We start from the raw sequence: 288,358 nt of genomic DNA, 5'->3' as shown, positions 1-288,358 counted from the left end.
ACCATTTTTGCGTCACTTTTAACATGGCAATGTAACTCAAAGAATCAAAATCTAAATTTGCCAAGCACAGATGGGGGCGTATTTACAAGGACCTTGCACCACGGGGAAATGTCTTAAATTAAAATGGGAAAAATAACATCAGAGAGACTCAAAGGCCTTGTAAATATGCCCCAAGCAACCTATGAAACTCTAGCAGTACATATCAAGAAACCTAATTGATTTCAAAAAACGTTTTTAAACACATCATGTAAAGCAATTATATACCTACATTCATAGGGAAGTGACTTAAAGTGCCCTAAGACACATGAAAGCATTTTTTAAGGCCCTTGCACCATTTTTGCGTCACTTTTAACATGCCTATGTAACATGGCTATGTAACTCAAAGAAACAAAATCTATTTGTAAAACACTTGACACAAAGCAACATTTTAAATACACAACTTTCTTCATAATTTTCTCCTTAAAGCATACTATTCTCTGTTTAAATTAAATGAATCTTTTCTCACCTTAGCAAATACTTTTTGAGTTTCAAAACAGTCTCAGACACACACCAATTTTTCTTTAGCAGAGCAAAAGGTATGCACTCCAGAAGCTGCAACCAACAATGGCACAGAAATGCTGTAATTCATCACATATATCTCTCATGTCACCCAATCAAAACTCTTCCTTCAGTGTTTTCAAATCAACACCCTTCCCCCCTCTGCCCTTTCTGCCTTTTTTCCATAGCAACCACCTCCTGAAAGACCTCTCATGTTTGCAAGTTCACACAACAATGTTTCAATTGAACTCTGAACTCTCAGTACACCTGCGTATCCAGTGCAATCTTTCATAAAATTATTTTTTCTTGACCATTCAAATTACATCTTTCAAAGAACTCATCCATGCACCCTAACTTTCTGTTTTCAGCAATCAAAATCCACCAATCACTGCTACTGATTAATTACTACAGAAACTCCACAGTTTTTTTCATTACATACTCCTACTGTTTCAACTGCCATTTCATAACCACACTTCATCTGACTGCAGCAGAACCTCCTCTCACCATGTTTTCTGTCTGGATTGTTGGACATAGTTATATCCACTGGGCTCAAAGGTTTGCTGATAACAGAAATTTACACAACCTCAATTTACAAAATGTGGAAATCAACTGGATTGGCCACAGAGGATTAAGATGTCACCAATTGATACCATTGGTGAAAACCTTTTTGCATTTGCCAAAACCTGACCTGTTAATTGTGCACTGTGGAGGAAATGACTTGGGCACTTTGACTGGGGTAGGTCTGGAAATGCTTTTAAAGGACACCTTTGAGCAATTGATGGCACTATTTCCTCAAACTGCCTTGGTATATTCAAATATATGCCAAAGACAGAAATGGAGGTGGTCAAACGAATTTTGTCCACAAATTGAGAAATCGAGGAAGCATGTAAATAAGTCTGTTTCAGCTTACATGAGAGACCATGGAATGGGCTCCATCTACAACAATAACTTGCGTTACTACATGCAAGATATCTACAGAGCAGATGGAGTTCACTTCTCAGATGAGGGGAACAGAGTTTTCATCCTCAATTTAAGACTGTGCATTGGTACCTACTTGTAGGTACTTACATCAGCCACAGGACCCAAAAGCTCTTTTCAGAGCTACCCTACATCTGATCACTCACAATTATTATTTTACTCTAACTTTTTTCACTAATTTTCACCAAAGTACGCTCCCCGGAGCGCTACCCGGTACGCGCACCGGACGCTAACCGCGCGAAAATTTGAAAAAAAATGTTTTTTTTCGCACATATGGGCCTCCTCAGCCACCCTCAGAAAACCTAGGGGGTCAGGATACGTCTACCGTGCCCCCTTCTACCCATTCTCAACATTATTTGCCCTCCATCTTGTATCTCAATTCTACCGAAACACAAAATGGAGGACTCCCGTAACGCTGCCGGTTCGCGTACCGGGGCGCGCACCGGGAAGCGCTCGCTCAAAAAAGGTGGGAAAGTAATTCACAGAAAAACCACTGGAGACACTTTCACCAAATATAGATTAGCTCATACTACATACCAATCCCTACCATTTTCACAAATTTGATTGAAATTCCATTTAGCCATTTAGCCTGTAGACCTCTCTAAATACCCTGAGGTAAATTACTTCACAAAACACATCTGAAGTGTTGGAATTGACAACCAATTAAAATGTTACTTTCATTTTCTACTTTTTTTACCTGACACTTGATTGGTTATGTACCTGAATATATATAAAGAAAGAGAGAGAAACACAGCCATTTTGACTACTACTTCCTGAACTACATTGCAAGATCATTTTCACTCACAACTTAAACTTGTTTTTAAAAGGTAAGATGTTATTTTATAAATTTGAAAACATTTTCAGATAGTTATATACTATCCCTCTGTAAGAGTTAGACATTGAGAAAGGCTTGTTTATTATAATTATGGATTGATTTAGGTTTCTGTGGTATAATTATGAATTTACTTAGGCTTTTTCACAGGCACTTTTTAATAGTACTACTTCACGCCTCAAAAGTACCTGTCTGAACTTAAACCCAACAGTGCCCTATCTCTACTGATATATTTATTTTTTATGCAAATTTCAGCACAAAAATGGAAGGAGAACAGAACGTTTCCTTTGAAATTGTCCTAGACATGAACAATGAGGAAATCATTGAACCCATTGACTTGGAATTCATGGATGAATCACGAGACCATGAACTTCTACAATGTGTAGAATCTGTGGATTTCTTACTTCAATATGAGGACGGTCAAATGTGGGAAGTTATGTTCAGTCAAAAAGAAGACATATCGGACAGTCAAATGTTAGACGTTCTATTAAATTTTGAAAAAGAATCAGAAAAATAAAATTATATTTAATAATAAAAAATTGTTTGAGTCTTGAATCATTTTTATATGTAATTCATAAACTAGTACCAAATTGATTATAATGTAAAGTCAGACTTATAGTATACTGGGCACAATCACAAAAATAAATTTATATTTAATAATCATAAATACTGCTACTTAAATAAAAAAAAACAAAAAAAACAACAAAAAGAACAATCAATAAACATACAATATTTCAAAATATCATAGTCTATCATTCTTTTTTCCTTATAGTACGCTCCCCAGACCGCTTCCCGGTGCGCGTACCGGGCACTCCCCAAGCAAAAAAAACAATTTATTTTTTTTTGCCCCGCGGAGCCCTTTTAAAGCCTCCACATCAAACCTAGGGGGTCAGGGAGGATCTACTATGCCCCCTTATGGTCATTTCCCCCTTTGTTTTGGCCTCCTCTTGTCTCTCGATCCTACCGAGAGACAAGATGGCGGCCGCTCCGGACTGTTTAGAATGTTGACAGACACCGAAGAGCCAATCAGCTTCGCTTCGCGAAGTTCCGTTACGCGTCAGGTACGCGAACCGGGGCGCTGCCCGGAGCGCGCTTACAGATATATATATTTTTTTGAACGTTAATTTCTCAAAATCCACTGGAACACATATATTGAGACCTAGCAAAGGCACATCGGGCTACCAGTCCCTACAATTTTGCCAAGTTTCGTGAAAATCCATTCAGCCGTTCGAGCTAAAAGTGAGGCCAACCGCCCTATGGAAAATTGCATGGGAAAAACACGTTTTGGGACCCCCCTTTTTTCTCGGCCCCCCCTTGACGAAACCCCCCCAAATTTTCAGGGGCTGCTCCGAAACAAGATGTGCCATTTTCCTGAGAATTTCAGCCAATTCCGTTCTCAAACGCCAAAGTTATTCGATATAGAATTTTCAAAAATCCCATAGAGAAAAAATCCTAACTAATATATATATATATATACCAATCTGTATTGAAGATTGAGTGGATATATAACTGTCTGGATGGAGGATTTAGTAGCTGTCTGACTGTCTGTTTAAGTGAGTAATTAAAAGTGTCTCACTTAATACATGGATTAGTAACTAAACCATGTGAATGTGTGCATCACTGTCTCTGTTGTTGTATAACATGCTGCATCAGTTGGTCACTAACTACATGAGTGTGTATATTAGTTATTGATTAGTTTGGTGAGTATTTGTATGGGACACTGCGTTTGTCTGTGGTTGGATGGGGTGGGTGTAACTCTAAGCATAGATGTGTGAATGTTTTATTGACTAGTTGTATAGGTTTAAGAGTGCATGTGGAAACAGTTGTTTGGGTGACTGAGTGTATTTATTTGTGTGTTGGTGAGCAAATATATATTTTAGTTGTACATCTTCAACAAAGTAAAAAAATAAAAGGCATTGTATGTGAGAGTTGGTGTATATAAATAAGTATATGTAAGAGTCAGTGATTGTGAGAGTAACTATATGAATGAGTGTATAATTGTAAAAGTGATTTTTTAACATGTTAACTGTGATTTACTATGTGTTTGAATAAATGAGGTGTTGTGTGTATAATTGTGCAAGTGAGTAAATGTAAGTGTGATTAATTTTTTTTTGAGTGAGTAGGAAGACTGCATAACTGACTAAGATGACTGCTGATGTGTCAATGTCTATATATGTGTATAAGTGCATTTGTCAGTGTTCTATCAATCAATGACTGCATGTATAAGTGATTCTGTTGTTGAATGAATGGGTAGTTGTGAGTGTAGACTTAGGAATCAGTGAGTGGGTATGTAGTAACTGGTAATGGTGTGTTGATGGTTTCAAATATGGTACTCTGTATTTCACAGTGAGTGATTAAAGGTTATACTAGTGTATGATGAGGTGTATCAGATTGTCACCTGGCTGATGTCATCAGTGATGTCATTTGAGATGTCATCAGTGATGTCATGAATGATGTCACTGACCATGTCATGAATGATGTAATATGTGATATCATCAGCAGTGCATTGTAGGTGCTCAAGTTATAGTTAGCAGAACTAACTATAATGGAGGAATTTCTATGGTTTTGAACGATGAAATGTCCAGCTAACTATAACACCCCGGTAACTTAGGTTTTTTTCTGTGAATTTCTAAGGTTTTTTAAATGTGAGTTTCTAACTAAAACGTCTTGAAACCTATGGTTTTTTCAGTGAATTTCAAAGCTTTTTTAAATGCTAATTTCTAACTATAACGTCTCTGAAACCTATGGTTTTTTAAGTGAATTTCAAAGCTTTTTTAAATGCTAATTTTTAAGTGTAATAGTAGTTATAACTATTTTTTAGTACTGATTTTCTACAGTTTTTTAACTCTTTATTTATAAATATTTTATTGATTAAATAACATTATATATTTTTCTGAAGATTGCAAAAAAAATAAAAAAAACATTCACACTGAAATATTTAATTTTTTTCTTTTCTTTTTTTCTTTTAATATATTTATTTTATTTTATTTTTTTCCCAAAAAATTTCGGAGTCGCGCACCCAAAGCGTACACATCACGGTGGGTGCGCGGATTCTAGCTAGCATTTTAGAAAAGTCGGGAGGGATCTGGTTACGGTGTGCCACGGCTGTGTGTTTTTCAGTTACATTATATACATTTAATATTACGTGATGTGCGCGATTGGTATGCGACCAGTCCGCGACTCCTCCTCCTGCGCATTCGCGACACATGCGCATTACGGTACACGACACTTGTACGGTGGCGGGTCCCGTAAAAAAAATGTATGTACTAAAATGATATGTAGGAGTCTTTAATATACATATTAGGGCAAGAGATGATCTAAGATATTCGTAAAAATAATATATTTGTACTTATAATAAACGTATATTACTTTTAAATATATTTTCGCGAAGTCGTGTCGGGTGCGTGCTTCGTGAGCGCAGAGTGCACGGATCCTATGTGACCTGAAAAAAAAAGATTGCATTGGTTCATAACATTTCCCACTGTAATAATTGAAGGACCTCGCCCATTTTAATCATTCTTGTTAAAGCATCTTTAGAGAGACATCTCTTTGCCTACAAGAAACCTTTTTGTCTGTTTTTTTTTGGTGTTTTTCAAAAAATGTGAAACAAAATGCCATCTGGACAGCAGCAGGTGGAAGTAGCTTCTGAAGAAGAATTCTTGCAGGAGGCACCACGTCCACAGAAGCCGTAATCTGTTGTGTGGAAATTCTCCATTTTTCCACCTGGAGGGAAAAAAGTAAATGCGAAAAAGGTGACGTGCAAAATTTGTGACCTAGTCCTGTCAAGAGACAGTGAAAAAAATACTCTTGCGGCACTCCTTCTATGTACAAGCATCACCAGACCACACATCCTCTCAATCTTGCTCGGGAGGAAATTAGGCGAGCTGCTTTGAACCCCTCACCTACTGTGGCAAGTACGTCGGGAGCATCCTCAGGAACGCCTGCAATGGACATTAGGCCAGAATTCACCTTTCTCAAGCACCACTGCGTGAAGTGTAAGAAACTTATATGCTTCGGTGAGCAGTCAGTGGATGCAGTTTGTGCTGCGCCACGCAACCATTGTTGTTATTTTTTTGTTGTTATTGGAATGATAAGTAATTCCAAAGTTTCCTGTTTTATTAATTCTTTTTTTGTTAATTTTTTGAAAAAACTCCCCAAAAATACAAAATTGTTAAAAAAAAAGTTCTTATCAGAACTACCTTATCTGGTTAAAGAAAGAACTATAATTCTAAGGTAATGTGTGAAAGTTTGGTTGAATATATACATACAGCATGATTGACTGAAAGAATGCATTAGTAGAGTATGGTGAATTTATAGGTGAAGATTTATGAGGAAGTACTGCAGCGTGACACTGCTAGCTCTTTAGCTGCACTGCACTGTGGCACTTCCCAAGCACAGGAATAGGACATATGTACATGAATATGTTGCAACTCTGTGCGTCCCTCTGCACTGCTGCACAAACTGCAGCTATGCGGTGACACAGGCACCCTTGTACCATGGTGCAAGGGTGTCTGTGTTGTGCGGAGATTGTTTTTGTGCAGGAAGGCAATCCTTCCTGCACAAAAACAATCAATAACGGCATTTTCCTCTTTCAATGTATGCTGAAGAATGCAGCATGCACTGAAAGAGGAAAAAATTAGGAGAAATGAAACAATTCTCCTCGTTGCGCCTTGCTACTCCAACTGTAGGATGGCGCAGCATTCACACACATCTCCAGATTTAAGATTTGTCCTAAATCTGGAGATGTGTCTTGTTCTTTGGGTGTTGCGTGGGAACACCCACAGCAACACCTATGGAATGCCCCTTCAACACAAAGTTCTGTGTAGGAAGGGGCTTTATTTACAAGGAGAAGAAAAATCATGCAGGGTGGCTTTTCCCCTACTTGTAAATATGAAGGAGTGCATGGCACCATCACTACATTACAAAAAGTGATGTACTGGTGGCGCAGGGTGCTTGTAAATCTGTTCCATAAGTGCTTAGGTATTGGCAGACTGATACAATAAGAACATAGTGCATGATGGGTGATTGAAGAATTGCATGAGACTGACAGGAGATATCCTACACTGCATGGGTACTACTTCAGTATTTAATGGAGTGGATCAATAGTGTGTATCTGCTTAGAGATTTGTAGGGATTATGCACACAATATTTTATGTGTACTTGTGTTAGTGCCTAGGTCATTTTATAAGAATACCACTAGTAACTGGAATGATGACAGTGCTGCAAACAGAGTGAACACTTAATGTATAAGTGCTTACGTATTGGTGGAGTGATAGGATAAGTAGATAGTGGTAGATAAGTGATTAAAGAAGTGCATGGGACAGACTGGACGATTCATACACTGCATGAGTACTAACTGGGTATTTAGAAGTGTGTATCAATAGTATGTAGCTAGTTAGAGGTCTGTTTGGATAGTGCACAAAATATTATAGCTGTACTTGTGGTAGTAGCTAGGCCATTCCATAATTTCATTACGAGTATCTAGAACAATTACAGTATTACAAACAGAGTGTATAGTAAATTTATAAGTGCTTAGGTATTGGTGGAGTAATAGGATAAATAGATAGTGCTGGATGGGTGATTGGAGAAATGCATGAGACACACAGGAGGATTCCTACACTGCATAGGTACTAACTGGGTATTTAGAAGAGCGTATCAATAGTTTGTAGCTGGTTAGAGGTGTGCATGCATAGTGTACAAAATATTGTACCTGCACTTGTGTTAGTGACTACGCCATTCCTTAAGTATATGACTAATAACTGGAGTAATTTCAGTGTTGCAAAGAAAGTGCGTGCTGAATTTATAAGTGCTTAGGTAGTGGTGGAGTGATAGGATCTGTTGATAGTGCTGGATGGGTGAATGGAGAAGAGCATGGAACAGACAGAAGGATTCCTAGACTGCATAGGTAATAACTGGGTATTTAGAAGAGCATTTCAATAGTATGTAGCTGGTTAGAGGTCTGCATGCATAGTGCACAGTTTGTAGCTGTACTAGTATTGGTTTGTCTATAGTTCTGAAAATGGTAGTCTGTATTTTAGGGTGTGAGGAGGTGCATCAGATGATCACGTGGATGATGTCATCAGTGATGTCATTTGAGATGGCATCAGTGATGTCATCATTGATGTCACTGACCATGTCATGAGTAATGTAATATGTGATGTCATCAGCAGTGCATTGTGGGGGCGCGAGTTATAGTTAGCACAACTGACTATAAAGTTCAAATTTCTCTTGTTTTGTACAAGTGAAATGTCCAACTAACTATGATGTCCATGAAACCTGTGGTTTTTTTCAGTGAATTTTTGAGGTTTTTAAATGCTAATTTCTAACTATAATGTCCCTGAAACTTGAGTTTTATTCAGTGAATTTTATATATATGTATTTAATCTCTTCTCACTCTTACAAGGAAGGAATCAGCACTCAGATTGTAGTTTGGAAGTATTTAATCTGCAATGGATGTAATCGAGTTTCGGCTCATCCGAACCTTGATAACGATACAAGACGTCATTGTAGCATCCTTATTTAAATATACAAATGCCTAAAGTTGCCAACATTAACAAAGGACTACATACTACTTCAATCCAAAACGCTGGCAGCTATATTGGCCTGGTCATGATGTGAAAATTCAGGAATTGATGCAATAAAGACAAGAAAACAAGTGTTAATATTCACACAATGTCATTTCAGCATATCTTTCCCCGTGACCGCCATACCTGGATGTTCGTCAACTTGACTTATTTATTTATTTATAAAGTTTTATATAGTGCGAACAAGATCCCGAAGGATATCAGAGCACTTTACAATAAGTTGGGGGAGAGGACAAAATGAAATATACACAGCAATTGTGAGAGAAAAAAAACCACAATGATAAACAGTAAACAATGGTACATATAGAGGGTCCAGCATTACTTAGGATTCACAAACATCAACATAAACAATGGACTACACATTACTTTAAAGTGAAAGGCTACCAGCCATATTAATCTGGGCACATTGCGTATTATAATAGTTTTTACACGAAAGAAAAGAAAAAAAAGGGGTGTTGATATACACACACAATCCCTAAATAAAGTTATAGGGATTATAATTCCATTCCATTCACAGCTCATTTGAGATGCCATGAGTGATGTCATGAGTGATGTAACTGATCATGTCATGAATGATGTAATGTCTGAGGTCATTAGCAGTACATTGCAGGGGCATAAGTTATTGTTAGCTCAGGTAACTACAACTGCTGAATTTCACTGGTTGTGTAGGAGTGAAATCTAACTATACTGTCCCTGTAATCTTTGTTTTTTCTGCAAATTTCTAGTTTTTTTAACGTTAGGTAAGATGCATATCACAATGGATGGTGGGGGTTGGAAGCAGGGCCTGGCATTGTGCTGCCCCCACCCCACCTTGTCTTCCCTCCTCCTAGCCATCCAGTGTCCAGTTCCATGTCCCTGCTCCCTTATTACAGCCCTGCGTGGCCGTTGTTCGGCCACTGGCCTTTCCGCCTTCTCTGAACAGTTAGCTTGCTGCCCCATCCACCTCCTCCCTATTCTCTGCTGTCTGAATCCAAGGACTAGCCTCCTCCCTCCTGCCATGCGTGGTCTGATGTGCTGCCACTGCCCTCCATTTAGCATGCTGTACCAGTCCACTCCTCTGGCCCTCCATTGCCCAATTCTATGCTCCATCCCTGACCTCCTGCTTAGCTGCCCTTATTCTCTTCCCCCTGCTCTCCGATGTCTGTGTGCATGCCCCTGCTCCACCTTTTTGCCCACCATGTTCCATGGACCTGCCACGCCTATCTACTCTGAGTGTTCTGTTGAGCTGCCACTCCCCTCCCACCTGCCTAGCATTGTCAGATGACTCTAACCTGTACCTGCCACCTCCACCATGCCTGTCCACATTCCATGCCCCTATCCCCTTCCTCCTGTTCCCCATGGTCCATTTTACTGCCACACCCTTCTGCCCTCCCTGATCTGTTGTGCTGCAACTGCTCCTCCTGCCTGCTGTGCGTGGTCTGTTGTGAGGCACCTCCCCCTTAACTCTCTTGTCTCTGCCCCGGTCCTATCCCTCCCTTCTATCCTCCATGGTCCTTTGTGCATGCCCCTGCACCCTCCTTCTTGCCCATAATAGCCAATGTGCTGCCATTAACCCTCCCGCTTGCCATGCATGGTCTTCCGTGCTGCCACGGCCCATCCCACCTTCCCTTTGTGGTCAGCTAGCGTCCCCTGACCCCTTCCTACCTTCCCTCCATGGTCTGTGCATATGCCATTATAGTCTCACTGTTCTCCATGGTGTATCTTGCTTCTAGTGCCCATCCTGCCTGACCTCCATGGGGATGTATGACGTTACAACTCATACTTTTACAACGCATGCCATTACAACGAATTTTTTACAACGCAAAAACTTTTACAACGCATGTATTTACAAAGTATGTTTTTACAACGCAGGTACCTTTACAACGCATACCATTACAACGTAAGTATTGGTAAGTATATATTTTTTTTTATTTAAAATAATTGAAAATAATATAATTTAATTTAATTTAATTTAATTTAATTTAATTTAATTTAATTGATTTAATTTAAATGTAATTTTATTTTATTTTTACCTTATACCCCTGTACCCCAAAAACCCCAAACTGTCCCTGAACCCTAAAAATACCCCTTTACCCAAAAACCCAAAACTGACCCTGAACCCTAAAAATACCCCTGTACCCCAAAAACCCAAAACTGTCCCTGAACCCTAAAAATACCCCTTTACCCAAAACCCCAAAACTGACCCTGAACCCTAAAAATACCCCTGTACCCCAAAAACCCCAAACTGACCCTGAACCCTAAAAATACCCCTTTACCCAAAAACCCAAACTGACCCTAAACCCTAAAAATACCCCTGTACCCCAAAAACCCAAAACTGTCCCTGAACTCTAAAAATACCCCTTTACCCAAAAACCCAAAACTGACCCTGAACCCTAAAAATACCCCTGTACCCCAAAAACCCCAAACTGACCCTGAACCCTAAAAATACCCCTTTACCCAAAAACCCCAAACTGACCCTGAACCCTAAAAATACCCCTTTACCCAAAAACTGAAAACTGACCCTGAACCCTAAAAATACCCCTTTACCCAAAAACCCAAAACTGTCCCTGAACCCTAAAAATACCCCTTTACCCAAAAACCCAAAACTGACCCTGAACCCTAAAAATACCCCTGTACCCCAAAAACCCAAAACTGTCCCTGAACCCTAAAAATACCCCTTTACCCAAAAACCCAAAACTGACCCTGAACCCTAAAAATACCCCTGTACCCCAAAAACCCCAAACTGACCCTGAACCCTAAAAATTACCCCTTTACCCAAAAACCCCAAACTGACCCTGAACCCTAAAAATACCCCTTTACCCAAAAACTGAAAACTGACCCTGAACCCTAAAAATACCCCTTTACCCAAAAACTAAAAACTGACCCTGAACCCTAAAAATACCCCTTTACCCAAAAACTGAAAACTGACCCTGAACCCTAAAAATACCCCTTTAACCAAAAACTGAAAACTGACCCTGAACCCTAAAAATACCCCTTTACCCAAAAACTGAAAACTGACCCTGAACCCTAAAAATACCCCTTTACCCAAAAACTAAAAACTGACCCTGAACCCTAAAAATGCCCCTTTACCCAAAAACTGAAAACTGACCCTGAACCCTAAAAATACCCCTTTACCCAAAAACTGAAAACTGACCCTGAACCCTAAAAATACCCCTTTACCCAAAAACTGAAAACTGACCCTGAACCCTAAAAATGCCCCTTTACCCAAAAACTGAAAACTGACCCTGAACCCTAAAAATACCCCTTTACCCAAAAACCCCAAACTGACCCTGAACCCTAAAAATACCCCTTTACCCAAAAACTGAAAACTGACCCTGAACCCTAAAAATACCCCTTTACCCAAAAACCCAAAACTGTCCCTGAACCCTAAAAATACCCCTTTACCCAAAAACCCAAAACTGACCCTGAACCCTAAAAATACCCCTTTACCCAAAAACCCCAAACTGACCCTGAACCCTAAAAATACCCCTTTACCCAAAACTGAAAACTGACCCTGAACCCTAAAAATACCCCTTTACCCAAAAACCCAAAACTGACCCTGAACCCTAAAAATACCCCTGTACCCCAAAAACCCCAAACTGACCCTGAACCCTAAAAATACCCCTTTACCCAAAAACCCCAAACTGACCCTGAACCCTAAAAATACCCCTTTACCCAAAATTGAAAACTGACCCTGAACCCTAAAAATACCCCTTTACCCAAAAACTAAAAACTGACCTGAACCCTAAAAATACCCCTTTACCCAAAAACTGAAAACTGACCCTGAACCCTAAAAATACCCCTTTAACCAAAAACTGAAAACTGACCCTGAACCCTAAAAATACCCCTTTACCCAAAAACTGAAAACTGACCCTGAACCCTAAAAATACCCCTTTACCCAAAAACTAAAAACTGACCCTGAACCCTAAAAATGCACCTTTACCCAAAAACTGAAAACTGACCCTGAACCCTAAAAATACCCCTTTACCCAAAAACTGAAAACTGACCCTGAACCCTAAAAATACCCCTTTACCCAAAAACTGAAAACTGACCCTGAACCCTAAAAATACCCCTTTACCCAAAAACTGAAAACTGACCCTGAACCCTAAAAATGCCCCTTTACCCAAAAACTGAAAACTGACCCTGAACCCTAAAAATACCCCTTAAAAAACCCAAACATATAAAATTTAAAATATAATTATATACTTACCAATACTTACGTTGTAATGGTATGCGTTGTAAAGGTACCTGCGTTGTAAAAACATGCGTTGTAAATACATGCGTTGTAATGGTTTTTGCGTTGTAAAAGTTTCGTTGTAATGGTAGTGCGTTGTAAAAGTTGCGTTGTAATGGTTGTTTCCCCCTCCATGGTTATCTTGCTGCTCCTGCCCTGCCCCCTTGCCCCAGCCCTCTGTTTCCATGTGCAGACCCCTATTCCCTCTCTCCTGGATTGTCTGTTCCATTGTAATGCCCCTGATCCATCCCTCCTGCCCTTTATGGTCCGTTATGCTGCAGCTTTCTCCCCTGTCTGTCCATTATGGTCAGCTAGTGTCAGGAATCGAACCCTGGGTTCCATCCTCCATTATCCAACCATATCACGAACTGAGCAAGGGACTAATGGTGTTGCCTGGGCAGAGAAAATGCGGGTCTGGAGACTAAAGATGGCCGCCGCAGGCGCCAGGAAAATGCTCTGTAGCTGCTCTAGTCTTCCAGGTCTAAAACGGCAGGAAGCTATGTGAAGCGCAAGCTCTGAGAAAACTGCGCACTTCACTGAAGAATCAAACTCGGGAAGTCCGTGGTAGCTGAGGTTAAGGAAAATCTTAAACAGTTAAACGTTTGGTTAGCCTTGCTGTAGCTGCAGTGTTTATTAGGAAGTCACATCCTACTCGTGACTCGGCGCGCGACCCAAGCGCGAGTTATCGAGTGACTCTGTGACGAAGTTTGCTGTTGACGGACGCCGACCTGAGGAGGGAAGTTATCGAGCGTCGAACTGAGGAGAGACAGCTGTGTCAACGCTGGAACACAGACTAAGAAAACGATAAGCTAAGTGGAATAATAACAGAACTAAAAACTGTGGCGCTAATAATAGTTACTTAATGCTCTGTTAGAATTTCAGTTGATCTCATTCCTGTTCAAAAAAGAAAAGAAAAGAAAAGCAAGTTTTAAATATGGACAGTCAACTACTGTATGAGACCATGTAAATATGTATATATAAATGTGCCAGAACTTACCAAGAATTCATGAAGAGAAAAGTAACTGCCAACCTAAGAGGAAATAAAAAAGGACAAGTTAAAAGCCAAGGTACAAATTATTAAGAAAAGAAAAAGAAGAATAACAGAACCCATTTAAGGAATAGACTCCACTAATAGTGAAGTAAGTGCACAACTGGGAATACATTGCGTGGGTACCATTAGAGTCACGGTTGAGGAAGAGTTACAGATAATAAGTCATTTCTTTTTTTACACTAGTGACAACTATAGTGGAGAAACATACACCATCACTGGTAGAAGAGAAGCAAGGTCCAGCATCCTAATGGTGGGTGAGAAAAGATACTAGTTTTCAGATGAGAGTAGCTAGAGTAGGAGGTTAAGTAATTAATGATGTGCTACTATTTGTAGGTTCCCATTCTACAAGACAGCGCCAAGGGTTGCTGATTGAAGAACCAGTGCAGGACCAGTCTCTTCTCTATTTATTATTTTATCCAATTCCCCCGTCCCTTTAGGTAACGGTGGAAGGTTCTGTGTAAGACCTACCAGCGTTGCTGAGTGGGACTTGGGTTCTAGCATCTCTGTTACTGTGCAGTACTTGGTGAGCCAATAAAAGGTATTTAGAGGTCTGACAGAGTGAAGTGCCCAAGTTGTCTTTGCACCCGAACAGAGATGGCGGAAGGAATTGATCTCCAATCCTTAGGAACAATCCTAGATGCAATTCAAAAAGAATTGGGAGTGGTTAGGGAGGAAAATCGAAATCTGAGACAGGAGGTAGTTAGCGCTAGGAAGGAAACAGCTGAATTGGCGTTAAGATTATGCCAACCTAGTAGTTTAGAGAGAGAAGCCATGAACTCAGTATTAGAGACCACCAATAGAACGACTACACAAGTAATACATTCACTTTCCCCTGTTATACCATTGGCAGCTCCAGAGAGGTTTAGTGGGGACCCACAGAAGGCGCAGGTATTCCTCTCCCAATGTTCGTTACACTTCAAGTGCCGCCCTTCAATCTTCCCAGACGCGCAGTCTAGAGTGGCCTTCATACTATCATATCTAAGTGGAGATGCAGCTTCGTGGTCCATGCCACTGGTCTCACGGGATGATCCTTTGCTAAGAAACTTTGAAGATTTCAAACGAGAATTCTTGCGGATATTTGATCGACGGAGAATATCTCAAGTGGTGGATAATGAATTACTTGATTTGCGACAAGAAAACCGAGACTTAATCGCATACCTGGCTCAGTTCAATAAGTTAGTGGTAGAAACCGATTGGCCTGAGAGCAAGAGAGCCGTGGTGTTCTATCGCAGATTAAGGGATGAATTAAAGGACACCTTAGCCCAGATTCCTAACCGGCCAACCGAGATATCAGCATTAATAGACCTGGTGCTAGAGATAGATTTCCGTCAGGGAGAGAGACGAGGAGAAAAGAAGAAAGACTTTAAAGGACTACCTCCAAGATTTGACCGGGCTCGATCAGAAGGTTCTAGAACGTTAGAGACACACTCCGGAGTCGAACCCATGCAGATTGGAGCTATAAGAGGCCCCTTGACCAAGGAGGAGAAGGAGAAAAGAAGAGCGAATAATCAGTGCATGTATTGCGGATCTGGGAGTCATTTTGTTCAAGACTGCCCGAAGAAACCAAGGAACTCGTTCAAGCCGAAGGAAAACTAACAGCACCACCTGTGGGAGGAGTTGAACGGGTGGGTGCGATTGAAGAAAAGACTCCACATGGGTATCAAGTGGCAAACACGCTACAATCAGCGGCTCCACATTTGGTTCTGACTATGAAGGTAGAATTCAGACAGATCATCTTAACAGAAGTGTCAGTTATGATTGATTCAGGAGCCACCGGAAATTTCTGTGATTTGAGATTTGCCGCTAAGGTGGGAATCCAGGCAATCCGGAAGATTAAGAGTGAGCCGGTTCGAGCAGTGGATGGGACGAACCTGTCTTCAGGGCCAATCGTGAGTCACACGGAAATAATCCAGTTAACGGCCAATGACGGACATCAGGAGAAGATCCAGTTTAACTTAATTGATGCTCCTCAATTTCAACTGATCCTAGGTCTGCCGTGGCTGACTGAGCATAATCCGACCATCAACTGGAGCTCTAGGACCGTGGTAATGGACTCGAGTTACTGCCAAGAGAATTGTTTTGACTCGGAAATCGAACAAGCAAGAAACAACCCAGCATTGTCATTGTCTTCCATCGAGCACTCCATTTGCGTGATCAATGCTCAGGAAATTCCTGAGGAATATAAGGAATTTGCAGAAGTGTTCAATGAGGTAGAAGCCGAACAGTTACCACCACATAGAATTTATGATTGTAAGATTGAACTGGAACCTGGATCAAACCTGCCATGCAGTCGCGTCTATGCCTTAACCGAGAAGGAGCACCAGCATTTGAAGGAGTACTTGGATAAGTATCTTGCCAACGGCTTCATCAGGCTGTCCCAGTCACCAGTTTCGTCTCCTTTATTTTTCGTGCCAAAGAAGGAGGGAGATTTGCGGACGTGTATCGACTACCGAGCAATTAACAAGATAACTAAGAAGAACCGGTATCCTTTACCATTGATTTCAGTACTTTTAGACCCAGTGAAAGGAGCCAAAATCTACACAAAACTCGATCTGAGGGGGGCCTACCATCTCGTCCGAATGCGAGAAGGAGACGAGTGGAAGACAGCCTTTCGGACTAGGTTTGGGCTATTTGAATATCAAGTGATGCCATATGGACTATGCAACGCCCCAGCAGCCTTCCAGCACTTCATCAATGACGTCCTGAAGGAATTCATAGATCAATGTGCGATAGTGTACATTGATGATATTCTAATCTATTCTTCTGACATAGCAGAACATCGAGAGCAAGTCAAGGGAGTGCTGCGGAAACTACGGGAGAACAAATTGTTTGTGAAGCTAGAGAAATGCGCGTTTGATGTGTCTGAGGTGGAGTTCTTGGGGTTCGTGTTGTCACCTTCTGAAATTTTGATGGATCAGCGCAAGGTGGAGGCGGTAACAAGTTGGAAATCTCCGAAGAGCGTAAAAGAAGTCCAAAGTTTTATAGGATTTGCCAACTTTTACCTGAGATTTATTAACGATTTCTCCAAAAAGATTCTTCCCCTCACAAAATTGTTGAAAAAAGGAACCAAATTTGAGTGGTCCAAGGAGTCGGAGGAGGCCTTTCAATCCTTAAAGGAAGACTTCACCACAGCACCAGTTTTGTTGCATGCAGACCCGTCTGAACCCTTTTATGTAGAGACAGATGCATCGGACCAAGCTGTGGGAGGAGTGTTGTCACAACGACATAAGACCACTGGCCAACTGCATCCGGTCGCCTATCAGTCAAGAAAATTGAACCAAGCTGAAATAAACTATACAATTACAGAGAAGGAGTTGTTGGCGATCAAAGATGCCTTTAAGGAATGGCGACATTATTTGATGGGAGCTCGACACCAAGTTACAGTATTTACAGATCACCGCAACCTAAAATCCCTGAAAACTGCCAGAACTCTTACACCACGACAACTGAGATGGTCCTTGTATTTTGCGGATTATGATTTTGTGATCACATTTCGTCCTGGGGCTCAAAATGGAAAGGCGGATGCCTTGTCCAGGATCGGTACGGAGTTGCAGAAAACTATTACAGACAGTCAACCAATCATTCCAAGCGACAAGATTATAGGAGCCATCACCTCCATCAAGCTTCAAGAATCGATTGCGGACGTTATGAGTCCAGAGGCCATGCAGAGCTGGGCTGAAGAGGAGGTGGACAGGGAAATCATTCAACAAATGCCTTATCATCAAGATGCCCTTTATCTCCCCACCACCGAGTTGCGACAACAAGTAATGCGTGAATGCCATGACGACAAATTAGCTGGGCACAAGGGTGAAGCCAAGAACCATGAGATGATTAAAAGACATTACTGGTGGCCTAAGATGTCAACAGATATTGAGAAATATGTTAAGTCTTGTGAGATTTGCGCGCAGGGGAAGTCTGAATGGCAGGCTCCAAAAGGGTTATTGCTACCCTTACCCACACCTCCCCATCCATGGCACACCGTAACACTAGATCTCATCACAGACTTACCTATTAGTTAAGGATATAATACCATCCTGGTGGTGGTGTATGCATTCTCAAAAAAGGGGTTCCTTCTGCCAAACAGTTAGCTGACCACTTTAGTTCCCAGATTGTCAGATTACATGGAATACCTAAGATTGTTATTTCGGACAGGGGTTCCAAATTTGTATCCCATTTCTGGAGGGCATTCATGGAAGGGTTAGGAAAGGAAGTTAGATTCTCCACTAGTTACCACCCAGAAACAGATGGGCAGACAGAAAGGGTGAACCAAGAATTAGAACAATACTTGCGGCTATTCCTTTTAAAAGAAGAAGGTCATTGGCCGGATTATTTGTGGACAGCCGAATTCGCTCACAATAATGCAAAAACCAATTCGACAGGGTATTCCCCTTTTTTCCTGAATTATGGCAGACATCCAAATGCTACTATTCGGCAAATGGAAACCGCAGTTCCAGCAGTTAAAGAAGTCATGTCACATCTGCTCCAAATCCAACAAAGGGCTGTAGATAATTTACAAGCAGCTAAAGAAAAGTACAAAAAATATGCTGATCGGAAGAGACGCGAGGGACCATCCTTGACTGAAGGAGACCAAGTTTGGTTGAGTACCAAAAATATGAGACTGAGAGGAAACCGCAAGTTTCAACCTCGATTTATTGGCCCCTATCCTGTCAAGGAACAAATCAATCAGGTAACCTATCGCCTAAAACTGCCTCCTAAGTTAAAGATACACCCAGTTTTCCATGTTTCTTTGTTAAAGAAGGCTCCTGCAGACCTAAGACATCAATCACCTCCAGAACCAATTCAGTTAGAAACAGGAATGGAATATGAGGTAAAGGAAATTTTGGATTCAAAGAGATCAAGAGGGAAATTGTATTATCTGATTGACTGGAAAGGTTATGGCCCAGAAGAGCGATCTTGGGAACAAGAGAAGGATGTGAATGCACCTAGGTTAATTAAATCTTTCCATCAACGATTCCCCACCAAACCAAGAGGTAGAGGATCTGCCTTGTTGGGGGTACTGTCAGGAATCGAACCCTGGGTTCCATCCTCCATTATCCAACCATATCACGAACTGAGCAAGGGACTAATGGTGTTGCCTGGGCAGAGAAAATGCGGGTCTGGAGACTAAAGATGGCAGCCGCACGCGCCAGGAAAATGCTCTGTAGCTGCTCAAGTCTGCCAGGTCTAAAACGGCAGGAAGCTATGTGAAGCGCGAGCTCTGAGAAAACCGCGCACTTCACTGAAGAATCAAACCCGGGAAGTCCGTGGTAGCTGAGGTTAAGGAAAATCGTAAACAGTTAAACGTTTGGTTAGACTTGCTGTAGCTGCCGTGTTTATTAGGAAGTCGCATCCTACTCGTGACTCGGCGCGTGACCCAAGCGCGAGTAATCGAGTGACTCTGTGACGAAGTTTGCTGTTGACGGACGCCGACCTGAGGAGAGAAGTTATAGAGCGTCGAACTGAGGAGAGACAGCTGTGTCAACGCTGAAACACAGACTAAGAAAACGATAAGCTAAGTGGAATAATAACAGAACTAAAAACTGTGGCGCTAATAATAGTTACTTACTGCTCTGTTAGAATTTCAGTTGATTTCATTCCTGTTCAAAAAAGAAAAGAAAAGAAAAGCAAGTTTTAAATATGGACAGTCAACTACTGTATGAGACCATGTAAATATGTATATATAAATGTGCCAGAACTTACCAAGAATTCACGAAGAGAAAAGTAACTGCCAACCTAAGAGGAAATAAAAAAGGACAAGTTAAAAGCCAAGGTACAAATTATTAAGAAAAGAAAAAGAAGAATAACAGAACCCATTTAAGGAATAGACTCCACTAATAGTGAAGTAAGTGCACAACTGGGAATACATAGCGTGGGTACCATTAGAGTCACGGTTGAGGAAGAGTTACAGATAATAAGTCATTTCTTTTTTTACACTAGTGACAACTATAGTGGAGAAACATACACCATCACTGGTAGAAGAGAAGCAAGGTCCAGCATCCTAATGGTGGGTGAGAAAAGATACTAGTTTTCAGATGAGAGTAGCTAGAGTAGGAGGTTAAGTAATTAATGATGTGCTACTATTTTTAGGTTCCCATTCTACAAGACAGCGCCAAGGGTTGCTGATTGAAGAACCAGTGCAGGACCAGTCTCTTCTCTATTTATTATTTTATCCAATTCCCCCGTCCCTTTAGGTAACGGTGGAAGGTTCTGTGTAAGACCTACCAGCGTTGCTGAGAGGGACTTGGGTTCTAGCATCTCTGTTCCTGTGCAGTACTTGGTGAGCCAATAAAAGTTATTTAGAGGTCTGACAGCTAGCTACCATTGCCTCTTTCCCCTCTGTTCTTTTTGTCCATGTGCATGGCCCTGTCCTCTCCCTATTGCTCTCTATGGATTGTTGTGCTGCATTCCCATACTGCATGCCCTGCATGGTGTATTGTGCTGCTGCAAACCCTGATGCCTGCCCTGTAGGGTCAGTTTGGTGCACCTCTCCATGTCCCTCCTGTCCTCTGTTATTCGAGTCCATGTCCCTACCCCAATTCCTCCTGCCTTCCATGATCCAATGTACCATATTTGCTAAGATTTTGAACTTGGGAAGAGGGAGATTTGGAAAAAAACTCGGGTATTGATTTTCCCCTTTGACTTACATTGAAAAAGAGGGGATTATAGACAGGAGACAGATCAAATAAAGCCCATATGGGCTTAAAATCATTGGACGCTTCCTGGCTGAATCGGGTCTGTTGGCATGTATGGTTGTACTACCACTGCCTGTTGATTTGTTGCTCTGTCCCCCTTTCCACTGCCCTCCATAGTCTGTTGTGCTGCCACTGCCCTTCCTGCCTGCCCAGTGTGGTCACATTGTTGCCTCTGCACCATCCTACCTGCCTTCAATTTTCAGAGTCCCTACCCCTGGCTTCTGCCTCTCAACAGTATCCTAATGAACAACTAGATTGCTAACATTCTATATTCATTACAAAAGTGTGGAACACCTGACGTAAACTGGATGTTCTCGAAACTGTAAAACCAAGAGCATTTCCTTTAGGAATTACATATGAGAGGGTCTTATTTGCATCAAAATTATGGTTAGCGCTCTAAAAAACTAAAATGAGGACATATTTTCTGAGTTTTCAAACAGCGACAAAGGACTTTTAAATTAGTTGTTATCTTTATGTTTTTTTATCTAGTTGACCACTTGATTACATTTTGCACTTAAGGGAGAGGATGTGGTGTTACTTCCGGAGCTGCAGACTTTGCAACTGGGGATCCAGGTTGGAGTTTATGCTTCAGCTCGACATTCTGTGATTCTGGTCAAATCACTTAATCTCCCCATGTCTAAAACCAAAATTAATTTGTTTTTGTGTGATGTAACCAATGCACTACATAAAACTGCAAAACCCAAAAAATAAAAAGTGTTTTGCAGACTTCTGTGATTGAGCTACATGTGGGCTACATCTGGGTGATATCTGTGCTACATTTGGGCTCTTTTGTCTCTTGTGGCCATCTTGGGACAGTTATTTGTTATGAATTTCCTGCAGTCTCCTCAGTAGGAAATACTTTCAGTTTTTTACTTTGGTTCCATCAAGAAGGCATTCAGATGTGTCACACATTTGCCATAAATTCTGAATGTTAGCACTCTAGTTGCTCATTAGATCACTGTAGTAAAGCTACTGTTCACCAGGGAAGTCTGCTGCTGGTATTCAAAGTGCATGTTTCAGTCTGCATGTCAGAAATTTTTAATAAAATAGCAGAAGATTTGAGAAGTCAAAATGTGCCCTAATTTTTCTTTCTGCAGCACTAATTATAATTTCTATGGCAAAATGAACCCCCTCATTTTGTTCCCTTGCAAATTAAATGTTTTAAGTGTTACCACTTTATTCCAATCAAGATGTCTTCAGGTGTGCCATACTTTTGTCATAAGTAATACTGTTAGCGCTCTAGTTGTTCTTTAGAACACTCTGGGAAGCTGCAGTAGAACACAAACGTATCAACTGACAGTCTCTGCCCTTGTTGGATGTACATGTTTTACTGAGAATGTCCGACTTCATTCTCACATAACTGAGAAAGATAATATGAATTTACAGAAAATATGCTCTCAGTTTAGCTTATAGATCACCTTCCAAACCTCTGTGGGAAAAGCATGAGAAAATAGTTTTCTTTCAAACATGATTCATGATATTCCAGCATAAGGCTCTTTCACATGGTAAAATCACCTTAGAACACACCACAATTCCTAAAATGAGTATGGTACCATCAACAAATGATTGATGATGTAACTAAAGTCTTAAAACCTTCTATTAACTGCAATGCTTTTTAATGAGGTGCTATCATGCATATTGGTCCCAAGATGGCTGCCAACACTTCTTGGATGAAGTGCTGACAGCCAATCAGATCTCACGATGAGATGTGTGGTTAGACTCCACCCAGATATATATATATATATTTCTTTTTCCAGTAATATTTTTAAAAACTACTGAACGAATTTACACCATTTCTGAACTAAGGGCTACCTTTTTGCCAAATTTGATGTAATTCCGTTCAGCAGTTCGGGCTGTAGCCACGTCTAAAGTTTCCTATGGAAAATAGCATGGAGAAAACACGTTTTGGGACCCCCCTTATTTCTCGGCCCCCGCTTGCCGAATCACCCCAAAACTTTCAAAATAACAGCGGACCGAAGCGGGCCATAAGTTTTAAATATTTCGCGAAGATTCGTCAATTGGCTCTAAAGTTATTGGGAATAGAATGTTGCGATTTTTCTATGGTAACTAGGTCCTAATTATAACTACCTACTGGCAACCGCCAGTAGGTAATATATATACATATATATGTAAAAAACAATAAAAGGATAAAAACAGAAATCAATCATTGTTAATTGTGATAGAGACGAACCTACATTGAAATAACATACATTCTTGTAATCAATGGGTTGAATGGTTGCCCAGAAGGATATGCTACAGGTTCCTTCATACACAATTATACAACTGCCTGCAAGCCCTCTCAAATATGATACAGCCACAAGCTCCGGTCTCATGTCTGTGCAATACAAGGTCTGATTTTTCTTTTTCTTTATACTGGACAAAGTGACGCTGTTCCTCACTATCTACTATCAACTATCAAGTGGATGGCTCAACAGCACTTTATAATTCACCATGAAATTGGGGCAGTCCTTTCACCAAGTTTAATGAAGTCACCTGTCCTGCCTCTCACAGAGTCTGAACGACTGTATCAAAGATCAGTATTTTAGGTCAGACAATATTTTTACAACTACATTATGTTTAAATGCTTACCCTAAGCATTACAACCTCAGGTGCAAGAGCTATTATTATGTACTGGGTTGAGTGTTATAAAAGCATTTGCATCCATAAGTCTTCTTGAACTCTGTGTTTCATAAAATGATTGTGCTTCAGACGTTACAGCAGGTACACTGAACAAAATTTTCAAACTTCAAAATTAGCTATTTTGTCATTTTCCATTTGATATTTCACATGGCCTAGTCAGATTCTAAGTGAGCTAGAATCTACGTTACCATCTCCCTTGTTTGATGCCTTCATGTAAACAACTGAAGCATTAATACCAGGGTGTATAGTGACGCTTACACAATTTGTACTTGTGTTACTTTCTTTCTTAAAAATCACATCTAATGATATTTGAAAATTAGCAAGGTATCTTGAAATTCAATGTTATCTCTATGTATAATTCAACGGATGTAAACTCACTGAAATGCCAGTGCCACAGAATTTACGTTTAACACCCATTTATCGTTCTTAATATTAAGGAGTTAAATCGTTGCCCCACCACTAACCACATAACATCCTCCTACGTATGGAATAGATTAGGAAGCATATAATTGAGCCAGTGCTTTCCTGAAAGAATCACTAGTACTCATTGTTGTGGACCAGTACTTATATTTCCTCATCAAGCATTTATCGAGACAAAGAAAGACAACGCAAAACAGGAGATGAAGGAGAAACCGAAAGATGAAAAAAAATGGTCCACCCCGGGAATATGAAGGAAACTGCAAGAGCGACGTAAGAGGCAAAGAGTATCTGGTGGTGGATTAAAGAGGCATGAGGTGGAATAAAACAGCCTTGGTATTCGTTTCGACGACATTTAATATCACTCTGTACCAGCAGTCATTCTTTCACCAACAACTCAGTGGTCAAAGGATGCGCCAGAAGGACAGAAAACGGACCCTACTTGAGGTAAACGTAACTGAGCCTTGTTTACTTTCTAGTCATGTCACTGATTTCATGAATCTTGGACCGTGGTAGTCAGAATAGTGCAAGGAGTACTTAAGGAAAAATCATCCATGTAAATAAGTTTAATTTTTGGTTCGAATATTTCGTTTGATTTATGGGCCATCAGGAGACCGCGTATATTGCCATTGACGTTTTTATGAAATAATTTCCCGTGCGGATTTACAGATAGATACAAAAGTCATACATCGGGCATTACATGTTTCATCATGAGTGTGTCCATGAGAAAACAGGTGCATATTTGTTAATTCGCATAGTTCTGCCGGTTATTCCCTATTTTCAGTTTACTGCCCACCCCCGATGATTGTGGCTGTCTTTTCGAGCAACTGCCAACACATTTCTTTTCGAAGAGGGTAGTTTGGGAAATTTAAACAAATATTTGGCCAATCTCAGTGGGGAAATTTGAACAGTCGTATGTTTTAGCAAGGATTTTTGTCCAACCGAAGCCTTGGTTAGTATGAGTGGAATATGCTTTTGATCTTTTAATGTCTGTTGAAAGGTTGTTTGCATTTTTCTTATTTATGTGCGTATGAGTGGTGGTGATTTTTTATCACGGCAATTCTTTTGTAGTTTTTGAAAATCCCAAAATACCATCCATGTATGAGAATACAACCTTTTTAGGCTTTATTTCACAGCACATCATTCGCAGAAAACATTGAACAGAAGCACCGTACTTCTGAAATGTTAATCCTCATTACCTCTTCCAGCTAATTGGCATGATGCTCGGTACACGAAGAAACTGAGTTACAGAGAGATGAAGCATGAAGGAAACTCTTTTATTTATTATTCATTGATCTCTAGGGCATCAATGCTACTCAAAATTAACATACTTCCCATGCATATTAGTTCTTTTTTACAATTTAAATGTGTCTGCAGAATGCCAGGTACTACTGGTCACACAGTTAAAGCAAGTACTGGTAAAACGAGAAGGCAGGGAGAGCAACCAGGGTCATTGTTCCGTCTGTTATTCTTTAATAGTCACAAGTCTGATGCTTACATCATGTCTCCACATTTGTACTATGGGATTGCTTGTTCTCTCTACGTCTGCCTTTGTACCCGTGTAATTACTAATGCAATTCTATATTCACTTTATGTAAACAATCACTGCCATTCAATTGTGGGCATGGTACACTAGGCTATCTTAATACAATGTGAACAGTTCACTTATGTGTACCAGAATGTTATCAGAGATCAAGAAACACAGCATGTAGTACTAACATTTAAAGTACATACAATGACATTTTAAATTCACCTTGCTTTGCTGTTGATTGCTCTTCATCAGTTCCCGACAGCTCTTCCTCATATCTTTATAATGTGCTATTACTTACGGTAATCTTCATTACTCCGGGTCCCGTAGTCCTCGACACCTTCATGTACAAATGAGATATCCTATCTCGCTGACAGAAAAAAAGAAAGAAGGAATGCTGGACCTACCCTCCCCCTCCCGTCGGGAGTACATCAGTGTACAGGTCCCAGCATTCCCCCTGAAACACCAAGCCAAAGATGAAGGCCGGCATAACGGGAGGGAGGGAAGCCATGAAGGTGTCGAGGACTACGGGACCCGGAGTAATGAAGATTACCGTAAGTAATAGGACATTACCCCCAGGTCCCTTCGTCCTCGACACCTTCATGTACAAATGAGACATACCAAAGCAAAACCCGGCATTCATCCCCAAGAAAAAAACACAACAAACCACCAGGACAGCACAGAAACCCAGAGATTTATTGAGAACACAGAAATCAAGGGCGAACACAACCCAACACCCCCAAAGCAAAACCGCCCTCATCACCCAAAAAATTGGAAAGGTGATAATGCCTGATGAAAGTATTAGGAGAAGCCCAAGTGGCCGCCCTACAAATCTCAGAGAGAGGGACCCCCCTGATCTCAGCCCAAGAGGCCGCCATCCCCCTCGTAGAAACAACCCTGGACACCCACCGGAGGAGGTGACCCAGAAAGAGAGTAGGCCAAGGAAATGACCTGCTTCAGCCAGCGACCAATAGACACAGAGGAAGCCCTACGCCCACGGGAAGCAGCCCCAAAAGAGACAAAAAGGGAATCAGTCACACGAAAGGCTGAAGTGCGCTCAAGATAAACGCGCAAAGCCCTGCATACATCCAGCAAGGACCAACAGGGACCACCCGGAGAATCCAGAACCGAGCACAAAGCAGGCAAGGCCAATTCCTGGGACTTGTGAAACTGAGAAGCGACCTTAGCTACGAAGGACGAATCAAGGCGAAGCACCACCCCACCGTCCGAAAAGCACAAGAAAGGCTCACGCGCCAACAAAGCCCCCAACTCGCCAAGGCGACGAGCAGAGATGATGGCCACCAGAAACACAACCTTCAAGGTAACAAACTTCAAGTCCACGTCCGACAAAGGCTCAAAAGGAGGATCAAGCAAAGCAAGAAGGACCAGGGGCAAATCCCACAGGGGAAAAGAAGGCCTGGACACTGGACGAGAAAGGGAAAACCCGCGGAGAAGACGAGAAACCAAGTCCTCACCACCGGACAGGTTACCCCACGGGGAACGAACTGCCCGAACCGCCGCCCACTGAGCACACAAAGTGGACACAGCCCAACCTTTCTCGAAACCTTCCCACAAAAACTGAAGCAAAGCCTGCAAAGAACAATGCAAAGGGGAAAGGCCCAACGCCACACACAAACGACTGAAATTCCCCCAATGACGATCATAAGACCGGAGGGTAGAAGGCCTACGGGAACCCTGAAGAGAAACAGCTAAATGTTCCGGGAAACCACGCCGCCACCACCCCTGCCTCTCAACCTCCACACCGACAGCCTCAACCGGAGAATAGATAGGGAAGGGGACGATCTCAGGGGAGACAGCGACAGGGGGAGAAACCAAGGGCCCTGCACCGCCAAAAGACGAACCATCGGAAACCAAGACCTCAGCGGCCAAAAGGGCAGGATCACAACCACCTCCCGATCCTCCAGACACAGGCGGGACAGAAACCGGGGAATCAGCGCCAGAGGAGAAAAGGCATAAAGCAGGCGAGGAGGCCAAGGAACCGACAGGGCATCCACCCCCCAACAACCCTCCTGCCGAAACCGTGAGCAGAAGCGGGGAAGCTGCGCAAAGAGGTCCAGAAAGGGACGCCCAAACCTCCCGCACACAAGCTGAAACGCAACCCGGGTGAGAGACAACTCCAGAGACCCCGGAAAGCAACGACTCAGGACATCCGCCACACAGTTGTCCACTCCCCGAATATGAATCGCCGTCAGAGACAGTAGGTGACCGTCCGGCCAACAAAACAGGGTAACAACTACCGCGTTCAGAGAGGCCGAACAGACCCCCCCCTTGATGGTTGAGATAGGCCACAGCCACCATATTGTCTGAACGCACCAGAACGTTCCGACCGAGCTACCGGCCACCAAACCCCATCACAGCCCGACACACAGCCGTCAACTCCCTCCAGTTGGAAGACCGGAGACTCTCCAGGAGGGACCAAAGACCCTGAAGGGACCAAGGCCCCAAGGTCGCCCCCCACCCCAAGGAGCTGGCATCCGTAGTCAAGACCAGAGAAGGAGAATGCTGCAAAGGGAGACCCCTAGACAGATGCAACCGGGTCGACCACCAAAGAAGAGTGGGGAGGACCACAGGAGACACAGGCAGAAGGAACTCCAAATCTCGGGACAACGGATTCCAGTGGGACAGAAGATAACCCCACAGGGGGTGCAGGTGGAAACGAGCCCATGCCACCGTAAAGACAGTCGCCGCCATCAGACCCATAAGACGCAACCAGGGGCGCACAGGAAAGCAACCCCCCCACCCGGAACCGCCGAGCCAGGGACACCAGGGTCAAGATCCGAGGGACAGGCAGAAACACCCGGTTGAGGTCCGCACGAAACCGGGCCCCAATGAACACCATGTCCTGAGACGGGGACAGCTGACACTTCGGGAAGTTTATCAGAAACCTGTGCTTAAACAACGCAGAGCAAACCACCTCCCTGGCCTCCATCAACAGGAACCGAGATGGAGCATGGATCAACCAGTTGTCAAGGTAGGGATACACCATCAACCCCCGAAGATGAAGCCAGGCGACCAAGGGAGCCACCACCTTCGTAAAGACCCGCGGGGCAGACCTCAGACCGAAGGGCAACACCTGGAACTGGAAGTGATGCCACTGAACACAAAACTGCAGGAAGCGCCAGGACCGAGGATGCACCGGGACGTGGTATTAGGCATCCTGAAGATCCAGGGAACACATGAAGTGACCCGGAAGCACCAAAGGAATCACCCTTTGCAGAGTCTCCATGGAAAAGGGAATCCGCAGAACCCACCGGTTCATCACCCGCAAATCCAGAACCAGGCGTAAACCCCCCGTAACGTTTGGCACAAGAAAAATCAGGGAATAGAAGCCCAACCCCACCTCCGCAGGAGGGACCACCTGAATGGCCCCCTTTAAAAGAAGAGTCTCCACCCCTGGAGAGATATGAGCCCTCTTGGACCGGCAAGCAGGCCAGGGAGTTCGGCGGACACCGGAGTCCGGAGGGGGACCAGAGAACTCCACCACATAACCCTCTCGTAGGACCTCCAACATCCAAGCGTCGGAACAGGACTGAACCCAGGCATCCAGGAAGAAGCGCAGCCGCCCTCCTACCAACAACCCAGGAACCACAGCCAAAGAGTCAGGAACGAGGCTTAGCAGAAGGAGGGGACCTAGCCTTACGATCCCGACCCCGGCCAGAAGCAAGCCTCCCCTGGCCCTTCCCAAACTGCCTACGATAGGAAGGACGAAAGAAAGGCTTAGGCTTAGAAGGAGCAGGAGCAGCAGAAGAACCCTTAAAAGAAGAAGAGTGTTTCTTCTCCTTAAACAGCTTATGCAATTTGGACTCCAACTCCCCCCCCAAACAGCATAGAGCCATGGAAGGGCAAATGCAAACCACAAGCTTTCTGTGCAGAGTCAGTCTTCCAGTCCTTAAGTACAAGACTGCCAAAAGCCGCCACACAAGCTCCGCTGGAGAGCGCAGCAGCCCGCACAACGTCAAAAGAGACATCCGAAAGAAGCTCCACCTGACGCTCAATGTTCTCAAGAAGACCGGAATAGTCCGTGGCATCATCCATCAAATGATAGAGAGACTTAATGTCAGACACCAAAGAGTGCGACACATAAGTCCCATAAACACCGGCCCTCAAGTCCAGATGGGATCCAGAATAAACCTTCCTGAGAGCAACATCCGCCTTTTTATCCACAGGATCCTTCAGCACAGCATCCTCCGACAAGGAAGTGCGACCCACCAAACTAGCCACAAAAGAGTCAATGGGGATCGAATCTGGGAGTTCCGTAGCCATATCCTTCAAGGGGTAAAGGTAGGCCATAAAACGAGAACCAGAATGCGATCCGGATCAGCCCACTCCCTCTTCAGGACATCCTTAATAAATGGATGCACCATGACATCAACCTTGGCAGAACTTTGGAATTGCCGCAGCAAAGAACCCCAAAAACCGCTATGCGGTACTCACCAACTGCCCCGCATTTTATACAGCCCAAAAAACCGCCGGGACAGAAGAGCCTGACTCACCCCAAGACGGAAGACAGGCAGCGGCAAAACCGGTAGGCGTCAGGACAGCTAGCCAATCCGGAGCCACACAGGGGGCCACGCCCCCAGTAAGCCCGGCAGGCCAGGAGGGGCAGCCATCGAGCGAACGATGGGCCCACGTGGTCCACACATCCACGCGCGGCCCGGAGAAGCGTCAATGGAAGCCTGTGCCACTCCCCCCCAAGCCCGGCAGGGAGGAGAGGCAAACAGCAATCCGAGGGACCGAAGCCCCCAGAGGTAAGTCCAGCGCGGGAGCATCCATGCTCCTCGCGCACCAACACATCCTGTCAGAATCTCAGAAAAAAAGAACAGGGGGAATGCTGGGACCTGTACGCTTATGTACTCCCGGCGGGAGGGGGAGGGTAGGTCCAGCATTCCTTCTTTCTTTTTTTCTGTCAGCGAGAAAGAATATATCATTTGTACATGAAGGTGTCGAGGACGTAGGGACCTGGGGGTAATATTGTTTGAATCAATGCTCACCTTACTGCACTATACAGCCTGGAAGAATTACATTCCCATAGATATGTCATATGTATATAATTGGCAGAACTCATTACATTTCTGAGGTATTTTGCCATCCTAAAGTTTGTGGGGGTCTTAGGAATCGAAACATGCCAGAGGCCCAATTCTGAAACATTTAAATGTCATAAGTATTATAAACGTCATACTATATCCCAAATACCTCACAGTTATCTGTGCAGCCTCCTTTCTAGGAACCCACAACTGTACGGATCTCCTTACTAGTCACTTCCCTTTCTGTCAGCACACCACTGCCACCAGAACAGCATTGCCGGCCTCAGCAAAACCTTAAATGTTGGAGCTAATCAGAACCTTACCCATCACCTAATCAATCAAATTATTTCTCTTGAACTTCGGATTCCTCTACCAATATATTGAAAAAGATAGTATTCAGGTTTCTCAACAACAACAGGTTCTACTGTTTCTCAACCGAGATGATTGAGGCCTTATACCACGTATGTGGACCATAGCTTGACCTGCTAAAGCACAGCAAACTAGGTGCCATGTACACACTTTATGCACTGTACCATCCGGATAGCAAGACTGCAGCTTTTCAGGAGGTATATTAGGGGCCAGAAATGTATGGCCTTATTATGAGATTGGAAGTCTGACTGCCCAAAGCCTGCAGTCACCAGGAGAACTCAGCTCTGCGGTCTTCAGACCATGATCTTATGAGTTTACTGAGGTGCCCGCGGGGTGGCTGCAGAGATTTTGAAGCAGTGGTGATTACTGTTTGATATAAATCGATGTCTGTGTGAGTATTTTGACCGCACATGTGTCGAATGCGCACATATGCATGATACATGTGCTAAAATACCACATACCCATTGCAGGAGTCTGGCTCATATGTGCGCAGTCCAGGCAATGGGTATATTGTACACAAAGGGCTCACCTCTAAATCGCCAAAAACAGGGTGGTAATCCTCAGGATGAATGAATTAATTTTATTTTTATTGCACAGTTACTTAAAACCATTTGCAATATGACTTACATACATAAAAATTGAGATCACAATTGATTAAAATAATTCATACAAAATGAGTTCACGTGCAGCATTAGCTTGACCAATGAAAAAATAATATGTTATATACATTAAAATGGTGAGTGATTACCAGTTCAACCTTATTGTAAATTTGACATATCTACTAAGGTTGGCATTAAAAATGACATCTTCACAAACTAATTGCTGGAGACGGATTTTTTTAGCGGCCAAAATGGCCTACTGTGTGGCCTGGACCCTATCCTTCAATAAGCCTAAGACGCAGCTCAGCCATGTATCTCCAAAATATGGCCAAGTCTTACGGTAAGGTGCAGGAAAGAATAACGAAACCCGCTTCTTTCACTGTCTGGACCCCTTTGCGCAGCCATATTTGTTTTAAAAGATTCTGATGGGGCTGTAGCATGCCGGGACAACAACAAATCAAATGTAGCAGACATTAAGATTTAAAGTTGCACATTCTACATTTGATTTTGAGTTCAAGGGACTTCTGCCCTGGATTTAATTCTTTAATTGGGACGGGCACTAGTCTGGCCCATAAGATGTTTTTTAGTGCATTCCTTCCCAGTGCTTGGCTAAGGTAGGGCTGGGTTTTATGCCCTGCATATGATGTTGTCAGCCCAGGTTGTCCTCTTCCTGTTACATAGTCTGGTAAGTCATTTTTGCGTGACAGATGGTAGCATTGTTTATTAATTGAGCTTTTAATGGACAGATAGTTTATCGCTCCTTGATCCCAATTTTGGGTTGCTAAATCCAACTTTTCAACTGCTTCCTCCATATAAAATTGCCATGGGTTAGTTGATGCCCCGTAGATCAGCTTCAGCATGCTCTTCAGGCTTCCAGTGGGGGCTGTTAATACTTGATAGTAGTATTTCTCATGCATAATCCTCAGGATGAAGATGCTGAAGAAATATAAAATCGATATCATGTAATATTGGCCTAATGTATCCAATATATTAGCAATACCATTTCTAGTTTAACCTCTCCATTGTGAATATGCTCGAATCATGTATACATTAAGAATCGGGCCTTCTCTGAAGAAACACCATGTTGGTTTCATTTCTCTGTACCTCTTGCTAGGAAAACACGTGACCTACCACTGTGTAGACAGAGAGAGCCTAAAAGGTCGGCCTGGGCTATGAATGCACCATTGATTCTTACTTAGGAAACTCAATGTCGCATCTGGCTTTCTAGTGGGTTGAGCACATTTTTGCAGACGTTGTGCCTGTACTCCCGTGCCCGAGAACGAAAGGGAGGCACCTTTACTGACCTACCCCGAAATAGTTTAAGCTGAGTTTCGAATCAATCAATTGTGCCGTATATAGGTTTTCCTGTTGGGCTTCACGAGAAGCGGTACTTTTCCATGTATGGGGTTTCATGAGGTATGCTGAAAGTATATATGCACTGTGTTGAATGTAATCCATCAGTCTCCTCTGCGCACCTTTGAGGGTGAAGGCGAGAGAGAGGCTCCCCTATATAGGGCGCTTTGCAAAATAAACGATTGAACCTTCTCCATTGCCGACTGACTTATTCTTGGTAAATAAGGTATATGGGCTATTGGTGAATATATAGCTCTATGGTATATTTCTTTCTAGTACTTCAGATGCTGCTGTGAAGGGGGTACCTGGAGAACTCTGATGGAAGGTACAAGAAAGGGGGGAGTATGCACCCCAAATCCTTTGTTTCTGCCGACTTGAAACTGGTAGTCTCACCGCCATGGCCAGCTCATGGAAAAGCCAACTCATAATGCGGACTGCAGTGAAACTCCCCTCTACTGCCCTATGGCAGCTGCTTTTACCTAGCCACAACCCCCACAGTCTGCGATGTGCTGGCGGTATTTATTTATTTATTTTATGCAATTTTTAAAGCGCGCAAATACCCAGACGGGTGTCTCGGCGCTAACAGAACTCTCACTGTGACGGAAAAAATAATTTATTCTGAGAACAACCATGTTTTGAGTTTTTTCCTGAAGTTGATGAGCGTGGGAGCGATTTTGATATGGAGGGGTAGAGTATTCCAGAGTTTGGCTGTTGAGATGGTAAAGCATCTACCGCCCCAGTTGGCTTTTCTTGTACGTGGAACCTTTAGCAAATGGGCTGATGAAGAACGTAAAGTTCTTGAATGTTCGAGCGGGCAGAATGCTTTTTTTAGAAATAGTGGGCCTAGGTTGTTGATGGCTTTGTAGGCGATGCATAAAGCCTTAAATTTAGTCCGGCTCCTCACTGGTAGCCAGTGCAGCTGTCGAACATACGGGGAGATGGATGCAAACTTGGGGATGGTTAATAAGGTCCTGGCCGAGGCATTTTGGACCAACTGCAGTCTGTTGAGGACCTTTTCTTGGGCATTCAGTAGAAGGGCATTACAGTAATCTGTTCTAGAGAAGACCAGGGTACTGATTAGAGTTTTGCCCGCAGAAGGAGGTAGGTACAGAATTAGTTTTTTGATCCTCTTTAAGATATAAAAAGATGAAGAAACCACAGAGTTGGCATAGTGGTAGAAAGTCATTTTGTTGTTGAATATGACTCCTAGGTTACGTACCTTGGTCACCGGTTGAGGAGGCATTCCCATCTCAGGTGGCCACCATTGGGGGGACCAGATAGGTTCCAGTTTCCCGAATGTCATCACCTCTGTCTTGTCAGAGTTTAATTTAAGACAGTTTGATGACATCCAGGAACTTATTGCCCTCATTCCCTCCTGGAAGTTGGCCGCAACCGTTATACCATCATTGTATACGGATAACACCAATTGAGTGTCATCCGCATAGGTTGTAAGGGCGATTCCATAGGATTTTATAACCCTCGCTAAGTCCGAAATGTAAATGTTAAAGAGTGTCGGACTTAGCGAGGAGCCCTGTGGTACTCCACAAGGGAGAGAGAAAGTCTGGGAGATGTAGTTGCCCATCTTCACTGTCTGAGGACAATCAATCAGGAATCCGTGGCTCAATCAATCAGGGAATTGTAAGCGTGCTACTCACCCGTGAGGGTCTCAAGGCGCTGAGGAAGGGGGGTCCGCAGATCTGTTTAGCTGAAGAGCCAGGTCTTGAGGGTCTTCCTGAAGGTGTTCAGGGAGGGGGCGAGTCTGATGTCTGCTGGTAGCTCGTTCCAGGTCTTGGCTGCAACGTGAGAGAAGGATCTTCTGCCTGCTCTGGCTCTGTGGATGCACGAGGTTTCAGCCAGTGCGAGGTTGGAAGATGAGAGGTTTCTTTTGGGTATGTGGACGTTGATTCTGTCATTAAGGTATATGGTATATATATATATAATAATGCAAAAGGGGGAACCTTCAACGGACAATTTTTAATGGGGTCCAGTGTACAGGTCCATAGAACTGTAAGCAACACAGGGTACAAAGTTCCCCAAGGGGAGTGAGAGGACAAGGAGGTATGTGTTGAGGAGTCGAGAAAATCTGCACAGGGAACTAAGGGGTTCCCTTATTGGAACTAGAAAGCCTCACACACCCAGCAAGCTAGATGTCATGCTTCATCACTGGCCTTCTGCTCCTCGTCAGACTGGCGCTGCAATGTCTGACGGGCACCTTATAGGTGATCTTTGTCGGAGTTCTTCTGTTAAGAATATATGGGTCTTTTGTTGTGTTGTCATTTGTAGGCGTGAGTGAGGATTTTGAAAGTGACTCTTTTCTCCACAGGCAGCCAGTGGAGACTTCGTAGGTGTTGGCTGATGTGTTCGTGTTGGGGGATGCCGAGGACGAGCCTGGCGGCGGTGTTCTGTATTGTCTGGAATTTGCGGAGGAGGGACTTGTTGATGCTGACGTAGAGTGTGTTTCCATAGTCCAATCTGCTGGTGATGAGTGTGTGGGTGACTGTGTTCCTTGACTCAGGGTGGGATCCACTTGAAGGTGTTGCGGAGGATGCGGAGGGTGTTGGAGCAGCTGGAGGTGACAGCGTTGACCTGTCGGTTTATGGTGAGTGATGAGTCGAGTACGATGCCGAGGTTCTTGGTGTGGTCTGACTGGGTAGGTGGGCGTCTGAGGGCAGTCAGGCACCAGGTGCTGTCCCATGCAGAAGAGGTGGTACCGAGGATGAGGACTTGCGTATTCTCAGAGTTGAACTTCAGGCAGCTGTTGGTCATCCAGACTGCAATGTCTTGCATTCCTTTCTGGAAGTTGAGTTTGGCAGTGGTGGTGTCTTTGGTTAGGGAGAGGATGAGCTGGGTGTTGTCGGCGTAGGATACGATGTGGAGGCCGTATTTTCGGATGATGGCTGCGAGGGGGCCATGTAGATGTTGAAGAGGGTGGGGCTCAGTGATAAACCCTGTGGGACTCCACAGGAGATTTTCTTGGCGTTGGAGAGGAAGGGTGGGATTCTGATCCTTTGGCTTCTTCCAGTGAGGAATGATCGGATCCAGTCCAGGGCTTTCCCTTGTATACCTGCGTCATGTAGTCTGGCGACTAGTGTGCGGTGGGAGATGGTGTCGAAGGCCACTGTTAGGTCAAGTAGGATGAGGGCTGTGGAGTGGCCTTGGTCCAGGATGGTGCAAATGTCGTCCGTGGAGGAGAGTAGGGCGGTCTCTGTGCTCTGGTTGCTTTGGAATACGGATTGGTACGGGTCGAAGACGGCGTTCTCTTCAATGAATTGTATCAGTTTTCTGTTGACTGTTTTCTCTGCAAATTTGGCTACAAAGGGGAGGAGGGAGATGGGCCGATAGTTCTTGAGGTCGGTGGGGTCAGCAGTGGGCTTCTTGAGCAGGGGTCTGACTTCTGCACGCTTCTAGTCACCTGGAAAGGTCCCTGTTTTGAAGGTGGTGTTGATGGTGCATTGTAGTTCAGGTGCGATGGTGGCGGTGGCTCTTTGGTAGATGTGAGGGGGCAGGGGTTGGTGGCTGCCTGAGTGGATGCTTTTCATGGTTGAAGTGGTGTCTTTATTTGTGATCGCTGTCCAGTTGGAGATGGTGTTTCTGGAAGGCAGGGGGCTGTCTGTGGTGCCTTGTGGATGGTCAATGAAGTTGTCGTAGAGGTGTTTCATCTTGTGGTGGAAATAGGTTCCAAACTTGTCTCAGAGGTCTTGGGATGGTGTGATGTCTGTGGCTTCGCTGAGTGGGCTGGTGAATTCTTGAATGACACTGAAAAGTTCCTTGGAGTTGGTGGAGTTGGCAGGGATTTTGTTGTGGATGAAATTCCTTTTGGTAGGTCTGATCTGGTTGTGGTAGTCTGTCATGGCCTCCTTGTAGGTGGTGTGGTTTTTGGTTGTCTTGGTGTTTCTCCAGTTCTTCTCCAGGTGTCTGCAGGTGCGTCTGACTTCTTGAAGAGCAGTGGTGAACCAGGCGGCTTTCCTGGGGCGTTGTCTGTCAGAGTTGCGTAGAGGGGTGAGCTTGTCTGCGCAGTTGGAGATCCAGGTGTGGAGTTCTCAGGCTACTGTCAGAATCCCAAGACTTCAAATTGGCGTAATAGCGCGCTCCGGCACAAGCTGCAGCTTTAACCATGCACAGGGAAACCTATGGACTAAGCTAGTTCACCAATGGAACCAAAAAATGGCCGTCGATGCTCTACGGGGTCAGCGGTCTAGTTTACCACAGCAGTAATCACAGAATGCTGGTGAAGCGCGCGAGTGCGGAGAACTGCGCACTTCACCTGAGCCTTAGCCGAAGGAAGAGCGTTCTTGTCACCAGAGTCGAAGAGCCCGAGTTTAAATATTTTCCGTGCTATCAATCCCTTCATTTTCCCTTGGTAAAAGATTAGGAGGTTTTCCCTTTGACCCGCACCCCGAATTTCCCCCGAAATTAATGCCAACATTCCGTCCCGAGTTATTTAGTGAGGAAGAGCAAAATTCCAGCCGTTTCAGTCAGACGGCATTCGTGAGACCTCTAGTGGCGGTCGGAGAAAGAGTCTCCGAAGCAGCTTTCAGTCAGCGTCAACAGGTCCGCTACAGAGAACCAAACCACAGAAGAAGACATCAAGAGCTAAGTGCCTAGTATTTTTTTTTAAATAGTATGCGAGGTACAATAAATAAACGGAAGTTGGTACATAGGGAGCAGGAGAAGCTTCGTTGAGTTCTTAGTACCACTCCATCTGAAAACAAAGAAAAAGAAGAGTTAAAGAGAGTAAGGCAGCATCAACCATAGGAAAAGATAAAATACATATATTTTAGTTTAGGAACTAACAGAGAGTAAAAACAGGACTTACCTTAGAACTGTCTAATTCTAGGTCAAAAGGAGCCGCATCAACAGGGAAAAGAAAAAAGAACACAACAGACATCGCAGAAGTTAAGAATAACACCAAAGAAATAGAAGAGTAAGTAGAGAGAACTTAATAGGGAGAGACCAAGGATAGAAAAGGTTATATGATACTAAGGATGTTTGTATTTTGCAGAAAGAATAACTAGTTGGAGCCAGTAAACACATATCCTTCTAGTGAGAAAGAAAAATCTGAAGAGGAGCAGAGTTCTGGAAACAAATGGTAGGAAATGAGATTGGAATTTAGTGATAAGTAGCTTAGGAAGGTGATAGGAGAGTCATTAAATAATTTGCGCTTTTACAGGAAATCCTTCAACGGAAGTCTGCGGGACGGACTACGAGAGGAACCCACCAGAACTCTCTCTCTTCTCTCTTTTGTTATTTTATCCACTTTCCCCTTCCCCCTATGGTAGCATACTGGGAGACTTGTTGGTTCAAGCTCCGGGTTGCTGCTTGGAGAGATTTGGGATTCCGCATCTCTGTTCCTGTGTAGTAAAACAAAAGTACTTAGTACCTGACAGCTACATTTTTTGCGTCATCTTGTGTCGGGTGCCCAGGTGTAGTTGTCTCAGTGAGGGTGGAGTTAAGTTGCTCATCTGTAACCTTGCTCCGGTTCCTTTGCGGTGGGCGTGGGACTGGTTTGGGTGCCTTGGGTTTGTTGATGGCAAAGTACGCAGTGTACGCAGTGGTGGTCGGTCCATGGCGGATGCGTTGTGCGGCTGAATTGGACGTTGTTTCCTGACGCAAAGATAGGGTCAAGGGTGAGTCCTGCTCTGTGGGTCGGTGGCTCAGCCGCAGTAGCAATCCACACATCTCGTAGTATGGCAGATTGAACTACGAGCTCGCTGCGTTCAGATCGTGACCACCGGTACATCAGTTCATGGAATGCCAAACTCAAAATCAGGCCCTTAGAACCTGATTGTTATGCTGCACTATTAAGCAAAAAAAAAAGACAATGTAATACTGTCAGACCACTGCTTTCTTTCAATGAAAATGTTAGAAATGTAAAAAAAAACATAAAAAATAATATTAGATAATGGTCCTACAATGAATACTATGGTTTAGAATCAGCAGAATATAAAAAATGGATCACTGACACAATATTAACAATAATAATATTATCATGTAACAAAAATGTTGTTACAAAAATGTCATTTACAAAAATATTGTCTCCCTAAACTTATAAAAATAAGTACAAATATATTGAGAATAAAATATTGTTTCACCCTAATATCGTTGAAAACATACAAAACTATAGTTTTAAATATATACATAGTTTGAAATAGTAAATGTTAATTTTTTTTATATATAACAATGTAAATTAAATGCATTGAAATAATATTTAATACTATATATATATAAATATATGCAAATTAAAAAAGTCATGGGGTACGCGTACCGTACGCGTACCGTACGCGTACCTACGACTTTAAAAAAAAACCAAAATATTTAATTTTTGCCTTGGGGGTCCTTGTGGGACCCCCTTAGCAGGCTTAGGGGGTCAGGGTGCTTCAACTCTGGCCCCTTTGTGAGTTTCACACCTTTGTTTCACTGCTTTCTTGTGCCTTGGTTCTAACAAGGCACAATATGGCTGCCAACACTTCCTGGTTTGGAGTGTTGACAGAAAGTGGCAGCCAATCAGCATGCCTTCCCGAGAAAGCTGCATGCTCATTGGCTGTCAACACTTCTAACTAGGAGGTGTTGGCATCAATCTTGTGCTAGTGTGTACAGACAGAGATAGCCAATCAGCATGCCTTCCAGAGAAAGCTGCATGCTCATTGGCTGTCAACACTTCTAACCAGGAAGTGTTGGCATCCATCTTGGGTCTTAGTAGACTGAGGCACAAGAAAGCAGAAAAACGAATGTGTAGAACACAAAAGGGGGGCAGGGTAGAAACACCCTGACCCCCTAGGGCTGCTCAGGTGGTCCCACTAGGATATTAATATATTTAAACGTTATCCGCTAATAGAATTAGCATTTAAAAAACCTTTGAAATTCACTGAAAAAACCATAGGTTTCAGGCCTTATATAGTTAGGAATTAGCATTAAATAAACCTTTGAAATTCAATGAAAAAACCATAGGTTTCAGGCCTTATATAGTTAGGAATTATCATTAAAAAAACCTTGCAAATTCACTGAAAAAACCATAGGTTTCAGGCCTTATATAGTTAGGAATTAGCATTTAAAAAACCTTGCAAATTCACTGAAAAAAACATAGGTTTCAGGCCTTATATAGTTAGGAATTAGCTTTTAAAAAACCTTTGAAATTTACTCAAAAAACTATAAGTTTTAGGGGTGTTATAGTTAGCTGGACATTTCACTCATACAAAACCATTGAAATTGCTCCAATATAGTTAGTTGTACTAACTATATTTCGCGCACCCGCAATCCACTGCTGATGATGTCACATATTAGATCATTCATGACGTGGTCAGTGACATCAGCAAGTGACCCACTGGGCTTGGATTTTACTACGAATCCCACCATGCATCTCTGCTCATTGGAGCGAGTACCTACGAGAGGTTGAAATAAAAAAGGACAAGATTCATTCCACACAGCTGTGGTCAATTTCCATTGGTCCATGAGGAAGAGTTACTATCGAAAGGAGTTGGACCTGAGACGCAGTGGGGGACTGTGCCTCTGCTCTTCGCTGATTAAGAAGCTTGAAATTCTCCTGGGTGTGCCAGCCTTGGGTAAAACCTTCTTTCAACATCATGCATGCAGTGCATACGCCCACTGAGGTGGTGCTTGGAAAATTATCAGGGGTTTCATCCTGCGTGTTGCTGCTCTTAAGCCCATGATAAAGGACATTTAATTTAATTTAATTTAATTTAATTGCGAGTTTATATAGCGCTAGGAATCGACTCCCGGAGGAGTATCTCCACGCTTCGACCGCTGGGGAACCCGTCCTGGCTCACCCTGAGAGATGGTTCCTGATGGGTATCTCTAAGGTGTGACCAAGCATCCCCGGCGGTCTGGGGTGGCCGTTGTGAAGATGAGGCAAGCTGAAGCCCAGAGTTGCCGAGTGTGGTTTCTGACTAGAGTAGGCACCGAGGCGAGAATTATCGAGTCCGCTGACCCTGGTCCACGACCCTGCCGCGTCGGGAATCGAACCCTGGTCCCGGGCCGTTCTCTGCTTACGGGTCTGCCGCCTCTAACCAGTGAGCCACACTTCTCCATTTTGTTTGAAACGCGTTGGGCAATGAATAAAAAGATCGTATTCACATGACTTTGACACTGCAGTCTTCATCTTAAGGAGTTACTCCGCCTAAGATGTGCCTTCACTGAGGGCAACCTTCTTTGTGGTATTTTCAGTGCTGGTCCAGTCACGAAGGCGCCCTGCTTCTCAATACGCAGATCCAGCAGATTGAAACCAATCGCCAGTTGGAACTCAGAGGTCCAAGTTGTTTGACCTGGACTCTTACAGAGTGGCAGCTTGTGTTGGTCACGATGAACCCACTTGGGCTGTGTGTCTGTGTGGGCCTGTCCATGACTGGGGGCACAGGAACCTAGCACTTGGCTGGTTGATGTGACTAGGGAGTAGATTACCTGGCTGATCGTCCCTTGCAACTGTGGCTGAGAGGCAGAGCAATGATTAAGTCTCGAGTGAGGAGACCTGGCCCATTGCTGAAGTCATAGAAGGTGCCAGCTGCTGAGGGGATTCAGCCTTGAAATAGAGGCTTAACAGAATCCTGGCAGCCATTGCAAGCTCCAGGGACACCCTACAGGCCCAGATAGGTACTCTGTCAACGGATGTATGACGTTACATCTCATACTTTTACAACGCATACCATTACAACAAATTTTTTACAACGCAAAAACTTTTACAATGCATGTATTTACAACGCATGTTTTTACAACGCAGGCACCTTTACAACGCATACCATTACAACGTAAGTATTGGTAAGTATATATTATTTTTTTTGATTAAAAATAATTTAAAATAATATAATTTAATTTAATTTAATTTCATTTCATTTAATTGATTTAATTTAAATTTAATTTTATTTTATTTTTACCCTGTACCCCTGTACTCCAAAAACCCAAAACTGACCCTGAACCCTAAAAATACCCCTGTACCCCAAAAACCCCAAACTGACCCTGAACCCTAAAAATACCCCTTTACCCAAAAACCCAAAACTGACCCTGAACCCCAAAAATACCCTTTTACCCCAAAAACCCAAAACTGACCCTGAACCCTAAAAATACCCCTTTACCCAAAAACCCAAAACTGACCCTGAACCCCAAAAATACCCTTTTACCCAAAAAACCCAAAACTGACCCTGAACCCTAAAAATACCCCTTTACCCAAAAACCCAAAACTGACCCTGAACCCTAAAAATACCCCTTTACCCAAAAATCCAAAACTGACCCTGAACCCTAAAAATATCCCTTAACCCAAAAACTGAAAACTGACCCTGAACCCTAAAAATACCCTTTTACCCAAAAACTGAAAACTGACCCTGAACAATAAAAAAAACCCTTTACCCAAAAACTGAAAACTGACCCTGAACCCTAAAAATACCCGTTTACCCAAAAACTGAAAACTGACCCTGAACCCTAAAAATACCCCTTTACCCAAAAACTGAAAACTGACCCTGAACCCTAAAAATACCCCTTTACCCAAAAACTGAAAACTGACCCTGAACCCTAAAAATACCCTTTTACCCAAAAACTGAAAACTGACCCTGAACCCTAAAAATACCCCTTTACCCAAAAACCCAAAACTGACCCTGAACCCTAAAAATACCCTTTTACCCAAAAACCCAAAACTGACACTGAACCCTAAAAATACCCCTTAACCCAAAAACCCAAAACTGACACTTAACCCTAAAAATACCCCTTAAAAAAACCCAAACATATAAAATTTAAAATATAATTATATACTTACCAATACTTACGTTGTAATGGTATGCGTTGTAAAGGTACCTGCGTTGTAAAAACATGCGTTGTAAATACATGCGTTGTAAGGTTTTTGCATTGTAAAAATTTCGTTGTAATGGTAGTGCGTTGTAAAAGTTGCGTAATGGTTGTTTCCCGATCAACACAGGTGGGCCTGCTTCAGCCAGACCATCAGAAGCTGTTTGACAAAGTTAAAGAGGCAGAGGAGGTGATTGCGGAAGTACGACTGGTAAAACAGTGCTTCTCACACAAGGTGACTGATCTTACTGACTGAGTAAAGATCCAGGAGAGCAGGGCCAAGGATGTGAAGGGTCGTAATCAGCACAATAATATGCTGATCATAAGGCTACCTGAGGTAACAGAAGGAGAAGATATGGTTGCCAACCTGGAGAACTGGATGAAAACACATGTAGGACCGACAGGCCTTTCTCCTTTCTCTACCCTTAACCATGGCCACCTGTGAGACACTCAATCCTGGTGTGGCCGCCGAGGCTTGCGGTGGCCTGACTGATAAACCATGTTGACCATGACACCCCACTCCAAAAAGCCTGGATAGATGGCCCCTTCTGAATTGAAAATGCAGCTGTAACCATGTTTCCGGACTTCACTGTTGCAATGCATATTAAGTAGGCTTAGTTTCTGGATTTTAAGCGTGCATTGAGAAATACTCCCTTTTGTTCCCCAGCAAACTAATTATGCTGGAGTTGAACATACATATTTTCCTATCTCCCATGAATGCCTGCGAGTGGTTGGATAAGTACAGGGTGGAGGGTATGAATGGAGGTGCACCAGAAAGGTGATCTCGCCTCCAAGAGAAGCTGCCGGGAAGGCGTGGGCGACGTGCAAATGGAGGCCATGCACAGAGACTGACAAAGGCCCAGAAAAACAATGATTAAGTGGTGGGCGTGTTGGCGGTGACTTGCCTCACCCATGGCGGACTGGCTGGCTTAGACACAGGGACACAGATGGTTGCTCAAAGGACCACTGTTTGGACGATACAGCTAATAGTGAGCTGAGCATGCTACGTGTGATCCCTCAAACAATTGAAGACTTGCTTTGAACTTTTAACTGTGTGATGGTGAGGCAGGGACACAGGTGAGTTGGGAGAAAGTGGAGACTCCTGTGATGATTGTATTCCACTGGACCCTGTGCCTCTATACTGTCCTGTTTCCAGAATGTTGGAAGTGGAGGTCCCTGTGACTTACCGTCGCCACCAAATGCTGGAGACGTGCATCCCCAACCCCTCACTTCAACGTTAGGCTAAGTAAGGGCACCATCTGGCCAGGCTTATCTCCAAGGCACGGGTGTTCAGTAACCCCATGATGTAATCACAAATAGACTCCACACAAGTATTGATAAAAATTTGTATAATCTCTATATGGTGAAGGAGTGTGGCTCACTGATTAGAGCGGCAGACCCTGATGCAGACGTCTGGCCCGGGACCACGGTTCAATTCCCGTCGCGGCAGGGTCTTGAGCTCAAATGTCCGCGGACCCGATAATTCTCGGCACGGTGCCTACTCTAATCATGGGGGTCCCACGCTGCAACTCTGGGCAATAGTCTCCACACCGGCCCTTATCGCTAAGGATGCCTGGCTTCACCAGGGGGTGCCCAGGAGTTGGGCGCCTCACAGGAACAGGCCAGGATGGGTTCCTCAGCGGTTTATTCAGCGCGGGGACAAACTGGTAAGTGTAACCATGCGCTTTATAAGCTTCAGAATTACAATTACACTATAGGCAATTATACACTACTACCACACAATACAAAATCAACATATACAAATGGGTAGTATTCTTTCTGGTGGGTTCTAATCCCAACCACTGCTTCTTAACCAACAGTTAAGCTCACTTCTAACCGTTTCTCAAAAGGTTAGGCAAGTCGTATTGCTAGAATCACACATGTTGCACAAGGAGACCATACTGCAATGCGTAACAATATTCTTTCATACTGTGCAACAGAGAAACAATGCCATACTTAGCGCCACAGTCATGTGCTTGCAAGTTAAGGAATAATGCAATGTGTATCACCATCAGCATGCCCTGTACCAGAAAGAAACAAAGCAATGCGTCATGCTACAATCCTGTACGGTGCAAGAAAGAAATAATACACTGTGCCACATTATACTCAGAGACTGTGGCCTGAAGAAATAATGCAATGTGCCACCTTACAATCAGGTAATATATATGGGAGAATTAACGTAGTGCGTAGCGCACCAAGCATAAAGTTCGCCTGGCACAAATGTGGTCAGGCATCATACAACAGTTCGATAGTTTGTTAGCAGCACTCATGCAAGGTGTAAGACGACAGTTTTACGTGGTCCATTAACAGTGCTCCCGTTATGGATCACATTTTGACAAAAATGTACTGCTTCACACTCCGGCCTTAGGACTGCCCCGTCTTGGGTCAGCACAGGCCAGGTCTCGACCAGCAGCAACAGCTTGTGCAGCTGACTGAAGCGGGAGGCCGAGAGAGTGTCCCTCCGGGCCCACACGCCACTCCAGGTGTTGATCCACATTACCTGGGATTCGCGATCCCACTCTCCTCCGCGACGTCATCGACTTAAGCCTTTATCCAAAACTCTGTCACAGGTTGTGGCGGACTCGGGCCAGCGGCTCAGTTCTTCTGTGACTGCCGGTCCTGGCCGCTGCTGATTGACTCCGAGGGCCACAATGACTTGGCCCTCACTCCGGCAGTCTCAGTCCACACCAAGACCCGCCCTCAGCACTGTGGAGACTTAACTTCAATTTAGTGCATACCCGAACCTGGCAACCCTCACCAGCACCTTCAGGTTGCACCTCGACATGCACACAGCGCGTTCAAGACTTGCCTCTCCTTTGGTGCTCACGATGATCCAGCGCTCTTCACTAACGCTCTGCTTGCACCTCAACACTCACCCTGCATGTTCAAGCCTCTCTTCTTTTCCAGGTGCACACGGTGTCCAGGTGCTCTTCCCTAACACCCTGGCTGCACCACGACATGCACTCCTGCACATCGGAGACTCACATCTTCTTTTGGTGCCTACGAGGCCCCGCCGCTGTTCACCATCACCCAGAATGCACGGTGACACGCACCCAGCATTTCCGAGACTCACTTCCCCTGTTGGTGCATACGATGTTCCCCTGTTGGCGCTCCTCACCATCGCCCTGGCTGCACCATGTCACACACACTGCGCGTCCGAGTCTTGCTTCTTCCTTGGTGCACACAAGGCCCAGGCGCTCCTCACCAACACCCGGGCTGCACTACAATACACTTCCAGCACTTCTGAGTTTCCCTTGAAACTCCAGGTGCCCAAGATCACAGGCACAACTTGCGAAGGTCTCAGGCTAGACAGAGCACATGCACCCACGGAGTATCTGAGAGTCTTCTCTGGAAACGTTTATATTCCTGTGTTTCCAAAATAGGGAGCCAGCTCACCTTGGGTCCATGGGGTTTCAAGACACAGCACAAAGCACAGTCTTCTTCTAGCAGGGGGACCCAGCACCACCAAGCCCAGTCCCAACAGCCTCTTCCTTACTTAGAACAGCAAACTGCAGACCAGACCCAGATCACGAAGCGAGGATTGGTATATCCACAGAAGTCGCTTCAGTTGCTCCTTCTTTAGCAGAGGTTCCTCTTGACCACAGAATGGGTCCAAGCCTTTTCAGTCTCAATTCATATCTGTTTCATTCCAACATTCAGGGGTTTCAGCTCTCATAGATATACCCCTTACCTTCTTTGAAGTTTGTATGTGCTCAGGGGTCCCTGACCCCTCCCTAAATCAGTTCTGGATCTCTCCCTCCCAGTATCACCTCTCTCCCTTTGATACTGGGGTGTGGATCCTTATTCACTCAGCAGGAGATGGGTCAATTGGTTTATAGCACCACCTCAGGCCTTTTCACCACCTGGGATTCTCCTCCTATTCTCCAGATGCAGGGCAGCCTGGTGCCATCGCAACCCCTCCCTGGGTCAAGACCTCTCCCAGCTCCTCTCACATTTCAGTTCCAGACAGACAATCCACATTTCAGAGACACACAGAAATGCTCAGAGCACAAACTCAGCCACTTTCTAAAAGAGTGGCTTATAAACACACAGTGACAAAACCACCTTTACAGAAAGTTGCATTATGACGCTGTGAGTCCATATATACCAAACTCACCTCTCCAATATAAACTGATAGGAAACCAGGCTAACAAACACAACACCCAGCCTCCCACTTTCTGTCCGATGGGAAGATGGCCTTTCAGCAGTGAAAAATGAAATGGAAAGTTTTTTACTGTTAGAACATAACACTCAGTTTATGTTCTGCCTTTACCTACACTGCACCCTGCCCATGGGTTACCTGGTACCTACCACAGGGGTGCCCCATGTATATGTAAGAGGAAAAGTCAGGCCTGACAAGTGGTTGCACTTGTCAGGACTACAGGCTAACTTAGCATTCTGCGTGCAGGCCCTATACTGAAGGCCTGAGTTCCCTTCTGTGCACGCCCTGGCATTACTAGCCATTGCACACACAGTGCACATCACTAGGGACTTTTACTAGTAAGGCAACATACCAATCATGGTCAACCAATCACCATTACAGTTTCTATAGGGAACTCCTGTAGTTTGATACTGATCAGCAGTGGCAAAGTACCAAAAGCATCTAAATTGGCATCTCTAGGTCACAAAAACGGTCTGGGGGAAACCAAAAAGTTGAGGGAACTTTAACCAAAAAGGCCAAGTCCTACACTGAATGTGGGCTGTAGTTTTCAGATATCCACACATGCTTATTTTTACTCCCTTTGCAGTCAAAGTGCCCGAGATGGTGAGCCTTGTATGACTGTGGGAGGACATTGCCTTGTCTTCCACTCTCTGTCTCTGATCTACTGAGGTGTGGTTGGGTGACTGTAATGTCGTTGGGCCAGTTAGGATGTTGGTGTGCACTGTCTGTGACACTTACACATGCCCCCTCATATAGCAATTAGAACCAGTTACTGGATAACACTTTCAAGTAATATACCATTTACGCCATGCATAAGTTTAAGTGGCTGGCTGTTGCCATGCTGCTCTGGAAATTTGGAGTTTGTTTGTTCAGTGGGTTCCAACGGTGGTGCGATCATCTTTTGAGTATTGTATGCTGTGCAGTGGGTAGCCAGGGGGTTGTTTTGCCTGGCCTACACTGCATGAGTATGGTCAGAACACACACTAAGTTTAAACTGATGACTTGGAAAATTAGGGGCATGGGGATGGCCACCTGGCGGCATAAGATATGCATTTTTCAGAAGCATAGGGCAGTGCATATTGCTCTTTTATAGGTGACACACCTTACCAATGAAGAGGCACAGCACCTCCGGAGGAGTTGTAGGAGAAAAGTATATACCATAGGTTACTCCCCTTATGCTTGGGGTGAACTGATTTGTGTTTGGGCAGGCATCACCTATGAAGCCTTGCAGGTGCAGGTGGACAATGAGGGCAGTTAAGTTCAAGTGGAGGGGAGGTTAGATTGTAGACCCTTGAGAATTGTGTATGCATATGCCCATAACTATGACCAGTTGCAGTTGTTGGGACACTTGTCAAAGCAACAGAGTGTTGACGGGGAAGGGAGTGTGATCCTTGGGGCTGACTTTAATTGTGTGGTGGAAGCCATCCTTGATTGCTCACTGGCTGCCAGGTGCTCCTGCACATAGGGGTGTGAAGGACTCAGGGGTTGGACAGCCGGATTAAGGATACTTGCAGGGCTCAGCATGGCAGGGAGACGGATTACTCCCTTTACCCTGGCTTTTATGCCCTGCATTTCCTTCTGGACAAGCTCTTATGTTTGTCGCCCACACTGAATATCTTGGTCGCACTCTCTCGGATCACAGCCCACTTCTGATGGGTTTGCGATTGGGGACTACCCAATCAGCAGTCCCCCTTTGGCACCTATCTTCTAGTGCTTTAGAAGATTATATTTATCAGGAAGGCCTGTGAGAGGCCATCTCGAACTATTTTACCCACAATGTAGGCATGACGTCTTACTGCCTTATTGAGTGGGAAGCCTTTAAGATGGTTTTCAGGGGCTACTGCTTGGGAGTGACAGTGGGTGTCTAGAGGGAACTTGATTGGCAATTGGTGGAATTAGGCAGGACAATTCATGATTTGGAAACACGCACTGTCCTAGACCCTGCTGTGTGAAGGCATCTGGCGGAAGCCATGGAATGCTATAAAGCCCTGTCACAAAGGCTAAGATGTCATAACCACAGAGGCTATGTCGCTAGAGCACATGATAGCAAAGGTAAAGCGGGCAGACTGCTGGCATGGCTGGTCTGCCCCAAGACATGGAGGATGCACTATTACAACCCTGAGCCGGTCATATGGGAGGCAGGTATTCTCCCAAATAGACAATAATGATGCCTTCTGGGAGTATTACTCCTTACTGTATTAGTAGACAGGCTGAGGGGTCGAGGGAACAACTGTATGTTATCCTGTCTCCCTTGACATTACAGGGATTGACCCCTATTGCTTCCAAGGAGATAGGAGGGTCCATTAGACCCCAGGAAACTAAGGGTGCTATTAAGGAAATGGTACGTAGGAAGACACCGGGTCCCAATGGCCTGCTGCCGGAGTTTTACTCCATGTATACTAGTTTGCTGACACCACACTTGGTAGATGTGTACAATAAAACCCTAGAATGGTGGGAACTGCCAGATGGGCTGGTCGTTCCCCTCCCAAAGACAGCTACACAGGGGGCACCCACTACGGCGTTTTCAGCCTATGGGCACTGGTCTATCTGGCCCAATTTCGATTTATTCACAGCAGAACACTTCCCTCAATCTGCAGAGTCATTCCTCTGTGCTCTTTGCCACCAGAAGAGATGGAGATGTTGATAGAGCAGGCATCATAGAAACAGACCTGGAAACGGTGTATGAAACTGTTAGTTGGGCCTACTTAGAGGCAGTTATAGGCCGGTGCAGATAATGTTTACTGATTAACCAGTAAACCATTCCTTGGAGGTCCTTGACGGAACTACAGATTTCCAGTATGTGTTGACTGCCAGAGCCGGTCAATACCTCTGCCGGATTTCTCCCTGGGGCATTCTCAGCAAAACGCTAGCTAATGATTGGAGAAGGAATCCCCCTCCCACATATATAGCACCTTTGCAAGCGTTTCGCATATTTACAATCCAATACTCACTGAAGTATAGATTGCACCATCACTTATTTATTGTTCCTGAGGAAATCCAGTTTGCAGGAGGTCCTAATATATACTCCACTCGCATCCACTTGCCTTTTTAATGCTAACAGAGGCCCAGATATTAAAGGTTAATTATCCCCTCGGGTACAGCCTTTTTTAATTTCACTATCACACTGGCCACTCCGCAACATACCAGCTCCGCTGTATCCAGGCGTAGTAGCACACCTGGGACACACTCGGTGTCACTGGGAGGGCCCGATGATGAAGCATGCCACCAACTAGGTTGGTGGGTGAGGGCTTCATGAAGAAACTTAATGGTTTCCACTTTGTCATACAGTCCTAAGTCCTGTACTTTTCACAAATAGGATAGTCCTCTCTGATTAACGTATATTACCTGGAGATACGGACTAGCTACCTGGTCTTCTCTCTCTCCTTGATAAACTGCGTACTGATTAATCAGGCAGGGGTGCCCACGGTCACTGCACTTGTTCAGCCTAGCTATTAAACCATTAGCAGAGCAATGCAGGATGTGTGGACAGGGTATTCAGGTGGCAGGCACTGAACACCTGATATCACTTTCTGCCAATGACTGCTGCTGTATGTTTCTGACATGGATGCTGATCTCCCTTTCAAATTACATATTCAAATACACATACATATTCAAATTTCATATTTAATCCATGTAGTAGTTGCTATATATATATTACCTACTGGCGGTCGCCAGTAGGTATATTACCTACTGGCGGTCGCCAGTAGGTATATATAGTTAGGATTTTTTCTCTATGGGTTTTTTGAAAATTCTATGTCTAATAACTTTGGCGTTTGTGGACGGAATCGGCTGAAATTTTCAGGAAAATGGCACATTTTGTTTCTGAGCAGCCCTTGAAAATTTGGGGGGGGTTCGTCCAGTGGGGGCCGAGAAAAAAGGGGGGTCCCAAAACGTGTTTTTAACATTGAGTTTTCCATAGGGCGGTTGGCCTCACTTTTAGCCCGAACGGCTGAATGGATTTGCACGAAACTTGGCAAAATTGTAGGGACTGGTAGCCCGATGTGCCTTTTGTAGGTCTCAATATATGTGCTCCAGTGGATTTTGAGAAATTAACGTTTAAAAAAAGATATATATCTGTAACAGCGGACCGGTTAGCGCTCTGGTTCGCGGACTTTTCGCGCAACGGAGCTTTGTGAAGCGAAGCTGATTGGTTCTCCGGCGTCTGTCAACATTCCAAACAGTCCGTAGCGGCCGCCATCTTGTCTCTCGGTAGGATCGAGAGACAAGAGGAGGTCAAAACAAAGGGGGAAATAACTATAAGGGGGCATAGTAGATCCTCGCTGACCCCCTAGGTTTGATGTGGAGGTTTTAAAAGGGCCCCGCGGGGCAAAAAAAAACCAAAATAATAATAATCGAACGGCTGAATGGATTTGCACGAAACTTGGCAAAATATTAGGGACTGGTAGCCCGATGTGCCTTTGCTAGGTCTCAATATATGTGCTCCAGTGGATTTTGAGAAATTAACGTTGAAAAAAAGATATATATCTGTAACAGCGCTCCGCTTCGCGTACTTTTCGCGTTACGGAGCTTTGCGAAGCTGATTGGTTCTCCGGCGTCTGTCAACATTCCAAACAGTCCGTAGCGGCCGCCATCTTGTCCCTCGGTAGGATTGAGAGACAAGAGGAGGCCAAAGCGAAGGGGGAAATGACCATAAGGGGGCATAGTAGATCCTTCCTGACCTCTTAGGTTTGATGTACCATTTTGCCAAGTTTGGTGTAATTCCGTTCAGCCATTCAGGCTGTAGACGTATGTAAATGTCCTATGGAAAATTGCATGGGGAAAACACATTTGAAAGTGTTGAAATTTAGAACCAATTAAAATGTTACTTTGGTTTTGTATTTGTGTGTGATGAAAGTTAATTGGTTATGTATATATGTCAAATGAGAGGAAACCACAGCCATTTTGTGATACTACTGTCTGAGGTACATTTGTGAGGAATTTTTGGTGGTGAATTTCTGGTGTTTGATTTACACAGTACTAACACTTCTGCTACTTTTAAAAAGGTGAGTTGTTAATTTGTAAGGGGAACTATGTTGTACACTTGAAGATAATTTGAAAAATGTTTTCTGTTATTTATTTGCTGTCCTTCTGTTATACTAAATACTTGATGAAGTTAGTTTTATATTATGTATTACTAAAAACGATAAATGAAAGTGATTATTTTTTTCTGCAATTTACAGCAAGCAATTTCAAAATAAAATGGCTCACAATGAAGAGACCGTGGCAATTTCTTTTGAATTGTCCACTACATTGATTGAAATTGAGAGCACCAATAATGAAATATTGTCACAAGGAGGACATGACTTGTATGATTCCATTAGATTGATTGAAATGGACAGCACCAAGAATGAAATATTGTCACAAGGAGATGACTTGAATGATTCCACTACATTGATTGAAATTGAGAGCACCAATAATGAAATATTGTCACAAGGAGGAGATGGCTTGTATGATTCCATTAGATTGATTGAAATGGACAGCACCAATAATGAAATATTGTCACAAGGAGGAGATGACTTGAATGATTCCACTACATTGATTGAAATTGAGAGCACCAATAATGAAATATTGTCACGAGGAGATGACTTGAATGATTCCACTACATTGATTGAAATGGACAGCACCAATAATGAAATATTGTCAGAAGGAGGAGATGACTTGAATGATTTTTTTGATCAATCTCTTGATGGCGAATTTATCGAGTGTTTGGAGACCATAGAGTTACAAGAATCATCATTGCAGACTTTTAATGAGGAGATTCCAGATGAGATGATTGAAGAGGAAATTACTGATGAGGACATGTTACTAGTTGTTTCAAATTTAGAAAATTCTGAAGAATAAATTTATATTTAGAAATCAAAAATTGTTTGAGACATTATTTATTTTTATTTTTAATTTATGAGGTTGTAGCGAAGTGATTGTAGTATAAAATGAGACTTATAGTATAGAGTGCAACATTTTTATGTTACATGGTAAGTTTACTCATATTTACTTCCCTTCTGCCACTATATTATCTCCAATGTGTATTTGACATGTCTTCTTCATCTCCGGCCTCCTTTCTCTCACTGTGTGTCTCCGATGCATCTTATCGCTGGTATTTTGTGTAATTACAGAAGAGAGTAAAATAAAATAGTTCGGAACGTGAAAAGGGGGCAAAGTAGAGTACTCCTCACCCCCTAGGCCTTTTTAGGCGGTCCCAAAAGGATCAGTTTCTGCTTTCCTGAGAGATTATGGTATGAGTTCCATATACCACAATAACTTGCATTACAACATGCAAGATATCTATCTCCTATTACCAACTTTTGGAGATATTCGCGCTAAGCGCGAATATCTCCAAAAAGTAACACCTGCCCTGAGCAGTTCTTAGCCATGTTATCCAATGGGAGGTGGATAACATGGCTAAGAGTATTAGCTCGGTAATGCATGAATATCGCTGAGTTTTTAGCGATATTCATGCATTGCGGCCGTTTATTATCGCATTTGCGATAAACCTTGATAATAGTAAGGTTTATCTTCGATAATTTCTGACGATGCTTAGTGGTAAAAAATTGGTTGGTAAGCATCGTTAGCGATAAATATCGCTTAACTTTGGTAATATGCCCCAACGTCTGTTAACGTTCGATTCGAAGGAAATGAGGAAGTGTTGAAAAACATTGTCTGCGCCATCTTGCCTTTTTTGAAATGCCACACTTTTGTCGTGCACGGCAGCCATTTTAGATGTCTTGACCAGACCCACTCTCTGCACGCTGTCGATTCGTAGCATGGCTCCTCACCCTCGTAAGCATCTCCCCCAGGCACTGGTCACCACCACTCTCTGTCTTATGCATGGGCAATAAACCTTCCCCCATCTGCGCTGCTCTTCCCTGAGAATCACACTCTGTGCCCGCCCGACACCTCCCTTTCGCCCTATTCACTACCGCACCCTCTGACACTCCTCTTCCTCTGTGTCCGAATGTCCAGGCCGGTCCTAGGCTATCAGCTAGCCCTGCAGATGTAGTTTATGGCCCCAGCTGTAAAGAATCACCCCTCTTCAAAGGAGTTATAGTAGATCAAGGCCCACACCCGATGTGATCCGTCACAGCACACGCGTTCCTACTATCTGAAAACCATCCTGTATTGTGATTGGGGAGAGGACCGAGCCTGAAGCGGAAGATTCCAGGAATGACTCTTTGTACATCAAAGTTTTTACAATTATGTGTCACATTAAAAATATATAGCACTCCAACAAAGTAGTAGGAATATAAAACTTTAATAACATATAAATATATACAACAAAACAAAAACAGTAAAAACATTTAAACAACGAAGAGACCGTGGCAATTTCTTTTTAATTATCCAATAGATTTATTGAAATTGACAGCACCAATAATGAAATATTCTTGTCAGTAGCGGTCTGTTGTGCGAATAGTTCCAAGGCAGCAGAACGCGCTGAAATCTAGATGGCACGAAAGTGATGTCTAGTAAGTTGCCGCCCAGCAAAAAACGGCGTGGGGCGCCGCGGGGGTGAGTGAGTCCAGTAGGCACCACAGCTATTCTTACCGGCATTGCAGAATTACTGCTGGGGACAATGCCTGTGCTGTAGCAGGGTCACAGCAGAAACAAAAAGGATTCTGTTGAAGATGTTGTTGGTTTTCAATTTGAAAACAGTTCTGGTGTCAACTGCTATGCTAATGTAGTGGTTAATGTTTTGTTTTCTCTAGAAAATGTAAAAGAGGGGGAGGCAGTCCAAAGTTCCGTTAAAAGGGCAAAGGAAAGGATCGGTGGTTTGAACTATCAGTCAAAAAGGGGAGGGGGTGCAATAATTTTTCCTACCGGGTCACACTGTGCTTTCACCGGAAGTGAGGTCTGCAGGATTGTAGTAATTCAAAGTGAGGCTGGCGCCAGCATGGGAGCGCCGACGTCCCGCGGATACAGTTTCGTCACTCCACGGGCGATCATGGCAGTCATTCCCCATCGGGGACTCCCGCGGCTCCTCTAGAATCTTCAAGGTCGTGGAGGACTACGGTGGTGGAGTCAACCAGTGACCGGGCCATTTCTTTATGTTGGGCCCGCTCTTGCCAGGTCGACCGCCATTTTGAGAGTTCGGCAGCTACCGGCGATCGCGGGGTCACATGAGCGGACGGGCTCCACCCTGCCGGGCGAGACGTTGCAGCATGGCCACAGTGGAAGAACCGTTATCTAGGTCGTTCCGAAACTGTGCAGCACTGTAGTTGTTAGGATGCCACCGCCTGGAGCGCTGAGGGTGCAGCTGGGAAGCCTCCACCTGGGGAGGCGGGAGAGGCCTGTTCGCACCGTCTCTCCCTCCCAGTGCACCCCACGGCGTCTCGCTTGAGATTTGTTATGGCCGGACCAGGCGATGAGGACGAGGGGGGGTCGGAGGCATGTGCAAGACATCCCCCTCCAGTGTTGTCGCAGCCATTATAAAAGAAAGAAGTGTCCCGTCCGTCTTCGGGCCGGGCTTCCGGTGGATGTCGGCCGGACGCCCCTGGCTCTGGCCCCATGAACGGGTTTCTTGGTTTATCGGCTGCAGCCGGATCCCGTCGGCCTCGGCCCCCCGACCGTTGGTGGTCGGACCGGAAGAGCATGTGGCGGGACTACCTGCAACTCTCAAGGGCCACCGCGGCCGGACTGGGAGAGAGAGGGGAGGGTCGAGGAGACATTCCCCCCCCCTGCAACTGTTCAGCGTTGTAAAGGCAATCCCCTGGCCGGGTCCCGCTGGTCTCGGCCTCTCCTCCGGCTACACCCTACGTTAGGATCTCCTGGCCGAGGCGTGGCAGCAGAACCTGCCTTATATGGGCTGCTCCCGGCTGGGCGTAGCCGGAACCCTGCCCCACCTTGGAAGTTTCCAGAGTGGGGGTGGATGTTCTACTGACTTGCATTTTCCCTAGTCTATCGATTTTTTTGGCGTGGCAGGCGGTGGGACAGCGAGGGGTGATTTGGTTTCTCTTACTGTTTTTCTGGTCTCTCACCACTGGCATATTTTAACGTTTTCTTGTTTCTAGGACATTAATAGGTTTTATCATTACGTTATGTTATCGTTTCTTTGTTCGTTGTTTAATAAAAGTTCATGTTCATCAGTGGCCTACTGATTTTCGTTTTCCTATTTTTTTCTTTCCAGGTTGTTTCATGGTAAAGTTTCTGTTAACAGGATACAGTGATCACTTCGTTATTATTGCATATGTCCTTTTCACTAGGGGTGCTCTCTGGTCGGGCCAGATGACGTATCTCTAGTAAATGGTCCGGGTGAAAAAGGTGCATCAATCAGTGGGGAGTAGATAGGCATGACAGATTACAACGGGGGAGAACGGTCCGCATTACGTACCCTTTCACTACTTGCAAAGATTTTCCTACGTTTATTTGCAAACAGGGAATACCTCCAAAAAGAACTAATTCCCAAACAGTCAATGTTCGGACAATCAATCAATCAATGAGGAATGAAATAGGTACGACGTGTTAAAGGCTTGCGTTACCTACCCTTCACTATCTGCAAAGGGAGATAGAATATTCCTATTCTTCCTCGTTTGCAGGTAGAGAAGATCGTTAAGAGAATTAACTTCGAACAATTCAATGCTCGATTGAAACAATCAACAAGGGGTACTGTGAACACAAATGAACGCCGCTTATATACATACGCATTGCTATTTTCAACAGGTTGTTCCTAATGTTTCTATTTTAGCGAGGTCAAAAGAGATCCCATTAGTGGCCTACTGATTTTGCTCGATTCCTTTTGTTTTTTTACACGATTTTTCGCTATCTGCAAAGACTAAACAGAGTATTGCGACTCTGTGCTTGTTTGTAAATAGAGAATGAACCAAAGAGAACAATCAATCAAATGGAGAGAGAAGCAGGCACGACGGATTACAAAGGGGGAAAGGGCTGCATTAACTACCCTTCACTATCTGCAAAGAGAGAGTACTCCTAATAGAAATGAGGGGTGGGGGGCAGCAATCAAAGCAGATCAGTGTGCATAAACACGAAAAAAAAAATTCTTACCACGTACTTGACATTCGACAGCTTATGATATTTGCTATTAAAAAACCATTGAAATTCACTGAAAAAACCATAGGTTATAGACCATATATAGTTAGGAATTAGCATTTACAAAACCTTGAAAATTCACTGAAAAAACCATAGGTTATAGACCATATATAGTTAGGAATTAGCATTTAAAAAACCTTATTTTACTCACACAAAACCATTGAAATTCCATATATAGTTAGTTGCACTAACTATATATTGCGCACCCGCAATCCACTGCTGATGATGTCACATATTACATCATTCATGACATGGTCAGTGACATCACTGATGACATCACTGATGACATCTCAAATGACATCACTGATGACATCACTGATGACATCTCATTTGACATCAATGACCACATCACTGATGATATCATTCATGTGACAATACAATGCATCTCCTCACATTTTAATATAACCTCTGTTTCATCCAGTGTTAAAAACAGAGTATAATTTTTGAAACCATTGACACACCAATACTAGTTACTACATACGTACTCACTGATTCCTACGTCTACACACACATTCACTCATTCACCCATACAATCATTCATACATACAATCACTCATGTTTACAATACAATCATATGCACTCATACACCTATACAGACACTCACACTCTGCCACTCATCCATGGAGTTACTCACACACCTAGTCAGTCCTGTAAAGAATCAATCACACTTCCATTTTCTACTCTATACAGTTAAACATAGAGCACCTTACGTTTTCAACCATATACTAACACATACTTACTCTCTTATACAATCATTGATACAAGTACACATTGATCTGTACAGAGTCACACACCTCCCATCCAGCCACACACACACTCAGTCTCCCATGCAAATACTTGGGCAATCAATCAATAACCCATATAGTTACTCATATAGCTACTGATCAACACATGCAGCAGTTTACAGAACAACAGACATAATGATGCACAAATTAAGACAGTTTAGTCACTAACCCATGCACTCAGTGAGACACATTTAATCACTCACTCATACATTCAGTCATGCACCTACTAAATCCTTCGTCCAGACACTTATACATCCACTCATTCTTCAATATGTAAGACATATTTTAACTTTACAGAAACATAGTCACTGGATGTTGTCATCAGTGATGTCATCAGTGATGTCATTTGAGATGTCATCAGTGATGTCATCAGTGATGTCACTGACCATGTCATGAATGATGTAATATGTGACATCATCAGCAGTGGATTGCGGGTGCGCAATATATAGTTAGTGCAACTAACTATATATGGAATTTCAATGGTTTTGTGTGAGTAAAATAAGGTTTTTTAAATGCTAATTCCTAACTATATATGGTCTATAACCTATGGTTTTTTCAGTGAATTTTCAAGGTTTTGTAAATGCTAATTCCTAACTATATATGGTCTATAACCTATGGTTTTTTCAGTGAATATAGTTAGGATTTTTTCCCTATGGGATTTTTGAAAATTCTATGTCTAATAACTTTGGCGTTTGTGGACGGAATTGGTTGAAATTTTCAGGATTATGGAACATTTTGTTTCTGGGCAGGCCCTGAAAATTTGGGGGGGGGTTCGTCAAGGGGGGGCCGAGAAAAAAGGGGGGTCCCAAAACGCGTTTTTCCCATGTTAATTTCCATAGGGCGGTTGGCCTCACTTTTAGCCCGAACGGCTGAATGGATTTGCACGAAACTTGGCAAAATTGTAGGGACTGTTAGCCCGATGTGCCTTTGCTAGGTCTCAATATATGTGCTCCAGTGGATTTTGAGAAATTAACGTTCAAAAAAAGATATATATCTGTAAGCGCGCTCCGGGCAGCGCCCCGGTTCGCGTACTTGACGCGTAACGGAACTTCGCGAAGCGAAGCTGATTGGCTCTTCGGTGTCTGTCAACATTCTAAACAGTCCGGAGCGGCCGCCATCTTGTCTCTCGGTAGGATCGAGAGACAAGAGGAGGTCAAAACAAAGGCAAAAATGACCATAAGGGGGCATAGTAGATCCTCCCTGACCCCCTAGGTTTGATGTGGAGGCTTTAAAAGGGCCCCGCGGGGCAACAAAAAAAAAAATTTTTGTTTTTTTTGCGTGGATACGCCCGGTTCGCGAACCGGGAAGCGGCCCGGGGAGCGTACTATGAGGAAAAAAGAATTATAGACTTTTCAAATACTGTTTGTTAATTGATTGTTGGTTTTGTTGATTATTTTTTTTATTTTATTTTTTAAACAATTATTTATTGTGTTTCAAAATTTAATAAAATGTCTAACATTTCACTGTCTGAAATGTCGTTATTTTCATTGAACATAGCTTGTAATGTTTGAGTGTGTAAAATGTCCTCATTTTCAAGGAGGACATCTACTGCTTGCACACATTGCAGTAGTTCTTGGTCCCACGTTTCATCCATAAATTCTATATAATTTGGATCAATTATTTCTTGGTTGGTCTCTTGCAGGACAATTTCAAATGAAACTTTGTGTTCGCCTTCCATTTTGTCTGAAATTTGGATAAAAAATATATTAGTAGAGATAGGGCACTGTTGGGATTAATTTTAGATAGGCAGTTTTTAACAGTGAATTTATCTTTGGGCAGTGTATAGTATCAGAGTGGAAGTAGGAATATAAAAAAGTGTATGTGATTTAACGTAAGTAAATTCATAATTATACAAGAGAAACCTAACTCCATCCATAACTATAACAGAGAAGTCTATCTAAATCTATAACTACTACAGAGGGATAGTATATAACTATCAGAAAAAGTTTACCATATTAACTTATAGTGCACAATATACTTCAGTTTTTAAAATAACAACTTACCTTTACAAAGAAGTTGAAGTGATTAGTGAAAATCCAATTGAAATGTACACCAGGAAGTAGTAGTCAAAATGGCTGTGTTTCCTTCTCTTCCTTTATATATATTCAGGTACATAACCAATCAAATGTCAGGTAAAAAAAAAATAGAAAATGAAAGTAACATTTTAATTGGTTGTGAATTCCAACACTTCAGATGTGTTTTGTGAAGTAATTTACCTCACGGTATTTAGAGAAGTCTACAGGCTAAATGGAATTTCAACCAAATTTGTGAAAATGGTAGGGATTGTGTATGTAGTATGAGCAAATCTATATTTGGTGAAAGTGTCTCAAGGGTTTCTTCTGTAAATTACTTTCCCACCTTTTTTAATGGAGCGCTTCCCGGGGAGCGCCCCGGTACGCGAACTGGCGAGCGCCCCGGTACGCGAACCTTAAGCGTTACGGGAGTCGACCATTTTGTGTTTCGGTCGAATTAAGATACAAGATGGAGGGCACATAATGTTCAGAATGGGAAGAAGGGGACACGGTAGACGTATTTTGACCCCCTAGGTTTTCTGAGGATGGCTGAGGAGGCCCATATGTGCGAAAAAAAAACATTTTTAAAAAAAAAATTGCGCGGTTAGCTTCCGGTTCGCGTACCGGGTAGCGCTCCGGGGAGCGTACTTTGTTGAAAATTAGTAAAAAAAGTTAGAGTAAAATAATAATTGTGAGTGATCAGATGTAGGGTAGCTCTGAGAAGAGCTTTTGGGTTTATGGTAGATTTAGGTACTTATAAGTAGGTACCAATGCAGAGTCTTAAATTCAAAATGAAAACTCTGTTGCCCTCATCTGAGAAGTGAACTCCATCTCCTCTGTAGATATCTTGCATGTAGTAACGCAAGTTATTGTTGTACATGGAGCCCATTCCATGGTCTCTCATGTAAGCTGAAACAGATTTGTTTACATGCTTCCTAGACTTCTCAATTTGTGGACAAAATTGGTTCGACCACCTCCATTTCTGTCTTTGGCATATATTTGAATATACCAAGGCAGTTTGAGGAAAAAGTGCCATCAATTGCTCAAAGGTGTCCTTTAAAAGCATTTCCAGACCTACCCCAGTCAAAGTGCCCAAATCATTTCCTCCACAGTGCACAATTAACAGGTCAGGTTTTGGCAAATGCATTAAGGTTTTCACCAATGGTATCAATTGGTGACATTTTAATCCTCTGTGGCCAAACCACTTAATTTCCACATCTTGTAAATTGAGGTTAGGTAAATTTCTGTTATCAGCATACCTCTGAGCCCAGTAGATGTAACTATGTCCAACAATCCAGACAGAAAACATGGTGAGAGAAGGTTCTGCTGCAGTCAGATGAAGTGTGGCAATGAAATGGCAGTTGAAAAAATAAGAGTTTAAAATGGAAAAAACTGTGGAGCTTCTGTGTTAATGAAGCAGTAACAGTGATTGGTGGATTTTGATTGCTGAAAACAGAAAGTTAGGGTGCATGGATGAGTTCTTTGAAAGATGTATTTTGAATGGTCAAAAAAAAATCATTAAATGAAAGATTGCACTGGATATGCAGGTGCACTGAGAGTTCAGAGTTCAATTGAAACATTGTTGTGTGAACTTGCAAACACCAGAGGTCTTTCAGGAGGTGGTTGCTATGCAAAAAAGGCAGACAGGGCAGAGGGGGGGGGGAGGGTTTTGATTGGTGTATTTCTGAGACTGTTTTGAAACTCATAAAGTATTTGCTAAGGTGAGAAAAGATTTATTTTATTTAGATAGAGAATAGTGTGCTTTAAGGAGAAAATTATGAAGAAAGTTGTGTTTTTAAAATGTTGCTTTGTCTCAAGTGTTTTACAAATAGATTTTGTTTCTTTGAGAAATTGTAATTGGAGAAAATGTGAAGTATTAGTACTGACAGGGTGTTTTTGTGCATAGGAGCTGTGCAGTGTTTTCAAAATATGACTTGAAAATCGTTTTTGAGGAAAATGAATGCTTTTAAAATTTATGACAAGGAAATAATGCTGTCTGCTTCTTTATAAGGCATTTGAGTGTCTCTGAAGTTATTTTTCCCATTTTAAATTAAAAAACATTTATCTGTGGTGCAAATTCCTTGTAAATATGCTCCCACCTGTGCTTGGCAAATTTAGATTTTGATTCTTTGAGTTACATAGCCATGTTAAAAGTGACCCAAAAATATTGCAAAGCCAATCAAAAAACGCTTTCATGTGTCTTAAGGACATTTTAAGTCATTTCCCCATGTGCAGTGTTTTCAAATTATGACTTGAAAATCGTTTTTGAGGAAAAGGAATGCTTTTAAAATTTATGACAAGGACATAATGGTGTCTGCTTCTTTATAAGGCATTTGAGTGTCTCTGATGTTATTTTTCCCATTTTAATTTAAGACCTTTCCCCGTGGTGCAAATTCCTTGTAAATATGCTCGCATCTGTGCTTGGCAAATTTAGATTTTGATTCTTTGAGTTACATAGCCATGTTAAAAATTACCCAAAATTGCCTCCGTTTCTTGTATTTCCTCCTGTGGAAACGATTGATGGCGTTCTTGCTCTGATTGTGCCACTCAGTCTCTTCGCTACAAATTCTCCGTAACGAAGGTATTCCCCATAGGGGATACTTGATATCAGTGACTGTTGATGGAAGCTGGTCGCTTCAAGGGTCGCATTGGTTGCTGTACATTTTCGGTGGAGTGTGGTTTCTATGTGGTTGTTATTTACATATACCTCTGTATCCAAGAAAATAGCTCTGGTTTGATTTGAGGTGTAGGTGAATTTTATGCATGATGTGCTGTTGTTTAGTATGTTAAAATATTCCAAGATTGTTTCTTCTCCACCATTCCACACTATAAAGAGGTCATCAATAAACCTTTTCCACGTTATGATGTGTTGAGTGAAGGTTTGATATTTTTCATTCCATGCTATTGTTTCCTCCCACCATCCCATGGCTGTACAGGCATAGTTCGGGCTGAAAGAAAAGTCCATTGTGGCACTGTTTTTTTGCCGATATAGTAGATCACCAAACATGAATATTTTGTTTGTAAGTAGGCTCTTTATCATTTCCATTAGTATGTCGTTATGGTTTTGATAATGTATATTCCGTTCCTTTAGGAAATATTTGCATGCACTCAGGCCCATTTCATTGTCAATGTTCGTGTACAGGGAGATCACATCCATGGTGATCAGTGATGTCATCAGCGATGTCACTGACCATGTCATGAATGATGTAATATGTGACATCATCAGCAGTGGATTGCGGGCGCGCGAGTTATAGTGAGTCCAACTAACTATAACGTGGGAATTTCAATGGTTTTGTATGGGTAAAATGTTTAGCTAACTATAAGTGGTGTGAAACCTATGGTTTTTTCGGTGAATTTCAAAGGTTTTTTAAATGCTAATTCCTAACTATAACGATTGTGAAACCTATGTTTTTTTTAGTGAATTTCAAAGGTTTTTTAAATGCTAATTCCTAACTATTACAATTGTGAAACCTATGGTTTTTTCAGTGAATTTCATATTTTTTTTAAAAGCTAATTCCTTTATATATCGAGTTTGTAACCTACGATTTTTAAACTTTTTTATATTAGCTGTTTTTTTCTAACTATTATTTAAAAAAAAAAAGAATTTACAATCTTTTTTTCTTGTTTTTTTAAAAATCATTTTGTCTTGGAGTGCTCAGGGTGCGCGCACCGGTAAGCTCACCCGAGAGCGCAGCGAGAGCGCTATTTCCACGTGCGCAAAAAAAAGCTAGCAAAACGTCATTGAGGAGCGCCGCGTAACCGCCCCCGGAAGCGCCTACGTTCACGCCGCATAAGCGCCCCCGGAGGCGCTCTGGTGCGCGCAGCGTAAGCGCGTCAAGTCATGTGACCTTAAAATAACTCTTTTCATTGGTTGTTAACAGCTTTTTTTACAACTAATGAAAACCCCACCCATTTCCTTCACTTCTTCTTTCACTTTGGAGACAGCTAGACCTGTTCTTTTCTGTTCTACCATTTTGTGTGAAGAATGGCTGCCAGAGCACCCAGCAGCAAGGAGGAGTCAGATGACTTTATTTGGAAGTTTTTTTCAATACCTGCAGGATTAAAAAAGGTGAATGCTTCTAAAGTGGAATGCAAAATCTGCAAAACTGTGCTTTCCCGAGGAGACCCAAGACGGAAGTACAGTTTTGGCAACTCCACAATGATTTGCCACGTCCAACAGAGGCACCCCCAGAACTATGCCCGGGAGAGTGTCCGAGACCTGGCACATAATCCCCCAAGGGATGGTGCCTCTACATCTACTGGAGGAGCCACAACATCAGGGAGAGGACGTGCAGCGGAATTGGAGATGATTCCGAACATTCAGTCTGTTTTTAGTGACATTACTATAAAGTACAAGCAATGCGATGAAATGCTTTGCTATGGTGAGCAGAGCATCAAGCTCATTGCACGCAGGAGGCAAGAAGACCGCTGCCCTCCCCAGCCCTAATTTTTCCCCTTTTTATTGCTCCTGTTGAGCAGTTTTGCATTCCCTGTTTTTGTTTTTGTTCAGAAAAAAACCTAAAAAAGAAGAAAAAAACTGTTCTTTTTAGAACTACCTCCAATTCTCAAAAACGAGCTGTATTCTTAACAAATTCAAAAGGAGTAACTGAAGTGGAGTGCAGTGAGAGAGTAAAGGAAAATGAGTGAGAAAGCAAAGAAAAGGACGAGAGGGGAAGGGAAGGGAAGTAGGGGGACTGAAAGAAGGTGAGTGTGGGAGGAGAGTGAGGAGAAGGGGAGTGAACAAGGGGAATAAGGATAAGTGAAGAAAATGTAGTAAAGGAACGGGGGTGTGGAAGGGTAAGAAAAGAGCAGTGATGTTGAGGAAAGAGTGGTGATACAGACTGGATAAAGGCAAGTGAGTGTGAGACAAGAGGAGTAAGGGAGTGAAGAGACAGAGAAAGTGAAGGAAAAAGTGAAAGTAGAGGACTGAGTGAGGGAGGAAAGAAACATAAGTGAGGGAGTGTGGCTGAGTTATAGGGAGTGAGTGTGATAGAAGAGGAGTGACAGACTAAGGGGTCAGAGAGAATGAGGCTAACAGAGAAAGAATGAGGGAAGGGGAGTGTAGAAGTAAGAGGACAGAGGGAGTAAGAGAAGGAGTTAGTGAAGTGGAGTAAGGAGAGTAAGGGAAGAGAAAAGAGTAAAGTAGCAAAAGAAGGAAAGAGACAGGAAGGATAGTAAAGGAGAAGGTTTGAAAAAAGGTGAGTGTGAGAGTATGGCTGAGTTAAACGGAGTGAGCGTGATAGAAGAGGAGTGAGACATCAAGGGGACGGAGAGAATGAGGCTAACAGAGAGAGAATGAGGTAAAGGGAGTGTAGAAGTAAGAGGACAGAGGGAGTAAGAGAAGGAGTTAGTGAAGTAGAGTAAGGAGAGTAAGGGAAGGGAAAAGAGTGAAGGAGCGAAAGAAGGGAAAGGACAGGAAGGAAAGTAAATGAGAATGTCTGTAAGAAGGTGAGTGTGGGAGTATGCGTAAGTTATAGGAAGTGAGCGTGACAGAAGAGGAGTGACAGACTAAGGGGACGTATAGAATGAGGCTAACAGAGAGAGAATGAGGGAAGGTGAGTGTAGAAGTAAGAGGACAGAGGGAGTAAGAGAAGGAGTTAGTGAAGTGGATTAAGGAGAGTAAGGGAAGGGAAAAGAGTAAAGGAATGAAGTAAGAGAATAGAGAGGAAGTAAAGTAAAGGATAAGGTCTGAAAGAAGGTGAGTGTGGGAGTATGGCTGAGTTATAGGGAGTGAGTGTGACAGAAGAGGAGTGAGAGACTAAGGGGACGGAGAAAATGAGGCTAACAGAGAGAGAATGAGATAAAGGGAGTGTAGAAGTAAGAAGACAGAGGGAGTAAGAGAAGGAGTTAGTTAAGTGGAGTTAGGAGAGTAAGGGAAGGGAAAAGAGTGAAGGAGCGACAGAAGGGAAAGGACAGGAAGGAAAGTAAATGAGAAGGTCTGTAAGAAGGTGTGTGTGGGAGTATGCGTAAGTTATAGGAAGTGAGGTTCACAGAAGAGGAGTGACAGACTAAGGGGACGTAGAGAATGAGGCTAACAGAGAGAGAATGAGGGAAGGTGAGTGTAGAAGTAAGAGGACAGAGGGAGTAAGAGAAGGAGTTAGTGAAATGGAGTTAGGAAAGTAAGGGAAGGGAATAGAGTGAAGGAGCAAAAGAAGGGAAGAGAGAGGAAGGAAAGTAAAGGAGAAGGACTGAAAGAAGGTGATTGTGGGAGTATGGCTGAGTTATAGGCAGTGAGCGTGACAGAAGAGGAGTGAGAAACTAAGGGGACGGAGAGAATGAGGCTAACAGAGAGAGAATGAGAGAAGAAGAATGTAGAAGAAAGAGGATTCAGGGAGTTCGAGAAAGAGTTAGTGAAGTGGAGTAAGGAGAGTAAGGGAAGGGACAAGAGTAAAGGAATGAAGTAAGAGAAGAGAGAGGAAGGAAAGTAAAGGATAAGGTCTGAAAGAAGGTGAGTGTGGGAGTATGGCTGAGTTATAGGGAGTGAGTGTGACAGAAGAGGAGTGAGAGACTAAGGGGACGGAGAGAATGACACTAACAGAGAGACAATGACGGAAGGGGAGTGTAGATCTAAGAGGACAGAGGGATAAAGAGAAGGATTTAGTAAAGTGGAGTAAGGAGAGTAAGGGAAGGGACAAGAGTAAAGAGCGAAACAGGTGAAGAGAGAGGAAGGAAAGTAAAGGAGAAGGTGTGTAAGAAGATGAGTGTGGGAGTATTGCTGTGTTATAGGGAGTGAGCGTGAAAGAAGAGGAGTGAGAGACTAAAGGGACGGAGAGAATGAGGCTAACAGAGAGAGAAGGAGGGAAGGAAAGTGTAAAAATCACAGGACAGAGGGGGTAAGAGAAGGAGTTAGTGAAGTGGAGTCGAGCCAGTAAGGGAAGGGAAAAGTGTGAAAGAGCGAAAGAAGGGAAGAGACAGGAAGGAAAGTAAAGGAGAAGCTTTGAAAGAAGGTGAGTGTGGGAGTGTAGCTGAGTTATAGGGTGTGAGTGTGACAGAAGAGGAGTGATAGACTAAGGGGACGGCGAGAATGAGGCTAACAGAGAGAGAATGAGGGAAGGGGAGTGTAGAAGTAAGAGGACAGAGGGAGTAAAAAAAGGAGTTAATGAAGTGGAGTAAGGAGAGTAGGGGAAGGGAAAAGAGTGAAGAAGCGAAAGAAGGGAAGAGAGAGGAAGGAAAGTAAAGGAGAAAGTCTGAAAGAAGGTGAGCGTGAGAGTATGACTGAGTTATAGGGAGTGAGTATGACAGAAGAGGAGTGAGAGACTAGGGGGACGGAGAGAATGAGGCTAACAGAAAGAGATTGAGGGAAGGGGAGTGTAGAACTAAGAGGACAGGAAGAAAGAGAAGGAGTTAGTGAAGTGGAGTAAGGAGAGTAAGGGAAGGGAAAATAGTAAAGGAATGAAGTAAGAGAAGAGAGAGGATAGAAAGTAAAGGAGAAGGTCTGAAAGAAGGTGAGTGTGAGAGAGGAGTTTCTTAAAAGGGGAGTAAACGTAGGGATTCAGAATAAGTGAGGCAAGCGCAATAAGGGAACAGAGGTGTGGGAGCATCAGAGAAGAGTAGTGAGGTTGAGGAAAAGAGTATAGGGAAAGCAAATTTTGTGCATCAAACTTACCTTATAAGTAATGTAAACTTAATTACATATTTTCATTAAAATGTATATCTGTGAAAGACAATAAAAAGTTAGAATATTTATAATACATATTTTACAATACAAGAGACAAAGTAGGAGATTAAAAGTCATAAGCAGTTAGTAAGAGATAAAGTAGAAGTGAAGGACTCAGAAAGAAAAACTAAGGAATGGTGAAGGTCAGAGAGAGTTAAAAAGAAATAGAGAGAGAGCAAATTACTAAAAGGATAATGACATGGATACATTCAGTGACAGTGAACAAGAGCAGGAAAGAAAAATAAACTGAAGGTGAGTAAGATCCTAAAGGAATATGCATTAGGAAAACTAAAGGCAGAAAGGGGAGCAAAGAAAGGGGAGTGAGTGACAGAGAAGCAGGAGTGAATAACGGTGGATTAATGACAATGAGGCATGGAAGGTGAGTGAGGGTGACTGTAGGGTTTTAAGACAGTGAGGAGACAATGGGAGTGAAGGTAACAGAGAGGGAGTGAGGAAAGACAAGTGAGAATATGAGAGAACAGAGGGAGTAAGAGAAAGAGTGAGTAAAGGGCAGTAAGGTGATTAAGGGAAGGAGAATGACTGAGAGAGCAAAGGAAGGGAAGAAAGCGTAGAAAAGTGAAGCAAAGAGACTGGGTAAAGGTGAGTGCGTGACGAAAGAAAGAAGAAGGGTAGTTAAAGATGATGAATGAGGATTTATTTATTTTATTTATTTATTTTCTTATATAGCGCAGGATTCGATCCCCAAAGGGATATCTCCGCGCTTACGCCTGGGTGCAAATGCTGGACTGATAGTAAGATGTAGGGCTACCAGTGAACTATGAGGTCGAATAAAGATAGGTTTTAAGGCCCTTCCTAAAGGATTGAAAATTTAATTTGTTTTTAAGAGAAGTGGAAGTAAATTCCAGAGAATGGGGCCCTTGTAAGAAAGGGCCCATCCTCCCTGTCTCACTCTCTTAATCCTGGGGACCTGAAGCAGCTGCTGACTGCTAGAGCGGAGAGAATGTCCGGGGCTATATGGAATGAGCTTATCTGTTAGGTATTTGGGGCCTACACCAAAAAGGCATTTATGGATGGTGCAGCAGATTTTATGTTTAACCCGCTGCCGAACCGGCAGCCTATGAAGGCTATGCAGAAGCAGGCGGGAAGAGGTTCTAGGCTGGGCATTGAGTACCAGTCTTGCTGCGGTGTTCTGGACCACTTGCAAACGACTAAGTTGTTCCTTGTTGGCCGAGATGAGCAGGCCATTGCAGTAGTCCAATCTACTTATTACCAACGTCTGGACCGAGGTCTTACGATGGTGGTCAGGCAAGAGTGGAAAAACACAACGCAGGAGTCCGATGGTATGGAAACATAGGCCGGCAACTTGATTGACATGCTCTTTGAGTACCAGTGCCTGGTCCAAACGCACTCCAAGGTTTTTAACGGTGAGTTTTGGACTTGGCACTGGCCCAAGATCTTAAGGCCACCATTCTGGGGACCACAGAAGCGGGGCCTCTCCGAATAACATCACCTCTGTTTTGCCTACATTGCATTGAAGGCAATTTGCAGCCATCCAGTTAGAAACAGCCCTCATACCATCCGCAAAAGATTTCCTTATTGCTGGAGTAAGGGAATGGAAAGGAAACAGGAGCTGGGTGTCATCAGCGTAGGACACCGGGGTGAACCCATATTCTCTCACAATGTTAGCCAGGGGTGCCACATACACATTAAATAGTGTATGGCTGAGGCATGAGCCTTGTGGCACTCCCTTGGTGAGCTCCCTAAAGATGGATTGATGGGAGCCCAGTCTAACACCTTGTGAGCGGCCTGTGAGAAAACTCTCTACCCATTACAGTGCTACACCCCCTATGCCCACCTCCCGCAGAAACCGGTCCCCGGAAGCTTGTTTCCTTTCCAGTGAAGAATTGGTTTGGTAGTTTGGTCTGCCCTGTTCCCATGATGCACTGGGCCAGGGACAGACTAATTTGCATATAGCCAGGTTCTGAACTGGGATGGTGCAGTGAGCTAAAAAACGGTGATGGATCAAGCCCTGATCTGTTGACTGGGTAGGAGTGTTCTGATTAACTCAGATACTCTGTCCATCACCACCCCCTTTTTGAAATTATTTTCACCTCCCGCAGGCGGCCGAGAAGAATCTCATGTGACACCGTGTCGAAAGCCGCGGACAGATCTAACAGCACCAGAATCATTGAGCCCCCTCCATCTAGTGTCATCCTGATCGTATCGGTCACTGAGAGGAGGGAAGATTCGGTGCTGTGATTGGGTCTGAACCCCGATTGCGAAGGGTCCAGACCGCCCGCTGTCTCGATGAAATTTGACAGACAGGTGTTCACATGCTTCTCGGCCATCTTGCTAAAGTATGGTAAAAGGGAGATGGGTCGGAGGTTGGAAAGATCCGTCCATGGGTGTGCCGTGTTCTTACGAATAGGGTTCACCACTGCTCTTTTCAATTCCATAGGTACCTGCCCTACCTTGAGTGAAAGCTTTAATACAGATGTGACCACAGGTCCAATCAAAGTAGTCAAGGGGGCAATCAATTTGGCAGGTAGAAAATCGTCCGGGGCCCAGATTTTATGTGACTGATAAGATTGAAGAAATCAGTATCATTAATCGGTGGAAAGGTGGTAAGTGAATGGTTCCCAAGTGTGGATGATTTAGGTGGACTAGGAGAGCTGTTCATCTTACTAGAGGCTATCCTAATCTTATCATAGATCGTATTGATTTTATTTTAAAAAAACAGGGAGATGTCATCGCAAAGAGGCTGTGATAAGTCATCCAAACTTTCACAGGCCGTCGGTTTTACGAAGGTCTGTAGTATTTTATAGAGCTCTTTAGTAGAATTGCCTTCTTCATCGAGTTGCTGGATGAGACTGTTCTTCCAAGCCAGCCTTATATTTTTATAGTAATTCAATTGAGCCTCTTTATATGCCCTTTTATTCTCCTCTATCTGGGTTTTCCTCCACTTCTTCTCTATTTTCCTGCAACCCTGTTTCTCAACTCTAAGTGCTTCGGTATACCAAATTTCTTGCTTAGAGGTGGAATGTTGTTTGTGCAGTTTTAGTGGTGCAAGAGTGTCTACTGCCACTGTAAGAGAATCAATAAGTTTAGAGAGGGCCATATCCACGTTGTCTGTCTCGGTGAAGATTGGTTTCTTCCATGCTATCTCTAGCTCTTCTACTGTTATTTTATGCCATTGTCGTCTCCAGATGGATGGGAGCAATGGCTTAAGGGAGGATTTAGAAACACCCAATAAGGAAAATTCCACTAAATAGTGGTCCGGCCAGCTTATCTGGGTTGCAGGATGGCATCGTATGTCAGGGCAGTTAGAAAAGAGTATGTCCAGTGTGTGGCCTCCTTTGTGTGTAGGGCCCTTGTTATACATTTCAAGACCTATGGTAGAGAGAGGATAACTGAAGGAACTGAAGTAGGGGAACAAGGGTGAGGGAGGGTGAGTGAAGGAGAGTGAGGTTGGTGAAAAAGGGAAAATAAAAAGAGGATAAAAGCAAATGAGCTTGAGACAAAGGAAGTGAAGGAGTGAGAACATAGAGGTAGTGAAGGAAAGAGTGTCAGAAAGAAACTGAGTAAGAGAGCAAAGAAAGATAAGTAAGGGAGTGTGGGTGAGTTTTAGGGAGTAAGCATGACGGAAGAGGAGTAATAGAGTGAGAGGATCGAGAGACTGAAGCTAAGAGACAGGGAGTGAGGGAAAGGGAGTGAGTATGTGAGAGGACAGAGGAAGTGAGAGAAGGAGTGAGTGAAGTGTAATAAGGTGAGTGAGAGAAGGGGAATTATTGAGGGAACAAAGAAAGGAAACAAGGGGAAGGGGAGTGAAGTAGAAATGATTATGTTTAAAAAAATATATATATATATTTTCTTAAATAATGTAAAATGTTTAAAAAACATATCTAAACTCACTTTTGATCCATCCACTTTTCCACGAGGCCAAATAGTATATGGAAAGTCCTTTTCTTTGGAAATTAGTCCAGAGTAGTCTTAATTTCTCATTTACCCGACTTTCTGAAAGAAAAGCTCCAACATCTTTTACATTATGAAACAAGAGTTTTATTTCCACCTGTAGCTTACTTTTTATGAATATTTTGTATAATACTCACAGCACACACTATATGATATACATATACTATCTATATGAGAACTACATGTTTTTTATTATCTTCATCACTCTCATTCAAAAAGTAATTTGGAACAGCAAACTAAGTTATATTAACTGCTGCAATCTTCATAGGCCAATTACCTTCCCTAAAATTTCGGTTGTAAGAACACTAGGTAGGAATTTAGTAAGTCAGAAGGCGAACGTTGTTTGAAAGTCAATTGAGTATCATTACAGTGTTTCCTTCCTTTTTGACATTTTAAATAAGCTGTGTAATGCCCTGATGTTGTTGAAGGACCATCATGGTAAATAATGGCTGCAGTTGTAAAGGTTCTTCCTAAAATTGATAATTGAGTAGCCACCACATTTTTAATTAATGTTGTCAATTTAGTTCCATCAGGTCTACATCGTTGGAACATTAAAATAACATACTGTCCATATATTTGTAAAGTTTATAGAATTGCTGATTTACATTGAGTACAGACCATGCTTTCATTTGCTTGTCTAACTAGATTATTAAATGACACTGATTTGCAGTCTGGTAAAGTCAAATATATAAATCTTTCAGTGTCTATTGTAGTACTACTTGTAAAGGAGCAATTGTCGCAGTCATGCTGCCATTTATAAGAAAGGCTAAAAAGATTTTCTACATCTACACCTTCATCTTGCAAAACAACAAGCATATACATTAGAAATTCCTGATAATCTTGCTGAATATTCTGTGAAAATTGATTTAGACCAGAACATATGTCTAAAACATTTAGAATTTCAGAAACACTTTGTATTTTTGTTCTATCACTGCTACATTTCTCTAACACAGAATTTAATAAACAACAAATTGTTTGATCACGATTTTCAGCAATCTGTTCTTGTACAGTTTGGAGAAAAAAACCAACATTAACCACTACATTAGCATAGCAGTTGACACCAGAACTCTTTTCAAACTGAAATCTAACATCTTTAACTGAATCCATTTCGTTTCTGTTTACAATTACTGGTTCATCTAGCTTTTTTCTTTTTGCTACAACTTCACTACAATTTTTCTCATTTCTTCTTTTTCGGCCTCCCACACGCTTTTCAAATAGAGGATATTGAGGTAAATTTGGAGCATACTCTCTTCTTAACCTAATATATTCTTTTACACAATTTAGATCTGCATTAATCTTTGTCTCATCAAAATCAATCAAGTACAATCCTGATAAAGTTCTGACTCGAGATAAAGCAACATATGCCATACCCTCCTTGAAAACAGAATTTCCAATATTCACCAAAGCACTATCAACACTTAAACCTTGAGATTTATGAATAGTCACTGCATATGTCAAAGAAACAGGAAACTGTTTTCTATGGACATATAAATCTTTCACAAGCAAAAATCGGGCAGAACAACGACTGATTTGTTGTACTTCTTCAATACCATCAAATTTAATTTTTATAAATTCAATTCCATCTCTATTTCGGTAATTCACAAAATCCACAACATGACCCATTGCTCCATTTACTAAACCTCTTTCCACATGTAAATTACGTCGTAAAATTATACGACAATTTAAAGATGCATACAGAGTCTTTTCCGTACCAGCAGTTTTAGATATTGTCTTCTCTAAAGAATCCAATTTTGATTTCAACTTTTCGGACAAAATAATAGTTGCTCCTTCATGTTAAATTTTATCAATAGCTTCCAGTTTCACAATCTCTTGATTTTCCAACTTTAACATTTTGTTGTTGAAGATTGAACATTCTTGCAGAGTTGGCATCAAGCATATGACAGATTTGTTTTCAGGAATTTTCTTAACAATATTCTCTGGGAGAATATTTTCATTTGGAAACAAATTTGAAATTAATCGTCCATGTAAAGCTTCTTTGCCATGCTCAGTTAGTTTTCCAATTCTTACATCTTGTAGAATATTTTTATAATCTTCATCCTTTGCCTGTCGCATATTTTGAAGCAGTTCTGCATATTTGAAATGTAACCATATGTTAACATTTCCAATGCTTCCTAAGCACTTCCTGGTATCTTCATGCGCAAGCATTTTAAACACTGGCTGTCCTTTCACTGGAGTTAGTTGCAGTAGATCTCCAAAAACAATGATGTGTTTGCCTCCAAATAACACATCATAGTCTGTTTTAAGAATTTATTGCATTCTTAAATGCATAAAAGCAAGCATTACATTTGATACCATGCTTACTTCATCAATGATAAGAAGTTTCATTTTCTTTAGGACTCTTGAAACTTCACAACAAGCTTCTCCAGATAGCTTGTGGTATTGTAATTTGTTATCATGCTCCACTGGCAGCATCAATAAGCGATGTAAAGTAATCCCTTTAATGTTGCGTGCTGCCAACCCAGTTGGAGCAGTAACAACACAAGAGAGCGATGACTCCGTTGTTTTCTGCAAATATGTTGCAATCGCTTTAATCAGGAAACTTTTCCCAGTTCCTGCTTCTCCACTCACATATAGTCGGACAGGTACAAATGATGTACATGAGCTCAATGTGTTCTGTGACTTCGTCATATATTTGTCTCTGCTAAACGTTTAGTTCTTTTTCCAAATCTTCTAAGTGAACTCCATCCTCCTGAGCTTGTTCCATGGCTCTTTCAACTTCATCCATGGCAGTGGCAGCTTCACTCAGTTTTCAGACCCACACAAAAAAAGTGGCAGCTACTTGTGTGGGCCTGCTGAGGAGTCTCCGCCCTATACTTGGTTTTTTTGGCTCTAGGGTTCGTCAACTCATTCTCCAAGCCACAATTCTCTCCCGCTTGGACTACGCCAATGTTTTACTTCTTGGCGCCAACAAAGAAGAGATAACGCGACTGCAACGCGTGCAGAACTCTGCGGCAAGAGCCTTGGTTGGTCTTCCCCGCAGATGCTCGGTCAGAGCCACTATCCGTAAGCTGCACTGGTTACCTATCGAATCCCGGATCCAGTTCAAAACCCTCATTATGACATTTAAAATCCTTAAACTCGGATGCCCAGAACTTTTACGACCGCTCTTTACCCTGTATGTGCCTAGGCGCGACCTGCGCTCATCAGGCCAGCACCTACTGAGTATACCCCATACAAAGCTCTGCCACATCGGTGGTCGCTCCTTTAGGGTGTTGGGAGCCAAGTTCTGGAACCCACTGCCACGGAGCATCCGTTCTTTGGAAAACTTGTCTACTTTCCGGAAGGCCATCAAGACCCACCTATTCCCCTCTCCTTAGGTCTCTTATATATCCCACTCCTTCCTTCCTCAGTATAGTGTCTGTGGTTCCTTAGCGCCGGGACGTCTCTTTGCTGGGGCAGCTCTCGCGCTCTACCAAATTCTAACATAACATAACATTTTGTATAATTGGCCCTCCTAGTGGATCCTGACTCAATGAAGCAGAACTATTACTATCTTGAGAACTGTCTCAAGCAATCTCTGCTGCAATTGTAGCTTCTTGCTGTACTTCCTCGTTCAACATTTGCAGATAATTTGAAAAAACAGGACATTCTATCGTATCCTTGGTTGCATTGAACGAATCTTCATAAGTAAGAAAATCTCCAAGTAGTTCCTCTTCTGTACGCCAAGGCTTAAAGAGTTGCAAAAGAGCTAAGTAATAAAATTCCCTTTTGTCTGGAGAATCACAACTCAATTTTCGATGATTAATCAAATGGCCTTTTCTTTGTTTCACTAGACAGCCTTCACAACCAATTACAGCATATACACCTTTATTGATGTCTTCTGTGACGTTCTTTTTAAAAATATAGGTTTGCAGAACTTCATAGAGACAAACATTCTCAAGATGAGTACTTCTATTTGGATAGTATGTATCCAACATGTTTGTCTTCAAAATATCTGTACTGTCTGGTTCTTTCTCCGCCAAATACTCTATTTCTTGTACAGATTTCAAAACTCGGTTTCGTGTTGCAGCAAGACCTAGACTCACCCAAATGATGGTTCTAGAGTTGGCTTATAGACTTGCTATTGATAACCGATCAGAAAATTCATATGCTCCAATTTCTCGATGCGACAACATCTTCAAACTGTAACTGTATAATTTCTTGCTTAAACTCTTTTCATGTGAAATTTCCTCCCACATTTCCTTGAGTTCCGTCTTTTCTGATTTTGTGATGTAAGACGTCACATATCGAGCCACAGTAATAGAGTTGTCAGCCACATATTGAATATCTATGTTAGCATTCCACATGGACAAAATGACTGGGTTGTAGTCATTTATGAATTTGGATTCCTCATTTCTTCTTAGGTTGTATGTATTTTTGGGTGATTTTCTTGTCACCGTATGTCGCAGAGAAGACATAAAATTGTTGACTCTTCCTTTCGATGTTACTGGACGTGGAAATGCGAAACGACATTTCGTGTAGAACTTGTCCTTGGATTTGTAATTTCGATGACAGTATTTCCCACAACGATGGATTTGAAAGCGTAAAACTTGATGTCTTAAAATGTGTTCATCTGTACTTTTCGGAACAGCACATGTAGAATACTGCTCAATGAAACTCATCACTTTCTCATCTGAATCTGTTCCAAATTTTGGTGCATCTTTAATCCATAGCAGCATATGTATATGAGGAGCACCTCTTGCTTGATACTCCTTTCTCCAAAAGAAATCCAACACCTCTCCAAGCGGAGGATTTTTTTTGTTTGTAATAAAAGACATCATAGCTTCAAACCTATGATTGAAATACCTGCATACATTAACTGGATCCAAAGAGCACAGTTCTCCAGGTGTCTTGTATTCGATATTTTCAATGTTTTTATTTGCCTCTCGTAGAAATTCAAGTAAGTCTTCCCAAGCATACTCAGCACAGCTAAGAGTGAGGAACCGTGTAGGAGTTCCTAAGTTTCTTAGCATACATTTCAATTCCCCATGACGACGGTACCAATACTCATTAGTACCACGCTGACATTCCATGAGATTAATTAGCTGAGATTCCAAAACACTGTCTTGCAGTTTCACTTAATCCATAAAGTCCCTTGCCGAAACATTTTGTAGATGCGCTCCACTTTTCAGTATATGGTTTACTGCACAAGAAAGTCCAGACAAGTCACTCTCAAATAGTAGATGGAATAAATATGGAATGCATTGACGAAACCTTGGATCTTCGGCATATAATCTTGAAGTGCGGTATTCAGATGCAGGAATTTGAACAGGTCGGTCGTCATATCGTCCACCATCACCTGTTGGGAATAACTGTGGAAAACAACAAGCTTCCAAACTTTCTTCCCATACACTAATGGGACTTCCTTTTGCTTCTTTCATTTGAAACAAGTCAATAGCATTCCCCATTACTTCTTTGGAATGCAATGGATGAACACTATAATGTTCATAAATTTCTTCACTTCTAGAGACATCAACTTTTTCAATTTGCCCAGCTGAGAAATCAGTGTTGTCTTCTACAGTTGTTTCCTCTTCTTCTACATACACATTTTTATAGTACTGATTATTTTTTATCAGATACAACGTTGCCTTCTTGACTTTCCTAACATCCACTAATTCGTGCCAGATTTTCTTACTCTTTGCCGGAACACCATTAACTAGAATAACCAGAGGTTCCTCTTCTACTTTTTCTACACAATTGTGTCAATATTTTTCTTAAAATCTAGAGGCAAATAAACAACTCTTCTCTTTAATCCTCTCTGTAAATCTGAAGGAGGCAATTTCCCTGTCTTAGGCTCCATGCGAACAATAGCCTGAAAAGGATGCACACATTGAATCAGAATAGACTCATAGGTATTTAAATCCATCAATTCAGAAGGAATGTCTACCAACTCCAGATTATTATGGACAGCTCTAGCAGGCATTCTATTTTCATTTAATTTATTATAACAATATTTACAAATACGTTGATCAGAATGCAAATCAAAACAATTTTCTACCAACAAATAGGTTGCAAAATCCTTCCACTTATTATTATTTATCTTTTCGCTTTTTACGTATAAATCAACTAATCTAGTTTGATGCTTATAATGAGTACATCGACAACACACACAAGTAAAATTAGACCTTTCACTTGAAATGACCTTAAACTTTGTAATTTCATGTTCAAATTTTTCTGTACTTGAAATCTCTACATTCTCTTCTACATTACTTTCTTTTACTGTATCAATTTCTGCACTGACCTCTTTTTCACCAAAGTAACAAAACTCAATTTCTTCACAAATGTTTTTCACATCTAATTCAGTTCCATGCAAAATAGCACTGTTTAACTGTTTTAGTTTAAGTGCTGGACTTTTTGCATAATACAACCTTCTCACTAATTTCCTCACTTTATTATGATGCACTGCTAACATCCTAAAATGATGAAAAACACTCTGACATACTTTTCTTGAAAGACAAGCCAGTGAATGCCCTTGCAAACCTGTTTTTTCTTCAATCTACAAGGATCTAACTCTTGCAAAATTTAAATTTTTTGTTTTAAACTTTTCTTAGTATATGTCCGTAAGAAACTGCAAAACAAATCAATTGAATCCTGTCGCACACTACAAATACTACTACAATTCCAAGTATAGACTGGAGCCTTAGGACATCTCCCTAAAACTTCATCAGCTAACACCTCTTCTGTATTTCTAGGCACAATCTTTTCTTTTTCAACCGTACAACCGTCCTTCACCTCATATGCTCGACCACTGGTGTCATCTGCATGCACCAAATCATTATCCTGAAAGTAACTTTCTTCATTAAAAAATGGCTCACAACTTGAACTATGCTTCCATTCTCCAGAAAAAACATCACAAAAATTAGTCCGATTAATTACTCTCTTCCACTAGTGTACGAATTCTATACATAACTAATCCATATAACTTAGTTTTCACTTTAAATGCTTCATCCACAATCTTAATTATGCTTTTTTTTTCTTGTAAAAAGCGGTCTTTTTTTAAACCTTTTTACATTTTTTAATAAATTAGATATAATTCTGTGATAAAACATCCGTCTACGAGTTTCAATAAATTGATTTCTCCATCTATTGTCATAGACAATATCATCTCCTTCTAGAGATCTAACATTTTTGGAGAGACACACTTTCTATTTGTAATTAAAGGTGTCTTACTTTTCTTTGAAGTCACATTTTTTATTTTTTGACATGTCAATAAGTTCCTGAGAAAATTTTTAGTTTGCTTACCAGGAGCATTATTTTTTTTCACTGAAGATTTTGTTTTAGATGAGTCTTGTATTTCTCTTTCCTTAGACCTTAAATCCTTTTTATATTGTTTTTCACGCCTTTGTTTAGACGGCATATTATTTTTCCTTTGTAGAGGTGATTATAATCTGTGGTAAAGAAAAAATAACATATTATAGACCACTACAAACATATTACATAGCAATTACAATAAGTAAACGATATAAACACTAGTATAGAACAAAAAGCTGATTTACATGACATGTGCTTTGCTTTGTGGCAAAAATGATTTACTATGTACAAAGTTTTCTGGTAAAATATCTGGCTTTAAAAAATTTTTGTCAATGATCACACTAAGTTTCTGTGTGAAATAAGGAATAAGGGGCCAGATGTAGGTGAGGGACATTTACCGACTCAGAAATACCGAATTTTACGATTCGGTATTTATGAATCGGTAAATATGAAGGTGGGAGATGTAGGTATTTTTGAAAATAGAAATACCGAATCGGTAAAATTCGGTATTTCCTATTGATTCCTATGGGCTGTGGGCTGCGGTATTTACCGAATCAGTAAATACCGAATGTTGCAAGGGTGCAGGGGGTGTCACTTTGACACCCTCTAGCACCGAAGTAAAGGCATGTGTGACATATGGCACACATACATGCCCTTAGGGCATGTCTGTGTGTCACATTGCACAGTGTGCATGCACAGAAGTTCATGCACACCTGGATTCGGTATTTTACCACACAATAGGATTGTGTGGTAAAATACCGACTCTTAAGTGCCTGTGACACTCTCAGGAGTGTCACCTACATTTGGAATTATCGAATCGGTAAAATTACCGATTCGGTATTTTACAGAATCGGTAAATTTACCGAATCGGTAAATTTACCGATTCTGTAAAATAATGGCCCCTACATGCCAATTCCTAAATACCGGTCGGTAACGGCCGAAATCGTCCGTTACCGACCGGTATTTGGGCTCCTACATCTGGCCCTATATTATCAGATTTTTTAATAATATCACATGTGCCTTCGAATAGTTTGTCTCTTTTAGCTTAAAAGGTACTCTGTGTCTGTATGCATGTGCATAATCTCTCTTTGTATATCTGTCATTACATGTGTGTCATGTGCCTAACATCACTCTGTGAGTCAAGCTTGAATTTAAATGGATCTGGATGAATGTACTAGTAGGAAATCTTAGGCAGCATGTCTGTTATGTCTCTTTCTTCTGAAATAGACTCAAAGCTGTGCAATCAAGATCCAGGGTGTGTTATATATTGAATTTAAATGGATCTGGCTGAATAATATGCTTAGTTGATTTGTGAAATAATATGAGCAGAGACACACATACTGTTTGCAGAGACAGATATGGTAGATTACATGTAACATCCTGGTCATGTGCCTAAGATCACACTAATGGGTGAATAAAGCTTTACTCACAGTGTGATCTTAGGCACATGACCAGGATGGTACATGTAATGAGACATTCATGTTATGTCTTGCTAATATATAGGTAGCCTTTTTTTGTCTGTAGAGACAGTGAAATATTATGAGCAGAGACACACATACTGTTTGCAGAGACAGACATGGTACATTATATCTAACATTCTGATCATGAGCCTAAGATCACACTGTGAGTGAAGCTTGATTCACCCATCAGTGTGATCTTAAGCAGAGACACACATACTGTTGGCAGAGACATACATGGTACATTATATCTAACATTCTGATCATGTGCCTAAGATCACACTGTGAGTGAAGCTTGATTCGCCCATCAGTGTGATCTTAGGCAGAGACACACATACTGTTTGCAGAGACAGACATGGTTCATTATATGTAACATTCTGATCATGTGCCTAAGATCACACTGTGAGTGAAGCTTGATTCACCCATCAGTGTGATCTTAGGCAGAGACACACATACTGTTGGCAGAGACAGAAATGGTACATTATATCTAACATTCTGATCATGTGCCTAAGATCACACTGTGAGTGAAGCTTGATTCACCCATCAGTGTGATCTTACTCAGAGACACACATACTGTTTGCAGAGACAGACATGGTACATTATATCTAACATTCTGATCATGTGCCTAAGATAACACTGTGAGTGAAGCTTGATTCACCCATCAGTGTGATCTTAGGCAGAGACATACATACTGTTGGCAGAGATAGACATGGTACATTATATCTAACATTCTGATCATGTGCCTAAGATCACACTGTGAGTGAAGCTTGATTCACCCATCAGTGTGGTCTTAGGCAGAGACACACATACTGTTGGCAGAGACATACATGGTACATTATATCTAACATTCTGATCATGTGCCTACGATCACACTGTGAGTGAAGCTTGATTCACCCATCAGTGTGATCTTAGGCAGAGACACACATACTGTTTGCAGAGACAGACATGGTTCATTATATGTAACATTCTGATCATGTGCCTAAGATCACACTGTGAGTGAAGCTTGATTCACCCATCAGTGTGATCTTAGGCAGAGACACACATACTGTTGGCAGAGACAGACATGGTACATTATATCTAACATTCTGATCATGTGCCTAAGATCACACTGTGAGTGAAGCTTGATTCACCCATCAGTGTGATCTTACGCAGAGACACACATACTGTTGGCAGAGACATACATGGTACATTATATCTAACATTCTGATCATGTGCCTAAGATCACACTGTGAGTGAAGCTTGATTCACCCATCAGTGTGATCTTAGGCAGAGACACACATACTGTTTGCAGAGACCGACATGGTTCATTATATGTAACATTCTGATCATGTGCCTAAGATCACACTGTGAGTGAAGCTTGATTCACCCATCAGTGTGATCTTAGGCAGAGACACACATACTGTTGGCAGAGACAGACATGGTACATTATATATAACATTCTGATCATGTGCCTAAGATCACACTGTGAGTGAAGCTTGATTCACCCATCAGTGTGATCTTACGCAGAGACACACATACTGTTTACAGAGACAGACATGGTACATTATATCTAACAATCTGATCATGTGCCTAAGATCACACTGTGAGTGTAGCTTGATTCACCTATCAGTGTGATCTTAGGCAGAGACACACATACTGTTGGCAGAGACAGACATGGTTCATTATATCTAACATTCTGATCATGTGCCTAAGATCACACTGTGAGTGAAGCTTGATTCGCCCATCACTGTGATCTTAGGCAGAGACACACATACTGTTGGTAGAGACAGACATGATACATGATATGTAACATTCTGAACACGTGCCTAAGATTACACTATGGATGAAGCTTGATTCACCCATCAGTGTGATCTTAGGCAGAGACACACATACTGTTGGCAGAGACAGACATGGTACATTATATCTAACATTCTGATCATGTGCCTAAGATCACACTGTGGCTGAAGCTTGATTCACCCATCAGTGTGATCTTAGGCAGAGACACACATACTGTTGGCAGAGACAGACATGGTACATTATATGTAACATTCTGATCATGTGCCTAAAATCACACTGTGAGTGAAGCTTGATTCACCCATCAGTGTGATCTTAGGCAGAGACACACAAACTGTTTGCAGAGACAGACATGGTACATTATATCTAACATTCTGATCATGTGCCTAAGATCACACTGTGAGTGAAGCTTGATTCACCCATCAGTGTGATCTTAGGCAGAGACACACATACTGTTGGCAGAGATAGACATGGTACATTATATCTAACATTCTGATCATGTGCCTAAGATCACACTGTGAGTGAAGCTTGATTCACCCATCAGTGTGATCTTAGGCAGAGACACACATACTGTTTGCAGAGACAGACATGGTACATTATATGTAACATTCTGATCATGTGCCTAAGAACACACTGTGAGTGAAGCTTGATTCACCCATCAGTGTGATCTTAGGCAGAGAAACACATACTGTTTGCAGAGACAGACATGGTACATTATATGTAACATTCTGATCATGTGCCTAAGAAAAAACTGTGAGTGAAGCTTGATTCACCCATCAGTGTGATCTTAGGCAGAGACACACATACTGTTTGCAGAGACAGACATGGTACATTATATCTAACATTCTGATCATGTGCCTAAGTTGATTCACCCATCAGTGTGATCTCAGGCAGAGACACACATACTGTTTGTAGAGACAGACATGGTACATTATATCTAACATTCTAATCATGTGCCTAAGATCACACTGTGAGTGCAGCTTGAATCACCCATCAGTGTGATCTTAGGCAGAGACACACATACTGTTTGCAGAGACAGACATGGTACATTATATGTCACATTCTGATAATGTGCATAAGATCACACTGTGAGTGAAGCTTGATTTACCCATCAGTGTGATCTTAGGCAGAGACACACATACTGTTTGCAGAGACAGACATGGTACATTATATCTAACATTCTGATCATGTGCCTAAGATCACACTGTGATTGAAGCTTGATTCACCCATCAGTGTGATCTTAGGCACATGACCAGGATGTTACATGTAATATACCATGTCTTTAAAAAACACGTACTTCCATTTTTTTAAAGACATCAACTAAGCATACCTTTTTACCAGAAAACATTTTCTATAGTAAAACATTTTCCACACAAAGCACAGCCCTTTTAAATGACCACTACAAAGCAAAGCAGAAACCTAACTCATTTCCAAAATACATTTCCAATATGCAGTATACAATTTTTAAACAGCATTTACAAAAAACATAACACAATGCAAGAATAAAGAAGCACAATATGCTTCTTAATCGTCCCTATACTGCATACAGCAGTGTATCTTCATTAAATGAATCATATATCAGATAACACACAGGCACAGATTCAAGTGAGACACAAGCAAAGAATACTCTTTAAGCTGATTGAGGGAAATTGTTACAAGGCACAGGTGACATTATTGAAAAATTTGAAAATGTTTTCGCTTATTTCAAACAGAAAGGCAGTGTGATACTTCACCAAAATTTAAAAAGCAGACTTTTTTCCAGAATATATTTTCCATACTAAATCGTTTTTGACACAAAGCACAACTCGTTTAAATGACCACTACAGAAACAAAGCAGAAACCTAACTCATTTCCAAAATACAATACCAATATGCACCATTTTATTTTTAAACAACATTACAAAAAAATGACACAAAATACAAGAATAAAGAAGCACAAAATGCTTCTTAATCTTCCCCATAGTGCATACAGCATTCTATCTTTATTAAAAGAATCATTACTCACCTTTAAAAATGCTTTGAAACATGTAGAACAGTGTCAGTCACACTCAACAGATTTTCTTAAGCAGAATCTCTGAATAATGCTTCTTTTACTGGAGCCTGACAATAATGGCACAGATTCCCTCTCATTTCAGACCCATATTCTTGTACATAACCAATCAAAATTGTTCCCACACAAATTCAAAACCAAACTGCACATTTTAATTGTTTGTACATTTCAAGACTATGAAACTCACATAACATTCACCCATCCCCCCAGTGCTCATTCACCCTGTAACCATGGTAACTCCCTCCTAACCCAGCACACAGTTCACAAGTTCATCATACTATGTTGCAAAACAATACAGCAAGGGTGTTTGACCTCTCAATGTACTAGCTAATTAAGTACAATGTTTCTTTAAATGACTTTTTCTCAACCATTGAAATGACTTCTTAAAAAAAAAAACATGCACCCTAATTTTCAGTGGTGAATTTTAAGAAAGCACCAATCATTTCTTGTTTTTCAACTGCACTGAATCTCAACCACTTCTTTTCATAATTCCTACTTTCAAACTGCCATTTCATTTCCACAACTCATCTGACTAGAAGCACATCTACCTTCAAGATGCCAAAAGTCTGGTTTTTGGGTAATTGCTATGTCTTCTGGAGTGAAAAATTTGCAAGCAACAGAGGGATTTACAACCTTGATTTACCAAATGTGGACATTGTGTGGATTGGACAGAGAGGATTAAGAAGTCACCAATTGATACCATTGATAAAATCCTTTATGCATCTTCCACACCCTGACCTTATAATTGTGCACTGTGGTGCAAATTACTTGGGCACTTTGACTGGGGTAGGTCTGGAAATGCTTTTAAAGAACATCTTTGGGCAATTGATGTCACTTTTTCCCAAAACTGCCTTGGTATTTTCTAAGACTCGCTGGAGAGTTATTACTAATTTGAATTAATTGACCATTCCCACATGCCCCTACACATGCCCTGCGAGTGTTCCAGAACCATTCCAAGATGGCCGCGGCCTTTTTGGCTTGGTCCGCGCTATCCGTAGTTAAACCCCTCATCTGTTTCTACACCCAAGCGCCGTAACCCAGCAACTGGTCTGACACACCCCTTACGCGCGCTTTACTTTTCCCTATCTACACCGGACAAGCTGCACTCCAGCGCCGGCTGTCCAGTACCAGAGTTCCAGTGGGAGGGGTAGGTGTAGAGAAGCCTGCCACCGCCGACTCTTAAGGTAAGGTGTTGATCCGAGCTCTGAGTGGCTGCCTGCACATTAGCGCCCATTTGCAGCCATTTCAGTCACGTCTCCAGGCGATCTACTAGTTAGCCTTTCCCATCGATCCCGTTAAATAAGCTACCTCCCCTATAGGTAATCCCTTATCGGTGCTGGCCCCACCTGGACAGCTCGTGAGGCTTGAAAGAGGTCTCCTAACGGGTAAGTGGAATAGTGCATTCCATACTGGCGTTTTTTCAAACGCGCACATTTAGCATGGCATGTTTACTCTCTTTTTACTATCTCCTCGCTGGATATTCGATCCCACTGCCAGCGTTGAATTCCCCGTTTCACAGAGTGTCAAATTACCTCTAATGGTTTGTGTGGCTTTTAATAGCGTCTGTGGGTCAATATTTGGTTTACAGATGCACGTGAAACACTTCACTGTTGGCGCCATTCACCGCTTGACTCAGTGAGGATGTGCCACTACTTCCGTGTACTATTCACACAGGCGAGAATATGACGCCTTCACGTAGATGCATGCTATAGATTTCCGGAATGGCATCATCATGCAGAGCGACTCACCCAAGCGCACTGTGGATATGTGTATATATATCTGGGTACATTTTTAAATATCTCTCACTCTCACCACCACCCGACCCTGTCACCACCTTAAAACAACGTTAGCCACTGGGCACGTTTGCTCTGACACCCAGGATATAGGCACAATTATGATATACCCCTGTCAATCGTTATCTTGACATCATCGGTTGTTTGCTTATATTTTTTCTCATTTTTCCAGGAGGTCCCTCTGAAGGAATCATTTGAGAACGACAAAACACAGGTCGTATACCAGTGTCCTCCCAAACCGGGGGACGCTAGCAATCATATGAGCACTAGGTCCTGATGAATCGCCCTTAGGGCGTGAAACATGTTGACCGTTGTCACAATAAGGGTTGAATAAAGGTTTGGTCTCATTGTTCTCCACTCCTTAATTCCCCTTAACCTTTTTTAATAAAGCAGTGAGCCTGACCATTAAAACCTTCTCCACTTAGGACTCCACTGACTTTTTTTAAGAACACCCCACTACGCTCACTATTGCACCCCTTATAGGCCCCTCACACCCACACACCCGTTGGCCTCGGAATTGAAGATCTCCGCTAAAGTGCAGCTTCACTCGCTGCCCGACGGGCATTGCACCGCCAGCCTGCCGTAGGAGCAGGATACCAATGATGACGCTGGACGGTCATCGGCTGGGACAACAGTTGTGGTCCTGCCGTGAGCCTGTGTGAGGTATCCTTACATTCTGAAGAGGGTCTACACTCATGCACTAAACCCCCATTTTTTATTTGAGTGAGAGAAAAGAGAGGCTGAGAAAAAAAGAAAAAAAGTTTTTTCTTGATTCTCCCCTGGGGAACTCTGTACAAAACTGTTGGTTGCTGCTGTTCAGGACGAGTACATTGGACCCCCCCCCACAAATCGTCCACCCCTCTTCCCCCTGTTTGATATCATCATTTTCTAATATATGCCAAAGGCAAAAATGGAACTGGTCCAACCAATTTTGTCCACAGATTGATAAAGCAAGGAAACATGTAAATAAATCTGTTTCTACTTTCCTCAGAGACTCTGGTATGGGTTCCATTTACCACAACAACTTGCGTTACAACATGCAAGGCATCTATAGGAGAGATGGTGTTCATTTTACAGATGAGGGGAATAGAGTCTTCCTCTTGAAATTTGAGACTCTGCATTGGTACCTACTTGTAGGTACAAAAACACCCACATAACACAACAGCTCTTTTCAGAGCTAACTTACCTCTGCACACTCGACAATATTTTTTTACTCTATTTTTTTACACTGTTTTTCCCCGTGGTGCACTCAGGGTGCGCGTACCAGAGAGCGCACCTGAGAACGCACCCAGAGCATACCCCGCAATTAAAAAAAAATAATTGTTTTTTGGCCCTTCAGTGTCCTTCTAAGCCTCCCTCAAAAAACCTAGGGGGTCAGGGGGTGTCTACCCTGCCCTCTTTTAATCATCTCCCCCTTTTTTTTTACCTCAGGTGTCTCAATTTTCCCGAGACACAAGATGGCGGACTGTCCAGACTGTTAAGAATATTGACAGACATCATACAGCCAATCAACTTTCCGCTCGCGCACTCCCGTAGCGCGCCAGGTGAGCTCCCCGGTACGCGTACCGGTGAGCGCTCGTTGCGCGCCAATTGATATATATGTTTTTTTGAAGTTGCCTTTCATAAAAAACCACTGGAGCAATTTCAAAGAAATATAGAAAAGGCCCTACTACAAACCAGTACCTATCATTTTGCCAACTTTGGTGTAATTCCATTCATCCGTTCAGGCTGTAGCCGTGTCTAAATGTCCTATGGAAAATTGCATGGTGAAAACACATTTGAAAGTATTGAAATTTAGAACCAATCAAAATATTACTTTAGTTTGGAATTTGTGTGTGGTGAAGTTTGATTGGTTATGTATATAACTTAAATGAGAGGAAAACACAGCCATTTTGTGATACCCCTGTCAGAGGTACTTTTGAGAGAAAATTTGGGTGCTCAATTGCTGGACTTAGAATAACACAGTACTAACTCTTCTACTTTCAAAAAGGTGAGTTGTTAATTTGTAAGGGGAACTATGTTGTACACTTTAAGATAATTTGGAAAATGTTTTCTATTAGTTATTTACAGTCCTTCTGTTATAATTATTGTTAAAGATTGGCTTCATCACATGCAGTGCTTTATATTTCTAGTTCCTGTCTGATACTATACACTGCCCAATTAATTTTAAAGAACTAAATACTTGATTAAGCTACTTTTATGTTATGTATTACTAAAAACGATAATTGAAAGTGATTACTTTTGTTCTGCAATTTACAGCAAGAAATTTGAAATTTAAATGAATCCAAATGTGGAGACCAAGAAAATTTCATTTGAAATTTCCATGATATTTATTGAAATTCAAGATGACACAGATAATTTTTGGGATGAATCTCTTGACGAAGAATTAATCGAATGTTTGGATAAAATAGAATCATCATGGCACACTTTTAATGAGGACATTCCTGATCATATGATTGAAGAGGAAATTCCAGATGAGGACATGCTACAAGTTCTATTAAATTATGAAAATTCTGAACAATAAATTAATATTTACAAATTCAAAATTAGTTGACATATTATTCATTTTTATTTCTAATTTATGAAGTAGTAGCGAAGTGATTGTATTGAAGTGAATTTTAGACTCTGCATCGGTACCTACTTGTAGGTACTTAAATCACTCACATAACACAACAGCTCTTTTTAGAGGTACCCTACCTCTAAGCACTCCAAATTCTTATTTTACACTATGTTCTTTCAATGTTTTTCCCTATGGTACGCTCTGGGTGCGCGTACCGGTGAGCGTACATGGGCACACAGCGGTTACCCCGCGAAAATTGGAAAATACATTTTTTTTTCCCTTCAGGGTCCTTCTAGGCCCCCCTCAAAAAACCTAGGGGGTCAGGGGGTGTCTACCCTGCCCCCTTTCAATCATTTTCCCCTTTTTTTTCACCTCTTGTGTCTCAATTCTACCGAGACACAAGAGGGCGGACTCTACGGACTGTTTGGAATGTTGACAGACACCCAAGGCCAATCAGCTTTCCGCTCGCGCACTTCCGTGGCGCTCGGAGCGCGCCTATAGATATGTATGTGTTTTTTAAGTTAATTTTCAAAAAAACCACTGGAGCAATTTTCACCAAATATAGCAAAGGCACATCTGCGTACCAGTCCCTACAATTTGGCAAAGTTTCGCGTAATTATGTTCAGCAGTTCGGGCTGTACACGTGTCAGAACGTCCTATCGAAATGAACATGGGAAAACACGTTTTGGGACCCCCTTTTTTCTTAGCCCCCACTTCACGAATCCCCCCGAAACTTTCAGGGAAGGAGCGGAGTGGAGCTGGCCAAAATTTTGGAAAATTACACGCAAATTCCTCAACCGGCGCCAAAGTTATTCCAAATAGAATGATGCGGATTTCCTATGGTATCTAGGTCCTAACTATAACTGCCTAAAATATATATATATATATATATACATATATATACATATATATATATATATATATATATATATATATATATATATATATATATATATATATATATATATATATATATATATATATATATTACCTACTGGCGGTCGCCAGTAGGTATATATAGTTAGGATTTTTTCCCTATGGGATTTTTGAAAATTCTATGTCTAATAACTTTGGCGTTTGTAGACGGAATTGGCTGAAATGTTCAGGAAAATGGAACATTTTGTTTCTGAGCAGCCCCTGAAAATTTGGGGGGGTTTCGTCAAGGGGGGGCCGAGAAAAAAGGGGGGTCCCAAAACGTGATTTTAACATTGAGTTTTCCATAGGGCGGTTGGCCTCACTTTTAGCCCGAACGGCTGAATGGATTTGCACGAAACTTGGCAAAATTGTAGGGACTGGTAGCCCGATGTGCCTTTTGTAGGTCTCAATATATGTGCTACAGTGGATTTTGAGAAATTAACGTTCAAAAAAAGATATATATCTAGAGCCGCGCCTGGAGCGCTCCCCGGTACGCGTACCGGGGAGCGCTCCAGGCGCGCCACGCGACTTGCGCACGGCAAGCTGATTGGTTCTCTGGTGTCTGTAAACATTCGAAACAGTCCGCAGCGGCCGCCATCTTGTGTCTCGGTAGGATTGAGACACAAGAGGTGGCAAAAATCAAAGGGGGAAATGAGCAAGAGGGGGCAGGGTACACACCCCCTGACCCCCTAGGTTTCATGTGGGGGCCATAAAAGGCTCCCGCGGGTGAGAAAAAAAATAAAAAAAAATTCGATTTTCGTGGGGGTGAGCGCCCGGTACGCGCACCGGGGAGCGTACGGGGGAGCGTACCATGGAGATTAAAAATGACAGACTTTTAAAAAAATAAAGCTTCTTTTTAAAAATTGGAGGTAGTTCTGAAAAGAACTTTTTTTTGATTTTGTTGTTTTATATATTTTTTTTTGTTTTTGTTGTTTTATATTTTTTTAGACTTTTTAAAACAATTTTATATTTTTTTTGGATTTTTTTCAAGGGAAAAACAAAAACAAGGATTCCAAAACTGCTCAACAGGAGCAAAAAAATGTGAAAATGTAGGGACTGGAAGAGCAGCGGTGTTGCTGTTTCTTTAGGGCAATCAGTTCAACACTCTGCTCCCCATAGCAGAGCAGTTCGTCACACTCTGTGCACAAAAATTTGATGCCCGCAAACACCGGCTGAATGTTAGGGACCATTCTTCCACGGGGTGGTCCCGAAGGTGTTGCTCCACCAGTGGAGGTGCTGCCGCCATCTGTGGGTACATTCCGTGCCAGCTCTCTGACACTCTCCCTGGCAAAGTTGTTAGGGTGTCTTCTTTTCACATGCCGGATCAAATTAGCATTCCCAAAACTATATTTTTTCAGAGGATTGCCTCTGGATAAACTACTCCCACATATTTTGCATGTTACTTTGGGAGCGTTGACTTTTTTCTGTCCTTCTGGGATTTCGTAAAATTTCCAGATGAAATGGGTTTTTTTCTTTTGCTGAGGAGGGTCCTCATCTAAAAATCCCTCTGAATCACTGCTGGATGACTCTCTTGCAGCCTTTGCTGGAGATCAGAAAAGTAGGAGATAGAGTAGACACAACAGCTCTTGCTCTCTCCAAGTACAAAGCAATAGTGAGAGAAATGGGTGGGTTTCACACAATTTGGAAAAAAAAAAGTTCTGAACCAATGAAAAGTGTTATTTTAAAGTCACATGGTTTGACGCGCTTACGCTACGCGCCCCGGGGCGCGTCCCGGGCGTGTATCGTAAGCGCATCGGGGCGCTTACATTGCGCGATCGTATGCGCTTCCGGGTGCGCTTACGCGGTGCGTCATAAGACGCATCTCGCGGCTACGTGATACGTGTCTTATGACGCAAGGCGTGGCGGCTACGCGATACGTCACGATATTGTTTTCGTTCTCGGCAATAGCGCTTCCGGGACGCGCATTAGTACGCGCCCCAGGGCGCGCCGCAAGATTGCGCTTACCCGTGCGTTCTCCTGTCCGCGCCCCGGGAGCGCACTAAAAATAATATTAAAAAAAAATACAAAAATTATAAAATATAAAATTAGATTTAAAATGTATTATTTTTATAAAGATTTGCTATTAAAAAACCTATGAAATTCACTGAAAAAACCATAGGTTATAGACCATATATAGTTAGGAATTAGCATTTACAAAACCTTGAAAATTCACTGAAAAAACCATAGGTTATAGACCATATATAGTTAGGAATTAGCATTTAAAAAACCTTATTTTACTCACACAAAACCATTGAAATTCCATATATAGTTAGTTGTACTAACTATATATCGCGCACCCGCAATCCACTGCTGATGATGTCACATATTACATCATTCATGACATGGTCAGTGACATCACTGATGACATCACTGATGACATCTCAAATGACATCACTGATGACATCACTGATGACATCTCATTTGACATTACTCATGACATCATTCATGTGATGATACGATGAACCTCTTCAGACTCTAATATAACCGTAGATACACTCAGTGTAAACAGACACTCACAGACTGTCACTCATCCATGGAGTTACTCACACACCTAATCAGTCTTGCAAAGAATCAATCACACCTCCATTTGCTCAACTATATCGTTAAACACACCTTACTTATTGAAACATATAATAACACATATTTACTCTGTTATACAATCCCTGATACAAGTTCACAATAATCCATACAGCCACTCACACATTCACTGGCTCTTATGCACAGTTATTTATATATGTCAACTACCACATGTACTGTGTTTTACATATGTACTTACTTTGACATGTAGCACTGAGATATCCATTCACTCACCAATACACTCATGCACACAGTAAACCGCCCATACAGCTGTTTCCACATGCACTTTTGAACCCATACATCTAGTGAATCAACTGCTCACACATCTATGCACAGAGTCATACACCTCCCAGCCACCCACACACACACTCAGTCTCCCATACAAATACTTGGCCAACTAATCAATAACCCATATAGTTAGTCATATAGCTAATGATCAACACATGCATCAGATTACAAAACAACAGACACAATGGTGCACAATTTAAAACAGTTTAGTCACTAACCCATGCACTCAGTGAGACACATTTAATCACTCACTTATACAGTCAGTCATGCACCTACTAAATACATCATCCAGACACTTATACATCCACTCATTCTTCAATATATAAGACATATTTTAACTTTACAGAAACATACAGTCACTGGATGTTGTCATCAGTGATGTCATCAGTGATGTCATTTGAGATGTCATCAGTGATGTCATCAGTGATGTCACTGACCATGTCATGAATGATGTATTATGTGACATCATCAGCAGTGGATTGCGGGTGCGCGATATATAGTTAGTACAACTAACTATATATGGAATTTCAATGGTTTTGTGTGAGTAAAATAAGGTTTTTTAAATGCTAATTCCTAACTATATATGGTCTATAACCTATGGTTTTTTCAGTGAATTTATATATATATATATATACATATACATATATATATATATATATATTACCTACTGGCGGTCGCCAGTAGGTATATATAGTTAGGATTTTTTCCCTATGGGATTTTTGAAAATTCTATGTCTAATAACTTTGGCGTTTGTGGACGAAATTGGCTGAAATTTTCTGGAAAATGGAACATTTTGTTTCTGAGCAGCCCCTGGAAATTTGGGGGGGTTTCGTCAAGGGGGGGCCGAGAAAAAAGGGGGGTCCCAAAACGTGTTTTTAACATTGAGTTTTCCATAGGGCGGTTGGCCTCACTTTTAGCCCGAACGGCTGAATGGATTTGCATGAAACTTGGCAAAATTGTAGGGACTGGTAGCCCGATGTGCCTTTTCTAGGTCTCAATATATGTGCTCCAGTGGATTTTGAGAAATTAACGTTTAAAAAAAGATATATATCTGTAAGCGCGCTCTGGGCAGCGCTCCGGTCCGCGGACCTTAAGCGTACCGGAACTTCGCGTAGCTAAGCTGATTGGCTCTCCGGTGTCTGTCAACATTCTAAACAGTCCGGAGCGGCCGCCATCTTGTCTCTCGGTAGGATTGAGAGACAAGAGGAGGCCAAAACAAAGGGGGAAATAACCATAAGGGGGCATACTAGATCCTCCCTGACCCCCTAGGTTTAATGTGGAGGTTTTAAAAGGGCCCCGCGGGGCAAAAAAAACAAAAAAAAATGTTGGTTTTTTTTGCGTGGGGAGCGCCCGGTCCGCGAACCGGGAAGCGTTCTGGGCAGCGTACTGCAATGAAAAATGAATGATAGACTTTTCAAATGCTGTATGTTAATTGATTGTTGGTTTTGTTGATTATTTTTTATTTTCTTTATTTTTTAAGCATTTTTTTTTATTGTGATTGTGTTTCATAATTTATTAAACTTTCTAACATTTCATTGTCAGAAATTTCATAATTATCATTGAATATACATTGTAGTCTCTGAGGGTGTAAAATGTCCTCATTTTCAAGGAGGTTATCTACTGCTTGTACACATTGCAGTAGTTCTTTGCAGGACAATTTGAAATTCAACTTTCTGTTCGCCTTCCATTTTGCCTGAAATTTAGATTAAAAAAATATATATTAGTAGAGATAGGGCACTGTTGGGATTAATTTTGGGCAGTGTATAGTATCAGAGTGGAAGTAGGAATATAAAAAAGTGTATGTGATTTAACGTAAGTAAATTCATAATTATACAAGAGAAGCCTAACTCCATCCATAACTATAACAGAGAAGTCTATCTAAATCTATAACTACTACAGAGGGATAGTATATAACTATCAGAAAAAGTTTACCATATTAACTTATAGTGCACAATATACTTCAGTTTTAAAAATAAAAACTTACCTTTAGATAGAAGTTGAAGGAATTAGTGAAAATCCTATTGAAATGTACACCAAGAAGTAGTAGTCAAAATGGCTGTGTTTTCTTCTCTTCCTTTATATATATTCAGGTATATAACCAATCAAATGTCAGGTAAAAAAAGTAGAAAATGAAAGTAACATTTTAATTGGTTGTCAATTCCAACACTTCAGATGTGTTTTGTGAAGTAATTTACCTCACGGTATTTAGAGAGGTCTACAGGCTAAATGGCTAAATGGAATTCCAATCAAATTTGTGAAAATGGTAGGGATTGGTATGTAGTATGAGCTAGTCTATATTTGGTGAAATTGTCTCCAGTGGCTTTTCTGTGAACTACTTTCCCACCTTTTTTGATGGTGCGCTTCCCAGGCAGCGACCCGGTACGCGAACCGTTGAGCGCCCCGGTTCGCGAACCTTAAGCGTAACGGGAGTCCACCATTTTGTGTTTCGGTCGAATTAAGATACAAGATGGAGGGCAAATAATGTTCAGAATGGGTAGAAGGGGGCACGGTAGACTTATCTTGACCCCCTAGGTTTTGTGAGGGTGGCTGAGGAGGCCCATATGTGCGAAAAAAAAACATTTTTTTTAAAAATTTCGCGAGGTTAGCTCCCGGTTCGCGTACCGGGTAGCGCCCCAGGGAGCGTACTTTGTTGAAAATTAGTGAAAAATGTTAGAGTAAAATAATAATTGTGAGTGATCAGATGTAGGGTAGCTCTGAGAAGAGCTTTTGGGTTTATGGTACATTTAGGTACATATAAGTAGGTACCAATGCACATTCTTAAATTCAGAGTGAAAATTCTGTTGCCCTCATCTGAGAAGTGAACTCCATCTCCTCTGTAGATATCTTGCATGTAGTAACGCAAGTTATTGTTGTACAGGGAGCCCATTCCATGGTCTCTCATGTAAGCTGAAACAGATTTGTTTACATGCTTCCTCGACTTCTCAATTTGTGGACAAAATTGGTTTGACCACCTCCATTTCTGTCTTTGGCATATATTTGAATATACCAAGGCAGTCTGAGGAAAAAGTGCCATTAATTGCTCAAAGGTGTCCTTTAAAAGCATTTCCAGACCTACGCCAGTCAAAGTGCCCAAGTCATTACCTCCACAGTGCACAATTAACAGGTCAGGTTTGGGCAAATGCATAAAGGTTTTCACCAATGGTATCAATTGGTGACATTTTAATCCTCTGTGGCCAAACCACTTAATTTCCACATCTTGTAAATTGAGGTTAGGTAAATTCCTGTTTTCAGTGTACCTTTGAGCCCAGTGAATATAACTATGTCCAACAATCCAGACAGAAAACATGGTGAGAGAAGGTTCTCACATTCTCCAAGAAACTCTTCTTTGTTAATGTTATACTCTCTTTTTTTTCTTTCACTTCGTTATATATTTTGTTTTTCACAATTATACCCTCTTCCGTCTTTTCTTCGGTAAATAGATCTATTAAACAGTATCTCGTCTTTACTCCCTATAGCTGTCTTTCTTTTAACATCACTCTCTGCTTACTTTCCTTATACTTACTCTTTTTTTTTTTTTTTTTTTTTTGGGTTAGCTCCCGGTCCGCGTACCGGGAAGCTAACCCGGGAGCGAACCAAAAGAAATAGAGCTTGCCAGAGTGCTAAACATTCTAGCAATTTTTTTTGAAAGGGAAGGTAGTTCTGAAAAGAACTTTTTTTTAAATATTTTTGTTGTTTTATATTTTTTTGTATTTTTTGAACATTTTTTGTTTTTTTTGTATTTTTTGAACGATTTTATATATTTTTTGGGTTTTTTTTGGGGGGGGGGGAACCAACAAAAAACAGGCGTTGAAAAGGGCTCAACAGGAGCAAAAAAAAAATTACTGGGGGCGGTTAGGGCAATCATGGTGTTCATATGCTAGGTTTATAGCATTTATGCTCATGTTGCCACAAGCTAACAATGCACGACAGTGCATACAAGAGTGAATCATGTGCCCAAAATGTTCTTGAATATTTGGCACAGTTTCCCGTGCCTCTTCTGGTGTTAATGCAATTGGTAATGTTGGTCTGGCCACAGGAGTTGGTCTTGGATTGTCCTGCATATCCCTTATTTCCGCCCGGCTGTAATTTAGTGGATGCTTCCTTGTCATGTGCCTGTGCATTGTGTGATTTCCGTAGCTATATTTCTTGTCCGTCCCTCTTGATAATTGTTCTTTGCATATGCGGCAGGTGACATACCTCGCATTGACTTTTTTTTGGCCACAAGGGATCGAATAAAACTGCCAGATGAAACTGGCTTTCTTTCTGGAAACCCGGGGCACCTCTTCTAAGAACTGTGGTTCTTCTCCCTCCTCATCCATTTCTTCATCTTCCTCCTCAGTGTTGGTAATGACCTGGGGAGGTGGTCCTCTCTTCCCATGAGGAGGTGGAGGTGGTGGTGGGGGTCCACCAGCTGAAGCTACCAATGAAGCCATTTTCCAACAAGCAAAATAGGTCTTCCTCTCACAATGATGAAAGTCAGAGTGAGGAAAGAAGGAGGGGTTTTCATCATTTGGGAAAAACAATACTTCTCAACCAATGAAAAGTGTTATTTTTAGGTCACCTGACCTAGCCTTACATCATTATGAAACCAAAAGTGAAATGAACCAATGAAAAGTTTTATTAACAAGTCACATGACCTCTCACGCTCATGTTACGCGCTGCGGAACGCGCCCCGGTTAGCATCCGGGTCGCTAAGCTTCGCGCCCCGGTCCGCGCCCTGGGACACTTCCGGGTGCGCTAACGCGGTACGTCACAAGACGCATTACGCGGCAACGCGATACGTCGCGTTTTCGCGACGCGCCGCGGATCGCTTCCGGGGAGCTGCGTTTCGCGCCTCGGTCCGCGCCCTGGGGCACTTCCGGGTGCGCTAACGCAGTACGTCATAAGACGCATTACGCGGCAACGCGATACCGTCACTATGTTGATTTTTTACCGGTTCGCGGACCGGGTCGCGGCATCAAATTGAGCTAACGGGAAGCTTCCCGGTCCGCGGACAGGGAGCGAAACAAAAAAAATATTTAAAAAAAATTATTAATAAACATATAAAATATATTTTTGGATTTAAATAAGAATACATTTTACAGCTATAGATATTTGCTATTAAAAAACCATTGAAATTCACTGAAAAAACCATAGGTTATAAACCATATATAGTTAGGAATTAGCATTTACAAAACCTTGAAAATTCACTGAAAAAAACCATAGGTTATACACCATATATAGTTAGGAATTAGCATTTTTAAAACCTTATTTTACTCACACAAAACCATTGAAATTCCATATATAGTTAGTTGCACTAACTATATATCGCGCACCCGTAATCCACTGCTGATGATGTCACATATTACATCATTCATGACATGGTCAGTGACATCACTGATGACATCACTGATGACATCTCAAATGACATCACTGATGACATCACTGATAACAACATCCAGTGATTTTATGTTTCTGTAAAGTTTAAATATGTCTTACATATTGAAGAATGAGTGGATGTATAAGTGTCTGGACGAAGGATTTAGTAGGTGCATGACTGACTGTATGAGTGAGTGATTAAATGTATCTCACTGAGTGCATGGGTTAGTGACTAAACTGTCTTAATTTGTGCATCATTATGTCTGTTGTTCTGTAAACTGCTGCATGTGTTGATCAGTAGCTATATGAGTAACTATATGGGTTATTGATTGATTGTCCAAGTATTTGTATGGGAGACTGAGTGTGTGTGTGGCTGGCTGGGAGGTGTGTGACTCTGTGCAGATCAATGTGTACTTATATCAATGATTGTATAACAAGGTAAGTATGTGTTAGTATATGTTTGAAAATGTAAGGTGCTCTATGTTTAACTGTATAGACAAGAAAATGGAAGTGTGATTGATTCTTTACAGGACTGACTAGGTGTGTGAGTAACTCCATGGATGAGTGGCAGAGTGTGAATGTCTGTATAGGTGTATGAGTGCATATGATAGTGTTGTAAAGATGAGTGATTGTATGTATGAATGATTGTATGGGTGAATGAGTGAATGTGTGTGTAGACGTAGGAATCAGTGAGTACATATGTAGTAACTAGTATTGGTGTGTCAATGGTTTCAAAAATTATACTCTGTATTTAACACTGGGTGAAACAGAGGTTATACTAAAATGTGAGGAGATGCATTGTATTGTCACATGAATGATATCATCAGTGATGTGGTCATTGATGTCAAATGAGATGTCATCAGTGATGTCATCAGTGATGTCATTTGAGATGTCATCAGTGATGTCATCAGTGATGTCACTGACCATGTCATGAATGATGTAATATGTGACATCATCAGCAGTGGATTGCGGGTGCGCGATATATAGTTAGTGCAACTAACTATATATGGAATTTCAATGGTTTTGTGTGAGTAAAATAAGGTTTTAAAAATGCTAATTCCTAACTATATATGGTGTATAACCTATGGTTTTTTCAGTGAATTTTCAAGGTTTTGTAAATGCTAATTCCTAACTATATATGGTTTATAACCTATGGTTTTTTCAGTGAATATATATATATATATATATATATATATATATCCTACTGGCGTTCATCGGAAAATCGCAACATTCTATTCCCAATAACTGTGGCGCCGATTGACGAATCTTTGCAAAATTTTCAAAACTTTTGGGGGCGCTCCGGTCCGCTTCTATCTTGAAAGTTTCGGGGTGATTCGGCAAGTGGGGGCCAGGAAAAAAGGGGGGTCCCAAAACGTGTTTTCACCATGCAATTTTCCACAGGAAACTTTAGGCATGGCTACAGCCCGAACTGCTGAACGGAATTACACCAAATTTGGCAAAAAGGTAGCCCTTGGTTTAGAAAGATCCCTCTCTGTTAAATGGTGTAAATCCATGTAGTAGTTGCTGAGAAAATCAAAATTAAAAGAGTTTCGATATCTAGAGGTGCGGAGGATCGGCACACCCTGCAGATTAGGATCCGTGCACCATGTCGATCACGAGCTGCATTCCAATTGGCTGTGAACACTACAATCAATCAATCAGGTCATTTGTAGAGCGCACTACTCACCCGTAGGGTCTCAAGGCGCTGGGAGGGGGGGGGGGTGCCGCTACTGCTCGAACAGCCAGGTCTTGAGCTTCTTCCTGAAGGAGAGGTGGTCTTGGGTCAGGCGCAGATTGGTCGGAAGTGAGTTCCAGGTCTTGGCTGCCAGGTAGGAGAAGGATCTTCCTCCTGTTGTCGTTCTTCGGATGCGGGGGACGGCGGCGAGGGCGTGGTTGGTTGATCTGAGGAGGCGCTTGGGAGTGTAGAAGCTGATCCGGTTGTTGAGGTAGCTCGGGCCTTGGTCGTGTAGGGCTTTGTGCGCGTGGGTGAGGAGCCGGAAGGTGATTCTCTTGTTGACCGGGAGCCAGTGCAGATCTCTCAGGTGTCCGGTGATGTGGCTACGTCGGGGGATGTCGAGGATGAGTCTCGCCGAGGCGTTCTGGATCCGCTGGAGTCTCTTCTGGAGTTTGGCCGTGGTTCCGGCGTAGAGGGCGTTGCCGTAGTCCAGTCGGCTGGTGACGAGGGCTTGGGTGACCGTCTTCCTCGTCTCGGTGGGGATCCACCGGAAGATCTTGCGTAGCATGCGCAGGATGTTGAAGCATGACGAGGAGACGGCGTTGACTTGTCTAGTCATGGAGAGGGAGGAGTCCAGGATGAAGCCCAGGTTGCGTGCGTGGTCTGTCGGTTTGGGTGCGGTGCCCAGGGCGGGGGGCCACCAGGAGTCGTCCCAGGCGGAGGGCGTGGAGCCCAGGATGAGGACCTCCGTCTTGTCTGAGTTCAGTTTCAGGCGGCTGGTCGTCATCCATTCGGCTACGTCTCTCATCCCTTCGTGCAGGTTGGCTCTGGCGGTGGCGGGGTCGTTGGTCAGGGAGAGGATCAGCTGGGTGTCGTCGGCGTAGGAGATGATGTTCAGGTTGTGTTGGCGTGCGATGGCCGCGAGGGGGCTCATGTAGACGTTGAAGAGGGTTGGGCTCAGCGAGGATCCTTGGGGTACGCCGCAGATGACTTTGGTGGCCTCTGACTTGTACGGTGGTAGGCGGACTCTTTGTGTTCTTCCGTCGAGGAAGGAGGTGATCCATTCCAGTGCCTTCTCCTGGATTCCGATGTTGCTGAGGCGCTGTACTAGGGTGCGGTGGCAGACAGTGTCGAAAGCCGCGGAGAGGTCCAGGAGGATGAGGGCCGCTGTTTCTCCGTTGTCCATCAGAGTTCGAAGGTCGTCGGTGGCGGCGATGAGGGCGGTCTCCGTGCTGTGGTTCGCTCGGAAGCCGGACTGTGAGGGGTCGAGGGATCCATTCGTCTCGAGGAAGGCGGCCAGCTGTTTGTTGACGGTCTTCTCGATGACTTTGGCCGGGAACGGGAGGAGCGAGATGGGACGGTAGTTCTTGAGGTCGGTGGGGTCTGCTGTGGGTTTCTTGAGGAGAGCGCTGATTTCGGCGTGCTTCCAGCTCTCAGGGAAGGTGGCGGAGTCGAAGGAGGTGTTGATGATGTCCCGCAGGTGGGGTGCGAGGACAGCGTCGGCCTTGTTGAAGACGTGGTGAGGGCAGGGGTCAGTCGGAGATCCGGAATGGATGGAGTTCATGGTGCGGATGGTGTCTTCGGTGCTGATCGGGGTCCAGGTGCGGAGGGTGGTGGATGGTGGCGTCGTTGCGGTTGTGGCTTGCGTTGGTTGGTTGTTGAAGCTGTTGTGTATGTCCGTGATCATGTTGTGGAAGTAGGACGCGAGGGAGTTGCAGAGGTCTTGCGACGGGGTGATGTCGTTGTTTCCGGCGTTGGGGTTGGAGAGCTCTTTCACGATGTTGAAGAGTTCCTTGCAGTTGTGTGCGTTGTTGTCCAGCCGGTCCTTGTATGCATTTTTCTTGGTGGCGCGGATCAGCTGGTGGTGTTTCCGGGTGGCGAGTTTGAGGGTGGCCATGTTGTCCGTCGTTGGTTCCCTTCTCCAGGCTTTCTCGAGGGCTCGACAGTTCTTCTTGGAGCACTTGAGTTCGTCGGTGAACCATGGTGTTTTTCTGCTGCAGGATCTGCTGGGCGGGGTCCTCAGAGGGGCGAGTTCGTCCGCGCAGTTGCTGATCCACTTCGTGAGGTTGTCGGCGGCCTGGCTGGGGTTCGCTGAGTTGTCGGGAGGGTGCTGGCTCAGGGAGGCGGTGAGCTGGTCGGCTGTGATCTTGTTCCAGCTTCTTCGAGCGACCTGTTGCTAGAAGTGTTGGCAGCCATCTTGTGCCTCGGTAGAAGCGAGGCACAAGTTGGGAGTAAAATGAAGGCAGAAAACAAGAAGAGAGGGCAGGGTTGAAACCCCTTGACCCCCTAGGCCTGCTTAGGGGGTCCTTCAGGGACCTCCAGGGGTAAAAAAAAGCATTTTTTTGTAAAAATAAATACTGAGATGCACGCTGGGTGTGCGGATCGAGCCGTGAAAATGAAACAAACGAAGCGCGGGCTCCCGCACTTTGTTTAAATAAAACCCCCGGGTGGGCCAGATCCCAGTGGCAGAAAAGCAAAAGTGTGGGGGGGCCCATCCCCCCCACACTGCCCCGGGGACCGCCACCCCCTGGGCTTTGTTTTTTAACATTGGGGGGCATTCAAGCCCCCTTCCCAAGCCCTGAGGACCGCCACCCCGAGGCTTTTATTAAAATATTTAGGAGGGCACACGTCCGCACCCGCTGCTCTTGGGACCGGCACACCCAGGGCTTGTGTTTAAAAAATAATTCCTCTGTGGGGGGGCTGGAGCCCCTCACACCCTCCGGGGACTGCCACCTCCCTGGAGCTCTAATTAATACAAATGGGGGTTCGTTATGGACCCCCAAGCCTTGGGGGCCACTACCCCCTGGGGCTTTGTAAATGTTGGGAGGGGGCTTGTGGCACCCTTGATGGCCAAGGGGACTGCCACCCCCCCCCCCCAGTGCTGGATCTTGCACTTTCCCAGGGTGCCCACCCAGGGGACACTGCTGTTTGGTGTGGCAGGGTGGGAGCCTCGCAGCTCCTGCGCTGTCATAGCAAACTGGGGTTTGTTTTTTTGTAAGAGAGAGCAGGGAAACTTGCTTCCTCTTCCAAAAACCAAAGCAGATTGCTTTTCCACACGGGGAGTTGCATGTTAGCAGCTCCCCATGTGGAAAAGCAATGCCGGCTCCCGAAGGAAGTGGGAAGCCGGTGGGACCGTGGGGGCATTGGGGCTCTCTCCACGGTCACCATCATTGTGTATAGGCCCCGGGGATGTGGTCCCTGGAGAGAATAGAAATTAGTGGTAGGAGCCAATATTTTTACAGAAAAATTTGGAGTCGCGACTCCAGTGCGGTGTTCAGTGGGGCCCCCTGGTGTGAACGTGCAGGGTGCGTGACTCCGAAATGCGCTGGGTGCGTGTCTCCCAGCGCGGCCCCCTGGTGTGAATGTGCTGAGTGCACGACTCCTAGCGAAGACCCCTGGTGTGAATGCGCTGGGTGCGCAACTCCCAGCGCTGCCCCTTGGTGTAAACGTGCAGGGTGCGCGACTCCAAAATGTGCTGGGTGCGCAACTCCCACCGTGGCCCTCTGGTGTGAACACGCTGGGTGCACAACTCCAAAACGCGCAGGGCATGCAACTCCAAGCAAAAAAAATGGCCTTCTACTTTTTGTGTCCCTGGGGTAAGCAATCAGGAAGCAACCACTTGAACCTTGGAGAACAATGCCAAGCCAGAGTCAGAAGTCCCTAACTCCTTTTCTTCTAGCAGGGTCTTCTTTCTGCAGCATTTTTCCAAGGAGTAAAGTATGGTGAGGTGACAGTCTTTTCCTATATATTAACCTGTGATTGAAACATGTCTTATACTCAATCCCCATTATCTCCTGCACCATCCCCGCCTCCTTTTTCAACTGTACTACTTTATCTTACTGCACAAATTTACATACGCTCTGAATCCAAGATGTCTATCTAATTAATATTAATTAATTCTTGTAAAGCGCATGGCTACCCTGAGGCATCCCAGCGCTAATGCAACAAAAAACAGTTTAGGGGTCTTACTGAACTTTCTGGAAGAGCCACGTTTTTAGTTGTTTCCTGAATGTCAGGTGGTGTGATATGGCCCTGAGCTCAAGAGCGAGAGAGTTCCATAGAATGGATGCATTGTAGGAAACATGCATGCGCCTCACCGTACTCTCCTAATTTTTTATACCCTAGGTTGGAAAAGGTTAGTGGAGCTCAGGTTATGCAGAGGTTGATAGAAAATCAGGAGGGGACGATTGATTTTGGGGCCTGTGCCCCAAAGAATTCTTTGGGTGATACAGAGGGATTTAAACCTTATTAGTTCTGCGAGAGGCAGCCAGTGTAGTTCTTTCAGTGCTGGTTTTGACGACTGCCTTCTGGGAATTTTATGTAGTAGTCTGGCTGCGGAGTTCTGCACTGTAGTTTCCTTATTGTGGTATTCAGAGGGCCTAAGTATAATGAATTGCAGTAATCCAGCCGGGGGGGTATCAGTGATTGTACCATGGTTCTCCATGCGTTTTCTGGGAGTAATGGAAGAATCTTCCTTAGCTGCCTTAGGATACCAAAGCAGGTGGCTGCTACTTGTGCTGCTTGCTGGTCAAGTTTAAGAGCTGTGTCGAGCCAAATTCCTAGGCTTTTGATCCTATCTTTAGGTGTTAGGGGTGGACCAAGGCAGTTCGTCCAGTTTATATTTGGATGTGCCTCTATATATTTTCCCTGGATCATTAATTCGGTGTTGTTCCCGTTAAGTCTAAGGTATGATTGATCCATCTAGGAGGTCACCTTTCCCAGGCAGGCTTCAAGGTCAATAGTGCTTCTCTCCGGATGATTGAGGGCTACCACCAATTGGGTGTCATTGGCATATGTAACTATCTGTACCCCATAAGGAAGAAATAACTCAGCCAATGGCCTGAGGTACATATTTAAAAGGGTAGGGCTCAATGATGAACCCTGCGGGACCCCACAGGTAAGTGGGATCTTTCTTGATGTGTGCCTGCCTTCGAAAACTTGGAAAGTTCTATCTTTCTGGAAGGATTTCAGCCACAAGAGAGAGTTACCTATCACTGCGACCTCTTTGAGTCTATCCAATAAGATGTCATGATTTACCGTATCAAATGCGGCACTTAAGCCGAGCAGAATAGTTTCCACTGTGATTCCTAGATCTAGCACTTACCTGGAATCCTCTATTACAGTTAAAAGTGCTGTTTCCGTCCCATGGTCAGGTCGGAAGCCTGTCTAGGACGTATGTAAACTCCCATGGGATTCCAGGTAGTTGGAGAGGGCTGTGTTTACGTGTTTCCCGAGAATTTGACTGACCAGGGGTAGTAGAGATATAATTCGGTAATTGCTCCATACTTCAGGGTTCAGATTAGTTTTTTTTATAAGTACTTTCACCATGGCATGCTTCCAACTCAATAAAATTGTTGCGTTAGTTAAAGACAGATTGAGAATTTCAAGGAGCGGTGGGAATATAGTCTCCTTTATTTTACTCAGCATGTGGGCTGGTGCCCGATTTATCTTTTGCAAAGATTTTGGCAAGGATATTCATATCCAGGATTGTAAAGTCAGTCAGGTGGTTTGTTTTCTCCCAGCTACTTTCCTCTTTGGTTTTGACTTTTTCTGTCTGTCGGGGTGGGAAAGCATTATATATGTTAAGAATTTTGTTGTTAAACGTTTCTGCCAATTCCCTGCATCGCTGTGGGGCTGAGCCTCTAGGCCTTTCTGGCTGAGGGCAGATAGATAGTTGTTTTGTTGCTGCTGAGTTAATTTTTTCTTCGGAATATAGTGCCTTTGCTTTCTTAAATTCTGTTTGACATATTTTTATTGCCTCTCTATATTTTTGTTTTTTTTCCGTACAATAGTCCTTCCTCCATGTCCTCTCTATCCTTTTGCAGTTTTGCTTGACTTCTTGACTTTTCGGAGTGTACCATGGAAATCTTTTTTCAGTTGGTCTCTTAGAACTCCATTTGAAAGGGATGGTAGCAACCAGGGATGTAACGATCCATTGGTTAAATGTATCGTTAGCTGTGTTAGGATCTACCTTGCCTATGGGGTTAGTAGTTGTTAAAATGTCTGCCCAGGTTTCGGGGACTATTTTTGCCCATGGTCGATCCCAGTCCTTTATTGTCTGTCTATTGTTAGGGGTGTTAGGTAGCCTGCAAATTATTGGAATTAGGAAATGGTCTGACCATGGCATTGGGGAGGGGTTATTTATAGAGATGTTATCTATGTTAGAAATTATCGGGTCTAGTAAGTGGCTTTTATTATGGGTTGGGCTGGTGACTTCTTGATTGAGTTGTAAGGCCTGCAGATTTTGTATGAGGTTATAGGCATCACCTTTCTTGGGTTCCTCCAGATGCATGTTTAAGTTTCCTAATATAGTGAAGTTAGCAGCTACATTTGTCCTTATTGCTGCTGTGTTGGTGAGGGATTCATTGAACATACCGCATGGGGCCAGGGGTCTGTATATTAAAATTCCTGATAGTGAGCATGTGGGGAAAAAGGTGAGTGCAAAACGCATGCCCTCACAGTCCTGTATTATATCATGTTCGATGCGTCCTTTTACGTGATCTTTAAGAATGATAGCAATCCCCCCTCCTTTCCATGATGTTCTGTCTTTCCGTAATATATAATAACCTGGGGGTAGAGCTTGTACTACGTCTGGGTCTGTATCTTTATGCAACCATATTTCAATAAGAAACAGTGCCTCAGGTTCATGTTCCCTGAGTAGAATATTAATTTCCAGGTAGTGTTTTGGCATTGATCTACAACTTAATAGGAGTAGATTTAGCTCGGGTTGATTTCCTTTGCCAGCTGGACACTCCTCGAGTTTCTGGAATTTGAATGTGCAGTTAGAGCAGGTCCTAGTCCCAGATATCGGACTAATGCTGTGCTTACATTGCTCCTTTTGCGGCTTCTAGATTGCCATTAGTTGGTACTTTGTGTATTATATTTGTCACAAGTGTGATCCAGGGGGACTGTTTCTACATTCTTATCCTGCCTCTCTACTATCACTATCTGTGCTACTACTATTTACTATTATTATGAGTCGGTCTGTGTTGGTAGCTAAGCTTGCCCAGTCGACAAACGGTGTTAAACAAAACTCTGATCCAGCAATAGCTCTAGAGGCACTCAGTGCAGTCCTCTGGGGTGCCCTTGCTGTCTATTCCAGTCTTCTTAATGTTAGCGCTTTCATAATTTCCAACAACAAAATGTCAATGTCCACCAAGAATCAGCTTAGTACTTGGCTTTTTGATTTGATAGTAGCACATAACATACCGCTAGCGTTTCAGGGACTATTCTGCACATACAGAAGTATGGACAAGAGAAATAGGACATTGTTGCTGATAGGTGCAGTTCTACTTTACACATACCTCAGTCAGAAGTAACTGTGCGGGACTCGGGAGCCCTCACCTTGTTGGAACTTCAAGTCCTCCTGGTGGTGATGAGGAGTAGTTGGTTCTGTCCGTAATTATAAAAATGTTGCACGTTAAAGAGCAAGCATTCGTCAGTTGTGCCAAAAAGAGTTGCAAGTTATGGCTAAGCATATAAGTTAACACCCTCCCCAAAACCGTGACTTCTTTTCAGTCCCAATAATTAAAAATTGTTTAACATTTTCTCTTCCATTACGAGACGAAATAGGGGGTGGTGTATGGCGCCATAAGTGCCACTAGGAGGAGCTGAGAGGGATGGCTCAGCAGCGGCGGACGGTGGTAAGTTATTATTATACAAATTACTTATTGACATTTAAGAGTAGGCTCACAAAGGAGTGTAGGATCTACTGTACAGTAGACAGTACACTACTACAAGTACACTGTACTGTTGAGAACTGTTACTGATTTAGAACTACATTTTAGCAAATCATGGAAAAGACAGTCACCCTTGACTTAGCAATAGCATTAGCGGCGGCAGTTCTCGAGTAAGCAATGGCCCCCTCTATTTGACTTCAAATCAGCTGGGAAACTTTTATCGTGAAGCCAAGTCATATTAGATGAACTTGAGGGATGTGATGAACGAAAAGGGAAAGAACTTAGGGTCAATGGAAGGAAGAGCGAGTCGTAACATTTACGACTGTAAAGAATGATACATGTTTTTGAATGCAGGCAGAGGTGGCTGATAGGAAGGAATCAGATGCATGGCTGCTTGAAGCAAGGATGGTTGGAGGAGAAAGAAAAAATGACTGCCTGTGTGGGTGAATCAGAAAATTCATATGTGGTGTGCATTGCAATATATCATTTGGGTGAAACTCAAATGCAAGACGGTGGTTTACCAAATAAAATGAAAAGGGTGTTACACTTGAGACATTAAGAAGAATGATAGATGTTTACTTTGGAAGCCTGGATGGTATCTTCTTCCTCATACATAGCAGTGGTGTATGTAGAGCAGACGTTCAGTGCATGAAGAGTGTTACTTTGTTCGAACAGCATGTCCGTGCCAGAGTAGCAAAACAGAGGGAATTCAAATACTACAAGTTGTGATTGTTCAGAAACTCTCCCTAGCCTAAAGTAATAGTACAGTAGTTTACTTTGCAAGCACATCATATATTGTGTATGCATTGTATAGTTGACAAATATATCAAGTCAAGTCCCTTCCTCCTGCAATTATGGTTACCACACTCACTCACTATGTTCATAATTTTCTTTCTGCTGTGTTAATCATGGGTGGACTATCGCTGTTGTTCACTCAATCTATAACAACAAAGCACCTAAAGTCATCCATCATATAAGCAAAGAGATCATGTGATCGGCTGGATACATGATCAGAAATGAATAATCTTCATTTTCCTTTTGTAGTACTGAAGGCCATGGGGAGGCAGTGCAAAATATAAATTACATTGAGCAGTAGCCCTTGATGTAACTGAGTATGGCCAGTGCCACCCCTATACAAAAGTAAGAGCTTCCCTATCCCCACCTGCATGTACTGCTTAAAGTAATGCATGCAAGTCTGCGTCATCATGGATTGTGTCTCTTTTTCTTGGGTGCAAGCTGACTGAGCTGGCATTATGCCGGCTAAAACAAGTTCACGTACAAGTAATTTCTTTCGCAAAACTAGAGAAAAAAAGAAGAATACTGATGTACTCTCTGACTCTCTGACTATGTATTGAGTCCATAGTGCTGCCTGGTAGTAGAATTCCTGAAACTCCCACTGTTACAGGCCTACAAAGACGGCGGAAAGATACATGCCAAAATGTTATACTGTGCTTGCAAATTGCTAGTGTTACTGTGAGACAACTTTCTGTTTAATTATTTTGTGTTATTGTTAAAGAGTATTGGTTACATTATTTCTCTTTCTTTCTTCATATAGATGCTCCCAAAAAGCTCACCAGACAGGAGATGGCTGTCCGGGCCAGGGCCCGGAAGCTGGAGGCCATTTGTGTGGAATATCGCCGGCTGTGGGCTCGGGAATTGGAGGAGGGGGCGTCAACATCAACAACCTCCTCCAGCACTGCCCCCTTGTCCACCAGCCAGCAGCCTCCAGCACGGCGCCATTCTCGTACAGCCTCCCGCCGCCGCTCAGCTGCAAGAACACCAGCAGCTGGCCCCCCCAGAGCCTGGATGGCACGCATGCACCGCCTACGCCTAGGAGTGGACTACCTGGAGCGCAAGGTGGACAATCTTGAGAAACAGCTCCGGGACATCCGCAAGGAGCGGCGGGACCGCCTGTCCAGACACAATCAGAAGTGGCTGTGTCCCTTGCCCCTTTTTTAAAGACTGTTGGGGGGGTGGGAATCGGGATTTGGGGATTATTTGGGACTTTTCAGAGTAGTATTTGAAATGGACAATTGTTTGGGTTAGGGAGGGGTGGTACTACTTTATTTTTGTTAGGGTAAATATATAATTATTTATTTTACATACTTCAACATAGTGTATGCGTTGATGTTATTTTGTGGGGTGGTGGGCGGGGGTTACGGCACGTTTGGTTTCCTCAAACTTACCAGCATGAATTATCTAAAACGTCCAAAAATGTTCAAAAGTGCCACTAACTCATAATAGTGAATTGAATTGGCCTACTAGTAGTACTACTGTCAGTCTCTCCTCCCAGTCCTAGCCATTATTCTACCTCCTGAAAATGCTTATCTTACCTGTGATTCGTGTTTGAGAATAGAGATAGGCACAGCGCTGGCTGCATGGCAAATGGCGATTACGCCATCCCGGACCGAAATTCCGTTGTTGTGGTGTTAGTAGGAGTGGTACCACACTAGCCGTAGCAGCATATGAAAACAAAGTAAACAAATGAGACATTGAGTGGCCTTAGAGGAGTATTAGAAGGAACAGTAGCCTAAGCAATGCTGAAGATAAGTATGGGGAAAAAAGAATTGCATGGATGATTATGGCTACAACAAGAACAGTGACACAGCAGCGTAACAACAAGTCTTCTTGACATGTAGGAGGATGATGTTGACGATGGATCCAATCGATGGTGGGCATGAAATTTAGAATTTATTTTAAAATACTCATTGTTGTTTTTTAAACCAGAATTACAATATCCTAGGATTCATCTAGCTGCATTAAAATTGGTTTGAGGAGGTTGCTTGCACCTTATCCTCCCCAGCAAGTGTGTGGAATTATTGTTGTAATTTACTCACACCTCAATGAAAACCACACAGCCCGGGGGAAGAGGGTTAGGATTTGAAGCTTGGATGGGAATGGGGTTTGTGGGGAAAGTTTTGTGGAGAGAGGAAAAAAAACACAGCATGGACAAACAACAAATGGAGATAAACAAATCTTTGGATACAAAGCTATCCATACATATTTTAAGGGACATAAAGGAAGTGCATGCACTACTGCATGCATGAAGTTGTTTGCTAAATGGATAGGTTGCTGAAAAGTAAGTAGTACTTTCTACAAACTACTAACTATGAAGAAACAATGTGACAGTACAGGGCAGCAGTAATTACACCAGTTCACTTGCCTATCTGCCCTCAGAGAGAAGAACCACTTAGTACATTAAATTAGTTTGAAAAATAGCAAAGAAAAAAGTATACAATGGCTGGGGGGATGAATTGAAGCAGAGAGCAAACAAATGCACAGAGTCACACTCATAGAAGTTCACAGCAATAACATTACTTAAAAGATAAGTAGAAATTAAGATGGATACTGTAACTGTATGTTGTTGTAGTTGTCCTGTTGAATTTGGGAACTTGCATGCATCCAGCCATTCCTCTTTTTCGCAGTACTCCTCCATTCCATCTGACGCTCCGTCGATCAATGTTGGGGACCATAAGACACCTTGTCCACTGCCTGCCTGGTGGATGCAGAATTGCGGCTGACTAATGGTAAGCCTGAGATCATTCTTTTTTCCCATTGCACAGGGTAAAATCCGGCCTGTAATTGTTGATGGAAAAACAGGAAGTGATATTAAAACACCACAGAGAAAAAAATGTAAGGTACGCTGTGTAGTGCAAAAATAACACTTTCAGTTTCAGAGTTGACAGTATTACAATACATACAAGCATCATTTCGAAAGAGCGTACTCTGAGTCTCCTTTTCAAGGATAAATAAGTGTGGGCGAAATTTGTAGATCTTTCCCCTCAAGCTAGGTGTAAAGTGTAAACTGCGATTCTAGAATAAAATTAGACCTTCCCAGCAGTGCCCCCAGACCCCTCAACCCAACCCCAAAAAAGTAGAACACCCCCAAACAGGCCAAACGCAAAAATCTACAGAGGCTTTCCAGGAAAATCGCTCCAAACGCGCTCTGCAGCTAGGCCCTAACCCCCCTTTTCCACCATGGATTTTCTTCAAACCACTTGCAATCAAAATTAGACCTTCCCAGCAGTGCTCCCAGACCCTTCGACCCAGCCCCAAAAATGTAGAACCCCCCAAACAGCTCCCCAAAAACATGCAATACTGCTAGGCCTCATTTTAAATTGTGCCAAACGCTGTCTGCAACTAGGTCCAAACCCCCCTTTTCCACCATGGATTTTCTTGAAACCACTTGCAATCAAAATTAGACCTTCCCAGCAGTGCTCCCAGACCCCCCAACCCACCTCCAAAAACATAGAACCCCCCCAAACAGCCCCCCAAAAACACGCAAGCGAGCTAAAAAAGAAAAAGTTTTTCACCATGGATTTTCTCCAAACCACTTGCATCCAATATTAGACCTTCCCAGCAGTGCCCCCAGACCCCTCAACCCACCCCCCAAAAAGTAGAACACCCCCAAACAGGCCAAAGCAAAAATGGAAAATGCCACACTTAGAAAATCTACAGAGGCCTACCTGAAAATCGCTCCAAACTCGCTCTGCAGCTAGGCCCTAACCCCCCCTTTTCCACCATGAATTTTCTTCAATCCACTTACAATCAAAATTAGACCTTCCCAACAGTGCTCCCAGACCCCCAACCCACCCCAAAAACCTAGAACCCCCCAAACAGCCCCCCAAAAACATGCAATACTGCTAGGCCTCAGTTTAAATTGTGCCAAAATGCTGTCTGCAACTAGGCCCAAACCCCCCTTTTCCAACATGGATTTTCTGAAACCACTTGCAATCAAAATTAGACCTTCCCAGCAGTGCTCCCAGATCCATAAACCCACCCCCACAAATCTAGAACACCCCCAAACAGCCCCCCAAAAACATGCAATACTGGTATATCCCAAAAATTGCTGCTTTCAGCACTTCCACTACTTCGATCCTCTTGAAACTTACCTGGACACTTGTTCCAGCGATTCCCAAGAATCTCAGCAAGGCAGAACAAAATCAAAACACTGCGCTCTTTGAAGAAGAAGAAGAAGAAGGTCTACAACTAGTTTTCACTTTTCACCCAAACACATGCGCCCGCAAAACACAAAAAAAGGCCAAAATTCTGCCAATTCTGGACCAAAGAACGCCAACCCCCCCTAAAACCTTGCCAACATCATTATGAACAAGCCTGCATCGGGCCCTGAGCCCTAGACTCCGCGGGAACCCTACCAACTTAAACCCAAAAACCCTAGTAAATCGCACTGACCCTAAACCCTAGATATGCTTTGTCTGTCTGTGTCAAAGAGCCTAGGTATGCTACATCAGGATGCTTCACTCAGTGGTGCCTGCCTTGACCGTCTGCATGGCCTTGCTGCAAGCATGGGCCAAAAATCCGTTCTGCTCAAGAATTTGCGAATTTTTGGTAATTTCGCAAGATTCGCGAAAAACCGAAAAACAGCAAATTCCGCAAACATAACGGATGTTTGGCCCAAGCTTGAGGCAGGGCCATGCAGACGGTCAAGGCAGGCACCACTGAGTGAAGCAACCTGATGTAGCATACCTAGGCTCTTTGTCAGACAGACAAATCATATCTAATTGTATGCAGCAAGCCACATAGCCCCAATTTTACATGAACTGCTGTCTGGAGTGGAGTGGACTCTGCCTGGCATAACAACAACAGTACACTGCCTCGACCTCGACCACTAAATACCACGAATAGACAGACATGTAGTTCTGCTGTAGTAGTTGTTGTAGACTGGTTTACCTGTTTTCCACTCACGAATTGGCCATAGTTCTTCCGTAAACCAAAGCTGATGATCCATCCATCCCAGTGATTGACTGTAAAGAAAAAAGATATATTATTTAATCAATCATCATGGTATATTGGCAAGTGAGTCCACTCCAAGGACATTTTGCATATTGGAAAATGCAACATGGTGGCCCCTGAAGTTGAAGTACAATTTGAATTAAACAAGGTAAAACAAAACAGAGTAGTAGACATGTGTTACAATTACTGTGTAAAAGATTAAATAATAACTAAGACAAGACATATGATTAATTTCATGCACACAAAACAAACAGCAATTGGTTTCATCAGAGCCAGACAGCCATTGCTGTCCACTGCATGCCATCTTCTCATTATTCATAACCTGGTCTACTTTTTGTCCGCATCTTCTTCGGAAAGTGAGGGCCCACAGGGCAGCCTCTCCTGTCAATTTCAGAAGTAACTCTGTCAGAAATCAGCAAGCATGTAGTCAGTCAGTAATTTCAGTCCCACTTGAGGGGACTTGTCTATGAAGACAAAGTTTCTTTATTCTGCGTAATCCATCCATCTGCCTTGAGGGAAATGGATAGGGGGAGTCTGGAAGAGGAGGATAGAGGAGCATGATTGAGTTGTGAACTTGTGAACCTCAGGAATGCAGACTGTGGCACCTTCAAATTAATAAGGAAAATAAGATGAAGACAGTGCTGCTGATGGACTTGTTGTGATTAGGTGATTAGAGTTTTGTTGTGGTAAAAGTTGCAAAACAAAGAACGACACACAGGAATAAAAGTGAATAAGGATGAAAAAAAAGGAAGTCATTTGCAGGCCTCTGTGTCAGGGAAGTAGAGCTCATCCTCAAACTCTATGAATTGAGACGGGAGTAGGTCAGCTAACAGAGAAGAACTTCCGTCACCTAAGTCGGTGTCCTCTTCTTCCTGCGTGCATTCACGTATTTTGTAATCTGGTGGTATGAAGTGCTGATTCATCTCCATCAGTGTTAACCTCTCCACATTTTTGGGCGAGAGGCAGGTCCATTTTGAAGTTACAATGGCACCAGCAGCACTGAAAACACGTTCAGAAGACACGCTTGCGAGTGGGCAAGATAAATAATTTAGAGCCAGGTTGGTGATCAGTCGCCATAGATGCCTTTTCCTATACCAATACAGCAATGTGTTCTGATTAACAAAGACCTCTGTTGGGTCATCCAGATAGGCCTGCACCATCGACTCAAGGTTCTCCAGGGTTGCTCCACTTTGCGTACCATCTGTGGCCTTTGCATCACTGGAACGAGCAAACCCTTGATGAGTTAGCCAATCCGCTTCCGACAATATTATGGCTGGGCCTGGTGCAGGTGAGGATGATGATACGGTTGCTGGTGTCATTAACGGCTATGAGGGAAAGTGACTCCCTTCGACCACACATTCAGAAGTGGAACTTGACGCTGGATGGCCTGCTGATTCAGTTGTACTTCTGCCGGCACCTTGAATTTTCTGCCGCTCTTTTTCTAACCGAGTGGCTGACACAGCTAGCCAATGTTTGTACTTTGAAACATCTGCTTCATCAAAAGGAATGAATGCTTTGCTGGCCACTGCCTTTTTGTACCGTGGATCCGAGATAGTGGCACAAATGTAATGTTGTTCTGTATGTATGTTTTTAAGCCTTTCATTGTCAACTAGGCGGCTTAATAACCTCTCCGCAAACTGATATGCGTCTTGCTTTTCAGCATCATCCCAGAATGTTGAAGACACCACCTTCAGTTGGTGCTCTAGCATGACCAACAATGGGATAGCTTTGCCCAAAGAACAGTCCTCCCTGCTGACTTCACGCGTGAAGACCTCAAAAGGATGAAGCATGTCCGTCAGGCTTGCAACTAGCTTCCATTCCTCCAACTCTAGCCTCATGTCTTTCACAGTAGAACCCAGTTTATAGACATAATCATTTATTACCCCCCACTGCTCAGACAGACGCTCAAGCATGTAAAAGGTTGAGTTCCAACGTGTTGCCACCTCCTGGATTAGTCCTTTGACTGGCAGTCTACTTTCATGTTGAATGCTCCTCAGCTGCTTTTGGGCCTTAAAAGAATGGCTGAAATATGTGCAGATTCTTCGGCAGGTGGTCAGTAATTTGCTGACTGTGTTTTCTTTTTTCAGGAAATCTTGCACCACGATGTTAATACTGTGCGCCAAACACAGCACTCTGAAATATTCACCATCAGCCATGGCCCTAACTATATTACTGCCATTATCCGTGGAAACATAACCAACTATGCGATTTCTTGGATGCAGCTATTCATAGACCTTCCTATCAAACTCCTCCAGAAGGTTAGGTGCAGTATGAGTTTTCTCCATGGCAAACATGGCTACTGTTGCATGTTTCCGAGTAGCTTGAATAACTGTGTCCGTGTCAACACCTGCTTTTAATTGGTCTTTAACCCCTGCAAAAGAGCCCCAGTGTGCAGTGATGCACATGTAATCAAGGGCTTGGCAACTGGTCCACATGTCTTTTGTCAGATCGATAGTGTGAACAGCACTCTTCAGAATAGCTGCGCCAATCACCTCCAGCACATCTTGATGTAGTGCTGGAACAGCAACCCTGGCAAAATAGAACCGGTTGGAACCTTCCATTTAGGGCAGACTGTTGCCATAAATTCTAGAAAACCCACCCCTTCCCTGAAAGAAAAAGGGAGAAGGTCCAGCGCTAGCATTTTAGCCAGCTTTGCGTTATACAGACGTGCCATTGGGTGGTTGCGTTCAAATGGCGCATCCGACCAAATCATTCTGCTAATGGTGGTCTGGACCGTTTTACGTGATGATGATGATGCAGACGACTTCAAACCAGTTAGGCTCATTGATGTACTTTTTCACATTGGTGTCTCTCCCAGACTCTTAGTGTGCCTCATACATGTTGCAGGGGTAGAGGGTGTGGGCGCTACAACTGCAGTGCTGCTGCCAGGGGTACTGGGTTTACCAGAAAAAATGTTGGTCGGTTCTTGACTTCCCCCCTGCACAATCAGCACCTCGTCAGCATCAGATGCAATGTGAATGATACATTTGGATCAGTTCTACTTTTGGGTTCCCGGATCTTCCTTAGGTGTGCCTCCCAATGAATAGTGTGGTGTTTTTGGAGATGACCTCTCTGGCCTCCGGTACCATGGTTGGTACCAAGCTTACCCCGACTAACTAATATTTTACAAATCGAACAAACAACCATGTTTTCCGCATTTTTGCTAACACTAAAGAAGTCCCAAACTGGGGACTGGAGATGTCTGCTGGTGGTGGAGGTGCTAATTTCAGTTTCAATGCCAGATGAAGTGGAGGATGGATGTGGCTGAATTCGACTCTGTTGTTCACTTACAGCACCACTACTTGAGGTAATGGAGGACGAGCTGGATGGAGGTCCCTGCCGGCCCTTCTGACTAAAAAATATGGAAGCTGTAGGTCACGTTGGTGTTGTAGTTAACTGCGTTGGTGGTGGTACCAGTGCCATGCCGCCCACATCCCGCTCAGCAGCTATTCGGGATAGGGTGAAAATGTCTGCTGCATGCCCGCTGGGGCTGGAGTGACGACTGTGATGACTGGGTCGTCGTCAGACTGTTCATCAGCAGCAGAAGACACCACTTCTTGTTTGTCGTCCTCACCCATAAGTGGAAGCCTTGCCGGAACCTTCCTTTTAGGCTTAGCTACCTTTGTGGGCTCATTGCGTGCCTCACTCTCAGACTGCATTGGTGGGTTCCAATCAAGATCAAGGTCATCAGAATGAAGATGGCTTGAAGAAGAACTTGTAGTTGTAGTAGTAGCCCTCCTTGACCTTTTTCTTGCTGGAGATCTGGAAGACAATAAATCATCATCAGGAGGAGTGGCTTCCTCGGATGATACCTCCGCTTGAATCTCAATTTCCTGATGTGCCCCTACTTCTGGAGAAACAAGCGATGTAGGCAGTTGTGCCGCTCCATGAACCTCTAGTTGCACCTCTCCATGCACCTCTCCATGCGCCTCTACTTGTGCCTCTCCTTGTGCATCTACTTGCGCCTCTACTTGCACCTCTCCTTGCGCCTCTACTTGCGCCTCTCCTTGTGCATGTACTTGCGCCTTTCCTTGCCCATGTACTTGCGCTTGTACTAGTTGCACCTGTGGTTGTCGTTGCGGCTGTGGTTGTTGAACACTCGTCAGCTGAGTTACACCCGGCGTTGATTGGATGGCACTTTCTTGTGATGAGCCAACATCACTGGTCAATGGTGATTGAGAAACTAAAGTGGCTGCCTAAGCAGCACTCATGGTCTTGGACCTAACTTGGTGTGGTGGCACTGAGCCGAATGAAGCAGAGGTGCTGCTTCCAGCTTGGTCCCCGGCGGACACCACTGCTGCTGCAGGCGTATGTTTTTCACATGGCCAGGCCCCAACACCACCCCAAAAAGTCAAAAAACAAACAAAAATCAGCACAATCCAATGCCATCCATGCCCTCAAAGATGTTTAAATTCAAGACACCCAACAGAAAGACTTGGCCCATGCACCACTCACTACCGCTGGGCATAATGGATGAAAGCAAGGCAAACTGGGTGCAGGCATGAGCACACTGCCTGGCTTGAAAATGGGCCCTTGACCCCCAGTAGTAGTAGCCCTCCTTGACCTTTTTCTTGCTGGGGATCTGGAAGACAATGGATCATCATCAGGAGGAGTGGCTTCCTCGGATGATACCTCCGCTTGAATCTCAATTTCCTGATGTGCCTCTACTTCTGGAGGAACAAGCGTTGTAGGCAGTTGTGCCGCTCCATTAACCTCTAGTTGCACCTCTCCATGCACCTCTCCATGCGCCTCTACTTGCGCTTCTACTTGCGTCTCTCCTTGCACCTCTACTTGCGCCTCTCCTTGCGCATTTACTTGCGCCTCTCCTTGCCCATGTACTTGTGCTTGTACTAGTTGCACCTGTGGTTGTCGTTGTGGGTGTGGTTGTTGAACACTCGTCAGCTGAGTTACACCCGGCGTTGATTGGATGGTACTTTCTTGTGATGAGCCAACATCACTGGTCGATGGTGATTGAGAAACTAAAGTGGCTGCCTCAGCAGCACTCATGGTCTTGGACCTAACTTGGCATGGTGTCACTGAGCCCAATGAAGCGGAGTTGCTGCTTCCAGCTTGGTCCCCGGCGGACACCGCTGCTGCTGCAGGCGTAGGTTTTATTTCCCCAAAAAATGTGTTGGTGGGCTCACCAGTCTCCTTGGTAGGTGGTGCCACTTGCTTCTTCTGCTCCTTCAGAGTTGTCTTGTCTGTGGCCACACATGAGGTCATGTGACGTTATGCTGCACACACCGCTTCAGGACTTCTTCCTGGCACTGGTGGTTCTCTTGTGCACCGAAAAGCAATGGAAGCCAGAGGAACATCAGTTAAACACCCCAAAAAGTCGAAAAACACACAAAAATCACCACAATCCAATGCCATCCATGCCCTCAATGATGTTTAAATTCAGGACACCACACAGAAAGACGTGGTCTATGGACCACTGAGTACCCCTAGGCCTAAAGGATGAAAGCAAAGCAAACTGGGTGCAGGCCTGAGCACACTGCCTGGCTTGAAAATGGGCCCTTGACCCCCAGCTACATGGCCAGGCCCTGCATGGACCAGGCCTCAAAATGACCCCCACCCACGTGGCCAGGCCCCAACACCATCCCAAAAAGTAAAAAAAACACAAAAATCACCACAATCTAATGCCATCCATGCCCTCAATGATGTTTAAATTCAAGACACCCCACAGAAAGACTTGGCCCATGCAGCACCACTCACTACCACTGGGCATAATGGATGAAAGCAAGGCAAACTGGGTGCAGGCCTGAGCACGATGGCTGGCTTCAAAATGGCCCCTGCCTTGTACCCCACCACATGGCCTGGCCCTGCCTGGACCAGGCCTCCAAATGGCCCCCACCCCAAAAAGTCGAAAAACAGAAAAAAATCACCACAATCCAATGCCACCCATGGCCTCAATGATGTTTAAATTCAAGACACTCCACAGAAAGACTTGGTCCATGCACCACTCACTACCCCTGGGCCTAATGGAAGAAAGCAAGGCAAACTGGGTGCAGGCCTGAGCACACTGCCTGGCTTCAAAATGGGCCCTTGACCCCAGCTACATGGCCAGGCCCTGCCTGGACCAGGGTTCAAAATGGCCCCCACCCCATGGCCCGGCCCCAACACCACCCCAAAAAGTCGAAAAACACACAAAAATCACCACAATCCAATGCTATCCATGCCCTCAATGATGTTTAAATTCAAGACACCCCACAGAAAGACTTGGTCCATGCACCACTCACTTCCCCTAGGCCTACTGGCTAGTGAGGCTTTACAGGTACCCCAAAATTAAAAAAAAATCCACATATAACAGTGAGCTAAAATTTCATGACATAAATGAGATTTAAGTTCAAAAACTCACAGAAACAGTTGTATCATGCACCCATGACTAACCCTGGGCCTACTGGATACTGTGGCTACCCACAATATTTTTTTTTAAAGTTGTGAACATTTTTTACAATTGTAGTTGCAGCAACTGCAATGCCTCAAACAAACAACACCAACTTACTTGTAAAATCTCCAATCCAAAAGTGATCCAAACTCCAAAGTCCCAAAAGTCCTCAAATACAAATATCCAGCAGCAGCCACAAAAAGTAATCCTTCCAGCTCCAGATCCAAATCAAAAGTGACCAGGGCATTGACAAAGCACTGGGACGAGCCTGCTGGACAGGAACAGGAAGTTGGAGACTCTGGGGCACTTCCTTCCTCCCACCCCCCCCCCAAAATGGACTCCTTGCACAAAAAAGTGCAGCCAAATGTCAATCTGAGGAGTTATTCTGATCAAAATCTTCGTTTTCAGAAGGTTTATGCTGCCTGCAGTGGATTTCTTGTGCAGAATTGCAATTTTTGCAGGTTCGGGAAAGCGAGTTGTTCAAATCACCCGCCGGAAGTCCGCTGCGCTTCGCATCTACGTGTTAGCAATTGTTCACTCTCGCGATACGTGATCGCGGGCCCTTATGACGTACTCGCGTTGTCAAACTCTCGCTGTGCAAGATGGCAGGCCGCGATAATGTAATCGCGTTTGAAAAACTCTTGCGCGATCACGCACCAAGTTCCAAATTAGCGCACCACACGCAAACCGGGAGAAAACAACTCGGCGAACACAGAATCACAGTAAGTCAACGCCGCGCACGATATTGTATTTTTCAAGAGCGACCAAACAATAAAATCCGCCAGCTTGCGAATTTGCGGATTTTTGGGCAAATTCGCGGGATTAGAAGACCACGAAATTACCAAAAATCCGCAAATTCCGCGAAAGAAACTTTACGCCCACGCTTACTTGTCACAGGAAAAACACTTCGGGCATATTATCAAGAACAGCGTTGCTTTAGCGGCAGGAAACTGCCGCTAAAGCGGCGATGGTGTGCTTGATAATATGCCCTTATGAATTCCCATAGAAGCCCATGTTCGGGTGTGAACATGGGCTTCTATGGGAATTCACTAGGCCATATTATCAAACTTATTATCGCCGCTTTAGCCGCAGTTTCCTGCCGCTAAAGTGGCGTTAATTTTAACACCGTTCTTGATAATATGCCCCTTCGTTCTTCCAACACTGGGGTCTGTTTGTGCATACATGGCTTACCCATTGAAATGATAACATAAAACTGCCAATGCTATTTTCTGATGTTAATCTGACTTTAGGCATGGTGAATGAGAGCAGTTTATGCTGTACACTGAATGCCTTGAATATAAAAAAATATTTAACTAAGTGAGTAATGGGAAATCAATGTTCAAAAGGAAAGAGAGACCCCTCATGACAAAGGGAACAGGGTAAAGTCGACACAATCCTCCAAAGGCTTCTTCTAGGAACTAGGGGCCCGATGTAGGTAAATCCCATTTACCGATTTTGAAATACCGAATCCTACCGATTCGGTATTCAAAAATCGGTAAATGGGATGTAGGTCCCAACATCTGGATTCGTTACCGAATCCTTAACAATTCTTAAATTACCGATTTGGTAAATACCGAATCGGTAATGCCCATTCATTCCTATGGGCTTTGAAGCCCATAGGAATGATTAGGCATTACCGAATCGGTATTTACCGATTCGGTAATTTAAGAATTCACAAGGGTGCAGGGGGTGTCACTTTGACACCCTCTAGCACCCCCAAAACGGCCATGTGTGCAATGTGGCACACAGACATGCCCTAAGGGCACGTCTGTCTGTCACATGGCACATGTGTACATGCACAGAGGTGCATGTACACAGGAATCGGTTTTTTACCATGGATTTGTATTCCATGGTAAAATACCGAATCTGTAAGCCATGTGCTGCCGGAACATAGGCTACCTACATTGCATTTTCGGTAATTTTACCGAATCGTTATCATTACCGAATCGGTAAATATTACCGACTCGGTAAATTTACCGATTCGGTAATGATAACGAATCGGTAAAATTACCGAAAATGTGCCCCTACATCTCCATAGCCCTTTACCGATCGGAAACGGCCGAAAATCGGTATTTTCGGCCGATTCCGATCGGTAAAGGGCTACCTACATCGGGCCCTAGAATGCTTAGCAATACAGACTATGTGCAAATAGTGAAAAAAAAATGAAATATGCATACAATTATACAGATATGTTAAAAAATATAATATTTATTAAAATATAACCACATGTGTGAACGCTCTGGGTGCGCAACTCCAAACGCGCTGGGTGCGCAACTCTAAGCAAAAAAAATGGCCTTCTACTTTTTGTGTCCCTGGGGTAAGCAATCAGGAAACAACCACTCGAACCTTGGAGAACAATGCCAAGCCAGAGTCAGAAGTCCTTAACTCCTTTTCTTCTAGCAGGGTCTTCTTTCTTCAGGTACAGTTTTCCAAGGAGGAAAAGATTGATTGTGAGGTGACAGTTTTTTCCTATAAATTAATCTGTGATTGAAACATGTCTTATACTCAATCCCCATTACTCTCCTGCACCATCCCCGCCTCCTTTTTCAACTGTTCTACTTTATTTTACTGCACAAATTTACATACGCTCTGAATCCAAGATGTCTATCTAATTATTATAAATTAATTCTTGTAAAGGCATGGCTACCCTGAGGCATCCCAGCGCTAATGCAACAACAAACAGTTTTGGGGTCTTACTGCACTTTCTGGAAGAGCCACGTTTTTAGTTGTTTCCTGAATTTCAGGTGGTGTGATATGCCCCTGAGCTCAAGAACGAGAGAGTTCCATAGAATGGATGCATTGTAGGAAACATGCGTGCACCTGACCGTACTTTCCTAATTTTTTGTACCTTATCTTGGAAAAGGTTAGAGGACCCCAGGTTACGCAGAGGTTGATAGAAAATCAGGAGGGGATGATTGATTTTGGGGGCTGTGCCCCAAAGAATTTTGTGGGTGATACAGAGGGATTTAAACCTTATTCGTTCTGCGATAGGCAGCCAGTATAGTGCTTTCAGTGCTGGTTTTGACGACCACCTTTTGGGAATGTTATGTAGCAGTCTGGCTGCGGTGTTCTGCACTGTAGTTTCCTTATTGTGGTGTTCGGAGTGCCTAAGTATAATGAATTGCTGTAATCCAACCGGGGGAGTATCAGTGATTGTACCATGGTTCTGCACGAGTTTTCTGGGAGTAATGGAAGAATATTCCTTAGCTGCCTTCGGATACGAAAGCAGGTGGTTGCTACTTGTGCTGCTTGGTGGTCAAGTTTAAGAGCTGTGTCGAGCCAAATTCCTAGGCTTTTGATCCTATCTTTAGGTGTTAGGGGTGGACCAAGACAGTTCGTCCAGTTTATATTTGTATGTGCCTCTATATATTTTCCCTGGATCATTAATTCAGTGTTGTCCCCGTTAAGTCTAAGGTATGATTGGTCCATCCAGGAGGTCACCTTTCCCAGGCAGGCTTCAAGGTCAATAGTGCTTCTCTCCGGATGAGTGAGGGCTACCACCAATTGGATGTTATTGGCGTATGTAAATATCTGTACCCCATAAAGAAGAACTAACTCAGCCAATGGCCTGAGGTACATATTAAAAAGGGTAGGGCTCAATTATGAACCCTGCGGGACCCCACAGGTAAGTTTGATCTTTCTTGATGTGTGCCTGCCTTCGAAAACTTGGAAAGTTCTATCTTTCTGGAAGGATTTCAGCCACAAGAGAGAGTTACCTATCACTGCAATCTCTTTGAGTCTATCCAATAAGATGTCATGATTTACCGTATCAAATGCGGCACTTAAGTCGAGCAGAATAATTGCCACTGTGCCTCCTAGATCTAGCACTTACCTGGATTCCTCTATTACAGTTAAAAGTGCAGTTTCCGTCCCATGGTTAGGCCGGAAGACTGTCTAGGATGTATGTAAACTCCCATGGGATTCCAGGTCGTTGGAGAGGGCTGTGTTTACGTTTTTCCCTAGAATTTTACTGACCAGGGGGAGCAGAGATACCAGTCGGTAATTGCTCCATACTTCAGGGTTCAGGTTAGGTTTTTTCATAAGTGCTCTCACCATGGCGTGCTTCCAACTCAATGGAATTGTTGCGTTAGTTAAAGACAGATTGAGAATTTCAAGGAGCGCTGGGAATATAGTCTCCTTTATTTTACCCAGCATGTGGGCTGGTGCCCAATTTACCTTTTGCAAAGATTTTGGCAAGGATATTCATATCCAGTATTGGAAAGTCAGTCAGTTGGTTTGTTTTCTCCCAGATACTTTCCTCTTTGGTTTTGACTTTTTCTGTCTGTCAGGGGTGGGAAAGCATTATATATGTTAGGAATTTTGTTATTAAAAGATTCTGTCAATTCCCTGCATCGCTGTGGGGCTGAGTCTCTAGGCCTTTCTGGCTGAGGGCAGATAGATAGTTGTTTTGTTTTTCTTGCAATTTCCCTTGGGGCGTTGGCTGCTAAGTTTATTTTTTCTTCGAAGTATAGTGCCTGTGCTTTCTTAATTTCTGTTTGATATATTTTTATTAATTGCCTCTCTGTATTTTTGTTTTTTTTCCGTACAATAGTCCGTCCTCCACGCCCTCTCTATCCTTTTTCAGTTTTGCTTGACTTCTCGAATTTTCGGAGTGTACCATGGAAATCTTTTTTCAGCGTGTCTCTTAGAACTTCATTTGAAAGGGATGGTAGCAATCAGGGATGGAACGATCCATTTGTAAAATGTATTGTTAGCTGTGTTAGGATCGACCTTGCCTATGGGGTTAGTAGTTGTTAAAATATCCGCCCAGGGTTCGGGGACTATTTTTGCCCATGGTCGATCCCAGTCCTTTATTGTCTGTCCATTGTTAGGGGTGTTAGGTTGCCTGCAAATTATTGGGATTAGGAAATGGTCTGACCATGGCATTGGGGAGGGTTATTTATAGAGATGTTATCTATATTAGAAAACACCGGGTCTAGTAAGTGGCTTTTATTATGGGTTGGGCTGGTGACTTCCTGATTGAGTTGTAAGGCCTGTAGATTTTGTATGAGGTTATAGGCATCGCCTTTCTTGGGATCCTCCAGATGCAGGTTTAAGTTTCCTAATATAGTGAAGTTAGCGGCTACATTTGCCCTTATTGCCGCTGTATTGGTGAGGGATTCATTGAACATACCGCATGGGGCTAGGGGTCTGTATATTAAAGTTTCTGATAGTGACCATGTGGGGGAAAAGGTGAGTGCAAAACCCATGCTCTCACAGTCCTGTATTATATCATGTTCGATGCGTCCTTTTACGTGATCTTTAAGAATGATAGCAATCCCCCCTCCTTTCCCTGATGTTCTGTCTTTCCTTAATATATAATAACCTGGGGGTAGAGCTTGTACTACGTCTGGGTCTGTATCTTTATGCAACCATGTTTCAAAAATAACAGTGCCTCAGGTTCATGTTCCCTGAGTAGAATATTAATTTCCAGGTATGTTTTGGCATTGATCTACAACTTAATTGGAGTAGCTTTAGCTCGGGTTTATTTCCTTTGCCAGCGGGACACTCCTCGAGTTTCTGGAATTTGAATGTGCAGTTAGAGCAGGTCCTAGTCCCAGATATCGGACTAATGCTGTGCTTACATTGCTCCTTTTCCGGCTTCTAGATTGCCATTAGTTGGTACTTTGTGTATGATATTTGTCACAAGTGTGATCAAGGGGGACTGTTTCCTGGTCCCGGACGAGCGCAGACGAGCACAGACAAGCTTGCCTTTGGCACGCCATCGGCGCGACAGCGGCGCTCCAGCGGGACGCCCGCTATGCGCATCCGCTGCGCTCCCCCGCTGTCATGGGGCTGAAGTAGTCAGTGGCTCCGCCTGCTGACCTCTGCTCTGTGCCCCTCCTCCTGACGCCGTTTCCCTTCACTCAATGGGAACACTCCGTGGTGGACCGGGGAAATTAGGCGATTTATCCGGAGCGGGAGAACAGTGGCAGTTTAGGTGAGTGGGTTCAAGTAAAAGTTATTTGAACAAGAATTAAAAGCATTTTGAAAGAATGGATCGCCTTTGTGTCCCAGTTACGCTAACACTTTAGATTTGAGTTAGCATGCATTGCGTGAATATCTAACAGTTCAGAGTGTGTCCACTTGCTAAAAATAGTAAATGCTTCGTTCTAGTCGGAGCGTGTGCTCTTCTTGGTCATTGCAGCGAAGCTGTTCAATTATTTGTTAATTGCAGCGCTCCCGTGCTGTCATGGGGCTGAAGTAGTCAGTGGCTCCGCCCCCTGACCTCTGCTCTTCCTCCAGCTGAAGGAGCTCTTCTCTTTCCCTAGTCAATGCCTTAATCAGATGAAGTGCCCTTCCCTCGTTCACGTTTCATACTGGGTTTCCTTCTTGTTGTGGTTCAAAGAAGAAAATCTAAGGTGGCCTTGGGTATAAATGGTAGTAGTTCTCTCAGACCATAAAGTATCTCCATCTCAAAAGAAGTGCTAAGTTTGCCCTTTGTTCTGCCACCTATCTATGTCCACTGACCAGATGCCTAATCACTTTTAAGCTGTCAAATATTGATAGCACCTCTCTCTTCCTGGGGCCAGGGGCCAAGTATTGGAAAGTGGATTATTAGTAGTGATAAGTAGTGTCCCTATAATTTATTTCCTTGCTCAGCCCTTGGTAGCTGGCATCAAGCAGACAGGCTTAACTTAGATAACAGGTGTGTGATGCTTAAAAACACCAATACATTAATAAAGTAGGACACAACACACAATAAAAAGTAATCAACAAATTTAAAAAATAGATTACATATTTATGAACATAGGACACCAAAATGACAAAAATCAAATGTAGGGAACGGAAGATATACATTATAAAAGAATAACCACTTTCTAGTGCCTAAAAACATATGGCGCCACTTTGGGACACCTGGTTTGAGGCCAGCTGCGATGGAGCCCTGAAAAAGATACTTTACCCTGCCCTGTGCTGGGGCAGTGGTTTTAAACTACACCCCAGCCAGAGCACAAAGGTGGTACTGGCACCCATAGTTATTTTTCCTACATGCAGGTAGTGTACACATTGGATTTTACATTTAAATTACATTTAAATTCCGATTCCTGTTCCAATTTTAAATTCCCTTTATGGAAAGTTAGATACACTAATTGGGTTAAACCAATTTAGGCTACAATTTTAGGGGCACATATGCACAGAGTGACAGTGTCCGAGTGCACAGAATGCTAATATCAGAAAAAATGGGTTCCACAAAAAGGCAACAAATCTGGTCACTTTGCCACTCTCACAAATAGCTGGTTTATAGGATGTCAACAATCTCACTCCTATGAATGCTTTTCACAGGAAAAACACTTCGGGCATCTTATCAAGAACTGCGTTAACATTATCGCTGCTTTGGCAGCAGGAAATTGCCGCTAAAGCTGCGATAATAGGCTTGATATTATGCCCTTGTGAATTCCCATAGAAGCCCATGTTTCGGTGTGAACATGGGCTTCTATGGGAATTCACAAGGGCATATTATCAAGCCCATTATAGCTGCAACTGCCGCTAAAGCGGCGATGATTTTAACGCTGTTCTTGATAATATGCCCCTTCATATTCTATGTTAATTCGTGGTGGGATGTGAATTGACTGTTGAGACATATGAACTCCGCATAATCATTATCATATACTTGGTTGGACAGCTCTAGAGCTATTTCCATACCGGCATTATGACGAAGGAAAAAGCATTTAGCAGATGCACTCATTCCTAGATGTCCATTATTTAGCTGATGAAGCACACTTACCACACCTTTCATTTGATTGCATTTGCGGCGTTTTGAAATGGTTGAATGGTTGAAATACTGGCTGTTTCTCAGATAGTGTGGTGCCTAATGAGGGATAAGGAACCACACATGTTGTAGGCATTGCTTCGGCAGCAGGCAAAACACTTGGGGGCATATTATCAAGAAAGGCGTCAAAATTATCGCTGCTTTAGCGTCAGGAAACTGCTGCTAAAGTGGCGATAATAGGCTTTATAATATGCCCTTGTGAATTCCCATAGAAGCCCAGGTTCACTCCAGAACGTGTGTTTCTATGGGACTTCACAAGGGCCAATTATCAAACTTATTATCGCCGTTTTAGCCGCAGTTTCCTGTCGCTAAATCGGCGTTAATTTTAACACCGTTCTTGATAATATGCCCCTTCGTTCTTCCAACACTGGAGTCTGTTTGTGCATACATGGCTTACCCATTGAAATGATAACATAAAACTGCCAATGCTATTTTCTGATGCTAATCTGACTTCAGGCATGGTGAATGAGAGCAGTTTAAGCTGTACACTGAATGCCTTGAATATAAAAAAATATTTAACTCAGTGAGTAATGGGAAATCAATGTTCAAAAGGAAAGAGAGACCCCTCATGACAAAGGGAACAGGGTTAAGTCGACACAATCCTCCAAAAGCTTCTTCTAGGAACTATAATGCTTAGCAATACAGACTAGCTGCAAATAGTGCAAAAAATGAAATATGCATACAATTATAGAGATATGTTAAAAAATATAATATTTATTAAAATATAACCACAAGTATTTCATATAATTTCTGTATCTTGTATGTATTTTGTGTATTAGTATGTATTTCAAATTATTTTGTATTACATAGTATTATTTATTTCATACCATTTTTCATATTAATTTCCTATCAAATCAACATACCATACTCAATACGGACGAATGGAGAAATGTACAAAGTGTAATTGAATTGAGTACAATAAAAAATACATATCAATATCAGTCTCTTCAATCAATTTCGGCTAATTGGTGTTAAATGAATCTTTCCGTTGGCATTTCAATAGCCAAACGTGGACAGTGCCAGAATAGCTGGTCAGGCAAGTGAATTTGTGGGACTGTTTTATAATTTGGTGGGTTGGGTTTTACTGTTGCTTGCAGTTAGCACAAATGTACACAGTCTCCCATATACCTTGCATATCAGCTATATAGCATGTAATATACATTCAGAATTTCTACAATTTTTATATGGAGTTTACTTTTATTAGCTATCTGATTCACTAATGAGGACCAACACTATTTGAGTACACAGGCCTATTTTTGTCTTAGTCCGACCCTGGCTCACGTAATATGTTTATGATGAAGGGAAGGATTAAAAACATCTTCGAGTGCGGCCATAAATTTTTTGTGTTCAATAGCTGTCTTCTGATGAAGATGCTTATATATAGCACATCTCTCTAATTAGGATTTCCAAAAACAATAGAAGATGTTGTAAAAGAAATAGGAAGTGTAAACTTCAAGGGACAGATTTACAAGCCCCTTGCGCTGCTTTTATGCCGCCGTTGCGTCACTTTTGTGACGCAGAGGCGGCGCAAAAGATGCACCATGGTGCGGGGTATTTACAATGTGACGCATCTCCCAGATGCGTCACGTTGTAAAGCCCTGCGCCAGAAGAGGCGTGCCATCGCAGGGTGAGGTGTTCCTGCGCAGGAACGCCTCCCAAAAGTGGCTGAGTGAAATCTACAAGATTTCACTCAGTCACTTTTGGGCCCATGCTGCGTCAAAACCCTGCGCCTGCTTGAAGCAGGCGTAAGGATTGACGCAGCATTGTACACATAGGGCCCCCTTGATCATTGCTGGGGCTGCGTCGCGCTTGCGATGCAAGTCCAGCAATGCGCCACTTTTACGGCACAAATGCGTGACGCATCTATGCCGTTTTTGCCTCATGGTGTGCCGCATTGTAAATGCGGCGCATCATGGGTGGCGGAGCTGCGGCGCACAATTACTGGCGCATCCCTGCTGATATGCAGGGATGCGCCAGTAATTGTAAATCTGCCCCTAAGTATCCTTACTTTGGTTAACATATTTGGGGAGTAGAGGTACACAATAGTAATAACAGTAATCTAGCATGGAGTGTGATATACAGAGTAGGTTAGCAACTTTGCAGACTGTAATTCAGGGATAATGCTTCTGAGATATATGTTTATCGTTTTTTTAATTAAATTGTCTACTTGAGAGATAACCAATATGTTTTAAATGAATATGCATTTAATTCAATTATATTTTAAAAGGTGTGTGTTTAAGAAAACGTTGAAACATTCATTCTGTAGCATCATTCCCAGCCTGGGTACATGTAATGATCCACCAAACACGGAGCTCGGTATTGCACTTCTTTATTCCTCAGAGTGTAACCATTAACTGCCCATACTACGTAATGAATTTCTTAACCACACACAATCACTTATCTCACTATTCTGTGGAGTCTGCCAGGGCCCATAATGGTCCCGCTATCTCTAACATACATGACACTACATATGTAAAACAAAAAACATATATACATCATAACTCCTCAGTGAATATTCAAGGTGCTAGAATCAATCTTCCAGATCTTGTCTCGTGAGGTTAAGGAGACATAGGAGACAGCGCCTAGACACCCAAGGGTAGTAGTGTTCTTTACAAATTTCATTTAATTTAATCTACGGCTGGCACAGGTGGCATAGGCACAGGTGTAGTCTTTGGGCTCGCCTGACTCCCCGATGAAGTGGTCTCACTCTGAACATCTGGAGTCAATGAACCTTGAGGTAGGTGTTTGAAATAAGAAGAATCTCTTGTGATGGACTTTCCAGAACGATGAGCAGGCACCTTGTGTTGTTTGCTAATCACAGCTCTCAGTGGGCCAGCATCAGAAGGAGCATTAGACTTGCATTTCTGTTTCTGTCTGTCAATGACTTGTCCTCTCTTTTGAAACCAGTACTCTAAGTAGCATGGTGTCTATCCGCATAGTTCTTCATTTTGCGTTTAAGAGATGAATCAGTAATGCAAAGTTTATCAATGACAATAGATCTTTCAGTGTTCCATTGTGGCAATTAGGTTCCCAAACATTAAGGTGGTAGGGCTTTCACCTGTGTTAGAATGGTGAGTGGACCTATATGCAGTATGGGTAGAGTGAAGAACTGATTTGAGTTCAAGTCTTTCCAGTGCAGAGTGCTGAACAGTCCTTCTGAGTCGGCTCATAAATCATTGGATAATACCATTCACCTTAGCCCATAGAGGTTTGCTTTTCTGATGCTTGACATTTAGGTGAGTGAGAAAATCCTTACATTCTCAACTATTGAAAGGCAGGCAATCATCAGATTTCAAAATCTAAGGAACACTTGAGGTAGCAAAAATACTTCATAGTCTTTCAATGACGCCATGATTGGTTGACGAAAGATCATCCACACGGGAAAACAGGGAATATTTATCAACTACCAGTAGATGAAGACCATTGTCAAGGGGTCCAAAGAAATAAATTGTAATCTTCACGCATGCATACTTTGGAAGATCAGACAGGTCTAAAAGATGAGGGGTTGTTTTGGATGACAAGCAGTTGCACAAATAACATTCCCTTACCTCCTTTTTAAGTCTTTCACCGAGGCGATGGAACTACACGGAGTCCTTTAGAGCTTGTTTAGTAGCAACAATTCCACAATGTCCCTCATGTGCCAGTTCAATTACATTTTGTCTCCAGCTCTCAGGTAAAACAGTTCTCAATCCTTGTAATATAATGTCTTCAGAGGTAACTGACTGTTCTTTCTGCACATTTTTGAATTTCTGGTATTCAAGGTCATCATGAAGAGGTCGAGTATGTCTTCTCCAAAACTGATGTGTAATAATGTCTTGAACTATGAGCAAATCTCTGTTAGTGCTCATGGCAGTAATGATTTTGTACCACTGATATGGCAGCAGTGGTACTAGATTTTATAATGTAGTTAATATAAGCACCAGCCACTTTCGAAGTGTTGCCATGGCATGGTATTGTTACATGTGAGAAGTAGTTAGCAGTATTTTGATCTTTCCTTGGATGATGCACTATCGTGTGATCTTACTCCTGCAGTTCCAAACCCCATCTCTCAATTCAGAGACTGTTTTTCCATTTTACCCTGCAATCTGAAAATTGAGAAACTAGGGGCATATTACCAACGACTTTTTGTCACTTTTGCGGCCCATTTCGCAGAAAAAAGCGGCAAAATTATTATTGCCCTATTAGTAAGGACTCTCAAATGCTTGTTTCCTTGCGATAGTAGCCTGTTTTGACATCACTTTGTATGCCAGCGATATTTATCGCTAATGGCATGCAAAGTATGCGTTCCTCAATAAAAGTTAATGAAATATGTCGCTAGAACAGCTTCGCACTATTATCAATGCGGACCCATATCCGCGAAGCTATGAATAAAGTTGCGCTGAGCACCGTTTATCGCTGCTATTTAACACATGAAAAAAACATGACTTAACCACTTTTACAATGAGAGGTCGATTGATATGTTAAGTCCCGCTTGCCTATTAGCAAGCTTTTCATTAGCGCACACTAAGAGGGCGATGTGATCCAGGAAAAGACGGCGATAACAGAAAACACGCTAAGCGCGTTTTGCGATATTTAGCGCATTTCGTTGGTAATATGACCCCAAGTTCTTTCCCAACAGCCTCTTGTAAATTAAATGCAATTCAACAATCTCCTCATTCATGTCAAGTTACACTTTCATTCTCCTCAGTCTTCCTAGTCCATAAAACAAGGCTGAAAACTGATTCACTATCTCATGATAGTAATTGACGCTGTAGTTCACAGAAATCAGCCATACGCGAGCAGCAGTGCGGAAACTGAGTAAACATGTACTAGATGAAGTGCCTGGCAGGATATGAATTGGTGCTTGGATTTTCGTCTATTTATGCTTCACAGTTGCTATAAATGAACAAGAATTTTGTACTGGCATTGAAGCAGACCATGCATTTCCTTTGGTTTTCGACAGGTCAAATGGGGCACTCGAGACAATTCAATGTACTGTCTATGATAAATGAAATGGAGCACCCATTCACCATCAGTGTAATTTTGGGACAGTGTCCAAATTAATTTAGCGCTTTCACTTTTCAATCTCACTGCGAGCGAAATACTTCCTTGCAACAAGTTAATCCAACATGCATGCGTTTGATAGTGAACAACATTGACAACACACAACCTTCTGCCTCAATGTTGTTTGACAATGACGGTGACAAATTTTGGACAAAGCGACTGAAGACATTCTATGTTTTTCAGCTTCTACTTATCTTGAGTGATGTTGCCTCTTGGCCTTGTGGGTGCGGATGGAATGTCTCAGGAACTTTCTGACATTGTTTTTTTTCCTTTATATAACACATCTTTCCTATGCTTTGCAAATTATTATGGAGCAGTTCTCTTTCCTGCAGCCTTTGCATATCTGACCAAAAGCAGGACATTTACCTTCATGTGGAGAAGAAGGTCGCGTTCCCTATGATGAAACAGCACTCCGTTTCCCCATGCCCCTGCGACGGGAACACAAAGCAGAGCACCTTGCATTTTTTGCTTTTATGTGATTTGTACCTGTCTTTTAGAATTGCTTATCTTAAACTGCTGTTTAAAAAGTATGAAGCCAAAACCACTAATGCTGCTATGACTCTACTTTTTGCACTAAGAGGACCTGAGATTTGTTTTTATACTGCTACTTTTATTTTAAGTTCAATTAATGCCAGAAAGAGTATGTTTTTCTAACATAATTAAACCATCTCCATTGTTGGGGATGCTTTTATTAATTAAGCACCTTGCACTTTACACTTTGTATTTTCGAAGCCTATGTGCCCTGGACTTCTGTCATCAAAATTATGTAATGCTGCTATGAGTTTATTTTTTACCATTAGGTGATTTGATACAGTTTATGCACTTTATACCCTGCACTTTCTGAAGCTACTTGTCCTGTATTTCTGTCACCAAATCATGTAAAGCTGCTATGCGTCTATTGTTTACTTCCGGAGAACTGAAACAATGTATGATGTCTAATGTAATCAGTATTTGTACGTCATTTTTTATGGATGTCGACCTTTTATCAATTATTTTATGGTTGTATGTCCCAACCGTATAAAGCTTATTTTGAATTGAATTGCATATCTGACCAATAGCAGGACATTTACCTTCATGTGGAGATGAAAATTCCCATCGAAAACACAACTTATTTTTCTTAGGAGACATTAATTTGTGGCCTTCCACCTTGTGTTCGGCTTACGTTTCACTCTCATTCCTGATTGATTTTGGGCCGTTCTGGCCTCCATGTTAAAGGCTTGCCTGGTAGCACCTTCTTCCTCTCTTGCATTATGAGTGCTCACTCCAAGCTAAGTGCTTCTTTCATCTTTCTTCATCTGAAAGAATTGGAGAGACGGCCTTTTATTACTCTGAGACGCATGGCCATTTTATTGCCGAACTCATTGAACTTGAAGTGCTTGATGAGCAAATCAAGTCTTTCTACAAACTCATCCATCGTTTCAACAGCTTTCTGTCTTTCTTGACCGAACATGTAACTATCAAAGTCAACACTTGGCATAGGATATAACATGGTGTTTAATGTCTCCTTGATTTGGCAGAATGTCACTTTGTCACTGTGTGATGTTTTCTTTAGCACTTCTTTTAACCTTCGCCTGCCGAATCATTCAGATAATTAATGATTTTTTCGTAACTTGCCTTTTTCAGCGCATCCATGAAATCATCAAATGATTCGATCCAGGCAGTCTATCTGTCAACAATACTCTGCTTTTCCGCAGTATCAAACGGTGGCGGTGTTTCTAAGAATGTGCCCACTTGAACCAGCGCCTTTATTAAGCACTAGCCGTGCGCTAACATTTGGGTCGTCACTCCAGCTCTCCGGTTGTGAGGCACTGTCCTGTTCTTTGACAGTGAGTAGCTGCTTTGTTTCTTGCACTGGGACTTCAGCAGTCTTGCTCTTTGCATTGTACTTGGTTTCTACTGCCTTTAGTGTTTCTTTGCATCTGAAATGTTTTCATTTTTAGTGCTTCCTGGTGTGAGAAGTTGGCCTGGGATATGCTGTCCACTAGTTATAGTTGGCACCTTGCACCAGTCCAAACAACCCTTATTGATGATAGGTTTAAGACAACCTTTATTGAAAGCTATCCTAGTGGTACCTATGGAGAGCAGCCTTCGGGCTAAGTCTTGAAGGAGTGTAAAGCAGCTTGGTTTTACCAGATTATAACCTCTTGAATGCCTAAATGAAAGGAGAACCACACAAGGTATATATATAAAATATATGTATTTATTACTAAACACTCTCTAGCAATCTCTTTCTGAGATTACAGAGCAAGGTACACACTTTAAACAAAATATAACTTCAGTAAATAGCACAATATACATTGGGCCCCATATATCAAGAAAGTGGTGTAAGAACCACAGCTTGACTAGAGACAACGCCTAGAGCCTGTAGAATCGTCGGGACCCCAAGGCACCACCCAAGGTAGTGACACAGGGGACCCACGAGGGACGCATGCAATGTGAGAACACAGCTGCGAGCACTGTTAGCTTCTATTTGGGAAAGATGCAGTTGGATATTTAAAGTGTAAGGGCACTTAGAAGAGGACTTTGAGCAACCCCTTTAGACTTAAGGGGTTCTAGGGCCAACACCCACAGGAGCACCGGAGTACTCGAGTTACCTCACCCAGGGAATCCGGGTGCATAGGTGTCAAATGGTGTCGGGAATCGTTGTCATTTTCAATAGCGACATGCAGCAAATTGCTGTTGCTGTGGAGAAGAAAAGTGTCTGATGTGATCCAAGCCTGGATAAAAGATAGGAAGAACCTGAAAGCAGAGGGGACAGAGTGTGGGTCCAGGGGCACGATAGATGAATGCCCACCAATGTCGGGTGCTTCAGGTGAGAAGAGGTGAAGCTTGACTCTGCAGCCACAAGGACCAGGAAGCATCGATGACAACCAGGAGCTGGATTCGAGCTGTCCCACAAAATATGTCGAGTGCTGCGGTGTCGGTACTCGGATTGAACACAACAAGCCTTGGCAACAGCAACTCACACAGGACAAAAAAGATGCTTCGGTGTGGACCAGCCAGGTCCCGGCGACTCCCCAAGCAATGGAGAGTCAAGGCATGTCTGGAGCAACCAGGAAAGCCCAAAGTTAAAGTTGCCTTCTCAGGGACCCATGAGTCGGCGGACCAGGGATCCCGAAGGTACCTCGAGAGAAAACACAAAGGCTGGCTCACGGAACACTCGTGGAGTGTAGGCCAGCAATATTCAGTGGAAATGCTGCTCGGAGTCTGGGCTACAAGTAACCCAATGCACAGAATCAAGGATTGTCGAGAAGCAGATGCACTTGCAAATGTGCACGTGTCGAGGGGTTCCTATTCCACTATACCCAAGAGGGATACGGGTCGCAGCTTTGCTGGGCACTCTGGTCGGCCTTTGGAAGTCTGGAAACCCACCTCCTGTGTTGCAAATTCTTCAGAGTCCGGTAGGAGCTTTGGAGATGCAAACCGTTCATATGCCTCTTTGGTGCCTGCCACACAGGGGAGTAACTCCTTTACTCCAAGGGAGATCCTTCAGTCATTCCAGGATTCAGTATCTGAGTCTTGTCCAGGTAAATCTAAAGTCATGTTGCCATGGGTTCCTATCTTATACCAAAGGAAGGGGTGGAACAAACTCTGGGGACCCACCTACTGGAGGGTTCGGAAAGAGGGGTGGCTACACCCATTTCCTTTGTCCAGTTTGGCGCCAGAGCAGGGGCTAGTAGGCCCTGCAACCGGTTTGTGCTGGGCCATGCACAGGAACACCAAATGTGCCCCCAGTGCAGATTCAATGCACTGTTGGGGTGCACCCACCCTGCCCCAAAACACTAAAGCCTGTCTGGGAGGAGGTGACACCTCCATGTGACAGGAAACCAATTGTCCAGGGCTCCCCTGCCAGAGTTTCTCCAGCAGCAGGAGGCCAGACACGTGTCTGCGGCTGCAGAATCCATTTTGTGATACCAGGGTTCTGTTAAGCTGGTACCGGGTGTTCCGAAGGCTGCAGAGGGGCCCTGCTCATGCATGGGCACCCTCTCACACAAAACCCAGCACCCTGCCTTCAGGATTGATAAGGCCTGCCATAGGGGTGACTGATAAGTTTATATGTGTAGTGATATAAGGTACACAGGTTGCTGTAGCAGACCTGTGGTGTCATTTTGAAAGGCTGCCCAGGGGTGGCATTATACCTGCTTCAGCCCAAGGAAAGCCTCTGGGGTACCTATGCCCTTGGTACCTAGTATACCATATACCAGAGACTCATAAGGGTAACCCAGTAAACAAAATGGAGTGTATGTAAAGTACATGGAATCATTTTTGAGAGGAAGCAGCTAGGCTGGGGTCCTGGTTAGCAGGGCCCCAGCCAGACTAAAGTCGAAAAACAGTGAAACATCAGCAAAAAGTCGGGCCAACTATAAGAAGCAGATCCTACTCTCCTACACCTGTCACTCGCCCATCACTGACTTTAGTGCATTCCTGTACCTTTAGCGTTGTTGCACTGTATGAATGATGGCTCTGTGTTAGTCTGTGGCATAGTATCTCTTGGCTCAACAGCACATTTCTAGCCTATGGCAAACATACTTTCTGAAATGCCTTCACTTTCTTCACAGGCTTTGCATTGGTTCGAATGGTGCTTTGAATCCACATATACCAACCATCAATTTTTCACTTTGACCCGAGGCACAAGTGTCACTCATGTGTACTTTGCTGGACTGAAGCAAACTCTCTGGGAGAGTACTCTCAGTTCCTCGGGTTGCAGGGTTTACAAAATCCCCTATCTAATTACCAGTTGCACCATCCTCCCCAGCCTGATTAAATGTAAATGATCATGCCACACATGAAGCTCGGTATTACACATGTATATTTTTCAGAGTGTAATCATCATCTGCCTGTACTACATCTTGGATTTCTTGACCACACCCAATCACTTACGTCACTATTTTACAGAGTTCGTTAGGGCCCAAAGGGCATACATGACCCTACACATTCAATCAAATTTCATTATCTACCAGATTGACCAGAAAAGTGGCAGCATATTCCTATGCACCTTTTTTGGTATATCTTTGTGAATGGTAAATGGACATTCATATTCATGCCGAGGCCTCATGGACATAAGCCTCAAAATGGTATGTGATGCATTAAAGGGAAAATGTTGGAAGAAGTAAATATGTGTTTTTATCAAAGCAAGTTCAAAAGTAAACGGTTAACTCAAAAACTTGCATATGTTCAATGATCATAATTTATCAGATTTGAAGACACTCATCTTTGAGCGCCACCCCATTTCCATTTTCACAGTTCTTAGCCAGTGTAAGGTAAATACTGAGGGCCATATTTATCAAAAAGTAACGCAAAGCAGCACAGCAAGTCACCTTGCTGCACAGTACTGCATTACAGGGAAAGGGCATTTTGACAATGTGGTGCAGTCCAGCCTTTTCCCAGCACTGGCGCACATATGCAAAATACAGCACACGTAGAAAGATGAAGTAATGAGGAGAAATAAAGATATTTCTCCTCGTAACACCTCCCCAGGGAAGGCAAAGCATTTTGGCGCATTCCCAGGTATGCGCCTAATGCTAAATCTGAGAATGAGTTGGTTTTGCACCATACTGCATGATGTAAAATCGACACAACCCCTTGATATATTAGATAGATGTGCACAGTGCAGAAATTATGAAGGCATTCTGAATGTATGTATATATATATATATGGCGGCAGCGCTGGCTTTATTTGAATAAACCACCTTTGCACCAGCACTCTTTTGGGTCGACTCTTCTTCACTATGGGACTGGCAGTCTTTGAATTTCTGTCTTAAGGTGATGAACTTTGTGAATATATATATTCAGATCTTTTACAAATGTTGTCTCATGATTTTGGACTAACGCTATTATATCAAATATGAGCATAATATTTGATTTTTTGCACAAACTTGATATTTGGATTATACATAAGCAATGGGCCGACGCTCTTGTACATAGATAAAATTATTTGTCATGTATGTATATCGTTTTTTACCAGTTTGTTGCTTTGTAAATATGCTCTCTGATTTCTAAACTGTATATTTGGTTTTATCAATTGTGAAACAATATTGAACAAATTTTAGATGTTTCATCAGGACATTTGATAAGGATCCAATGATCTCAGCGTTTTATTGCACAGTATTTCTACCATTTTCATGATTCAATTAGATGCACTGTCACTTTAAATGCTCTGCTCACTGTCGAGCAGTTTGTCATGTGATCAAGCCTTCTCGAAGGCAAAACGCGTCATGGCGGCAGCGCTGGCTTCATTCGAATAAACCACCTTGCACCAGCACTTTTGGGTCGACTCTTTGTTGCTCTGTATTCGGCAGTTTTCTGTCTTTTTGAGTGACAAGCTTCACAAATACTAAAGTACCTACGCTTTCCAGGTACGAGCAGGACCTCTTCCCAACCAGGGCAACGCGGCAGGAAGCTGCTGTTCCGGACCTGTCCGGGACTGTTTACTATCTCCGGCGAGGAGAAAGCCGTAAAGCCCCTGCTTTACCGCCAATGTGTTTCGGTGAGACGGCAACCAGAGCCTTTTGTCTTCGGCATCGCGGAGCTGGTATCTGAGTTTTGAACCCCGGAGAACACTTTGGAAACGGCAGTGGGGAGTGTGCGCGACAACTGGTAGGACATTCATTCCGAGTTATTAGTTTGTCGTTCCAAGTGCATTACTAATATCAGCCACAACTTTTAAGCGCTTTTAACTATGGCCGCCGACAGACTGTGCAATCGAGCTCAGGCAGCAGATTCCATGTTTTTGGATTCCCCGGCTCGGGGATCTTTGAGCACCACACCCTCTATACAAGAAACAGGAAACACGACCACTAAAGATTTATTCAAGAAATTAGAACGGGCTATGCGCGCTGAACAATCAAAGTGGTGGGAACATCGATCTCTTTCCCGTTATCTAGAGGTGGGACGTGTGCCCAGAGGATTGAGAAGTACCATCGCTCCGAGTTATGAAAACCCGGATCCGGCTATGTTAGCGGAATCGGTGGTAGCCAATCTCAATTGCTCTAGTGTGTATTTGCGCATACTGGTAAAATACGCTGAAAGTGATCGCATCAAATTACAAACTGAGATTGATGCCTTGGAAGATGAAATATCCAAAATAGAAGTCACAGATTTAATTGTCAAATTGAGAGCCGATATGATGACTCGTCTGACCAAAGAAGAAGAAACTATAAAAAAAAGAAAAGCTTACAAATTTGAGAGGGATCGAATTGACTATTTAAATGGACAAGTTTTTACTTTCGCTAAAAGATATGAAGCTGTGAAGGCGAAAGCGCGTTCCAATAGGGTGACCCAAAAGACACGAGAAGACGCGCTATTACCAGCAACCTCTTTCTCTAGCCTAAGTTCTGCTGTGGAAAGTGATCCAGAATTAGATCCAAGCCGCGAGGCCACCTTGGGGTTTACCAAACTTTCCCTGGCGTAGGAAGTGGACTGCCTGTGCCAGGACCGACGCGAGACCTTGAGATCACACAAAACTCGCGCACCAAAAAACAGCGGGCAAACCACAAAAGTTGGCAACGCAGGAAATGTCGCGCCCGGAACCTCAAGCGGCAACTTTTCGAGCAAACAGGGTCACTGGAAACGCCATCAAAAGAAAACAAGGAACACAAAGCAAAATCAGTAGTCAACCTCTCGAATTTAAAACTTACTTCTGCGGAGACTGCCGTGCTCAATTTGGGATTATCATATTGTCCGCCGTGTAATGCTGACACCCGCATGGACATATATAGATTTACACGGAAATTGAAACCTAAAAAGTTTTTTGAACAACATCCAAAAAAGAATAATCCTCTTGAAACGGCATCAAGTCCCATTATGATCAGCAGTCAGAGCCAGGCCACCTTCAACACTCTTTGGGATCTACAAAATGAGTCAACTACTGAGAATACCAGGGAAATGCCACTAGATCCAACAGGGCAACAGATTACTCCTTTCAAAGCTAAATCTACCTTTCAACCCATTATGGTCCATGACAACTTGGATACATTTCATGAGAGTGTGGTTCGTGACATGAAACAACTATATACCACGATAAACAAAAAGAAGTTTCATATATCGAAACAAAATCGATGTTACAAACAACTAGTTGCGAAACTTCGGAAGGATCATAACATCATCGTGAAACAGGCCGATAAGGGCGGAAACGTTGTCCTTTGGCCTAAAGATATGTATCTCCAACAGGCTGAATCACAACTCAATGACATCACCTGTTATCGCAGAAGCAATATCCAGGTTGTCAAAAATACATGGGTTGAACAACATCAAAAATTACAAGCGTGGAGAAGTGCTAGACTGCTTACACACGAGGAGTTCAGATATTTAAGGAAGGATCACCCGGTTATTCCCTCATTTTATCTGATCCCAAAAATTCATAAAGACATTGATACACCACCTGGCCGCCCCATCATTTCGGCTATTGACAGTTCTTTGGAACATGTTTCCAAATATATAGACTTCTTTTTGCAAAGTCATGTTAAGACTCTTAATTTTATGTCAAGGATTCCTTCGACTTTCTAGGGAAGATTGAACATTTTGTTTGGGAAGAAGACATGGTACTCATGACTTTGGATGTTTCATCCCTCTATACCTCAATAAAGCACTGCGATGGACTCAAAGCCTTGGACTACTATTTGAATAAGGGCTCCCCCCATTTGATGTCACACAACAAAATGTTATTGGACATGACCAAAATGTGCCTCGAGCAAAACTTTTTCATCTTCAATGGCGTAATCTACCACCAGGTCAGGGGTGTGGCGATGGGGGCCTGCTTCTCACCTAGCTACGCGTGTCTTCACGTAGGGCTGTGGGAGGAGCAAGTCCTTGTCGGCGAACACCATAACTTTATTTCTAACAATATTGTTTTGTATTTGCGTTACATTGACGATGTTTTTCTTATTTGGAGGGGCAGCACTGACAGTGCCAAGACATTTGTTGATTTGATTAATATAAATACTGTTAATCTAAATTTTACTTCGAATATGAGTTCCAAATCTATCTTTTTTTTGGATGTTGAGGTATTCGTTGAGGGTAACACCTTAAGTACAAGACTTTACAGGAAGCCCAGTGCAGGAAACACTATTTTACACTCCAATAGCCAACATCCGGCCCATTTGATTCGGAGCATTCCCTTCGGGGAAATGCTCCGAATAAAAAGAATCTGCAGTACTGATGCCGAATGTGCGGCTGCACAGGAGGCATGCAGGTTACGTTTCCTAGCTAGGGGCTACTCTAATGAGAATCTCAGTAAAGCGATCCAGCGTTCTAATTCAGTCAGCAGACAGGAGGCTTTAATTCCCAAAGTAAGAAACATCCATTCGGATGTCTCCTTGGTAGGGGAAGTTGAAACTAGTTCCCCACGAGTCATTCTGACATTTAATCGCCAACATGGGGCCCTTCGGAAAATTATATACAAAAACTGGAATCTGGTTCAAAGTGATCCAGTGATTGGTCACAAAGTAAATATCAAACCAGAACTTACTTTCCGAAGATACCCCTCCATGTCAAAGGCCTTAGTCAGCAATACCTTGGAGCCCAAAGCCTCCACCACTTGGTCAGCACTAAAGAAGGGTTTTAAGCTGTGTCCACAGTGCAAAGCCTGTCGATTTGGCAGCAGTAGGACTCATTTCAAAAGCCCGTTTCATGAACACCCCATTGCTATTTCCAAGTGGCTCACCTGTAGGACTGATCATGCCATTTATGTGTTGGAGTGTCCGTGTGGACTTCAGTATGTGGGCAGTACCAAACTGCCCACCCACAAACGGATACTTCAACAAATACGCGCAATATCAGGGCACGATCAAAATTATCCGGTTGCCAGGCACTTTCAGGAAAAACATCATGGCATACCTGATAAGCTCCAATTTTTCTTAATTGATTGTGTCGAAATCTCAAGGAGAGGAGGTGACCGTGAGGCCAAACGCCGTCTCCTTGAGACGAGATACATTTGGAGCTTAACACGAAAAATCCTAATGGTCTTAATGATAGGGAAGATCTTTTTACTTGTATTTAGGATTAATCAGTATGCCCTTAAGACCTGTCCGAATCCATAGTATAATTTCTGTTCCCCAAGTGGTGACTCTCTTTGTACATAATTAGGAATATTTTTTAACTATAAAATGAAGAATATTTTTAAGAATGTTTCTATGATTAAATTTTGGAATCTTCTGTTATAACACTTGCACTTTATTGCTATTTTTGCACTATCACTATTTGCACTTTCAATGTGTTTTAGCAGGCATTGTGACAGGCCCACTCGGGCTCTATTCAGATCTTTTACAAATGTTGTCTCATGATTTTGGACTAACGCTATTATATCAAATATGTTATGTTATGTTATGTTAACTTTTATTTATATAGCGCACGGCTACTCAACAAGAGTGTCCCGGCGCTTTCAGAGGGCGGCTCAGCAATTAAAAAACATAACAGTAAACAAACAAGAAAGGAGAAATGGGGTAAAGAAAGAAAAGCAACCTAAAGATTAAAAAGCCAGGTCTTCAGGTTTTTCCTGAACAGAAGCAGACTAGGAATGCTGCGTAAAGCAAGGGGCAATGAGTTCCATAGCTGGGGAGCCTTAAGGCTAAAGGAACGACCCCCAATGCGAGCCTTCTTCACGCGGGGCACCACGGCCATGTACAAATTCCAAAGAGCGGGCCGGACAGTAGAAGGCCAGTCTGCGCTGCAAATACTTAGCTCCGGAGCCAGAAAGTGCCTTATGCACCAGCGTCAACGTTTTAAACATTATCCGCTTTCGGATAGGGAGCCAGTGAAGTGACTGTAGCACCCCAGATGTTCTTGCCCGCCTATGAAGACCGAATATGGCGCGAGCCGCAGAGTTCTGCGCCACTTGCAGCCTTTGGATCAGATACTCCGGAAGTCCTAAGTAAAGAGCATTAGCATAGTCCAGTCTAGATCCTATAAGAGCTTGGACAATGATCTTCCTATGCTCCTCTGTAAGCAGGGGTAGGAACTTCCGAAGCATCTTAAGGATGCCAAAACAGGTGCCCGTCAGACCAAGAATGTGCGATCTGAACGTAAGGCCATTATCGACCTTGACTCCCAGATTATTAGCAGCCAAAGATGGCTGGGCAGGGGGGCACTTATCAGCTGGCCACCAATCACGCCATTCCGGTTCCGAAGCACAGCCAAATAGCAGAACCTCAGATTTACTAGAGTTGGCCTTAAGACCATTCTGCTGAAACCAATCAAAGACCCTCTTCAGGCATCCCTGGATGCTCTCCCCATCAAATGACTGGTCTTTCCTGCAGGTGAAGAGGAGCTGGGTGTCATCCGCGTAGGACACGATCTGGGCCCCCGAGGTCTCCACGAGTGCCGCCAAAGGGGTCATAAAGATGTTAAAAAGTGTCGGGCTCAACACAGAACCCTGTGGAACTCCGACTCCCAGTGGCGGCATCTCAGCGGAGCTCGAAGAAGCCCAGACCGTTTGTCGGCGGTCCTCCAAAAACGATGTAAACCATTTGAACACCGTCCCCCTCAGACCGATGTCATAAAGTCTGGTGAGTAAAGCCTCATGGGGGACGGTGTCGAAGGCCGCCGACAAGTCCAACATGACAAGCACAGCCTTCCCCCCTGCGTCCAGAGTCTCGCGAATGACCTCTGACACCTCAAGAAGTGCTGTCTCCGTGCTCAGGTTAGACCGAAAGCCGGATTGCGAGGGATGCAAGAGATCATTTGATTCGAGGAAACCCGAGAGCACGCCATGCACGTGATTCTCCGCGAGCTTCGCAAGGGCCGGAATAAGAGAGATTGGCCGGTAATTAGCCAGAACCCCGGGATCCAATCCCGGCTTTTTGAGGAGGGGGATCACCATCGCCCTTTTCCAGGACAAAGGGAGCCGCCCCTCTCTCAAAGATGAATTCAGGAGAGGATTCACCAAGGGGTTCATCAGCGGCGCCATCCTGGCCAAAAATTTGGCAGGGCAGGGATCGAGTGGCGACCCAGACTTGAGAGTGGCCAGAAGTGCTAGGGAAGCATCTGAGGAGACCGGCGGAAACTCAGCCAAAAAAGCCTCTGGCGTAGCCGTTGGAGCTTGTCCCCCCCGATGCTAACAGCCACATCCGCCACCTCAGCAGAGAAGGAGGCCTGGATCGTTCTGATTTTGTCGGTGAAAAACCTAGCCAGGACACTGACCCAGGTCTCAGATGAGACTGCTTGCTGGAGATTGGACCTAGGAGCCGTGAACTCCCTGACCACGGTGAAAATCTCCTTACAGGAGTTGGCGGCCGCCTCAATCCTCCTGGCGAAATACTCTTTTTTTGCGCACAGAATGTTACGATGGTACGCTTTAACCGCCAACCTGTAAGTCATTCTGGCCTCCCCGTCGTACTGCGAGCGCCACGCCCTCTCCGCAACCTTACACAGGCTGCGTTCGGTACGCAACACCCCCGTAAACCAGGGCGCAGACTGCCGCCTACCCACTGATCGAAGAACTCTCACAGGGGCCAGGTCATCCAGCCTCTCCAACAGCCACGCCTGCAAAGTCTCAGTGTCCCGGTCCAAGTCACCCACGATGGGGCAGGGATGGTCAGCAAACGCCCGCGCTAGCAGATCAGGCGTAACTCTATGTAGCGCCCTCGAAGCAGCCCTAGAGTGAATCGGAACGCTGCTAGATAGATGATCATTCCCTTGGATGAAAAATCTGGCCAGTCTATGATCCGACCAGAGTACCGGGAGCAGTTCTATATCCGCAAGGGGAACAGAGGAAAACACCTGATCTAATGTATGCCCTTGCTCATGTGTGGCACCCGACAGCGAAGGAGCGAGACCCAAAGGAGTGGTAATATCAAACAGTTTGTTAGAATTCGTGTCCCCCACAATGTCCAGATGAAAATTAAAGTCACCTGCCAGCAAACAATGCTGAGCAGACAAAGCCAATCTAGATAGGACCTCCTGGAGGTCCTCAAAAAAGGAGCCAACCGGCCCAGGGGGCCTATAAATCAGCAGGCCCTTCAGAGCTTGATGGGGGGACAGCCTGATGGCAAAGGCAAGGGACTCGGAGCCTGCTATCGTCTCCATAGGGAGGATAGAACATGAGACGCTTTTCTTGACTACCACCGCAACTCCACCCACCCTTCCCTTGGCTCGGTCCTGACGGAAGATGTTATACTCCGGAGGGATAGCCGCCAGGATGTCGGGGTTGGACGCCTCCCCCAGCCAGGTTTCGGTCAGAAGGAGACATAAAGGTTTCTCCCATACCAAGAGATCATAAATGTCAAGGGCATGCCTACCTAATGACCGCGTGTTCAGCAATAGACACAGATGGTTAACCCGACTCTCAACAGACCGTTGGACGGGGGAGGGAGCAAAGGTAGGTGACCAACCGCAAGCAGGGCAGCGATGCTTACCCCGAAACCGACCAGGAAACACAGATTGGCACGCGCAAGAAGTAGATTGCAGGGAGCGCAAAGTCATGGAAGAATAGCAAATCATGCTGCTCGCCAAGCCAGAGTTCCGCTCCGCCGCCTCCAAAACGCTGACGGACGCAGACGGGCAGGACTCTGGCAAGACTCAGGCATACGCGAGGGCAACCCCGCTGCGCGATCCCGCTGCGCTTGAAGGACAGGATTAAGTAGGGCCACCAGATGGAAGAGAGCCCGCCCACGAGGACGCTCAAGATGGCGGCAGCACAATGTTACTGCCCTGCCCAAGATGGCGCTCACAATAGAAGCGCTACCAGACCCCAAACACCCCAGACCCGGACCCGCCAAATCAGCGGTGCTATCACGATTACCTCTCTGAAGAGCTCTAATTAGAGCGAAACACTGTGTCAGGGGTTGCTTTTAATCATTTCAGGTTGGCTTGAGTTGGTATTTTACCAATTCAAAGCTGTAATATTGTGCCTGGAGTGATAAATGGCTTTTGTTATTTGACAGCTCGGCAAGGACTGCACTGTACTAGTCCTATGCTTAAAGACTTTGCTGTTTAAATGGCGAAAGACTTTGTCATTTTCTATCTCGGCATGGATAGCACTGTCTAATCCTATGCTTAAAAACTTTGATAGAAAAACAGACATTTGAGGTGAGCAGATCTAGAGTGTTGCTGGTGTTGAGAGTGCTCTAACAGGAGCTGCTTTCCACCTAAACTGAGACCTACCCAGAGTTCTCTCCTTCTTTTTTGCATAATTTATGCGTCACTCTATGCCTGAAAGGGTTTTGTTTTGACTTAATACTGGGTGCTCCCTTGTGTCTGGACAAAGCTATACCTCTCTGAAGAGCTCTAATTAGAGCGAAACACTGTGTCAGGGGTTGCTTTTAATCATTTCAGGTTGGCTTGAGTTGGTATTTTACCAATTCAAAGCTGTAATATTGTGCCTGGAGTGATAAATGGCTTTTGTTATTTGACAGCTCGGCAAGGACTGCACTGTACTAGTCCTATGCTTAAAGACTTTGCTGTTTAAATGGCGAAAGACTTTGTCATTTTCTATCTCGGCATGGATAGCACTGTCTAATCCTATGCTTAAAAACTTTGATAGAAAAACAGACATTTGAGGTGAGCAGATCTAGAGTGTCGCTGGTGTTGAGAGTGCTCTAACAGGAGCTGCTTTCCACCTAAACTGAGACCTACCCAGAGTTCTCTCCTTCTTTTTTGCATAATTTATGCGTCACTCTATGCCTGAAAGGGTTTTGTTTTGACTTAATACTGGGTGCTCCCTTGTGTCTGGACAAAGCTATACCTCTCTGAAGAGCTCTAATTAGAGCGAAACACTGTGTCAGGGGTTGCTTTTAATCATTTCAGGTTGGCTTGAGTTGGTATTTTACCAATTCAAAGCTGTAATATTGTGCCTGGAGTGATAAATGGCTTTTGTTATTTGACAGCTCGGCAAGGACTGCACTGTACTAGTCCTATGCTTAAAGACTTTGCTGTTTAAATGGCGAAAGACTTTGTCATTTTCTATCTCGGCATGGATAGCACTGTCTAATCCTATGCTTAAAAACTTTGATAGAAAAACAGACATTTGAGGTGAGCAGATCTAGAGTGTCGCTGGTGTTGAGAGTGCTCTAACAGGAGCTGCTTTCCACCTAAACTGAGACCTACCCAGAGTTCTCTCCTTGTTTTTTGCATAATTTATGCATCACTCTATGCCTGAAAGGGTTTTGTTTTGACTTAATACTGGGTGCTCCCTTGTGTCTGGACAAAGCTATACCTCTCTGAAGAGCTCTAATTAGAGCGAAACACTGTGTCAGGGGTTGCTTTTAATCATTTCAGGTTGGCTTGAGTTGGTATTTTACCAATTTAAAGCTGTAATATTGTGCCTGGAGTGATAAATGGCTTTTGTTATTTGACAGCTCGGCAAGGACTGCACTGTACTAGTCCTATGCTTAAAGACTTTGCTGTTTAAATGGCGAAAGACTTTGTCATTTTCTATCTCGGCATGGATAGCACTGTCTAATCCTATGCTTAAAAACTTTGATAGAAAAACAGACATTTGAGGTGAGCAGATCTAGAGTGTCGCTGGTGTTGAGAGTGCTCTAACAGGAGCTGCTTTCCACCTAAACTGAGACCTACCCAGAGTTCTCTCCTTCTTTTTTATATATATATATATATATATATATAAATATATTCACTGAAAAAACCATAGGTTTCAGGCCTTATATAGTTAGGAATTAGCTTTTAAAAAACCTTCGAAATTCACTCAAAAAAATATAAGTTTTAGGGGTGTTATAGTTAGCTGGACATTTCACTCATACAAAACCATTGAAATTGCTCCTATATAGTTAGTTGTACTAACTATATTTCGCGCACCCGCAATCCACTGCTGATGATGTCACATATTACATCATTCATGACATGGTCAGTGACATCTAACTATAACACCCCTAAAACTTATAGTTTTTTGAGTGAATTTCAAAGGTTTTTTAAAAGCTAATTCCTAACTATATAAGGCCTGAAACCTATGTTTTTTTTCAGTGAATTTGCAAGGTTTTTAAAATGCTAATTCCTAACCATATAAGGCCTGAAACCTATGGTTTTTTCAGTGAATTTGCAAGGTTTTTAAAATGCTAATTCCTAACTATATAAGGCCTGAAACCTATGTTTTTTTCAGTGAATTTGCAAGGTTTTTTAAATGCTAATTCCTAACTATATAAGGCCTGAAACCTATGGTTTTTTCATTGAATTTCAACGGTTTTTTAAATGACAATTTTTAAATGAATTAATTAGTTTTTTTTATACTGATTTACTACATTTTTGCAGGCAGTTGTTCAGAGAGCACGCCCCCTTTTTACAACACTCTGCAGCGCAACCCCTGGCACGTTTGCAGAAGAGGAACTAATTCCCCTTGCATACTGGGGGTCCCTGGGGGGCAACTAGCCCACCAGGAGCCTCCAGTATAAGCCAGGGGGCTGCATTGCAGAGAGGTTTAATGAGGCCACACCCTTTTTTACACATCTCTGCAAGGCAGCTCCCGGGCGTGTTTGCAGAGGGGGAACTAATCCCCCTTGCATACTGGGGGTCCCTGGGGGCCAACTACCCCACCTGGAACCTGCAGTATGCGCCAGGGGGCTGCATTGCAGAGAGGTGTAATGAGGCCACACTCTTTTTTACACCTCTCTGCAGCGCAACCCATGGCGTGCTTGCAGAGTAGGAACTAATTCCCCTTGCATACTGGGGGTCCCTGGGGGCCAACTAGCCCACCAAGAGCCTCCAGTATGCGCCAAGGGGCTGCGTTGCTTTGCCCCGGGGAAGTGTGGGGGGATTGTGGACCCCCCACACTTCTTTATCACTATGCCCCCACGATTTGGTCCCCCCGCGAGGTAATTCTTTTAAAAACAGACCAGGTTTTAAAAAGAAAAAAATTGGGTCCTTTTTTGTCCTTGTGGGACCACCTGGGCAGGGCTAGGGTGTCAGGGTGTATCTACCCTGCCCCCTTTTTGTGTTCTTCACGTTTGTTTTTTTGCCTTTGTCTATCGAGCACAAGATGGATGCCAACACTTCCTGGTTAGAAGTGTTGACAGCCAATGAGCATGCAGCTTTCTCGGGAAGGCATGCTGATTGGCTGCCACTGTCTGTCAACACTAGCACAAGATGGATGCCAACACTTCCTGGTTAGAAGTGTTGACAGCCAATGAGCATGCAGCTTTCTCGGGAAGTCATGCTGATTGGCTGCCACTGTCTGTCAACACTCCAAACCATGAAGTGTTGGCAGACATCTTGTGCCTCGGTAGAACGAAGGCACAAGAAAGCAGTGAAACAAAGGTGCAAAACACGCAAAGGGAGCAGGGTAGAAGCACCCTGACCCCCTAGGCCTGCTCAGGGGGTCCCACAAGGAATCGCGATATTCCGAACGATTGAAAATGACTTTTCTTGAGAAACATTTGGATTTGGATTATCATGTCCTATACTTTGGAATTTTTAAAAGACTGACCTTATAAATTACTCAAGTCTGCCCGAATTGTGTGGGTAAAATTGATACCTAGTCACTTTGAATAAGAATGTACATACGTCTCGTCTAACATTTGGAAGAAATATCTAGTTATATGACAACAGGATACTGATATAACTTGAAGGAAATAAGAACGCCCTGAAGAAGTTCTGTTGAACAGAACGAAACGCGTCTGTTCTCATTCTCTACTACTCTACTACTCTCTACTACTCTCTCTCTACTACTCACTCCCTACTACTCACTATCTACTACTCTCTACTACTCACTCTCTACTACTCTCCCCTCTACTCTCTACTACTCACTCTCTACTACTCTCTCTACTACTCACTCTCTACTACTCTCTCTACTACTCACTCTCTACTACTCTCTCTCTACTACTCTCTACTACTCACTCTCTACTACTCACTCTACTAATCACTCTCTACTACTCTCTACTACTCACTCTCTACTACTCACTAATATTCTCTCTCTCTGCTACTCACTCTCTACTACTCACTCTCTACTACTCTCTACTACTCACTCTCTACTACTCACTCTTTACTACTCTCTACTACTCACTCTCTACTGCTCTCTACTACTCACTCTACTACTTACTCTCTACTACTCTTTACTACTCACTCTCTACTACTCACTCTCTACTACTCTCTACTACTCACTCTTTACTACTCTCTACTACTCACTCTCTACTACTCTCTACTACTCACTCTACTACTCTCTACTACTCACTCTCTGCTACTCTCTCTACTGCTCTCTACTACTCTCTACTATTCACTCTCTACTACTCACTTTCTACTCTCTATTACTCACTCTCTACTCTCTACCTCTCTACATCTCTCTACTAGTCTCTACCTCTCTACCTCTACCTCTCTACCTCTCTCTACACGCACACATATACACATATATATATGCATATGCATTTATATATATGTATGTGTATATTACCTACTGGCAGTAGGTATATATAGTTAGGATTTTTTCTCTATGGGATTTTTGAAAATTCTATGTCTAATAACTTTGGCGTTTGTGGACGGAATTGGCTGAAATTTTCAGGAAAATGGAAAGTTCTGTTTCTGAGCAGCCCCTGAAAATTTGGGGGGGTTTCGTCAAGGGGGGGCCGAGAAAAAAGGGGGTCCCAAAACACATTTTTCTCATGTTAATTTCCATAGGGCGGTTGGCCTCACTTTTAGCCCGAACGGCTGAATGGATATGCACGAAACTTGGCAAAATTGTAGGGACTGGTAGCCCGATGTGCCTTTGCTATGTCTCAATATATGTGCTCCAGTGGATTTTGAGAAATTAACGTTAAAAAAAAGTTATATATCTGTAACAGCGCTCCGGGCAGCGATCCGGTTCGCGTACTTTTCGTGTTACGGAGCATTGCGATGCGAAGCTGATTGGCTCTCCGGTGTCTGTAAACATTCCAAACAGTCCGTAGCGGCCGCCATCTTGTCTCTCGGTAGGATCGAGAGACAAGAGGAGGCCAAAGCGAAGGGGCAAATGACCATAAGGGGGCATAGTAGATCCTCCCTGACCCCCTAGGTTTGATGTGGAGGCTTTAAAAAGGACCCGCGGGGCAAAAAAAAAATAAAATAAAAAATCGTTTTTTTTCGTGGGGTGCGCCCGGTACGCGTAACGGAAAGCGGACTGGGGAGCGTACTACAAGGAAACAAGAATGATTGACTTATAACTTATTGTATGTTTATAGACTTTATTTTTTTTTTTTTTTTGCTGAGTGACGTCTCGACCTATCTCCACGGGATGCAGTTCCTACCATCTCAGCGTTTAAGCCCAGGGGGACCGGTAGTGTGGGAGAGATAACGTCTGTTAACGTTCGATTCGAAGGAAATCAGGAAGTGTTGATAAACATTGTCTGCGCCATCTTGCCTTTTTTCAAATGCCACACTTTTGTCGTGCACGGCAGCCATTTTAGATGCCTTGACCAGACCCACTCTCTGCACCCTGTCGATCCTTAGCATGGCTCCCCACCCTCGCAAGCATCTCCCCCAGGCACTGGTCACCCCCGCTCTCTGTCTTATGCATGGGCAATAAACCTCCCCCCATCTGCGCTGCTCTTCCTTGAGAATCACACCCTGTGCCCGCCCGACACCTCCCTTTCGCCCTATTCACTACCGCACCCTCTGACACTCCTCTTCCTCTGTGTCCGATTGTCCAGGCCGGTCCCAGGTTATCACCTAGCCATGCAGATGTAGTTTATGGCCCCAGCTGTAAAGAATCACCCCTCTTCAAAGGAGTTACAGTAGATCAAGGCCCCCACCCGATGAGATCCGTCACACCACACGCGTTCCTACTATCTGAAAACCATCCTGTATTGTGATTGGGGAGGGGACCGAGCCTGAAGCGGCAGATTCCAGGGATGCCTCTTTGTACATCAAAGTTTTTACAATTATGTGTCACATTAAAAATATATAGCACTCCAACAAAGTAGTAGGATTATAAAACTTTAATAACTTATAAATATATACAACGCAACAAAAACAGTAAATACATTTAAAAAAAATTAGAAAAAAGAAGCAACAATGGTCAGTAGCTGAGTTTTGTGCGAATAGTCCCAAGGCAGCACAACGTGCTGAGTTCTGGACGGCACCCAGGTGATGTTACCTGGGTGCCGCACTGGTTTTTGGTATCCTACAATGCATCTCCGAAAAACGGCGTGGGGCGTCCCGGGGGGAGACCTCGTCAGTAGCGGTCTGTTGTGCGAATAGTCCCAAGGCAGCAGAACGCGCTGAGATGTGGATGGCAGCCGGTCCCCACCAGAAGCCTGCGGGAGTCGGGGGCCCCCAAGACTTTTGTAGAATCTTCAAGGCTGAGGGGACGCTTTCGAGAATGGAGCCCAAGCCCTAGCAGACAAGCGTCCGAGTTCCAAGGTGTCGCAGGGCCATTTTAGTGGACCACGCCCAAATCTGAAGAGCCGGCCGCCATTTTGAGAGTCCTGTGGCAGCCGCCTATCGCTGCACCGCAAGAGCGGGAGCAACTCAACTACATGGTGAGCGAAACGCTGTAGTCGCAAGAGCGGGCGGTAAACAGCTGAATAGCGGAAGAGGCACAGTGTCTCAAAAGCGGGCGGAATGCCAACTGAAACGGTAAAGGGGCGCCCCACTACAGCGTGTCTTCAGGTCAAACAGATTGTGGGACAAGGTCCAGAATGGAAGAGTCACCAAAAGGCAAAAAGTTCCGCTTAACCCCGGGAGCCGGCCACCTATGTCGGGAGCGATCTCAGGCCACACCAGGGCAACACGACTTGGGGAGGGGGCCGGAGCCAAGCACCCCCTCCGAGTCCGCGCCATCACACCGTCCCTCGGGGGCCTCCGTCAAGCGTTTCAGGGAGGCACCGCATCACATTGTTTTCAAATGCAGTCACGTCCTCAAACAGCCCCCACTTACATTGAGAATAGTGAAGCTGTAGCAGGTGCAAATAAGCTTCAGACAGTCTAACAAGCACTCCTCAAAACTTTGAACTATCAGAGTGCATGAGTTTCATGCTCGATCGATTGAGCTAGCCGGATCGGGCAACAAAAAGTATAAAATAGTTATGTAAATAGTTATTTAATAAAATGTTTTACCCTGTTACTTTGCTGGTGTGTTGTATATATTTGTAATATTTGCATAGAGTTTATCGTTATTTTGGGCGGGGTGGGTGGCGGAGCCGAGCTGTCTTGCAGCCATCATGGTGTGGAGTTCAGTTCATCTCACTAGTTTCGTATTTCTCATGAGGGGTTGTTCCTAATGTTTCTATTTTAGCGAGGTCAAAAAGAGATCCCATTAGTGGCCTACTGATTTTGCTCGATCCCTTTTGTTTTTTTACACGTTTTTTCACTATCTGCAAAGACTAAACAGAGTATTGCGACTCTGTGCTTGTTTGTAAATAGAGAATGAACCAAAGAGAACCAATTCTAAAACAGTAAATGCTTGGATAACAATCAATCAAATGGAGAGAGAAGCAGGCACGACGGATTACAACGGGGGCAAAGGCCTGCGTTAACTACCCTTCACTATCTGCAAAGAGAGAGTACTCCTAATAGAAATGAGGGGGGGGCAGCATTCAAAGCAGATCAGTGTGCATAAACACGAAAATGTTTTTATTTACCACGTACTTGACATTCGACAGCTTATGATATTTGCTATTAAAAAAACATTGAAATTCACTGAAAAAACCATAGGTTAGAGACCATATATAGTTAGGAATTAGCATTTAAAAAACCTTGAAAATTCACTGAAAAAACCATAGGTTATACACCATATATAGTTAGGAATTAGCATTTAAAAAACCTTATTTTACTCACACAAAACCATTGAAATTCCATATATAGTTAGTTGCACTAACTATATATCGCGCACCCGCAATCCACTGCTGATGATGTCACATATTACATCATTCATGACATGGTCAGTGACATCACTGATGACATCGCTGATGACATCTCAAATGACATCACTGATGACATCACTGATGACATCTCATTTGACATCATTCTTGTGCTAATACGATAAACCTCTTCAGACTCTAATATAACCTTAGATACACTCAGTGTATACATACACTCACACACTGTCACTCATCCATGGAGTTACTCACACACCTAGTCAGTCATGCAAAGAAACAATCTCACCTCCATTTCCTCAACTATACAGTTATAAACACCTTACTTATTCAAACATATACTAACACATATTTACTCTCTTATACAATCCCTGATACAAGTACACAATGATCCATGCAGCCACTCACACATTCAGTGGCTCTCATGCACAGTTATTTATATATGCCAACTCTCACATGTACTGTGTTTTACATATGTACTTACTATGACATGTAGCATTGAGATATCCATTCACTCATCAATACACTCATGCACACAGTCAACCGCCCATGTAGCTTTTTCCACATGCACTCTTGAACTCATACACCTAGTGAATCAACTGCTCACACATCTATGCACAGAGTCACACACCTCCCTGCCACCCCCACACAAACTCAATCTCCCATACAAATACTTGGGCAACCAATCAATAACACATATAGCCTCTCGTATAGCTAATGATCAACACACGCAGCAGTTTACATCACAACAGACATACTGATGCACACATTCAGACAGTTTAGTCACTAACCCATGCATTTAGTACGACACATTTATTCACTCACTCATACAGTCAGTCACGCACCTACTAAATCCTTCATCCAGACACTTATACATCCACTCATTCTTCAATATATCAAACATATTTAAACTTTACAGAAACACACAGTCACTGGATGATGTTATCAGTGATGTCATTTGAGATGTCATCAGTGATGTCATTTGAGATGTCATCAGTGATGTCATCAGTGATGTCACTGACCATGTCATGAATGATGTAATATGTGACATCATCAGCAGTGGATTGCGGGTGCGCGATATATAGTTAGTGCAACTAACCATATATGGAATTTCAATGGTTTTGTGTGAGTAAAATAAGGTTTTTTAAATGCTAATTCCTAACTATATATGGTGTATAACCTATGGTTTTTTCAGTGAATATGTATATATATATTAATATAAACATATATAATCTGCATATCTATATAAATACAAAAATAAATGCATGCATAAATATACATATATGCATACATACGCATGTTATTTACATGAAAGTTTGAAAAACACTAATAAAAGCAAAGCTAAAAAGCCACCTCATTACAAACAGAACGGCTTTAACTTAAACGAGGGCGAGATCTATTACATTTTCAATGCTTGTTTACTTTGGTTCCATCAAGAAGGCATTCAGATGTGTCACACATTTGCCATAAATTCTGAATGTTAGCACTCTAGTTGCTCATTAAATCACTGTAGTAAAGCTACTGCTCACCAGGGAAGTCTACTGCTGGCATTCAAAGTGCATGTTTCAGTCTGCATGACAGAATTCTTTTAATGAAATAGAAGAGGATTTGAGAAGTCACTCAAAATGTGCCCTAATTTTTCTTTCTGCAGCACTAATCATACTTTCTATGGCAAAATGAACCCCCTCATTTTGTTCCTTTTTAAATTAAATGTTTTCAGACTTACCACTTCACTCCAATCAAGATGGCTTCTGGTGTGCCATACTTTTGTCATAAGTAAGACTGTTAGCACTCTAATTGTTCTTTTAGAACACTCTGGGACATTCTGTCATTGGGCTATATTTGGGCTACATCTGGGTGATATTTGGGCTACATTTGGGCTCTTTTGTCTCTGATGGCCATCTTGGGAGACTGCATGTCAGAATTTTTTTATGAAATAGAAGAGGATTTGAGAAGTCACTCAAAATGTGCCCTATTTTTTCTTTCTGCAGCAGTAATCATACTTTCTATGGCAAAATATACCCCCTGATTTTGTTCCTTTTTAAATTAAATGTTTGAAGAGTTACCACTTTATTCCAATCAAGATGGCTTCAGGTGTGCCATACCTTTGTAATAAGTAGGACTGTTAGCGCTCTAGTTGTTCTTTAGAACACTCTGGGAAGCTGCAGTAGAACACAAAGGAATCAACTGTCAGTCTCTGCTCTTGTTGGTTGTTCATGTTTTACTGAGAATGTCAGACTTCATTCTCACATGACTGAGAAAGAGAATGTGAATTTACAGAAAATATGGTTTCAGCTTAGCTTAAAGATCCCCTTCCAAACCACTGTGGGAAAAGCATGAGATAATAGTTTTCTTTCAAACATGATTCATGATATCCCAGCAGAAGGCTTTTTCACATGGTAAAATCACCTTAGAATACACCACAATTCTTAAAATCAGTATGGTACTATCAACAAATGATTTATAATGTAATTAAAGTCTTAAAACCTTCTATTAACTGCAATGCTTTTTAATGAGGCGCTATCATGTATATTGGTCCCAAGATTGCTGCCAACAATTTCTGGGTTGGAGTGTTGACAGCCAATCAGCATGCAGCTCGTGCTCGGAAAGGTAAGCTTACAGTAAGAAAAGGCACGTCTGCGTACCAGTCCCTACAATTTTGCCAAGTTTGGTGTAATTCCGTTCAGCGGTTCAGGCTGTAGCCTTGTCAGAACGACCTATGGAAATTAACATGGGGAAAACACGTTTTGGGACCCCCCTTTTTTCTCAGCCCCCACTTCACGAATCCCCCCGAATCTTTCAGGGAAGGAGCGCAGCGGAGCTGGCCAAAATTTTGGAAAATTACACACAAATTACTCAACCGGTGCCAAAGTTATTCCCAATAGAATGTTGCGGATTTCCTATGGTAGCTAGGTCCTAACTATATATACCTACTGGCTAACGCCAGTAGGTAATATCTATACTACTATAATAAAGCAGAAACTTTCTGCCTTTGAGGGAAACTTGGGAACCACTGCGCCAATCTACACACCCGATACACCATTGAAATCGGCAGGGTGTGTAGATGGTTATAGGCTACATAAATTTAAAAAATAAACGGTCTTTCAAATTGTACATAAAAAATAAAAGTAGTCCCTCAAAAGTAGCACCGGCCGCGACGTGCGTGGTCACGTTAGGAGCACGGGGAGGAGCGGCGGACATGGCGCGGGGGAGGAGCAGTGACGTCAGGAGCAGAGGACCGGCGGCGGACATGGCGCAGGGGAGGAGCGGTGGTGCGAGCGGAGGTAAGAGCACTCATGTAGGGGCAGGCGGGGGTCGGGGCAGGCGGGGGATGGGACAGGCGGGGGACAATGTAGGGGTGGGGGTTGGGGAAGCTGCCTGTTGCTCCCGGACAAGGTCGGGACGGGCTGCTAGTATATATATATAAGTATATATATATAAACACCAACAAGTCCTGGATTATCACCTCCACTGGTAATAAAACAAAGGTGTGGACCGCAGATGTGCAAAATTCAATAAAGTGGTTTATTCTGCCAATTCAGTCAGCATGACGTGTTTTGGCTGTGTTTCCACAGCCTTGATCACATGACACCCCGTAACTAAACTGGGTTTTTTATAGTGACTTCCTGAACACAAAGGTCACATTACTCAGGGCTAACAATGGAGCTAAAAGACATACTATATTTTTGCATGCTTAAAGTCGGTTCAACTCATTTACATACAAAGTAACAATAAATACTAAAATAGTAATTACATGTTAAATACATTAAAATGCGTAAAAAAGGTATTGGCATAATATAAAAATAGTATAACAGGCAACATGTGTTGACTATTTTAAAGCCAAGTTGCTGCAACTATGCCTCATGTCATACGGGAGAACCCTAGCTCAACAGGAAACCCTTGTCATAATGAGATCAAATATGTCTAAATAAAGTGCGAGTGCAAAAAACCAAGATATTTTATATCAGTGCAAAAGTGCAGAATTGTCCATAAATAACAGATATTAAAATCATATCTAATTCAGTATATATTCTGTAAAATGAGAATTAAAAGGCAGAAAGTTGATACTCAAAATTATTCTACCAACTAAAGTGCAAGTGCATTAAAATCATCAATGTCATTGCAATAGAAATTATCAACCTGTGGATGAATGTTAATAACCAAATCTCATATAGAAAGCAATTTAACATGTAAAATATCTTGCGTGAACCATCCGGGTCACACATTTACATAATATTGCCACGATTGCTAACGTATCTCATTGTATTCATATTTAAAATATCAATGACTAGTAAGAAAACCGGAAAGAGTGTTAAGAGCAGCCTTAAAAACAAACCTCCCAAAATACTAGCATGAACACTCTCAGTCACCAAGACTAAAACCATGGTTTAAAATCACGATAAAAACGAGACCCAAACTAGTCTCCAAGAAAGGCCCAAAGAAAGGCTGCACAACAACAGTTTCATCTACAAAAACTAGAGTGCAGAATATTAACATTAAAAGACAATCAGAAACAGGTGCCTCTCAATTAATTATAAAAAATTATGGAGGTCTATCTCCGTATTAAGGCCATTGGAAATCCTAGTGTCTAGTAGTATGATATATTTCGATTCCAATTGTCTAAGTTGTTTGTCCTTATTCCCTCCTCTAAGGTTCTTGGGCACAGAGTCAATAACAAAATAGCTCAAGTCATTTAAGTTCTTCTTATGTACTAATTTGAAATGACGAGCTACTGGATAACTTTCATCTGTATTAACTATCGCCCGTAGGTGTTGTAAAATTAGGTTGAATACTTGTAACTTTGTACTGCCAATATATCTTAATTTGCACGTACATTCAAGTACATATACCGCAAAGTCAGTGCGACAAATAAACAACCCCTTGATTTTAACGGGATTAGGGTCAAATGCATTCCAATATTCTGTTGTGTTGATGCCAAATTTGCAGGCCTGACAAAAAATACATTTGTGAAAACCTGTTTTAGTGGATAGCCAATTAGTGGAAACTACCACCTCCGGACTACCACTCGAGCAACGGGAAGGCTCATTCAGAGCCGCCCAATCAGGACCCACAATAGAGCAGAAATGGACTTTGCCGTTAGCCATGCCCCTTTCCGACCGCAGCTGCCTTTGAAAAAGAGTTTATCTTGAAACGTGTCAGGCGGCGGTCCGCTGCTTGCTAAAGCACTGGTTTGTACTCTCTCACCAATCAAGGCTTTTACTGGGGAAAAGCAGTCTGTGACTTGAGTGCTGCTCACTTCTTGGACACCCCACAGAGCGCGAGATATATATATATATATATATTCACTGAAAAAACCATAGGTTTCAAACCAGTTATAGTTAGGAATTAGCATTTAAAAAACCTATTAAATTCACTGAAAAAACCATAGGTTTGACACCAGTTATAGTTAGATGGAAATTTTACTCGCATAAAACCAATGAAATTCCCACGTTATAGTTAGTTGGACTCACTATAACTTGCGCGTGCAATGCACTGCTGATGACATCACATATTACATCACTCATGACATGGTCAGTGACATCACTCATGACATCACTGATGACACCATCCAGTGAATGTGTGCATTTTTAAAAAATAAATATGTGTTATATACGTATATGTAAAAGTTGATGGAAGAATAAATGTTTAAATAAGGGTTTACATGGATGTTTTGTTTTTTTAAAATGTATTGGTTCACTGGCTTATTAAGTGTATCTTAGTGTATACATATATTAGTGAGTAATGTTTAAATATTTCAATATATGGATTAGTGTTTCACTTTGTGTATAAGTGGCTGCATGGGTGGGTGAGTAGCTACATGTGTATGTATATGGGTTATTAGATTTTTGTTTAATATCAATATGAGTTCTATATGTTTGGTGGGGGTATTACTTAGAACATAGATGCATGAGTGACTGACTCTCTGTTTGTATATGTTTTGAAGACAGCATATGTGCAGGACTGTATGGGTTGATGACTGTGTATATGTGTATGTTTCTGACTGAATGACTGTCTCACTATTGTCTTTATCAGTAACTACATATGTTTTAATGTAGTATATGTGAATATTAATGTATATACGTGACTATATGTGAGAGTAAGGGATTGTAAGAGTTCCTGTTTAAATAAGTATGTGTTTCTATAAGTGATTGTTTAAGAGAGTAAGTATGTGTAAGGTTCCTTAGAAGTAAGGTGGTAGTGTGTGTATAGCTGTATATGCAAATAAATGGATGTTCAATAGTTTATTTGCATGTGTGAGTATGTGTGAGAGTATCTTTTGGATGACTGTTGGTGTGTAACAGGATGTATAGGTGTATCACTACATATGATGAGTGAGTATACGTATGAGTGATTATATAGAACTGTTGATGAATAAGTGGATGTGTATATAGATGGTGGAATTATTGAATTGGTTGTTGTAACTGGTATGGTATCTCCATTTCTTTCAAAATTATAGTTTATATTTTTGAATATGTGTTTCAAGGGTTACATTACAGTGAAAGGAGGTCTGTCACTCTGTCACAAGGATGATGTCATCAGTGATGTCATGAGTGATGTCACTGACCATTTCATGAGTGATGTAATATGTGATGTCATCAGCAGTGCATTGCACGCGCCAGTTATAGTGAGTCCAACTAACTATAACGTGGGAATTTCATTGGTTTTATGCGAGTAAAATTTACAGCTAACTATAACTGGTGTCAAACCTATGGTTTTTTCAGTGAATATTATAGGTTTTTTAAATGCTAATTCCTAACTATAACTGGTGTGAAACCTATGTTTTTTTCAGTGAATTTCATAGGTTTTTTAATAGCAAATCTCTATAGGTATAAAAAGTAAAACATTTTATAATGAATTTTATTTTGTATAATTATTTAATAGTTGTTTTTTTTTGCCCCGGAGCGCTCCCAGGGCGCGTACCGGTGAGCGTCCCGTTAGCGCTATTCTCGCGAACGAAAACAACATCGTGACGTTTCGCGTAACTGCGTGATGCGTCATGTGACGCACTGCGTAAGCGCACCCGGAAGCACGCGAGCGCATACGATCGCGCAACGTCCTGACGCGCTTACTCTACGCGCCCCCGGGCACGTCCCGGGGCGCGCCCCGGGGCGCGCCCCGGGGCACGTAGCGTAAGCGTGTCGGGTCATGTGATCTGAAAATAACACTTTTCATTGGTGCAGATCAGTTTTGGTTTCCAAATGATGAAAACTCGGATCATGTGACTTGAAAATAACACATTTCATTGGTCCAGAACAGATTTGTTTTCCAAATGATGAAAGCCCCCATCTTTTTTCCTTATTCTGATTTTGTCCTTTGATTGAGGAAGACCTGTTTGGAGATCTGTCTCTAATCGTTTCTACTTTAAAATGGCTACAGTAGAAGCAGCAGCTGGAGCATCTGTACCACCACCACCACCACCAAGAGGACCACCACAACATCACTTTGGGGGTCAGGAAGAAGAAGAGGAGGAGGAGGATGAGGAGGGGAGAAGGAGATTCCTCCAAGAAGACAATACCCCATATAGGCCAAAGGAGCACATAGTATGGAAGTTTTTTTTCTATTCCAGAGGGCAAACAGAAATTCAATGCACCAAAGGTGACTTGCCTAATCTGTGGCATGGAACTTTCAAGGGGGAACCCTAATAGGAAATATTCATTTGGTAATTACACCACGATTAGGCATATGCAGCGCATTCATCCCAGGAACTATGCTGCTGCAGAGATGAGAGAAATGGCCGGTAACCTTCCCCAATCTTCATCCAGGACGTCCAAATGAAAGCAACCCACTCCATCGAGACCAGACACAAGGGAGACGATGCCAATCATCCAACCACGGTTTGGTGAATTTAGGGTCACTTGTATTTTTTGTGGTAAGACCATCAGCTATGGTGAGCAGAGCGTAAAGCTCATCGTTCTTGCTGGTGACAACCACAATTGCCCCAAAAAACCCTAATTTTTTCCTGATTTTTTTTTTTGCTCCAGTTGAGCCGTTTACAATTCCCTGTTTTTTGTTTCTTCCCATAAAAAATACACAAAAAATTTAAAAGTGTTCAGAAAAGCCAAAAAAAGTAAAAAATGTTCAAAAAAACAATAAAAAAATATAAAACAACAAAAAGAATTAAAAAACAGTTCTTTTTAGAACTAACTTTAATTTATAAAAATAAACCTATATTTTTAAAGAATCTCTGTCATTCTTTTTTCCTTAGGGTACGCGTACCGGTACGTGCACCGGGGCGCGCACCCAAAAAATATTTTTTTTAAAAAATAAAGAAAGAGTGAGCATGAGGGAAGAACACAGAGAGAGTAATGTTAATAGAAAAAGGGCTAGAGGGAGCAACACAGAGGGATTGTTTATTACATAGTAAAAAACAGAGAAGGTGTAATAGGGTGTAAGTGAGAAAAGGAAAATGAATAAGGGAGCGAAAGAAGGGAAGAGAGAAAAAGAAGACTAAAGTAGAGGTACCGCTAGAATGTAAGTGGGTGTTGAAAGTAAAAGGAAAGACAGTAAAGAATGGGGAATGAGGGGTAGTGACGGAACCGGAATAAATGAAGAACGGTGAGGGACGGTGAGAAAAGAGCAGTGAGTGTAAGTAAAGAGGGGTGAAAGAGGGTGGATAAAAGTGAATAAGGTTAAGACATGGGGAGTGACAGAGAGAAAAGAGAGAGAGAGTAAAGGACGGAGTGACTGAAGGAGTCTGAGTGAAACAGGAAAGAAAGATAAGTAAGGCAGTGTGGGTGACTTATAGGAAGTCAGTGGGTGTAGGTGGGGGTGTGGGTGTGTAAGGTGTGTGTGTGGGTGTGGGTTTGTGGGGTGTTTGGGTGTGGTTGGAGGTGTGGGTGTGTGAGATATGTGTGGGTGTGTGTGGGTGTGGGGGGTATGTGTGATGTGTGTGGAGTGTGTGTGTGTGTGTGGGATGTGTGGGTGTGTGTGTGTGAGGAGTGTGTGTGTGGCTGTGTGTGTGTGTGAGAGGTGTGTGTGTGAGGTGTGTGTGTGGGGTGTATGTCAGAGGTGTGTGTGTGTGTTGGTGGGGGAGGTGTGTGTGTAGGAGTGAAGTAAATGATTAAGGGAAAGAGAATGAGTGAGTGAGCAAAGGAAGGGAACAGAGGGTAAGGGAAGTAAAGAATGGGGACTGAAAGAAGTTGAATGTAGGAGGGGAAATAGGGAAAGGGGAGTAAACATGGAGAATATGAATAAGTGAGGAAAGCAGAGTAAAGAAACAGGAGGGAGGTAGGTTGAGAAAATAGTAGTAAGGTTAAAGCAAAGGGTGATGACAAACTACATTTTTTTAGTCACACTTACCATATAATAAATGTAACTATAATTACATTTTTTTACTACATTTTGTATCTGTGAAAGAGAGAAGAAAAAATAAGTTATAATTAGTAAAATATGTATTTTAAATTAAAAGATACAAATGAAGAGGTTAAAAATCATAACAGTGTATTTAGAAATAAAGTAAGAGTGAAGGACACAGAAAGGGAAATAAAGTAAGGTAGAAGGACAAAAAGAGGGAAAAAGAAATAGAAGGAGAGTAAATTACTAAGAGTAAGGCATATAGATTCACTGACAGAAAGGAAGAGAAGAAGAGAAAAATGAACTGAAGGTAAGAAAGATACTAAAAGAATGTGAGTTAGCAAAACTAAATCAGGAAACAGGAGTAAGTAAAAAGATAATGACTGAGAGGGAAAGGAGTCTAATTAAGGATGCATTTAGAAGAATGAGGAATGGAAGATAAATGAGAGTAAGTGAAGGAGAGTCATAGAGTGAAGGGATGAAGGGAGAGAGGATAATATAGAAGGATTGAGGGAAAAGGAGTGAGGGAGTTAGTAGACAGAGAGACTAAGGGAAGGACTGAGTGAAGTGGAGTACAATGAGTGAGGAAAGAAAAATTAGTAAGGGAGCAAAAGAAGGAAAGAGAGGAGAAGAGGACTAAAGCAGTGGTACTGAGAGAAAGTGATTCGGTGATGAAAGTAAAGAGAAGGACACTGAAAGATAGGAAATGAGGGGTAGTAATGAAACCGGACTAAAAGAAATGGGTTGATGAACGATGAGAGAGGAGCAGTGAAGTTGTTGTAAGAGAAATGATAGAAGGTAGATAAACACAAGTGAACATAACACAAGGAGAGTGAGGGACTGAGGACATAGAGGTAGTGAACGGAAAATAGAGAGAAGATGAACAAAGATAAGCGAGGGAGAGTGGATGAGTTATAGTGACAGAGTGCGACAATACTGGTGAGTGAGTAAAGAGGAATTACTAAAAGAGCAAAGGAGGAAAACACGGAAAAGGAAAGTAAAGCAGACAGACTGAAAGCTGAATAGTTATGCAAGGGAGAGAGGGGATGCAGACAGTTGAAATGAGAATGAGGGGTTGTGAAAGAAGTGGAGTAAAAGAACGGGGTTGAAAGAGAGTGAAAGAAAGACATTATAAGTGAGTAAAAAGAGCTGAAAGAGGGTGGAAAAAGGAAAGTGAGTGTGAGACAATGGGAATATAATTTAAATTACAGAATACAAACTATAGATTAACTTGTACAACATGTTACATAGTTTATTTTTGCTGTTCTCAGAATATCTTTGAATTTCACTTAAAAAAGTGAGTTCAAACTACTTATCATATGACAGCGGGGGAAAAAAAACACAATCAAAAAGATTGTGTTTTAAAAAACCCCATCTAAACTTAAAAATAACTAATGTACACTAATCTTTGATTCACTTACTTTTCCTTTAGGCCAAATAGTATATCATGAAGGTCCTTTTCGTTGGAAAGTACTCTGCTGTTCTCTAAAAATTCCATTTCATCGACTTTCTAGAAGAAAACCTCGAAGAACATCTGAAATATTTTCATTATTTTCATATACTCCTTCTGTTCAGTCATAACTCTTTGCTTATTCCTTCACCATTCCTTAAGGCCAAATAGTGTCAGATGTATCAGTATATTTTCAAATGAACGCCGCGTACGCCGAGGATCTGAGAGTCGATACCCTATCACAGGTTCGGCACCTTGGACTTTATGTTTCATGCACTGATCTCAAGCACTTGGGCTGGGATTACATTCCGGGGAACCTCGACGTTTGAAATACGAAAAGAGGCTGGCCCATTTTTGAAACTGGTTCTTAATCTCTCCACGTGAGACACAAGACTATTCCAGGATCTACAGGCGGATATACGTTACCCTTACTTTTGAGAACGCACGTCTGGCCTGTACAGATTACTATGCGGAACCGTATCGCACTTTGAATCTTTTTTTCTTCGGAGTCTCAAGTTTATTATTCATCGCCCTGACGAAGTTCCAAAAGGCAAAGAGTGGAACGAAACGCGTTGGCTGTGCCTATGATGTTTGAAAGAATTTCAAAATAAAGAAGAATTTATACCAAAAAAAAAACAATTCCTGATACTGACTTTTCTTAGAGTGCACCTTCTATTCTGTCTCGATATTCTCATTATTCACGCATCCTACGGCAGCAGATGTCAGAAGTGTTTGCACCATTGTTAACTAGGAACTAAATGAATCGTTGTGCATGACCTGGTTTGCTGCTCTGGTCCTTCTTTCTAAATATTTTCAAATTAATTAAAACAAACTCTAAAATTACCGTTTTTACGACGTTCTGAAAGAAAGGCTCAAACAACATTTTCACAATATTTACATTTTCGTAATTCCATCTCTGACTCACTCATGTTCATCATTTCCTATAATACTGATATCACTTACTATGAGATCCACTTACAGTACCTATATGACAACTCAATGTTTTATATTATCTTGATCACTTTTACTCAGAATATAATTTTAAACAGCAAACTAACCTTTATTAACTGCTCCCGTCTTCATAGGCCAATTACCTTTACTTAAATTTTGGTTCTAAAAACACTAGATATGAATTTTTTAAGTCAAAAGGCAAACGTTGTTTGAAAGTCAAATGAGTGTCATTACAAAGGGTCCAACCTTTACAACTTTTTAAATAGCATGTGTAATGCCCTGATGTTGTTGAAGGACCGTCATGATAAATAATAGCTACAGTTGCAAAGGTTCTTCCTGAAATTGATAACTGAGAAGCCACAACATTTTTAATAGAAGTTGACAATTTACTTCCATCAGGTCTACATGGTTGGAACATTAAAATCACATATTTACCATATGTTTGTAAAAATAATGTGGACAGCATTGCAGACTTACATTGGGTACACACCATATTGTGATCAGCTGCTTTAACTAGATTATTAAAAGGCACTGATTTGCAGTCTGGTAAACTCAAATATATAAATCTTTCAGTGTCTATTCTAGTACTACTTGATAAACTACAGTTGTCGCAGTCATGCTGCCATTGAAAACCTAAAAAGATTTTTTATATCTACTCCTTCATCTTCCAATACATCAAACATATACATTAAAAATTCCTGACAATCCTGCTGAATAATCTGTGAAAATTGATTTTGACCAGAACATATGTCTAGAAGATTTCTAATTTCTGAAACACTTTCTATTTTTGCTCTATCACTGCTACATTTCTCAAACACAGAATTCAATAAACAGCAGAATGTTTGATACCGATTTTCAACAATCTGTTCTTGTAAATTTTAAAGAAAAAAAACAACATTAACCACTACATTAGCATAGCAGTTGACACCAGAACTGTTTTCAAACTGAAATCCAATAACATCTGCAACAGAATCCTTTTTCTTTCTGCTTACAATTACAGTTTCATCTACTTTTTGTCTTTTTGCTAGTATCTCACTGCAATTATTCTCATTTCTTCTTTTTCGGCCTACCACACGTTTTTCAAACAGAGGATATTGAGGCAAATGTGAAGCATACTCTCTTCTTAACCTATTGTATTCTTTAACACAATCTAGATCAGCACAAATCTTTGTTTCATCACACTCAATCAAGTACAATCCTGATAAAGTTCTGACTTGTGATAATGCCACATTTGCCATACCCTCTTTAAACACAGAACTTCCAATGTTCACCAAAGCACTATCTACACTTAAACCTTGAGATTTATGAATTGTCACTGCATATGCCAAACAAACAGGAAACTGTTTTCGGCGAACATATAAGTCTTTCACAAGCAAAAATCTAACTGAACAACGACAAATTTGTTCTATTTCGTCAATGCCATCAAATTTAATTTAAAAAAATTCAATTCCATCACTATTTTGGTAATTCACAAAATCAACAACATGACCCATTACTCCATTTACTAAACCTCTTCCCACATGTAAATTCCGTCATAAAATTATACGACAATTTGAACATGCATATAGAGTCTTTTCCAAACCAGCAATTTTAGATATTGTCTTCTCTAAAGAATCCAATTTTGATTTAAACTTTTCTGACAAAATAATAGTTGCTCCTTCATGCTCTATTTTATCAATAGCTTCCAGTTTCACAATCTCTTGATTTTCTAACTTTAACATTTTGTTGTTGAAGATTGAACATTCTTGTAGAGTTGGCATCAAGCATATCACAGATTTGTTTTCAGCAATTTTCTTAAAAATATTCTCTGGGAGAATATTTTCGTTTGGAAACAAATTTGAAATTAATCAAATCAAATCAAATCAAAGCATTTATATAGCTCACTACTCACCCGGAGGGTCTCAAGGCGCTTGGGGTGGGGGGGGTCTGCTACTGCTCAAACAGCCAGGTCTTCAGCTGCTTCCTGAAGGCGAGGTGGTCTTGGGTTAGTCGGAGGTGGGTAGGGAGGGAGTTCCAGGTCTTGGCGACCAGGTAGGAGAAGGACCTTCCTCCAGTGGTGGCTCTTCGGATACGGGGTACGGCGGCGAGGGCGTTGTTGGTCGATCGAAGCTGGCGTGTGGGGGTGTAGAAGTTGAGGCGGCTGTTGAGGTATCTCGGGCCTTGGTTGTGTAGGGCTTTGTGTGCATGGGTGAGGAGTCGGAACGTGATTCTCTTGTTGACCGGGAGCCAGTGCAGGTCTCTCAGGTGTCCGGAGATGTGGCTGTGTCGGGGGATGTCGAGGATGAGTCTTGCTGAGGCGTTCTGGATCCGCTGGAGTCTCCTCTGGAGTTTGGCGGTGGTTCCGGCGTAGAGGGAGTTGCCGTAGTCCAGGCGGCTGGTGACGAGGGCCTGGGTGACCGACTTCCTGGTCTCGGTGGGGATCCACCGGAAGATCTTACATAGCATGCGCAGGATGTTGAAGCACGACGAGGAGACGGCGTTCACTTGTCTGGTCATGGAGAGGGAGGAGTCCAGGATGAAGCCCAGGTTGCGTGCGTGGTCTGCGGGTTTGGGTGTGGGGCCCAGGGCGGTGGGCCACCAGGAGTCGTCCCATGCGGAGGGTGAGGAGCCCAGGATGAGGACTTCCGTCTTGTCTGAGTTCAGTTTCAGGCGGCTGTTCATCATCCACTCGGCTACGTCTGTCATCCCTTTGTGTAGGTTGGCTCTGGCGGTGGCGGGGTCGTTGGTGAGGGAGAGGATCATCTGGGTGTCGTCGGCGTAAGAGATGATGTTGAGGTTGTGTTGGCGTGCGACGGCCGCGAGGGGGCTCATGTAGACGTTGAAGAGGGTGGGGCTGAGCGAGGAGCCTTGAGGGACGCCGCAGATGACTTCGGTGGCTTCTGATCTGAACGGGGGGAGGCGGACTCTCTGTGTCCTTCCGGCGAGGAAGGAGATGATCCATTCTAGTGCCTTTTCTTGGATTCCGTCGTTGCTGAGGCGCTGTACTAGGGTGCGGTGGCAGACAGTGTTGAATGCCGCGGAGAGGTCCAGGAGGATGAGGGCCGCAGTTTCCCCGTTGTCGAGCAGGGCTCGGATGTCATCGGTGGCTGCGATGAGGGCGGTCTCGGTGCTGTGGTTGGCCCGGAAGACGGACTGCGAGAGGTCGAGGGATCCGTTCGTCTCGAGGAAGGCGGCCAGCTGCTTGTTGATGGTCTTCTCGATGACTTTGGCCGGAAACGGGAGGAGCGAGATGGGGCGGTAGTTTTTGAGTTCGGTGGGGTCTGCTGATGGTTTCTTCAGTAGAGCGCTGAGTTCGGCGTGCTTCCAGCTCTCTGGGAAGGTGGCGGTGTCGAAGGAGGTGTTGATGATGTCCCGCAGGTGGGGTGCGATGACAGCGTCGGCTTTGTTGAAGATGTGGTGAGGGCAGGGGTTGGTTGGGGATCCGGAGTGGATGGAGTTCATCGTGTGGATGGTGTCTTCGGTGGTGATCGGGGTCCAGGCGCGGAGGGTGGTGGTGGGGGTCGTTGGTGCGGTCATAGGGTGCGTCAGTTGTGTGCTGAAGCTGTTGTGTATGTCTGCGATCTTGTTGTGGAAGTAGGAGGCGAGGGAGTTGCAGAGGTCTTGTGATGGGGTGATGTCGTTGTTTCCGGCGTTGGGATTGGAGAGCTCTTTGACGATGTTGAAGAGTTCCTTCCTGTTGTGTGCGTTGTTGTCCAGTCGTTCCTTGAATGCGGTTCTCTTGGTGGTATGGATCAGTTGGTGGTGTTTTCGGGTTGCGAGCTTGAGGGTGGTCATGTTGTCAGGTGTAGGGTCTCTGCGCCAGGCTCGCTTGAGGGCACGGCAGTTCTTCTTGGAGCTCTTGAGTTCGACGGTGAACCAGGGTGCTTTCTTGCTGCCGGGTCTGCTGGGCGGGGTCCTCAGTGGGGCGAGGTCGTCTGCGCAGTTGCTGATCCACTTTGTGAGGTTGTTGGCGGCCTGGCTGGGGTTCGCAGAGCTGGCGGGGGGATCTTGGCTCAGGGCTGCGGTGAGCTGGTCGGCTGTGATCTTGTTCCATTTTCTGTGTGCAACCCGCTGCTGGTGGTGGTGGATCGTGCTCTTTCTGAAGCTGAAGTGGACGCAGCTGTGGTCCGTCCAGTGGAGTCCGGTGGTGTGGCTGAAGGCGATGTGCTTGCTGGATGAGAAGATGGGGTCGAGTGTGTGTCCGGCGTAGTGGGTGGGGGAGGTCACCAGCTGCTTGAGACCGAGGTTGTCGAGGTTGTCCAGCAGGGTGCTGGTGTTGCGGTCGTTGTTGTTCTCCAGGTGAAAGTTGAGGTCCCCGAGGAGGATGTAGTCAGCGGAGGGGAGGGCTTGCGGGCTGATGAAGTCGGCGATGGCTTCGCTGAATTGTGTGCGTGGTCCCGGGGGTCTGTAGATGAGGGTGCCTCTGAGGGTGGTCTTGGAGTCGATGTGGATCTGGAAGTGCAGGTGTTCGGCAGTTGTGAGGGTGTCGTCATTGTTGGTCGTGACGCGGATGGTGTTCTTGTGGACGATGGCGATGCCTTCTCCGGTCTGGTTGACTCGGTCCCTCCGGGTGATCTTGCATCCGTCCGGGATGGCGATGGCGATGTCAGGTGCTGAGGAGGCGTTCATCCAGGTTTCCGTGAGAAAGGCGACGTCTGGAGATGTAATGTCGATCAGGTTCCAGAGTTGGACGGCGTGTCTGTGGACGGAGCGAGTGTTGAGCAGGATGCTCTCCAGGTGGTTGCTGCTGGTACTCGGTTTGGTGGGTGCTGGTGCCTTGCAGGTCCGGATGCAGGTGAACTTGCAGGAGTGGCAGCTGAAGGGTCCGTGGGTGCGTCTCGGGGTGGCTCGGTAGCATCCAGGGATCCGGCCTGCGTTGAGGGTGTTGAGTTTGGTGGAGTCGTAGGTCCGGCGGGTAGGCAGGTGTCTACGGGGGCCAGGGGGTCTGGCACTGGGCGCGGTCCAGGCGCGGACGGGCGCAGACGGGCTTACCTTTGGCGCATCTTCGGCGATCAATCGGTGCTCCCGCTGCGCGCTTCCGCTGCGCGGTCGCTCTGGGGGCGTCATAAGTAAGGAGCTGGGAGGCGGGTCAGCTGGGTGGCAGGAGCGGGGCGGCGAATGGGCTGGTGGTGGGCGGGGCCGCAGGGAGGCAGCAGCGGGAAATCTGTGCAGGCAGGCGGGCGGCTCAGCGGCGGCTGGGTCGCTCGGGGTCAGCAACAGGCAGGAATCGGCGTCAGGAGCAGGAGGGGTGACCCGGCCTTGTTACAGGCACAGTGGTCACTCCAGCACTGGCAACTGCGGTCCCCTTAAGTAAGGAGCAGGGAGGCAGGTCAGCTGGGTGGCGGGAGCGGGGTGGCGAATGGGCTGGTGGTGGGCAGGGCCGCAGGGAGGCAGCGGCGGGAAATCTGTGCAGGCAGGCGGGCGGCTCAGCGGCGGCTGGGTCGCTTGGGGTCAGCAACAGGCAGGAATCGGTGTCGGGAGCAGGAGGGGTGACCCGGCCTTGTTACAGGCACAGTGGTCACTCCAGCACTGGCAACTGCGGTCCCCTTAAGTAAGGAGCCGGGAGGCGGGTCAGCTGGGTGGCGGGAGCGGGGCGGCGAATGGGCTGGTGGTGGGCGGGGCCGCAGGGAGGCAGCGGCAGGAAATATGTGCAGGCAGGCGGGTGGCTCAGTGGCGGCTGGGTCGCTCGGGGTCAGCAACAGGCAGGAATCGGCATCAGGAGCAGGAGGGGTGACCCGGCCTTGTTACAGGCACAGTGGTCACTGTGAATGTAAAGCTTCTTTGCCATGCTCACTTACTTTTCCAATTCTTACATCTTGTAGAATATTTTTATAATCTTCATCCTTTGACTGTCGCATATTTTGAAGCAGTTCTGCATATTTGAAAAGTAACCATATATTAACATTTCCAATGCTTCCTAGGCACTTCCTGGAATCTTCATGCGTAAGCATTTTAAACACTGGTTGTCCTTTCACTGGAGTTAGCTGCAGTAGATCTCCAAAAACAATGATGTGTTTGCCTCCAAATAACACATCATACTCTGTTTTAAGAATTTCTTGCATTCTTAAATGCACAAAAGCAAGCATTACATTTGATACCATGCTTACCTCTTCAATGATAAGAAGTTTCATTTTCTTCAGGACTCGGGAAACTTCACAACAAGCTTCTCCAGATAGCTTGTGGTATTGTAATTTATTATCATGCTCTACTGGCAGCATCAATAAACGATGTAAAGTAATCCCTTTAATGTTATGTGCTGCCCACCCAGTTGGAGCGGTAACAACACAAGGCAGCGATGACTCCGTTCTTTTCTGCATATAAGTTGCAATTGCTTTAATCAGAAAACTTTTTCCAGTTCCTGCTTCTCCACTCACGTACAGTCGGACAGGCATAAATGACGTACATGAGCACTCTTTTCTCTCATGATATAAACCATGCTCAATCTGTTCTGTGACTTCGTCATATATTTGTTTCTGCTCAACGTTTAGTTCTTTTTCCAAATCTTCTAAGTTAACTACATCCTCCTGAGATTGTTCCATGGCTCTTTCCACTTCATCCATGGCAGTGGCAGCTTCATTTTGGATAATTGGTCCTCCTAGTGGATCCTGACTCAATGAAGCAGAACTCTGACTGTCTTGAGAACTGTCTCTAGCAATCTCTGCTGCAATTGTAGCTTCTTGCTGTATTTCCTCGTTCAACATTTGCAGATAATTTGAAAAAACAGGACATTCTATGGTATCCTTGGTACCATTGAAGGAATCTTCATAACTGAGAAAATCTCCAAGTAGTTCCTATTCTGTACGCCATGGCAAAAGAGCTAAATAGTAAAATTCACTTTTGTCAGGAGATTTGCAACTCAATTTTCGATGATTAATCAAATGGCCTTTTCTTTGTTTCACCAGACATCCTTCACATCCAATTACAGCATATACTCCTTTATTGATATCTTCTGTGATGTTCCCCTTAAAAGTATAGCTTTGCAGAACTTCATAGAGAAAAACGTTCTCAAGATGACTACTTCTATTTGGATAGTATGTATCCAACAGGTTTGTCTTCAAAATATCTGTACTGTTTGGTTCTTTCTCTGCCAAATACTCAATTTCTTGTACAGATTTCAAAACTCAGTTTCGTTTTGCAGCAAGACCTAGACTCACCCAAATGATTGTTCTAGATTTGGCATATAGACTTGCTGATGATAACCGATCAGAAAATTCATATGCTCCAATTTCTCGATGCGACAACATCTTCAGACTGTAACTGTACAATTTCTTATTTAGACTCTTTTCATGTGAAATTTCCTCCCACATTTCCTTCATTCCGTCTTTTCTGATTTTGTGATGTAAGACGTCACATATCGAGCCACAGCAATAGAGTTGTCAGCAACATATTGAATATCCATGTTAGCATTCCACATGGACAAAATGACTGGGTTGTAGTCATTTATGTATTTGGACTCTTCATTTCTTCTTAAGTTGTATGTATTTTTCGGTGATTTTCTTGTCACAGTATGTCGCAGAGAAGACATAAAATTGTTCACTCCTCCTTTAGATATTACTGGTCGTGGAAATCCAAAACGACATTTTGTGTAGAACTTGTCCTTGGATTTGAACTTTCGACGACAGTATTTTCCACAACGATGGGTTTGAAAGCGTAAAACTTGATGTCTTAAATTGTTTTCTTCTGTACTTTTCGAAACAGCACATGTAGAATACTATTCAATGAAACTCATCACTGTGTCATCCGAATCTGTTCCAAATTTGGGTGCATCTTTGATCCATAGCAGCATATGTATGTGAGGAGCACCTCTTGCCTGATACTCCTTTCTCCAAAAGAAATCCAAAACCTCTCCAAGCGGAGGATTTTTTGTGTTTGTGATAAAAGACATCATAGCTTCAAACATATGATTGAAATACCTGCATACATTAACTGGATCCAAAGAGCACAGTTCTCCAGGTGTCTTTTATTCAATATTTTCAATGTTTGCATTTGCCTCTCGTAGAAATTGAAGTAAGTCTTCCCAAGCATACCCAGCACAGCTAAGAGTGAGGAACCATGTAGGAGTTCCTAAGTTTCTTAGCATACATTTCAATTCCCCATGATGACTGTACCAATACTCATTAGTACCACGCTGACATCCCATGAGATTAGTTAGGTGAGATTCCAAAATACTGTCTTGCAGTTTGACTTTATCCATAAAGTCCCTTGCCGAAACATTTTTCAGATGTACACAACTTTTCAGTATATGGTTCACTGCATAAGAAAATCCAGACAAGTCACTCTCAAACAGTAGATGAAACAAATGTGGAATGCATTGACGAAACCTTGGATCTTCTGCATATAATCTTAAAGTCCGGTATTCAGATGCAGGAATTTGAACAGGTCGGTCGTCATATCGTCCACCTTGACCTGTTGGAAATAACTGAGGAAAACAACGAGCTTCCAAACTTTCTTCCCATACAGTAATGGGACTTCCTTTTGCTTCTTTCATTTGAAACAAGTCAATAGCATTCCCCATTACTTCTTAGGAATGCAAAGGATGAACACTATAATGTTCATAAATTTCTTCACTTCTAGAGACATCAACTTTTTCAATTTGCCCAGCTGAGAAATCACTGTCCTCTTCGACAGTTGTTTCCTCTTCTCCAACATATACATGTTTGTAGTAGTGATTGTTTTTTACCAATACAACGTTGCCTTTTTGACTTTCCTAACATCCACTAATTCTTGCCAGATTTTCTTACTCTTTGTCGGAACACCATTAACTAGAATAGCCAGAGGTTCCTCTTCTACTTTTTCTACACCAATGTATCAATATTTTTCTTAAAATCTAGAGGCAAATAAACAACTCTTCCGTTTAATCCTCTCTGTAAATCTGAAGGAGGCAATTTCCCTGTCTTAGGCTCCATGCGAACAATAGCCTGAAAAGGATGCACACATTGAATCAGAATAGACTCATAGGTATTTAAATCCATCAATTCAGAAGGAATGACTACCAACTCCAGATTATTATGAACAGCTCTAGCAGGCATTCTGTTTTCATTTAATTTGTTATAACAATATTTACAAATAAGTTGATCAGAACCCAAATCAAAACAATTTTCTACCAACAAATAAGTTGCAAAATCCTTCCACTCATTATTATTTTCCATTTCACTTTTTCCATATAAATCAACTAACCTAGTCTGATTCTTATAATGAGTTCTTCGACAACGCACACAAGACAAATTACGCCTTTCACTTGAATTGACCTTAAACTTTGTAATTTCATGGTCAAATTTTTCAGTACTTGAAATCTGTACATTCTCTTCCACATTACCTTCTATTACTGTATCAGTTTCTGCACTGTCCTCTTTTTCACCAAAATAACAAAACTCAATTTCTTCACAAATGTTCTTCACCTCTAATTCAGATCCATGCAAAAGAGCACTGTTTAACTGTTTTAGCTTAAGTGCTGGACTTTTTGCATAATACAACCTTCTCACTAATTTCCTCACGTTATTATGATGCACTGCTAACATCCTAAAATGGTGAAAAACACTCTCTGACATACTTTTCTTGAAAGACAAGCCAGTGAATGCCCATGCAAACCTGTTTTTTCTCTCACTTTGCATGGATCTAACTCTTGCAACATCTTCATCTTTTGTTTTAGACTTTTCTTAGTATATGTCCGTAAGAAATTGAGAAACAAATCAATTGAATCCTGTCGCACACTACAAATACTACAACAATTCCAAGTATACACTGGAGCCTTAGGACATCTCCCTAAAACTTCATCAGCTAACACCTCTTCTGCATTTCTAGGCACAATTCTTTCTTTTTCAACTGGACAACCGTCCTTCACCTCATATGCTCGACCACTGGTGTCAACTGCATGCACCAAATCATTATCCTGAAAGTAACTCTCTTCATTAAAAAATGGCTCACAACTTGAACTATGCTTCCATTCTCCAGAAAAAACATCACAAAAATTAGTCCGATTAATTCCTCTTTTCCACTTATATTTTGATATCAAAACATTGATTACCTTATCTAGTGTACAAATTCTATTGATTACTAAACCGTATAATTTGTTTTTCACTTCAAAAGCCTGATCCACAATCTTCACTATACATTTTTTTCTTGTAAAAAGCAGTCTTCTTTTTAAAAATCTTTAAAAAATTTTAATAAATTTAAAACAATTCTGTTATAAAACATTTGTCTACGAATGTCAATAAATTGATTTCTCCGTCTATTACTATAGAGAATATCATCTCCTTTTACAGGTCTAACATTTTTTGGAGGGCTTTGCTTTTTCTTTGTATTTACAGATGATTTTTTTTTCTTTGAAACAATATCCAGATGTTTTTTACATTGCGTTAATTTCTTAAAAAACTCCTTTGTTTGCTTACCAGGAGCATTCTTTTTTTTCACTGAAGATTGTGTTTTGGATGAATCTTCTAATTGTGTTTTCTTGGCCAATAAAGCATGTTTGTTACTTTTTCTTCTTCTTTCCTTCGTCGGCATATTCTTTTATCTTTCTATAGATGATTACAATCTGTGGTAAAGAAAAAATAACATATTATAGACCACTACTAACATACTACATAGCAATTACAATAAGTGAACCATGTAAACACTAGTTTACAACATAAGTAAGTTTATAGGACAGCAACTGTGTCACAGCAACAGTGCAGTACAGTTTCATTATTAATCTCACTCTCTGCCTGCACCATCTCACTCTTTGCGTGTCTCATCTCACTCTGTGCCTGTGCCTCATCTCACTCTGTGCCTGTGTCTCATCTGACTCTGTGCCTGTGTCTCATCTCACTCTGTGCCTGCCCCATCTCTCTCTTTGTGTATGTCATGTCTGTCTTTGCATGTCTCATCTCAGTCGGTGTCTCATCTGACTCTGTGCCTGTTTCTCTTCTCACTCTGTGCCCCATCTCTCTCTTTGTGTGTGTCATTTCTCTCTTTGCGTATGTCACGCAAAGAGAGAAATGACACACACAAAGAGAGAGATGGGGCAGGCACAGAGTGAGATGAGACACAGGCACAGAGTGAGATGAGACACATGCACAGAGTGAGATGAGACACAGGCACAGAGTGAGATGAGACACAGGCACAGAGTGAGATGAGACACAGGCACAGAGTGAGATGAGACATATAAAGAGAGAAATGAAATGCACAAAGAGAGAAATGGGGCAGGCACAGAGTGAGATGAGACACAGGCACAGAGTGAGATGAGACACAGGCACAGAGTGAGATGAGACACAGGCACAGAGTGAGATGAGACACGCAAAGAGAGAAATGACACACACAAAGAGAGAGATGGGGCAGGCACAGAGTGAGATGAGACACAGGCACAGAGTGAGATCAGACACAGGCACAGAGTACCCTTTAAGCTAAGAGACGCAAACTGTGAGCAGACACAGGTGACATTATTGAAAAATGTGAAAATATAATTCCTTATTTGACAAATACACACAGTGTGATCCTTGTCAAAAATGTTAAAGCCATACATTTTACCATAAAACATTTACCATAGTGAGATGAGACACACGCAAAGAGAGAAATGACACACACAAAGAGAGAGATGGGGCAGGTACAGAGTGAGATGAGACACAGGCACAGAGTGAGATGAGACACAAGCACAGAGTGAGATGAGACACAGGCACAGAGTGAGATGAGACACAGGCACAGAGTGAGATGAGACACAGGCACAGAGTACCCCTTAAACTAAGAGATGCAAACTGTGAGCAGACACAGGTGACATTATTGAAAGATTTGAATATATAATTTCTTATTTCACACAGACACTCAGTGTGATCTTTGTAAAAATTGAATGAGATGAGACACAGGCACAGAGTGAGATGAGACACAGGCACAGAGTGAGATGAGACACATGCACAGAGTGAGATGAGACACACAAAGAGAGACATGACACACTCAAAGAGAGAGATAGGGCAGGCACAGAGTGAGATGAGACACAGGCACAGAGTGAGATGAGACACAAGCACAGAGTACCCTTTAAGCTAAAAGATGCAAACTGTGAGCAGACACAGGTGACATTATTGAAAAATGTGAAAATATAATTCCTTATTTCACACAGACACTCTGTGTGATCCTTGTCAAAAATGAGTGAGATGAGACACAGGCACAGAGTGAGATGAGACACAGGCATACATTGAGATGAGACACAGGCACAGAGTACCCTTTAAGCTAAGAGATGCAAACTGTGAGCAGACACAGGTGACATTATTGAAAAATGTGAAAATATAATTCCTTATTTCACACAGACACTCAGTGTGATCCTTGTAAAAAATAAGTGAGATGAGACACAGGCACAGAGTGAGATGAGACACAGGCACAGAGTGAGATGAGACACACAAAGAGAGAAATGACACACACAAAGAGAGATATGGGGCAGGCACAGAGTGAGATGAGACACAGGCACAGTGTGAGATGAGACACAGGCACAGAGTGAGATGAGACACAGGCACAGAGTGAGATGAGACACAGGCACAGAATACCCTTTAAGCTAAGAGATGCAAACTGTGAGCAGACACAGGTGACATTATTGAAAAATGTGAAAATATAATTCCTTATTTCACACAGACACTCAGTGTGGTCCTTGTAAAAAATGAGTGAGATGAGACAAAGGCACAGAGTGAGATGAGACACAGGCACAGAGTACCCTTTAAGCTAAGAGATGCAAACTGTGAGCAGACACTGGTGACATTATTGAAAAATGTGAAAATATAATTCCTTATTTCACACAGACACTCAGTGTGATCCTTTTCAAAAATGAGAGAGATGAGACACAGGCACAGAGTGAAATGAGACACAGGCACAGAGTGAGATGAGACACAGGCACAGAGTGAGAATAGACACAAAAAGAGAGAAATGACACACACAAAGAGAGAGATGGGGCAGGCACAGAGTGAGATGAGACACAGGAACAGAGTGAGATGAGACAGGCACAGAGTGAGATAAGACACAGGCAAAGAGTGAGATGAGACAAAGGCACAGAGTACCCTTTAAGCTAAGAGATGCAAACTGTGAGCAGACACAGGTGACATTATTGAAACATGTGAAAATATAATTCCTTATTTCACACAGACACTCAGTGTGATCCTTGTCAAAAATGAGTGAGATGAGACACAGGCACAGAGTGAGATGAGACACAAGCACAGCGTGAGATGAGACATAGGCACAGAGTGAGATGCGACACAGGCAAAGAGTGAGATGAGACACGCAAAGAGAGAAATGACACACACAAAGAGAGAGATGGGGCAGGCACAGGGTGAGATGAGACACAGGCACAGAGTGAGATGAGACACAGGCACAGAGTGAGATAAGACACAGGCACAGAGTACCCTTTAAGCTAAGAGATGCAAACTGTGAGCAGACACAGGTGACATTATTGGAAAATGTGAAAATATAATTCCTTATTTCAAACAGACACTCAGTGTGATCCTTGTCAAAAATGAGTGAGATGAGACACAGGCACAGAGTGAGATGAGACGCAGGCACAGAGTGAGATGAGACACAGGCACAGAGTACCCTTTAAGCTAAGAGATGTAAACTGTGAGCAGACTTAGGTGACATTATTGAAAAATGTGAAAATATAATTCCACAGACACTCAGTGTGATCCTTGTAAAAAATGTTAAAGCCATACATTTTACCATAAAACATTTACCAGAGTGAGATGAGACACATGCAAAGAGAACATTACACACACAAAGAGAGAGATGGGGCAGGTACAGAGTGAGATGAGACACAGGCACAGAGTGAGATGAGACACAGGCACAGAGTGAGATGAGACACAGGCACAGAGTGAGATGAGACACAGGCACATAGTACTCTTTAAGCTAAAAGATGCAATCTGTGAGCAGACACAGGTGACATTATTGAAAAATGTGAAAATATAATTCCTTATTTCACACAGACACTCAGTGTGATCCTTGTCAAAAATGTTAAAGCCATACATTTTACCATAAAACATTTACCATAGTAAATTGTTTTAGACACAGAGCACAGCCCATATTAATGCCCACTACATTACAAGGCAGAAATCTGACTCATTTCCAAAATACTTTTCCAATATGCACCATTCATTTTTTTGCCAGCATTACATACTAACATGAGACACAATGCAAAAAGAAACAGTACCCTTTAGGCTAAGAGATGCAAACTATGAGCAGACACAGGTGACATTATAGAAAAATGTGAAAATAGAATTTCTTATTTCACACAGACTCTCAGTGTGATCCTTGTCAAAAAAGTTAAAGCCATACATTTTACCAAAAAAACATTTAGCATAGTAAATCGTTTTAGACACAGAGCACAGCCCATTTAAATGACCACTACATTACAGTGCACAAACTTGACTCATTTCCAAAATACATTTCCAATATGCACCATTACATTTTTTACCAGCATTACAAAAATACATGACACACAATGCAAGAATAAAGAAGCCCAATATGCTTCTTAATCTTCCCTATAGTGCATACAGCACTCTATCTATATTAAATGAATCATTACTCACCTTTAAAAATGCTTTTGACGATTTAGAACAGTGTCAGTCACACACACCAGATTTTCTTAAGCAGAATCTCTGAAATGCACCTCAGACACTGCAACCACAAATGGCCCTGATTCCCTGTAACTCTTCACACATATCCCTTGTCTTAACCAATCACAATTCTTCCCACACTATTTCAAAACCAAACTAACATTTTAATTGGTTCAACATTTCAACACTTTCAAACTCACATAATATTCACCCATCCCCCCAGTGCTCATTCAGCCTGATACCATGGTAACTCCCTTCTAACTCAGCACACAGGTGAAACGTTCATCATACTATGTTGCAAATGAACTCAGCAAGGGTGTTAAAGCTCTCAATATACTAGCTAAGCATGTGCAATGTTTCTTTCAATGACTTTTTCTCAACCATTAGAATTACTTCTTTCAAAATACAGAAGCATGCACCCTCATTTTCAGTGGAGAATTTTAAGAAACCACCAATCATTTCTTCTTTTTCAAGTGCTCTGAATCTCAACCACTTTTTTTCATAACTCCTACTTTCAAACTGCCATTTCATTTCCACAACTCATCTGAATACAACCACATCTACCTTCAAGATGCCTAAAGTCTGGATTGTGGGTCATAGCTTTGTTCACTGGAGTGAAAGATATGCAGGAAACAGAGGTATTCACAACCTTGATTTACCAAATGTGTATATTATATGGATTGGCCAGAGAGGATTGAGATGTCACCAATTGATACCATTGGTAAAATCCTTTATGCATCTACCACACCCTGACCTCATAATTGTGCACTGTGGTGGCAATGACCTGGGCACTTTGACTGGGGTAGGTCAAGGACACCTTTGGGCAATTGCTGTCACTTTTTTGAAAAACAGCCTTGGTATATTCTAATATATGCCAAAGGCAAAAATGGAACTGGTCCAACCAATTCTGTCCACAGATTGAGAAAGCAAGGAAACATGTGAATAAATCTGTTTCTGCTTTCCTCAGAGACTATGGTATGGGTACCATATACCACAACAACTTGCGTTACAACATGCAAGGCATCTATAGGAGAGATGGTGTACATTTTACAGATGAGGGGAATTGAGTCTTCCTCTTGAATTTGAGACTCTGCATCGGTACCTACTTGTAGGTACTGAAATCACCCACATAACACAATAGCTCTTCTCAGAGCTACCCTACCTCTTCCCCCGTGGTGCGCTCAGGGTACACGTACCCGGAAGCGTAAATGGGAAAGCACCCAGCGCTTACCCCGCACAAATTTCATTTATTTTTTATTTTTTGTCCTTTAGGGTCCTTCTAGGCCCCCCTCAGAAAATCTAGGGGGTCATGGGGTGTCTACCCTGCCCCCTTTTAATCAGTTCCCCCTTTTTTTTTCACCTCTTGTGTCTCGATTCTACCGAGACACAAGATGGCGGACTCTACGGACTGTTTGGAATGTTGACAGACACCCGAGAGCCAATCAGCTTTCCGCTCGCGCACTTCTGTGGCATGCCGGGTGCGCTTACTCTTGCTCGTACCGGTAAGCGCTCGAAGCGCGCATATAGATATATAAGTGTTTTTGAAGTTAATATTCGTAAAAACCACTGGGGCAATTTTCACCAAATATAGAAAAGGCACTTCGGCGTACCAGTCCCTACAATTTTGCAAAGTTTGGTGTAATTCTATTCAGCCGTTCGGGCTGTAGCCGTGTCTGAATGTCCTATGGAAATTAACATGGGGAAAACATGTTTGGGGACCCCCTTTTTTCTCGTCCCCGCATGACGAATCCCCCCGAAACTTCCAGGGAAGGAGCAGAGCGGAGCTGGCCTAAATGTTGGAAAATTATACGCAAATTCCTCAACCGGCGCCAAAGTTATTCCCAATAGAATGTTGCGGATTTCCTATGGAAACTATGTCCTAACTATAACTACCTACTATATATTCACTGAAAAAAACATAGGTTTCAGACCTTATATAGTTAGGAATTAGCATTTAGAAAACCTTTAAAATTCACTCAAAAAACTATAAGTTTTAGGGGTGTTATAGTTAGCTGGACATTTCACTCATACAAAACCATTGAAATTGCTCCTATGTAGATAGTTGTACTAACTATATTTCGCGCACTCGCAATCCACTGCTGATGAGTGATGACATCTCAAATGACATCACTGCTACCAAATCCTCCATCCAAATATTTATTTTTATATATATCAACTCATTCTTCAATGCAAATTGCTATATATATAATGTATATTTAAATAACGAAGCAAACCACATTCACTGGATGATGTCATCAGTGATGTTATCAGTGATGTCATTTGAGATGTCATCAGTGATGTCACTGACCATGTTATGAATGATGTAATATGTGACATCATCAGAAGAGGATTGCGGGTGCACGAAATATAGTCAGTACAACTAACTATATAGGAGCAATTTCAATGGTTTTGTATGAGTGAAATGTCCAGCAGTTTTTGAGTGAATTTTAAAGGTTTTTTTAAATGCTAATTCCTAACTATATAAGGCCTGAAACCTATTTTTTTTTCAGTGAATTTCAAAGGTTTTTTAAATGCTAATTCCTAACTATATAAGGCCTGAAACCTATGGTTTTTTCAGTGAATTTGCAAGGTTTTTTAAATGCTAATTCCTAACTATATAAGGCCTGAAACCTATGCAGTAATTTCAAAGGTTCTGTTAATGCTAATTCCTAACTATATAAGACCTGAAAGCCCACCAGGAATCTCCAGTATGCGCCAGGGACTGCATTACAGAGAGGTGTAATGAAGCCACGCCCCTTTTTACACCTCTCTGCAACGCAGCCCCCGTGCATGTTTGAAGAGGGGGAACTAATTCCCCTTGCATACTGGGGGCCCCTGGGGCCAACTAGCCCATCTGGAACCTCCAATATGCGCCAGGGGGCTGCATTGCAGAGGTGTAATGAGGCTATGCCCCTTGTTACACCTCTCTGCAATGTTGCCCCCTGGCGCGTTTGCATAGGGGGAACTAATTCCCCTTGCATTCTGGGGGTCCCTGGGGGCCAACTAGCCCACCAGGTGCCTCCAGTATGCACCAGGGGGCTGCATTGCAGAGAGGTGTAATGAGGCCACACCCTTTTTTACACCTCACTGCAACGCAGTCCCCATGCATGTTTGAAGAGGGGGAACTAATTCCCCTTGCATACTGGGGGTCCCTGGGGGCCAACTAGCCCACCTGGAACCTCCAGTATGCGCCAGGGGGATGCATTGCACAGAGGTGTAATGAGGCTATGCCCCTTTTTACACCTCTCTGCAACGCAGGCCACTGGCGCGTTTGCAGAGGGGGGACTAATTCCCCTTGCATACTGGGGGTCCCTGGGTCATATCTGCCCAAACGCCGATATTCCGAATGATTGAAAATGACTTTTCTTGTGAAACATTTGGATTTGGATTATCATGTCCTATACTTTGGAATTTTTGAAATACTGACTTTGAGGATGCTATAAATTACTTAAGTTTGCCCAAATTGTGTGGGTAAAATTGATACCTAGTCACTTTGAATAAGAATGTACTTACATCTCGTCTAACATTTGGAAGAAATATCTAGTTATATGACAACAGGATACCGACATAACTTGAAGGAAATAAGAACGCCCTGAAGAAGTTCTGTTGTACAGAACGAAATGCGTCAGCTGGCTGTGGTACATAAACTTAAGGAAAATAAAAGCATTTGAATATACACCAAGATTCTGCGCTTCAATAAGGACTCTAAGTGATATGATTTGGTTGGACTTATTGTGCAAGTGGTGCTGTGCCAAACTTTGGAATATTCTCTACTACTTACTCTCTACTACTCCACTACTCTCTAATACTCACTCTCTACTACTCATTCTCTACTACTCTACTACTCTCTACTACTCTCTCTCTACTACTCACTCCCTACTACTCACTATCTACTACTCTGTGGAGAAGCGTGGCTCAGTGGTTAGAGGCGGCAGACCCGGAAGCTGAGATCGGCCGTGGACCAGGGTTCGATTCCCTGCCTCGGCGGGTCTCGGGCTCAAAAATTCCACGGACTCGACAATTCTCGCTCCGGTGCCTACTCGAATCACGGGGTCACACTCTGCGACTCTGGGCAATAGCTTGCTTAATCTCCACTACGGCCCCTCGCGGCGGGATGCCTGGCTTTCACCTTGTGGATACCCTGCGGGGGTATCTCACAGGGGAATACCAGGACGGGTTCCCTAAGCAAGCGCCTTGATACCTTCGGGTGATACGTGCGCTATATAAGTCGCAATACATTTACATTTACATTTACTCTCTACTACTTACTCTCTACTACACTCTACTCTCTACTACTCACTCTCTACTACTCTCTCTCTACTACTCACTCTTTACTACTCACTCTCTACTACTCTCTACTACTCACTCTCTACTATTCACTCTCTACTACTCACTCTCTACTACTCTCTACTACTCACTCTTTACTACTCTCTACTACTCACTCTCTACTGCTCTCTACTACTTACTCTCTACTACTCTCTAATACTCACTCTCTACTACTCACTCTCTACTACTCTCTACTACTCACTCTACTATTCACTCTACTACCCTCTACTACTCACTCTCTGCTACTCTCTCTACTGCTCTCTACTACTCTCTACTACTCACTCTCTACTCTCTATTACTCACTCTCTAATCTCTACCTCTCTACCTCTCTCTAATTCTCTCTCTACTAGACCTCTCTACCTCTACCTCTCTACCTCTACCTCTCTACCTCTACACCTCTACCTCTCTACCTTCCTCTACACGCACACATATACACATATATATATATGCATATTCACAGAAAAAACCATAGGTTATAGACCATATATAGTTAGGAATTAGCATTTACAAAACCTTGAAAATTCACTGAAAAAACCATAGGTTATAGACCATATATAGTTAGGAAATAGCATTTAGAAAACCTTATTTTACTCACACAAAACCATTGAAATTCCATATATAGTTAGTTGCACTAACTATATATCGCGCACCTGCAATCCACTGCTGATGATGTCACATATTACATCATTCATGACATGGTCAGTGACATCACTGATGACATCACTGATGACATCTCAAATGACATCACTGATGACATCACTGATGACATCTCATTTGACATTACTGATCACATCACTGATGACATCATTCATGTGATGATACAATGAACCTCTTCAGACTCTAATATAACCTTAGATACACTCAGTGTAAACAGACACTCACAGACTGTCACTCATCCATGGAGTTACTCACACACCTAGTCAGTCTTGCAAAGAATCAATCACACCTCGATTTCCTCAACTATATAGTTATACACACCTTACTTATTGGAACATATAATAACACATATTTACTCTGTTATACAATCCCTGATACAAGTTCACAATAATCCATACAGCCACTCACACATTCACTGGCTCTTATGCACAGTTATTTATATATGTCAACTATCACATGTACTGTGTTTTACATATGTACTTACTTTGACATGTAGCACTGAGATATCCATTCACTCACCAATACACTCATGCACACAGTCAACCGCCCATACAGATGTTTCCACATGCACTTTTGAACCCATACATCTAGTGAATCAACTGCTCACACATCTATGCACAGAGTCATACACCTCCCAGACACCCACACACACACTCAGTCTCCCATACAAATACTTGGGCAACTAATCAATAACCCATATAGTTAGTCATATAGCTAATGATCAACACATGCATCAGATTACAAAACAACAGACACAATGATGCACAATTTAAAACAGTTTAGTCACTAACCCATGCACTCAGTGAGACACATTTAATCACTCACTTATACAGTCAGTCATGCACCTACTAAATCCTTCATCCAGACACTTATACATCCACTCATTCTTCAATATGTAAGACATATTTTAACTTTACAGAAGCATACAGTCACTGGATGTTGTCATCAGTGATGTCATCAGTGATGTCATTTGAGATGTCATCAGTGATGTCATCACTGATGTCACTGACCATGTCATGAATGATGTAATATGTGACATCATCAGCAGTGGATTGCAGGTGCGCGATATATAGTTAGTGCAACTAACTATATATGGAATTTCAATGGTTTTGTGTGAGTAAAATAAGGTTTTCTAAATGCTATTTCCTAACTATATATGGTCTATAACCTATGGTTTTTTCAGTGAATTTTCAAGGTTTTGTAAATGCTAATTCCTAACTATATATGGTCTATAACCTATGGTTTTTTCTGTGAATTTCATTGGTTTTTTAACAGCTAATATCTGTAGCTGTAAAATGTATTCTTCTTTAAATCCAAAAATATATTTTATATGTTTATGAATATTTTTTTTTTTAAATATTTTTTTTTCTTCGTTCCCGCTTCGCGAATCAGGAAGCTTCCCGTTAGCTGACCTTGATGCCGCGAAATAGACCGCGAGCCGGTAAACGTTTCTTTACCGCAAGTGCCGCGTTAGAAAACAACATCGTGACGCCTCCCGTCCGCATGACGTTCCACGTTGTCGCTTGATACGTCATATGACGTGCTACGTTAGCGAACTGGTACGCGAAGCGAGTGCCAAAGCGCAGGTTTCTGGAAGCAAACAGGGAGGCCCTGCAAAGCGCTTAACGTAAACACAGCAAGTCATGTGACTTGGTAATAACACTTTTCATTGGTTCATTTCACTTTTGGTTTCCTAATGATGTAAGACTAGGTCATATAATCTAAAATGAACACTTTTGATTGGTTGAGAACTCTTGTTTTTCCCAAATGATGAAAATCCCTCCTTCTTTCCTCACTCTGACTTTCATCATTGTGAGAGAAAGACCCTTTGTGATCACTGAGCAATGGCTTCTTTAGTAGCTTCAGCTGGTGCTTCCCCACCACCTCCACCACATCCAAGGAAGAGTGGACCACCTGCTCAAGTTGTAATTCAACAAGAAGAAGAAGAAGAGGAACAGGAGGACGAGCACGAAGAGAGGCAGTTTTTGCCTGAGCAGCCCAAGACGTCTCACCGGAAAGAAAACTTCATTTGGCAATTTTTTAAAATTCCCAAAGGTCAGAAAAAAGTAAATGCAAGATACGTAACTTGCCTTATATGTCAAGATAGACTGTCCAGAGGGACCGACAAAAAATACAGTTTCGGAAACTACACAATGCATCGCCATATGACTAGGTGGCATCCTAACAACTACAGTGCTGCACAGTTTCGGAACGACCTAGATAATCTCCCTATTATGGCCAGAAGATCTGTTGTACCGGAAGTAACGGGACCAGAGGGCAGGGAGATGGTGCCAAATATACAAATGAGATTTGGTGAAGTAAAACACACCTGCGTATTTTGCGATGGATTCATTTCCTACGGAGAAAGAAGCATCACTCTGATCAACAGAGCTATTGACTATCATATGCAAGTTTGTCCGAAACGCCCAAAATAATAAATACTTCTTTTTTTTGTTTTGTTGCTCCTGTTGAGCCCTTTACAATGAATCGTTTTCATTGCCCCCTCCAAGAAAAACCCAAAAAAATATAAAACTGTTCCGAAAAATTCAAAAACAGTAAAAAAATGTTCAGAAAAATAAAAAAAAAAGTTCTTTTCAGAACTACCTCCCCGTTATTAAAAAATTGGTACAATATTTGGAACTGTGCCAACCTCTATTTCTCTTAGTTCGCTTCCTAGTTCGCTCGCTGGTACGCGAACTGGAAGCGAACCAAAAACAGTAAGTATAAGGGAAGGAAACACACACTTATGTTAAAAGAAAGACAGCTATAGGGGAGTAAACTAGAGATACTATTACCCATAATCCACTACTGATGATGTCACATATTACATCATTCATGACATGCTCAGTGACATCATCAGCAGAGGATTGCGGGTTTTTTGGCAACATGCCTTATCCACGGTTTAATAACGCTGCCTTTTGCTTTATATAAGTTTTCAAATTGTATGAAATATATACCAATAGGTCTTTATGAACCTTTAGGTAGTGCTTTTGTTCATGAGGTCTGGTCGCTTCCATACACATACAGATGTTTCAAAGATGATCAAGAAGTTTATCTGAATGGAGAGGAATGCACTGAGACGCCAGATCATTCACTAATGTGTAGGCACATACAGTTACACGATTCATGCAACAAACACCGACCAAATATGGCTTGCGTGTTGCAAGGCACGCCAGTTCCTGCTATCATCCCCACGTTCAAGTTGTTGGAAAATGGTAGTTATTTGATGCTCAATAATGAAGATTGTTCTGAGTTAATTAAAAGTATTCCTTTTATCGTAACAGTAAGTGAACGGGTTATTTGCTGCAGAAATGTTCTATTTCCTCCCACACATGAACATAGGGAGTTTTCAATCTGGCCACAAATACCAACCTTGGGACACGTTTCAACGGCATGACAAGAATAAGAGCTCTTTTGTCTCAGAGAGAGGTGGCCTTGAGTTCGGCCCGTGAAACTTTCGTACTTCACATAGCGAACACCCGTACACAGGTTTGCCTTTCAATTTCAGCAACATGTTTCCGACTATCTTTAACGCATCCTCCACAAAATCCCTGGCACACTTTTTTAAAGTTGTTACCAGTGGTCTCGTGACTTCATTTGAGAAAATCTTTGGAGTCATCCCTGCTCCCTTTCATTCCATTTTCTCCACTCTGGTTCGTGGATTGCATTTTTACTTGCATTACCAGCGGACGCTCTTGTGCTTTTTTACATTTTTAAATATGGATGTCCCTCCTATGCAACCTCCGACCCTGCAGCTGCTGACACTGTTCCGCAATCGCATGCTAGAATATTATGGCACAATGCCGTTGGCGATATTAAGCACGGCATATGGATTATCTTTTCGGTTCTCCTACTTCACCTGTGTCCAGCCTGTATTTCACTGCCTGACCTGTGATTTCGATTGGGCCATTGATTTGTGTCTCTGCGGACCGGTTTCTCCTGACGTCGACTTTAATCAGCTGATGACTCCTATCATTACTCACGAGTTGATTTGTCCTGGCGAAAGGATTATGGCTGTGGCATTGATGCATGGACTACTTGGTCCCTGGAATTTACTGGCGGCAGCACAGTCTTTCTTGGAACACAGCTTTCTTGAAAACCCACCGAGCTGTCCTCTGATGGTGATAGAGGATCCGGTGCTGGGAGAGCACGTATGTTCTTTTCCGCTTTTAAATTGGATGGCTGAACTGTTTTCGGATGAAGACGGTGACTTCCTATTGGAGGCTGTTGCAGCTTATTTTGCATACACAGTTATGTCATAGACCTTTTTCATGTTTCATATGCTGAGTACTAGCATTTCATTGACAATTCATTGACTTATTTGTCAAGTTTTTATTATTTACCTTGCCTATTGGCTTAAGACTCGATAAAGTACTTGGCTGTTTTATTTTTCTTTAGCATTGAATTTTCCTAGTTTTTAATGCTTTACCTTGCGGACCGTCCACATATAAACTTGCAATCTGCTCTCATGAGATGGCACTTCTATTATCTTATTCAGTTAGTTTCCGGATCATGAGGAGGTGTCATCTAGGTCCTGGATATCTTTACACCGTGTTAAGTTAGCATGGGCTCATTACCGGTTTAAACGCCATTTTTCCTTTTTTGCAACTTCTGCACACGACACTTAGTTGTTGCTTTAGCTTTCCACCTAGTAGTTCATCGTGGTTTACATGAGAATAATATGTTATTGGTCTACTATCTGCTTTACTTGTTAAACTATATCTGTACAGCGAGTGCTAAAGTTTCAAGAACAACACGATACAGAATTGTTATGAGGTCTGATCTCCACGACTTCATACTCATAACATAAGTGCAACTTCTGCCAATTCTGGGCATGAGGCGGGTTTTATATTGCTTTGCCGAACACACATACACAACAGTTGATGCGGTTCACATGAAGAGAGAGCTGGTGTATGCTGATGTGATTCCTTCAAATCTAAGACACTAAAGTATGGGCACGCCCTAAACCAACACAAAGAGACCTTCTTAGCAAATAATATAATATGTGTATTAGGGAGGGTGAGATATAAGCAGCCGCGGGCCGTGGAGGGAGTTACGGTGAGGCAGGGAGGCGGGGAGGGGGAGAAGCAGGGTGGAGCCCTCTCTACCTTGCCCCTCCCCCTCCCCGCCTCCCTGCCCCACCGTAACTCCCTCCACGGCCCGCGGCTGCTTATAAGTGTTGCTAACTCTTATTCATTTACAGCATGTTAACATACTGTCACCATTCGCTTTTTATGTACTAGTAACTATGCTGGTAATTTTGCTACTGATAATATGTGTACTTGTATTCTCCACCCTGCTTCTCCCCCTCCCCGCCTCCCTGCCTCACCGTAACTCCCTCCACGGCCCGCGGCTGCTTATAAGTGTTGCTAACTCTTATTCATTTACAGCATGTTAACATACTATCACCATTCACTTTTTATGTACTAGTAACTATGCTGGTAATTTTGCTACTGATAATATGTGTACTTTTATTATCTAAGGTACTACGCCTGAGAAGACGGCATTAGTAAATAAACATTTCAAATACACATGTGTTCTTCTTAACTCCATGTTCTGGTTTCTAAGAAATATATAACGACCGACTGTTCATGAGTTCCACGTATCCTGAGGTACTATAAGTTCATATTCTGGATTGTCTAAACATTGAGAGTTTGTTATATCCAATGTGACACTGTACCTAGCTTGCTAAATAGTTTTTGATTACTAACGTGAGTTTTGGGACACCCTAATTCGCCGAGGTTCCAATCCTCTGTCCACAGTTCTGTGTGAGAACAGAAACCCTGCGACAGGGGCACCCCCGACCCTTGCTGGACCTTCATCACACTTGCGATACAACTCCAGCAATGCGCCACCTTTACGGCACAGATACATCACGCATCTGTGCTGTTTTTGCCCCATGATGCGCCGCATTGTAAATGCAGCACACCATAGGTGACGGAACAGCGGCACAGAATGACTAACACATCCCTGGTGATGCGCCAGTCATCATAAATCTATCCCTATGCTTCTTATCTTGTTAGAGATGAACCGCCATATGTATCATCAAAGTTATTTGCATTTCCTAAATAGCGAACTTTAAGGAATAAATAGCGATTCTTTACCATTCCTAGTTTGCGATGAGCTATTTGCTAATTAGCCGAATGTAGCCCAATGAAGCCCAATGTAGCCCAATGTAGCCCAAAGATGGCCGCCAGACACACAAAAAAACAAATGTAGCCCAAATATCAGCCAGATGTAGCCCAACTATAGCCCAGTGACAGAATGACCAATCAGCTTCGCAAACCTCCGTTACGCGAAGCGGAGCGCTGTTACAGATATATATCTTTTTTTGAACGTTAATTTCTCAAAATCCACTGGAGCACATATATTGAGACCTAGCAAAGGCACATCGGGCTACCAGTCCCTAATATTTTGCCAAGTTTCGTGCAAATCCATTGAGCCGTTCAATTATTATTTTTATTATTTTTTTTGCCCCGCGGGGCCCTTTTAAAACCTCCACATCAAACCTAGGGGGTCAGCGAGGATCTACTATGCCCCCTTATAGTTATTTCCCCCTTTGTTTTGACCTCCTCTTGTCTCTCGATCCTACCGAGAGACAAGATGGCGGCCGCTACGGACTGTTTGGAATGTTGACAGACGCCGGAGAACCAATCAGCTTCGCTTCACAAAGCTCCGTTGCGCGAAAAGTCCGCGAACCAGAGCGCTAACCGGTCCGCTGTTACAGATATATATCTTTTTTTAAACGTTAATTTCTCAAAATCCACTGGAGCACATATATTGAGACCTACAAAAGGCACATCGGGCTACCAGTCCCTACAATTTTGCCAAGTTTCGTGCAAATCCATTCAGCCGTTCGGGCTAAAAGTGAGGCCAACCGCCCTATGGAAAACTCAATGTTAAAAACACGTTTTGGGACCCCCCTTTTTTCTCGGCCCCCACTGGACGAACCCCCCCCAAATTTTCAAGGGCTGCTCAGAAACAAAATGTGCCATTTTCCTGAAAATTTCAGCCAATTCCGTCCACAAACGCCAAAGTTATTAGACATAGAATTTTCAAAAAACCCATAGAGAAAAAATCCTAACTATATATACCTACTGGCGACCGCCAGTAGGTAATATATGCATATGCATTTATATATATGTATGTGTATATATATATATATATACATATATAAACATATATAATCTGCATATCTATATAAATACAAATATAAATGCATGCATACATATACATATATGCACACGTATCCATGTTATTTACATGAAAGTTTTAAAAACACTAATAAAAGCAAAGCTAAAAAGCCACCTCATTACAAACAGAATGACTTTAACTTAAACGAGGGCGAGATCTATTGCATTTTCAATGCTTGTTTACTTTGATTCCATCAAGAAGACATTCAGATGTGTCACACATTTGCCATAAATTCTGAATGTTAGCACTCTAGTTGCTCATTAGAACACTGTAGTAAAGCTACTGCTCACCAGGGAAGTCTGCTGCTGGTATTCAAAGTGCATGTTTCAGTCTGCATGTCAGAATGTTTTTAATGAAATAGAAGAGGATTTGAGAAGTCACTCAAATGTGCCCTAATTTTTCTTTCTGAAGCACTAATCATACTTTCTATGATAAAATGAACCCCCTCATTTTGTTCCTTTTTAAATTAAATATTTTCAGACTTACCACTTCATTCCAATCAAGATGGCTTCTTGTGTGCCATACTTTTGTCATAAGTAAAACTGTTAGCGCTCTAGTTGTTCTTTAGAACACTCTGGGACATTCTGTCATTGGGCTATACTTGGGCTATATCTGGGTGATATTTGGGGTGCATTTGGGCTCTTTTGTCTCTGGTGGCCATCTTGGGAGACTGCATGTCAGAATTTATTTATGAAATAGAAGAGGATTTGAGAAGTCACTCAAAATGTGCTCTAATTTTCTTTCTGCAGCACTAATCATACTTTCTATGGCAAAATATACCCCCTCATTTTGTTCCTTTTTAAATTAAATGTTTTAAGAGTTACCACTTTATTCCAATCAAGATGGCTTCAGGTGTGCCATACCTTTGTAATAAGTAGGACTGTTAGCGCTCTAGTTGTTCTTTAGAACACTCTAGGAGGCTGCAGTAGAACACAAAGGAATCAACTGACAGTCTCTGTCCTTGTTGGATGTACATGTTTTACTGAGAATGTCAGACTTCATTCTCACATGACTGAGAAAGATAATGTGAATTTACAGAAAATATGTTTTCAGTTTAGCTTACAGATCCCCTTCCAAACCACTGTGGGAAAAGCATGAGATAATAGTTTTCTTTCAAACATGATTCATGATATCCCAGCAGAAGGCTTTTTCACATGGTAAAATCACCTTAGAACACACCACAATTCCTAAAATGAGTATGGTACCATCAACAAATGATTTATAATGTAACTAAAGTCCTAAAACCCTCTAATAACTACAATGCTTTTTAATGAGGTGCTATCATGTATATTGGTCCCAAGATGGCTGCCAACACTTCTTGGATGAAGTGCTGACAGCCAATCAGATCTCACGTGTACCCTGCGATTTTCCCCAAAAAATAAAAAAATTGGGGTCCTGGGGGGTCCTTGTGGGACCCCCTGAGCAGGCCTAGGGGGCCAGGGTGCTTCTACCCTGCCCCCTTTTTGAGTTCTACACATTTGTTTTTCTGCTTTCCTGTGCCTCAGTTTACCGAGGTACAAGATGGCTGCCAACAATTTCTGTTTTGGAGTGTTGACAAACATTGGCAGCCAATCAGAATGCAGCTCGTACTCGGGAAGGTACAGAGTACAGTAAGCTTATATAGATATATATTTATTTATTTTTTTAATTTATTTTTCGGTATTTATGGAGCGCAACACTCATCCCGGGGGATATCAAGGCGCTTATACCAAAACTGAAACTCCTACGGACTGACATTAATGCGAGCATTAGAATTTAGGAAAAAGGTAAGTCTTTAGTTTTTTCGAAACTGGAGGTAGTTAGTGGTAGAGCTTAGGTCAGGGGGAAGCTCATTCCATTTTTTTTGCTGCCAGGTGGGAGAATGAGCGACCACCAGCCCTCACTCTATATATGCGTTTAGTTCTAGCGAGGGCAGACTGGAGTGAACGTAAGTTCCTTGTAGGAACGTAGAATTCCATCTTCCCCTGGAGGATGGTAGGACCTGTCTTATGGAGGGCCCCATGGGCGTGGCCAAGCAGCTTGAAGACCGCCTTCTGGCGCATCGGCAGCCAGTGCAGTTTCTTCAGGCAATCCGAGGCAGATTCAACCTTGCCTTTATTGCAGATGAGTTTAGCCGTCAAATTCTGCAGTACTTGTAGACGTGTGAACAGATGCTCGTTCATACCCACAAACAACGCATTACCGTAGTCCAGGCGACTAACCAGCAAGGCCTGTGTGACGGAACGTCTGCAATCCAAGGGGATCCAGGGGAATAATCTGGCGAGAAGTTTCAGGGTGGCAAAGCCTTTACCGCAAAGGATTCGCTCATGATCCTTCATGGACAGCGCGTCATCCATAATGACACCCAGATTCCTTGCGTGTTGTTTCGGGATGGGGGCCATGCCTAATGAGGGTGGCCTACACGTGCCATCCCACACACGTTTGGCGCTGCCAAACAGAAGGATCTCGGATTTTCCGGCGTTCAGCTTCAGGCAGTGTGAGTGCATTCACTGGGCCATTTCCGAGAGACAGTTGTGCAATTTGGATTTAATATTATCCGGTTTTTCGTCCAGGGCCACCATCAGTTGCGTGTCATCCGCGTAGGAGCAGATGCCAATGCCCCACTTCCTTCCAATATCAGCAAGAGATGACATATAGACATTGAAAAGGGTGGGGCTTAATGAAGCTCCCTGGGGGACTCTGCAACTGATGGGGATGGATTTAGAGTGGAATTGTCCCATGTGTACTGCCTGGGTCCGGTTGCTCAAAAAAGAGTGCAGCCAGCTTAGTGCAGTCGATTGGACTCCCTTGCTATGAAGGATGTCCAACAGACAGTTATGGGAGACCGTATCGAACGCCGCTGACAGGCCAAGCAGTATCAGGGCCACCACCCCACCTTGGTCGGTGGTCGATCTGATACTGTCCGACACTGCCAGCAGCGTAGCCTCCGTACTGTTATTAACTATGAAGCCCGTCTGAGAAGGATCTAAGAGAAGATTCGTTTCCAGATATCTGGTCAGCTGTCCATTGACCAGCTTCTCCAAAACCTTGGAAAGGTAGGGGAGCTGGGAGATGGGGCGATAGTTTTCAGGGTAAAAAATGTCTGATCCAGCTTTTTTTAGAAGGGGGATCACGGATGCGTGCTTCCAAGTATCCGGAAAGGTTGCGGTTCTTAGAGATTTGTTAAAAAGTTGTGTAATCAGGGGACAGAGTGTAGAGGCAATTTTTGAGAACACAAAGTGGGGACAGGGATCCGATGGGGAGCCAGATTTTACTGTGCTCATTGCTCTTAGAACTTCCGTTGTGAATGGTTCAAAGCCTTCTAAAGTCGGTGTAGGTTCTGAATCTAGCGAGTCTGTCGCAATTTTGGTTGCGGTTTCTGTATCGGGGAGTTTTCCTGAATTATTGGGGGGGTGTTGGGGAGTGAAGGTAGAATAGATTTTCCCTATTTTTTCGATGAAGAAGGTGTTTATTCGTTCACACGCCTCGACCGGGGGAGCAAGTGTTTGGGAGATGCTTGATGGTTTACTGAGCTCCTTCACTATTTTAAAGAGCTCTTTAGCTGAATTACAGTTGTCGTGGATGCGCTGGGAAAAATGGTTCTTTTTTGTATTTTTTAAGGTTTATGTGTTTTTGAAGTTAATTTTCATAAAAACCACTGGAGAAATTTTCACCAAATATAGAAAAGGCACTTCTGCGTACCAGTCCCTACAATTTTGCAAAGTTTGCTGTAATTCCATTCAGCGGTTCGGGCTGTAGCCGTGTCTGAACGTCCTATGGAAATTAACATGGGAAAACACGTTTTGGGACCCCCCTTTTTTCTCGGCCCCCGCTTGACAAATCCCTCCAAAACTTTCAGGGAAGGAGCGGAACTGAGCTGGCCAAAAGTTTGGAAGATTTCACGCAATTTTCTCAATCGACGCCAAAGTTATTCCCAATAGAATGTTGTGGATTTCCTATGGAAACTAGGTCCTAACTATATATACCTACTGGCTATCGCCAGTAGGTAATATATATATATTTGTATATAGATATATGTATCCAACAAGCGTATTCTTCAACAACCTCCAAATATAACTGTATGTTATTCTCATAGATAGCTGCAACATTCACTTCTGCCTGTATATATGCTATCACAGGCTAACACACTTGCTTTTTTTCTGATGAAAGACAATGCAAATGTCTAATTGCATATGTATTAAAGCCTTCAAGTGTGAGTGATTAATTATTGAAAGAGAAAGTGACAGTATAGAAAGACCAGCCATATCATGCCTGCCCATTTTGTGTCTGTCCTTATTTTTCAGCCCTACTGGGATTCAGGGTTTAGCTATGCTTTCCCAGTACCATTGTTAGACAAAATATTTCTAATCACTTATTTATTAATGGCCAGCCTCAAGGAGGGATTATTTGTAGAAAAATTGAATGAGAGCAGATAGAGAATGGCCATTTCATCACGACCGTCTAAATCCTGCTTGATGATGAAATACACATTTTCTGCACATTTACCTATGCATTTTCTCTACTAATGTTACAACGTCTATTAATAAAGATTAAATATACAGTTTAAAATGATTTTACTTAAATATTACTATACCCTCCTGGTCTTTAACCCCTTCCACGCTCATGACGAGCTCAGCTCGTCATGAGGTACGCCTGTCGTACGCTCATGACGAGCTAAGCTCGTCATGTAACGCGGTAATTGCGAATCTTTAGCGCACAGCGGTAAAACGCTTAGCGCGGATGGGGTTATGACACATCAACACTACCTGCTCCCAAGCTTCACTGTCACAAATGTAGCAGTTTTGTTTCCAGTTTCCATCCAAGCACGACGAATAGTACTACCACACCTAAATGTGAACTGTTATACTCATTCAACACTCTTTTATAATATCACTCTTTAGGTGCATGTGCACCTCTCCGCATTATGCCTGTAGTACATGTCCAGTCAGAATCTGATCTCCCATGCCACTCACAAATACTCACCAGTGAATGCTTGAGTTTGTATCACATCTCTTAACAATTTAAAAAAAACATTTTAAAATGTGACACCCATAACTTATTTTTTTACGAAAGTGCTCAGATTACACTAGCCACCCTTGACTTCACTTTCCTTTACCTAAGACTGTTTAACTCCTCCCTAAAATTGTTCACATGAAAATTATAATTGTCTATAATTCTATGCCTTTTGTTACTCTGAAAATTAATTATGTGCACCTTTTGTTTTTTTAGATGTTAGTTTTCTTGAGTGCCTTGTATTTTTGCTGATGAATATACAACAACAAAACCTCTATTATATGGAAAAAAGAATTCCAACTTTCAACTTTCTGCATTAGAATTTCATTTGTTATTTTCTTCATTTTGCAAATGCTGTGACAGATACCTAACATTACAGTATGGTAATCGGCAATTTCTCATGCACCTACTTACACTTTGGAAAGTCAGTGCTGTGTTATATAAATCTCCTTCTGTGAAAGCAATGTTTCTGGACCTTTGTACATAACAAAACCTCCAATAAAATCCATTATTTGCAAAGTGAATAGACCATTAGACTGTCTGGTAGGCCCTGAAGATCTCGGTCATCCAGTATTATTCAATGCAAGTGCTTTGCTATTCACGCGCTTGCTGTTTTCCTTAGATAACTGCTCAATTTGAAGAGATGGATGAGCTTCTCTAAAGAAGCAAATTTGTCTGGTCTTAATGGTTTGCAAATGCCGACAAAGGAAAAATTCAAACGCTAATGGATGTGGCTCTTACATAGATGCCGCTAAATTGCATGCCTTCTCAGGAAATGGGAGGGGATTCCGTCAGCTGAGATTAATGGAATGATACTTGTTAATGTATGCTGCTCAAATACAGTGCACGTCAATTCCAATGGAGACAGGAAATACTAGTTATATCAATAATTCACTTCTTTGCATTTTCTATGTGTACAACAACCTGCTAATATTGTGATACTTTTGATGCCAAACGTGCTGTTGCCACTTTGATATGTTGTTTGCAACTGCAATGTGTCCAAGTTTCTTGCAGTTATAGTGGTTATGAAGTCTCCGATTACTTTATGAGCCAAAATTGGAAAACCCCCAAGAGCGGCAAACACCACACAAACTCTTTTTTTTTATAATTGACTTCTCCAGTCACCTGTGGTCTTGCTCAAAATACACACATATATTCCTGACACTTGCTGGACCTGCTCCTTAGAACATCCTGATTTAAAACACCGACTTTTTACTTGTCCTTCTGTTTATAATTTTTGAAAATGTATTTTGATTCAAATTAACTAAATTGTTCATTCCACAGTTCCCTTTTCCATTGCTATCATACTTTTTGGGAAGTGTATCTAGTGATTGGAGCACATGTTCATCTAACATGTGAATTCTAGACTTATTAATATCAGCCACTTTTCAGCAGATTACCAAAAACTGGAAAGATTGAACTAAATTTGCCTTTCAAGCTTCGGAATATGAGATTGGATACAACATAAGTTTACCATAAATCTCTCGCTGTGAAACATTTCCTTTTAGGGTCGCCTGCGACAATGTTCATTGATGATAGTGCAAAAATGCTCTTTTGCACAGCCACATCTCCAAGAAGAAGTTTTCCACCCTCCTGTACATTTACTCTATTGATAATATAACTGATTGATTATGCTTATTATTGAATTTTAATTTTTACCTATATTAGGGCCAATTCCGATGTCGGACAGACCAGAGTCCGTCTGACATCTGTTAGGAACTGGAACCGAACGACCTCTTGTTGTCGATTCCAGACTTGCAAGTAGGATGCGACTGAACCCTATCTGGTCGCAATCCTATGTCTAACAATGAGAGCATGCCGTCCGAACGGAATGTATGCTTGCGTCGTTAAGTGCAGAGGTGCCACTGGGTGCAGGGATCAACAGGGGGCACCATTGGTGCCCCCTAGACCACCATTCGGCAGCCTCTCTCCCAAGGGGGGCCTGCTGTGGGCCCCCAAAGACAGCTTCCCACTGCCTTTCTGGGTCAGAAAGGCAGTGGGAAACTGCTATCATACTCCTTCGGCCAGAAAGAGTCTGGCCAGGGCAGTACTGAAGAGGTTCTGGATGGCAGACGGGCTTTCTGTGTCTATCGGAAGCCATCCGGAAATCTGAGTCGGATTCCTTTCCGACCGAGCACATCGGAATGGCTCGGTTGGAAAGAAATCCAAACTGGCTGTTCTGATATGGTTAGGATGGCTCCAACTGAGTGTAGGAGCCATTCTTAACCGCATCAGAATCGGCTCTATTGTTTTGAATCTCTGAATATGTAACCCAGGCTCCCCTCTTTTAAAGCCATGCATAAGACATTCTTTTTCCCGGTCATTCCTTTTAGTTTAATAATCTCAATTGTATGAATATTTCTAATTGTACTGCATTATATACTTGTGTCTTATTTTGTCCTAATAAACTTACTTTTGAAACTTAAAAAAATCTTATTACTTAAAGTACATGGGTAAAACTCGATTGAAATACATCGCTATACGGTTTTATTCTGACAGTTCTGATAAGCAGTGTTGTCCGAAAGACTTTTGAGGGCCATGGGCAAGAAACATTTTGAGAGCACCTGTTTGTACCAGTTTTGAATGTTATTATCAATTACCCATGAAGTCACCTTGCAGTGCTGTGTTGCATGAAATATTTGTACATGTGCCCCTTAGAATGAGCTTAGAATGTCTGCAAGCCATATATGCTAACCTAATTTCAGTCTTAAGGAAACTTCTGAAAAACCTGATGTTTTATGTTCATGGATACATTTATTGAAACGGATATGCAAATCGGCAGACAATAAAAGAGTGCCTTAGAGGTTCATGTACATTTTGTGCTATTGTTGTGCAAGACACTATAAAGAAAGAGCACAGCTTGCATATGCTTTGTGTAAAAAGAACAATGTATATATACATTTTATACATACTTTCAATGCATGTTCACCATAGCAAGAAATATATTGACAATGTTCGCATTTCATTGCCCACTGAATTTCCAAATTTATAGAATCAATCAAGGAACATATCCTAACTCATAATTCAAATTCAAAATAGAATTTGACATCAAATCCAAAGAAATAACCTTGTTTCATCAAAGTTGTATCAAACATTGTTCTTTTCAGAGCCATCACATTCAATTCATCCCCAGCAATGTCACAGCTTTATCATTACCAAATGCTCATATTCCAGAATGCACCATAAGATCTTCCCCACTGTTCATACCCTATGGGGTCTTGGTATGAAGGTCAATAATGTACCTCGATTCCTATCTCCGAAGTTTTCTTAATCGATCCCCACCTCTAATACTATCAGGGACTTGATCAAGACCTAGACAGATTAATTGGTTCCGATCGCTTTTGTGTTTCTCGGCAAAATGTCTTGCGACCGGATACGATTGGTCCACCTTGTCTATTGCCCTCATGTGCTCAAGTATTCATAGTTTAAGAGGGTGCACTGTGCTGCCTATGTAGCGCAACCCACAAGGGCAAATAAGACAGTACACTACATACGGTGTACTGCAAGTGATGAACTTACTAATCTTCTTGAACATGCCTGTGTCCTGAATAGTATATGTAAGCGCTCTTTTGCTGTTACAACATGCCTTACATTTGTTACAGGGGAAAAAAACTCAAGGTGGCAAAACAGATAGAGGCTACCTTTACAGCCTGCTGTCTCATTGTAAGTTTCTCATCGATGAGGAACCCGAGGTTGCGTACTACTGTTGCAGGCTGAGGGGTAAGTCCCATGACATTGGGCCAATGGTGGGGGCCCCAGAGATCCTTTCCCCTGCATAGTATCACAACCTAGGTCTTGTCACCGTTAAGTTTCAAGAAATTGTTCCTCATCCACTTGGAAACACGAATCAGACCCTCTCTCAAAACAGAGGCATCAGTATCCTCTGTATTAGAGAGAGAAAAAATGATTTGTGTGTCGTCGGCGTAGGAGTATAAGGTGAGACCCGCTTACTCCACAATAGTGGCCAGGGGTCTTACGTAGATATTGAATAGTAGGGGACTAAGTATAGACCCCTGGGGCACACCATACGCCGATGGACAAATTGTTGAGGAGACAGAGGCAGAAAAAACCTGAAAGGTACGATCTCTTAGGAAAGAAGCTATCCAGGCTAGAGCAGCACCCTCTACACCCAGGGACCGGAGAGTCGTAAGAAGGATGGAGTCAGACACAGTGTCGAACGCAGCGCTTAAATTCAGAAGAATAAGAGCAGATGTTTCTCCGCGATCGACACTGTGTCTCAGACTCTTGGTAACTCCTAGGAGTGTGGTTTCGGTCGAATGATGCGCTCTAAAGACTGACTGGGATGAATGTAAGGATCCCGTGCTTTCCACAAGAAGAGTTAGCTGCGTGTTAATATGCCTTTCCAGGATTTTTGACAGAATATGAAGCAATGAGATTGGTCTGAAATTTGACAAGTTGGCAACATCAGCTCCAGCCTTTTTTAGTAAAGGAACAATCATTGCATGCTTCCATTCCTGTGGGACAAGAGACTCAGATAATGAAGAGTTGAGAAGTCGCATTAACACACGGCGTGGGCCAGGTTCAAGTAGTTTTAAAATTTTGGCCGGTACAGGGTCCCGTGGGGAGCCAGATTTAATGCTATTCAGGCAGGAAGAGAAGGACTCATCATCAAAGGGTAGCCAATTTGCGAGTTTATTTAATGCAGGAGGCAGATGATCTGAAATCAGTGTTGGTTCAGGTAGAGACGCATCATTAGATGTAGAAAGACTTAATGAGTCGTAGATACGCTCTACTTTAGATATAAAGGGGCAGATTTATGTTAACTGGCGCATCCCCAGGGATTCGCCAGTTAATGTGCGCCACAGTGCGCCACAACTCTAACACCCATGGTGCGCCGCATTTATAATGCGGCGCACCATGGTGCATGGCAGGGAAGATGCGTGACGCATCTTTCGGCGTACGGGTGGCGCATTGCTGGAATCATGTCGCAAGTGCGACATGACTCCTGCAATGCACAGGGGCCACCCCTACAATGCATGGTGCGTCACCCTTACGCCTGCTTCAAGCAGGTGTAAGGAATTGACGTAGAAAGTGACTGAGTGAAATCTCATAGATTTCACTCAGCCACTTTTAGGAGGCGTTCCTGCGCAGGAACGCCCCCCCTGCGCAGGAACGCCTCCTTATGGTGCAGGGCTTTCCAACGTGACGCATCTGCTAGATGCGTCACGTTGTAAATAGGGCGCATTGTTTGCACCGCCGTTGCGTAAAATTAAGTGACGCAATTGCGGCGCAAAGAGGCGCAAGGGCCTCATAAATCTGCCCCTCAGAATTTTGCAATGGAGTTACATTGCGTCACATCTAGTGCAGGGGGAGCCGGTACTACATCTGCCCCTGTTATTTTTTTCACAACCGAAAAAAGAGTGCGAGGACAGTTTTGGGCATTAGTAACCGTATTGGAAACATAGGCGGCTCTGGCCATTTTACATTGATGGTGATAGTCCCTGAGGGCTTCCTTATAGGCCACTTTACGAGAGGCAGAGTAAGAGCGCCTCCACTTCCTTTCGAAGTTCTTACAATTGGATCTCATCCGCTTTAGGTCCTCAGAAAACTAAGGTGCAGGGGGGCGATGGGACATAGAATGTTTAGATGTTAAAGGGAGGAGTTCATCAATAGCAGTGCTCAGCCATTTAGATACTTCAGAGTTCAACGCAGAAGTGGACATATCGGTGTTAGGAAGATTGTCCATCAAACGCTGAAATCAGTAGTATCAAGCTTGTTCCATTGGCGTATAAACACGTCCTTACTGCTATTGGCACTAATCAGGGTTTTGGACCGAGATAGAGAAAAATGTACGGCATAATGATCCGACCATTCCAGAGGACGAGCAGGGGAAGAGCATTCAAAAGATAGATTGGAGAAAACAGGGTCCAATAAGTGCCCAGCAGAATGTGTTGCCCTGAATTGCATAACAAGATGTTTAGAGCTTTCAGATCGGATAAAAACAGTTTGCTAACATTACACTGATCATCTTCCAGATGGAGGTTAAGGTCGCCAAGAATGGTAAAATTGGCAGCCTTCAAGGATAGAGGAGCAATAATATCTACAAAGGACGCCGTCCAGGCATTCGCGTTTCCGGGAGGGCGATAAATCAAGAGACCTGATAAGGTAAATTGGGAGCTAATAGCAATTTTAAAATATCCAGCTTCACATCCGGCCATAGGGAAAGCATCAAAGGTACATGTGTATTTTGATTTAAGGATTATCGCAATGCCACCTCCTTTACCAGTGTCTCTATCCTTCCTGACCATTATATAGCCATCGGGTACCGCTATGGCAATATCTGGCCCAGAGCTCTCATGGAGCCAGGTTTCCGTAAGGAACATGGCATCGAGTTTTGCCACAACTAGAAAATCATAGATATTGTCCTTGTGTTTCGGAAGTGATCTACAATTTACATTCCAAAACTGCAATTTTGAGCAAGAAGAAGGAGATTTAGAACCTCTAGTTCTACCCCTAGGTTTGCCCCGCTTATGTAATGACTTCATTTGATTACACATGGCCATCCGGCCTGGAAAAAAGCTGCAGTGAGTGCATTTAAAATTGTGGGTTGGCAATATGCATGTAGTGTACTGTGCAGAAGAAGGGTAACTAAGCCGTATTAACTCCTCACCCGTATAAGTAATAGTAGAACCGTGGTGGTCGGGGATAGCAGGGTCCGTAGCTCCTCGGCTCGATCTGGCGCGGACGGGCGCAGATGGGCAGGACTCTGGCACGACTCCGGCGCAGGTCCGGTTCGTCGGCTGTATGCGTCCGCTGCGCGGAGTCATGATCATCTCCTTTTTAGCGCTACTAGAGCGCGTCCCCCGCCCGGCCCACACCCAATATGGCCACCTAACCCGTGAGACCAACCCTCGGCGTCGATGCTCGGCCGAGAGCGGTCCGGGGGCAGAGGAAGAGGGAAGGGGGCACAAAGTACAAGGGAGCAACAGGAAGTCTCCAAGCTTATTAATCAAGCCTTAAATGAGAACAAAGTTAAAATGTGCTAAGTACTAAAAAGATGCACAAGATAGGCAGGAGAGACCTCCCGGCTTCCGCCTCAGGAGGGGAGAGTTACTTCTGTCAATATTCACTTGCACGGGCTCACCAGGCCCCTTTTAAGCGCTACTAGAGCGCGTCACCCGCCCGGCCCACACCCAATATGGCCGCCAAACCCGTGAGACCAACCCTCGGCGTCGATGCTCGGCCGAGAGCGGTCCGGGGGCAGAGGGAGGGGGGAAGGGGGCACAAAGTACAAAGGAGCAACAGGAAGTCTCCAAGCTTATTAATCAAGCCTTAAATGAGAACAAAGTTAAAATGCGCTAAGTACTAAAAAGATGCACAAGATAGGCAGGAGAGGCCTCCCGGCTTCTGCCTCAGGAGGGGAGAGTTACTTCTGTCAATCGGCAAGGGGCTGAGAGGCAGGAGCATCCCGGGCCCCTGGGGAACCCTGGCGGGTGGGCCCCGGGACGCCTTTCCCCTCTCAGCATGGCCGGACCTCACGGAGGTCTGCCTGATCAAACTCGGAGAAAAAGGACCATCGGCAAGGGGCTGAGAAGCAGGAGCATCCCCGGGCCCCTGGGGGCCCCTGGCGGGCGGGCCCCAGGACACCTTCCCCCTCTCAGCATGGCCGGACCTCACGGAGGTCTGCATGACCAAACTCGGAGAAAAAGGACCATCGGCAAGGGGCTGAGAGGCAGGAGCGTCCCCGGGCCCCTGGGGGCCCCTGGCGGGCGGGCCCCGGGACACCTTCCCCCTCTCAGCATGGCTGGACCTCACGGAGGTCTGCCTGATCAAACTCGGAGAAAAAGGACCATCGGCAAGGGACTGAGAGGCAGGAGCATCCCCGGGCCCCTGGGGGCCCCTGGTGGGCGGGCCCCGGAACGCCTTCCCCCTCTCAGCATGGCCGGAACTCACGGAGGTCTGCCTGATCAAACTCGGAGAAAAAGGACCATCGACAAGGGGCTGAGAGGCAGGAGTGTCCCAGGGCCCCTGGGGGCTCCTGGCGGGTGGGCCCCGGGACACCTTCCCCCTCTCAGCATGGCCGGACCTCATGGAGGTCTGCATGATCAAACTCGGAGAAAAAGTACCATCGGCAAGGGGCTGGGAGGCAGGAGCGTCCCCGGGCCCCTGGGGGCCCCTGGCGGGCGGGCCCCGGGACACCTTCCCCCTCTCAGCATGGCTGGACCTCACGGAGGTCTGCCTGATCAAACTCGGAGAAAAAGGACCATCGGCAAGGGGCTGAGAGCAGGAGCGTCCCCGGGCCTGGGAGCCCCGGCGGGCGGGCCCCGGGACGCCTCCCGCCTCTCAGCATGGCCAAACCTCACGGAGGTCTGCCTGATCAAACTCAGAGAAAAAGGACCATCGGCAAGGGGCTGAGAGGCAGGAGCATCCCCGGGCCCCTGGGGGCCCCGGCGGGCAGGCCCCAGGGCTGCCTTCCCCTGATTCAGAATCTCTGGACCTCACGGAGGTCTGACTGACCCTCTCCCTAGTAATCCGGAGGAAAATGATCCCCCTTTCTTGTAATCCGTGCACTCGAGGTGACAGAGGGGACCCAAGGCACGAACGAGCCCGACCTCCTGGAGCCCTTGCAGGGATCCGGGAGGCGATTGGCACCTCATCGGGACTTCCAGGGAAGTTTGGCCATCTGGTCGCCCTATAGGAAAGCATTGCGGGCGACCAGATGGACGAAGGGATCCGGGCGACCAGATGGCCGAGGGGATCTGGGCGACCAGATGGCCGGGCACGAAAGGGGAGCAGTATGGACACCCTGTGCCCCAACGAAGGAGTGGTACAAAAGGGGGTGGTGATGGACGGAGCATCTGAATCAATCAAACACTCACACCCAGTCAAAAGATCTGGGTTTAATCCATCACTGTTCTTTAGCCCACTCTGCCACCCCAGTTCAGACATGGCTATATGCAAATCAGTCTGACCCTGTGCCTCATGGGAACAGTCAAGCCCGAACTGCCAAGCCATGTCTTCCCTGGTCCGGTCCAACGAAGGAGTGAGCGGTCTCCGGGGCATGGCGGACCGGAGGCCCAGAGCCCCAGCTGGGCCCCAGTCATGGAGGCTCCCAGGGGGCCCAGACAGGCCCTCCGACCCCCGGGCACCTTGACAAGCAGGGGAGCCTGCCCGGGCACAACAGAACCCCGACCCGGGCCCTTGGCAGTGCAGCAGGCCGGGGGACAGGGCCCAGGGCCCGAGCACCCGACTCGGGGCCCGGCGGGGCCCCTGGACCCAGCCGGGGCTCCCAGGCCTGGAGGCGCAGGGGAAGCCTTCCCCGGGCCTGCCGGACACCGTCCCGGGCACCCTGCCATGCGGCAGGACCCAGGACAGAGCCCCGGGTGTGTAGGCCACAGTCCCCGGGGCCCTCAGGGGCCCCGGACAGAGCTCCTGAACCCGGTCAAGCATGGGGAGGCTCCCCTGGCACCACGGAACCCCGCCTGGGCCTTTGGCAGTGCGGCAGGCCGGGGGACAGGGCCCAGGGCCCTAGCACCCGACGCCGGGCCCGACGGGGCCACTGGACCCAGCCGTGGCTCCCAGGGCCCGGAGGCGCAGGGGAAGCCTTCCCCAGACCCTCTGGACCCCGTCCCAGGCACCCTGGCACGCGGCAGTCCCAGGGACGGACCCAGGTCTGGGGCGGCATCCTGGCCCGCCTAGCTTCCGGCTGATGACCGCTAGGCCGAGAGGGTCTCAGAGGACCTTGTCCCTAGTAATCCGGAGGAAGGCTACCCCTCTTTCTGGGAACAGGTGCGCACCGCGAGGCTTGGGGGACCCTAGGCGCGAACGTGCCCGACCTCCTGGAGCCCTGGCTGGGATCTGGGAGGCGAATGGCACCTCATCAGGACTTCCAGGGAAACCCGGCCATCTGGTCGCCCCATAGGAAAGCATTGGGCGCGACCAGATGGCCGAGGCGAGAGGGGCAACCAGATGGCCGGGACCGAAATTACACCAATCTGCCTGCCCCGAGTCTCCGCGGGAGGGCTCCGGGGCTCCGGGGCTCCAGGGCTCCAGGGCTCCCGGGCTACAGGGCACCGGGTGCTCTGGGGTTGCAGGGCTGCAGGGGCTGCAGGGCTCCGGGGTTACAGGGCCCGGGACCCATGGAGCCCGTCCCGTCCCGGATGAAGGAGCTCCGGACGCCTGGGAGGTGTTGCCCGGGAACACAGCCCATCTGTTCCCCGGCAGGGAACCGCCAGCCCGGAGGGGGTCCCAGAGTGCCTTATACCTAGTAATCCGGAGGAAGGCTACCCCTCTTTCTGGGAACAAGTACGCACCGCACGGCTCAGGGGACCCTAGGCACGAACATGCCCAACCTCCTGGAGCCCTGGCTGGGATTCGGGAGGCGAATGGCACCTCATCGGGACTTCCTGGGAAGCCCGGCCATCTGGTCGCCCCATAGGAAAGCATTGGGCGCGACCAGATGGCTGAGGCGAGAGGGGCGACCAGATGGCCGGGACCGAACTGACGCCAATCTGCCTGCCCCGAGCCTCCGCGGGAGGGCTCTGGGGCTCCAGGGCTCCGAGGCTCCGAGGCTCCAGGACTCCAGGGCTCCAGGGCTCCAGGGCTCCAGGGCTCCAGGGCTCCGAGGCTCCAAGGCTCCAGGGCTCCGAGGCCCCAGGGCTCCAGGGCTCCAGGGCTCCAGGACTCCAGGGCTCGGAGGCTGCAAGGCTGCGGGGCTCCGGGTTGCAGGGCCCAGGACCCATGGAGCCCTTCCCAGGTACTTTCCCACGCCGCGGGCCGGAGGAGGGAGCCCCGGACGGCTGGGAGGTGTTGCCCGGGAACACAGCCCATCTGGTCCCCGGCAGGGAACCGCCCTCCTGGGAGGGTGTCCGGGCATACCCTTGCCCCTAGTAATCCGGAGGAAAATTATCCCCCTTTCTTATAATCCGTGCACTCAAGGTGACAGAGGGGACCCAGGGTGCAAAAGTGTCCGACCTCCTGCAGCCCTTCCTGGGATCCGGGAGGCGAATGGCACCTCATCGAGACTTCCAGGGAAGCCCGGCCATCTGGTCGCCCTATAGGAAAGCATTGGTGGCGACCAGATGGCCGAGGCGAGAGGGGCGACCAGATGGCCGGGACCAAAATGACGCCAATCTGCCTGCCCCGAGCCTCTGCGGGAGGGGTCCAGCCTGCCCTTGCAGGGCTTCGGGCCTGCAGGGCTCGGGGGCTCTGCGGCTCCGGGGCTCAGGGACTGCAGGGCTCCGGGGCTGCAGGGCTGCAGGACTCCGGGGCTCGGGGACTGCAGGGCTCCGGGGGCTGCAGGACTCCGGGGACTGCAGGGCTCCGGGGCTGCAGGCCTCCGGGGCTCCAGGGCTCAGGAGCTGCAGGGCCCCAGGGGCTGCAGGGCTCCGGGGCTGCAGGGCTCCGGGGCTCGGGGACTGCAGGGCTCGGGCTGCAGGGCTCTGGGGCTCCCGGGCTCCAACCAGGCCGGGGAGATCAGGGAGTCTGCCCAGGCACGAGGGACCACTGTCCCAGGCACACGGACCCTCAGGATGCGCCCCCGTTTTCCACAATTCTTTTCCCAAAATTTTGCGTAGGGTGCGTAGTGGTACTACGCAAACTACGCCCAGCCCTTATATATATATATATATATATATATATATATATTACCTACTGGCGGTCGCCAGTAGGTATATATAGTTAGGATTTTTTCTCTATGGGTTTTTTGAAAATTCTATGTCTAATAACTTTGGCGTTTGTGGACGGAATCGGCTGAAATTTTCAGGAAAATGGCACATTTTGTTTCTGAGCAGCCCTTGAAAATGTGGGGGGGGTTCGTCCAGTGGGGGCCGAGAAAAAAGGGGGGTCCCAAAACGTGTTTTTAACATTGAGTTTTCCATAGGGCGGTTGGCCTCACTTTTAGCCCGAACGGCTGAATGGATTTGCACGAAACTTGGCAAAATTGTAGGGACTGGTAGCCCGATGTGCCTTTTGTAGGTCTCAATATATGTGCTCCAGTGGATTTTGAGAAATTAACGTTTAAAAAAAGATATATATCTGTAACAGCGGACCGGTTAGCGCTCTGGTTCGCGGACTTTTCGCGCAACGGAGCTTTGTGAAGCGAAGCTGATTGGTTCTCCGGCGTCTGTCAACATTCCAAACAGTCCGTAGCGGCCGCCATCTTGTCTCTCGGTAGGATCGAGAGACAAGAGGAGGTCAAAACAAAGGGGGAAATAACTATAAGGGGGCATAGTAGATCCTCGCTGACCCCCTAGGTTTGATGTGGAGGTTTTAAAAGGGCCCCGCGGGGCAAAAAAAAAACAAAATAATAATAATCGAACGGCTGAATGGATTTGCACGAAACTTGGCAAAATATTAGGGACTGGTAGCCCGATGTGCCTTTGCTAGGTCTCAATATATGTGCTCCAGTGGATTTTGAGAAATTAACGTTGAAAAAAAGATATATATCTGTAACAGCGCTCCGCTTCGCGTACTTTTCGCGTTACGGAGCTTTGCGAAGCTGATTGGTTCTCCGGCGTCTGTCAACATTCCAAACAGTCCGTAGCGGCCGCCATCTTGTCCCTCGGTAGGATTGAGAGACAAGAGGAGGCCAAAGCGAAGGGGGAAATGACCATAAGGGGGCATAGTAGATCCTTCCTGACCTCTTAGGTTTGATGTACCATTTTGCCAAGTTTGGTGTAATTCCGTTCAGCCATTCAGGCTGTAGACGTATGTAAATGTCCTATGGAAAATTGCATGGGGAAAACACATTTGAAAGTGTTGAAATTTAGAACCAATTAAAATGTTACTTTGGTTTTGTATTTGTGTGTGATGAAAGTTAATTGGTTATGTATATATGTCAAATGAGAGGAAACCACAGCCATTTTGTGATACTACTGTCTGAGGTACATTTGTGAGGAATTTTTGGTGGTGAATTTCTGGTGTTTGATTTACACAGTACTAACACTTCTGCTACTTTTAAAAAGGTGAGTTGTTAATTTGTAAGGGGAACTATGTTGTACACTTGAAGATAATTTGAAAAATGTTTTCTGTTATTTATTTGCAGTCCTTCTGTTATACTAAATACTTGATGAAGTTAGTTTTATATTATGTATTACTAAAAACGATAAATGAAAGTGATTATTTTTTTCTGCAATTTACAGCAAGCAATTTCAAAATAAAATGGCTCACAATGAAGAGACCGTGGCAATTTCTTTTGAATTGTCCACTACATTGATTGAAATTGAGAGCACCAATAATGAAATATTGTCACAAGGAGGACATGACTTGTATGATTCCATTAGATTGATTGAAATGGACAGCACCAAGAATGAAATATTGTCACAAGGAGATGACTTGAATGATTCCACTACATTGATTGAAATTGAGAGCACCAATAATGAAATATTGTCACAAGGAGGAGATGGCTTGTATGATTCCATTAGATTGATTGAAATGGACAGCACCAATAATGAAATATTGTCACAAGGAGGAGATGACTTGAATGATTCCACTACATTGATTGAAATTGAGAGCACCAATAATGAAATATTGTCACGAGGAGATGACTTGAATGATTCCACTACATTGATTGAAATGGACAGCACCAATAATGAAATATTGTCAGAAGGAGGAGATGACTTGAATGATTTTTTTGATCAATCTCTTGATGGCGAATTTATCGAGTGTTTGGAGACCATAGAGTTACAAGAATCATCATTGCAGACTTTTAATGAGGAGATTCCAGATGAGATGATTGAAGAGGAAATTACTGATGAGGACATGTTACTAGTTGTTTCAAATTTAGAAAATTCTGAAGAATAAATTTATATTTAGAAATCAAAAATTGTTTGAGACATTATTTATTTTTATTTTTAATTTATGAGGTTGTAGCGAAGTGATTGTAGTATAAAATGAGACTTATAGTATAGAGTGCAACATTTTTATGTTACATGGTAAGTTTACTCATATTTACTTCCCTTCTGCCACTATATTATCTCCAATGTGTATTTGACATGTCTTCTTCATCTCCGGCCTCCTTTCTCTCACTGTGTGTCTCCGATGCATCTTATCGCTGGTATTTTGTGTAATTACAGAAGAGAGTAAAATAAAATAGTTCGGAACGTGAAAAGGGGGCAAAGTAGAGTACTCCTCACCCCCTAGGCCTTTTTAGGCGGTCCCAAAAGGATCAGTTTCTGCTTTCCTGAGAGATTATGGTATGAGTTCCATATACCACAATAACTTGCATTACAACATGCAAGATATCTATCTCCTATTACCAACTTTTGGAGATATTCGCGCTAAGCGCGAATATCTCCAAAAAGTAACACCTGCCCTGAGCAGTTCTTAGCCATGTTATCCAATGGGAGGTGGATAACATGGCTAAGAGTATTAGCTCGGTAATGCATGAATATCGCTGACTTTTTAGCGATATTCATGCATTGCGGCCGTTTATTATCGCATTTGCGATAAACCTTGATAATAGTAAGGTTTATCTTCGATAATTTCTGACGATGCTTAGTGGTAAAAAATTGGTTGGTAAGCATCGTTAGCGATAAATATCGCTTAACTTTGGTAATATGCCCCAACGTCTGTTAACGTTCGATTCGAAGGAAATGAGGAAGTGTTGAAAAACATTGTCTGCGCCATCTTGCCTTTTTTGAAATGCCACACTTTTGTCGTGCACGGCAGCCATTTTAGATGTCTTGACCAGACCCACTCTCTGCACGCTGTCGATTCGTAGCATGGCTCCTCACCCTCGTAAGCATCTCCCCCAGGCACTGGTCACCACCGCTCTCTGTCTTATGCATGGGCAATAAACCTTCCCCCATCTGCGCTGCTCTTCCCTGAGAATCACACTCTGTGCCCGCCCGACACCTCCCTTTCGCCCTATTTACTACCGCACCCTCTGACGCTCCTCTTCCTCTGTGTCCGAATGTCCAGGCCGGTCCTAGGCTATCAGCTAGCCCTGCAGATGTAGTTTATGGCCCCAGCTGTAAAGAATCACCCCTCTTCAAAGGAGTTATAGTAGATCAAGGCCCACACCCGATGTGATCCGTCACAGCACACGCGTTCCTACTATCTGAAAACCATCCTGTATTGTGATTGGGGAGGGGACCGAGCCTGAAGCGGAAGATTCCAGGAATGACTCTTTGTACATCAAAGTTTTTACAATTATGTGTCACATTAAAAATATATAGCACTCCAACAAAGTAGTAGGAATATAAAACTTTAATAACATATAAATATATACAACAAAACAAAAACAGTAAAAACATTTAAACAACGAAGAGACCGTGGCAATTTCTTTTTAATTATCCAATAGATTTATTGAAATTGACAGCACCAATAATGAAATATTCTTGTCAGTAGCGGTCTGTTGTGCGAATAGTTCCAAGGCAGCAGAACGCGCTGAAATCTAGATGGCACGAAAGTGATGTCTAGTAAGTTGCCGCCCAGCAAAAAACGGCGTGGGGCGCCGCGGGGGTGAGTGAGTCCAGTAGGCACCACAGCTATTCTTACCGGCATTGCAGAATTACTGCTGGGGACAATGCCTGTGCTGTAGCAGGGTCACAGCAGAAACAAAAAGGATTCTGTTGAAGATGTTGTTGGTTTTCAATTTGAAAACAGTTCTGGTGTCAACTGCTATGCTAATGTAGTGGTTAATGTTTTGTTTTCTCTAGAAAATGTAAAAGAGGGGGAGGCAGTCCAAAGTTCCGTTAAAAGGGCAAAGGAAAGGATCGGTGGTTTGAACTATCAGTCAAAAAGGGGAGGGGGTGCAATAATTTTTCCTACCGGGTCACACTGTGCTTTCACCGGAAGTAAGGTCTGCAGGATTGTAGTAATTCAAAGTGAGGCTGGCGCCAGCATGGGAGCGCCGACGTCCCGCGGATACAGTTTCGTCACTCCACGGGCGATCATGGCAGTCATTCCCCATCGGGGGTCGGAGACTCCCGCGGCTCCTCTAGAATCTTCAAGGTCGTGGAGGACTACGGTGGTGGAGTCAACCAGTGACCGGGCCATTTCTTTATGTTGGGCCCGCTCTTGCCAGGTCGACCGCCATTTTGAGAGTTCGGCAGCTACCGGCGATCGCGGGGTCACATGAGCGGACGGGCTCCACCCTGCCGGGCGAGACGTTGCAGCATGGCCACAGTGGAAGAACCGTTATCTAGGTCGTTCCGAAACTGTGCAGCACTGTAGTTGTTAGGATGCCACCGCCTGGAGCGCTGAGGGTGCAGCTGGGAAGCCTCCACCTGGGGAGGCGGGAGAGGCCTGTTCGCACCGTCTCTCCCTCCCAGTGCACCCCACGGCGTCTCGCTTGAGATTTGTTATGGCCGGACCAGGCGATGAGGACGAGGGGGGGGTCGGAGGCATGTGCAAGACATCCCCCTCCAGTGTTGTCGCAGCCATTATAAAAGAAAGAAGTGTCCCGTCCGTCTTCGGGCCGGGCTTCCGGTGGATGTCGGCCGGACGCCCCTGGCTCTGGCCCCATGAACGGGTTTCTTGGTTTATCGGCTGCAGCCGGATCCCGTCGGCCTCGGCCCCCCGACCGTTGGTGGTCGGACCGGAAGAGCATGTGGCGGGACTACCTGCAACTCTCAAGGGCCACCGCGGCCGGACTGGGAGAGAGAGGGGAGGGTCGAGGAGACATTCCCCCCCCCTGCAACTGTTCAGCGTTGTAAAGGCAATCCCCTGGCCGGGTCCCGCTGGTCTCGGCCTCTCCTCCGGCTACACCCTACGTTAGGATCTCCTGGCCGAGGCGTGGCAGCAGGACCTGCCTTATATGGGCTGCTCCCGGCTGGGCGTAGCCGGAACCCTGCCCCACCTTGGAAGTTTCCAGAGTGGGGGTGGATGTTCTACTGACTTGCATTTTCCCTAGTCTATCGATTTTTTTGGCGTGGCAGGCGGTGGGACAGCGAGGGGTGATTTGGTTTCTCTTACTGTTTTTCTGGTCTCTCACCACTGGCATATTTTAACGTTTTCTTGTTTCTAGGACATTAATAGGTTTTATCATTACGTTATGTTATCGTTTCTTTGTTCGTTGTTTAATAAAAGTTCATGTTCATCAGTGGCCTACTGATTTTCGTTTTCCTATTTTTTTCTTTCCAGGTTGTTTCATGGTAAAGTTTCTGTTAACAGGATACAGTGATCACTTCGTTATTATTGCATATGTCCTTTTCACTAGGGGTGCTCTCTGGTCGGGCCAGATGACGTATCTCTAGTAAATGGTCCGGGTGAAAAAGGTGCATCAATCAGTGGGGAGTAGATAGGCATGACAGATTACAACGGGGGAGAACGGTCCGCATTACGTACCCTTTCACTACTTGCAAAGATTTTCCTACGTTTATTTGCAAACAGGGAATACCTCCAAAAAGAACTAATTCCCAAACAGTCAATGTTCGGACAATCAATCAATCAATGAGGAATGAAATAGGTACGACGTGTTAAAGGCTTGCGTTACCTACCCTTCACTATCTGCAAAGGGAGATAGAATATTCCTATTCTTCCTCGTTTGCAGGTAGAGAAGATCGTTAAGAGAATTAACTTCGAACAATTCAATGCTCGATTGAAACAATCAACAAGGGGTACTGTGAACACAAATGAACGCCGCTTATATACATACGCATTGCTATTTTCAACAGGTTGTTCCTAATGTTTCTATTTTAGCGAGGTCAAAAGAGATCCCATTAGTGGCCTACTGATTTTGCTCGATTCCTTTTGTTTTTTTACACGATTTTTCGCTATCTGCAAAGACTAAACAGAGTATTGCGACTCTGTGCTTGTTTGTAAATAGAGAATGAACCAAAGAGAACAATCAATCAAATGGAGAGAGAAGCAGGCACGACGGATTACAAAGGGGGAAAGGGCTGCGTTAACTACCCTTCACTATCTGCAAAGAGAGAGTACTCCTAATAGAAATGAGGGGTGGGGGGCAGCAATCAAAGCAGATCAGTGTGCATAAACACGAAAAAAAAAATTCTTACCACGTACTTGACATTCGACAGCTTATGATATTTGCTATTAAAAAACCATTGAAATTCACTGAAAAAACCATAGGTTATAGACCATATATAGTTAGGAATTAGCATTTACAAAACCTTGAAAATTCACTGAAAAAACCATAGGTTATAGACCATATATAGTTAGGAATTAGCATTTAAAAAACCTTATTTTACTCACACAAAACCATTGAAATTCCATATATAGTTAGTTGCACTAACTATATATTGCGCACCCGCAATCCACTGCTGATGATGTCACATATTACATCATTCATGACATGGTCAGTGACATCACTGATGACATCACTGATGACATCTCAAATGACATCACTGATGACATCTCACTTGACATCAATGATCACATCACTGATGATATCATTCATGTGACAATACAATGCATCTCCTCACATTTTAATATAACCTCTGTTTCACCCAGTGTTAAAAACAGAGTATAATTTTTGAAACCATTGACACACCAATACTAGTTACTACATACGTACTCACTGATTCCTACGTCTACACACACATTCACTCATTCACCCATACAATCATTCATACATACAATCACTCATGTTTACAACACAATCATATGCACTCATACACCTATACAGACACTCACACTCTGCCACTCATCCATGGAGTTACTCACACACCTAGTCAGTCCTGTAAAGAATCAATCACACTTCCATTTTCTACTCTATACAGTTAAACATAGAGCACCTTACGTTTTCAACCATATACTAACACATACTTACTCTCTTATACAATCATTGATACAAGTACACATTGATCTGTACAGAGTCACACACCTCCCATCCAGCCACACACACACTCAGTCTCCCATGCAAATACTTGGGCAATCAATCAATAACCCATATAGTTACTCATATAGCTACTGATCAACACATGCAGCAGTTTACAGAACAACAGACATAATGATGCACAAATTAAGACAGTTTAGTCACTAACCCATGCACTCAGTGAGACACATTTAATCACTCACTCATACATTCAGTCATGCACCTACTAAATCCTTCGTCCAGACACTTATACATCCACTCATTCTTCAATATGTAAGACATATTTTAACTTTACAGAAACATAGTCACTGGATGTTGTCATCAGTGATGTCATCAGTGATGTCATTTGAGATGTCATCAGTGATGTCATCAGTGATGTCACTGACCATGTCATGAATGATGTAATATGTGACATCATCAGCAGTGGATTGCGGGTGCGCAATATATAGTTAGTGCAACTAACTATATATGGAATTTCAATGGTTTTGTGTGAGTAAAATAAGGTTTTTTAAATGCTAATTCCTAACTATATATGGTCTATAACCTATGGTTTTTTCAGTGAATATATATATATATATATATATATATATATATATATATATATATATATATATTACCTACTGGCGGTCGCCAGTAGGTAGTTATAGTAGGACCTGGTTTCCATAGGAAATCTGCAACAATCTATTGGGAATAACTTTGGCGCTGGTTGATGAATCTTTGCGAATTTCTCAAAGAAGATGGCCCGCTTTGCTCCGCTCCTTCCCTGAAAGTTTTGGGGGCTGAGAAAAAAGGGGGGTCCCAAAACGTATTTCCCCATGTTATTTTCCATAGGATGATTAGACACGGCTACAGCCCGAACTGATGAACGGAATTACAAGAAATTTGGCAAAATGGTAGACTCTGATTCGCGGATCACGCTTTTGCTTAAATGGTGTAAATCCCTCCAGTTGTTCCTGAGAAAGTAAAAAAATATATATATTTAGGAGCGTGCACCGTTCGCGCACCCTGCGGACACCGCGCGAGCACCGTGCACGTACGGTGCGCATCTCAGGTGTGCGCGAGCGGAATTCTGATTTGCTGTTAGACGTCTGTCAACATTCCAATCAGTCAAAACCATGAAGTGTTGGCCGCCATTTTGTGTCTCCGAGGCAGAAGAGAGCCAAAAACAAAAGTGGAGAACGTGAAAAGGGGGCAGGGTAGAGACTCCCTGACCCTCTAGGCCTTCTCAGGGGATCCCTGAAGGACCCCATAGGCCCAAAAAAAGTTTTTGTTTTTTTAAATCGCGGGGTTCTTGCACGGTGCACACACTCGTACGCACACGGTGCACGAAGGTCGGCAAAAAAAAGACAAAAAAATACAGTTAAATAACAAGTTTGAGTGTTTAGATGTTGGTTAGCTCTAAAAAGAGCTGTTGTGTTCATTGAGTGTTTTTTGTACCTACAAGTAAGTACTGATGCAGAGTCTAAAGTTCAAGAGGAAGACTCTGTTCCCCTCCTCTGTGAAATATGCACCGTCGCCTCTATAAATGACTTGCATGTTGTAACGCAAGTTGTTGTGGTATATAGAACCTATACCATAGTCTCTGAGGAAAGCAGAAACAGACTTATTCACATGTTTCCTTGCTTTCTCAATCTGCGGACAATATTGGTTGGACCAGTTCCATTTTTGCCTTTGACATATATTAGAATATACATAGGCAGTTTGTGGAAAAAAAGTGACATCAATTGCCCAAAGGTGTCCTTTAAAAGCATTTTCAGACCTACCCCAGTCAAAGTGCCCAGGTCATTGCCACCACAGTGCACAATTATGAGGTCAGGGTGTGGGAGATGCAAAAAGGATTTTACCAATGGCATCAATTGGTGACATCTCAATCCCCTCTGGCCAATCCACATAATATCCACATTTGGTAAATCAAGGTTGAGAAAGCATCTACTTCCTTCATACCTTTCACTTCAGAAAATATACCTGTGTCCCACAATCCACACTCTAAGCATCTTGAAGGGAGATCTGGTTGTACTCAGATGGGCTCTGTAAATGAAATGGCAGTTTGAAAAGTAGGAGTTTAGAAAAAAATGTGGATGAGATTCAGTGCACCAATCAGTGAAATGATTGGTGGTTTCTAAAAATTCAACATTGAAAACTAGGGTGCATGCTCCTTTTTAAAAGGATTAATGCTAATGGTTGAGAAAAAGTCATTGAAAGGAACATTGCACAGGATAAGCTGGTATATTGAGAAGTCAAACACCCTTGCTGGTTTGGTTTGCAACATTGTGTGATAAACTTTTCACCTGTTTGTTCAGTTAGGTGTTCTATGGAGTGTTACCATGGTAACAGGCAGAGAGAGCAGTGGGGGAAGGTTGAACATTATGTGAGTTTGAAAGTGTTGAAATGTAGAACCAAATAAAATGTTAGTTTGGTTTTGAATTTGTGTGGGAAGAAATTTCATTGGTTATCTACATTAATATGTGTGGAAAATGAGAGGGAAGCAATGCCATTCTATGGTTCCAGTGACTGGTGCACAATTCAGAGATTCTGCTTAAGAAAATCTGGTGTGTTATTGACACTGTTCTAAATCCACAAAAGCATTTTTAAAGGTGAGTTAATTTGTAAGGGGATCTATGTTGTGCACTTTAAGTTAATAAGAAAAATGTGTTCTAATGTGGAAGCAGGAGTTTATTTGTATAGAGTCTGATTCTGAATTTGTCTGCTTTGGGAAAAACATTAACTCATGAAATGATTATTACATGCTACAGAGAGAGTTGCTATGGCATTTCTACAGCACACCCAGGATCGTTATTACACAGCATGGAGACTATCTGGAAATTAAGAGGCCTGACACACATACTGCATAGGACTTTCTAGCACTACATGTCCTAAAGCCTGACTCACTTCATGAGTACATGTAAACAACTGATGCATGTGTTTGCAGACATGGGAATACCTGTAGTCATGGAGCGAGTTAGGCTTTAGGACATGCAGTGCTTTATACTCCTTGCCCTTGCATGATACCATACACTGCCCAAACACAACTGTATCGCTCTAAACTCAGAAATATCAATCCCACCATGACCCCATACACTGCCTGAACACCACTACACTGTCCTAAACCCTGAAACACCATCCGTAGCAACACCTGCTAAACTCTTTCAACACTACTGCACTGTTCTAAACTCTGAAACACCATTCTCAGCGAATGCCCCTATAATGTTGAAACACCACTGCACTGCCCTAAACCCTGAAACAGCACTCCCTGCACGATCTTCTACAATGCCCGAACACTGCTGCTGTGCCTTAAACTCTGAAAAAACACTCCCTGCTTTACCCCCTACACTGGGTGAATACTCTCTCTGTAGCATGTAGTAAACATGTCAGTGAATTGCAAGGGATATTTTTATTGTCTAGAATCACAATGTGAGTCAGTTTGTTTTTGGGAATATTGTGACAGAATCACTTGCTCGGTGCATGTGCTTGCAGACATGGGAATACATGTACTCACTCCTCCCAGTGCTTTATACTCCTAGCCCTTGCATGATACCATACACTGCCTAAACATAACTACACTGCTCTAAACTCAGAAATATCAATCCCACCATGACACCACTGCACTGTCCTAAACCCGGAAACACCATATACCAAATAGATAAAAGAAAAAAATTAGTGACAGGAGCATCTATGTTGCCTCTGCTTTTGGACAATAAAATCGATGCTTTGCTCCCCATAGCACAATAGTTCATTGCAATATTTACAATGTATCTTCAGGTCTCCAAATTCTCGCGGGATGTCTGGGCCAGCTCATGATGGTGTTGCGCCTGGTCCAGATGAAGAGGTGCTGGGGACAGCAGCTGCATGGTTGTCCCTCATATTTTGGGTAGATGCTCATGCATAATTATTAGGATGAAGTTTTTGCACGTGGCGAGTGATGCTCGCTATTCCAAAGGAATAATATTTGCTTGCATCTCCTCTAGAAAGGGTGGTATCACCTATTTTGCAAGTTATCTTAGAGGCATTAACCTTCTTCTGCCCCTCTGCATATGTGAAAAACTTCCAAATGAAAGATTCCTTGGTTTTCTTTGGAGGTGGCTGTTCAGGAACAAACTCCACATCTGAATCAGAGGAAGAGTGCTGTGGCTGCTGCTGTTCTGCCATTTTCAGAAGGTGAAAAGCACAAACAATTCCTTGTAGATGTTTCTCCCTGGAAAGTGAAACAGCTTGTAAGGGAAGTGGGTGGGGTGTTTGAGGATTTGGGAAAGAAACTACTATGAACGAATCAAAAGTGTTGTTTTCAAGTCAAGACTACTATAACCATCATTCCTGGTGGTAAAGATGATCAAGCCACGCCCACTGAGGGCGGTTCCTTCAAATAAAATAAAGTTTGAACTTGAAGGGTGAGTGTAATGCCTCATTTTTTATGCAAGCCCCATGAAGAAGAGGCGGAGAGCCTCGAAGCGCGTCGGGCACATGGAATTATATTGAGGGGAAACGAGGTGTTCAGAGGCATGTGAGGTGAAAATAGTTGGATGACGAGGGGCGTTGAGTGTGCCTGTTGGAAGCGCAGGAGCACATTTGCTAACTTTGATATTTTCACACGCCTGCTCTTGGCCGTGCAACTGAGCACCATCTCCGGTTGCAGTGAAGCGATACGCCGTGCAGAGAGGCCACGGCGCTGCACTTTGCTTTGCTGATTGGTTCAACATTCCCAAGACAAGATACCAGCTTTGGGCTCCTCAAACTCTCCCACTTCTTAAGGGTTGATAAACATGGTGAACTTTCAAATAAGAAGGCAACCTACTTAAGGTGAAATTGACACTCTCCCCACGGACTACTATAACCATCATTCCTGGTGGTAAAGATGATCAAGCCACGCCCACTGAGGGCGGTTCCTACAAATGAAATAAAGTTTGAAATTGAAGGGTGAGTGTAATGCCTCATTTTTGATGCAAGCCCCATGACGAAGAGGCGGAGAGCCTTGAAATGCGAGGGCACATGGAATAACATTGAGGGGAAACGAGGTGTTCAGAGGCATGTGAGGTGAAAATAGTTGGATGACGAGGGGCGTTGAGTGTGCCTGTTGGAAGCGCAGGAGCACATTTGCTAACTTTGATATTTTCACATGGCTGCTCTTGGCCGTGCAACTGAGCACCATCTCCGGTTGCAGTGAAGCGATACGCCGCGCAGAGAGGCCACGGTGCTGCACTTTGCTTTGCTGATTGGTTCAACGTTCCCAAGACAAGATACCAGCTTTGGGCTCCTCAAACTCTCCCCCTTCTTAAGGGTTGATAAACATGGTGAACTTTCAAATAAGAAGGCAACCTACTTAAGGTGAAATTGACACTCTCCCCACGGACTACTATAACCATCATTCCTGGTGGTAAAGATGATCAAGCCACGCCCACTGAGGGCGGTTCCTACAAATGAAATAAAGTTTGAAATTGAAGGGTGAGTGTAATGCCTCATTTTTGATGCAAGCCCCATGACGAAGAGGCGGAGAGCCTCGAAACGCGTCGGGCACATGGAATAACATTGAGGGGAAACGAGGTGTTCAGAGGCATGTGAGGCGAAAATAGTCGGATGACGAGGGGCGTTGAGTGTGCCTGTTGGAAGCGCAGGAGCGCATTTGCTAACTTATATAGGCACTCTGTCTCTTTGGTTGGGCCCTATGATAAAGCATGTCATCACTAGGTGGTGAGTGAGGGCCTTCCTGAAACGTCCTGAATTTGGCCGTCAACCCCCCCTTCTTAGTTGCTCCTAACTGTGGTCTGTTTGAACCACTCAACACTCTTTTCTTGTTTACTGATGTAATATGTGACATCATCAGCAGTGCATTGCGGGCACGCAAGTTATAGGTTTCACACCAGTTATAGTTAGCTGGAAATTTTACTCATAAAAAAACATTGAAATTCCCTCGTTATAGTTAGTTGTACTCACTATAACTCGCGCGCTCGCAATCCACTGTTGATGATGTCACATATTACATCATTCATGACATGGTCAGTGACATCACTGATGACATCTCAAATGACATCACTGATGACATCACTGATGACATCATCCATGTGACAATCAAATACACCTCATCACACACTAGTATAATCTTTCATCACTCACTGTAAAATAGAAAGTGCCATATTTGAAACCATTGACACACCAATAGAAATTGCTAAACACCCACTCAGTTATTCATAGAACTATACACACATCTAATCACTTACCTATAGATTCAGTGTTATATGCAGTGAATAATCAACAGAACACTATCAAATATACGTATATGCCTATTTCAACATTACACACCAGCTCATTGTATTCACTTATAAAGACATCCTTCTGACTTATGCAAACAATTGAGTATACTTACATTTACTCACCTACACACTTATATTAATACCACTTCATCTATTTATATAGATAGTAACTCACACTTGGTGTGTTATAAATTCACTATTACAAGTATACAACTATCCATATAGTGACTCATACAATCACTAAGTCTTAGGCACACTTAATTAGATATAACTGTCACATACACTGCCTTTTTTTCAAGTTTAATGGAGATGTACCAATATTTCATCACCACCTAACCCATAAACATATACACTCACTGAAACAACGGTTATAACATGTAGTCTTAACCTCATACACCTACTGAATGAACTATTCACACATTCATAATTTCTATGGCAAAATGAACCCCCTCATTTTGTTCCTTTGCAAATTAAATGTTTTAAGTGTTACCACTTTATTCCAATCAAGATGACTTCAGGTGTGCCATACTTTTGTCATAAGTAAGACTGTTAGCGTTCTAGTTGTTCTTTAGAACACTCTGGGACATTCTGTCATTGGGCTATACTTGGGCTACATCTGGGGGATATTTGTGCTACATTTGGGCTCTTTTGTCTCTGGTGGCCATCTGGGGAGACTTATTTGTTATGAAGTTTCCTAATTTCCTCATTTACTACAGTCTCCTCAGTAGGAAATACTTTCAGTTTTCTGATTTGATTCCATCAAGAAGGCATTCAGATGTGATACACATTTGCCATAAATTCAGAATGTTAGCACGCTAGTTGCTTATTAGATCACTGTAGTAAAGCTACTGCTCACCAGGGAAGTCTGCTGCTGGTACTGAAACTGCATGTTTCAGTCTGCATACTCACTCATTTTAGGAATTGTGGTGTGTTCTAAAGTGACTTTACCATGTAAAAAATCCTTCTGCTGGGATATCATGAATCATGTTTGAAAGAAAACTATTATCTCATGCTTTTCCCACAGTGGTTTGGAAGGGAATCTATAAGCTAAACTGAAAGCATATTTTCTGTAAATTCACATTATCTTTCTCAGTCATGTGAGAATGAAGTCTGACATTCTCAGTAAAACTTGTACATCCAACAAGGACAGAGACTGTCAGTTGATTCCTTTGTGTTCTACTGCAGCCTCCTAGAGTGTTCTAAAGAACAACTAGAGCGCTAACAGTCCTACGTATTACAAAGGTATGGCACACCTGAAGCCATCCTGATTGGAATAAAGTGGTAACTCTTAAAACATTTAATTTAAAAAGGAACAAAATGAGGGGGTATATTTTGCCATAGAAAGTATGATTAGTGCTGCAGAAAGAACAATTAGGGCACATTTTGAGTGACTTCCCAAATCCTCTTCTATTTCAATAAAAAATTCTGACATGCAGTCTCCCAAGATAGCCACCAGAGACAAAAGAGCCCAAATGTAGCCCAATTATCACCCAGATGTAGCCCAAGTATAGCCCAATGACAGAATGTCCCAGGGTGTTCTAAAGAACAACTAGAGTGCTAACAGTCTTACTTATGACAAAAGTATGGCACACCAGAAGCCATCTTGATTGGAATGAAGTGGTAAGTCTGAAAACATTTAATTTAAAAAGGAACAAAATGAGGGGGTTCATTTTGCCATAGAAAGTATGATTAGCAGCAGACTTCCCGGTGAGCAGTAGCTTTACTACAGTGATCTAATGAGCAACTAGAGTGCTATCATTCAGAATTTATGGCAAATGTGTGACACATCTGAATGCCTTCTTGATGGAACCAAAGTAAACAAGCATTGAACATGCAATAGATCTCGCCCTCGTTTAAGTTAAAGCCATTCTGTTTGTAATGAGGTGGCTTTGTAGCTTTGCTTGTATTAGTGTTTTTAAAACGTTCATGTAAATAACATGCATATGTATGCATATATGTATATGTATGCATGCATTTATATTTGTATTTACATAGATATGCAGAATATATATGTTTATATATGTATGTATATATATATATATACATACATAAATGCATATGCATATATATGCATATATATATATATATATATGTGTATATGTGTGCGTGTAGAGAGAGGTAGAGAGGTAGAGGTGTAGAGGTAGAGAGGTAGAGGTAGAGGTAGAGAGATAGAGACTAGTAGAGAAAGAAGTAGAGAGAGGGAGAGAGGTAGAGAGAAGAGAGTGAGTAATAGAGTAGAGAGTGAGTAGTAGAGAGTAGTAGAGAGCAGTAGAGAGAGTAGCAGAGAGTAAGTAGTAGAGAGTAGTAGAGTGAATAGTAGAGTGAGTAGTAGGGAGTAGTAGAGAGTGAGTAGTAGAGAGTGAGTAGTAGAGAGTAGTAGAGAGTAAGTAGTAGAGTGAGTAGTAGAGAGCAGTAGAGAGTGAGTAGCAGAGAGTAGTAAAGAGTGAGTAGTAGAGAGTAGTAGAGAGTGAGTAGCGAGAGAGAGAGAATAGTAGAGAGTAGTAGAGAGTGAGTAGTAGAGTGAGTAGTAGAGAGTAGTAGAGAGAGTAGTAGAGAGTGAGTAGTAGAGAGTGAGTAATAGAGAGTGAGTAGTAGAGAGTAGTAGAGAGAGAGTAGTAGAGAGTGAGTAGTAGAGAGTAGTAGAGAGTAGTGCCTCCCGTATTTGGGCACCCATATTTATCACTCTCAACTGGATCTGTTGGAAGGCAACGTGAACAGGGCAATCCGGAACCTAAAGAGTTGCATGGGGTTTTGGCGCACCTTGCCTCTCTCGGTGGCAGGGAGGGTGGCGCTGCTGAAAATGGTAGCGCTCCCTCGCCTATTGTATTTTTTCCGCACGTTGCCGATATGGATTCCAGCGTCGATTTTTCGGACGCTGTGCTCCTTGACCACTGGATTCATCTGGGGATCGGGCAGGTGACGAGTTGCCTTGACCACCCTGCTGCGTCCCAGCGTTGAGGGGGGGCTAGCGGTTCCTGACTTTGAATGGTACTACCTGGCGGCGCAATTGCAATGGCTTACGCAGGCAGTTGCTCGGGAGTTTAGAGGGCCGGATGGTCCGCAGGGCAGGATAATTCCAAGGCACGTACTTTCTTTCATAGTAATGCGTCAGAAAATAGACTTAGTCCAACTCACCCTTGAAGAACGTACCTTTCGGCTCTGCTGGAATCGGTGACACAAACGATCGGATGCCATCCACCCGTATGCCCCGGAGATTCCTTTGGGAATGTGTACCGCTCTCCCGCATGGTGGCAGCTGGTCGGCGTTGGCTAATTGGGAAGATCTCGGGCTGCATATGGTTGGTGATTTTTTTAAAGATGGGATTCTACTGACCTACCAAGAGTTGCAGGACACATACGGGGTCCAGAGGGGAGATTACCTACTTCATGCCGCATTGATCACCGGCATTCAGAAGCAATGGAGTATGGGGCTCTCCGAGCCACCAACTTCTCTGGGCTGCCAATATGTGGTTATGGCGGCTGGTACTTTCAAAGCTGTGACATGCCTGTATAGGAGGCTATCGACCAAAACTTTATTACCCCTGGAGGGCTTGCGTGGCAGGTGGGAGACAGACATTGGAAAACCCATCCCTGAGTCGACATGGCCCCAATTGGTTCGACGCGCCTGGAAGAGTACTAGAAATGCTAGATTTCAATTGGTTCAGTTTTTTACGCTACATCGAGCATACTTGACTCCGATTAACCCCTTCCATGCTCATGACGGAACGGTTCCGTCATGAGCGTCGGTTGGCCTGTGCTCATGACAGAACCGTTCCGTCATGAGTCCATAGGTTCTTTAGAACCTTCAGCACTGCAGCGTAATTCGCACAGCGCTGAAGGAGTTAAGATCTCACAATATTTTAGCGGCACGTCCTCGTGCTGTCCGAGATGTGGAGCTGATGGTGCTGATTTCCCCCACATGTTTTGGTCCTGTCCGGGCTTGTCGAACTATTGGACGGCAGTGGTGGATTGTTTGAATACTATAACGGACCGACAGTTGACGGCGGACATGGGCACTTGTCTATTATTATGGTTCCCACATACCTCCCGAACTAAAGTCACTAGCAAATTTTATGACCTGGGTTTGATTCTAGCCAAGAGGGAGCTCACCATTCATTGGAAATCGGCCATGGGCCCGAGTTTTTTGAGATGGAGGGCGGCTATGCTTCACTGGGCACAAGCAGAGGGAGTACTCCGATTGCAGCTAGCCCGGCGATTAGATAATGAGAGATCCCTGGAAACAGCCAGGGCTTGGGTGGCTCTGGTAACAACACTCCAAACCCCGGCAGAGGGTTCAGGTGAAAGTGAGGGGGACAGCGATTGAGGACACACTGCCAATTGCACTTGCACGTCGAAGGGAAGAGTTCATCGTGGGTTTGTCTTGAGATGTTGCCCCCTTTGCATTCCCTACTGAAGATGATTTATGGGTTCGGGAGGGTACTCCTGTAGGAAAGGTTTCTTAAGCTGGATTTTGGGCACACTGACAGAGGGTGGGATGTGAGTGCGGAGGGGGGTTTAAGTTTACCCTGGCAAACTGCAATGTCAGTTACCATTATTCGATATATTGATGTGTTCCATTGCTACGATATTCTGCATGTTGCTTGCCATGTTTTTCAAATGACAATAAAATGTATTTTAAAAAAAAAGAGAGTAGTAGAGATTGAGAAGTAGAGGGTGAGTAGTAGAAAGTAGTAGATAGGGAGTAGTAAAGAGTGAGTAGTAGAGAGAGAGTAGTAGAGAGTGAGTAGTAGAGAGTAGAGAGTAGTAGAGAGTGAGTAGTAGAGAGTAGTAGATAGTGAGTAGTAGGGAATGAGTAGTAGAGAGAGAGTAGTAGAGAGTAGTAGAGTAGTAGAGAATGAGTAGTAGAGAGTGAGTATTAGAGAGTAGTGGAGTAGTAGAGAGTAAGTAGTAGAGAGTAGTGGAGAATATTCCAAAGTTTGGCACAGCACCACTTGCACAATAAGTCCAATCAAATCATATCACTTAGAGTCCTTATTGAAGCGCTGAATCCTAGTGTATATTCAAATGTTTTTATTTTCCTTAAGTTTATGTACCACAGCCAGCTGACGCCTTTTGTTCTGTACAACAGAACTTCTTCAGGGCGTTACTATTTCCTTCAAGTTATGTCGGTATCCTGTTGTCATATAACTAGATATTTCTTCCAAATGTTAGACGAGACGTAAGTACTTTCTTATTCAAAGTGACTAGGTATCAATTTTACCCACACAATTCGGGCAGACTTGAGTAATTTATAGCATCCTCAAAGTCAGTCTTTCAAAAATTCCAAAGTATAGGACATGATAATCCAAATACAAATGTTTCTCAAGAAAAGCCATTTTTAATTGTTCGGAATTTCGGCGTTTGGGCAGATATGACCCAGGGACCCCCAGTATACAAGGGGAATTAGTCCCCCCTCTGCAAACGCGCCAGTGGCCTGCGTTGCAGAGAGGTGTAAAAAGAGGCATAGCCTCATTACACCTCTGTGCAATGCAGCCCCCTGGCGCATACTGGAGGTTCCAGGTGGGCTAGTTGGCCCCCAGGGACCCCCAGTATGCAAGGGGAATTAGTTCCCCCTCTTCAAACATGCACGGGGGCTGCGTTGCAGAGAGGTGTAAAAAAGGGTGTGGCCTCATTACACCTCTCTGCAATGCAGCCCCCTTGCGCATATCGGAGGCTCCTGGTGAGCTAGTTGGCCCCCAGGGACCCCCAGTATGCAAGGGGAATTAGTTCCCCCTCTGCAAACGCGCCAGGGGGCTGCGCTTCAGAGAGGTGTAACAAGGGGCATAGCCTCATTACACCTCTGCAATGCAGCCCCCTGGCGCATACTGGAGGTTCAAGTTGGGCTAGTTGGCCCCCTTCTTCAAACATGCACGGGGGCTGCGTTGCAGAGAGGTGTAAAAAGGGACGTGGCTTCATTACACCTCTCTGCAATGCAGTCCCCTGGCGCATACTGGAGATTCCTGGCGGGCTTTCAGGTCTTATATAGTTAGGAATTAGCATTTAAAAAACCTTGCAAATTCACTGAAAAAAAACATAGGTTTCAGGCCTTATATAGTTAGGAATTAGCATTTAAAAAAACCTTTGAAATTCACTGAAAAAATCATAGGTTTCAGGCCTTATATAGTTAGGAATTAGCATTTAAAAAACCTTTAAAATTCACTCAAAAAACTATAAGTTTTAGGGGTGTTATAATTAGCTGGACATTTCACTCGTACAAAACCATTGAAATTGCTCCTATATAGTTAGTTGTACTAACTATCTTTCGCGCACCCGCAATCCACTGCTGATGATGTCACATATTACATCATTCATGACATGGTCAGTGACATCACTGATGACATCTCAAATGACATCACTGTTGACATCACTGATGACATCATCCACGTGACAATCACATACACCTTTTCATACACTAGTAAAATCTTTAATCACTCTTTGTAAAATACAGAGTATCATATTTGAATCCATTGTTACAGCAATATAAGTATCTAAAAAACCCACTCAGTGATTCATAGATGTATACACACATCTTATCACTTACCTGTAGATTCACTCATACATGCTGTCAATGAACAATAGAACACTATCAAAAATACTTATACACCTAAATCGACATTACACACCAGCACACATCCTATTCACATATGAAGTCATCCTACTCACTTATGCAAACAATGGATCATACTTACATATTTACTTAGCTACCCACTTATACAAACACAACTTCATCTATTCATTTAGATAGTAAGTCATACCTAGTGAATTATAAAATCATTATTACAAGTATAACGTTATCCATACAGTCACTCACACAATCATTGTGTCTTATGTATACTTATTAATATACAACAACTCCTACGCTGACGACACCCAGCTGATCCTCTCCCTCACCAATGACCCTACCACCGCCAGAGCCAACCTACACAAAGGGATGACAGACGTAGCCAAGTGGATGATGAACAGCCGCCTGAAACTGAATTCGGACAAGACGGAAGTCCTCATCCTGGGATCTTCACCCTCCGCCTGGGACGACTCCTGGTGGCCCCCCGCCCTGGGCAACGCACCCAAACCAACAGACCACGCACGCAACCTGGGCTTCATCCTGGACTCCTCCCTCTCCATGACCAGACAAGTCAACGCCGTCTCCTCGTCGTGCTTCAACATCCTGCGCATGCTACGTGAGATCTTCCGGTGGATCCCCACCGAGACCAGGAAGACGGTCACCCAGGCCCTCGTCACCAGCCGTCTGGACTACGGCAACTCCCTCTACGCTGGAACCACCGCCAAACTCCAGAAGAGACTCCAGCGGATTCAGAACGCCTCTGCACGACTCATCCTGGACATTCCCCGACGCAACCACATCTCCGGACACCTGAGAGATCTGCACTGGCTCCCGGTCAACAAGAGAATCACCTTCCGTCTCCTCACCCACGCACACAAAGCCCTACACAACCAAGGCCCAGGATACCTCAACAGCCGCCTAAACTTCTACGCCCCCACACGCCAGCTTCGATCGACCGGCCACGCCCTCGCCTCCATCCCCCGCATCCGAAGAGCCACCACAGGAGGAAGGTCCTTCTCCTACCTGGCCGCCAAGACTTGGAACTCCCTCCCCACCCACCTCCGCCTGACCCAGGACCACCTTGCCTTCAGGAAGCAGCTCAAGACCTGGCTGTTCGAGCAGTAGCGGACCCCCCCTCCCCTAGCGCCTTGAGACCCTCCGGGTGAGTAGTGCGCTATATAAATGCCTTGATTGATTGATTGAACAACTGACACATACACTGCCTTTTATTTTTTGTAGTTTGTTGGACATGTACCATTGAGAAATATATTTGCTCATCACCACACCCATAAAGATATTCACTCACCCAAACAACTGTTAGAACATGTAGTTTTAACTTCATATATCTAGTGAATCAACTATTCACACATCTTTGGGCAGTCACACCCCCCCCACCGAACCACACACACATTCACTCTCCCATACAAATACTCAGTTAACTAATCAATAACTAATACAGACTTTCACATAGCTAGTAACCAACTGGAGAACCAGTTTACACAACAACTGACAAAGTGATACAGATATTCTAACAGTTTAGTCACTATCCACTATATTTAGTGAGACACTTTAAATTGGTCAAGTAAACAGTCAATTACACTGCTACTAAATCCTCCATCCAAATATTTATTTTTATATATCCACTCATTCTTCAATGCAAATTGCTATATATATAATGCATATTTAAATAATGAAGCAAACCACATTAACTGGATGATGCCATCAGTGATGTCATCAGTGATGTCACTGACCATGTCATGAATGATGTAATATGTGACATCATCAGCAGTGGATTGCGGGTGCGCGAAATATAGTTAGTACAACTAACTATATAGGAGCAATTTCAATGGTTTTGTACGAGTGAAATGTCCAGCTAACTATAACACCCCTAAAACTTATAGTTTTTTGAGTGAATTTTAAAGGTTTTTTAAATGCTAATTCCTAACTATATAAGACCTGAAACCTATGTTTTTTTCAGTGAATATATATATATATATATATATATATATATATATATATATATATATATATATATATTACCTACTGGCGGTCGCCAGTAGGTATATATAGTTAGGATTTTTTCTCTATGGGATTTTTGAAAATTCTATGTCTAATAACTTTGGCGTTTGTGGACGGAATTGGCTGAAATTTTCAGGAAAATGGCACATTTTGTTTCTGAGCAGCCCTTGAAAATTTGGGGGGGTTCGTCAAGGGGGGCCGAGAAAAAAGGGGGGTCCCAAAACGTGTTTTTAACATTGAGTTTTCCATAGGGCGGTTGGCCTCACTTTTAGCCCGAACGGCTGAATGGATTTGCACGAAACTTGGCAAAATTGTAGGGACTGGTAGCCCGATGTGCCTTTGCTAGGTCTCAATATATGTGCTCCAGTGGATTTTGAGAAATTAACGTTCAAAAAAGATATATATCTGTAACAGCGGACCGGGCAGCGCTCCGGTTCGCGGACTTTTCGCGGTACGGAGCTTTGTGAAGCGAAGCTGATTGGTTCTCCGGCGTCTGTGAACATTCCAAACAGTCCGTAGCGGCCGCCATCTTGTCTCTCGGTAGGATCGAGAGACAAGAGGAGGCCAAAGCGAAGGGGCAAATGACCATAAGGGGGCATAGTAGATCCTCGCTGACCCCCTAGGTTTGATGTGGAGGTTTTAAAAGGGTCCCGCGGGGCAAAAAAAAAAAATAACAATAACTTGGTAAAATATTAGGGACTGGTAGCCCGATGTGCCTTTGCTAGGTCTCAATGTATGTGCTCCAGTGGATTTTGAGAAATTAACGTTCAAAAAAAGATATATATCTGTAACAGCGCTCCGCTTCGCGTAACGGAGGTTTGCGAAGCTGATTGGTTCTCCGGCGTCTGTAAACATTGCAAACAGTCCGTAGCGGCCGCCATCTTGTCTCTCGGTAGGATCGAGAGACAAGAGGAGGCCAAAGCGAAGGGGCAAATGACCATAAGGGGGCATAGTAGATCCTCCTTGACCTCTTAGGTTTGATGTGGAGGTTTTAAAAGGGCCCCGCGGGGCAAAAAAATAATAATAATAATAATCGAACGGCTGAATGGATTTGCACGAAACTTGGCAAAATTGTAGGGACTGGTAGCTCGATGTGCCTTTGCTAGGTCTCAATATATGTGCTTCAGTGGATTTTGAGAAATTAACGTTCAAAAACAAGATATATATCTGTAACAGCGCTCCGCTTCGCGGAGATAAAATTATATCTGTATTACCTAGCTGTTGCTAACACCAGTTAGCGACGGCTAGTAGGAGATAGCGACCATCTTGGGCCCCACTTTGCATGTGAGTGATATTTATCACTAATGACATGCGAAGTGGGCATGCCAAGATGTTAGCGACTGGAAACAGTCGCTAACATCGCTATCTCCTATTATCAACTTTTGGAAATATTCGCGATAAGCGCGAATATCTCCAAAAGCTAGCACCTGCCCTGAGCAGTTCTTAGCCATGTTATCCAATGGGAGGTGGATAACATGGCTAAGAGAATTAGCTCAGTAATGCATGAATATCGCGGAGTTTTCAGCGATATTAATGCATTGCGGTCGTTTTTTATCGTATTTGCGATAAACCTTGATAATAGCAAGGTTTATCTGCGATAATTTCTGACGATGCTTAGCGGTAAAAAAATCGTTGCTAAGCATCGTTAGGGATAAATATCGCTTAACTTTGGTAATATGCCCCAACGTCTGTCAACGTTCGATTCGAAGGAAATCAGGAAGTGTTGAAAAACATTGTCTGCGCCATCTTGTCTTTTTTCAAATGCCACACTTTTGTCGTGCACGGCAGCCATTTTAGATGCCTTGACCAGACCCACTCTGTGCACGCTGTCGATCCTTAGCATGGCTCTCCACCCTCGCAAACATCTCCCCCAGGCAGTGGTCACCCCCGCTCTCTGTCTTATGCATGGGTAATAAACCTCCCCCCATCTGCGCTGCTCTTCCCTGAGAATCACACCCTGTGCCCGCCCGACACCTCCCTTTCGCCCTATTCACTACCGCACCCTCTGACACTCCTTTTCCTCTGTGTCCGATTGTCCAGGCCGGTCCTAGGGTATCAGCTAGCCCTGCAGATGTAGTTTATGGCCCCAGCTGTAAAGAATCACCCCTCTTCAAAGGAGTTATAGTAGATCAAGGCCCACACTCGATGAGATCCGTCACAGCAGACGCGTTCCTATTATCTGAAAACCATCCTGTATTGTGATTGGGGAGGGGACCGAGCCTGAAGCGGAAGATTCCAGGGATGACTCTTTGTACATCAAAGTTTTTACAATTATGTGTCACATTAAAAATATATAGCACTCCGACAAAGTAGTAAGATTATAAAACTTTAATAACTTATAAATATATACAAGAAAACAAAAACAGTAATAACATATAAACATTTTTAGGGAAAAACAACGAAGTAGCGGTCGGCTGTGCGAATAGTCCCAACGCAGCACAACGTCCAGATTTCCGGCGTGGGGCGTGGGTCATCAGTAGCAAACTGTTGTGCGAATAGTTCCAAGGCAGCAGAACGATGGCACCAAGGTGATGTCCAGTAAGTTACCGCACTGGTTTTGGTATCCTACAATGCTGCTCCGAATAACGGCGTGGGGCGCCCCGGGGGAGGCGGCGTGAACGGGCCTCTCCAGGTGGAGTGTCATCTGTTGTAGTGGGGCGCCCCGTTACCGTTTCAGTTGCCATTCCGTCCGTTTTTGGTCCACTGTGTCAAAAGCCGCAATTCAGCTGAGTTGCGCCCACTCTTGCGGTGCAGCGATAGGCGGCTGTCACAGGACTCTCAAAATGGCGGCAGGCTGTTTCCTTTTTGGGCCTGGCCCACTGAAATGGCCCTGGGACACCTTGGAAATCGGACGCTTGTCTGCTAGGTCTTGGACCCCATTCTCGAAAGCGTCCCCTCCGCCTTGAGGATTCATCAAAAGTTTTGGGGGCCCCCGACTCCTGTAGGCTTCTGGTGGGGAGCGGCTGCCATGATTGCTCGCGGAATGACCACGACGGAGCTACGAGATGGTGGTGCTCTCATGCTGACGCCAGCTTCAGTCTGAAACATCCAGAAACAAGGTGGGGCTTTCATCGTTTGGGAAAAAAAAAAAGTTTTCATCCAATGAAAAGTGTTGTTTTTAGGTCATATGATCAAGCCTTCCATCATTAGGAAACCAAAAGTAAAATGAACCAATGAAAAGTTTTATAAACAAGTCACATGACCTGTTATGCGGCATAGGGTATAAAATGCGGAGAAAATATGTTGGCACGTGAGGCGGCGTCAGTAGCGGACCGATGTGCGAATAGGCCGAAGGCAATACAACGCGCCAAGATCCGGATGGCACCGAGGTGGTGTCCAGCAAGTTGCAGCACTGGTGTGGCCATCCTACAATGCTGAAAGTCGGCGTGGGGCGCCCCGTTGGCCTGTGAGTTTGCGTCAGTAGCGGACCGATGTGCGAATAGGCCGAAGGCAGCACAACGCGCCAAGATCCGGATGGCACCGAGGTGGTGTCTAGTAAGTTGCCGCACTGGTGTGGCCATACAATGTTGAAAGTCGGCGTGGGGTGCCCCGTTGGCCTGTGAGATGGCGGCAGTAGCGGACCGATGTGCGAATGGGGCCAAAGGCAGCGCAACAATATTTTCGGAATAGAAGACACCACAAGGCGCTGAGATGCCAAGATCCGGATGGCACCGAGGTGGTGTCTAGCAAGTTGTGGCACTGGTGTGGCCATCCTACAATGGTAAAAGTCGGCGTGGGGCACCCTGTTGGCCTGTGAGATGGTGTCAGTAGCGGACTGATGTGCGAATGGGGCCAAAGGCAGCGCAACAATATTTTCTGACTGACACCACAAGGCGCTGAGATGCCAAGATCCGGATGGCACCGAGGTGATGTCTAGCAAGTTGCTGTACTGGTGTGGCCATCCTACAATGGTAAAAGTCGGCGTGGGGCGCCCTGTTGGCCTGTGAGATGGTGTCAGTTGCGGACCGATGTGCGAATGGGGCCAAAGGCAGCGCAACAATATTTTCTGTATGGAAGATACCACTAGGCGTTGAGATGCCAAGATCCGGATGGCACCGAGGTGATGTCTAGCAAGTTGCTGTACTGGTGTGGTCATCCTACAATGCTGAAACTCGGCGTGGGGCGCCCCATTAGCCTGTGAGATGGCGTCAGTAGCGGACCGATGTGTGAATAGGCCGGAACCAGCACAAGGCGCCAAGATCCGGATGTCACCGTGGTGGTTTCATAGTTGAGAGGCACTTCATCTGCAGTGGGGCGCCGAGATCCGGATGGCACCGAGGTGATGTCTAGCAAGTTGCTGTACTGGTGTGGTCATCCTACAATGCTGAAACTCGGCGTGGGGCGCCCTATTAGCCTGTGAGATGGCGTCAGTAGCGGACCGATGTGTGAATGGGGCAAAGGTAGCGCAAGAATATTTTCTGAATAGAAGACACCACAAGGCGCTGAGATGCCAAGATCCGGATGGCACCGAGGTGGTGTCTAGTAAGGTGCACTGGTGTGGTCATCCTACAATGCTGAAACTCGGCGTGGGGCGCCCCATTAGTCTGTGAGATGGCGTCAGTAGCGGACCGATGTGCGAATAGGCCGAAGGCAGCACAACGCGCCAAGATCCGGATGTCACCGTGGTCGTTTCATAGTTGAGAGGCACTTCATCTGCAGTGGGGCGCCGAGATCCGGATAGCACCGAGGTGATGTCTAGCAAGTTGCTGTACTGGTGTGGTCATCCTACAATGCTGAAACTCGGCGTGGGGCGCCCCATTAGCCTGTGAGATGGCGTCAGTAGCGGACCGATGTGCGAATGGGGCCAAAGGCAGCGCAACAATTTTTTTGGAATAGAAGAGACCACAAGGCGCTGAGATTCGGTTAGCACCGAGGTGGTGTCTAGCAAGCTATGCAGCTGAGTTGCGTGCGCACTTGCGGTGAATAGGTCGAAGGCAGCATAACAATGTTTTCTGAATAGAAGACACCACAAGGTGTTGAGATTCGGTTACCACCGAGGTGATGTCTAGCAAGTTGCCGCACTGGTGTGGCCATCCTACAATACTGCTCCGAATAACGGCGTGGGGTGCCCGAAGGGGGGGGGGGAGGCGGCGTGAACGGGCCTTCCTAGGTGGAGGCTCGTCTGCTGTAGTGGGGCGCCCCTTTACCGTTTCAGTTGCCATTCAGCTGAGTTTCAGCTGCTCTTGATGCTACAGCGACAGGCAGCTGCAACAGGACTCTCAAAATGGCGGACTGTTCTTTGGATTTGGGCCTGGTCCACTAAAATGGCCCTGGGACACCTTAGAACTCGGACGCTCGATTTTTTTTTCCTTTCCTGTACATGCAAAAAAAGGTAAATGCCCGGTACGTTACACGCTTCATCTGCCACGATGAACTCTCCAGAGGAACCGAAAAAAAATATAGTTATGGTAACTATACCATGCATCGTCATATGGAGAGGTGGCACCAATTAATTATAGTGCTGCATAAAAGAGAGATTTGGAGGAGAACCCCTGACCTGCTAGTACATGCATCAAAGAAGTGGCACTGACAGCATCAGAGGCAAGGGAAACGGTCCCAAATATTTAGAAGAACTTTGGAAAGATTAAAATGACATGTTTAGATTGTGGCAAATTAATTTCATGTGGACAGATGAGTGTTACTCTAATAAATACAGCATATGAACATCATCTTAGTCGATGGTTGGTAGAGACATTTTGACTATATCCTGACCTGCCCGTCCTCGCCCAAAATGGCGCCGGAATAAATGGGACTCGTAACTCCTTGTTGTGTACTGGTTGCAGAACCTTGAAATCACGAGATACGTATGCAGTTTTGAAGCACATGGCGGGCGGGGACGAGAATTGATTGAATATTTCGACATCCCTATTGATATTAAGTTCTGATGTGTTATTGATTACTGTACTATTGAAAGTTCGAATTAACGTCACCCATGGTACTTGCCCGCAAATGTATATCTAGATAATGTTATTGTAACTGGCCCTGTCGTATTTTAATTATAAAATGTACGTCCACCGATTCCGTAACTGTTAGACACCTTAGTTCTTGCAACCTAATGGCCCGCCCGTTACGTTCCTCTACAGTGTAAATGTCTACTCATCATATACGATTACAGTTTGCTCCGTGGCCGGCCCACGTGGTTATAGGCTCGTATTTGTATAATGAAATTTTCACAATAAAGGTTTTTAAAAGAAAACATGGTAGTAGTATATACATTGGTAAAGTTTTTAATAATAGTCACTGTTTTAGAATCATTAAAAGGCAAGTGAAATAAAGCAGACCAATTACATGAAGGGTAAAAGGTATAATACGAAGGAACGCAGTAAAGATAAATGGTCAAGGGCTGTTGTGTTTTCTATTCCTGCAACATAAAGTGATCGATAAGAATCTCATATTCAGGCGTATCGGCGACTAAGACAGCAGGTCGACCCTCTTTTGCTCAACGGCTCCGTCATGGGACGAAGAAACGCTCTTTTTCTCGAAAAAAGAATATATTTTACTTGCAGGACAGTTGTAAATTTTCCGGGAAAGTACATTAGCCTGGAACATTATAACATATATTTAAGAAAAAATAATGTTCGGAAGTAATAAAAAGCGTAATTTTTAGGTCATATGACCAAGCCTTTCATCATTAGAATAAGAAAAGTAAAATGAACCAATGAAAAGTTTTATTAACAAGTCACATGACTTGTTATGCTTACGTTACGCGCTGCGCGCCCCGGATGACTTCCGGATGCGCTAACGCGGCGCGTCATATGACGCATTACGCGACAACGCAGGTCTAGAATATAGTCAAAATGTCTCCACCAACCAGCGGTCGGAACACAACCCCTTTCAGCAGGCTAAATAGTTCTGTTAAATGACAACAGAAGGGACAGGCAACAAGAACCATCAGTCAAAGAGGGGAGGGCTAGTTCTTCTCTACCGGGTTACATTGGGGCGCTACCGGAACTGATCGAATTGGTAGTCTACAGTGTTTCTGGATGTTTCAGACTGAAGCTGGGGTTAGCATGAGAGCAGTACCATTTCGTAGCTCCGTCGTGGCCATTCCGCAACCAATCATGGCAGCCGCTCTTTATCGTTATTTTGGGCGGGTTGGGTGGCGGAGCCGAGCTGTTTTGCAGCCATCATTGTGTGGAGTTCAGTTCATTTCACTAGTTTTGTATTTGTCATGAGGGGTTGTTCCTAATGTTTCTATTTTAGCGAGGTCAAAAAGAGATCCCATTAGTGGCCTACTGATTTTGCTCGATTCCTTCTCTTTTTTTTTTACACGATTTTTCGTTATCTGCAAAGACTAAACAGAGTATTGCGACTCTGTGTTTGTTTGTAAATAGAGAATGAACCAAAGAGAACCAATTCTAAAACAGTAAATACTTGGATAACAATCAATCAAATGGAGAGAGAAGCAGGCACGACGTATTACAACGGGGGCAAAGGCCTGCGTTAACTACCCTTCACTATGTGCAAAGAGAGAGTACTCCTAATAGAAATGAGGGGGGGGCACCATTCAAAGCAGATCAGTGTGCATAAACACGAAAATGTTTTCACTTACCACGTACTTGACATTCGACAGCTTATGATATTTGCTATTAAAAAACCATTGAAATTCACTGAAAAAACCATAGGTTATAGACCAAATATAGTTAGGAATTAGCATTTACAAAACCTTGAAAATTCACTGAAAAAACCATAGGTTATAGACCATATATAGTTAGGAATTAGCATTTAAAAAACCTTATTTTACTCACACAAAACCATTGAAATTCCATATATAGTTAGTTGCACTAACTATATATCGCGCACCCGCAATCCACTGCTGATGATGTCACATATTACATCATTCATGACATGGTCAGTGACATCACTGATGACATCACTGATGACATCTCAAATGACATCACTGATGACATCACTGATGACATCTCATTTGACATCAATGACCACATCACTGATGATATCATTCATGTGACAATACAATGCATCTCCTCACATTTTAATATAACCTCTGCTTCACCCAGTGTTAAATACAGAGTATAATTTTTGAAACCATTGACACACCAATACTAGTTACTACATATGTACTCACTGATTCCTATGTCTACACACACATTCACTCATTTACCCATACAATCATTCATACATACAATCACTCATCTTTACAACACTATCATATGCACTCATACACCTATACAGACACTCACACTCTGCCACTCATCCATGGAGTTACTCACACACCTAGTCAGTCCTGTAAAGAATCAATCACACTTCCATTTTCTTGTCTATACAGTTAAACATAGAGCACCTTACATTTTCAAACATATACTAACACATACTTACCTTGTTATACAATCATTGATATAAGTACACATTGATCTGCACAGAGTCACACACCTCCCAGCCAGCCACACACACACTCAGTCTCCCATACAAATACTTGGACAATCAATCAATAACCCATATAGTTACTCATATAGCTACTGATCAACACATGCAGCAGTTTACAGAACAACAGACATAATGATGCACAAATTAAGACAGTTTAGTCACTAACCCATGCACTCGGTGAGACACATTTAATCACTCACTCATACAGTCAGTCATGCACCTACTAAATCCTTCGTCCAGACACTTATACATCCACTCATTCTTCAATATGTAAGACATATTTAAACTTTACAGAAACATAAAATCACTGGCTGTTGTTATCAGTGATGTCATCAGTGATGTCATTTGAGATGTCATCAGTGATGTCATCAGTGATGTCACTGACCATGTCATGAATGATGTAATATGTGACATCATCAGCAGTGGATTGCGGGTGCGCGATATATAGTTAGTGCAACTAACTATATATGGAATTTCAATGGTTTTGTGTGAGTAAAATAAGGTTTTTTAAATGCTAATTCCTAACTATATATGGTCTATAACCTATGGTTTTTTCTGTGAATATATATATATTTGACATACCCGCACTGAAATAAATTGAAGAAAAGGCTTCTGTGGTCCGTGTCCATGAGTTTTTCTGGTGTGCCTTGGCTAGCTATCCTGGAGCGGGGCGAAACTGCGGAGTACCGAATATATATATATATATATATATATATATATATATATATATATATATATATATATTACCTACTGGCGGTCGCCAGTAGGTAGTTATAGTTAGGATTGATTTCCATAGGGAAATCGCAACATTCTATTGGGAATAACTTTGGCGCCGGTTGAGGAATCTGCCTGAATTTTTCAGCAACTTTGCCTCGCGGCGCTCCGCTCCTTCCCTGAAAGTTTGGGGGGATTCGTCAAGCGGGGGCCAAGATAAAAGGGGGGTCCCAAAACGTGTTTTCCCCATGTTAATTTCCATAGGGCGGTCTGTCGCAGTTTTAGCTCGAACGGCTGAATGGATTTTCACCAAACTTGGCAAAATTGTAGGGACTGGTAGCCCGATGTGCCTTTGCTATGTCTCAAGATATGTGCTCCAGAGGATTTTGAGTAATTTAGGTTCAAAAAAATTTATATATCTGTAAGCGCGCCCCGGTGCGCGCCACGCGACCTGCGCATGGGAAGCTGATTGGCTCTCGGGTGTCTGTAAACATTCGAAACAGTTCGCAGCGGCCGCCATCTTGTGTCTCGGTAGGATCGAGACACAAGAGGTGGCAAAAAACAAAGGGGGAAATGACCAAAAGGGGGCAGGGTAGACCCCCCCCTGACCCCCTAGGTTTGATGTGGGGGCCATAAAAGGGTCCCTCCCTTTTTCGATTTTCGCGGGGGGAGCGCCCGGTACGCGCACTGGGGAGCACATACACACACATCCTATACACATACTCCCCACACACACCCCACACACACATCACACACCCACACTTCCACCTACACCGAAACACCCCACACACCCACACCCACACACACACTTTACACACCCATATCCCCACCCACACCCACATACCCCACACAGATATACACCTCATCCCCCCAGACACACACACACACACACACATACACACCTCACAGACACACCCCGCACATCCCCCACACACACCTCCCCCACCCCCACACATGGGGAAAACTCAGTGAAACACTAAAATAATAATTTAAAGTGCTTAGAGGTAGGGTATCTCTGAATAGAGTTGTTGTGTTGTGTGGGTGATTTAAGTACCAACATGTAGGTACCAATGCAGAGTCTTAAATTCAATGTACACCATTTACTCTGTAGATAATTTGCATGTTGTTATAGAAGTTATTGTGGTATATGGAATCCATACCATAGTCTGTCAGGAAAACATAAAGAACATGGAGGCAGGAGATGAAAAAGAGATGTCAAATACACTTTGGAGATAATATAGTGGGAGAAAGGAAGTATCTATGAGCAAAATTACTATGTAAAACGAAAAAGTTGCAAAGTATACTATAAGTTTGACTTTACATTATAATCAATTTGGTAGTAGTTTAAGATTTACATATAAAAATGAATAATGTCTCAAACAATTTTAGAATTATTAAATATAAATTTATTTTTGAGATTCATTTTCAAAATTTGATAGAACGTCTAACATTTGACTGTCCGAAATGTCCTCTTTTAGAGTGAACATAACTTCCAACATTTGACTGTCCGAAACGTCCTCATATTGAATTAACAAATCCACAGATTCTACACATTGTAGAAGTTCATGGTCCCGTGATTTATCCATGAATGACAAGTCATTGGGTTGAATGATTTCCTCATTGTTCATTTCTCTAGGACAATTTCAAAGGAAACGTTCTGTTCTCCTTCCATTTTTGTGCTGAAATTTACATTAAAAAAAGAATCAGTAGAAATATGGAACTGTTGGGTTTAAGTTCAGACAAGTAGTTTTGATTTTTTAACAGTGAAGTTAACTTTGGGCAGTGTATGGTAACAGGCAGGAAGTAGAAATATAAAAAAGTGCCTGTGAAGAAACGTAAGTAAATTCATAATTATAGCAGAGAAGCCTAAGTCAATCCATAAATATAACAGAGGAGCCTATCTCTATCTATAACTATAGCAGAGGCACAGTAAATAACTATCAGAAAACGTTTTTAAAAAATAACTTAAAGTGCCCCTTACAAATTATCAACTTACTTTACAGAGAGGTGAAGAAGACAAAATGCGAAAATTCTTTCAAGATGTACCTCAGGTAGTTGTAGGCAAAATGGCCGAGTTTCCCTCTCATTTTTCATTTATATTCATGTACATAACCAATCAAATGTCAGGAAAAAAAATAGAAAATGAAAGTAACATTTTAATTGGTTGTCAATTCTAACACTTCAGATGTGTTTTTGTGAAGTAAATTACCTCAGGGTATTTAGAGAGGTCTACAGGCTAAATGGCTCAATGGAATTCCATCGAATTTGGGAAAATGGTAGGGATTGGTAAGTAGTATGAGCTATTCTATATTTGGTGAAAGTGTCTCCAGTGTTTTTTATGTAAATTAACTCCTAACATTTTTTTAGTGCGCTTCCCGGTGTGCGTCCCGGTACGCGTACCGGCAGCGCTGCGGGAGTCCTCCATTTTGTGTTTCGGTAGATTTAAGACAGAAAATGGAGGACAAACAACGTTGGGAATGGGTATAAGGGTGCACCGTAGGCACTCCTTGACCCTCTAGGTTTTCTGAGGGGGTCTTAGGAGGCCCAAATAGGCAAACAAAAAAAATATATATATTTTTCGCGGGGGGAGCGCCCGGTACGCGCACCGGGAAGCGTACCGGGGAGCGTACTATGGTGAAAAATAGTGAAAAAAGTTAGAAAAAGATAATCATTTGGAGTGATCAGAGATAGGGTAGCCCTGAAAAGGGCTTTTGTGTTCTGTGGCTGATTTAGGTACCTACAAGTAGGTACCAATGCACAGTCTAAAATTCAGGAGGAATATTCTATTCTCTCATCTGAAAAGTGCACACCATCTTCCCTGTAGATATCTTGCATGTTGTAACGCAAGTTATTATTGTATATTGAACCCATTCCATAGTCTCTCATGTAAGCAGAAACAGATTTATTCACATGTTTCCGTGCTTTCTCAAATTGTGGACAAAATTGATTGGACCACTTCCATTTCTGCCTTTGGCATATATTGGAATATACCAAAGCAGTTTGAGGAAAAAGTGCCATCAATTGATCAAAGGTGTCCTTTATAAGCATTTCCAGACCTACCCCAGTCAAAGTGCCCAAGTCATTTCCTCCACAGTGCACAATTAAAAGGTCAGGGTGTGGCAAATGCAAAAAGGTTTTCACCAATGGTATCAATTGGTGACACTTCAATCCTCTGTGGACAATCCATTTAATCTTCACATTTGGTAAGTCAAGGTTGTGAAAATTTCTGGTAGCTGCATACCTTTGAGCCCAGTGGATATAGCTATGTCCAATAATCCAGCCAGAATACATGGTGAGAGGAGATTCTGATGCAGTCAGATGAAGTGTGGAAAATAAATGGCAGTTGGAACAATAGAAGTTTGCAAAAAAAACCTGTGGAGTTTCAGTGCTCTTGCAATGATTGGTAGAATGAGATAGTTGAAAACTGAAAGTTAGGGTGCATGGTTGTGTTCTGTGTAAGAAGTAATTTGAATGGTTAAAAAAAAGTCATGTAAAGAAACCTTGCACCAGAAAAGCTAGTGTATTCGCAGGTCAAACATCCTTGATGAGGTGATTTGCAACATTGTAGAATAAACTTTTAACCCTGGGAGCTCAGTGAGGAAGGAGTTGCTATGGTAACAGGTAGAAAGGGCTGAGGGGGGGAAGAGATTTGATTGGTTACTATGAGCAATATGTGTGTAGAATTAGAGGTTTTCTGTGCCTTTATGGTTTGCAGTGTCTGGAGAACATACCTTTTGCTCTGCTAAAGAAATATTGGTGTGTGTATCTGACACTGTTCTGAATCACCTAAAATATTTGTAAAGGTGAGTTATGATTAATTTAATATACATAGAGACTTGTATACTCTATGGAGAAGATTTAGAAGCAAATTGTGATTTTTTAATGTTGCTTTGTGTCATGCTTTTTGATAATGCTTGGTAAAAAGTTTTTACTGCATAGAGGAATTGTATTTTGTAAAATTGTGAAGTTTTAGTAGTGACATGGAATGCTTCTACATAGCAGAGATAGGCTTCATGAACCCTAGTCCACTGCACTCTTAGACACAAGCATCACCACCTACGCTCCCCAGGAAAGCCCAAACAAGTATCTTTTTGCCCCATATTTAAAAATTGACGCATGTAGGTAGATGCGTCACTTTTTAAACCTCTGAGCCACATTATACTCAAAAATGTAAAAACCATTTATTTTCCCCAAAATCGTTTTTGACATCACATTTAGGAAACACAGCACAGATCCTATTTACAATCATCTGCCTCACAGCAGGGATAAGACTGAGGCAAAATCTTGCACCTGCCTCACACCAGGAATAAGACTGAGGCAAACGCTTTCACATGGAGCTTCACTATTTTACAAAATACAATTCCTCTATGCAAACAAACTCAATATGCTTCCTACACTGATTTAAAACACAGGTAACATCATTGTAAAGAGTCAAATTGACACCTGTGTCTAAGAATGCAGACAGGGATATGCTTCAGGAAGCCTAGTCCACTGCACTCTTAGACACAAGCCTCACCACCTACGCTCCCCAGGAAAGCCCAAACAAGTACCTTTTTGTCCCATATTTAAAAATTGACGCATGTAGGTAGATGCGTCACTTTTTAAACCTCTGCGCCACATTATACTCAAAAATGTAAAAACCTTTTATTTTCCCCAAAATCGTTTTTGACATCACATTTAGGAAACACAGCACAGATCCTATTTACAATCATCTGCCTCAAAGCAGGGATAAGACTGAGGCAAAATCTTGCACCTGCCTCACAACAGGAATAAGACTGAGGCAAACGCTTTCTCAAGGAGCTTCACAATTTTACAAAATACAAATCCTCTATGCAAACAAACTCAATATGCTTCCTACACTGATTTAAAACACAGGTAACATCATTGTAAAGAGTCAAATTGACACATGTCTCTAAGAATGCAGACAGGGATATGCGTCAGGAAGCCTAGTCCACTGCACTCTTAGATACAAGCCTCACCACCTAGGCTCCCCAGGAAAGCCCAAACATGTACCTTTTTCCCCCATATTTAAAAAGTGACGCATGTAGGTAGATGCGTCATTTTTTAAACCTTTGCGCCACATTATACTCAAAAATGTAAAAACCATTTATTTTCCCCAAAATCGTTTTTGACATCACATTTAGGAAACACAGCACAGATCATATTTACAATCATCTGCCTCACAGCAGAGATAAGACTGAGGCAAAATATTGCACCTGCCTCACAACAGGAATAAGACTGAGGCAAACGCTTTCACATGGAGCTTCCTAATTTTACAAAATACAATTCCTCTATGCAAACAAACTCAATATGCTTCCTACACTGATTTAAAACACAGGTAACATCATTGTAAAGAGTCAAATTGACACCTGCGTCTAAGAATGCAGACAGGGATATGCTTCAGGAAGCCTAGTCCACTGCACTCTTAGACACAAGCCTCACCACCTACGCTCCCCAGGAAAGCCCAAACAAGTACCTTTTTGTCCCATATTTAAAAATTGACGCATGTAGGTAGATGCGTCACTTTTTAAACCTCTGCGCCACATTATACTCAAAAATGTAAAAACCTTTTATTTTCCCCAAAATCGTTTTTGACATCACATTTAGGAAACACAGCACAGATCCTATTTACAATCATCTGCCTCACAGCAGGGATAAGACTGAGGCAAAATCTTGCACCTGCCTCACAACAGGAATAAGACTGAGGCAAACGCTTTCTCAAGGAGCTTCACAATTTTACAAAATACAAATCCTCTATGCAAACAAACTCAATATGCTTCCTACACTGATTTAAAACACAGGTAACATCATTGTAAAGAGTCAAATTGACACCTGCGTCTAAGAATGCAGACAGGTATATGCTTCATGAAGCCTAGTCCACTGCACTCTCAGACATAAGCTTCACCACCTACGCTCCCCAGGAAAACCCAAACAAGTACCTTTTTGCCCTATATTTAAAAATTGATGCATGTAGGTAGATGCGTCACTTTTTAAACCTCTGCGCCACATTATAATCAAAAATGTAAAAACCATTCATTTTCTCCAAAATCGTTTTTGACATCACATTTAGGAAACACAGCACAGATCCTATTTACAATCATCTGCCTCACAGCAGGGATAAGACTGAGGCAAAATCTTGCACCTGCCTCACAACAGGAATAAGACTGAGGCAAACGCTTTCACATGGAGCTTCACAATTGTATAAAATACAATTCTATATAACTATGTAACTCAATACTTTCTCGGGAAGCATAGGTGGTGAAGCCTGTGTATAAGAGTGCAGTGGACTTAGACATAGGTCTCATCTTCTTTGTACTTGTGAACAGAGCTGTCTTCCACTATACTCTTCAATACAGGCCTCACCTTTTGTGCACCCCCGGAGAATCCTCACCTGATCTGTAACCCTGTATAGATCGTTTGCTTTTTGTCATTGCTTTGTTGTTTGGTAATAGTGGTCTATAATGTGCTACTTTTTTCTTAACCACAGATTGAAATCGTTATTTGAAGAGTAAGCAAAGATGCCCACAAGGGAAAGGACAAAGAAACAACGTAACCGGGAAAAATCAAAAACAGCAACGGAATTACAGCACTCTTCCACAACAAATATTTCAAAAAACAGGAACCAAGCTCCTGGTAACACAACTAAGTCTTTTTTACGTAACATATGTACATCCCAAAAAAATGATGGACAGCATGTAGTAAAAGAAAATGAGAGAGTAAAATTGAAAAGGAAGGAGAGAACTTCAAAGAATCCTAAAACTGGAGCAGGAGAGAATAATATGTGTAGGAATAGAATGCAGAATCAGTTTAGAGACATTCGTAGATGAATGTTTCGCAATAGAGTGGTTTTAAATTTGTTAAAAAACATTAGGAAAGATAAACAGAGAGCTGCTTTTTATAAGAAAAAGAAAAGTGTAGAGAAGATTGTTGATCAGGCGTTTGAAGTTAAGAAAAAATTATTTATTTTAATAATCAATAGAATTAGGACACTTAACAAGACAATTGATGTTTTCAAATCAAACAGTAGATGGAAAAGAGTAATTAATCGGACTAATTTTTGTAAAGTTCTTTCTGGAGAATGGATGCACAGTTCAAGTTGTGAGCCATTTTTTAATGAGGAGAGTTACTTCCAGGAGAATGATTTAGTGCATGCAGTTGACACCAGTGGTCGAGCGTATGAAGTGAAAGACGGTTGTCCGATTGAAAAAGAGAAACTTGTGCCTAGAGAACCAGAAGAGGTGTTATCTGATGGAGTTTTAGGGAGACGTACTAAGGGTCCAGTGTACACTTGGAAGTGTAGTAGTATTTGTAGTGTGCGACAGGAATCAATTGATTTGTTTTGTAATTTCTTACATACATATAGTAAAAAAAGTATAAAACAGAAAGTGAAGTTGTTGCAAGACTTAGATCCTTGCAGAGTGAGAGGAATCACAGGTTTGCAAGGCCATTCACTGGCTTGTCTTTCTAGAAAAGTCTGTCAGAGTGTTTTTCATCATTTTAGGATGTTAGCAGTGCATCATACCAAAATGAGGAATTTAGTGAGAATGTTGTATAATGCAAAAAGTCCTGCACTTAAGCTTAAACAATTAAACAGTGCTCTTTTGCATGGAACTGAATTAGATGTGAAGAAGATTTGTGAAGAAATTGAGATTTGTTATTTTGGTGAAAAAGAGGACAGTGTAGAAATTGAGACAGCAATTCAAGGTAATGTGGAAGACAATGTACAGATTTTAAATACAGAAACGTTTGATAAGGAAATTACCAGGTTTAAGGTGAAATCAAGTGAAAGGCCGAATTTTACTTGTGTGTGTTGTCAACGGACTCATTATAAGATTCAGACTAGGTTAGTTGATTTATATGCAAAAAGTGAAAAGATGGATAATTATGAGTGGAAAGATTTAGCAACTTATTTGTGGGTGGAGAATTGTTTTGATTTGAGTTCTGATCAGCGTATTTGTAAATATTGCTATGATAAATTAAATAAAAACAGAATGCCTGCTAGAGCTGTTCATAATAATCTGGAGTTGGTAGACATTCCCCGTGAATTGATGGATTTAAATACATATGAGTCTATTTTGATTCAATGTGTCCATCCTTTTCAGGCAATTGTTCGCATGGAGCCTAAGATAGGAAAATTGCCTCCTACAGATTTTCAGAGAGGATTAAAGGGAAGAGTTGTTTATTTGCCCCTTGATTTGAAAAAAAATATTGATACAATTGGTATAGAAAAAGTAGAAGAGGAACCTTTAGTTATTCTAGTTAATGGGGTTCCAACAAAGAGTAAAAAAATCTGGCAAGATTTAGTGGATGTTAGGAAAGTCAAAAAGGAAATGTTGTATTTAGTCAAAAACAATGAGTACTACAAAGATGTATGTGTTGCAGCAGAGGAAACAGCTGCAGATGAAGACAGTGATTGTTCAGGCGGCCAAATTGAAAAAGTTGATGTGTCTAGAAGTGAAGAAATATATGAACATTATACTGTTCATCCTTTGCATTCCAAAGAAGTAATGGGGAATGCAATTGAATTAATTCAAATGAAAACAGCAAAAGGAAGTCCCATTAGTGTATGGGAAGAAAGTTTGGAAGCTCGTTGTTTTCCACAGCTACTTCCAACAGGTCGAGGTGGACGATATGACGATTGACCACTTCAAATTCCTGCATCTGAATATCGAACTGTAAGATTATATGCTGAAGATGCAAGGTTTCGTCAATGCATTCCCTATTTGTTTCATCTACTGTATGAAAGTGACTTGTCTGGGCTTTCTTATGCAGTAAACCATATTCTGAAAAGTGGAGCACATCTGCAAAATGTTTCGGCGAGGGACTTTATGGAGAAAGTGAATCTGCAAGATAATATTTTAGAATCTCATCTAATCAATCTCATGGCATGTCAGCGTGGTACAAATGAGTATTGGTACCGTCGCCATGGGGAATTGAAATGTATGCTAAGAAACTTAGGAACTCCTACATGGTTCCTCACTCTTAGCTGTGCCGAGTATGCATGGGAGGACTTACTTCAATTTCTACGAGAGGCCAATGCTAATATACAAAATATAGAATTCAAAACACCTGGAGAACTGTGTTCTTTGGATCCAGTGAATGTATGCAGATATTTCAATCATAGATTTGAAGCTATGATGACTTTTATTACCAACAAAAAAAATCCTCCCCTTGGAGAGGTTTTGATTTTCTTTTGGAGAAAGGAGTATCAAGCGAGAGGTACTCCTCACATACATATGTTATTATGGATTAAAGATTCACCCAAGTTTGGAACAGATTCAGATGAGATAGTGATGAGCTTCATTTAAAAGTATTCAACATGTGGTGTTCCGAAAACTACCGAAGAAAACAATTTAAGGCAACAAGTTTTACGCTTTCAATCCCATCGTTGTGGAAAGTACTGTCATCGAAAATTCAGAAACAAGGACAAGTTCTACACAAAATGTCGTTTTGCTTTTCCACGACCAGTGATTTCTAAAGGAAGAGTAAATAATGTAATGTCTTCTCTGCGACATACTGTGACGAGAAAATCACCAAAAAATACATACAATTTAAAAAGAAACGAAGAGTCCAAGTACATCAATGACTACAACCCAGTGATTTTGTCCATGTGGAATGCAAACATGGATATTCAATTCGTTGCTGACAACTCTATTGCTGTAGCTCGATATGTGACGTCTTACATCACAAAAAAAGAAAAGACAGAACTGAAGGAAATGTGGGAGGACATTTCACATGAAAAGAGCCTAAGCAAGAAATTGTACAGTTACAGTCTGAAGATGTTGTCGCATCGAGAAATTGGAGCATATGAATGTTCTGATCGATTGTCGTCAGCAAGTCTCTATGCCAAATCTAGAACCATCATTTGGGTGAGTCTAGGTCTTGCTGCAACACGAAATCGAGTTTTGAAATCTGTACAAGAGATAGAGTATTTGGCAGAGAAAGAACCAGAAAGTACAGATATTCTGAAGACAAACATGTTGGATACATACTATCCAAATAGAAGTCCTCACCTTGAGAACGTTTGTCTCTATGAAGTCTCGCAAAGATATATTTATAAGAGGAACATCAGAGAAGATATCAATAATGGAATATATGGAATCATTGGATGTGAAGGATGTCTAGTGAAACAGAAAAAAGTTCATTTGATTAATCATCGAAAATTGAGTTGTGAAAATCCAGACAAAAGAGAATTTTACTATTTGGCTCTTTTGCAACTCTTTAAACCATGGCGAGAAGAAGAGGAACTACTTGGAGATTTTCTCTGTTATGAAGACTCTTTTAATGCTACGAAGGATACAATAGAATGTCCTGTTTTTCCAAATTATCTGCAAATGTTGAATGAAGAAATAGAGCAAGAATCAACAATTGCTGCAGAGATTGCGAGAGATAGTTCTCAAGGCAGTCAGAGTTCTGCTTCATTGAGTCAGGATCCACTAGGAGGACCAATTATCCAAAATAAAGCTGCCACTGCCATGGATGAAGTGGAAAGAGCTATGGAGCAAGCTCAAGAGGATGTAATTCATTTAGGAGATTTGGTGAAACAATTAAACCTTGAGCAGAAACTGATATATGACGAAGTCACAGAACAGGTTGAACATGGATTGAGTCATGAGAAGAAAGAGTGCTCATGTACATCATTTAAGCCTGTCCGACTGTACGTGAGTGGAGAAGCGGGAACTGGAAAAAGTTTTCTGATTAAAGCAATTGCATCTTATCTGCAGAAAAGGACTGAATCACCGCTGTCTTGTGTTGTTACTGCTCCAACTGGGCTGGCAGCACATAATATTAAAGGGATTACTTTACATCGTTTACTGATGCTGCCAGTGGAGCATGATAACAAATTGCAATATCACAAGCTATCTGGAGATGCCTGTTCCGAAGTTTTGAGAGTCCCGAAGAAAATGAAACTTCTTATCATTGATGAAGTAAGCATGGTGTCAAATATAATGCTTGCTTTTGTGCATTTGAGAATACAAGAAATTCTTAGAACAGACTATGATGTTTTATTTGGAGGAAAACATATTATTGTTTTTGGAGATCTTCTGCAGTTGACTCCAGTGAAAGAACAACCTGGGTTCAAAATGCTCACACATGAAGATACCAGGAAGTGCCTAGGAAGCATTGGAAACGTTAATATATGGTTAAACTTCAAATATGCAGAACTGCTTCAAAATATGCGGCAGGCAAAGGATGAAGATTATAAAAATATTTTACAAGATGTAAGAGTAGGAAAAATAAGTCAACAAGGGAAAGAAGCTTTACATGGACGGTTAATTTCTAATTTGTACCCAAATGAAAACCTTCTTCCAGAGAATATTTTTAAGAAAATTAATGAGAAGAAATCTGCCATATGTTTGATGCCTACTCTGAAAGAATGTTCCATGTTCAACAACAAAATGCTGAAGTTAGAAAATGAAGAGATATTGAAACTGGAAGCTATAGATAAAATAGAGCATATGGGAGCAACAATTATTTTGTCAGAAAATTTGGAATCAAAATTGGATTCATTGGAGAAGACTATATCTAAAACTGCTGGTTTTGAAAAGACTCTGAATGTTTGTTTGAATTGTCGTGTCATTTTGAGAAGGAATTTAAATGTTGAAAGGGGTCTGGTAAATGGAGCAATGGGTCATGTTGTTGGTTTTGTAAATTACAAAAATAGAGATGGAATTGAAATTATAAAAATTAAATTTGATGGCATTGATGAAATAGAACAAATTTGTCGTTGTTCAGCTAGATTTTTGCTCGTGAAAGACTTATATGTTCGCCGAAAACAGTTTCCTATTTGTTTGGCATATGCGGTGACAATTCATAAATCTCAAGGTTTAAGTGTAGATAGTGCTTTGGTGAACATTGGAAGTTCTGTGTTTAAAGAGGGTATGGCATATGTGGCTTTATCACGAGTCAGAACTTTATCAGGATTGTACTTGATTGAGTGTGATTGAACAAAGATTTGTGCTGATCTAGATTGTGTTAAAGAATACAATAGATTAAGAAGAGAGAATGCTCCACATTTGCCTCAATATCCTCTGATTGAAAAACGTGTGGTAGGCCGAAAAAGAAGAAATGAAAGTAATTGCAGTGAGGTAGTAGCAAAAAGACAAAAAGTAGATGAAACTGTAATTGTAAGCAGAAGGAAAAAGGATTCTGTTGAGGATGTTGTTGGATTTCAGTTTGAAAACAGTTTTGGTGTCAACTGCTATGCTAATGTAGTAGTTAATGTTGTTTTTTTTCTTCAAAATTTACAAAAACAGATTGTCGAAAATCGGGAACAAACATTGTGCTGTTTCTTGAATTCTGTGTTAGAGAAATGTAGTAGTGATAGAGGAAAAATAGAAAGTGTTTCAGAAATTAGGAATCTTGTAGACATATGTTCAGGTCAAAATCAATTTTCACAGATAATTCAGCAGGATTGTCAGGAATTTTTAATGTATATGTTTGATGTATTGGAAGATGAAGGAGTAGATATAAAAAATCTTTTTAACCTTTCTTATCAATGGCAACATGACTGTGATAACTGTGCTTCATCAAGTACTACTAGAATAGACAGTGAAAGATTTATATATTTGACTTTACCAGAGTGCAAATCAGTGCCTTTTAATAATCTAGTTAAAGCAGCTGATCACAATATGGTGTGTACCCAATGTAAGTCTACAATGCTGTCCACATTATTTCTACACAATTATGGTCACTGTGTCATTTTAATGTTCCAACGATGTAGACCTGATGGAACTAAATTGACAACTTCTATTAAAAATTTCGTGGCTTCTCAGTTATCGATATCAGGAAGAACCTTTGCAACTGTAGCTATTATTTTTTATGATGGTCCTTCTACAACATCAGGGCATTACACATGCTATTTAAAAACTTCTAAAGGTTGGACCCAATGTAACGACACTCATTTGACTTTCAAACAACGTTTGCCTTTTGGCTTTATAAATTCATACCTACTTTTTTTACAGCCAAAATGTAGGTAAAAGTAATTGGCATATGAAGACGGGAGTAGTTTATAAAGGTTATTTTGCTGTTTAAAAATATATTCTGAGTAAAAGTGTTCCAGGCAATATAAAAAATTGACTTGTCATATAGGTACTGTAATTGGATCTCATAATAAGTGAGGTTAGTATTATACAAAATGATGAACATGAGTGAGTCAGAGATGGTTTTACAAATATTTAAATGTTGTGAAAATGTTGTAGAGCCTTTCTTTCAGAACGTCGGGAAAAAGATCATTTCAGAGTGCCTTAGAATTAATTTGAACAAATACTCATACATCTGACACTATTTGGCCAAATGGAAAGGTGCAGGAATGAGTAAAGAGTCATGACTTAAAAAAGGAGTATATGAAAATATTGAAAATATTTCAGATGTTCTTGGAGCTTTTCTTCTAGAAAGTCGATGAAATTGATTTTTAAGTGAACAGCAAAGTACTTTCCAAACGCGAAAAGGACCACCATGATACAGTATTTGGCCTCAAGGAAAAGTAAGTCAATCTAAGATTAGCGTAGATTTGTGATTTGTCAGTATCTAAGATTTTTTTTAAAACACAATCTTTTAGATTGTGTTTTTTTTTTCCCGCTGTCATATGATGAGTAATTTGAACTCACTCTTTTAAGTGAAATTCAATATATTCTGAGAACAGCAAAAATAAACTTTGTAACATGTTGTACAAGTTATTTTATACTTTGGATTGTGTAAATTACATTGTATTGCATTCTCTGACATTTACTTTCCTTTTTCCATCCTCTTTCACCTCTTTTTACTCACTTATAATGTCTTTCTCTCACTCTCTGTCACCCCCGTTCCCTTACTCCACTTCTTTGACAATCCCTCATTTTCATTTCAACTGTGTGTATCCCGTCTCTCCCTTGCATAACTTTTCAGCTTTCAGTCTTTCTGTTTTTCTTTTCTTTTCCGTATTTTCCTCCTTTGCTCTTTTAGTAATTCCTGTTTACTCACTCAGCAGTATTATTGCACTCTATCACTATAAATCACCCACTCTCCTTAGCTTATCTTTGTTTGCTCCTTACTTTTGACCTCTTCTCTCTGTTTTTCGTTCACTACTTCTATGTGCTCAGTGCCTCACTCTACTTGTGTTATGTTCACTTGTGTTTATATACCTTCTATCACTTCTTTTACAACAACTTCACTGCTCCTTTCTCATCGTTCTTCATCCCATTTCTTTTACTCTGGTTCCATTACTATCCTTCATTTCCTTTCTTTCAATGTCCTTCTCTTTGCTTTCATCACCAAATTATTTTTTCTCAGTACCACTGTTTTAGTCGTCTACTCCTCTCTTTCCTTCTTTTTCCTCACTTACTCATTTCCTTTTCTCACTCATTGTACTCCACCTCACTCAGTTTTTCTCTTAGTGTGTCTACCTTATAACTTCCTCAGTCCATTTCCTTCAATCATTGTATATTATCCTGTCTCCCTTCATCCTTTCACTCTATGACTGTTCTTCACTTACTCTCAGTTATCTTCTATTCCTCATTCTTCTAAATGCATCCTTAATTAGACTGTTTTCTGTCTCAGTCATTATCTTTTTACTTACTTCTGTTTCCTGATTTAATTTTGCTAACTCACATTGTTTTAGTATCTTTCTTACCTTCAGTTCATTTATCTATTCTTCTCTCTCTTTTTCTCAGTGAATCTATATGCCTTGCTCTTTGTAATTTGCTCTCCTTCTATTTCTTTTTCCCTCTTTTTGTCCTTCTACCTTAGTTTATTTCCCTTTCTGTGTTCTTCACTCTAACTTTATTTCTAAATAGAGTGTTATGATTTTTAACCTCTTCATTTGTATCTTTTAATTTAAAATACATATTTTACTAATTATAAGTTATTTTTTCTTTTCTCTTTCACAGATACCAACTGTAGTAAAAAAAAATAAAGTTACATTTATTATATGGTAAGTATGACTAAAAAAATGTAGTTTGTTATCACCCTTTGCTTTAAGGTCACTAACATTTTCTCAATCTACCTCACTCCTGTGTTTTTACTCTGCTTCTCTCACTTATTCTTATTCTCCATGTTTACTCCCCTTTCCCTATTTACCCTCTCATATTCAACTTCTTTTGATCCCTATTCTTTACTTCACTTACCCTCTGTTCCCTTCCTTTGCTTCTTCACTCATTCTCTTTTTCTTAATTATTTACCTTACTCCTACACATATACCTCATCCCCCTCCCAACACATACACACACCTGTAACATACACCCCACACACACACCACACACACACCTCATACACACAAAAAATCCTCCCACACACACTCCTCAAACACACACACACACATTCCATACACACACATACATCGAACACATATACACCCCACACTCATACACTTCTCACACATATTTCACACACCCTCATCTCTACCCACACCAAAACACTCCACACAACCACACCCACAGACACACCTTACACACCCACACTCCGACCTACACCCACTGACTCCCTGTAAGTCACACACACTGCATTACTTATCTTTTTTTGCTGTTTTACTCAAGCCCATTCAGGTACTGTTTCCTTTACTCTCTTTCTCCTCTCTCTTTGTCATTCCCCATGTGTTATCCTAATTCAATATTTCTCCCTCTTTAGTTATGCACACTACTTTTTTCTCTCTCTCCCTCACCAGTGTTATTTAAATCTGGTTCCATTATTATCTTTTATTTGTACATCATTTTTTCTCTTTCCTTTTACTCTTTACAGCCACTCACATTCTTCATGTGCCTCTGCTTTAGTATTCTCCTTCTCTCTTTCTTTGTTTCACAGCCTTATATTTTTTTCATTTTCTCTCTTACACTTTCTTATATCTTTTACACTGTTTTACTATGTATTACACAGTACCTCTGTGTTGCTCCCTCTTGCTGTCTGTCTCTTAACATTACTCTCTCTTTCTCTTTCTCTTATGCTCTCCTTCTCTTGTTTTTTTTTTTTTGATTGCGCTAACGGGGCGCTTACCGGTGCGCGCACCGGGAAGCGAACCCATGAGAAAAATGAAGTCAAGAGTGCTAAAAATTTTAGTAATTTTTTAAAAATGGGAGGTAGTTCCGAAAATAACTTTTTTTAATGTTTTTGTTGTGTTATATATTTTTTATTTTTTATGAACATTTTTATAATTTTTTTGGTGTTTTTTTGGGGGAACAACAAAAAAAGGAATTACAAATGGCTCAACAGGAGCAAAAAAAAAGATTTATTGCTTCTTCTTTTGGTTACATTGATGGTTTTCCACCGCATTGCTTATTAAGTTCACGCTTAGTTCCCCATAGCACAGTGTCTTGCCACAGAAGACACATACAAATTTGAGACTGCCAAAATATTTTGGAACATTGGGCACCATTTGCTGTCCTTCAGGTGCTGCATGTGATACTTTGGCAGAGGAGGTGCTGGGCTGTGGATTCTTCTGATTTTGCGCCATGGCACGAACCTCTGCTTGAGCAAGATTATTTGGATGCCACCTTTGCATGTGGCGCAATATAGTATAGTTGCCGAATGAATATTTTTTCTTGGAATTGCCCCTGGAAAGAATATCTCCACAAATAAGGCACTTAACCTTAGGGGCATTCACTTTCTTCTGCCCAGGAGGGTGGGAGAAGAAGTCCCAAATAAAATGCACTTTTATGTGACTCTGTCTTGGCTCTTCAGGCAAAAATGGCCTGGGTTGTTCCTCCTCCTCCTGTTCTTCCTCCTCATCCTCTTCTTGTTCAGGGAGAAGGAACTGGGATGGTGGTCCTTCCTTTCTAGGTGGTTGTGGTGGTGGAGGGGGTCCACCAGCTGCAGCTACTAATGATGCCATTGTCACAATCAGATACAGGTCTTCCTCTCTCAAAGTAGAAAGTCAGAGTGAGGAAAAAGGTGGGAGCTTGAAAAAAAAAGTGTTCTGGACCAATAAAAAGTGTAATTTTCAAGTCACATGATCCAAGCTTTCATCATTTGGAAACCAAAACTGATCTGCACCAATGAAAAGTGTTATTTTCAGATCACATGACCCGACGCGCTTACGCAACGCGCCCCAGGGCGCGCCCCGGGGTGCGTTGCGTAAGTGCGTCATGACGTTGCGCGATCGTATGCGATCGCGTGGTTCCGGGTGCGCTTACGCATTGCGTCATATGACGCATCACGCGACTACGCAAAACGTCATGATGTTGTTTTCGTTCGCGGGAATAGCGCTTTCGGGACGCTCCCCGGTACGCGCCCCGGGGCGCGCCGTAACATTGCGCTCACCCGTGCGTTCACCGGTACGCGCCCCGGGAGCGCCCCGGGGCAAACAATAAAAAAAAAAAATACAGAATTATATAATATAAAATTCGTTATAAAAAATATTACTTTTCATACCTATAGAGATTTGCTATTAAAAAACCATTGAAATTCACTGAAAAAAACATAGGTTTCACACCAGTTATAGTTAGGAATTAGCATTAAAAAAACCTATTAAATTCACTGAAAAAAACATAGGTTTTACACCAGTTATAGTTAGCTGGAAATTTTACTCGCATAAAACCATTGAAATTCCCACGTTATAGTTAGTTGGACTCACTATAACTTGCGCGTGCAATGCACTGCTGATGACGTCACATATTACATCACTCATGACATGGTCAGTGACATCACTCACTCACATCCACTGGGAAAACTATTGTGGTTTCATTGAGAAAAACAGCGCGCCCACATAGGACACCGTAATGAACTACAAAATCCAGAAGGCCGTGGTGTCGGCCACGCCCCCCCTTTTGGAAGCAGGTGATTAATTAACAGTGCACCGACACTGGCGCTGCTATCTTTACTACACACGCCACTGATGAAGAGAGCAGGAGGCTCTTGAAACGCGTCTGGCTAGGATTACAGAACAGAAGTTACTTGCTGTTGTGAAAAGCTGCCATGCAAGCCCATTAAACCGACTGTGAACCAAACCTCTTGTGGCAGTCTTCAATTAGGGTTCCTGAACTGTGTTGATTTAAAGCGGCTGATTCCCGGTCGCGAGGACAGCTCACCACTATTGCTGTGGGTCCTGAGCAGGCTCCAGAGGGAGTCTTTCTCAAACAAAGGAAGAGGTTCCGAACAGGTGACTTTACAGGGAGACACCCGCTCGGGCGCATGGTGAGGCTACAAAGCGGGGCAGCACTCGGAACTGTTTGGTAACTTCAGTCCACTGGGAAAACTATTGTGGTTTCATTGAGAAAAACAGCGCGCCCACATGGGACACCGTAATGAACTACAAAATCCAGAAGGCCGTGGTGTCGGCCACGCCCCCCCTTTTGGAAGCAGGTGATTAATTAACAGTGCACCGACACTGGCGCTGCTATCTTTACTACACACGCTACTGATGAAGAGAGCAGGAGGCTCTTGAAACGCGTCTGGCTAGGATTACAGAACAGAAGTTACTTGCTGTTGTGAATAGCTGCCATGCAAGCCCATTAAACCGACTGTGAACCAAACCTCTTGTGGCAGTCTTCAATTAGGGTTCCTGATCTGTGTTGATTTAAAGCGGCTGATTCCCGGTCGCGAGGACAGCTCACCACTATTGCTGTGGGTCCTGAGCAGGCTCCAGAGGGAGTCTTTCTCAAACAAAGGAAGAGGTTCCGAACAGGTGACTTTACAGGGAGACACCCGCTCGGGCGCATGGTGAGGCTACAAAGCGGGGCAGCACTCGGAACTGTTTGGTAACTTCAGTCCACTGGGAAAACTATTGTGGTTTCATTGAGAAAAACAGCGCGCCCACATGGGACACCGTAATGAACTACAAAATCCAGAAGGCCGTGGTGTCGGCCACGCCCCCCCTTTTGGAAGCAGGTGATTAATTAACAGTGCACCGACACTGGCGCTGCTATCTTTACTACACACGCCACTGATGAAGAGAGCAGGAGGCTCTTGATATGCGTCTGGCTAGGATTACAGAACAGAAGTTACTTGCTGTTGTGAATAGCTGCCATGCAAGCCCATTAAACCGACTGTGAACCAAACCTCTTGTGGCAGTCTTCAATTAGGGTTCCTGAACTGTGTTGATTTAAAGCGGCTGATTCCCGGTCGCGAGGACAGCTCACCACTATTGCTGTGGGTCCTGAGCAGGCTCCAGAGGGAGTCTTTCTCAAACAAAGGAAGAGGTTCCGAACCGGTGACTTTACAGGGAGACACCCGCTCGGGCGCATGGTGAGGCTACAAAGCGGGGCAGCACTCGGAACTGTTTGGTAACTTCAGTCCACTGGGAAAACTATTGTGGTTTCATTGAGAAAAACAGCGCGCCCACATGGGACACCGTAATGAACTACAAAATCCAGAAGGCCGTGGTGTCGGCCACGCCCCCCCTTTTGGAAGCAGGTGATTAATTAACAGTGCACCGACACTGGCGCTGCTATCTTTACTACCCACGCCACTGATGAAGAGAGCAGGAGGCTCTTGAAACGCGTCTGGCTAGGATTACAGAACAGAAGTTACTTGCTGTTGTGAATAGCTGCCATGCAAGCCCATTAAACCGACTGTTAACCAAACCTCTTGTGGCAGTCTTCAATTAGGGTTCCTGAACTGTGTTAATATAGATATATATATATATATATATATATATATTCACTGAAAAAACCATAGGTTTCACACCAGTTATAGTTAGGTGGAAATTTTACTCGCATAAAGCCATTGAAATTCCCACATTATAGTTAGTTGGACTCACTATAACTTGCGCGTGCAATGCACTGCTGATGACGTCACATATTACATCACTCATGACATGGTCAGTGACATCACTCATGACATCACTGATGACATCTCAAATGACATCACTGATGACAACATCCTTGTGACAAAGTGGCAGACCTCCTATCAGCATAAAATAACCTTTGACACACACATTCAAAAATTTCTTAAAAAAGGAGAAACCAATACCAATTACAATAACTTATTAGGTAATTCCAACATCTGCATACACATCCACTCATTCACCAACAGTTCTATATAGTCACTCATGCATGTACTTACTCATCATATGTACTCATACACCTATACATCCTGTTACACACTAATACTCATCCATATAGTTACTCACACACAAATTCACACATGCAAATAAACTATCAAAAAAACATTTACTTGATTATACTGCTATATACACACCACTACACATACTTCCACAGAAACGGAAACATATTTACTCTCTTAAACAATCAATTATAAAAACACATACTCACTAACCCACCCATACACACAATCATCCACCCATACAGTCTTGCACACATGCTGTCTTCAAAACACATGCAAATAGTGAGTCACTCATTCATGCATCTGTGCTCTAAGTAATATCCCCCACCGAACCGTACAGACACTGATACTGATACTCAAAAAAACAACTAATAACCCATATACACACTCATGTAGCTACTCACCAACCCATGCAGCCACTTATACACAAAGTGAGACACAGATACAGATATTTAAATATTTAAACATTACTCGCTAATATATGTATTCACTAAGATACATTTAATAAGTCAGTTAACCAATCAATTTTACACAAAAAAACATCCATTTAGACATTTATTTACCCATTTATTCTTCCATCAACCTTTAGATAGACATATATAAAAAATATTTATTTTTCAGAAAGATACACATTCACTGAATGATGTCATCAGTGATGTCATTTGAGATGTCATCAGTGATGTCATGAGTGATGTCACTGACCATGTCATGAGTGATGTAATATGTGACGTCATCAGCAGTGCATTGCACGCGCAAGTTATAGTGAGTCCAACTAACTATAACGTGGGAATTTCAATGGTTTTATGCGAGTAAAATTTCCACCTAACTATAACTGGTGTGAAACCTATGTTTTTTTGCAGTGAATATATATATATATATATATATATATATATATATATATATATAAATATATATATATATATATATATATATATATATATATGTATATATATATATATATATATATATATTCACTGAAAAAACCATAGGTTATAGACCATATATAGTTAGGAATTAGCATTTAAAAAGTAAAATAAGGTTTTTTAAATGCTAATTCCTAACTATATATGGTCTATAACCTATGGTTTTTTCAGTGAATTTTCAAGGTTTTGTAAATGCTAATTCCTAACTATATATGGTCTATAACCTATGGTTTTTTCAGTGAATTTCAATGGTTTTTTAATAGCAAATATCATAAGCTGTCGAATGTCAAGTACGTGGTAAGTGAAAACATTTTCGTGTTTATGCACACTGATCTGCTTTGAATGGTGCCCCCCCCCCTCATTTCTATTAGGAGTACTCTCTCTTTGCACATAGTGAAGGGTAGTTAGCGCAGGCCTTTGCCCCCGTTGTAATACGTCGTGCCTGCTTCTCTCTCCATTTGATTGATTGTTATCCAAGTATTTACTGTTTTAGAATTGGTTCTCTTTGGTTCATTCTCTATTTACAAACAAACACAGAGTCGCAATACTCTGTTTAGTCTTTGCAGATAACGAAAAATCGTGTAAAAAAAAAAGAAAAGGAATCGAGCAAAATCAGTAGGCCACTAATGGGATCTCTTTTTGACCTCGCTAAAATAGAAACATTAGGAACAATCCCTCATGACAAATACAAAACTAGTGAGATGAACTGAACTCCACACAATGATGGCTGCAAAACAGCTCGGCTCCGCCACCCACCCCGCCCAAAATAACGATAAAGAGCGGCTGCCATGATTGGTTGCGGAATGGCCACGACGGAGCTACGAAATGGTGCTGCTCTCATGCTAAACCCAGCTTCAGTCTGAAACATCCAGAAACACTGTAGACTACCAATTCGATCAGTTCCGGTAGCGCCCCAATGTAACCCGGTAGAGAAGAACTAGCCCTCCCCTCTTTGACTGATGGTTCTTGTTGCCTGTCCCTTCTGTTGTCATTTAACAGAACTATTTAGCCTGCTGAAAGGGGTTGTGTTCCGACCGCTGGTTGGTGGAGACATTTTGACTATATTCTGGACCTGCGTTGTCGCGTAATGCGTCATATGACGCGCCGCGTTAGCGCATCCGGAAGTCATCCGGGGCGCGCAGCGCGTAACGTAAGCATAACAAGTCATGTGACTTGTTAAAACTTTTCATTGGTTCATTTTACTTTTCTTATTCTATTGATGAAAGGCTTGGTCATATGACCTAAAAATTACACTTTTTATTACTTCCGAACATTATTTTTTCTTAAATATATGTTATAATGTTCCAGGCTAATGTACTTTCCCGGAAAATTTACAACTGTCCTGCAAGTAAAATATATTCTTTTTTCGAGAAAAAGAGCGTTTCTTCGTCCCATGACGGAGCCGTTGAGCAAAAGAGGGTCGACCTGCTGTCTTAGTCGCCGATACGCCTGAATATGAGATTCTTATCAATCACTTTATGTTGCAGGAGTAGAAAACACAACAGCCCTTGACCATTTATCTTTACTGCGTTCCTTCGTATTATACCTTTTACCCTTCATGTAATTGGTCTGCTTTATTTCACTTGCCTTTTAATGATTCTAAAACAGTGACTATTATTAAAAACTTTACCAATGTATATACTACTACCATGTTTTCTTTTAAAAACCTTTATTGTGAAAATTTCATTATACAAATACGAGCCTATAACCACGTGGGCCGGCCACGGAGCAAACTGTAATCGTATATGATGAGTAGACATTTACACTGTAGAGGAACGTAACGGGCGGGCCATTAGGTTGCAAGAACTAAGGTGTCTAACAGTTACGGAATCGGTGGACGTACATTTTATAATTAAAATACGACAGGGCCAGTTACAATAAAATTATCTAGATATACATTTGCGGGCAAGTACCATGGGTGACGTTAATTCGAACTTTCAATAGTACAGTAATCAATAACACATCAGAACTTAATATCAATAGGGATGTCGAAATATTCAATCAATTCTCGTCCCCGCCCGCCATGTGCTTCAAAACTGCATACGTATCTCGTGATTTCAAGGTTCTGCAACCAGTACACAACAAGGAGTTACGAGTCCCATTTATTCCGGCGCCATTTTGGGCGAGGACGGGAAGGTCCAGGATATAGTCAAAATGTCTCTACCAACCATCGACTATGATGATGTTCATATGCTGTATTTATTAGAGTAACACTCATCTGTCCACATGAAATTAATTTGCCACAATCTAAACATGTCATTTTAATCTTTCCAAAGTTCTTCTAAATATTTGGGACCGTTTCCCTTGCCTCTGATGCTGTCAGTGCCACTTCTTTGATGAATGTACTAGCAGGTCAGGGGTTCTCCTCCAAATCTCTCTTTTATGCAGCACTATAATTAATTGGTGCCACCTCTCCATATGACGATGCATGGTATAGTTACCATAACTATATTTTTTTTCGGTTCCTCTGGAGAGTTCATCGTGGCAGATGAAGCGTGTAACGTACCGGGCATTTACCTTTTTTTGCATGTACAGGAAAGGAAAAAAAAATCGAGCGTCCGAGTTCTAAGGTGTCCCAGGGCCATTTTAGTGGACCAGGCCCAAATCCAAAGAACAGGCCGCCATTTTGAGAGTCCTGTTGAAGCCGCCTGTCGCGGTAGCATCAAGAGCAGCCGAAACTCAGCTGAATGGCAACTGAAACGGTAAAGGGGCGCCCCACTACAGCAGACGAGCCTCCACCTAGGAGGGCCCGTTCACGCCGCCTCCCCCCCCCCTTCGGGCACCCCACGCCGTTATTCGGAGCAGTATTGTAGGATGGCCACACCAGTGCGGCAACTTGCTAGACATCACCTCGGTGGTAACCGATTCTCAGCGCCTTGTGGTGTCTTCTATTCAGAAAACATTGTTGTGCTGCCTTCGACCTATTCGCCGCAAGTGCGCACGCAACTCAGCTGCATAGCTTGCTAGACACCACCTCGGTGCTAACCGAATCTCAGCGCCTTGCGGTGTCTTCTATTCCAAAAATATTGTTGCGCTGCCTTTGGCCCCATTCGCACATCGGTCCGCTACTGACGCCATCTCACAGGCTAATGGGGCGCCCCACGCCGAGTTTCAGCATTGTAGGATGACCACACCAGTACAGCAACTTGCTAGACATCACCTCGGTGCCATCCGGATCTCGGCGCCCCACTGCAGATGAAGTGCCTCTCAACTATGAAACCACCACGGTGACATCCGGATCTTGGCGCCTTGTGCTGGTTCCGGCCTATTCACACATCGGTCCGCTACTGACACCACCTCACAGGCCAACGGGGCGCCCCACGCCGAGTTTCAGCATTGTAGGATGGCCACACCAGTACAGCAACTTGCTAGACATCACCTCGGTGCCATCCGGATCTTGGCATCTCAGCGCCTTGTGGTATCTTCCATACAGAAAATATTGTTGCGCTGCCTTTGGCCCCATTCGCACATCGGTCCGCTACTGACACCATCTCACAGGCCAACAGGGCGCCCCACGCCGACTTTTACCATTGTAGGATGGCCACACCAGTGCCACAACTTGCTAGACACCACCTCGGTGCCATCCGGATCTTGGCATCTCAGCGCCTTGTGGTGTCTTCTAGTCAGAAAATATTGTTGCGCTGCCTTTGGCCCCATTCGCACATCGGTCCGCTACTGACGCCATCTCACAGGCCAACGGGGCACCCCACGCCGACTTTCAACATTGTAGGATGGCCACACCAGTGCGGCAACTTACTAGACACCACCTCGGTGCCATCCGGATCTTGGTGCGTTGTGCTGCCTTCGGCCTATTCGCACATCGGTCCGCTACTGACGCAAACTCACAGGCCAACGGGGCGCCCCACGCCGACTTTCAGCATTGTAGGATGGCCACACCAGTGCTGCAACTTGCTGGACACCACCTCGGTGCCATCCGGATCTTGGCGCGTTGTGTTGCCTTCGGCCTATTCGCACATCGGTCCGCTACTGACGCCGCCTCACGTGCCAACATATTTTCTCCGCATTTTATACCCTATGCCGCATAACAGGTCATGTGACTTGTTTATAAAACTTTTCATTGGTTCATTTTACTTTTGGTTTCCTAATGATGGAAGGCTTGATCATATCACCTAAAAACAACACTTTTCATTGGATGAAAACTTTTTTTTTTTCCCAAACGATGAAAGCCCCACCTTGTTTCTGGATGTTTCAGACTGAAGCTGGCGTCAGCATGAGAGCACCACCATCTCGTAGCTCCGTCGTGGTCATTCCGCGAGCAATCATGGCAGCCGCTCCCCACCGGAAACCTGCAGGAGTCGGGGGCCCCCAAGACTTTTGTAGAATCTTCAAGGCGGAGGGGACGCTTTCTAGAATGGGGTCCAAGACCTAGCAGACAAGCGTCCGATTTCCAAGGTGTCCCAGGGCCATTTCAGTGGACCAGGCCCAAAAAGGAAACAGCCTGCCGCCATTTTGAGAGTCCTGTGACAGCCGCCTATCGCTGCACCGCAAGAGTGGGCGCAACTCAGCTGAATTGCGGCTTTTGACACAGTGGACCAAAAGCGGACGGAATGGCAACTGAAACGGTAAAGGGGCGCCCCACTACAACAGACGAGACTCCACCTGGAGAGGCCCGTTCACGCCGCCTCCCCCGGGGCGCCCCATGCCGTTATTCGGAGCAGCATTGTAGGATACCAAAACCAGTGCGGCAACTTACTGGACATCACCTTGGTGCCATCGTTCTGCTGCCTTGGATCTATTCGCACAACAGTTTGCTACTGATGACCCACCCCCCGCGACGCCCCACGCCAGAAATCTGGACGTTGTGCTGCGTTGGGACTATTCGCACTGCCGACCGCTACTTCGTTGTTTTTCCCTAAAAATGTTTATATGTTATTACTGTTTTTGTTTTCTTGTATATATTTATAAGTTATTAAAGTTTTATAATCTTACTACTTTGTTGGAGTGCTATATATTTTTAATGTGACACATAATTGTAAAAACTTTGATGTACAAAGAGTCATCCCTGGAATCTTCCGCTTCAGGCTCGGTCCCCTCCCCAATCACAATACAGGATGGTTTTCAGATAATAGGAACGCGTCTGCTGTGACGGATCTCATCGAGTGTGGGCCTTGATCTACTATAACTCCTTTGAAGAGGGGTGATTCTTTACAGCTGGGGCCATAAACTACATCTGCAGGGCTAGCTGATACCCTAGGACCGGCCTGGACAATCGGACACAGAGGAAAAGGAGTGTCAGAGGGTGCGGAAGTGAATAGGGCGAAAGGGAGGTGTCGGGCGGGCACAGGGTGTGATTCTCAGGGAAGAGCAGCGCAGATGGGGGGTGGTTTATTACCCATGCATAAGACAGAGAGCGGGGGTGACCACTGCCTGGGGGAGATGCTTGCGAGGGTGGGGAGCCATGCTAAGGATCGACAGCATGCACAGAGTGGGTCTGGTCAAGGCATCTAAAATGACTGCCGTGCACGACAAAAGTGTGGCATTTGAAAAAAGGCAAGATGGCGCAGACAATGTTTTTCAACACTTCCTGATTTCCTTCGAATCGAACGTTAACAGACGTTGGGGCATATTACCAAAGTTAAGCGATATTTGTCCCTAACGATGCTTAGCAACGATTTTTTTACCGCTAAGCATCGTCAGAAATTATCGCAGATAAACCTTGCTATTATCAAGGTTTATCGCAAATACGATAAAAAACGACCGCAATGCATTAATATCGCTGAAAACTCAGCGATATTCATGCATTACCGAGCTAATGCTCTTAGCCATGTTATCCACCTCCCATTGGATAACATGGCTAAGAACTGCTCAGGGCAGGTGCTAGCTTTTGGAGATATTCGCGCTTATCGCGAATATTTCCAAAAGTTGATAATAGGAGATAGCGATGTTAGCGACTGTTTCCAGTCGCTAATATCTTGGCATGCCCACTTTGCATGTCATTAGTGATAAATATCACTCACATGCAAAGTGGGGCCCAAGATGGTCGCTATCTCCTACTAGCCGTCGCTAACTGGTGTTACCAACAGCTAGGTAATACAGATATAATTTTATCTCCGCGAAGCAGAGCGCTGTTATAGATATATATCTTCTTTTTGAACGTTAATTTCTCAAAATCCACTGAAGCACATATATTGAGACCTAGCAAAGGCACATCGAGCTACCAGTCCCTACAATTTTGCCAAGTTTCGTGCAAATCCATTCAGCCGTTCGATTATTATTATTATTTTTTTTTTTGCCCCGCGGGGCCCTTTTAAAACCTCCACATCAAACCTAAGAGGTCAAGGAGGATCTACTATGCCCCCTTATGGTCATTTGCCCCTTCGCTTTGGCCTCCTCTTGTCTCTCGATCCTACCGAGAGACAAGATGGCGGCCGCTACGGACTGTTTGCAATGTTTACAGACGCCGGAGAACCATTCAGCTTCGCAAACCTCCGTTACGCGAAGCGGAGCGCTGTTACAGATATATATCTTTTTTTGAACGTTAATTTCTCAAAATCCACTGGAGCACATATATTGAGACCTAGCAAAGGCACATCGGGCTACCAGTCCCTAATATTTTACCAAGTTTCGTGCAAATCCATTCAGCCGTTCGATTATTATTATTATTATTTTTTTGTGCCCCGCGGGGCCCTTTTAAAACCTCCACATCAAACCTAGGGGGTCAGCGAGGATCTACTATGCCCCCTTATGGTCATTTGCCCCTTCGCTTTGGCCTCCTCTTGTCTCTCGATCCTACCGAGAGACAAGATGGCGGCCGCTACGGACTGTTTGGAATGTTCACAGACGCCGGAGAACCAATCAGCTTCGCTTCACAAAGCTCCGTACCGCGAAAAGTCAGCGAACCGGAGCGCTGCCCGGTCCGCTGTTACCGATATATATCTTTTTTTGAACGTTAATTTCTCAAAATCCACTGAAGCACATATATTGAGACCTAGCAAAGGCACATCGGGCTACCAGTCCCTACAATTTTGCCAAGTTTCGTGCAAATCCATTCAGCCGTTCGGGCTAAAAGTGAGGCCAACCGCCCTATGGAAAACTCAATGTTAAAAACACGTTTTGGGACCCCCCTTTTTTCTCGGCCCCCCCTTGACGAACCCCCCCCCAAATTTTCAAGGGCTACTCAGAAACAAAATGTGCCATTTTCCTGAACATTTCAGCCAATTCCGTCCACAAACGCCAAAGTTATTAGACATAGAATTTTCAAAAATCCCATAGAGAAAAAATCCTAACTATATATACCTACTGGCGACCGCCAGTAGGTAATATATGTATATATATATATGTATATATTTATATATATATATATATATATATATATATATATATATATATATATATATATATATATATATATTCACTGAAAAAACCATAGGTTATAGACCATATATAGTTAGGAATTTGCATTTACAAAACCTTGAAAATTCACTGAAAAAACCATAGGTTAGAGACCATATATAGTTAGCTGGACATTTTATTGACATAAAACCAATGAAATTCCATATATAGTTAGTTGCACTAACTATATATCGCGCACCCGCAATCCACTGCTGATGATGTCACATATTACATCATTCATGACATGGTCAGTGACATCACTGATGACATCACTGATGACATCTCAAATGACATCACTGATGACATCACTGATGACATCTCAAATGACATCACTGATGACATCATCTAGTGTCTGTGTGTTTTTGTAAAGTTTAAATATGTTTTACATATTGAAGAATGAGTGGATGTATGGAAGACTGAGTGTGTGTGTGGCTGGCTGGGAGGTGTGTGACTCTGTGCATATCAATGTGTACTTGTATCAGTGATTGTATAAGAGAGTAAGTATGTGTTAGTATATGTGTGAAAAGTATGGTGTTCTGTGTTTAACTGTATAGATGAGGAAATCGAAGTGTGATTGATTCTTCACAGGACTGACTAGGTGTATGAGTGCATATGATAGTGTTGTAATAATGAGTGACTGTATGTATGAGTGATTGTATGGGTGAATGAGTGAATGTGTGTGTAGACGTAGGAATCAGTGAGTGCGTATGTAGTAACTGGTATTGGTGTGTCATGATGTCATCAGTGATGTCATTTGAGATGTCATCAGTGATGTCATTTGAGATGTCATCAGTGATGTCATCAGTGATGTCACTGACCATGTCATGAATGATGTAATATGTGACATCATCAGCAGTGGATTGCGGGTGCGCGATATATAGTTAGTGCAACTAACTATATATGGAATTTCATTGGTTTTATGTCAATAAAATGTCCAGCTAACTATATATGGTCTCTAACCTATGGTTTTTTCAGTGAATTTTCAAGGTTTTGTAAATGCAAATTCCTAACTATATATGGTCTATAACCTATGGTTTTTTCAGTGAATTTCATAGGTTTTTTAAAAGCTAATATCTATAGCTGTAAAATATATTCTTTATTACGTGACGCATCACGTAGCCACGTGAGACGCCTCATGACGCGTCGCATAACCGTGACGTATCGGCTCTGCAGCGCAAACAAAACCCATAACGTAAGCGTGCCGGAGCACGCTTACAGATATATATATTTTTTTTAACCTTAATTAGACAAAATCCACACGTGCACATATCTTGAGGCCTTGCAAAGGCACATCAAACAAACAGTCCCTACAATTTTGCCAAGTTTGCTGGAAATCTATTCCCTTAATATTTTTTTTACTGTTTCTCTTGGTTTTCCCCTTGTTACGCTTACCGGGACGCTTCCCGGTACGCGAACCAGACGCTCCAAAAACACAAGATGGCGGACTCCCGTTACGCTGCCGGTTAGCTGCCCGGTTCGCGTACCGGGAAGCGCCTCTACCGCGAAAAATCGCGGGGGACTTTAATATCCCCCTCATCAATCCTAGGGGGTCAGGAGGGGTTTACCTTGCCCCCTTTCCTTCATTTCCCCCTTCTTTTTTCACCACATCTTGTCTCTCGAACCTACCGAGAGACAAGATGGCGGCCGCTCCGGACTGTTTACAATGTTGACAGCTACGCTGCCGGTTAGCTGCCCGGTTAGCTGCCCGGTGAGCTGCCCGGTGAGCTGCCGGTTCGCGTACCGGGACGCGCCTCTACGGCGTAAAATCGCAAAAATTTTTTTTTTATTTTTTTTTGCCCCGCGGGGCACTTTAATATCCCCCTCATCAATCCTAGGGGGTCAGGAGTGGTCTACCTTGCCCCCTTTCCTTCATTTCCCCCTTCGTTTTTCACCACATCTTGTCTCTCGATCGTACCTAGAGACAAGATGGCGGCCGCTCCGGACTGTTTAGAATGTTGACAGACACCGGAGAGCCAATCAGCTTCGCTTCGCGAAGTTCCGTTACGCGTCAGGTACGCGAACCGGGGCGCTAACCGGAGCGCTGTCACAGATATATATATTTTTTTAAACATTAATTTCTCAAAATCCACTGGAGCACATATATTGAGACATAGCAAAGGCACGTCGGGCAAACCATATCTACAATTTTGCCAAGTTTCATGTAAATCTATTCAGCCGTTCGAGCTAAAAGTGAGTCCAACCGCCCTATGGAAAAATGAATGGGAAAAACGCGTTTTGGGACCCCCCTTTTTTCTCCGCCCCCCCTTGACGAACCCCCCCCAAATTTTCAGCCATTTTCCTGAAAATTTCAGCCAATTCCGTCCACAAACGCCAAAGTTATTAGACATAGAATTTTCAGAAATCCCATAGAGAAAAAATCCTAACTATATATACCCACTGGCTATCGCCAGTAGGTAATATACATATATAAACATATATAATCTGCATATCTATATAAATATAAATGCATGCATACATATACATATATGCATGCATATGCATGTTATTTACATGAACGTTTTAAAAACACTAATAAAAGCAAAGCTAAAAAGCCACCTCATTACAAACAGAATGGCTTTAACTTAAACGAGGGCGAGATCTATTGCATTTTTAATGCTTGTTTACTTTGGTTCTATCAAGAAGGCATTCAGATGTGTCACACATTTGCCATAAATTCTGAATGTTAGCACTCTAGTTGCTCATTAGATCACTGTAGTAAAGCTAGTGCTCACCAGGGAAGTCTGCTGCTAATCATGGTTTGCAGCCATTTTCCCGCATTTTTTATCCCGCAGACTTTCAGTCCGCATACCATTATCCCGCAAGGTCATTGACCTCGCATACCATTATCCCGCATTTTTTCAAAACGCTTGTGCATTTATCGTGCATGCCTTTACAAAGAATTACGTTTTAAAGGCATGTATGGTAAATGCATTTGCGTTGTGAAAACCACGATGACGAGAGAGGTAAGTGGGTTTGTGTTAATTTTTTCGTGGGTTAGTGATTGTGTAGTGTAGTGTAGTGTTGTGTAGTGTAGTGTTGTGTTAGTGTAGTGTAGAGTTGTGGTGGTTGTTTAGTGTAGGGTCATGCTGGGGGTAGTGTTTTAGGGTTTAGGGTTGTGTTGTACTGTTTGCGTAGTGTAGGGTCATGCTGGGGGTAGTGTTTTAGGGTTTAGGGTAGTGTTGTAGTGTTTGCGTAGTGTAGGGTCATGCTGGGGGTAGTGTTTTAGGGTTTAGGGTTGTGTTGTGTTGTTTGCGTAGTGTAGGGTCATGCTGGGGCTAGTGTTTTAGGGTTTAGGGTCGTGTTGTAGTGTTTGCGTAGTGTAGGGTCATGCTGGGCGTAGTGTTTTAGGGTTTAGGATAGTGTTGTAGTGTTTGCGTAGTGTAGGGTCATGCTGGGGGTAGTGTTTTAGGGTTTTGGGTAGTGTTGTAGTGTTTGCATAGTGTAGGGTCATGCTGGGGTGTAGTATTTTAGGGTTTAGGGTAGTGTTGTAGTGTTTGCGTAGTGTAGGGTCATGCTGGGGGTAGTGTTTTAGGGTTTTGGGTAGTGTTGTAGTGTTTGCGTAGTGTAGGGTCATGCTGGGGGTAGTGTTTTAGGTTTTTGGGTAGTGTTGTAGTGTTTGCGTAGTGTAGGGTCATGCTGGGGTGTAGTGTTTTAGGGTTTTGGGTAGTGTTGTAGTGTTTGCGTAGTGTAGGGTCATGCTGGGGTGTAGTGTTTTAGGGTTTTGGGTAGTGTTGTAGTGTTTGCGTAGTGTAGTGTCATGCTGGGGGTAGTGTTTTAGGGTTTTGGGTAGTGTTGTAGTGTTTGCGTAGTGTAGTGTCATGCTGGGGGTAGTGTTTTAGGGTTTTGGGTAGTGTTGTAGTGTTTGCGTAGTGTAGGGTCATGCTGGGGGTTAGTGTTTTAGGGTTTTGGGTAGTGTTGTAGTGTTTGCGTAGTGTAGGGTCATGCTGGGGGTAGTGTTTTAGGGTTTTGGGTAGTGTTGTAGTGTTTGCGTAGTGTAGGGTCATGCTGGGGGTAGTGTTTTAGGGTTTAGGGTAGTGTTGTAGTGGTTGCGTAGTATAGGGTCATGCTGGGGGTAGTGTTTTAGGGTTTAGGGTAGTGTTGTAGTGTTTGCGTAGTGTAGGGTCATGCTGGGGGTAGTGTTTTAGGGTTTAGGGTAGTGTTGTAGTGTTTGCGTAGTGTAGGGTCATGCTGGGGTAGTGTTTTAGGGTTTAGGGTAGTGTTGTAGTGTTTGCGTAGTGTAGGGTCATGCTGGGGTAGTGTTTTAGGGTTTAGGGTAGTGTTGTAGTGTTTGCGTAGTGTAGGGTCATGCTGGGGGTAGTGTTTTAGGGTTTAGGGTTGTGTTGTAGTGTTCGCGTAGTGTAGGGTCATGCTGGGGGTAGTGTTTTAGGGTTTTGGGTAGTGTTGTAGTGTTTGCGTAGTGTAGGGTCATGCTGGGGTGTAGTGTTTTAGGGTTTTGGGTAGTGGTGTAGTGTTTGCGTAGTGTAGGGTCATGCTGGGGTGTAGTGTTTTAGGGTTTTGGGTAGTGGTGTAGTGTTTGCGTAGTGTAGGGTCATGCTGGGGGTAGTGTTTTAGGGTTTTGGGTAGTGTTGTAGTGTTTGCGTAGTGTAGGGTCATGCTGGGGGTAGTGTTTTAGGGTTTTGGGTAGTGTTGTAGTGTTTGCGTAGTGTAGGGTCATGCTGGGGGGTAGTGTTTTAGGGTTTTGGGTAGTGTTGTAGTGTTTGCGTAGTGTAGGGTCATGCTGGGGGTAGTGTTTTAGGATTTTGGGTAGTGTTGTAGTGTTTGCGTAGTGTAGGGTCATGCTGGGGGTAGTGTTTTAGGGTTTAGGGTAGTGTTGTAGTGTTTGCGTAGTGTAGGGTCATGCTGGGGGTAGTGTTTTAGGGTTTAGGGTAGTGTTGTAGTGTTTGCGTAGTGTAGGGTCATGCTGGGGGTAGTGTTTTAGGGTTTAGGGTAGTGTTGTAGTGTTTGCGTAGTGTAGGGTCATGCTGGGGTGTAGTGTTTTAGGGTTTTGGGTAGTGTTGTAGTGTTTGCGTAGTGTAGGGTCATGCTGGGGGTAGTGTTTTAGGGTTTTGGGTAGTGTTGTAGTGTTTGCGTAGTGTAGGGTCATGCTGGGGTGTAGTGTTTTAGGGTTTTGGGTAGTGTTGTAGTGTTTGCGTAGTGTAGGGTCATGCTGGGGGTAGTGTTTTAGGGTTTAGGGTAGTGTTGTAGTGTTTGCGTAGTGTAGGGTCATGCTGGGGGTAGTGTTTTAGGGTTTAGGGTTGTGTTGTAGTGTTTGTGTAGTGTAGGGTCATGCTGGGGGTAGTGTTTTAGGGTTTAGGGTAGTGTTGTAGTGTTTGCGTAGTGTAGGGTCATGCTGTGGTGTAGTGTTTTAGGGTTTTGGGTAGTGTTGTAGTGTTTGCGTAGTGTAGGGTCATGCTGGGGGTAGTGTTTTAGGGTTTAGGGTAGTGTTGTAGTGTTTGTGTAGTGTAGGGTCATGCTGGGGGTAGTGTTTTAGGGTTTAGGGTAGTGTTGTACTGTTTGTGTAGTGTAGGGTCATGCTGGGGGTAGTGTTTTAGGGTTTAGGGTAGTTTAGTTGTTTAGTGTATGCTAAAGGCATATTCGTTCTAAAAGTTTTCGTTATTTTAATTTGCGGCGTAATAGTACATGCAGGATTTTTTTTGCGGACTGATGTTATGCGGGATTTCGTCATATATTCGCTAATCATACTTTCTATGGCAAAATGAACCCCCTCATTTTGTTCCTTTTTAAATTAAATGTTTTAAGAGTTACCACTTTATTCCAATCAAGATGGCTTCAGGTGTGCCATACCTTTGTAATAAGTAGGACTGTTAGGACTCTAGTTGTTCTTTAGAACACTCTGGGACATTCTGTCATTGGGCTATAGTTGGGCTACATCTGCCTGATATTTGGGCTACATTTGTTTTTTTTTGTCTCTGGTGGCCATCTTTGGGCTACATTTGGCTACATTGGGCTACATTGGGCTACATTGGGCTACATTTGGGCTCCAACATATATATAGCCCAATGTAGCCCAATATATATTTTTCAAAGTTAATTTTCGTAAAAACCACTGGAGCCTATATCTTGAGACATAGCAAAGGCACATCGGGCTACCAGTCCCTACACTTTTGCCAAGTTTGGTGTAAATCCATTCAGCCGTTCAGGCTAAAAGTGAGGCCAACCGCCCTATGGAAAATTGCATGGGAAAAACACGTTTTGGGACCCCCCTTTTTTTCTCGGCCCCCCTTGACGAAACCCCCCCAAATTTTCAGGGGCTGCTCAGAAACAAAATGTTCCATTTTCCTGAAAATTTCAGCCAATTCTGTCCTCAAACGCCAAAGTTATTCGACATAGAATTTTCAAAAATCCCATAGGAAAAAAATCCTAACTATATATACCTACTGGCTATCGCCAGTAGGTAATATATATATATATATATATATATATATATTACCTACTGGCGGTCGCCAGTAGGTATATATAGTTAGGATTATTTCTCTATGGGATTTTTGAAAAATCTATGTCTAATAACTTTGGCGTTTGTGGACGGAATTGGCTGAAATTGTCAGGAAAATGGAACATTTTGTTTCTGAGCAGCCCCTGAAACTTTGGGGGGGGTTCGTCAAGGGGGAGCCGAGAAAAAATGGGGGTCCCTAAACGCGTTTTTCCCATGTTAATTTCCATAGGGCGGTTGGCCTCACTTTTAGCCCGAACGGCTGAATGGATTTGCATGAAACTTGGCAAAATTGTAGGGACTGTTAGCCCGATGTGCCTTTGCTAGGTCTCAATATATGTGCTCCAGTGGATTTTGATAAATTAACGTTAAAAAAAATATATATCTGTAACAGCGCTCCGGGTAGCGCTCCGGTTCGCGTACTTGACGCGTAACGGAACTTCGCGAAGCGAAGCTGATTGGCTCTCCGGTGTCTGTCAACATTCTAAACAGTCCGGAGCAGCCGCCATCTTGTCTCTCGGTAGGATCGAGAGACAAGAGGAGGCCAAAACAAAGGGGGAAATGACCATAAGGGGGCATAGTAGATCCTCCCTCACCCTCTAGGTTTGATGTGGAGGTTTTAAAAGGGCCCCCCGGTGCAAAAAGAAAAAAAATATATATATTGTTTTTTGCGTAGGGAGCGCCCGGTACGCTTTTGTGCAATGGGCGGTGGTAATCTAAATGATATGGGGGGGGGGCAGCGTTCAAAGCACATCAGCGTGCATAAACACGAAAATGTTTTTATCTACCACGTACTTGACTTATCTCTAGCTTTATTAATACAATAATCAATAATGAAAAATCGACATCAATAGGGTTGTCCGTATTCCCAGTCAGTACCCTTCCCCGCCCACCATGTGCACAAAGACCGCATACATCCCCCATAACGTCAAGGCTAAGTAACTAGAACGTCAGAAGGAGTTGCAAGTCGCTCCCATACTGGCGCCATTTTGGTCGAGGCCAGGCAGGTCCGGAGTATAGTTCAATGTCTCCAATAAGTAGGTGCAGGACCAGAATCCCTTTCGGCAGTTCTGGCTTCGTCATTACGAGCACTAGAAAACAAGACATTCTGGGCAATACCACCCTTGACGCAGCCCTTTATTCTACAAGATGGTGTCTTTCAAAAGCCAGGGGTATAGGAGTATGTAACAAGCGAGCCATTTAATTGAAAAAACTAAACGTGACAAACGGTTGCAGGATCAGTGAAGGTTGATTTTATAATTGAAAGTATAACAGGATCAGTTACAATAAAATCGTCCATACGCACCCCATGGGCGAGTATCATGGGTAACATTACTTCGAAGCTTTATTAATACAATAATCAATAATGAAAAATCGACATCAATAGGGTTGTCCGTATTCCCAGTCAGTACCCTTCCCCGCCCGCCATGTGCACAAAGACCGCATACATCCCCCATAACGTCAAGGCTAAGTAACTAGAACGTCATAAGGAGTTGCAAGTCGCTACCATACTGGCGCCATTTTGGTCGAGGCCAGGCAGGTCCAGAGTATAGTTCAATGTCTCCAATAAGTAGCGGCAGGACCAGAATCCCTTTCGACAGTTCTGGCTTCGTCATTACGAGCACTAGAAAACAAGACATTCTGGGCAATACCACCCTTGACGCAGCCCTTTATGCTACAAGATGGTGTCTTCCATTCAGAAAATATTGTTGGCAGCATTTTGAAAGGAAAGATAAACGGACGTTCTCCTAGTGAGTCTCACATTGTTACATTTATGAAGAATGTTGAAGAGTAGTATGTTGAAAATCTGAAGCCATCGTTCTACAAACTCTCAACCAGCCTTGGATGGAAAAATCCTGAAGAATGTACAAACTGAAAACCAGTTTTTGTCTGCATAGCATCAGCAGCAACACTTGAGTCAGCTTTGTGTGAAGCCGCCATCTTGATCCAATCAATACCGTCCTCCTGCACACATTCAGGGACCAGGCCGCATTGCGAGGGCACCGCAAGACGTGTCTTCAGGTCAAAAGGATTGTGGGACAAGGTCCAGAATGAAGAGTCAGCAAAAGGCAAAAAGTTCCGCCGGACCCCGGGAGCCGGCCGCCTATGTCGGGGGCGATCTCAGGCCACACCAGGGCAACAAGACTTGGGGAGGGGGCAGGAGCCAAGCGCCCCCTCCCAGTCCGTGCCACCACACCGCCCCTTGGGGGCCTCCGTCAAGCGGTTCAGGGAGGCACCGCAGGCAGCGGTTCTTCAGATCAGTGGCTCTCACCGGCAAGGCTCCCCTCCGTCAGCAGCGATCGTTGGCGCTGTGGTTGCGGCCGGAGGCCCCGCCTAGTCAACGCCCCGGCCTCTCCATGTCGTAGGCCGCAAGAGTGGGCGCAACTCAGCTGGATGGCGGGTGAGACGCTGTAGCCGCAAGAGTAGGCGAAACTCAACCGGCCGAGTGAGGCACTGTGCCGCAAGAGCGGGCGGAACTCAGCTGGCCGAGCGAGGCACTGTGCCGCAAGAGTGGGCGGAACTCAGCTGGCCGAGTGAGGCACTGTGCCGCAAGAGCGGGCGGAACTCAGCTGGCCGAGCGAGGCACTGTGCCGCAAGAGTGGGCGGAACTCAGCTGGCTGAGCAAGGCACTGTGCCGCAACAGTGGGCGCAACTCAGTTGGCCGAGCGAGGCACTGTGCCGCAAGAGCGGGCATAACTCAGGTGGCCGAGCGAGGCACTGTAGGTCTTCCTCTCACAAAGATGAAAGTCAGAGTGAGGAAACAAGGAGGGGTTTTCATCATTTGGGACAAAAAAATAGTTCTAAACCAATGAAAAGTGTCATTTTTAGGTCACATGACCTAGCCTTACATCATTAGGAAACCAAAAGTGAAATGAACCAATGAAAATTTTAATTAACAAGTCACATGACCTGTTATGCTTACGTTACGCGCTCCGCGCCGCACGCCGCGCTCCGGATCGCTTCCGGGAAGCTGCGCTTCGCGCCTCGCTTCGCGCATCGGGTGCGCTAACGCGGCGTGTCATATGACGCATTACGCGACAACGCGATACTACAGTGTTTCTGGATGTTTCAGACTGAAGCTGGCGTCAGCATGAGAGCACCCCGTGGCTACGTCGTGACCGTTCTGCGAGCAATCATGGCAGTCGCTCCCCACCGGAAGTCTGCGGGAGTCGGGGGCCCCGGTGACTCTTGTAGAATCTTCAAGGCTATGGGGACGCTTTTGGGAATGGGGCCCATGCCCTAGCAGTCAAGCGTCCGAGTTCCAGGGTTGCCCAGAGCCATCCTTGCAGGCCAGGCCCAAGTCTGTGGAGCCGACCGCCATTTCGTGAGCTCCGTGGCAGCCGCCTGTCGCTGTACCGCAAGAGTGGGTGCAATTCAGCCGGATGGCGGGTGAGACGCTATAATAGCAAGAGCAGGCGCAACTCAGCTGGCCGAGAGAGGCACTGTGCCGCAAGAGTGGGCGTAACTCAGCTGCCGAGTGAAGCGCTGGGGTGCAGCTGAGAAACCTCCACCTGGGGAGGTGGGGGAGGCTCGTTCGTGCCGCCTCTCCCTTCCAGTGCACCCCACGCCGTCTCCTGGCGCAGGTATATGTGATGGTCAGACCAGGGCACCGCAGGACATGTCTTCAGGTCAAACGGATTGTGGGACAAGGTCCAGAATGGAAGAGTCACCAAAAGGCTGAAAGTTCCTCCGGACCCCGGGAGCCGGCCGCCTACGTCGAGTGAAGCGCTGGGGTGCAGCTGTGAAACCTCCACCTGGGGACGTGGGGGAGGCTCGTTCGCGCTGCCTCTCCCTTCAAGTGCACCCCACGCCGTCTCCTGGCGCAGGTATATGTGATGGTCGGACCAGGGCACCGCAGGACGTGTCTTCAGGTCAAACGGATTGTGGGACAAGGTCCAGAATGGAAGAGTCACCAAAAGGCAAAAAGTTCCGCCGGACCCCGGGAGCCGGCCGCCTATGTCGGGGGCGATCTCAAGCCACACCAGGGCAACAAGACTTGGGGAGGGGGCAGGAGCCAAGCGCCCCCTCCGAGTCCGCGCCAACACACTGCCCCTCGGGGGCCTACGTCTAGCGGCTCAGGGAGGCACCGCAGGCAGCGGTTCTTCAGATCAGTGGTCTCACCGGCAAGGCTCCCCTCCGTCAGCAGCAATCGTTGGCGCTGTGGTTGCGGCCGGAGGCCCCGCCTAGTCAACGCCTCGGCCTCTCCATCTCGTAGGCCGCAGAGTACTCGGGGAGAAATCCCGGGAACGGCAGCATGTATTTGGATCGATGTTGCAGCAGGCTGCCATGTAAATAGTTATTTAATAAAACGTTTTACCCTGTTACTTTGCTGGTGTGTTGTATATATTTATAATATTTGCATAGGGTTTGTTGTTATTTTGGGCGGGGTGGGCGGCGGAGCCGAGCTGTCTTGCAGCCATCATGGCGTCGAGCTCGGTTCCTCTCACTAGTTTCATATTTCTCATGAGGGGTTGTTCCTAATGTTTCTATTTTAGCGAGTTCAAAAAGAGATCCCACTAGTGGCCTACTGATTTTGCTTGATTCCTTTTGTTTTTCTAACGATTTTTCACTATCTGCAAAGACTAAACAGAGTATTGCGACTCTGTGCTTGTTTGTAAATAGAGAATGAACCAAAGAGAAGCAATTCCAAAACAGTAAATGCTTGGATAACAATCAATCAAATGGAGAGGGAAGCAGGTACGACGGATTACAACGGGGGCAAAGGCCTGCGTTACCTACCCTTCACTATCTGCAAAGAGAGAATACTCCTAAAAGAAAAGAGGGGGGGGCAGCGTTCAAAGCACATCAGCGTGCATAAACACGAAAATGTTTTTACCTACCACGTACTTGACATTTTAAAGCTTTTGATATTTGCTAATAAAAAACCATTGAATTTCACTGAAAAAACCATAGGTTATAGACCATATATAGTTAGGAATTAGCATTTACAAAACCTTGAAAATTCACTGAAAAAACCATGGGTTATAGACCATATATAGTTAGGAATTAGCATTTACAAAACCCTATTTTACTCACACAAAACCATTGAAATTCCATATATAGTTAGTTGCACTAACTATATATCGCGCACCCGCAATCCACTGCTGATGATGTCACATATTACATCATTCATGACATGGTCAGTGACATCACTGATGACATCACTGATGACATCTCAAATGACATCACTGATGACATCACTGATGACATCTCAAATGACATCACTGATGACATCTCAAATGACATCACTGATAACATCTCAAATGACATCACTGATGACATCACTGATGACATCTCAAATGACATCACTGATGACATCTCATTTGACATCAATGGTCACATCACTGATGAAATCATTCATGTGACAATACAATGCATCTCCTCACACTTTAATATAACCTCTGTTACACCCAGTGTTAAATACAGAATATAATTTTTTAAACCATTCACACACCAATACTAGTTACTACATACGCACTCACTGATTCCTACGTCTACACACACATTCACTCATTCACCCATACAATCATTCATACATACAATCACTCATCTTTACAACACTATCATATGCACTCATACACCTATACAGACACTCACACTCTGTAAAGAATCAATCACACTTCCATTTTCTAATCTATACAGTTAAACATAGAGTACTTTACATTTTCAAACATATACTAACACATACTTACTCTCTTATACAATCATTGATACAAGAACACATTGATCTGCACAGAGTCACACATCTCCCAGCCAGCCACACACACACTCAGTCTCCCATACAAATACTTGGACAATCAATCAATAACCCATATAGTTACTCATATAGCTACTGATCAACACATGCAGCAGTTTACAGAACAACAGACATAATGATGCACAAATTAAGACAGTTTAGTCACTAACCCATGCATTCAGTGAGACACATTAAATCACTCACTCATACAGTCAGTCACGCACCTACTAAATCCTTCATCCAGACACTTCTACATATACTCATTCTTCAATATGTAAAACATATTTAAACGTTACAGAAACACACAGTCACAGTCACTGGATGATGTCATCAGTGATGTAATTTGAGATGTCATCAGTGATGTCATCAGTGATGTCATTTGAGATGTCATCAGTGATGTCATCAGTGATGTCACTGACCATGTCATGAATGATGTAATATGTGACATCATCAGCAGTGGATTGCGGGTGCGCGATATATAGTTAGTGCAACTAACTATATATGGAATTTCAATGGTTTTGTGTGAGTAAAATAAGGTTTTGTAAATGCTAATTCCTAACTATATATGGTCTATAACCCATGGTTTTTTCAGTGAATATATATATATATATAAAAAAATTCTATGGCAAAATGAAACCCCTAATTTTGTTCCTTTTCAAATTAAATGTATTAAGTGTTACCACTTTATTCCAATCAAGATGACATCGGGTGTGCCATACTTTTGTCATAAGTAAGACTGTTAGCGTTCTAGTTGTTCTTTAGAACACTCTGGGACATTCTGTCATTGGGCTATAGTTGGGCTACATCTGGCTGATATTTGGGCTACATTTGGGCTCTTTTGTCTCTGGTGGCCATCTTGGGAGACTGCATATCAGAATTTTTTTAATGAAATATAAGAGGATTTGAGAAGTCACTCAAAATGTGCCCTAATTTTTCTTTCTTCAGCACTAATCATAATTTCTAGGGCAAAATGAACCCCCTCATTTTGTTCCTTTGCAAATTATATGTTTTAAGTGTTAACACTTTATTCCAATCAAGATGACTTCAGGTGTGCCATACTTTTGTCATAAGTAAGACTGTTAGCGCTCTAGTTGTTCTTTAGAACACTCTGGGACATCCTGTCATTGGGCTATAGTTGGGCAACATCTGGCTGATATTTGGGCTACATTTGTTTTTTTTTTGTCTCCCAAACACCCCACACCCCCACACCGACACCTTACACATCCACACCCACACCCACACATCCCACACACACTCACTCACACACACACCTCACCCCCAACACACACACACGCACACACAGATACCTCACAGACACACACACCTCACACATCCCACACACACACCTCCCCCCCCACACACACACACACGCACACCTCACAGACACACCCACACATCCCACACATACACACACATCCTACACACATACCCCCCACACCCACACACACCCCACACACACCTCACACACCCACACACCCACCTATACCCAAACACCCCACACACCCACACCCACACACACACCTTACACATCCACATCCCCACCCACACCCACATACCCCACACACCTACACACACCTATACACCTCATCCCCCCTCAGACACACACACACACACACACCTCACAGACACACCCCACACATCCCCCACACACACCTCTGACACACACCTCACACACACACACACACACGCATACACGTGTTACCATCCTTGTGGGGACTATGTGTGAATACCTGCCTTGTGGGGACTTACCTTTCCCAATGTTTTTAAAACACACAACTAACAGAAAAATGTTAAGAAAAAATTCATGATACAGGATCCTGCTTCAAATTTGCAAATATATTGTTATTTAATCGCGCGCACAGCACCATCCTTGTGGGGACTTGAACACGTGCTACCATCCTTGTGGGGACCTAGTCCATAACACTATTTGTGATTGAATACAGTGGAAGGCACATGGCTAAATGTTTATTTTAGCAACAGTATACACAAACAACATTATAATATATTCATATATGAATTGCTGCATGTATAAGAGGGGTATACAATAAAGGCAGATTATCCTAATGTGCCAGAAAATACCATATTATGCTTAACGAAAGACACTTAAAGCTGCATTTAACCTATTTATTAGTGCTCAAAATCTTAGGGGATAAGGGAACTAACACATAAAGAAATTAACATATAGAACAAAGGAATATGGTCAAGTGTAATCCAGAGCTTGAGTAGCTGCTTACATTTTTACCAAAATAGATGTTTAAGTTCCCACAGAGATACTGAAATAGTGTGTATATTCAAAGCTTGAATCCCATTATAAAGGATGTGAAGCTAATGATGTTCAAGTCCACACAGAGGTTGTGTGTAATTATAGAAATGCTCAAGTCCCCACAGAGATAGTGTGTTATCATAGAGATGTTCAAGTCCCCACAGAGATGGTGTGTTATTATAGTGATGTTCAAGTCCCCACAATGATAGTGTTTTGTTACAGTGCTGTTCAAGTCTCCACAAAGATAGTGTGTTATTATAGCGATGGTTAAGTCCCCACAGAGATAGTGCATGAAGGTGTTTAAGTCATCATTAAAATAGGGCCCGATTCACAAAGGTAAACGTAGACAAAAAGTCTATCTTTACTACTTTTCAGTAATCACAAAGGTAAATTTTGACCAAAAGTCTAAATTTGCCTCATGGCACCCCCTGGTGCTTCAAGTCAAAACAGAGCTTGTGTTTAGTTACTTGAAGTCCCCCCAGAGATAGTATGTTTTTATAGTGATGTTCAAGTATTATAGTTTTTTTAAGCCCATACAAATACAGAGTGTTATTATAGTGATGTTTAAGTCCCCACAGAGATAGTCCACAAAGATGATTGTGTTTAAGTCCTCATTAAAATAGGGCCCGATTCACAATGGTAAACTTAGACAAAAGAATCTAACTTTTGTACTTTTCAGTTTCAACAATGTAAACTTAAACAAAAAGTCTAACTTTACTACTTTTCAGTATTCAAAAAGCCCCATACAGAGAATGCAAAACTGGTGATGATCAAGCCAAATCAGAGCTTGTGTGTAATTAAATGAATGTTCAAGTCCCCACAAAGATGGTGTGTGACTATAGTATTACCACGGTCACCAAACAGAATGTGTGTGATTATAGACATGCCCAGGTCCCCACAGAGATAATGTGTGATTATAGAGATGCCCAGGTCCACACAGAGATAGTGTGTGATTATAGACATGCCCAGGTCCCCACAGACATAGTGTGTGAATATAGACATGCCCAGGTCCCCACAGAGATAGTGTGTTATTATAGAGATGCCCAGGTCCCCACAGAGATAGTGTGTGATTATAGACATGCCCAGGTCCCCACAGAGATAGTGTGTGAATATAGAGATGTCGAGGTCCCCACAGAGATGGCGTGTGACTATAATATTACCACGCTCGCCAAGAAGAATGTGTTTGATTACAGACATGCCCAGGTCCCCACAGAGATAGTGTGATTATAGACATGCCCAGGTCCCCACAGAGATAGTGTGTGATTATAGCAATGTCGAGGTCCCCACAGAGATAGTGTGTGATTATAGACATGCCCAGGTCCCCACAGAGATAGTGTGTGATTATAGACATGCCCAGGTCCCCACAGAGATAGTGTGTGATTATAGACATGCCCAGGTCCCCACAGAGATAGTGTGTGATTATAGACATGCCCAGGTCCCCGCAGAGATAGTGTGTGATTATAGACATGCCCAGGTCCCCACAGAGATAGTGTGTTATTACAGACATGCCCAGGTCCCCACAAAGATAGTGTGTGAATAGAGACATGCCCAGGTCCCCACAGAGATAGTGTGTGATTATAGACATGCCCAGGTCCCCACAGAGATAGTGTGTGATTATAGACATGCCCAGGTCCCCACAGAGATAGTGTGTGATTATAGACATGCCAGGTCCCCACAGAGATAGTGTGTGATTATAGACATGCCCAGGTCCCCACAGAGATAGTGTGTGACTATAGTATTACCACGGTTGCCAAAGAGAATGTGTGTGATTACAGACATCCCCAGGACCCCACAGAGATAGCGTGTGATTAATGGGATGCACAGGGATAGCACACAGAGATAGTGTGTGATTAATGGGATGCACAGGGATAGCACACAAAGATAGTGCATGATTGTAGTCATGTACAAGTCCTGACAAATATATTACAGTGACGTTTAAGTCCCCACATTGATAATGTATGATTACCATCATATTCAAGTCTCCACAGTGATGTGTGTAATGATAGGTATGTTGAAAAATCCATACCGATCGTATTAATATAGATCGCATTAGTCAGTGCCAAAAAGGTGTTTCATGGGTGGAGTTTGGGTGTTCCCATGGATCCACCCATATATTGGCACATTCCCAGATTTACCACGACAATTAAACCTGGGGATGCATTAACATTGTATGCCTTCCTGATAGAGGCGTCCCATGCATCCACGCATATATTGGCACATTCCCAGATTTACCACGACAAGTAAACCTGGGGATGCATTAACATTGTATGCCTTCCTGATAGAGGCGTCCCATGCATCCACCCATATATTCTGGCGCATTCCCAGATTTACCACGACAAGTAAACCTGGGGATGGATTAACATTGTATGCCTTCCTGATAGAGGCGTCCCATGCATCCACCCATATATTCTGGCACATTCCCAGATTTACCACGACAAGTAAACCTGGGGATGGATTAACATTGTATGCCTTCCTGATAGAGGCGTCCCATGCATCCACCCATATATTCTGGCACATTCCCAGATTTACCACGACAAGTAAACCTGGGGATGCATTAACATTGCATGCCTTCCTGATAGAGGCGTCCCATGCATCCACCCATATATTCTGGCACATTTACCACGACAAGTAAACCTGGGGATGCATTAACATTGTATGCCTTCCTGATAGAGGCGTCCCATGCATCCACCCATATATTGGCACATTCCCAGATTTACCACGACAAGTAAACCTGGGGATGGATTAACTTTGTATGCCTTCCTGATAGAGGCGTCCCATGCATCCACCCATATATTGGCACATTCCCAGATTTACCACGACAAGTAAACCTGGGGATGGATTAACATTGGATGCCTTCCTGATAGAGGCGTCCCATGCATCCACCCATATATTCTGGCACATTCCCAGATTTACCACGACAAGTAAACCTGGGGATGCATTAACATTGTATGCCTTCCTGATAGAGGCGTCCAATGCATCCACCCATATATTCTGGCACATTCCCAGATTTACCACGACAAGTAAACCTGGGGATGCATTAACATTGTATGCCTTCCTGATAGAGGCGTCCCATGCATTCACCCATATATTCTGGCACATTCCCAGATTTACCACGACAAGTAAACCTGTGGATGCATTAACATTGTATGCCTTCCTGATAGAGGCGTCCCATGCATCCACCATTATATTCTGGCACATTTACCACGACAAGTAAACCTGGGGATGCATTAACACTGTATGCCTTCCTGATAGAGGCGTCCCATGCATCCACCCATATATTCTGGCACATTCCCAGATTTACCACGACAAGTAAACCTGGGGATGGATTAACATTGTATGCCTTCCTGATAGAGGCGTCCCATGCATCCACCCATACATTCTGGCACATTTACCACGACAAGTAAACCTGGGGATGCATTAACATTGTATGCCTTCCTGATAGAGGCGTCCCATGCATCCACCATTATATTCTGGCACATTTACCACGACAAGTAAACCTGGGGATGCATTAACATTGTATGCCTTCCTGATAGAGGCGTCCCATGCATCCACCCATATATTCTGGCACATTCCCAGATTTACCACGACAAGAAAACCTGGGGATGGATTAACATTGTATGCCTTCCTGATAGAGGCGTCCCATGCATCCACCCATATATTCTGGCACATTCCCAGATTTACCACGACAAGTAAACCTGTGGATGCATTAACATTGTATGCCTTCCTGATAGAGGCGTCCCATGCATCCACCCATATATTCTGGCACATTTACCACGACAAGTAAACCTGGGGATGCATTAACATTGTATGCCTTCCTGATAGAGGCGTCCCATGCATCCACCCATATATTCTGGCACATTCCCAGATTTACCACGACAAGTAAACCTGTGGATGTATTAACATTGTATGCCTTCCTGATAGAGGCGTAACAAGGACAAATATCTTTATTCCTCCTTGTTTGTTCAGAATACAGCAAACTTAGAAAGAGGAAAATGCATCTAAGGAATGCCTTGGTGCGGGAAGGTGTCCCTTCCTCAATACAAAGAATCTTTCCTGCAACACAGGCACCCTTTCACTATGGCACAAAGGTGCCTGCGTTGGCGCTAGGTAGCACATAAAATAATCCCCGTTTTACGCTATCTATTTTTTGACATTTCCGTCTGTATTTATCCATATTTATAAATATGCACTCATGCTTGACTGTCTACTAGGTTTCAGTGCTGTAAACACCTGCCGAAGAGAAATTAATGCACTTTTAAGAAAATAAGCACTTTTCAGTATCAACCTTGTGCATATCTACTGCTGTTAAAAGCTCTTTACTAAAATTCCTTTCTTTTTTAGCTCCCTTACCTATCAATCTACACAGCTATGCGCCTGGCAGTCATGGCAGACAGTATTTAGAATTACTCAAAAAGTAACACAATGTCCGTTTTTATCCACATTTAAAAAATAAATACAGACAAGAAAATATATGTTTTCAGTTTGTATTTATCTGGTAAAATCAGTAAAAACGGAAAACAGGTAGCCAGCACAGTGAGAAAGCAGCAATGCGCAAAGTATTTATAAATATGGCCCATTCCTGCCCTCTCCAATTGATGCAGTGCAGCATGTTGTCTTGCTGCTTTGCGCTACGTCAAATCTAGGTAAATTTAACCCTAAGTCTGAAAGTAGGAATCATCACAGTGACTTCGTCCAACGGCTCAACGAAAACGACACCTCCTCTTTGGACACCCTTGGCTGCCTTGCCCAGCTGAGCTTTAACTTCAAAAATTCTTCTAAATCGTAGGTAAATGGAGACGCAGCCCAATCAACTTCTTGTATCCAAACTGTGGGCCCTGATGAGATGCCCACAGTTGGTGCTTTGAACATTTAGGCACTCTTTTTCACTTGAAAATTTTAAATTTACAAATTCATAACTCTCATTCTACTGATAAAACATAGATATAAACTTAAGATAATCGTCCCATTTCAGAAATTTCTCCATTACCATTACCTTGTGGAACATTTATAATGTGTTTTTAACATGATTCTTGAACAGCCAACCTGTCAATGATCTTTCTCCTTATGCATCAAACCATTTGGAGATAATTTGACAGAATGCATACACGTGGCTTCACTAGTGCGTTTTCTCAATAGCCTTAATGCCTCTGCTTGTTGTGTTACCCCCATGAAATGGCAAATCCATAGTATCCCCTTCCTCCTGGGATTTTTGATATGCTGCACAAAAGAATAGAAGATGAGCCATTCTTTCATCTGGCAAATTACATGACGGCATAGAGCTGGACAGGCGGTATATGTTCTACCGTTTGGAACAAAAACCACAGAGTTAAAGAGATCAGTCTGAATGTTACACATAACTAACTAGCCACTAGGAGAGTAATAAAGTCAAAATAGCGTTAACGAAAACCAGTACATTTAAAATCCAGAAAGTCTACATTAAGGAACTTCTGAGTCAGGAATTAGTCATTTGTTTCTTTGGCACAGTATTCTAATGTATTTTTGGATAGTGTTCTTTAGATAGTGGTTGGAAGTTCATCCTGTCTTTGTATTTCACTTCAAAGTCAAGTAATGTTTGCATTGACCACACACTTCTAAAGCACAGGATTTTACATTGCCTATCATAATAAATACCAAGTGTTACACCACCTTACCACCTTTTGATTTGAAATCTAGCCACAAACAGAACATGATCACCTGTTTAAAAAAAGACCTACAGAACTTCCCCATGACCCTATTCCATTAACTCTGCAAATTAGGTTGTCTATAGACTTTTATTTTGCAATAAACACTCCCATCATTGATAATAAAACCCAACTTAGATCCAAAAGTCCCCAGTAATTATCGGCTCATACCATGTTATCATAAACCGAGGTACATCATTGAAAACCCAGTAGGATCACCATTGCAAGTGTACTGCAACCAATACCAGTTATAAAATACCACTTAGTGTGGATTCCACCCAACGCTTGCACAGTATTACTGACTATTAGTGAATTTTCAGAATGATAACAGACAGAAGGGCATATGTACAAGCCTCTATCGCCACCACAATATCACTTTTTGTGACGTTATGGTGGCGTTAGGGCCTTAGCCTTATTTAGCAGCATGAAGTCACTTACCGTGGCTTAACGCTGCCTGGTAAATAACGCCCCCTTTCATGCTATTTTTAGTGTGAAAGGGTTGGGCAGTGGATGTTGGGGGCGTTCCACTGCAACAGCAATTGATTTTGACGCTGCCCCCTATGTACAAGGGCAGCCTACATACTAGGCAGCGCCAAAATTAATACTAGGGAAAACCTGGTCTTAACTTGGCAAAATGAGAAATGCATTAT

The sequence above is a fragment of the Lissotriton helveticus genome, chromosome 6, assembly GCF_964261635.1.
Source record: "Lissotriton helveticus chromosome 6, aLisHel1.1, whole genome shotgun sequence".
Classification (NCBI taxonomy): Eukaryota; Metazoa; Chordata; class Amphibia; order Caudata; family Salamandridae; genus Lissotriton; species Lissotriton helveticus.
This window is presented reverse-complemented; position numbering follows the sequence as displayed.